This window comes from Bos javanicus, chromosome 17, assembly GCF_032452875.1.
Source record: "Bos javanicus breed banteng chromosome 17, ARS-OSU_banteng_1.0, whole genome shotgun sequence".
NCBI classification, from domain to species: Eukaryota; Metazoa; Chordata; class Mammalia; order Artiodactyla; family Bovidae; genus Bos; species Bos javanicus.
In genome coordinates, this window is record NC_083884.1 from 72,110,501 (window position 1) to 72,374,404 (window position 263,904).

The 263,904-nt window shown below is 59.3% G+C and overlaps 13 protein-coding genes, 1 non-coding gene and 2 pseudogenes across 21 annotated transcripts; 10 read left to right on the forward strand and 6 right to left on the reverse strand.

The window, feature by feature from the left end:
- Positions 1-302: 302 nt before the first annotated feature.
- LOC133229174 (immunoglobulin lambda-1 light chain-like) lies at positions 303-11,751 on the reverse strand (annotated as a pseudogene).
- Positions 11,752-14,437: 2,686 nt separating this feature from the next.
- Positions 14,438-29,758, forward strand: TOP3B (DNA topoisomerase III beta). Of its 3 annotated transcripts, none has more exons than XM_061385578.1 (18): positions 14,438-14,511; positions 17,022-17,224; positions 18,168-18,299; positions 19,066-19,172; positions 19,948-20,022; positions 20,916-21,112; positions 21,246-21,402; positions 21,962-22,075; positions 23,311-23,401; positions 23,657-23,811; positions 23,909-24,014; positions 24,401-24,547; positions 24,621-24,794; positions 25,645-25,773; positions 26,242-26,391; positions 26,664-26,764; positions 27,174-27,375; positions 27,707-29,758. In XM_061385578.1, exons 2-18 carry the CDS (start codon positions 17,155-17,157, stop codon positions 28,183-28,185), a joined length of 2,586 nt encoding a protein of 861 aa, XP_061241562.1. In that variant the 5' UTR covers positions 14,438-14,511; positions 17,022-17,154; the 3' UTR covers positions 28,186-29,758. The 3 variants fall into 3 exon arrangements, with proteins under 3 accessions (XP_061241562.1, XP_061241561.1, XP_061241563.1); XM_061385577.1 differs by having other exon boundaries at positions 14,457-14,511; positions 17,070-17,224; XM_061385579.1 differs by having other exon boundaries at positions 14,493-14,511; positions 16,984-17,224.
- An 819-nt stretch (positions 29,759-30,577) lies between these two features.
- On the forward strand, positions 30,578-50,176 carry PPM1F (protein phosphatase, Mg2+/Mn2+ dependent 1F). Of its 2 annotated transcripts, none has more exons than XM_061385580.1 (8): positions 30,578-30,658; positions 35,286-35,536; positions 39,597-39,748; positions 42,303-42,505; positions 42,866-43,054; positions 44,746-44,889; positions 46,402-46,495; positions 47,049-50,176. In XM_061385580.1, exons 2-8 carry the CDS (start codon positions 35,340-35,342, stop codon positions 47,351-47,353), a joined length of 1,284 nt encoding a protein of 427 aa, XP_061241564.1. In that variant the 5' UTR covers positions 30,578-30,658; positions 35,286-35,339; the 3' UTR covers positions 47,354-50,176. The 2 variants fall into 2 exon arrangements, with proteins under 2 accessions (XP_061241564.1, XP_061241565.1); XM_061385581.1 differs by having other exon boundaries at positions 30,592-30,667.
- Positions 50,177-61,112: 10,936 nt separating this feature from the next.
- On the forward strand, positions 61,113-117,415 carry MAPK1 (mitogen-activated protein kinase 1). The gene is made up of 9 exons (XM_061385583.1): positions 61,113-61,435; positions 95,821-96,003; positions 97,504-97,693; positions 102,889-103,005; positions 107,007-107,121; positions 107,380-107,511; positions 111,973-112,082; positions 112,961-113,086; positions 114,288-117,415. Exons 1-8 carry the CDS (start codon positions 61,317-61,319, stop codon positions 113,075-113,077), a joined length of 1,083 nt encoding a protein of 360 aa, XP_061241567.1. The 5' UTR covers positions 61,113-61,316; the 3' UTR covers positions 113,078-113,086; positions 114,288-117,415.
- Positions 63,686-65,842, forward strand: LOC133229180 (large ribosomal subunit protein eL39-like; annotated as a pseudogene).
- Positions 63,842-63,945, forward strand: LOC133229319 (U6 spliceosomal RNA). Its single transcript, XR_009730543.1, has one exon. It is a non-coding gene; the product is annotated as a U6 spliceosomal RNA (small nuclear RNA).
- Positions 117,416-130,479: 13,064 nt separating the features above from the next.
- LOC133228435 (methyl-CpG-binding domain protein 2-like) lies at positions 130,480-140,708 on the forward strand. Its single transcript, XM_061383863.1, has 3 exons — positions 130,480-130,800; positions 139,740-139,910; positions 140,574-140,708. Exons 1-3 carry the CDS (start codon positions 130,480-130,482, stop codon positions 140,706-140,708), a joined length of 627 nt encoding a protein of 208 aa, XP_061239847.1.
- On the forward strand, positions 140,594-142,877 carry YPEL1 (yippee like 1). The gene is made up of 4 exons (XM_061385586.1): positions 140,594-140,847; positions 141,618-141,661; positions 141,941-142,049; positions 142,587-142,877. Exons 1-4 carry the CDS (start codon positions 140,731-140,733, stop codon positions 142,674-142,676), a joined length of 360 nt encoding a protein of 119 aa, XP_061241570.1. The 5' UTR covers positions 140,594-140,730; the 3' UTR covers positions 142,677-142,877.
- Positions 142,878-144,553: 1,676 nt separating this feature from the next.
- PPIL2 (peptidylprolyl isomerase like 2) lies at positions 144,554-162,454 on the reverse strand. Of its 2 annotated transcripts, XM_061385584.1 has the most exons (21): positions 162,316-162,454; positions 160,156-160,205; positions 158,906-158,951; positions 157,208-157,270; positions 156,370-156,421; positions 155,473-155,524; positions 153,206-153,297; positions 152,616-152,705; positions 151,886-151,961; positions 151,131-151,291; positions 150,218-150,293; positions 149,774-149,880; positions 149,535-149,624; positions 149,311-149,344; positions 148,790-148,907; positions 147,216-147,272; positions 146,767-146,839; positions 146,610-146,672; positions 146,364-146,503; positions 146,048-146,168; positions 144,554-145,601 (listed from the first exon to the last, which is right to left on the reverse strand). In XM_061385584.1, exons 1-20 carry the CDS (start codon positions 162,345-162,347, stop codon positions 146,072-146,074), a joined length of 1,569 nt encoding a protein of 522 aa, XP_061241568.1. In that variant the 5' UTR covers positions 162,348-162,454; the 3' UTR covers positions 144,554-145,601; positions 146,048-146,071. The 2 variants fall into 2 exon arrangements, with proteins under 2 accessions (XP_061241568.1, XP_061241569.1); XM_061385585.1 differs by lacking the exon at positions 157,208-157,270 and having other exon boundaries at positions 144,554-146,168.
- A 1,516-nt stretch (positions 162,455-163,970) lies between these two features.
- On the reverse strand, positions 163,971-172,263 carry LOC133228436 (uncharacterized). The gene is made up of 10 exons (XM_061383864.1): positions 171,908-172,263; positions 171,028-171,240; positions 170,236-170,346; positions 168,420-168,585; positions 167,966-168,214; positions 167,707-167,830; positions 166,268-166,473; positions 165,676-165,746; positions 165,369-165,464; positions 163,971-164,204 (listed from the first exon to the last, which is right to left on the reverse strand). Exons 1-10 carry the CDS (start codon positions 172,261-172,263, stop codon positions 163,994-163,996), a joined length of 1,803 nt encoding a protein of 600 aa, XP_061239848.1. The 3' UTR covers positions 163,971-163,993.
- Positions 172,264-174,648: 2,385 nt separating this feature from the next.
- SDF2L1 (stromal cell derived factor 2 like 1) lies at positions 174,649-176,573 on the reverse strand. The gene is made up of 3 exons (XM_061385593.1): positions 176,337-176,573; positions 175,849-176,045; positions 174,649-175,061 (listed from the first exon to the last, which is right to left on the reverse strand). The coding sequence occupies exons 1-3, from the start codon at positions 176,521-176,523 to the stop codon at positions 174,780-174,782; spliced, it is 666 nt and encodes a 221-aa protein (XP_061241577.1). The 5' UTR covers positions 176,524-176,573; the 3' UTR covers positions 174,649-174,779.
- A 2,716-nt stretch (positions 176,574-179,289) lies between these two features.
- CCDC116 (coiled-coil domain containing 116) lies at positions 179,290-183,866 on the reverse strand. 3 transcript variants are annotated; one of them, XM_061385588.1, is made up of 5 exons: positions 183,762-183,866; positions 183,370-183,511; positions 182,150-182,707; positions 181,439-182,029; positions 179,290-180,290 (listed from the first exon to the last, which is right to left on the reverse strand). In XM_061385588.1, the coding sequence occupies exons 2-5, from the start codon at positions 183,439-183,441 to the stop codon at positions 179,469-179,471; spliced, it is 2,043 nt and encodes a 680-aa protein (XP_061241572.1). In that variant the 5' UTR covers positions 183,442-183,511; positions 183,762-183,866; the 3' UTR covers positions 179,290-179,468. The 3 variants fall into 3 exon arrangements, with proteins under 3 accessions (XP_061241572.1, XP_061241574.1, XP_061241575.1); XM_061385590.1 differs by lacking the exon at positions 179,290-180,290 and having other exon boundaries at positions 180,866-182,029; positions 183,762-183,864; XM_061385591.1 differs by lacking the exon at positions 179,290-180,290 and having other exon boundaries at positions 180,866-182,029; positions 183,370-183,806.
- Positions 183,867-185,954: 2,088 nt separating this feature from the next.
- YDJC (YdjC chitooligosaccharide deacetylase homolog) lies at positions 185,955-188,055 on the forward strand. The gene is made up of 5 exons (XM_061385592.1): positions 185,955-186,409; positions 186,499-186,658; positions 186,851-186,950; positions 187,031-187,208; positions 187,406-188,055. The coding sequence occupies exons 1-5, from the start codon at positions 186,036-186,038 to the stop codon at positions 187,773-187,775; spliced, it is 1,182 nt and encodes a 393-aa protein (XP_061241576.1). The 5' UTR covers positions 185,955-186,035; the 3' UTR covers positions 187,776-188,055.
- Positions 188,056-191,946: 3,891 nt separating this feature from the next.
- Positions 191,947-215,726, reverse strand: UBE2L3 (ubiquitin conjugating enzyme E2 L3). 2 transcript variants are annotated; one of them, XM_061385594.1, is made up of 4 exons: positions 215,606-215,726; positions 205,106-205,201; positions 195,258-195,444; positions 191,947-192,304 (listed from the first exon to the last, which is right to left on the reverse strand). In XM_061385594.1, exons 1-4 carry the CDS (start codon positions 215,630-215,632, stop codon positions 192,150-192,152), a joined length of 465 nt encoding a protein of 154 aa, XP_061241578.1. In that variant the 5' UTR covers positions 215,633-215,726; the 3' UTR covers positions 191,947-192,149. The 2 variants fall into 2 exon arrangements, with proteins under 2 accessions (XP_061241578.1, XP_061241579.1); XM_061385595.1 differs by lacking the exon at positions 205,106-205,201 and having other exon boundaries at positions 215,606-215,663.
- An 8,153-nt stretch (positions 215,727-223,879) lies between these two features.
- On the forward strand, positions 223,880-229,164 carry LOC133229181 (RIMS-binding protein 3A-like). Its single transcript, XM_061385587.1, has one exon. The coding sequence runs from the start codon at positions 223,983-223,985 to the stop codon at positions 228,804-228,806; it is 4,824 nt and encodes a 1,607-aa protein (XP_061241571.1). The 5' UTR covers positions 223,880-223,982; the 3' UTR covers positions 228,807-229,164.
- Positions 229,165-241,130: 11,966 nt separating this feature from the next.
- Positions 241,131-258,695, forward strand: HIC2 (HIC ZBTB transcriptional repressor 2). The gene is made up of 3 exons (XM_061385596.1): positions 241,131-241,214; positions 253,710-253,807; positions 254,893-258,695. The coding sequence occupies exons 2-3, from the start codon at positions 253,782-253,784 to the stop codon at positions 256,703-256,705; spliced, it is 1,839 nt and encodes a 612-aa protein (XP_061241580.1). The 5' UTR covers positions 241,131-241,214; positions 253,710-253,781; the 3' UTR covers positions 256,706-258,695.
- The last annotated feature ends 5,209 nt before the right edge of the window (positions 258,696-263,904 follow it).

Below are 263,904 nucleotides of genomic sequence, written 5' to 3' on the forward strand. Positions count from 1 at the left end.
CAGGCAGGTGTGGGGGTCCCCACCAGGCAGGGATGGAGCGCTCCTCTGGACGACACCAGCCATGGGCAGCTGTGTCCGGCCAGGTGGCAGGGCTGGGCACGGCCCTGTGCTGGAGGAGGAGAGGTCGGTGGGGATTGGGTCCCAACCCGTCTCTGGGTGACACCTGCCCCCCACCCCGACACTGTGAGCCTCTCCTCTTGGGGTATTCTCTCCTTGGTGCCTGGGATTCCTGAATCTCCAGAATCCTGGAGAGGTTGCTGATTAAATACGAGACAAGGAAAAAAGGAGCAGCAAGCAGGATTTATGAATGACAATGAGGACATTTTGTTGCAAGCAGATTGGGAGCGGGAAGAAGGGACGTAGGGGACCGTGGTGGGAGGGGAGACGCTCCTGGGGTCCCAGGGCTCCAGGAGGGGGGGCGCCCAGGGCCCTAAGAACACGCTGAGGGCTTCACTGTCTTCGTCACGGTGCTCCCCTCGTGCGTGACCTCGCAGCTGTAGCTGCTTTTAGGTTTCCACTCGCTGCCCGTCAGGGTCAGGTAGCTGCTGGCCACGTACTTGCTGCTGCTCTGTTGGGAGGCCTGGCTGGTCACCACACCCCGGGTGACGGGGCTGCCGTCTGCCTTCCAGGCCACGGTCACGTTGCCCGGGTAGAAGTCGCTGATGAGACACACCAGGGTGGCCGTGTAGGTGCTGAGCTCCTCCGTGGAGGGTGGGAACAGGGTGACGGAAGGTGGGAACTTGGGCTGATCTGTGGGTGGTAGAGAGACGGAAGGTCATCATGGCAGCATCCCTGGCGGAGCCTCTGACCTCGGTAGACAGAGAAAAGTGACTTTCACGAGAGAGCAGAGGGTGGGACAGGCTGGGGAAGGGGTGAGAGCCGCTTACCTGGTATGGTGACCTTGGTCCCGCTGCCAAAGGTAAACCACGCTGAGGGACCCTCAGGCCAGACGCCACGCCAGCACCTAGGACCTGGCCCCCGGGGGCCGGGCCGGAGCGGGAACCTGCTGGGTGTGATGGACACCGGGCTGTGTCCTGTGGGAGTGGGTGTGGGTAGCCAGCCCTCCAGCACCCAGGGCACCCCTGGGTGATGCTACCTAAACATCTCGCCCTCTGCCGCCTCCTTCTCCTATGGTTATGGTTACCAAGGGTGGGAGAGGGGAGAGATCAATTGGAAAATTGGACTGGCACATACGCACTACAATATGTAAGACAGACTGCTAATAAGCACCCGCTGTATAGCACAGCGAGCCCTAGTCAATAGTCTGCAATGGCTTACAAAACACAGGTTCGATTCCTGGGTCGGGAAGATGCCCTGGAGAAGGAAATGGCAACCCAGTATTCTTGCCTGGAAAATCCCACGAACAGAGGAGCCTGGAGGGCTGCAGTCCACGGGGTTGCAAAGAGTCGGACGTGACTGAGCGTGGCACGGGATGGCTCATGTGGGGAAAAAATCTAAAAAAGTGTAGGCATATGTCTACGTGTGACTGATTCACTTTGCTGCTGCTGCTGCTCCTGCTGCTGAGTCGCTTCAGTCGTGTCCGACTCTGTGCGACCCCGTAGACAGCAGCCCATCAGGCTCCCCCGTCCCTGGGATCCTCCAGGCAAGAACACTGGAGTGGGTTGCCATTGCCTTCTCCCTGCTGTACAGCAGAAATGAGCAACTCGACTATACTCCAATAAAAAAAAATTTCAAAAGAAAATTGGTCCCCAAAAGGTTGCTAACGGTACAATTCCATTTCTAGAACTATCTGGAGGGGACAAAACTAGAAGAGAAGACCAAGTTAGTAGTTGCCAGCTCGTCTGTCCCGGCTTGGGAGGGAAGGAAGTGGGTGTGGCCAGGAAGGCCTCTGGGAATATTCTGTGCTTTACTGCATCCCGGTCGTACCCTGGCCATGATTTTTTATATTACGAGACATCACCGTTGGGGGAAACCAGATGAAGAGCACCTGGGACCCCCTGTATTATGTCTTAAGGCTGCATGTGAATCTACAAATATCCCCAAATAAAATGATAGAAAAAGAGATTACATACAGCATGATGACATCGATATCTGGAAAAGGCAAAACTATAGGATCAGAAAGAGACAGGGCTTTCCTGGCTGTCCAGTGGCTAAGACTCCAAGCTTCCACTGCAGGGGTCCCTGGTGGGGGGACTAGAGATACCACATGCTGCTCCGCATGGCAAATCAAAGAAAGAAATCAGTGGTTCTTCATGGTTGGAATAGAAAGAGGACTTGACTACACAAGAACCCAGAAAAATTTGGGGAGGGTGGTAGAAATGTTCTGTATCTTGATTGGGGTGGGGGTTACACAACTCTATGATTTTATTAGCACGGGTTCATTGGAAGGACTGATGTTGAAGCTGAAACTCCAATACTTTGGCCACCTGATTCAAAGGACTGACTTATCTGAAAACACCCTGATGCTGGGAAAGATTGAGGACAGGAGGAGAAGGGGACAACAGAGGATGAGATGGTTAGATAGCATCACCGACTCGATGGACATGGGTTTGGGTGGACTCCGGGAGTTGATGATGGACAGGGAGGCCTGGCGTGCTACGGTTCATGGGGTCGCAAAGAGTCAGACACGCCTGAGCAACTTTGACTTTCACATCTCACCCTCCCTTCTCATTGGACGTCTAGGTTGTCTCTACTTCTTCCCCAAGAACATACAGTACTCAGCCAAAGTTCTGATGCATCACCAAGATAAATTTCTTTTATTTTTTAACTTTATTTTTATTTTCTGGCCGTACCACATGGCATGTGGGATCTTAGTTCCCCGACCAGGGGTGGCACCCAGGCCCCCTGCGGTGGAAGTTCAGAGTCTTAACCCTGGACCACCCTGAAAAGTCCCAAGATACACGTGTAGAGGTGGAATTGCTTGATTAAGTAGAATGTACGTTTTTATGACTCTTGGTACGTGGTGTTGTTTGTTCCAGAAATTCAGTCTCCCGCTGACAGTCCCTGATGGTGTGTGTTGCTCTCCGTCAGCCCTCTGGCGTCGTCACTGTCAATCCACTTGCCCATTCCATAGGTCCGCGTGGACCGGGCCCTCCTCCGGTCGCCTTTCCACTGCCTCTTCTCCAGCCTCTAATCTGGCCTCACACCAGTTTTTGATCCGGAACTGTTTTCCCAAAACGCCAGCCTGACTCTGAGAGCCCCGCCCTTGAACCCCTCAGCCCCTCCCCCGGGTCCCAGGGTGACGGAGAGGGTGGTGTGCAGCCCACTCCGCCGGCTCTGGAAGCTCCCTGCAGGCCTGCGCCCCTCGCTGTCTGCCTCAGGGCCCCGCTCCCTTGGCCTGGAGCACCCCCATCCCAGGTCCCTGCCCTGGACCTGTGAGACCAGCTCAGGCAGCAGCCCACCCACCTACGGCCCCTAACCTGGCCACAGGGCTGCTCCACTCCTGGACGTGACCCCTCGGTTCAGACCGTCCCTCTCGGTGACCCTGAGTGGTCCGATGGCTGAATGGACACCCTCAGGGGACACCAGCCACCTGCAGGCCACCCCTTCTCCCCAGCCTTTCGCTGCGGCCACCCCTGCCTCTACGGGGCAGGCGTCAGGCTGTGAGGCTCTCATCCAGCTCGCACCCCTCACATTGCAGGGGGGAAAGTGAGGCCCGGAGGGGTGGACTTGTCAGCCCAGCCAGCACTGGGGAGAGGGGCGCGCACAGGGGCAAGAAGGTGGTTCACCAGCCTAGGGGAGCCCCGGGGACCCCAGGATGAGGGCAGTCACCGCCGAGACCTCCTGCCCCCGCCTCCCCGTGCTGTTCCGCTCGGAGGACCAGCGCCGGGCAGGGGAGAGACTACTCTTGGGTGCAAAAGGTAAGCGAGGCCAAAAAACTCAGCAATCCAGAAAAATGATGTTTTAATCCAAGAAAAACAATTAGTGCAAACAAGTCCACACCAGACAAAATGCCGATGCTTCTGACGAAGCCTCCATCTCCAGGCCCCACCCTCCGGCCGAGCCTCCCCGCTCTGCCGTCTGCCCTCACGGCGGCTCTGTCCTCACCCTCAGCGTCGGCAGCAGGGACCCCTGTGCACCCCCACGACTCCCCCGGCCCTTACCTGCCCCGCAGGCTCCACGGGCTCTTTCCTGATGGGGCTTCCATGCGGGGGGCTGTGCTCTGAGGCGCCGCCGTCGGGGGCAGCAGGCCGTGGGCGCCCACCGCCAGGCCCAGCAGGATGAGAGGCCAGGGCTGCCTGGGGACACCGCGCTGACCCCTAGGGGCCTCACGGGCCCCCTGGCCTGGCCTGGGCCTCATGTGCCCCCAGGGCCAAGGGCACCTTGGGCAGACGCGCTGGTGTGGGCTCCTCCTAGGAGGGGTCGAAAGTGCCCCGCTTCCCCTTGCTGGCAGGGGCTGTCCGGGTGCGCCCCGTCCCGTGGGGCCCGTCCTCTGCCTTGGCCTTCTGTCCCTGCCCCCAGCACCACCCCCTCCCCCAGGGCCCAGGGCCAGTACTCTGGGGGGCCTCTCCTGGGGGGCCTCTGCCAGCTGCCCTGCTTGGTCGGAATCCAGGGCTCAACCGCCTCACGCCGCAGTCTCTGCCAGCCGCGCCCCAGGGACCTAGGGGACACAGCTGCTCCCGCCCTCGTTCCCAAGGGCGCCCTGGGCGTCTCCTGAGGGGGTCGGGAGGGCGGCGAGGCCGCGGCTGAGGTGGGGGTGGGGAGGGCCCAGGTTACAGGCCGGCTGCAGGGCAGGGAACCGTGGTTTCATCACAAAACTGGGCACCTCCTGGGTGACACCCCTCTCCCCCATGGGTCACACATACACACACGGGTCTCACACACACACAGAAACACACACACACACAGAAACACAGACACATATACACACACATCCATGGGTCTTGCACACACACACACACATCCGTGCATCTCTCTCTCACACACACATCCATGGGTCTCGCACACACACACACACACACACACATCCGTGCGTCTCTCACACACACCCTCATAGTAAACATAATAAGAGCAGCCGTCACCTCCAGCCTCCCCCAGAACGCCCTCCTCTTCCCACACTGATGCTCTGTCTCCCTTAAACACGAGCTCCGCATCCCCTCCCCAGGCGCTGTGAACCAACCTTCTTGGGCTTTCAGGGTCTATGATTTTGACTCCTCTAGGGACCAGGTATTCCTGCCTGGGAAATTCCATGGACAGAGGAGCCTGGCGGGCTACAGTCCAGGGTGTGCCAAAGAGTTGGACACGACAGGGTGCACATGCGCACGCACACAGACACACACAGACACACACACACAGACACACACAAACACACACACACAGACACACACGCAGACACACACACACAGACACACACACACACAGACACACACAGACACACACAGACATACATGCAGACATACACGCAGACACACACACACACAGACACACACAAACACACACACACAGACACACACACGGAGACAGACACACACAGACACACACAGACACACACACACAGACACAACACAGACACACACACACACACAGACACACACAGACACACACACACAGACACATACACACACAGAGACACACACAGACATACACGCAGACACACACACAGACACACACACAGACAGACACACACAAACACACACACAGACACACATACAGACACACACACACATACACACACACAGACACACAGACACAGACACACAGACACAGACACACACAGACACACACGCAGACACACGCAGACACACACGCAGACACACACGCAGACACACACACACACGCAGAGACACATGCAGACACACGCACACAGGACCTTGTATGAGTGGACTCACACGGAATCCATCCAGCAGAGCGCTGTGTGAGCTGAGCAGCGCTCCACCCGCAGCGCGGATAGATGGCTGCTGTTATTACACGCATTACCGTCATTCCTGCAGCTGGCCCATCGGGTGTGCCTTGGGGAGAACCATCAGCCATCAAGAGATGAATGCAGCCCTGATGCCATCGACTGCCACTTTTCAAAGTTTGCATCATGGAGGTTGTAGAACCAACGCAGTCGGGAGCAGCCAGCACCCTGCAACAGCGAGGCCGTGCGGGGCAGGCGGGGCCAGGGAGCGCCTACACTCAGGGCGGGTGGCGGGGTCGTGGGGTCCTGCCTCGGTCAGCCTAATGCATCAGTACGCTCTGGATGGTGACGGGAAATGGATTTCTTACAGGAGGTTTTGACAGGAGAACCTTTGGAGAATGTGGTTCTGATCCAGTGTTTGTAGGAGACGAAGCTCGTTGTCCCATCCACGCTTGCGCATCAAGTTCATGTTTGAAACTACTCTCTGCTTCAGGTCCCGATGGTTTGCCCATCGCCCTGACACTCTCCCCAGGGGCCCCCAAAGTGAATTTCGTGAAAGCCACACGCCCTCGTGGTCAGGCCTCCCCAGACATTCTGTCAGCACCTGCCCAGTGCAGTCACGGGATGCTGTGGCAGATAGACTGACTCCCCCAGGTAACCGGGAGTTCATGAAGGGGAGGTCAGGTCCACGGACCACGTGACTTCGCTTGGATCCCCGTGTTCCACACGCACTGACCAGGCGTCTGCGAGGGCCTGATACTGAATCGTGAGACCTCACAGTTCTTGGGTGGATGGGCCAGGCCCTGAACGGTGATGGGGTGGGGTCACCCTGACAGTCGCCATGCAGAGTGTGGGGGAGCCCCTGGGGGCCCCGACCCAGTCCAGCTTCTCCCCACTGTGGTGCCTGGCTCACTCCAGCTGGAACCTAAGCTCCTTGCACTTTGGGGGCTGGGTCTCCCCCGGGGTCCCAGGCGGAAGCTGGTCCCTCCCAGCCCCCAGGCAGGTGTGACACTCCCCCACTGCCCAGGGAAGTGGTGGTTCCCCCGGGGACAGCCCTAGGTCTTGGGGACAAGAAGGGGCTGTCCATCAATTCAGGGACCCCCAGCTACACCCGCCCCGCCCCGTGGCCTGTGCCTGGCTGCTGCTGCACACACCATGTATCCCGCCGTGGCCATGGTCAGAAGTCCGCATCTGGCTGGACCCCAGGGACCCTGGAGGGGTGAGTGACTGAGAAGCATCTTCAGAGCATCAGCTGCTGGACCACACGTGCAGCTTAAGTGGAAGTGTCCTAACAAGGGAGGCTGAGGCGGACGACAGGGGTGCCAGATGAGCTCCTCCTCGCGCGTGGAGCTGCCGGGAACCTGTGAAGATGCGGGTTCAGACTCAGCAGGTCTACGGCGGCCTGGACACGTGGCATTTTTCACAAGCCCCCAGGTGACGCTGGGCGCTGCCAGCCTGTGGGTGCCCGCACTGCGCCCTGCTGGTGCTTCCCCAGGACAGCTCTGAGGTCCGTGGACGTGATGCTGAACTCAAGCTGCTGCGTCTCTGGGCCTCTGGGTCGAGGACGTGCTGACGAGACGCCGGGAAGGACAGGAGGTGTCTGATCTGAGGGACTATTCCAGACCGCCCCCAGTTGGACAGCAGTCACTGGGAGTGGAGGGGTCAAGGTCGGCCCGTAAGGACCACCACCCTCCCAGCCCCACTTGCCTCTCTGCGGTCCACGCAGAGTCCAGCGGAGGAGAACCCGGGCGACTTCCAGCCCGGGCACCACCGTGCCTTGAGGGCGGCAAACAGAGCTTTAACTTTGTTTTTTAATGGCTTTCTTTCTTTTTCACTTTTGAGTGAGTGGTGTAAGGTGGGTTGTGTTTTCCTGAATTTCTCCTTAATTTTTCTTCTGCTGCCCGAAGTTGTGTCCGACTCTGCGGCCCCAGGGACTGTAGCCTAACAGGCTCCTGTGTCCGTGGGATTCTCCAGGCACAAACACTGGAGCAGGTTGCCATTTCCTTCTCCAGGGCATCTTATCAAGCTAGGGATTGAACCCAGGTCTCTTGCATTGTAGGAAGATTCTTTACCATCCGAGCCACTATACGTGTACACACACATATATATGTGTATATAACGGAATATTGCTCCGCCATGAAGAAGAATAAACTAATGCCATTCACAGCAACGCAGACGGACCGTCACGCTGAAGTAACTCAGACAAATACCATACTCCATCACTTCTACGTGGACTCGAGAAAAAGTGTGCCGACGGGCTTGTATACATAACAAAAACAGACTCACAGGCCTGAGAGCAGACCCATGGCTACCACAGGGGAAATGTGACCGGGGGAGAAGTTGAGAGTTTGGTGTTGACACATGCACATGGTTGTATATAGATGATTAATTGGGACCTACTGTATACGAAGCACAGAGAACTCCGCTCACTATTCTGTAAGAACCTAACTGGGACAGGAACTCGGAGAATGGACACGTGTGTGACTGAAGGTTTCGGCTGTACACCCGAAGCTGACCCAACACTGCGAGTCAGTTACACTCCAAAATAAATTAAAAATTAAATTAATAATAAAAGAGGTGAATGGCAAAACTAAAAATAAAGGAAAACCGACAATAGTGAAGATCCACACACCAACTCTTTATTTAAAAAAATCATCATCTTTTAGAGAACCAGCTGAAATGAAGGTGACTTGGCCCAAATGTTTTAAAGACAAAACTGAATGAGCTGTTTACGACGCACCACCGTGTCTCTGGTTAGGCACCGACTTGAAAGGCCTTCTGCTGCCCTAAGACAGAAAAACTTCCCACAATCGCAGTGGATTTAAACACCTCAGTATCTTATACCCATGAGCTCGTGATGGTGCTAACAAGGTGGGGGATGCTGGTACACTGACTTGGGATTTTCGATGACTGGTGAATAGAGGGGAAGATCAGACGTTTATCCTGCCTTTACTATAGGAAAGTCCCTGGGGCACCTCAATCATTGATGAGGGGACGTGTCCCTCCTAGTTTTGCTGGAATGAAAATGTCCTCATTTCACATCCTGTCGTGAACTGCGTGCACGTCACAAAAAGGCGGTGTAGAATGAGACGCCAGCCAGGCCCCTCCCTGCGCCGGAGGGCCTCTGAATGTTAACCCCACCCGGCCTCTTTGAGTGGGGTCACCTGCCCCAGCTCGAGGTGCCAAACCCCCGTCACAACCGCACGGCCTCGGTGTGCACGCAGAGCCCTTGCACTTCACACGGGCCTCGGTGTGCACGAAGAGCCCTTGCGCTTCACTGCGTCTGATAGGTAGGCTCCTTCCCACCAGACCCCTGGGTCCTCTCAGATCCCCTCCCCCGTGCCTCGATGTCCAACTCGGGCCAGGATGTCTGGGCCCTGGCCTTCAGTGCCACTGGTGGCGTGTCCCAGCTGGCTAGGTTCTGCATTTCTGAGTCGGACTTGGGAGCAGGATGATGGAGGAGCTGACAGGACTCCCTGCTCTCTGGGTTTCTTACTGTGACTCTGAATATCAGAATCACAGAGGATGGAAGCAAGAGAAGGGCTGGTTACAAGCAAGAGACAGAGCTCTTCGCGGACCACCTCGCTGGCCTCTGGAAACCGGGGCCTGGAGGTCCGTGACCAGAGGCAAAGGTCGGATGCAGGAAGAACTCTGCATTTCAGAGAGCGGAAGCCCAGTCAGTTCAGTCGCTCAGTCATGTCCAACTCTTGTGACCCCATGGACTGCAGCACACCAGGCTTCCCTGTCCATCACCAACTCCCAAAGCTTGTTCAAACTCATGTCCATCCAGTCAGTGAGGCCATCCAGCCATCTCATCCTCTGTCATCCCCTTCTCCTCCCGCCTTCAATCTTTCCCGGCCAAAGTATTGGAGCTTCAGCTTCAGCATCAGTCCTTCCCATGAATATTCAGGGATGATTTCCTTTAGGATGGACTGGTTGGATCTCCTTGCAGTCCAAGGGACTCTCAAGAGTTTTCTCCAACACCACAGTTCAAAGGTCTGATGCAGGAAGCAAAGCACTCAGGGGCAAAGGTCTGACGTGGGAAGAACTCAGTGCATTTCAGACAGTGGAAGCCCAGAGGAGGCTGGAAAGAGGCCTGAGCTGAGATAAATGGTTTTACAGGAAACTCAGGACACACACACACACACAGGGAAGGGCTGCCCCTGAGGGTCTTTTCAGTCTTGAGAAATGGACATTCTCAGTCCAGTTTGGAGTCAGGGGAGATGGTTCACCTGGCACCTCTCTGAATGGGAGACATGTCCACATGTGGTGTGGACGTGGATGTACAGGGTCCCTCTCTGCAGGGCACACGCGGACCCCGCACCTCGGGGCTCAGGGTGCAGATATGGGCCAGAGTAGCAGGACCCCACCGTTTCCCTTCACCCAACAAACCCACTGGTGAGGCCACATCCCTGCCCGTGCGGTCTTCTGGGGTCCTGAGGGGTTCGTACCCCGGAGTCCACAGGCACCGGTCTTGCTCACCCCACCGAGTGTGGTCTGGCTGCAACCTGGAGGCAGGAACGGGTGTTTCTCCAGAGCAGGGTCAGCAGAGCACGGCCCAAGCGCCACCACCAGCCCGGCCCTGTCTTGCTTCTGTAAAAGTTTAACAGGAAGCAGTCACACCTGTGCGTTCAGAGGGTCTGTGGCTGCTTCTGAGCTCTCAGGACAGAATTAAGAAGTTGCCACAAAGATCGTATGGCCCAGAAAACCAAAACTAGTTACTATCTGTGCCTTTTACAAAGAACACTTCCTCTCACCTGGCTCAGGGTGTCTCAGTTGGGGCGATTTTGCCAACTTGGGGACCTTTGGCGATGTCTGGGGACGCCTGTGGTTGTCATAACTACGGGCGGGAGGCCGTTTTGGGGGGGTGGAGGCCAGGGATGCCGCTGGACCCCCTGGAGTGCACAGGCCAGCCCCCCATGGCACAGAACCGTCTGGCCCAGCGGGGGACCGAGTCCACACCCATCCCTGGGCATCGCTCTCCTCCCCAGAGGGCCAGCAAAGGTGTTTTCTAAACTGCTTACTCCATGCCCACAATCAGGTACAACAGCAGGTTCTGTCCTTGGCAGGGGCACCTCCAAGGGGCCATGTCAGCCCCCCATCCCGGAAGACCCACAGCCCAGGGGCTCCGGCCAAGCAGACCATGGCCAGCCAGTCTCCTGGGACCTTCACCCTGGCTGGTTCTCAGGTGCGTTCCACTCATTCTGACTGTTCACAAAGCATCCTGGGCCTCCTCCGAACCAATTCAGACCACTCGGCAGAACAACTTCCCAAGATGCAAGCAGTTTTAATCCCCAAATCCAGCCTCCAAGGGGGTTCACAGGAGTGTCTTCTGGCCCTGGGCAGCCCACCGCCCAGCCTCCTCGTCCACACCCCCACCCCACCCCAGAGGGATGCGGCCTCCGGCCTTTAATGCAAGGGGAGTGTGGCCCGGGGGCCCGGGGAGCCCAGGGTGGCCAGCTCCCTTTCTGCCCTCTCTCTCTGTATCTTCCGCCTCCGCCCCATGACCGGGGTCCCCACAGCACAGAAATAGACAGCCTCGTCCTCGGCTTGCAGCTCAGCGATGCTCAAATACCCGGTGTTCTTGGCCAGGTCTTTGGAGCCGGAGAAGCGAGGGGGGACCTTGTGGCCCTGCCTCTTGTCGGAGGGGGAGAAATATCTCAGTAGGAATCTCGGGCGGTGGCCGGGCCTCTGCTGGTACCAGTAGATGCTGTGAAGGTTGACGTCGTGGTCGCTGCTCAGGGTGCAGGCCAGGCGGACGGTGGCTCCCAGGAACGAGGCCACGGAAGGCGGCTGACTCAGCACGGGCTGCGGGCTGCATCCTGGGGACACAGAGGCGTGTGGGCACCGGGGCAGAGCAGGGTGCGGGAAGGGCAAGGGAGCCGCCAGCTCCGGGGCTTCTCACCTGTGCAGTGGAGCAGGAGCCCCAGGAGGACGAGGGCCCAGGACATGGTGCGGTGGAGCAGAGTTCTGCCACCAGGGTCCTCGTGGAACAGGGCCAGTCCCCTCCTCTGCCCTCCTCGCCACCTCCCAGGGGTGGGGCCTTGGCACCCCTGGCTCCCGGTGGCCGTCCCAAACTTCCCTGGGTTTGCGATGCCGGTTGGGGGGAACGGCCGCGTGCTGGCTTTTGTGGCTCCTGCCTTAACCCAGGGGAAGTATTTAGGGAGGAAGCACCTGCCCGGGGCTCACAGCCCAGTGCCCAGGAGGCCAGGATGGAGTCCCCAGGGGGGTGACCTCCGCATCCCCCAAAGGAAGCTGAGCCCCACAGACTGAGGTTCTTGTGCACACTTCTGTGTGTGGTGAACCGGGAAGAGAGGACAGGTCCTCATGGTGGGAAACACCTGCTGGGTGCTGCAGGAAGTGTAGGGGCCCTGGGTGAGGGTCCGCTCTATCCCCTCGCATGCCCCTAACATGCCCCTAACGCCCCCTCCAGACCCAGCCCCTGTCCCCCTGGAGTGAACCCGGAGTGACTAGCAGCTCCTGAAAAGGAACCATCTGGGCGGGCTTTCAGGAGGGGGCAGAGGTGGCCTTACCTCCTTCAGCCCTGCCCCAGGCCTCTGCCCCTCGTCCTCACGGGGGTCTCCCCAGGGAGCGGGGGAGGAGGCATCTGTGGGCTTGGTGGTCCTGGGGGCCCAGTCCTGCCCCTGGGTCCTTAGGTCCATAAATGAGATGCTGTGCGCGGACCACGGTGTGTATAGTAAAGAATCAGCTGCTCCTCGTCCCTGGTTCCTGGGAGGCAGCCTCTAAATACAGCGCTTGTTTTTCGGGGGGCCCCTGAGGTTATACCAATGGGTGATTTGCGAAGGATGCTGGCCGTGAGGAAAGCCCCACCCAGCAATGGGAAGATGGGAGCTTTGAGCTGAGCTCCCAGGACGGGGAGAGGGGCTAGAGACAGAGTCCAATCACAGAGCCAGTGGTCCCCGGAACTGTCCTGAGTAATGAAACCCCAGTGGACACCGAGGCTCAGGGGAGCCTCCCAGACTGCTGGACTGTGGACATGCAGGAGGGAGAGGCAGCCTGAGGACACAGCAGCCCACCTCTGGGACCCCCATGCCCTGGTGCAGCTCTCCGTTGACTGCTCCTGGTCTGTAGCCTTTACAACAAACCTGGAATCGTGAGGATGGAGCTTTCTTCAGTTCTGCGAGGCTTTCTACCAGTCATCCAGCCTGAGGGGGTTTGGGGAACAGCCCCCCAAACTTGTGGCCATTTGGTCAGAAATATAGGTGGCCTGCAGATAGCTGAGTTTGCAGCTGGTGTCTGAAATGAGGGATGGGTTATTTTGGGGTGGGGTTGTGTCCTGAATTTGCGCAAGTCCCCCTAACTCCACGTAGCCGGGGCCAGAATCACATTGCAGGACTCCTTTGGTGATCCAGTGGTTAAGAACTCGCCTGCCAGCACAGGGGACATGGGTTCGGTCCCTGGCGTGTGAAGGTTCCACACGCCCTGGGGCTGTTGTAGCCACGGGAAACAAACTCACTCAGAAGGACAATGCAAATAGTGGAGTGCAGTTTATTACACCGGCGGGCCCAAGGCAGACTCTCCTCTTAGCCAAGGACCCCGACCAGTTTTTGTGAAAACCTTATATACCCTAAGTGTATAAGGTTCCCTGAAACTAGTCTGAACAAAGGAAAAAGAAAGATACAGTCAAGGTTAACCCGTGATCATGCGCCTTATGGAGAAGGAAATGGCAACCCATTCCAGTGCTCTTGCCTGGAGAATCCCAGGGACGGGGGAGCCTGGTGGGCTGCCGTCTACGGGGTCGCACAGAGTCGGACACGACTGAAGCGACTTAGCAGCAGCAGCAGCATGTGCCTTAAGCCTAGGTAGTTAACAGTGGACAATTATCAATGGGCCTGGGGCCATACCCCAATAAGCAGAATAGAATGTATGACTCTATTCCATTACACAGATAATTAGGGTATTCTTTTAGGCATGGAGAGCTCTGGGGCTCTTCCTTCGGGGGGCCTGGTTTCCCAGTTGGTCTGTCGTTTCCATAGATACTGGGCATACAGAAAGTCCACAGTCTGGCCCAAGATGGAGTCCTGCTTTCAAGACAGAGCCTGTTCTGTTTCCTCCTTCAGGGCAACTAAAGCGGGTGCACCACAGCTGCTGCAACGAGCAGCCTGCGCAAGGCAGTGAAGAGGAGCACCCCCTCCCCCAGCAACTGGAGAAGCCCCTGCACAGCAAAGACAGCACAACCAGAAATAAATAAAATTTAAACATTCTCCTTAAAGAAAGATATTAAAATAAAGCCACGGAAATGATTTTAAATCTCCTATAAACCCATTACTCTGACACAAAAGGTTATTTTTATTTTCCAATCTATTTTCCAGATAGGTTTTACATTAGCTCATCCACGCATTCCACAACGTTTATAGCATTCAAAGAAGCCTGCGATACACACATCGGTAGTTTTTAGTTTATTAACCGTAGATACGTCTTCATGCTTATCATCCAGTTTTCCTCTTTGTAGGTAATTGTCATTATTGCCTCCCCGCGGCGGGGGAAGAGTGAGATGGAAGGTTTGGGGGGGAAACCATGTGACCCCACGTGCTAGGGCCGACTGGAGGATCCGCCCCGGAACTCTCGAGCCTCGGAACCCACAAGTGCGGGCGTGAGGCGCCGGAGGGCAGAGGAGTGGAACACGCTGTCCGCGGACGGACCCGGAAGCACATGGCGGCGAGCCTCCAGGAGCGGGAGGCGGAACGCAGGTGAGCGGCGGGGCGCGGGTCCAGCCCCGCGGCTGGGCGTCGGTCCCGGGCCGGCTCGGCAGTCTCGGTGCCTCCTCCCGGGCGGGCGGGTTAGGGGAGTGTCCGGAGGGAGCGGACGCTGCGGCCGAGGCCCCTCTGCACCGAGAAGGGTCTGCGTCGCGGGTGGGGACTGAGGCGGCGTCGGGCGGGGCTGGGGTCCAGGCTCCGCCCGCGGCCCAGCCCGGCCCGGCCTGGCCTGGTCCCGTCCGGAGGGCGCCTGGGGTGTTCGAGAGGGCGGGGGCGGCGAAAGGCACTTGGCTGAGCAGATTCGCTGGAATCTTGAGCGCTGCTTTCTCCCTGCAGCCTCGTCTGGCTTCGCTGACGCTCAGAAGGGAACGTGAGGAGTCAGCCCAGCGTGGGCTTGGTGGTCAGTGAGCCGGGGGGTCCTGAGAGCCTTGGCAAAGGTCTGACACTCGTCTCAGCTGTTCTGAACCTCAGTCTCAGTTCAGATCAGTTCAGTTCAGTCGCTCAGTCGTGTCCGACTTTGCGACCCTTGATGCCATCCAACCATCTCCTCCTTTGTCGTCCCCTTCTCCTCCTGCCTTCAGTCTTTGCCAGCATCAGGGTCTTTTCCAGTGAGTCAGCTCTTTGCATCAGGTGGCCAAAGTATTGGAGTTTCAGCTTCAGCATCAGTCCTTCCAGTGAACACTCAGGACTGATCCCCTTTAGGATGGACTGGTTGGATCTCCTTGCAGTCTAAGGGACTTTCAAGAGTCTTCTTCAACACCACAGTTCAAAAGCATCAATTCTTTGGTGGTCAGCTTTCTTTATAGTCCCAATTCTCACATCCATACATGACTACTGGAAAAACCATAGCCTTGATGAGACGGACCTTTGTTGGCAAAGTAACGTCTCTGCTTTTTATATGCTGTCTAGGTTAGTCATAACTTTCCTTCCAAGGAGTAAGCGTCTTTTAATTTCATGGCTGTAATCACCATCTGCAGTGATTTTGGAGCCCCAAAAAATAAAGTCAGCCAGTGTTTCCACTGTTTCCCCATCTATTTGCCATGAAGTGATGGGACCGGATGCCATGATCTTAGTTTTCTGAATGTTGAGTTTTAAGCCAACTTTTTCACTCTTCTCTTTCACTTTCATCAAGAGGCTCTTCAGTTCTTCACTTTCTGCCATAAAGGTGGTGGTATCTGCATATCTGAGGTTATTGATATTTCTCCCAGCAATCTTGATTTCAGCTTGTGCTTCTTCCAGCCCGGTGTTTCTCTTGATGGACTCTGCATATAAGTTAAATAAGCAGGGTGACAATATACAGCCTTGACGTACTCCTTTTCCTATTTGGAACCAATCTGTTGTTCCATGTCCAGTTCAAACTGTTGCTTCCTGACCTGCATACAGGTTTCTCAAGAGGCAGGTCAGGTGGTCTGGTATTCCCATGTCATTCAGAATTTTCCGGTTTATTGTGAGCCACATAGTCAAAGGCTTTGGCATAGTCAATAAAGCAGAAGTAGATGTTTTTCTGGAACTCTCTTGCTTTCTCAGTGATCCAGTGGATGTTGGCAATTTGATCTCTGGTTCTTCTGCCTTTCCTAAAACCAGCTTGAACATCTGGAAGTTCACAGTTCACGTATTGCTGAAGCCTGGCCTGGAGAATCTTGAGCATGACTTTACTCGCATGTGAGACGAGTGCAGCCTCAGTCTGCTCACAGTTTAAAGAATTCCAGTGAAGGCCTCGTAGTGACAGTGAAAGTGAAAAGCGAAAGTCGCTCTGTCGTGTCCGACTCTTTGAGACCCCCTGGACTAGACAGTCTATGGAATTCTCCAGGCCAGAATACTGGAGTGGGTAGCCTTTTCCTTCTCCAGGGGATCTTCCCAACCCAGGGATCGAACTTAGGTCTCCCGCATTGTGGGCGGATTCTTTACCGGCTGAGCCACCAGGGAAGGCCTTGTAGAATTGCTCATTAAAGATTCAACGAAGTGGTGTTTACAGCCATAGCACCGCCTACAGAGGAGGAGCTTAGAAAGGCTCCTTTCCTGACTGCCTAGATGTTTCAGTCAGTCACCAAGGTGGGAAATCCTCGGGGCTGTGTAGTTCCTGCTTTAGACCGCAGCGTTCCAGTTAACTGGCTCACGCCCGGCTTGCAGATGTGGGGCAGGGCAGGCGGGGAGGTCGGTCAGAGCCTGTTGGGAAGGGCCAGGTGAGCGCTGCTGGGGGCTGTATCCCCTGGCTAAGCCGCTCAGGGCACCCTGAAGCTCAGCCAAGGTGGAGATGCCACTCCTGGCCCCGGGGGTAAGAGACAGCTCCACTGGAGGGGGTCAGGCCCAAAGCCCCCCTCCGCTCGCCTCAGGCTTCCTAGTGCAAATTTGGGGTCAAAATCAGCCTGGGGTCGTGGGGCCACCTCAGCTTCTCTGACAGGAAACCCTCGCCGGCCGGTTCGGTTGCTCCAGGCGGTTGTCTGAGACGCCCTCAGGTCTCCCCAGGCTCCTCTTTCTCACCTCCGGTGTGTTCGACCGCTCAGAGTGGCAGGTTGTGCCGGAAGCCTCGCTGTGGTTCACCTGTCTTTCAGGAGTTGGGGTGACGCTGCTCCCACGAGGTGTCTGAGCCGTTTCCCGAGAGCGGAGTGAGGCGGGGCGCTGGCAGCCCGAGGCAAGATGAAGACCGTGCTCATGGTGGCCGAGAAGCCGTCCTTGGCCCAGTCCATCGCCAGGATCCTCTCTCGAGGTGGGAGGGCCTCTCCGGCGTCCGACGGCTTTGGTCTGGGAGCGTGAGCCTTCCTGCCTCCCCGGTCGGGCCTGCCTTCTTGCGAAGCGGCCCCAGGCCCCTGGAGTCGAGTCTGTTCGGGAACAGCGGGCATGGATGGAGCCCTCAGCTCCTGAGTCACTTGGTCCGTGTGGGGTGCAGTTTCCTCCGCACTCAGTGTGAGCCGGGTCTCCCCCAGACATGACTCGGGGCCTGCGGCACGCAGGCCGCTGCAGGAGCAACGAGCAGGCAGCATGGCGGCACGTTCGGGCCCGCGGCAGGCAGGCCGCTGCGGGAGCAACGAGCAGGCAGCGTGGCTGCTCTAACGGCAGAAGCCAGCCCTGCTGACTTGGGCAGGAAGCCCACTGGGAGGCCCCCGGCCCCAGCCTGGTCTGCCAAGGCCATGCCTGGGCGTCAGCACCACTGCCCCACGGACACCCAGCCACACGCACGCCCCTCATGCTACTCGAGAGTGCCACGAGGCTGAGCTGTAGCCTCAGGGCACCGGGAAGCGATAACGCCTGCCCTCGCCCCAGCCTGGCCCTGGGCACTCGGGTGCTGCAGACCCAGAGATGGCAGGTGTCTGCCTTGATCTCCTGTTGGTCCAGCGGCTAAGGGAAGAGGAGACCCCGGAGCAGCAGGCCGAGAAGTTGTGGTCTGGAGGGGAGGGGAGGCTCAGACGTGCCTGGTCCCCAGAGGCCGAGAGAGACCAGGGACCCTCCGTGGGAGTCAGGAGGTCACCCTGGGGTCGACAGTCAGGGAGTGTCTGGGGCATTTCTGGGGAGGGTCTGAAAGAGGCAGGACTCAAATTCCAGAGTGAACACAGAAGTGTGGAGAACAGCCCTCGAGCGGTCTCCGAGCACTGTGGGGCGGCCCGGCCTCGGGGAAGCTGCGTCAGGCCTGGCCTGCCTGTGCCCCTCCGCAGGCAGCATGTCCTCGCGCAAAGGGCTGAACGGGACCTGCTCGGTGCACGAGTACAGCGGGGCCTTCGAGGGGCAGCCGGCCCGCTTCAAGATGACGTCCGTCTGCGGCCACGTGATGACGCTGGACTTCCTGGGTGAGTGCCGCCCCCGCCCACGCCCATTCCACCGAGGAGCCCCGCCCCGCGCCGCCGCGGCCGGAGGAAGCCCAGGGTGGGCTGGGGGCAGAGAGGTTTGTCCAGAACCGGTGAGTCCGAGGCCAGCAGGCTGTGGGGGGCTGCCCTGCAGTCCCTGCCCCAGCAGTGGCCCTCGTGGAGGCGGTGGCCCGCATCTGAGCGGGAGCCTGGCCCGTGCGGGTGTTCTGGCACAGGCCGCCGCCTGCCAGGGGTGCCCATTGTCTTCGGTCACTTGGCGGTTGGCATCGGAAGTCCAGCGCCGGTGACCCGTGGGCTGGCTCCAGGGCCGCGGTTGCTGTGGGTCCGACTGGGATTCTGGGCCTCGCTGCTTGTCTAGTCCTCACTGTGGAGGGGCTGAGGACAGAGCCGTCGCCTTCCAGGATCGTCCAGGCCTCCTGCACCCCGAGCCTCAAGTAGAGAAGCGGGGGGCAGTGCACGGGACAAGGGGCCTGAGGACACTGAGGTCCCCCGGGATCCGCTGAGCACTTGTCAGGGCCGGCCAAGCGCTGGGCGGGGAGAGGGTGCAGACAGTGGCCGGAGGAGGAGACGGGATGAGCGGCGTGACTCTTACCTGCGCGGTCAGCCCGCCAGGAGCGGCGCCCCCGCCGCCGGCCTGCCCAGAGCTGGCCAGCTCCTGAGCGAGGGAGGCCCTGCTCCGAGCCTCCCCATCCAGGCGTCGCGGGCCCTGTAGGTGTGACGTGTGACCTGACGTCCCGCTGTGCCGCAGGAAAGTACAACAAGTGGGATAAGGTGGACCCCGCCGAGCTGTTCAGCCAGGCCCCGACGGAGAAGAAGGAGGCCAACCCCAAGCTGAACATGGTGAAGTTCCTGCAGGTGCGTCTGCGGCTCCCGGGCCCCGCCTCCCGTCACGGCCCGGGCACCCCGGTCACCCAGCCCCCAGACCAGCCTCCTGCTTTTAAAATGGTTTGGTGGTGGCGGATTCTAAAGCAGAAGTAAACACAGGGACTTCCCTGGGAGTCCGGGGTTGAGAATCCGCCTGCCAGTGCGGGGGACGCGGGTTCGATCCCTGGTCCGGGAGGACCCCACGTGCTGCGGTATAACTGAGCCCAAGTGCCCTGAGTGCTGTGCCAGCGCTCCAGAGCCGGGGCTTCGTACCACGCCGTGACGAGACAGCGGCCCCCTCGCCACAACAAGAGAAAGCCACGCACAGCAGCGAGGCCCCAGTGCAGCCAGGAGCAAAAATAAAAAGAGGAAACTAAGAAATGAAGAATGATAAAAATAACTCAAAACCATGATAAAAGTTAGAAAAGACGAGTAAGGAGGAAGAAACAAATGTCTCTGTAATCTCACCATCTAAGACAACGGCCTTAATGTTTAGTCATTCCAGTTCAGTATTTTTTTTTTTTTTTTTTTGATTCAATTTTGGGGATTAAGATCTCATGGCGTTTATTGTGTTTTTTGGTCTAAAAACTAGCAGTTCTGAACTACACTCTTTGCTGAGAGGCCAAGCCGGCCAGTCACTCCACTTGGTGACTACTGCCCTGGGCTCCAGGCCTCTTGAGGGCAGTCTGGGGGGCTTGGGGCTGCACACTCTGTGCCAGGCAGCGACGGGTGGGCCGGGCAGTGCACACCCCGTGTCTCTGTACAGGTGGAGGGCAGGGGCTGCGACTGCATCGTGCTGTGGCTGGACTGCGACAAGGAGGGCGAGAACATCTGCTTCGAGGTGAGGGGCTGGGGCCCGCGCAGCCGGCCGGCCTGCACCCCGCGGGCTGCCGCAGTGGGGGCCAGGGCCCCAGCTCTGGAGATCCCGTGGATGCTGATGGTACAGGGGCTCTGCCTGGGGCAGGAGCGTCCCATCGCCGGCGGGCAGCTTGTGAGGAAGTGCTGGGGCAGGATTTCCCCGGCCGAGGGCTGCCCGGAGGGGAGCGTGGGTTCTGAGCGTCGGGCCCGGGCCTGTGCCGGGACTTCTGCCTTGGCGGCTGAGTGCCCTGTCGTAACCCTTCGCCCCTCTCCCCACCCCTGCCAGCTCTGTGCTCCACCATGATGCCCGCCCCACGTCTGCCACCCCCAGGGCGGGTGCCACTTCCAGGCCTCCCTCTGCAGTAGCCCCTCGGGCTGTGACCCCGCTGGTGCTCGGGGCCCTCTCCTGGCCCTGCCCCTGCGCCTCCCCTGGGCCCTCCGTGTGGGGTGGACACTGTCGTCCCCTGTGAGGAAGCTGCGTGGTCCGCAGACTCTGAGCAAGTCTGGGCTCCGGGACCCTAGGCCCGCCGGGCTGTGACCTGGAGCTGCTGCTGCTACCCGCCTGCTGCCTTGCTCTCTCTCCCGTCTCTCTTTCCTCCTATTGCTGGAGGGTCTCCCAGATGCCGCCCCCCTCCCCATGCTCCCCTTGAGAAGGTGGGCATAGCGGCCGGGATCTCTTGCATCCTGGGCAGTAGCACCTCCTGATGGAGGGTGGAAGCCGCTGTGAGGAGAGGGTGTGAGCACGGAGGGCAAGGGAGCGCGGTGGCCGGAGGCCTGCGGACACCAAGGCTGCAGAAGGCAGGGAGGTGGCCGGCCGGTGGGAGCGTGTGGGCGGGTGCCTGGGCTAGCCGTGGGCGTCACCGCCGGGCCCCCCAGGTGCTGGACGCGGTGCTGCCCGTCATGACCCAGGCCCGCAGCGGCGAGCAGACAGTGTTCCGGGCGCGCTTCAGCTCCATCACGGACACAGACATCTGTGCTGCCATGGCCCGCCTGGGTGAGCCCGACCACAACGAGGCGCTCTCGGTGGACGCGCGGCAGGAGCTGGACCTCCGCATCGGCTGCGCCTTCACGAGGTGCCCCCTGCCCCCCCAGGCCCGACCAGAGACGGGAGACCGTCCGCCGTCTCAGTCCCTGAGACAGTTGTCTTGCCGAAGCGCGAGTGGGTGCCTGACCAAAGTGTCTTCGTTTCCCTGACCCCCTTCACAGGTTCCAGACTAAATACTTCCAGGGGAAATACGGCAACCTGGACAGCTCGCTCATCTCCTTCGGGCCGTGCCAGACGCCCACGCTGGGGTTCTGCGTGGAGAGGCACGACAAGATCCAGTCCTTCAAGCCAGAGACCTACTGGGTGCTACAGGCCAAGGTCCGCGGCCTTTTCCCGTTCACACTGGGACTTGCTGGGCTTGGGTGTAGCATCTGAGCACCTCCACTGTCATCGTGGTCCCCAGGCCCAGGGCACGGATGTGGGCCGCTGTCGCGCTGTGGGCCCAGGAGAGGGCTGTCTAACACAGGGTCAGGTCGCGGCTGGGGCAGTCGGGTCCAGGGACTGGACTGAGGGCCATGGGTCACTGGCCTTCCAGCTCCTAAAAAGCCTTGGAACACGTTTTCCTAGTAAGATAGACGGAAGGATCTCGTAAGGTCTGAGTATGACACGGGGCCGCTGCAGTCCACGTGGGCCTGGGGTCCCCTGAGGGGGTGGGGCTGCCACGCCCCTGTGGACGTCAGCCTTGGCACTGGGCTCCTGTCCTGAGACTGCCTCCCTCGTCTCAGCAGGAGGCTTCTGCCAGAGCAGCCTGTGCTCAGGGAGGGCTGGGCTGCGCCCCCGCACAGCTCTGGCCATGAGCCCTTCCAGCCAGGCCCGGGTGGGGACCGCCCCGCGGGTGGTGGCTCACGCTGCCTCTGCTCCTGTCCCCCTCCTGCAGGTGGATGTTGACAAGGACCGCTCCCTCCTCCTGGACTGGGACCGTGTGCGCGTGTTCGACCGGGAGATCGCACAGATGTTCCTCAACATGACCAAGCTCGAGAAGGAGGCCCAGGTGGGCTGCTGGGAGCCACGGAGGCCTCTGCTGACCAGGGCGCAGGGTTCCCTCTGTCTCTCTGGAACACAGACACCTTTTAGAGAGAAGGCTGGTTGCTCCCACGCACGCCCCCCACCACGGTCCTGCCCTGGCCCCCCAGGCCGTGGCCGCCACACAGCTGCTTGGCCTGACCCGTGAACGTGCCCTGCGGGCGCCCGCTTACTCAGGGGCTTCCACCCCGATGTCTGCCCTCGGTGGCATATCCAGCCAGAGGCCTCTGTGCCCGTCTAGAGCCCGCCCAGGGCCCACAGCCAACATGGCCGCTCCGGGCCGTCGGCTCTCCTGGCCTCACCTGCCACGCTTCTCACTCGGGTCTCAGGAGTTGCAAGTATGGCCGCGTGGCTGGTAGGAAGAGGTTGATGCCATGTGGCGGGGGGCTGGCCACGCGGGACTGGCGGGTCCGAGGCCGTGGTGGCTCGTGCCTGCAGTCATGCCTTCCTGGGTCCTTCTTGCCCAGTGCAGTCGATTCAGGCACCGGAGCTGCTTTTAAAGCTGCCCTGCACTTACGCCCGTGACGGCAACCACGTCTGGGCCTCCCCATTGTGATCGCAGCCTCCACTGCTGCGTCTGTCTGTCCAGAGCTCGGGGTGTGGCCCTTGCTAGGTTCACATGGGGTTGGCAGGGGTGAGCGTGGCGGCTGAGAAGCCTGGATCGCTTCTGCCGTAGGCAGGATGGTCATCTCTTCAACAGCCGTTCAGCCCAGAGGCTGAGCTGATTGCTCACCTTGCTTTTCCGCAAGTGGGAGCTGTTCACTGAAGTTCCTCCTGGTGACCCACAGTTAAAAGTTAGGAGATTTCATAGAAAAAGTTCCGACTTCGCTTTTCCTGACCAAGCAGAAGGTGTAGCTACACTTGCGGGCACCATGAGGAGCAGCAGCTGCCCCTGCGATGGGCCCTCACCCCAGGACCCCCGCCTTCCCCACAGACGGAGATGCTGGCTCCCGTCGGGCCGCCAACGTGCAGCCCCTTCTCCTGACTCCTCCCCTCCTCCAGGGTTTCTCTCCTGAAAAATAGTCTCTAGAATTCCTGTTTGTTTTCCTTTCTTGGGCCTGAACAACCGTTCATTCGAGTCGAGAGGCCGCTGTAAAGGGAGTTAGAGAAGCCCAGAGGACGAATGAGAGTCACACCCTCAGTGACTCCTTTTGCACCTGCCCCGGCACTTGCCCGCCCTGCCCTGACCCCGCCCGTCCCCAGGTGGAGGCCACAAGCAGGAAGGAGAAGGCCAAGCAGCGGCCGCTGGCCCTGAACACCGTGGAGATGCTGCGTGTGGCCAGCTCAGCCCTGGGTGAGTGCGGGTACTGCTCCTCTCTCAGGGTCTCATGACTTGGAAGCACAGGCTGCCTGGCGGGTAGGAAGGGATGGTTGCCAGCAGGCAAGGGGCCGGCCGTGTCTCGAGGGCCATGCTGGTCATCCGCGCCCTCCCTGCTGGGAAAGCTCAGCCTTGGGCTGGGCCTGCGGACGAGGGCACCAGCCTCCCAGGAGCCTGAAAGTCTAGCCTGGGGCACCCGGTGTCTGGGCGCTGAGCCTGCGTCTCTGACAGGAATGGGCCCGCAGCACGCCATGCAGACCGCCGAGCGGCTCTACACGCAGGGCTACATCAGCTACCCGCGCACCGAGACCACCCACTACCCCGAGAGCTTCGACCTGAAGGGGCCTCTGCGGCAGCAGGCCAACCACCCCTACTGGGCTGACACGGTGAGCCATGCTAGGCCAGGGCGGGCAGCCGTGCTCCCTGCAAGGGCTGGGGGCCATGCTGGGCTGACACCCTGCTCCATCCCGGCTGCCCCCACAGGTGAAGCGGCTCTTAGCAGAAGGTATCAACCGCCCACGGAAAGGCCACGACGCTGGTGACCATCCCCCCATCACCCCCATGAAGTCTGCCACGGAGGCCGAGTTAGGTATGGGGGCACCCCCAGATGGTCACACCCCCTGGCACACACGCACGCACACGTGCATCGAGCTTCACAAGAGAGCAGGGTGAGGCGCGCTGGTGACCCGATCTCTGCAGGGTCAGGCCCCATGGCAGCGTGGGGCCATCTGAAAGCTGTGCTCCATCGCCGGGCCGTGACAGGAGTGCGGTGGTGGTGGGGGTGTGACGGGGGCAGGCGCTGCCTCAGGAGGCCCTGGGGCAGAAGGCCAGGCGGGGTAGGGCGGCGGGCTCCACCGCGGGGAGGCCTGGAGTCCCCCACCTCCAGGGGCTGGGCGCAGGGGCCCCAGTGCCGTAGCGGGAGCACGGGGCTGCCTGGAGCCGGAGCCTGGCGCTGAGCAGCCGCGCCCGTGGCAGGGGGCGAGGCTTGGCGGCTGTATGAATACATCACCCGGCACTTCATCGCTACCGTCAGCCACGACTGCAGGTACCTGCAGAGCAGCGTCTCCTTCCGGATCGGGCCCGAGCGCTTCACCTGCACGGGCAAGACCGTCATCTCCCCAGGTAGGGGCGGCGGGTGGGCGGCTCCCCCTCCGCAGATACGTGGTGAGTGTCCTGAAGGCCGGTGTCTCTGCAGGCTTCACGGAGATCATGCCCTGGCAGAGCGTGCCCCTGGAGGAGAGCCTGCCCACCTGCCAGAAGGGCGACACCCTGGCCGTGGCCGAGGTCAAGCTGCTGGAGAAGCAGACGAGCCCGCCGGACTACCTGACCGAGGCTGAGCTCATCACCCTCATGGAGAAGCACGGCATCGGTGGGTCCCGCCCGGGCCCCCACCCCGCCTAGGGCCCACTGTGGCCCGCCGAGCAGGGCAGCGCAGGGCAGCTGGGGACCCCGGCTGAGGCCTCCACCTCCGGACCTGGCCTTGGGGCTAGAGATGTGTCCTTGGCGCTACCTCCACCTCCAGGGCTGAGCGTTGGCCAAGGGGGCCACTGACTCGCCCGCAGGGAGGACATAAAGCTCAGGTCAAGTCCGTGGACAACAGGAAGGCCAAGGCCCCACAGCACTTTCCCTGGGGCTGGAAGCTCCACGTGGGGGCGGCATCCTCAGGAGCTTGTGTGGCCACTGCTGCATGGGTGAGGGGTCTCGCCCAGACCCCAGGCCCAGGGCTGTGACTCGAGTCCTCACACCCCTGGAGCCAGCCCCGTGCCCCAGGAGGGGCCCTGCCTTTCCCTGAGGCTTGGCTCTGGTGAACCAGGCCCCTAGAGGCTGATAGGCTCTGGACGGTTGTGGGACAGCCAGGCCATTCCGCAGTTACACGTGTCCTTGGGGCCGATCAGGAGGGGCCCCGAGGCCACGTAGCTGGCGGGTCTGCCAGGTGCTGGAGACCCACTTGGCAGCGGAGCTCTGTGTGCGTGGGTCAGGGCCCTGTTTCTGGAACTGTTCGTGTGCTGCGGGGCGAGGCGGGGAGAGGCTCGGGAGGTCACATTCATCAGACGCGAGGGGCGGGCGGCCGAGCTCCTTCACCTCTGAGCCCCCCGGAGCCTCCGCGTCGGGTCCGCGGGACAGTCCGGGGCAGGCCTGCGAGCCGCTCTGGGGCGCGGGGCTGAGAAGCCGGCTTCGCAGCGCGGGCAGAGGGAGAGCCGAGTCCATGCTGTGCCCAGGGACGGACGCCAGCATCCCCGTGCACATCAACAACATCTGCCAGCGCAACTACGTGATCGTGGAGAGCGGGCGCCGGCTCAAGCCCACCAACCTGGGCATCGTCCTGGTGCATGGCTACTACAAGATCGGTGCGCCCCGGCCCCGCCCCCACCCCAGGCCACGCCCCGGCCACGCCCAGGGCCCCGTGCCCGGCCACGCCTCCCACCCCGAGTCTGCCCCCAATCCTGCCTCCCACTCACTGCAGGCCACGCCCCCACTGCAGGGCCCACCCCGGCCATGCCTTCCATCCCAGGGCCTGCCCCGGCTGGGCTGATGGTCTCCTGGAAGTGTTGGGGTCTGAGAGCGGGGGCCTGGATTCCTGCAGACTGGCTCCTGGCCGGCCCTGGGGTCCTTAGTGCTGGACCGTGTATCTGCCCTGAGAGGTCCCCAGGGGCCGTGGGAGACAGCAGGGAGCTCAACCCGACAGTGCGTCCGGTGACAGCACTCTGTGACTGGGTGCCCTGGCCCCCCTCGCAGGGCTCCTGGGGAGATCACAGGTGGGAGCCCTACTCCTGCGCGCGGTGCGAGGTGCTCACAGCGCCCCCGCCCGCCCGCAGACGCCGAGCTGGTGCTGCCCACCATCCGCAGCGCCGTGGAGAAGCAGCTGAACCTGATCGCGCAGGGCAGAGCCGACTTCCGCCAAGTCCTGGGCCACACCCTGGACGTCTTCAAGAGGAAGTTCCACTACTTCGTGGACTCCATCGCGGGTTAGCGTGCCCCTTCCCTGCCCCTCAGCCGAGGGACCCGCCTCAGGGCTGTCATCCCCCTCGGGGAGACCCGCTCCCAGGCCCTGGCTCCAGGGGGCTGTCAGGACCCCAAGGCGAGCGTGGTGACAGCCCTCGGTGCACACGGCTCGTCTCACAAACGGGGCTGCCCTCGCCGTGCCGTCACCTACCGCCAGGGGCTGCCTGCCCAGTAAGCCAGCTGTGGGGAGGTGGCGGCCGGGGCTGGGCTGTGACTCCTGCCCCCTGGCTTGCAGGCATGGATGAACTGATGGAGGTGTCCTTCTCGCCCCTGGCGGCCACGGGCAAGCCCCTCTCCCGCTGCGGGAAGTGCCACCGGTTCATGAAGTACATCCAGGTAGGAGGGCGCGTGTGCACGCCAGGCAGTCTCGCCTCCCCGCGGCCTCGCTCCAGCAGCCTTCACGTGGAGTGACTGCGAGGCCCGGGCAGCTTCTCCAGCAGACATCCAGCGCTGCCCTCAGACCCAGCAGGGCGTGAGCCGTGGGGTCCCTGAACCATGTGCCGCCCACGCTCTCCTGACCTCGCGTTCTTCGCTGTCAAGGGAACGCACGCACACTGGGGTCTGAGCAGCGCCTTTGTGCGCGTGCAGCAGTGAGCACCCTGAGACTTGGTCATAGGGATCCTGAGAGGTCCTGGCAGCACTGCACACTGCCCACCACCCGCGAGTGTCCTGGGGAGACAGAGGGTGGGCGGGCGGGTCAGGAGGCCCCAGCAACCCCGTGACCCCTGCCCCCGACCCTGCCCAGGCCAAGCCGAGCCGCCTGCACTGCTCGCACTGCGACGAGACCTACACGCTGCCCCAGAACGGCACCATCAAGCTCTACAAGGAGCTGCGGTGCCCGCTGGACGACTTCGAGCTGGTCCTGTGGTCGTCGGGCTCCAGGGGCAAGAGCTACCCGCTGTGCCCCTACTGCTCCAACCACCCGCCCTTCCGGGACATGAAGAAGGGTGAGCCCCGCCCGCCCGCGCCACCCTGGACTCCGGCAGGGGCCCCCCCACCCGCAAGGGGGAACCCCTAGTCCCCACCCTTCTCAGGGAGACCTGTCCCTGCCTCCAGCGGCTTCCAGGGTGGCCAGTGGCCCCACCTGGGCCCCAGGAAGCGAGATAAAGGAGGGTGGACCCGACCGGGGGCCGCCTGGGGTGGGGGGATGGGGGCGGGGGAGACGTGAGGGTCGAGGAAGCCCTAGAGAAGCAGAGCCCAGGGCGCGTGCGCGGGGTGAGAGGAGGGGCTCCGCAGGGGTGGGGCCAGTGTGTGTGCCTCACGCGGCCCTCCCCACAGGCACGGGCTGCAACGAGTGCACGCACCCCAGCTGCCAGCACTCGCTCAGCATGCTGGGCATCGGCCAGTGCGTGGAGTGCGAGAGCGGCGTGCTGGTGCTCGACCCCACGTCCGGCCCCAAGTGGCGCGTGGCCTGCAACAGGTGCAACGTGGTGGCCCGCTGCTTCGAGAACGCCCACCGCGTGCGCGTGTCCGCCGAGACGTGCGCCGCCTGCGAGGCGGCCCTGCTGGACGTGGACTTCAACAAGGCCAAGTCCCCGCTGCCGGGCGACGGCACGCAGCGCACGGGCTGCGTCTTCTGCGACCCGGTCTTCCAGGAGCTGGTGGAGCTGAAGCACGCAGCCTCCTGCCACCCCATGCACCGCGGGCCCGGGCGGAGGCAGGGCCGGGGCCGGGGCCGGGGCCGGAGGCCGGCGGGGAAGCCGGGGCCGCGCCGGCCCAAGGACAAGATGTCAGCCCTGGCCGCCTACTTCGTGTGATGGCCAGCAGGCTCCGTGCCGCGGCCTCCGGGCCCCGGGGATCATTAAACGCGGTGTCTTCTGCAGAGCCAGCGGCTCCTCACAATCGCCTGCTGTCGGAGGGCTGTGCCCATCTCCTCGCCTCTCCCCTGTCCCGCACATGCCCCTGAGTGCCCGCCCCCTGAGTCCTGCAGGGGGGCCACTGCGCACAGAACCAGGAGCAGACCCAGTCCAGGGCACCCGCCACGCTGCACGCGTGTGAGATGGGGCACGGTGTGTACATGTCAGGGTGCCTGGGCGCCGGGGAAGCAAGATGCTCCTGCCGCCCGCGCCCAGCTGTCCTAGGCTAGGGGGACGCCTCCCTGGGTGTTGGCCCTCACTCCACCCACTGCCCACTGCGTGGGTCTGCGTGTGGGGGCCCGCATGTGACCCTGGCACCCCCAGGCCTGTTCCCTTTCCAGTTCTCAAACAGGTGTCCCCTCAGGCAGAGGTGGGCGGCAGCAGACGGCAGGGTTAGGGGCCACACCACCTGCAGGACACAGGGCACCTGCCCACTTCCTGTGCCCACTCAACCTGAGGGCGCCCCCTCAGCCCACCACAGCCCACCTTGGGACTTTGCCCCCTGCCAGGCCTCCGCCTGAGGGGCCCCCGTGAAACGCCTCCGCAAGCCTGCACGCGGGGCAGGTTGGAGCTGTGGTGCCCAGACACGGACTGCTACCTGGGTCGTAGGTTCGCCCGGGAGGCTGGAACTCCGGCAGGGTGGGCCAGTCCACGTGGGAGGCTCCTTTCCCAAGGGTAGAGCCGGGGCTGGAGCTGAGGTGGGCGGGAACTGGGCGGGAGGAGCTGACACTAGCCACAGGGCCGGTCAGCTCCTGGGCGTGGGGTTGGCCCAGTGCCCACTGGAGGAGGCACACTCCAGCCAGGCGGCATGCCTTGCTTCCCCACCACCTCCCGGTGCTGGCCTCGGGGCATCAGTGCTCTGAGGGGTCTCGTGGGGGCCCGCCCGGGAGGGCCCGTGGGATGTCAGCTGTCCCAGGAGCCCCTCTCCCACACAGCGGTCCTCAAACTTCAGTTCACACTTGTTCTGGGTACACTTTGGGAAACACTGAGGCAGGGTCTCACAACAGCCCTGGAGGGTAGGTTGGCACCTATTGATCCCCTTTTTCCTGATATGGAAACTGGATATGGGACAGCTAAGGAACAACTTGAAGGTCACAGGTCATAAGCACTTAACCACAGGCCTTGCTGGGGTCACCATGCTGACCTGCAGGCGGGGTCGGGCTGCAGGATCTAGGAAGGCCTGAGGAGAAGGGCCCCACCCTGCCTTCTCTGCCCAGATGCCCACTGCCTTCTAGATCCACCCCCTACCCAGTCTCTGTCCTTCCAAACCGACCAACTCTTAGTTCTCCAGACTCCTGTTAGTGAATCTTAGTTCCTGGGCCAGACACAGGCCGTGTGCCCACCTGGAGGTCAGGTGGGCAGGGCCCCAGTGGGGCTTTTGAGGGCTCTTCCAAAAAAGTTTATATTATGCTTTACGACTGCATTGATATAAAGATGAACATATTATATATTAAAACATTTTCTTTGACCTAAATGTTGTTTATCTTTCGGTGTTAAAATACTTCCAGGGAATTCCATGGCGGTCCAGTGGTTAGGACTCCCCACTTCCATGGCTGGGGACATGGTGGATCCCTGGTGGGGGAAGTAGCATCCCACAAGCTGTGTAGCATGGCCCCCAGTTTTTTCCCTTGGCTTCTAGGGTGGCAGAGAAGCGGCCCCCCGAAGATGTCCGGGTCCTGGGCCCTGGAACTGTTTTGCTCTTAGATGACGTGGTGAAGAGGAATCAGAGCTGCAAGCTGAACGAGGGCTGCTCACCTGACTTTAGAACAGATGACCCTGGGCCATCTGGGTGGCCCAAAGTCATCACGAGGGTCTTCTTGGCTCCGAAGGTGGGGGACCATGAGCTAAGAGAGGCGGGGCAGTTAGAAACTGAAAAAGGAAGGAAAACAGATTCTCCTCTAGAGCCCCCAGAAAGGAAGGGCACCCTGATGACCCTTGAACGTAGGCCATTGAGACCCTGCAGGCTTCTGACCTCCAGGCCTGCAGATACTGTGTCAGTTTGTGGCAATACGAAATTAAGGGTCCCTAAAAGGGTCGTGAGCCCCGGGCAGTGCTGGGTGGCACCCCCGCTCCACCAGCCGCTGACCTGCTCTCGACTGTGCAAGCTGCCGAGTGTCTGGGCGTCCCCGAGGAAGGCTTTGTCCCCCTACCCGGCCGCCAAGGGAGGAGGAGACCCGCGCCCTGCAGCGGCGGCCGCCAGGGGGCAGCAGAGGTCGGCCCCGCCCGCCCGGGCCTGACTGCGCCTGCGCCGCGGCCGCACGGGAAGTGGGCGGGGCCGGCCGGAGGCGGAGTGGGCGGGGCCAGACGGACGGGAAGTGGGCGGGGCCGGCCGGAGCGGCGGCCAGGCGGGCGCCGGGCGGCGGAGCGGCGGAGGGTGAGGCCGGTAGGGATCTGGGGGGCGCGGGCCGCGGGGCTGGGGGGCTGACGGCAGGGGTGCGCCGGCGGGGGCAGAAGGGCAGGCTGGGGGGCCGCGAGGGGCTGGGGGCTGCAGGGCGGGGACCTCGGGGTCGGGGGCCCGGGGCGGGCCTGGGGGCTGCGCGCCCGGGGGTGCGGCGGGGAGCTCCGAGCCGAGCCGGGGCGCGCGGTGAAGGGCCGAGGCGCAACGCGCCCGCTTGCCCGGGGTCCCGCGCTCCCCTCCGCACCCCTGGCCCAGACCCCTACCCCAGCAAGCCCCCCGCACCTTTGCCGGGCCGCAGCTGCCGCCCCAGCGCCCCCCCGTCCCCCCCCCTCCCCGATCCGGGCCCGGCCCGGAGTGTATCCGAGTGTTTCCGTTTCCACCCAGCGCTCGGGCTGCGTTCAGTGGCGTTAGCCAGACGCGTGTGCGATGGAACCCCAGGCTCAGGCCCCGCGCTGCAGCTGTGCGGCTTCAGCCCGGCCCCTCAGCCTCTCTGTGCAGCAGGGGAGTGGCAGCTGGCCGTAGTAGGGGTCTTCGTGCCAGGCCTAACAGCGCCAGGCCCTCCCGACGGTGCTGGCCCCTGCCCTGCAGCCTGGCACCCAGCGGGGACCGTGCCCTTAGTGACACGTGCTGGGTGACACACGTCCTCTTGACATACCCTGGGGCAGGCTCCGAGGGCGAGCTGTGCCCCCCGGGGCCGCAGGACGTAGAACTGGAGGCTCATTTCTGCCTTTCCTGCCATATCCGGCCGATGGTCACATTTCAAGTCTTTTTCTCCTGCCACTGAGCTGGGAATAACAAAGGCCGGGATGACCCCACCTGATCCCGGCTTGGCCGTTTCCTGCCTGTGCGGCCTCCGTGGGGGTTTGCTGACCCTCCCGGAGCCTGTTTCTTCACTGCAGAGTGGCTGAGTCCAGGCTTGTAGTCAGCACAGTCGTGAGAGGTAAACAGGACGCAGGCCGCTAGGCCAACCTCCGTAGGTTCATTCCTAGAATTCCTTTCTGATGTGGCCCGAAGCCAGCACTGTCTGTAGGACCTGTCTGCTGCCCACCATGTTCCACTGAGTGTCTTAGCTTCCTCTTTTAAGGGGCCAGGCCTCAGGCCGCACCTGCGGAGGGTGTTGGGAGGAAGCTGACACCCGCCTCTCCACCCTCATGTTGCCAGCAGCTGTGTTCAAAGGGGCCTCGCATAGAGGGTGCTGCTACACCCGGAGACCCGGTGGGGGTGGTGGGGGACAGGCTACAGTCTCATGAGAAGTCAGTCCTGTGAAAGCGTGTTTGCACAGCATGAGTGTGCTTCGTGCGGCAGAACCGTGCGCTTGAAACGAGTAGAGGATGAGCTGCAGTCGTGTGTTGCTGCTTAGTTGCTCAGTCGTGTCTCGCTCTCTGCGACCCCGTGGACTGGAGCTCGCCAGGCTCCTCTGTCCAGGGGGATTCTCCAGGCAAGAATACTGCAGTGGGTTGCTATTTCCTTTTCCAAGGAATCTTCCCAACCCAGGGATCGAATCCTCGTCCCCTGCATTGACAGGTGGATTCTTTTCCACTGAGCCATCAGGGAAACCCACACTTAAAATGAACAAAATGATAAATCCTGTGTTATGTATACTTTCCTTGGGCTTCCCAGGTGGGACTAGTGGCAAGGAATCCATGTACCAATGCAGGAGACACAAGAGATGCGGGTTCGACCCGCATCAGGAAGATCCTCTGGAGCAGGAAGTGGCAACCCACTCCAGGATCCTTGCCCGGAAGGTTCCATAGACAGAAGAGCCTGGCGGGCTACAGTCCATGGGGCCACAGAGTCAGACTTGACGGAGCATACACATTGCTTTACCTTAAATGTATTAAAAACAAGAAAATATACACATAGGAAAAGATCTGGAAAGGTTTCCACCGTACTCTTCCCATTGGCTGTTTATGAATGAAAAAATAAGACTCTCCACTTACAGAAAAGTTTGCAGCAATGAAGACGATGCTTTTGTAACAGTGGTGCAGTTTTCCCTTCCTAAGGCTCTCTTTCTCTTTTCCCTCCTGTTGGGAAATCAAGCAGGAGGCCACAAGTAGCTGCCTTGTCTATGTGGTGGAGAAAAACCCAGGCTTACAAATATGCGAGTTGAGCTTCTAAATCAAGATGGCTAAACTAGAGGAAAGTAGATATTTTAAATGGAAAAAGGAAAAGAAAAACGGACTTTGACAAGTCAGGTGTGAGCAGAAGGGCTGTAGAACCCTGAAGACTTTGTGGGGCTCTCGGCCAAGGTGGGGCAGAGCGCGCGGGTCTCGGGGTCTCGGGCGCAGAGATGAGGGAGGGGTCTGGGAGTGGCCAGCCCCCGAGGTCAGCAGCCCCCGAGGAGTGGGCTGGGAGCCAGGCCCGTAGCTGGCTCGGCCCTTTCTCTGCCGCATCTGGGCGGTGAGAGGAGGGGCCAGCGGCCCCTGAGGGGCCCGCACCGCGCTGGTCCCCTGCGGGTGTTAGGCGGCAGCGTCGTTATTTCCACTGCAAGCGGAGCCTGGGGGGCCTCATGGCAAGAGCGAGAGGGCCTGGCCACGGGCCACGCTGGGCCAGACGGGTCGAGCGGCCCAGGGTCCCTCCCTCGCCCCCTGCAGGTCCTCAGGCCCGGGTCCTGCCCCGGCCTCTCACCAGCCCCTCCCACCGGTGCTCACACTCGGCCTGGCCCTGCCGCGTCCTGCCGGCCTGCTGAGCGGTGACCAGGCTCCGTCCTCACCGACCAGCTCCTTGGGTGGTCCCGGGAGAGCCCAGGGCCCCGGCCCACCCTCCAGGGATGCCTCCCTCCTGCCGTCTCTCGACCTGGGCTCCCGTTGGCATGGGACGCGCCCTGGATCCCGGAGCCGGTCGAGAAGAGCATGGACAGGAAGGAGACCGCCCCGTCCCTTACCCCGGGCGTCCCGGGGAAGGCTGCGCCGCGTCCTGCTCCTTTCCGGCCCTTTGTCCTGCCGGGTGCTGTGAAAGCAAAGCTGGGGTGCTGGTAATGCCCACCTGCCCCTCCGAGGAGAGTCGCCAGCCAGCACCCCACAGGGGAAGGGGCGCTGGGCACAGAGCGGAGCCCGGGCTCAGCTGCTGCAGAGGGGAGTGGGCTCCAGGCCCAGGGAACAGCGTCTCCAGGCCAGGCCCCCAAACACCCCCAAGGCCGCCCTGGCAGCGAGGTGGAAGGTGAAGGTTCCGGATCGCCACTGTGTGCCGCCCTCCAGTCCTGGGAGGTTTGCGAGCGGCTGTCTCCTGTTTGACCCTGATCACACAACTCACGAGCGATTTCAGGGCTTGGAATTGCAGGGAGCCGGGCCTGCGCCACTGCGTGGTGCTCTCGCTTCTGCCCCGTGTGCTCTCTGGGCCGGGGGCTGCGTTGTGATCCCTCATTGTCAGCAGATGGGGGCTGACTGTGAGCGTGAGCCTGTCCCCAGACCCTCCTCTCCTTGAATACGAAAGGGCGTTGAGCCTGTCCCCAGAACCTCCTCTCCTTGAATACGAAAGGGCGTTGAGCCTGTCCCCAGAACCTCCTCTCCTTGAATACGAAAGGGCGTTGAGCCTGTCCCCAGAACCTCCTCTCCTTGAATACGAAAGGGCGTTGAGCCTGTCCCCAGAACCTCCTCTCCTTGAATACGAAAGGGCGTTGAGCCTGTCCCCAGAACCTTCTCTCCTTAAATACGAAAGGGCGTTGTAAGTCATGCCTTCGTGTTTCTCCTAAAGACACATGTCTCTACGCAAGGACAGAGACAGCGCCATAGAACGGACGTGCGTGTCAGTCGCTCAGTCGTGTCCAGCTCTCTGTGACCCCATGGACTGTAGCCTCTGTCCATGGAGTTCTCCAGGCAAGACCGCTGGACTGGGTTGCCATTTCCTGCTCCATGTGTTTCTTAACTTACCTCTCTTTGCCCCCGAGACCCTCCGCTCATCACCCGTCTTGCTTCCCTTCCCCCAAGCCCACACCCACCCGTCCTTCCCAGAGACTCATGCAGAGTTAGGAGCTCTGATCCTCAGAGGGTTGGGGGCCCCCGGGTCCCCCATCCTCCAGCCATTCAAAGCCCAGGACAGTTGGGATGTTTGGGGACACTTACCCCGTGCTCAAGCCCTTTAAGCCTCAGGAGGCCTGGCACTCCTCCTGGGAGGACGGAAGGCCTGACCACCTCCCGCAGGCCCCGAGTGTCCTGGGGGAGCCTTCTGCTGCACCACGGGGCTGCCTCTGGCGGCCGCCGGGGCACATGGACCCCCTGCACAGGCCACAGGCCGCGTCCGCCTGCCTCCGGGCCCTGGCCCCAGCCCCACTCCTGCCTGCCTCTGACCTCTCAGGCTGTTCTCTGCCAGGAGCACGCCTTCTGCTTCCAGCCGGGATCCCTCTGCACCACACCCACACCCGGGTCTGTCTCCAGAAGCCACCCGTCTAGGCCCCTCAGATCCCCCATCAGGGTTTGTCCCTCCCACATGGGCCTCAGAACTAACTGCGTGCGAGGGTGGGTGGCCCTGCCCTTCCGCCTGGAGCCCCGGTCTTGGTGTGGCCCCGGCTTCCAAGGGGAAGCAGGGAAAAGTGGGCACTCAGTGCTGCAGGGTGTGGGCACGGTCACCCCCAGCCCCGGGCGCTGACCCTCGCGTCTCCCTGCAGAGAGAAGACCGAGGACCCCGGCAGCAGCTCCCCTGCCCCCCCGATGCCCTGGGCATGGCCTCGGGGGCCCCACAACAGAACGGCCAGACGGCAGAGGAGACCCCCGGCTTCCTGGACACGCTCCTCCGCGACTTCCCGGCTCCACTGAGCCCAGAGAGCCCCTTGCCATGGAAGGTGCCAGGGCCGGTGCTGACCCTCGAGGAGGCGGAGGGCGAGCTGGCCGAGGTGGCGATGGGCTTCCTGAGCAGCCGGTGAGTGGTGTGGGTGCGGGATGGGGACCCAGGGGTGGGGCAGGGGCAGGGGACCGGGAGCCCAACAGGCACCCAGGGGCAGGGAGAGGGACCCAGGGGCGGGGGGGCGGGGGAGGGCCAGGACCATGACTCCCACCCTGTCGGCTTCACTCGCACCTTCCTCTCCTGCCGATCATGTTGCACATGGGAATCCCCCCACCACCAGCCACCTTGGTTTCCTGGGGCTGCAGCCTGCGGGGTGGGGGTCTTTGATCAACGCGAGGGCCTTGTCTGCGCACCCAGGCGGCCGGCAGTTAGGGCCGCCCCGACCTTGGTCTCAGCTGCGAGTGCAGCCCGGCCCCACGTGCGACCTGGCCCGTCGGCACGTGCCCAGCCCGGCCGTGAGTGCGCTGGGGCCCTCGTCTGTGCCTCTCTCCCTGTGAAGGCGCCCGTCCCGTGGGGCTGGGGGCCCTGCCCCCATGTGCCCCGTCCCCCACCTGCCGAGGCCTTGCTCCCCGGCAGGCTCCCCTCTGACCGGGGGCCTCGGCGGGTCTTCCCAGGGGATTCAGTCCATCCCCTCGTGGGTACTGGCGCGAAGTCACCTTTCTGTCCCCTCACAGACGGGGCGGCAGAGGCTCAGAGGCTGGCCCAAGGCCACGCTGTCCCCCAGCCACCCAGACCCGAGTGGCGGTGGCCGCGTCCCCACTGCCTAGGCCACGAAGATGAGGTCAGAGGGACGTGAGCAGCTTAGCGGGAGTCAGGGAAACCGAGAGCCACGGGCCACCCAAGGAGAGGGTCGTGGGTGGGGCTGGGGGACAAGGCAGCCTCAGAGCCTCATCCCTCCCAGAGGCCTCACCCATCACTGTTCACCCCCAGTGCTGGCGTTCGGCGTCCTTGGAGGCAGGCCAGCTCCTGCCCTGCAGCCCCAGTGACTGCCGGGAGGGGCCCGAGGCCTGTCCAGTCGGCCGCGGGGGCATGATGGCCGCGGGTCCGAAAGTGGGTGGCCTGTCTGTCTGTGTGGTGCATGCAGAGGGTGAGGCTGGCTGCTCTTACTTTGGGGAACTAGTTCAGAGGCACACCAGGGGAGCTGAGCGGGCCTGGGGCTGGCTGAGGCCACACTGGGGCTTGGGGGACTGGACGGGGGGCGAGACGAGGGGCCGGGCACCACAGTGGCACTTGGGGAGTGGAAGGGATGTTCAAGGGCCCCGAGCCCGCAGCAGCCCCTTGGGCCGCTGTCCCTGCCAGGCCTGAACAGGGCGAGAGGACCCTCCTGCCCAGGGAGGGGCCTGAGCCAGAGACGGGGGTCGGCCCGAGGCGTCCATGCGGGCGGACAGTGCAGGCCTGCAGCTGGTGACGGGTGAGAGGTCGGGGTCACAGCCGCAGAGCTGGCGGTATCTCAGTTCCCGACCAGGGACTGAACCTTCCCCCTCTGCAGGGAGACCACAGAGTCCTAGCGGCCAGACTGCCAGGGAATCCTCCGCCTTGAACAGTCTCCACGTTTTCTGTTGCTTCTGGCTGTGTCGGGTCTCGAGCTGCACAGGCTTTTCTCCGGGTGCAGGAGCGGGGGCTGCTCCTGCTGTGGAACAGGGGCTCCCAGGCGAGCGGGTTCCGGTAGGTGCCCTAGAGCACAGGCCCAGTAGGTGCGCTGACGGGGGCTTCGTTACCCACCCCTGCCGGCGCGCACGAGCTCACGCGCCAGGGACCGAGTCCGCGTCTCCCGCGTGGGCAGGTGGATCCTTTACCGCTGAGCAGCCAGGGACGCCCTTCAAGGACCTTGAAACGCATTACTTTAAAAGTCCTATTTTCCAGCCTTTTTTTGGGGGGCTGCATCATGCGGCCTGTGGGATCTCAGGTCCCCGAACAGGGACAGCACCCAAGCCCCCAGCGGGGAAGGCCCTCCAGCCGTTTGAATGGACTTGCTTTCTGTTGCTCTCGTCGTCCCCAGCCTTTCTTTCCCGTGTGGACACGGCTGTTCCGTGTGTCTCCCGTCTGGCGATCAGCGCCCACCTGCACACCCAGAAGCCCGTGTGCAGGCGCTTGGGCGTCCAGGCCCAAGTGTGCTGGTTGTGAATGGATCCTGCGTGAGAGCCTCCTCCTCCTCCTCCTCGTCAGGGGTCACGTCCCAGGCCCCCGGGCAGGCCGGAACCCGCAGTCACTGAGAGGCAGTTCCATCTCTGCCGCGGGCCTGCGGGCTCCCTGGGAACCCGGCAGGCGGTGGACCGGAGCGGTTCTCGTTTCTTGGGTACCTGGTGCCTGTCGTGAGGCATCCTCGCTGGAGTCTTTGGTGGCCTCGGGGTGCCGGGCGGGGCCCACAGCCAGGCATTGTCCTGTCCCCAAGGCCGGAAGCCACCTCCCTGACCCCCCCACCAGGGCTCCCAGTCGCAGGAAGCCGCTGTGGCCTCGCCCCACACTGGGACCCGGGAGCAGAAGCACAGTTCTCCCCACCGGGAAAGGGGGCCCAGCTCAAGGCAGGAGATCCCCGTGGGGCCAAGGAGCATGCTCCTCAGGTCTCGGCTGGCTGTTTTTCAAAGGCGGGTTCCAGGGGCTGTGCCCCTGAGTCAGCTTCTCATTTTTAAAAAAAAGACGACAGACTCATCCCAGCAGCTCCCTCAGGCCCTCTGCAGACTCACCAGAGATTGCCCAGGGGGACACACCCGCCCAGCCGTCGGGAGGGCCTGGTTCCGCCCAGCACAGTGCCCAGCTGCCCTTGGGTGTGCCTGGCCTCGGGGACAGGCCAGGATGCCAGCCCTGGGACCCAGAGAGCTGGGGCCTTCCATGGTGGGATCCGGTCCCTGAGTCTGGGGGCTGTGCCCGCACGCCCCAGAGCCCATGGTGAGAGTTTCCCATACTGCTTCCTGCTGGCCTCGCTCTCTCCACCCTAGGCCTCCCGGAGCCCTCGTGCAACCCTCTTCTCCTGCCGGGAGGCCTCCTGGCCCCTCCTGCTCCCCACCCTAGCCTGCGCTGACCCTCAGCTCTGCGCAGCCTGTCTGCCCTGGGAAGCAGCCAGCCCGGTCTCGCTTCCCAGACTTGGCTCCAGGTGGCACCCCTGGCATCACCCCACTTCCCCAGCCCCCTTCAGCCGTTCTGCCCCACCCCATTCTCCCGCCCAGACCGCGTGCCCGCGTGCCCCAGGCCGCTTGGCCTCCGGGGAGCCTGAGACGTACGGCGGACCCACCCAGGTCCCTGCCCCACACGGCAGCCCCGTCCCTTCCGGTCCATTGCCAGGCCCGCCCTTCGCGGCGAGGCCAGGCCGGCGTGAAAAAGCCTGGTCAGATGGTGTCACATCCCTTCTCCAGCCACACCAAGGACATGACCCTGTCACCCTGGCAGCTGCCTCCCCAGAGCCCCCTTCCCCAGCTGCCTGGACGGCCTGCTTCCCCCGGGACCCCGTGTGACGGGGGCTCACAGCCCGTGGGTGTGGCACTCCCCGGATTGCTTTCTTGGGGCGGCAACAAAGCACCATGGGCTGGGCAGCCTCAACGACAGCCATGTTTTCCCAAGATTCCGGAGGTCGGGGTCCCGGAGCCGTGTGTCTGCGGGGCCGGTCCCTCTGGCCGTTGCTGGAGGTCCTCAGCTGGAGATCCGCTCACCAGTCTTCGCAGGGTGTCTCCCTGGGGTCTCTGCCCCCGTTTCCCCCTTCAGTAAGGATGCCAGCATGACTGCATCTGCTCCCCTCCCTCCCGGGGGACCTTGTCATAACTGGTAGCTTCTACAACAGCCCAGCTTCCACGCCTGGTCACGTGCCGAGGCGCTGGGCTTAGACTCCGTAACACACACAACTCGATTCGTAGGGCTCCCTGACCCCCAGGGATCCCCAGCTGGTATTGGGGACCAGGAGCTGTCTTGAGGCTGGACGTCAGGCCGTTCGTCCAGTAGACTCAGCTCACACGTCCGTGGGTCCCCCTCCCACCAGCCCCAGCGAGGCACCACCCCGTAAATGGTGTTGCCTGGACGGCCATCCGGCTCCCGAAGGACCTCCCTGAGGGGAAGGGGGCCAGGGTTGTCCCTGGAGTGCGGGGCAGACCCCAGGGTCCCAACTCCTGCAAGGAACGGGCCCCTGACTCCAGGCCCCCGTCCCCAGGAGCGCGCCGCCACCACTCGCCGCCTGCCTGGCCCACGAGGCGGTTTCCCAGCTGCTGCAGTCTGACCTCTCTGAGTTCAGGAAGCTGCCGGAGCAGGAGGAGGAAGACGGGGACAGAGGGGACAGAGCGGAGGAGAAGGCCCCTGTGACACGTGAGTTCCCGCTCCGGGGCCCCAGGGGCTTCGTGGGAAACAGGCTGCGGGGGAGCGTCAGGCCACCTGGCCTCCTTTGCTTTCCCGTTTCACTGGTGGGCAGCGCCGGGCTCATGACAGGGTGGCAGAGTCCAAGCCCCAGGAGAGGCCTCCCCAGCGTGCAGGACGAGCCCGCAGCCTGGGCGGTGGACAGCCTTGTCCGGAGGAGCCCGGGGTGCCTGCAGCCCTCGCGGGCCTGCCCTCCCACCTCTGCGCGACACGGTGGTGACGTGGGAGCCGGCTTCGGGGGCAGCCGCAGGGTCCAGGGGTAGAAAATTGAGAGTCCAGGCCGTGTCTCAGCTGTGAACTTCTGGGAACCCGGCCGGGTGGTGACTCGGGGATCCCTGAGAGCCAGTGCCCTGCTCCCGAGCCTGCAGTCCACACCCGGAGGAGCCCAGCCAGGAGTGAGCCTCCCACCGGGCAGGCCCTGTTTCGCAGGCTCTTCAGTCGCTTTCCTGGTAGTTTTTCCCCCGGGGTGGAGGTCAGCGCAGGTTGCACCAGGACTGCAGCCTTGGGCCAGGCTGTGGGGCGCGTCTGGTGGGCCCACCCTGAGCAGGGCCTGGGCTCCTGCGTGCTCACCAGGCTGGGGAGGGTGCGGGGGTCAGGTGGGATGCCTGCCGGGGACAGGGTGGGTCCCGGGGTCCGGCCCCGGGGAGCAGGCGGCCAGAGCCTCCACAGGTTTCTCCATTTGTGCCCCTGCCCGACCCACTGCTGCTTTGTCCTTGGTTTTAATTGAGACGCAACTGAGCTGTGACGTGTAACGTGAACGCACGGCACGTCGGTTTGCTCCGTTACACGTTACAGGGGTTACCTGGCACCTGCACTGCCTGACGTGATCACTGCCCCCAGCATCAGTGCTACATGCAGGGCACAGGGACACACACGCGGCCTTTTCCCTGGCTCCCTGCCCAGCCGCATTCCAGCCCAGCCCCGCCACGCATTCCTGCCCCAAGGCTGGCAGGCGGGTGATGATAGACCGCCTTTGTCCTCTGCCAAGCCTGCCAGCCAGCCCACAAATGCCCCTGGCCCCTCGGCGGGAAGCCAGCACCACCTGCTGGCGGAAAGGAGCTGGTGCAGCTCACAGCCCAGAGCCAGGCCTGGGGGCTCCGAGGGCCGGGGCAGGGGGGACCGGCTCAGCCGGCCCTGCCCTCCAAGCAGGCCTGGGCCTGCCACGCTCATCAGCTCACCCCTGTCATGGGAGTGGAGTGCAGGCAAGTCTGTCCCTTGAAGCCATTCTTGCAAAACTGGCATTGCTCGGGAGTTCTAAGAACCCCTGCCGGGGGCAGAGGTGTGGCAGGGCGGGGAGAGCCTCTGCCCGCCCCGTCCCAGAGAGCTGGGCCCCACTCTGGGATTCCTGGTGGTGGCTGAGACTCCCACGGTCCCCATGCAGGGGGCCTGGGTCGATTTCCTGGGCGGGGAACTAGATCCCACGTGCAGTAACTGAGACCCAACACAGCCAAAAAAACAAAACCAGCCTCTGGTTGCAGTGGGAAATGGGGAAAGCACCAAACAGTGTCCTTAAGGAAAAGCCTGGCCCGGGACCCCGCCCTGCAGACATCCGCTGCTGAGCTTGTGGGGTCTGTGACTTTCCTGCCTCTGAAATCCTCTGGGCCCACGTGGGTCGGAGGTGTCCACGTTCTCGTGATCAAATGTGGAATTTCCCCTCTGTCTCTCATTTTCACATTTTTTCCCCTTAGTGTTGATTTTTTAAAAAGATTGTGACGGAAGCACTTCGTATGTTTGCAAAGTCGATTTCCGTTCCATCCTTGAACTTGTTAAAATTCAACTTGACCCTCGGGTAGCCGTGGCCCCGGTCGTGAGAACTGCCAGTGAGGACCCCGCATCTTTGTCCCCCAGTGGAAACTGATGAAATAGCACGAGAGGGTCTGGACGTAGCTTCATCCCACACGGATGTCACGTTACCGCTGTGGCCGCCCTGACACCCGCCTGCCCCCACCCTGAGCCCCGACAGCCCCCCATCCCTATGTTCTTATCATTCGAGGATGCAGATAAGTGATGTCACGCACGATGGGCTTTTTCCACTGCGCGGGGTTCCCTGGGGAGTCACCAGGCCTGTGTGCGTCAGGAGCTCCTTCCTTCCTTCCTTCCACTGACCGCTGTCCGGGGTGCTGTGTATGAGAATAACAGATTAATTCTTAGTCCTTCGTTGGGAAAACAGACCGTAATTCACTCTGTGTTTGGATGTATATTGTTTCCATTAATGCACAGTCAGCGGCCCTGTGCTTGTTCTTAAACTTTTTGCGTTTCTGGCTCTTTCCTTTGGGGTGCAGCCGTGCAGTCGGGCAGGGGCTCCCTGTGTGCGTGTGTGTTTCCAAACCAGGCATGTTGTAACTGGCGACACAGGCTGTGAGCGGGGTCCTCAGGCTGCTGTGCCCAGGGGGCCAGGCAGTCAGGCTGATGGACTCCAGGGGTCTTGGGAAGCAGGGGTGGGATCAGGGAGCCCCCAGGGGTCCGCGGGGTTGGCTCCCTAACAGCCCCCGGTCCTGCCCCTCAGTGCTGGACGCCGCGGGCCTGGCGCGGAGCCTCTTCGACCGCCTCTGGCAGGCGTGCGGCCAGTGGCAACAACAGGTGCCCGCAGCGGCCCGGGCCCCGCAGCGGCAGTGGCTGGTCTCCGCGCACGCCATCCGCAACGCCCGCCGCAGGATGGAGGACCGGCATGTGTGCCTCCCCGCCTTCAACCTGCTCTTCGGCCTGGAGGTCAGTGGGGGCCCGGGGTGGGAGGGGACCCTGGTGCCCAGCGGGGCCACCGGCCGGAGCCCAGGCAAGTGGGACGCCCACGGCTGCCGTAAGCACCTGCCCGGCTCTGGGCAGCCGGGCTCATCGTCCCCGCCGCGCTGGGCCGGGGAGGCCCGGGCCCCGCCCACCCGGCCCCCTGCTTGCTGAGCTCTACCCCGGCCCACCCCCCAGAGCCGTCTGGGGCCGCTGCCCTTGTCCACGCGTCCTCCCCAAGACCACCCCCAACCCGCCCCCAGCTCAGCCTGTCTGGTGGCGAGGCCGTGCGGTCCCCCAGCGCCCGGCTCCGCCCAGGCCGTGACCTCGCCCCGCACTCCCCGCCAGGACTCGGTGGACCGCGCCTACTTCGCCGTGTTCGACGGGCACGGAGGAGCGGACGCCGCCAGGTACGCATCCGTGCACGTGCACGCGGTCGCCGCCCGCCGGCCGGAGCTGGCCGCGGACCCCGCGGAGGCCCTCCGCGCGGCCTTCCGCCGCACCGACGAGATGTTCCTCTGGAAGGCCCGGCGAGAGGTGAGTGCGGAGTGGGGCCGCCGGGACAGGCCTCTGCGAGGAAGGCGGCGGAAGGGCCCCTGCCGAAGCCCGCTGGCCAGCGCGTCCCCTTGCTCCTGCCTCAACGGGCCTGTGGCCGGAACCCGCGTGGGGCTCTCTCCAGCAGAGGGTGTGCGGGCCTCACAGGGCGGGCAGCGAGACTGTCTCGTAATCAGGGGCGGCGGGATGACAGGCGCGGGGCTCTTCCTCATGGTTCCCAAGAGGAGACGCCACGCCATGCCAGGGCCACTCGGGAAGCCCCCAGGGTCGGCCAGGGGGCAGAGGCTGGCCAGGGGGCAGACGGCCTGGCTCCCGTGGGCAGGCACCGCGGCTAGCTGAGAATCGGATGGTTTGACTAGACCTAGGGGCTCTGGGCCACGGGGCGGTCCCTAGCCATCAGGGCGGGGAAGATGGCCTGGGCCAGGGACCATGGAAGTGGCTGAGCACCTGGGCTCAGACCGGCTGGCTCCAGCAGCCGGAGCACGTCAGGGGAGACAGTAGCACTCTCTCGGAGTTAGCTCTGGGAGCGAGGGCCCGCTTCAGGGTTCAGAAGGCCCTCGGTTCGTCTCCACATCGTAAAATGCAGAAAACGAAGCACAGGATCAGGGCAGGCAGACCTCAGAGGCCTCGAGGGTTTGGTTCCAGACCACCTCCGCGATGTGCGCGTATGAAGCAAGTCACGTGACTGTCAGGCTCCCGGTGCAGATAAAGGCTGGGTTTGCACTCTGCCCTCATCTGCAAGCAGGCAGCAGCGTCATGTCTGAACACAGCAGGCACCTTAAACAACACCTTGTTGCTAAAAACTCCGTCATCGGAGCCTCCATCGCAGCGTGTGATCTTTCTGCCGTGGTGACGTGAGAGGTGCCTGACCGCAGATCGCTGAGACAGAGCGTAACAAGGTGTTACCGTTCTAGCATGAGAACCACCTCCCCCAGCCCCCCAGGCAGGCCGGCCCGGACTGCGGGTGTCGGCAGCTACACGGACCCACCGTTTGTTTCTGAAAGAAAAAAGGGTGCATCTGGCTCCTGACCTGACTGCCCACCTCCCGTCCCCTCGCACCTCAGGGTCCTCCAAGCCCTCAAGGTGGATGCTAAGATGGTTTTACAGACCTGGAAACAGCCAGGTGGCTCCAGAGGGGGTGTGGGGAAGGGGACACAGTCTGAGCACAGACCCTCAACAAGGCTGGACTTTGCATCTGAACAGAAAAGCTTCCAGGTCCGAGACCCGGGGGTGGGCACCCAGGCACCCAGGAGTGAGAAAGGGTTCCCTGCAGCAGGTGCTTAGCTCAGGCTATGATGATCCAGACTGACCTTTGCTGAGGTGTGATTGACACGTGACAGGCTCCACGTGTGCAGAGTCCCGGCTGGGGGGTGTGGCGCGTGTTTCTGTGCCCGTGCGCCTCTCGCCGTGGTAACAGACGTCCCCGTCACCCCCGAAGTCCTTCCAGCCTTTGTGGTCGCTGCTCCCCGGACCCCCCAGCCGTCCGCTTTCCGACATCGCGGACGGCAGTGTCTGTGCGTGCTGATTTGATTCCCCTCGTGCGTGGGTCCCCGCGTGCGCGGGTCCGTTCCTGTTTGCCCCTGAGCGCCGTTCCGGGGTGGGCATCTGGCCGGTGTGGGCGCGTCCCGGTGGCCTCCTCGCCTCCCTCACCCGCGTGCGCCCTCTCCCTGCAGCGGCTGCAGAGTGGCACCACGGGCGTGTGTGCGCTCATCGCGGGCAACACCCTGCACGTGGCCTGGCTCGGGGACTCCCAGGTTCTCCTGGTGCGGCAGGGCCAGGCAGTGAAGCTGATGGAGCCGCACAGACCCGAGCGGCAGGTAAGGGGGCCCCATCCTCCCGGGGGGCTCCAGGCGCTCCTCCAGAGGGAGGGCGCCCCTCCTCGCTCCAGCAGGTCCCCTAAAGCTGGGCGCGCTGGCCGCCAGGAATCTCACAGAGCTCTTCTTGTCTCAGCGACATGGAGCCCAGAGCTGCAGGACGGAGCTGGGTATCTGCTGGCAGGCGGCCCAGGAGGCAGGGTTAACGCCCAGTCCTCTCCTGCACAGGCGGGGAGCACCGGGCTGTGGGGGAGGCCTCAGGCGGTGGTGGTTGGAGCTGGGAGGGGCCAGGCCTGGGGCAGCGGGCCGGGAGGAGGTGCTGGGGATGCGAACACGCACAGACCCTGCGGCAGGTGCGGCCCAGCAGGCGGCCGGAGGACGGGGAGGGCGGGGGAGCGGAGTCGCTGCTGAGACTCCAGGACACACTTGGCCGGGAGCCTGGCAGCCTCCGGAACAGTGGGGCCGGCAGAGGGCGAGCTGGGGGCCGGGTCGCAGGGAAGCTGTCGGGCAGTTCTGGGGAGGGCCTGCCCGTGAAGGCGAGGGGGGCAAAAAGGAAAGGTCTGGGCTTCAGGGATGCGGAGTCCGGGAGGCCTTGGCACCCAGGAGGGCGGCCACGCCTTTGGCCTGAGGCCCCGGAGCTGGTGGTGGGGTGCTCCCTGGGGTGTGGGGCCTGGAGGGGCTGCAAGACACACACACCCACCCTTGAGTTGGGCAAGGCTGGGGTCGTGGAGCCCCAGGCTCTGCACGGGGGAGGTGGCAGGCAATGGGTGAACCTCCTCAGAAGTGGGAGGCACAGGTGAATGGGCTGGGAGGGCGGGGCCCACGGGAGGACGCGGTGGACAGGGCTCTGGATGAGTGGAGCCGCAGGAACCCACCCCTGGCCAGCAGCTCTGGGCTTGGCCTTGGGGAGGCTGGGGTGGGAGGGCGGCCGGCTGGTGGGGGGCCCGTGCCCCAGGATACCCCGCCTGGACCGGGCAGGGGCAGAGACGGGAGCCGCGGGGCGGGCACGGGGGTGGCTGCAGCCGCGTTGGAGACGCCTCTGCTCTGGGAGCTTCTGGAGGCCGGAGACGGTTTCAGGACCTGAGGCTGGGTCGGGCCTGTGCGGCCCTCTCAGGCCTGGAGCCCCGCGGTGGAGCTTGAGGGAACCAGACCGCGGCGGGGGGTTGCTCAGGGCTCATCCAGGGCCTGTTCAGCGTCACCCAGCCCTGCCCAGGGGCCCGTGACGGGGAGGCACCGTGTCCCTGAGAGACGGCAGTGGAGGGCCCCGCAGCGACCCGGGCCCTAGCTCTCTCTGCTGCTGCGAGCATGTTCCCCAAGCCCAAAAAGCTGCGGGGGACGGGCCGCGCGTCTGCCTTGGCAGCGGCACCGTTGGCCGCGCCTGCGTCAGTGGGGCGGTTTGGGGGGTTTGGCGTGTCTCCCCGCCACATGGTTCCCCGTGCTGCCTCCCCTCGGGCGGCTTGGGCACACCCCTCCACCGCCCGCCAGCCCCCCGGCCCACCCTGGCTGTCTCCGCAGGACGAGAAGGACCGCATTGAGGCACTGGGTGGCTTCGTGTCGCACATGGACTGCTGGAGGGTCAACGGGACCCTGGCTGTGTCCAGAGCCATCGGTAAGGAGGCCAGGGGGTGGGAGGGGGCCCGGCACAGCGGGTGCAGGCGCCTTAGCAGCTTGCCTCCCAGTTAGATAACAGCAGTTTAAGTCACCGTCCTTAAGACAGTCTCTCGGGAGGGTCTGGGGGAAGCTCTTGGCTGCCCGGTGAGGGCTGAAGGTGATCCTTGGGCGGTCTGTAAAGGAGGCTGGCCCATCTTGCTGTGCTCTCCTGCTAGCGAGGCGTCCTCTAGCTTAAAGATGAAGCAGCAGTCCCTCTCCTCCCCTCGGCCTCCAGAGACTGCGGGCTTCTGTCTCCCCCCAGAGCTGAAGAAATGCCTCCCAGCTCTCTCCCCACCCGCCCCCCGGGGGCCCAGCCCCTCCCAGCCCCCTCCTCTCACTGCCCTGCTCTGTCTGCCGCCCAGAGCACTTGGCACAGTCATGAAACTACCTTTTGGCAGTGTGTGCCCTGTGAGCCGCCACGCCTTGGAGGTGGGGTGGCCACAGGCCGGCCAGGGCCTGCAGTCAGGGCGCCAGGCCCTCACCACCCTCCCCACCATCCTCCTCCGGCCCAGGGGACGTCTTCCAGAAGCCCTACGTGTCTGGGGAGGCGGACGCGGCCTCGTGGGAGCTGACGGGCTCCGAGGACTACCTGCTGCTGGCCTGTGACGGCTTCTTCGACGTGGTCCCCCACCAGGAGGTGGCCAGCCTCGTGCGCAGCCAGCTGGCAGGGCCGCAGGGCAGCGGGCTGCGCGTGGCCGAGGAGCTGGTGGCCGCCGCCCGCGAGCGGGGCTCACATGACAACATCACGGTCGTGGTGGTCTTCCTGCGGGACCCCCAGGACCTGCTGGAGCCAGAGCCTGACGCTCCGCGAAGCTAGGAGGCGTGGACTCCCGCCCCCCGACCCCGTGATCCCCCCACAGATGCCTTAGGACCCAGCGGGAGGTGGGCAGGTGATGCCCCCCACGGCCTCGAGAGAGCACCCTCGTGGAGGAAAGCGGTTCCGGAGGGGCCGGGTGGGGCGGGACCCAGGCTGCGGGTGGCGGCCGCAGCCACACCAAAGACACTGGGCATGCATGCCGGGTGGCCGGGCACTGGGGGCCTCGGGCAAGGCTGGGAGCCGCAGATGTTGTCCAGAGTGCCCTGGGCGCCACGCAGAGGTTTCTTATTCCCCCTGACTGCCCATGACCGAGGCTTTGGGGGGTGCCCGGGGCTCCCGGTGCCCAAGTATGAAGGGTGGGCCTCATGGGAAAGAGACGGGGCGCCCACCTGTGACCCCCCTGGTGCCCGCACGTGGCTTGTGCTCCAAGGAGGGGACGCCCAGACAGAGACGCGTGTGTCCCGTCTGTGTTCTTCTCCCAGGGAAGCGTTTCCTTCAGAAGCAGTATTTCAGGTTTGGTCCATGTTCTGTCAGTGCCAAGAGGCTCCGTGGGTCATGTAACTTAAGCAGAGCTCCGCATTTATTTTATTCCCTAGGGAACTTTTAAGTATTGAATTTTTTTTTTTTTTTCTTTTTGTGAGACGCTCCTTTTGCAGTATTACTGAAATTTTTTTCCCCTCAATGAGGATTGAAACACATCCTTTTCCAGGTGGTGTAAATAAGCCGTTCAAGTGCCTTAAACAGCTGTGGGCAATGCTGGGGACGCTGGGCTGGATGGATGCCCGGAGCACGCTGTGGGTTTTTGTTTTTTTAACAAAAGCAGGATTTGTTTTGTCAGAGCGGCGTGATTTTGGGCAGAATTCTCCCCAGCAGAGTTCTTTCTGCTTTTGCACGGCCTGGGCCAGACCTCAGGGCTCCAGAGTTGGGGTGACCGTGGCCCCACCTGCCTCCCCACCCTCCTGGTCCCGTCCCCCAGTCTCTGATCGGACCCCAGGCCAAGGGACCGAGCTCCACCCGACGGCAGGTCCGTGCCGCTGTCTGGGATGTTCCGGAGAGCCTGGTATGTCAGTGGTTGAGTTGGTTTCGTCGGGATGCACGCCCAAGGGGCCCTGGCCACGTTTGGAGGCAGCGGGAGAGCAGAGGGGAGTCTGTGCTCCGGTCCCAGCCTCCACTGCCCTCCTCTGCCCGTCGCCCGCTGGTCCCTGCAGCTCCAGGGCTGCAGGAAGCGCGTGACAGGTTGGCTCGCCCCAAGTTGGTGTGGAGTTGGAAGCGGGGCAGGCGGGGAGTCCTCTGGCCAGAGGACGTAGGATCTTCATGATGGGTGGGGAAGCGTGGCGGGTGACTTGGGTGAGGCTTCAGAGAAGGTCACTGGGGACTGGGCTGTGGGAGGGGCTTAGCGCGGGGGTCCCCAGGCTGCGGGCTGGCGTGGAGGAGGCGGTCAGAGTCCCCCCAGCAGCAGGGCCCAGGAGGCTGCACTAAGGGAGCCCAGGCCCTCCTCACCCAGGGAGGGGGCTGAGAGCCCCTTGTGAGGCCGGCTCCCAGACTCAGCGTTGCCCACCCCAGCCCCCAGCCCTAGCAGCAGGAATGAAGCGTCTGAGCGGGGTCCCGGGCTTGCCGTAGAAGCCTCTTAAGCTAGTCACCGCAGCTCAGAGCTTTGGTGGCCAAGTGAGCAGGTGTTGCTCCGTCTAACCCGGAGGTCCCGCCTTCCGGGAGCCAGAAGCCCCTCGTTGGGCCCTCTTGGCACAGGGCTCGGTCAGCTGGCCTTCAGGTTGGGGAGGGGGGCATTGAGGGGATGCCCCCTGTTCTCCCGCCAAGAGGGGCTGGCCTCCTGCAGCGCCTCGTCGCAGGGCCGTCCCCCCTCAACCTGGACTGGGCATCGTTGGCCTCCTCGAGTCCTGACCCACCGCCCCTTCAGGCCACGGTCTTAAGAGTCCCCCCAGTCGGGGGTGCCGGCCTAGGAACCACGGTCCCCACCTAAGCCCAGCTCTGTCCCTTGGTCACTGTGCGGCCCTGGGCCTCCGTGTCCCCTCGGTAGGGCACGGGGCTGCCCGGGGCTTCGGGGGCAATGGTGCCAGGACTAGCAACCCTCCCCGCCCACAGGGAGGGGTGATTAAGTATTAGTGTCTATTCTTAACATTAAGTGGGTTGGGGAAGAGGCAAGCTACTGATGCCGGCGCCTTCCTTGTGTGGAAGACGGCAGCCGGAGCCCTTGAACCCTGCTTTTACAAGTGGGGCCACTCCACAGCCAGCAGGGGTGGGCAGGCGGGCCCCCTGACGCAGCCCACCCTCAGCGTCCAGACTTGGGAGAGCGGCAGGGGCCAGGCCCCAAGGGAGAGGCGCAGGTTGTCAGTCTGGGGCCCTGAGTTGGCTACCGGTGACCCCTGCCCTCCCCAGGCCAGTGCTCAGGCTCCCCCTCCCCGTCACCCTTGCCCCACAGCCGGAGCTCCACCATGGACTCGGGTGTCCTGGCCACTTCCGCAGTATTCCCAGGGAGGGTGGACAGCTCCACTGCTCCCGGGCCCGGCCCGGCCCTGAGCCAAACAGATCAGGTGGTCCTGGGTGCGATGAGCTGTTGGCTTTGCTTCCAGCTGCAGCCCTGTGGGCACCCCCGGAGGCCTGCGCTCTTCCCCCAAGGCTCCACGGCTTCGCCAAATATGCCTGCAGCCTTGCCAGGGGTTTATCCGTGTGCATGTCGGTGGGCTTCCTGGAAGTGGCGTTCCATGTGAAGGGGTTTGTTCCCAGATGGGGTGGCGGTTTCCCCATCTGAGGGACAAGTCCCGGGGCCCCCATGCTCATGTCAATAAACCACAAGCTCTGAACCCCTCCACCGAGTCCGGAGTCCTACCTTCAGCTTCCTCACCTCCTTGTCCCCCGGCCATCAGGATTGGTTTTGGAAGCTGCTGATGGACGTGGGTTCCATCCCTGGGTCGGGAAGATCCCCTGGAGGAGAAAATGGCAACCCACCCCAATATTCTTGCCTGGAGAATCCCGTGGACGGAGGAGCCTGGTGGACCACACGGGGCCACAGAGTCGGGCATGACAGCACATACGTGCGAGGGGCCATCTAGCGATCCTGCAAAGTGAGCAGGCCACCCTGGAGAACGCTGCCGGCCCCCAGCCCCCCAGACACCAGCCAGCCTGGTTCCTGTCCCTGAGCCCATGGGCCCCAGCAGCAGGAGAGCCGTTCACTGGGGGCCTGTTCCCTGGGTCCTGGGAGGGGGGCGGGGGCGGGCCCCTGGGGAGGCCAAGGCTGGAGACCCTCCACCCTCACACTCAGACGGGAGGTCCCCTGTGCTCTGGCTGAGCTCAGCTCTCGGGATCGTGGGAGGCATCCAGGCTGCCCACATGTGGGGTGCTCAGAGCCAGGGCCCCCAGTGCCGCCTGAGCATCTCAAGATGGGGCGGGAGGTGGTGCTGGTGCTTTGTGGGGAGCCCAGCTGCCCCCACACCACGCCTTTGCCAGCCCTCACCATGGGCCTTGCCGGGCACTCGCGGGTCAGCCCTGAGCTCTCAGTGCCCACCCCCGGCTCCACGGCCCGGGGCAGTGGTCTCCCACCTTCCAAACCAAACCCCCCCAGCAAGGGAGGCAGCTTGATCTGTCTCCATCCCCCGCCGCCACCAAGGGAGGCTGGGGCTCCCAAGCAGCCCACCTACTCAGCCATCTGTCTCGCCCTGCCCGCCCCCTCCGCCTCCTGGCTCCCGGCAGAAAGTGCTGGCAGCCTCCTCCTTAAGCATAGGCTGTCTTGACGGTTCCCTCTTGAGCGGCCTCACATGTCTGAAGCTGGGCTGCGGGCAGATGGGGGACGCTTGCACACGCAGAGACACACACACTCAAAGAGCTGGGGGCCGGCGGGGAGCAGGCACGGTCTTGCACCCACCAGGTCAGGGTTCCAGCCTGGGGGAGCTGCTGACAGCCCCCAGAACCGGGGAGACAGGAAGCCAGTGGGGAGAGCCGGTGATAGCCGGCCCCTGAGGTCCCTTCAGAGGGTTCAGGAGCCCCAGCTGCCCGCCCTGGTTCTGGACCAGTCAGGACAGACCCTCAGCCAGCCCCACCCATAAAGCTGCGCTTCATCCCAGCTCTGCTTCTGGGGCACTCGGGCCTGGATATCGGTGCCCAGGGCCAAGGGGTGCATGCAGACTCCTGGGGGCCAACCCAGCCCTGGTGGGGGTCCCACCAGGTGCCAGGCCGGGGCCCAGGAGGCTGCTCCTGACCACTTCCCCACCGCTCCTCACAGCTCAACTGGAGCACCTGCCTCCTTCCCCTCCTCCCCCTCCTCCCTCCCCCTCCTCCCCCTCCTCCCTCCCCCTCCTCCCCCTCCTCCCTCCCCCTCCTCCTCCTCCTCCTCCCCTCCTAAATTATGAAAGTAGAATGACAGGCAGCACAGAACTTGGAAAAGAGAAGAGAGGAAACAAGACTTTGGTTTTGGGTGTGCGACAGAACAACCAAGGTAGATGTTTAGAAATGAAACCGGAAAAAAAAAAAAAACAAAACACCTCTGGAAATGAAAGTCACCTTTTTGCCCAGAAAGGCGAGCAACAGAAAGTTGCCGAAATGAAACAGATTACATGTACCAGTTACAGATTTAGAGTCGGAACTGCGTGGACACATCTGACAGAAACAGGCCGCGGTCTGGCCCTCTCGAGGTCCGTGGTGTAGTTCGGTCTGTGTGCCAGGGCCTCACGTGTGAAGCTGGTTCTAGGCAGCTGCCTCTCGAGTCCAGCTTGCGTGTCCCCCGCCGAGGCCAGCCGCCTGTCATGGCCCCCTCTTCCAGCCTGGGCCGGTTCTTCCATCAAGCGTTTGACATAAACGCATGGAGAAGCAAAATCATGGATCAGACGTAATTGATCGTAACTGTGGGCCCATTAGCCAGCCTGGGAGTACCTTGCCCAGCCTCTGCCTCGTGCTGTAAAGGATTTCTGTGTGGACTTGCCTGCCTGTGCGTCTCCTGACACCGTCAGTTCATCCTGCTTGTCATTCTGACGGGGCCCCTGCTGGCTGCATTCTTCTGCTCCATGTCCTTGTTACTCATGGCCTCCTTCTGGGATTCATCCGTGCAGGGGGGGTCTGGCTTCTTGCAGAAACAGAGCTGCTATGAACATCCTCGGTCAGGGTCCTGGTGCCCTGGAGTGGAACCTCCGGCTGGGACTGGCCACAGAATTTGCAGGATCTGATACAGAACAAAACATGGGGCCCTGGGATAAATCATTAGGAGTTTAAACACGGCAGTTGCAGAGCCCCGTATTGGGGCCAGGCTGGGCGACCACTTGTGTGCAGGACGCATCTTCACCCCCACCAAGGGCTATGCAAAGGGCCTGTGCCATGCTGCGGCCCCTGGCACACAGGGCGTGTCCACGTCCCCCATCCTCACCTGCACTTGGTTCCATCAGACTCTAATTCCATTAATGTAACAAGTATAAACCCCTGGTGTAGGCGATGGCCACCCACCCCAGTCTTCTTGCCTGGGAAATCCCATGGACAGGGGAACCTGGCGGACTACAGTCCATGGGGTCACAGAGAGTCGGACACGGCTGAGCACAGCACAGCATAACGTGTATAACAGCATCTCTTTGTGGTTTTGTTGCATTTCCTTGGTTGCGTGTGTGCTAAGTCACTGCAGTCGTGTCCGACTCTTAGCAACCCCCATGGACTACGTATAGCCCAGCAGGTTCCTCCGTCCGTGGGATCCTCCAGGCAAGAGTGCTGAGTGGGTTGCCGTGCCCTCCTCCAAGGGACCTTCCCAACCCAGGGACGGAACTCGAATCTCTTAGGTCTCCTGCATTCGGCACGTGTACTTTTCGTTTGCATTTCCTTGGTTACCAGAGAGAATGCGCAGATGGTGTATACGGACCACCGAGTGACTCCTTCTGAAGGAAAAAGAGTTGGACTCCTGACCCTGGCCCTAAATGACCGTGTGGGCGGTCACTCCCTCCTATTCGGAAGTTCTGCCAATGATCATAACCCCTTCTGCTCAGGGGTCAGGCTACATGGCAAGGCTAAAAAAAAAAAAAAAATTGAAAGAAATCGTTTGGAAGCTTCAGCACCAGTCTCCAATGAATATTCAGGACTGATTTCCTTTAGGATGGACTGGTTTGATCTCCTTGCAGTCCGAGGGACCCTCAAGAGTCTTCTCCAGCGCCACAGTCCGAAATTGACCAGTCGCTCACTCGTGGCCCACTCTTTTCGACCCCATGGACTGCATCATGGCAGGCCCCCCTGTCCATCACCAATTCCCAGAGCTTACTCAAACTCAGGTTCATTGAGGCGCTGATGTCTTCCAACCATCTCATCCTCTGTCGTCCCCTTCTCCTCCTGCCTTCAATCTTTCCCAGCATCAGGCTCTTTTCCAATGAGTCAGTTCTTCGCATCAGTTGGTCAAAGTATTGGAGTTTCAGCTTCAGCACCAGTCCTTCCAGTGAACACTCAGGACTGATCTCCTTTAGAATGGACTTGTTGGATCTCCTTGCAGTCCAAGGGACTCCAAGAGTCTTCTCCAACACCACAGATCCAAAGCATCAATTCTTCGGCGCTCAGCTTTCTTTATAGTCCAACTCACATCCATACGTGACCACTGGAAAAACCATATAGCTTTGGCTAGATGGACCTTTGTTGGCAAAGCAATGTCTCTGCTTTTTAAGATGCTGCCTAGGTTGGTCATAGCTCCAGAATCACTGCAGATGGTGACTGCAGCCATGAAATTAAAAGACCCTTGCTCCTTGGAAGAAAAGCCATGACCAAAATTGATATTGGGAGTCAAAATAAATGTAGTATTTCAAACAGTTTAGAGAAACATGAATAAAGTTAGAGGAGTCCCAGTATCTGATTTTAAGACTTCCTTTATAGCTGCAGTAATTAAGACAGTCCGGAGAAGGCAATGGCACCCCACTCCAGCACTCTTGCCTGGAAAGTCCCATGGATGGAGGAGCCTGGTGGGCTGCAGTCCATGGGGTCGCTGAAAGTCAGACACGACTGAGCGACTTCACTTTCACTTTTCACTTTCATGCATTGGAGAAGGAAATGGCAACCCACTCCAGTCTGGGGGACTCCCCCAGTGGTCTAGGGGTTGACATTCCGAGCTTCCAGTGCAGGGGGAGCAAGTCTGATCCCCTGATTGGCACGGCCAAAGCACAAATTTTGAATTAATACCCTGATACTGCCACAAGCGTAAACACATAGATGGATGGGACTAGGGAGACTCCAGAAATCAGCTGTCAGAAATGTAGCCAATTGAGTTTTTGGTGGTAAAGTATATATAACATAAATCTTGCCCTTCAGGACTTCCCTCGCTGTTCAGGGGTTGAGACTCTGGGCTTCTTCTGCGGGGGCTACCAGTGAGGGCCCTGATCTGGGAACTGGGATCCCACATGCCTCATGGCCCAAAAGTCATCAATCAAACACACAAAAGACCTTTTTGTGGCAAGGTATCTTTTATATCTCACGTAGCTGTAGGCCTCAGCGTACACTTCTATGCCTCATCATGGTGCTGCTTCCCTTATCTTTATCCTTGTTTTGTATCACAGGCTGTCACATACTTTACTCTAGCTGGGTTTATGTATTTCTCCGTGATATATTTTACTGTAGCTGTGTTTCTGTTAGTTGTATTTCCAAAGATTATTTGTCTCCTGTTTTGCGCTGCTGTGTAATATGGTGAATTTGGTTTCGCAATGACTTTTTATTCTGTGTGTATTTTTTGGCACGTCTTTTCTTTTATTGGGGGATAATCGCTTTACAATATTGCGTTGGTTTCTGCTATACCTCAACGTGAATCAGCCGCAGGTAGACATATGTCCCTCCCACATGAGCCGCCCCCCTCTCCCTCGCCACCCCACCCATCCAGGGCGTCACAGAGCCCTGGGCTGTGCTTCCGTGTCACACGGCAGATCCCCACTTGCTGCCTGGTTTGCACGTGGCAACGACTGTGTTTCCAGGCTCCCGCCTCTGTTCGTCCCCCGCTTCTCCCTCTGTGTCCGCAGTCTGTTCCGGGTCACCATTGCTGCCCTGCAAACAGGTTTAGTGGTCTTTCTAGATTCCAAATGCATGCGTTAATATACAATATCTGTCTTCTCTTTTGGCAAGTCTTTGCTAACGACGGTAAATACTCAGAGTTTGTCCTCTGAGCTGAGATTTTCATATTTTTATACAGGGATTTTAGCTATTTAGGTGTTTCTTATTTATTTACATTTCCCTTATTTGTTAGACCTACCTTAACTTTCCGTCATCTAATTTTCTAGTATTTTGACTTTTTTTTTAATGATTCCTTGCCATTTCTTTTCTGATTACAATGTGAGGAAAGTGTCTAGTACACTTCTGGTTACAGGTCTCGATTTTTGTTGTATGAATTACCTTCTTCCCTTTATCTCTTGTAACGTGACACGAAGAGCTGTCTCATTGAAAAAGACCCTGATGCTGGGGAAGATTGAAGGCAAAAGGAGAAGGGGGTGGCAGAAGATGAGATGGTTAGATAGCATCGCTGACTCCATAAACACAAACTTGAGCAAACTCTGGGAGATAGTAGAGGACAGAGGAGTCAGGGCTCAGTGACTGAACAACAAAAACAGCAAAAGAATTTATGAGGTAGGCATACAACTTTTTACACTGGAAAAAAATGAAATTATACAGTTTTTTACAGTAACTCTTTTCTTCATTTTCTGTAAAACAAAGGCTTAGTACCTTGCTTTTCCTACCCTCTTTCTTCCTCTCTGGTTTTCATTGCATTAATCTGAGGTTAGAACCCCGGTTTAAAAAAAAAATCCTCTTTCTCAATTTTTCCCTTTTGCAGTTTGTTTGTTACCATAGCAACAACAATTGCTTCAACTCATCAGCCTCAGTCTCTACTGAGCGGTGTTTTTATTCAGTTATCTCTCCATCTTTAGCTGGTTTCAAGGCTCACTGCCAGTTCTTTTCCCTCATTTCGTCATTCATGAGTTTCTGATTCATGTCCCAGTGATTTATTGTATGAGTCTGAGCCATTTTTGCAGAAAAGGGAGTCAGCCGGGTTGTGTATTAGTCACAAACTCTTGTGGTTTCAAGTGACAAAACCATACCTCAAACTGACTTCAGTTAAAAGAGACATATTGTCTCACGCACTTGTGAAGTCCAGCCTCGGCCGAATCGCCAGGCTGTGTCGTCAGGAAGTTGTCTCCGTCCTTGGGCCCTGCTTCCCCGTCTCAGCTTTACCCTAGAGGGCAGTTTTCACGCTGTGGCGTGTTTGGCCCCACTCCCACAGCTCCTGCTCTGCCAACCTCGGCAGGAGGGAAGCACCCCTTTCTCAGCTGTTTCTGCAGAAGTCCGGGCTGAGGGGCATTGGCCTGGATTGGGTCTCCTGCTCATCTTTTAAACCAACATCTGTGACTCTGATTGGGGAGCCCTGGGTCACAGGCTTATTCCTGACTTGGGGCGGGGGGGCAAATGCTCTAAGTGTAAGAAAACTGGATTGTTGCTACCAGAAGGAGAAGGGGTCAATGTTGGGCAGGCAGAAAACAACAGATGTCCACGTGTCTTCTAAGATTCCACAGATCTGCACACTGTCACCACTCTAGAGGGACACTCAGGAAGACATCAAGGTGGCCAGCTAGCCGTCTAAGCAGGGTCTTAGGTCTCGGGTTTCCTTGGTGGCTCAGCTGGTAAAGAATCCGCCTGCAATGTGGGAGACCTGGGTTTGATCCCTGGGTGGGGAAGATCTCCGGAGGAAGGGAACAGCTATCCACTCAAGTATGCTGGCCTGGAGAAGTCCATGGACTGTATGTATAGTCCATGGGGTCACAGAGTCGGACGCGACTGAGCAACTTTCACTTGGGCTTGGATAGCGGCTTCCGTGGTCTCCTGGCACCACAGAGCCACGTTCAGGGTCTCAGCTCCGGGCTTCTGGAAATTTGTTGTTGTCAGTCTAGCTAGATGATTCTTCCCGCCGGGCCTGGCTCATGCCAGCCTGACTCAGCAGAAGCTGATGTGTATCTAAACCCCATCTTGGAGGGAACAGCAACTGCCAAAGGACCTGAGCAGGGCTGTCTCCTGGTCAGTGCACTTTCCCTGTCGAAGACCACAAGGGAAGCCAGACTCTCATCACAGGGTTGCTTAGCGACCAGAGCAGCAGGCAAGAGAAGTTCTCCGAGAGTCAGTGACTTTGAAACGCCCACAGATGCTAGAAGAGTGAAGAGACGACATGTTACCCGCAGAGAGAGAGGTACGTGGCAAGGTTGCAGGGCCGAAAAGAGCTGAGAGCTGTCTGGCCTGTCTGGAGCATGGGGAGCGGGCAAAAGCAGGGCGGAGGGCAGGTGCTGTGATATATCACTTGTGTCTCAACTACAAAGAAAACAGTGCTTTCCAGAAGTTTCAGATGCGTATGAAACCACCAGGGACCTTGTGAAAATGCAGATCCCGAGTCAGCAGGTCTGGGGTGGGGCCCAGGATGTTGTGTTCCCAATAGACCCCCACCTGATGCTGCTGCTGCTGGTCTGGAGGCCACACTTTGAGTAGCAGTGACTTCCAAAATACTGAAAAAATAGAACGTATAGGGGTTTGCGATGGGTCAGATGCTGGGAGGGGTTGGGAGTATGGTAAAATGAATTGTCAGGATCATCCCCAGACCTCAGCTGGAGGATCTGGGTGGTGATAGGATCCAGAAGCCTGAGATGAGGAACAGGTCTGGGTGGGGTCGATAGTAATCGTAACGTTTACTGAGTATGTACTAGGAGCCAGGAGCTTTACATCTGCTGTCTTATTCTGTACAATAGGGAGGTAAGTGCTGTTGTGATCTGTTTTAAGGGTGGGGAAACTGAGGCCAAAGTCGTACAGGTAGTAAGCAGAAAAGCCAAGGTTCAAGCTCTATCTTGCCATCTGAGTGCAGGGCTCCTGCAGGTAACCGTCGGCAGTTTGGAAAACGTGGAGCGGAAGCACCCATAGGGTGTCACATGGATAACCCACCCTCTCAGACTGCTGCCAACTTGTTCCCATTTTCCTTTGGCATTTTATTATTACAGAGGAGGCATCGGCAGAAAACCAGCTTTCAGCTTTTTATTTTTCGGCTGAGCTTTGAAACATACAGGATCTTAGTTTCCCAGCCAGGGATCAAACCTGTGTCCCCTGCATTAGACGGTGGACTCTTAACCACTGGACCGCTAGGAAGGCCCAGCTTTCAGTTTTTCAAATAGTCCTTTTTTTTTTTTAATGATCAAATACTGTGTTTTTCTATCCCTGAAATTTCAGGACTTTTCCAGATTATTATTTTTTTAATTAATTAATTAATTTGTGGTTGTGCTGGGTCTTCCTGCTGTGTGGGTTTTTCTCTAGGTGCTGAGAGTGGGAGTTACTCTTCCTTGCCACGTGCAGGCTTCTCATTGCAGCGGCTTCTCTTGTTGCGGAGCAGGCTCCATGGGCTTCAGCGGTTGCTGCATATAGGCTCAGTTGCTCCACAGCGTGTGGGATCTTCCCGGACCTGGGACAGAAGGAGTGTCTTCTGCACTGGGCATTGTTTTTTTTTTTTTACTGAGCCACCAGGGAAGCCCCTCCAGATTATTTCTTGAAGTTGGTTTCTGCTTATTTTTCTGGACTCAGAGAACTCACTCAATTCCCCCCCTCCACCCCAGATCTTTTTAAACCGAAGGCAAAATTTCTTTTGGTATAATTTATCACGTCTAATGGATTTGCTGTCTTCTTCGGGGTGCCTATTCCTCGACTCTCCGTGGCGTTCTCCTGTGCGTTTTCTTCTCCAGGAGCTTCATCACTTACTTGTCCTCAGAGTTGTCTTCTGTGTTGCTGATCGGCCCTTCTGTGTCATTCCATCTGCTTTTTACTGCTCTGACCACCGCTTTTTGCTATCGTGATTTTAATTTCAGGATACTCTCCATTTATCTCGGCCTGTTCCTTAAAACCAATGTCCTCTTTTTAATGGAGAATAAGAATCAGGTGCTTTCTGAAACTGGGTTCTGCCTCATGGGCTAAATATATTTATTGCAAAGGAGTGATTTTTGGCCCCAGCACTCTCTTTTCTCACGTGCCACACATTTTTCCCTAGAGGGTTCATTTATTTTTTTTTTTTGCTTGGAGATTGTCTAATTGATCTTTGTTGATGCCTGGAAGTCCAGGCTTTCAAGACCACAGTGCTGGACAGTCAGGATGCAGGGTCTCCCACTCTGACTCCCCTCCAAAGAGGGTGCGGGTGGAGGTCCAGAGGCAGTGGGGAGACGGGTTTTCTCTCTTCGTCTTAGCTATTCTCAGCATTCACTTGCTTCAAGAGCCGACTCTTATTTTTCAACCTGTGGTGTCTGTGACTATTTCTGAGCCTCAGTGTGTTTGTCTCCTTCTCTCTAGATCTTGCTGCTCTGGTTTTCAGTGATTCTATCTTTGCATTTTTATTTCAGCATGTCCTACGTCTGAGGTTCTTTCCATGTCTACCGATCTCAAGTCTCTGAATCTTAATGTCATTCTCAGTGTTTCAACGCCCTATTCCCAACCTCTTTCAGTTCAGTTACTCAGTCGTGTCCGACTCTTTGCGACCCCATGAATTGTAGCACGCCAGGCCTCCCTGTCCATCACCAACTCCCGGCATCTACTCAAACTCATGTCCATTGAGTCCGTGAGGCCATGCAACCATCTCATCCTCCGTCATCCCCTTCTCCTCCTGCCCTCAATCGTTCCCAGCATCAGGGACTTTTCAATTGAGTCAGTTCTTCGAATCATGTGGCCAAAGTACTGGAGTTTCAGCTTCAGCATCAGTCCTTCCAATGAACACTGGTTGGATCTCCCTGCAGTCCAAGGGACTCTCAAGAGTCTTCTCCAACAGCACAGTTCAAAAACATCAATTCTTCTGCGCTCAGCTTTCTTTTTAGTCCAACTTTCATATCCATACAAGACTACTGGAAAAACTGTAGCTTTGACTAGACGGACCTTTGTTGACAAAGTGATGTCTCTGCTTTTTAATATGCTGTCTAGGTTGCGAGCGACTTCACTTTCACTTTTCACTCTTATGCATTGGAGAAGGAAATGGCAACCCACTCCAGTGTTCTTGCCTGGAGAATCCCAGGGACGGGGGAGCCTGGTGGGCTGCCGTCTATGGGGTCGCACAGAGTTGGACACGACTGAAGCGACTTAGCAGCAGCAGCAGCAGGTTGCCGGAACCTCTTACTCTGCTTCATATTTTTTCATAACACCATCACCACTGGCGTCTGCCGCCCAGTCTTCCTTGCGACTCATCGCTTCTTCTGTCCATCGACGCTGTGCATCCACGTCTCTCTCCGCTGGAAGGTAACTCCGGGGAGCCTGGACCGGCAGCATCACGGTAAGGAACACCCGTTGAATGAGCCTCTGTCCGACCAGCGGGCCCTGCCCGTCCCGGACTCTCCCCTCGGCCTCCACCTCTGGGTTTTCACCGTCTCAGGATGCAAATGTCTTTCTCGGTCTCGGTCCCTCTTCCGGTTTCTATCCGGGCGTCGAGGCCTCAAGTTCGTGTGGACCGCGCACGCGCAAAGGCCAGGTCCGGGCGCACGGCTGGATATGGCAGGGTCCGCCTTCTCGGGTCGGCGCGGCCTTCGGGTCTGACGCCCGGGTCCCCGGTGCCTGGCTGGTGGGGGGGCGCCCCGCCCCCAACTCCTCGAGCGCCTGTGGCCGCGCCCCGCCGCGCCGGCCGCCATGCCCCGCCCCAGCGCGCCTCTTCCGCCGGTCGCATGCCCCGCCCCCTGCGCGCGGAGAGCCAATCCACGCGCACGCCGCCCGGGCCCGCCTCGACGCCCTCCTCGGCGCGCGCCCCTCCCTCCGCCCGCCCGCCCGCCGGCCCGCCCGTCAGTCAGGCAGGCAGTCGGTCCGAGCGGCGGGTACGTTCCCGGCTCTCCCGAGCGGCGGCCTCCCCGCTCCTTTCCGGCCAGCGGAGGCAGCTGCGGCGGCCCGGTCCCCCGGGAGGCGCGGCGTGGGCCGAGCGGCGGCCGCGGAGCGTCGAGCGCAGCGCGGCGGCGGCGGCGGCCCGGCAGCCAACATGGCGGCGGCGGCGGCGGCGGGCGCGGGCCCGGAGATGGTCCGCGGGCAGGTGTTCGACGTGGGGCCGCGCTACACCAATCTCTCGTACATCGGCGAGGGCGCCTACGGCATGGTGTGGTGAGTGTCCGCGACCCGCAGCCCGCAGCGCCCGCCCGGGCCTGGCGGGGGAGCCGCCGCGGCCTCGCCCGCGCCGCGGCCGGACGCCGGCCCCGGCCCCCCGGGCTGCGCTGCCGTCTGCGCGCCGAGCGGGCCTCGGGCGCGGGGCGGAGGCCTCGGGCCTGGGCGTCGCTGGGCGCGGGCGGGGGGCTGGGGCCGGGCCCCCGAGGCCCCCCCTCCGCCGGGTGCGCGCAGCGCGGCCGCGAATTCCTTCGGACGCTCGCCGCGGCGGGTGCGCACAGCCCCGACCTTGGCCCGTGGTCTTTTCCTCCCGTCGCCTGCGGCCTTCGTGAGGTGCCCTCCGCGACGCCGGGGGCTCTCCTGCGCAGGCTTGCGAGCGGGCGTTCGTGGTGGGTTCTTGGCAGGCTCGAAACGGGTTTTAGTGCCGCGCTGCGCGCGCCTCAGGAGGATGAGCCCGCGTCGCTCTCCTGGTTCAGCAGAGTAGTCATCCGGAGCTGGGCCCAGTCTGACTTGCTTTTTCTTCGCGGGGCGTGAGCTCTCCTACCAGCCTTAAAGGCTGCAGACGTTTGAACCCCAATTCCTGGGCATTTTAGTGGTCTTCGTGTGTATGTGTGCAGCCCTGTTCTGATGGCGTCCTCCAGAGTCACATGCAGGCTCTTGTCCTCATCCAGTGTTTCCTCAGAAACGTTCGTGAAATGGGGGTCTGGCTTTTCTTTAGAACCAACCAGCTGCCGTGTTTTGTGCTGGTGAAGACTTGTGTGAGTGTAGATACCCTCACGCCTAAATCTTCTTGGGAGCGTGTCTTTTTTGTTGAACGAAGGAAGCTGGTATTTGTTGAGCGCTTTGTGGTAGGTGCTGTGCCAGGTCCACTATCTCATTTTATTTGAACAGCCGTCTGGAGGGAGGGAAAGGCGATGATACCCTTCAAATGAGAAAGCATTTCCCGGTGAAGCCAACTCTGAAGTCGTGCAACCAGAGTCAGACTTGAGATTCTAGACTGAGATCCTATTTCAATTGCTGCAGTTCTTTTTATTACACCCTGCTTACCTTGTGTGTGTGTGAGTTGCGTAGTCGTGTCCAACTCCCTGTGAGCCCATGGGCTGTAGCCCGCCAGGCTCCTCTGTCCATGGGATTCTCCAGGCAAGAACAGTAGAGTGGGTTGCCATTCCGTTCTCCAGGGGATCTGCCCGGCCCAGGGATCGAACCTGGGTCTCCTGCATTGCAGGTGGATTCTTTACCGTCTGAGCCCTTGCTTTCCTTAATGTAATGTCTAATTTTAGGATTTTAGCTTGTTCTACTGTTATAAACATTTCTATTTCAAAAATGTATTCAAATTTGAATGATCATAGTTTTATAAATACCATAGAGGGCAATTTTTGCTAAGTATTAGTTAACATTTTTTCAAAAAAGATTTTCAATTAAAGTCTTCCAATTAATCTTGAGTATGTTCATTCTTTTTGGAAGCAAAATGCTTCACTATGTCCAACTGAAATTAACACAAACTCACAAGGCTTAGGAGTGAAGAGAAAATTTGAATTAGGTCAGGCTTAAAAGAAAAAAGGTCCTAGAACGTAGCAGAAGATACTGCCCGCAGCATTGTTTCTGTGGTACATCTCATTGCTGTTTCACTTGTTGGGAAGTATGCCGCTGAACATGTCCCTCTGTGAGAGGTTCAGACACCTTCCAGCCCTTTAAAATAACGACTAAAAATAGTTTTATGACGTTTCAGTTGAAAGTTTTTTTTTAATCTGATAAGAATTTTTACTAATCTGAAGCCGATTTAGGTCTGGTGGCTTTCTATCGCTGCTGTAGACTTACTTGACCTTCTGTTTCTTATCAGGTGAAGCATTAAGTCTTCTTACTGTGATGTTCCTTTCTTAAGATCAGAGTACAGATACTACTGGAATTAGAATCCTGGGTCTAGATTATACCTTTTTATTTTGAGGTTGATATTTACTTAATAATTTAATCTACATTGTACATTATTAGTCTTTAATGTTGGTTAACAATGCTGGGTTTAAGGAGGGTTTCTTGATTGAAATGTTAGTATTTGAATAGTAATATTAAAAAAAAAAAAAACAGCTTCCAGAAAGATTTAAGATTTTCAGGGAAAAGTTTTTTTTTTCCCTTTCATTTCCTGAATCAGTTCCTTAGGAATTTGCCTTTTCTGTGCAGAGTCCTTCTTCTAATCCTCATGTAGAAGATACAAAGATGAAGAGTGGAGTTTGAATTGGGCCTTTAAGAGTGAGTATACCTGTGGCGGATTCATTTCGATATTTGGCAAAACTAATACAATATTGTAAAGTTTAAAAATAAAATAAAATTAAAAAAAAAATAAAAAAAAATAACCCCCCCCCCCCAAAAAAAAAAGAGTGAGTGTGATTTTGATAGAAAGATAATAGCTGAGTGCTCGCCTCGGCAGCACATATACTAAAATTGGAATGATACAGAGATTAGCATGGCCCCTGCTCAAGGATGACACGCAAATTCGTGAAGTGTTCCGTACTTAAAAAAAAAAGAAAGAAAGATAATAGCTGACACTGACAGTCTAAGCTATGGAATCTAATCCTGGCAAAGTGTTTAGGTGGCAGACTAGAAGACGCTAAAGGCAGACCTGAGTTTGGTTGTGTATTTGCAGATTGAAGATGCATCAGTGTTTTTAAAAAGAGGCAGGCGCATGGTCAGTTTTGGAGCTTGGAGGGGGATAGGTCAACCCTGGTGGAAATTACGGGGGAAAAAATGGGTGGGGAATCAACGAGGCTGTCGTAACCCTCTAGAGGTAAAGTAATATAGCAGGCGAGGACTACAGCAGATGGAGATGAGAGCCTTTACAAAGACAGAGTCAGCAATGGAACTCTTGTCAGAAGAGTGGTGGACTTCTGATCACGGCAGGTGTGGGATGAAGCAAAGGATTACGACGTCTTGAAGGGCAAGAGGCCGAGAGAGGTGGGGCTGGATTTGAGAGCGGTTTCTGAGAGCAGACTTGGTGATGCAGCATTTAGTTGTTAATGTCAAGTCTTCTAGGTGGGAGCCTGGGAGGATGGCGGTGCCCTTACGAGAGAAGGAATGCCATCAGCAGAGGTTTGTTAAGGAGAAACAGTGATTTCTGGTTTGAAATTGTTAAGTTTGTGATGCAGCAGGCCATATAAGCTGTATCCAGAAGGCATCTTGAAAATAAGAGGGAAGGAGAATATGGGGGTGAAGATTTGGGTCAGTGACAGTCTCCAGTGGATGACAGATTCTCGTTGGTGGTCATGGGTGAGGTGGCATGCATGTGTTCTGTATTTTTATCTTTTTAGTAAACAACGCAGAACATTCATTAGATTTTCAAAAGCTCCGTTATCCCAGAAAGGTTAAGAAGCAGTGAGATAGAAATACCAAGAAGGTAACAAAAGAGTCCTTTTAAGAGATGAGCAGAAGAGGGAGTTGAGGAGTGGTGAGAGGTATAAGAATCAGGAAAAAAGGAAAAACATGGTGTGAAAGAGGAGCATTGAAGCTCTTTGCTTAATTGTCTAAGTAAGATAAGTGTTTCGGGTAAGTTCAATTTGAAACACTTGCTGAATGTGACCGAGAGATCATGGAATCATCTCCATAGAGATACGAATCGAAGCCTCGAGAGTGGACAAGATGAGAAAAAAAATGAGAGCTGAGCTTAAGGAATGCCTGACTTTAGGTGTCTTTAGAGGGCGAGTTTCAGAAAAGGACAGAGGAAGCGTGGTCAGAGACCAGAGGACCGTATGTGCACTGTCAGAGGAGCCTGCGGAGGCCGGGGTCCCTGGGGACTGCTTTGAACATGGTAGAGAATGCCGTGCAGCTGGAAGAGACGCTGTTGGATTTGTTGACTTTCAGCTCCCCTGATAGATGGGCTCACTCCTCCTCCCCGCCATCCTGTGTGTGGTTGAGTTTGCTCTTCACTATGTCTTCTCATAAGACTTTCAGAATCAAGTGATTCCAGGCCAAGAAACAAAAGCAGAGTTGTCCCATTCCCCAACGAATTCGAGTGAAAACTGATGATAAAATCAGGTACAACTCCCAAGAGAAGACACTGGAGAACCACCAAGCTGGGTCTGTAAGGAGCCTCGCACATGAGGTGGCACGCCTGTTTATGCTGTGTCAAGGTCGCTTCATCACCATGTCATTCTGAACAGCACTGCTGTCTGAACAGCTGGACCTGTTTCACTGGAAACTGATTTTCTTTGTGTCTTTCTGTGCTAGTGCTTTGGCTTAGTCATAAAAATGTGAGACCTTGACAAACAAAAAACCCCCAGGTGGTTCCATCAAAGTCTCATTGTGCTAACGCTCCTGATGGTGTAGACCCTGTCCTGTGGTTTTTGTGATGAAGGCAGACTAGTAGATCTCCGGTTTAGTTGACACTGTGTTGCATTTTGCTTTTTTTTTTCTTTTTTTTGCATACACTGATAAGTCCTCACAACCACAGTGGTGGAAATCGAGGCAGAGGTTAGTGAGTGCGATCATGGACACCCAGCTTGCAAGTGATAGGGCATCCCTGTCTGTCTGTTCCTAAGTGATACTCGACCAGAGATCTGAGTTGACAGTAACAGGAAATATCTGTTGTCTGCTCTTTGCTTGTGTCATGTTTTAGCCTTTTAAAAAACTTTTCTTGCAAGGTCATTCACTAGGAAACTTCTGAGCACTGTTATATGCCAAGATTCACATGATCCCAGCCCTGGAGTAGCTCTTAGTTCAGATAGTGGGTGGAGCTGGGCATAATACGGAGAATGTACCAGCGCTGTGCAGAAGGCGTGCGTGCAGCGCTCTGGGGAGGAAAGAAGGCCCGAGTGATGAGGGGCTTGGTATGGCTTCACGAGCTCGACTGGGTGTTGATGGCTGGCTGGGAGTTTGCTTTGAGGAGTGCATTCTAAGTCGAGGTAGCTGCACATGCAAAGACAGGGAGGTGTGAAATCAGCACATCAGCTCAGGAAAGCCTGGAGTTGTCTAGGAAGGCGGCATGGCGGTCGGGCGCCATCGGGAGAAAGCTTGGAGTTGAGACAGACTCTGAAGGATGTTGTTTCCTGAGCTCAGACTTGATTCTGCAGGTGAAAGTCATTAGAGGATGCCCTTTCCTGCCAGTCCCTCATCACATTTCGTGCTCCCTTATCTCTCGTGCTTTCTCTGCCCGCTGTGCTTTTCCTCTCATCTTTCTGCTTACGTCAGGGTATTCAGAGCCTGTGGTTTTTACCGCTTCTCCAACAGCATTTTAAATTGCACATGGGTTTTGTTTTGATTTGGCTGTTGGGTGGGTTGGGGGCGTTACTGACCTTCGGTGTGTATGTGGTGCAGGCAGGAGTGCTGAACGGCTGCACCAGAGGACCGTCCTGGTGAGACTCCGGCTGTGTCTCCCCGAGAAGCCCTGGGCCCTGCTCAAGTCCGCCTTCCTCTCAGGCGCATCTCCTCCACACACCTGCACTGGTTACCTCTGCTGGCGCGTTCCCTCCTGCCCTCCCTGGAACTTGCTGGCATTGGTGCCACCTTTTGGAAAGGCAGGGCCAGCAGGAGTATGTATCAGCTGTAGAGACGCGAGACCTGAAGCGCATCTGGATTCAGATTCCTAGCTTTCCTCAACTGGCAATTTAACTTCTCATGAAGATGTCTCTTTTATGCTCTTTGAAGTTCAGAGACGTGAGACCAGCTTAGATGAGCAACAGAAAAGCCGCAGTTTCTGAACGGTTTTCAGTGCACAGACTGCGAACAAAGTTTGGTATTAATAGTGTCCCTGATGATGTGCTGCTGGTGGTTCGCCATAGCTGAGAAGCCATTCCTACGAATTTAATTTGTATGCTCTCAATTCTCAAGTATTTATAAAAAGATTCTCATGTAGAGCATCCAGGCTGCGTTTTCCAAGGAACCATCTGTAATGTATTCCTCCTCTTACACTAACACTCCTGCTAAGTCAGAAACAGCCGACTCCCCAGCAGACACCTAGAGCTGCCTCCCAGGCATCCAGCCTGCTCCACCTCCTTGCCTGCCTGACGCTGAGATGCCCTTTCTCCCCCTTTGCCTCTCTTTTCTCGTTCACTTCTTGGAGGTCCCATCGTCGGAAAGCAAGTAGGATAGACATTCTCTGAGGTGTTTCTCCATGCTCAGCTGCGGGGCCGGCCGTGGGTCCTTTTTCCGTCTTCTTTAGCACTTGCTTCTTTGGCTGTGCAGAGTCTGCGGTGGCACGGTGTGTGAGCTCTTAGCTGTGGCATGGGGATCTAGTTACCCCGTAGTTGTGGCATCTGGGATGAGGATTGAACCTGGGCCCCCTGCGCCGGGAGCAGGAGTCTTACCCACTGAACCGCCAGGGCAGTCCTCCTGCCTTTTTTTTTTTTTTTTTTTTTAAGCAGCTGCACTATTATACATTCCTACCAGCAGCACACAGGGGTTCCAGTTTCTCCACATCCTCGTCAATACTGATTTTCTGGTTTTTGATAGTTGCAATCTAACCTGTGTGAAGTGGAGAGCTTGTTTCCTTGAGTTTTGTGCTCGTGTTTGGTGTGCTTTCCGTCAGCTCTAAATATTTGGGGGCTGAAATGGATGCGACTCAATAAAGAGTGTCTTAAGCAGTTGCTGGGATGAAAATATGAATAAAACTGTTACCTCAGAGGAACCTTAGTGAGTACTGTAGGGAGCTTACAGTTAGAGGTCTGTGTGTATACACAGGTGTGTGTTTTCCCTTTGTGCAAAGACAGTAGTAACAGTACTTCTTAAATGGTCATCTGGTATCACCATTGTTAGTTAATGACATCAAGCACTGAACGCTAAAGAGCATTTTGTTTACTTTTAAATTGAAGCTCAGCTGATCTGCGGTGTTAGTGCCACAGGAACGTTTTGTTTGTGTTCTGTAAGTTTTTAGTGGGATTTTCGAAGTCTTCGCGGTGAATTTTCTAGTTAGACGAGCTCATATGCTGCCAGGTGTGGCCCCCGTGGGGTGACACAGCGAGATGTGGTTTAATGTCTTCCATGTATCTTTTTTTTTTTAAGGGTCAGCATAGAAGCTGGGCTTCCCTGCTGCATCAGTGGTAAAGCATCCACTTGCCAGTGCAGGAGATGGGGGTTCCATCCCTGGTTGGAAAGATCTTCTGGAGAAGGGAATGGCAACCCACTCCAGTATTCTTGCCTGGGAAATCCCATAGACAGAGGAGCCTGGTGGGCTGCAGTCATGGGGTCACAAAGAGTCGCACTCGGCTTAGCAACTAAAGCAACGGCAAGCCTTCGTATGCACTCTGGTCCTCGGGGTCCAGCAGGCAGCTTCGGGAGGCTTCTGCTCCCCTCCGCTCCACAGCGGGGCCGCCAGCCTTGGCCTCTTAGTTGCACTTACCTGGGGTGGCCTTGCAGGTGAGGCTCACGGCCTCCCTGAGGGGAGGAGGTGGGCATTGCCCTCAGGTCCCACTGCCACTTAGAGGAGCAGAGAGTGAGTCGCCAGAGGAAAGCGTGTGCCGAGAGGGTGGGAGCGGCCAGCCCTCCTCTGACGAGTGGGGGTGGGGACACGGGCACTTCCTCCCCCGAGGGGTTTTAGGATTGTCTGCCTGGAAAGAGTTCTTCTCTTGGCTTCTGGAGTTAGTATGAACTGGATTTTTTTTTCTTTTTAATTATTTTTGGTGTGCTGGGTCTTTGTTGCTGCTCAGGCTTTTCTCTCTCCCCGGTGCACTGAGTCCTTACCGCGGCAGCGCCTCTCCTTGCACAGCACGGGCTCTGGGCGCGTGGGCTTCGCTGCTCTGCAGCACGTGGGATCTTCCTGGACCAGGGATTGAACCTGTGTCTCCTGCATTGGCAGGCGGTTCTTTACCACTGAGCCGCCTGGGAAGCTCTGGATTTTTTTTTAGTTGTTTTAATGCATACAGTGAAACTGCCTAATTGTTTTACGGTGGTCAGATTTTTTTTATGAGAGGCCTGTAGTTGAAGATAAGCACTAATTATGGGTTATTATTCCTAATAGCAATAATAAATAGTATTTTATCTCTAAAAACGTCTTATTGAAATCTACATTTAGCCAGGTGCACATGTCTACCTGTTCAGTCCAATGAGTTTTCACTAACTGGGTAATTAGTGCCCAGATCAGAAACTGAAGCGATGGCCCTCCAGAAGCCTGCTGCTTTCTTCCTTTCAGCCCCTACTTAACCCTTCACCCCCATGACTTCTAACATGTTTGCCTGGTTTTATACTTTGGTTGGTTTTACTTAACAGCTGTGAGAATCATATTGTGTGTGTCTGTGGTTTACGGTTGATTGTTAAACGTGTCCCACTGACAGCCCAGGTAAGGACTTGCCCTGTGGCTTGGCTACGCTCTCAGTGCTCCAGTTCTGGAAGGAAGATGTTCTTAGGTGGTCTTCACATTACCTTCAATCCTTTCCTAGACTAAACGACCCCTACAGAGTTTTCTGTTACCTTGTTTTCTTCATTCTGTTGCTGTGGTATTAATCTATTGCTGTGTAATAAATGCCCTACAACTTTGTGACTTAAAACACTGATTGTTATTCAGTCACTAAGTCATGTCTGATTCTGCGACCCCATGGACCGCAGTACGCCAGGCTTCTCTGTCCTTCACTATCTCCTAGAGTTTGCTGAGATTCATATTTATTCAGTTGGCGGTGCCATCCAACCATCTCATCCTTTGCTGCCCTCTTCTCCTGCTCTCAATCTTTCCCAGCATCAGGGTCTTTTCCAGTGAGTCGGCTCTTCACCTCAGGTGGCCAAAATGTTCAGCATCAGTCCTTTCAATGAACACTCAGGGTTGATCTCCTTTAGGATGGACTGGTTTGTCTCCTCGAAGTCCGAGGGACCCTCAAGGGTCTTCTCCAACAGCACAGTTTGAAAGCATCAGTTCTTCAGCCTTCACCCTTCTTTATGGCCCACCTCTCACATCTGTGCATGACTACTAGAAAAACCACAGCTTTGGCTATATGGACCTTTGTCAACAAGGTGATGTCTCTGGTTTTTAATACTCTCTAGGTTTGTCATAGCTCTCCTTTCAAGGAGCAAATGTTTTTTAATTTCATGGCTGCAGTCACCATCCATAATGATTTTGGAGCGCATAAAAATAAAATCTGTCGCTGTTTCCCCATCTGTTTGCCATGAAGTGATGGGACTGGATGCCATGGTCTTCATTTTTGAATGTTGGATTTTAAGCCAGTTTTTCACCCTGCTTTCTCACCCTCATCAAGAGGCTCTTTAGTTTGTCTTCGCTTTCTGTCAGTAAATCAGTAAATATTTATCTTACACTTGCTGTGAGTTAGGAATGGAGAAGTGGGCCTGGTGGGCAGTTCTGGCTCAGGGCCTCCCAGGGTTGCACCCAGGATTTCAATTGGGCTGAGGTATCTGCTTCTAGCCACACCCAACTGACACACCTTGGTGCTGCTGTGTGTCCTGGGGAGAGCTGAGGGGCGTGGGCTCAGTTCCCTGTGGAGGCCTCTCTGTCCTCCCCACATCACAGCTGGTCAGCTCTCCCCAGGGAGCACCTTTTCATGATCTCTGCTCGGAAGACATTCAGCACCCCTTCCACCCTATTTCACTTGAGAAGCAAGTCACTGTATTCCACGGGAGGAGAGTTAGTCACTTGGAGGTTAGGAAGTCATCTCTTACATGGACTCATCTAATGGAATTGTAGCTAACACAGCTATATTTGACTTTTTAAACTCTCTAAAATAGAACAGAGATTTCAATGAGATAGCTGGAAACTTAATATCTGCTGCCTTGAGTGGATACCACATGGTCTTCCCTTGTGGCTCAGCTGGTAAAGAATCCGCCTGCAATGTGGGAGACCTGGTTTCGATCCCTGGGTTGGGACGATCCCCTGGAGAAAGGAAAGGCTACCATGCCAGTATTCTGGCCTGGAGAATTCCATGGACTGTATAGTTGAACAAAGATTTAAACACGACTGAGTGACTTTTGCTATATTTATAATAAATTTATAAATACTGACATTGTGGATTAATCTGATGGAACGTAACGTTCAGTGTGATCCACACAGTCAAAGGCTTTGGCATAGTCAATAAAGCAGAAATAGATGTTTTTCTGGAACTCTCTTGCTTTTTCCATGATCCAGCAGATGTTGGCAATTTGATCTCTGGTTCCTCTGCCTTTTCTAAAACCCGCTTGAACATCAGGAAGTTCACAGTTCACGTATTGCTGAAGCCTGGCTTGGAGAATTTTGAGCATTACTTTACTAGCGTGTGAGATGAGTGCAATTGTGCAGTAGTTTGAGCATTCTTTGGCATTGCCTTTCTTTGGGATTGGAATGAAAACTGACCTTTTCCAGTCCTGTGGCCATTGCTGAGTTTTCCAAATTTGCTGGCATATTGAGTGCAGCACTTTCACAGCATCATCTATATGCAGGTCAGAAAGCAACACTTAGAACTGGACATGGAACAACAGACTGGTTCCAAATAGGAAAAGGAGTACGTCAAGGCTGTATATTGTCACCCTGCTTATTTAACTTATATGCAGAGTACATCATGAGAAACGCTGGGCTGGAAGAGCACAAGCTGGAATCAAGATTGCCGGGAGAAATATCAATAACCTCAGATATGCAGATGACACCACCCTTATGGTAGAAAGTGAAGAGGAACTAAAAAGCCTCTTGATGAAAGTGAAAATGGAGAGTGAAAAAGTTGGCTTAAAGCCCAACATTCAGAAAAGGAAGATCATGGCATCTGGTCCCATCACTTCATGGGAAATAGGTGGGGAAACAGTGGAAACAGTGTCAGACTTTATTTTTTGGGGCTCCAAAATCATTGCAGATGGTGACTGCAGCCATGAAATTAAAAGACGCTTACTCCTTGGAAGGAAAGTTATGACCAACCTAGATAGCATATTGAAAAGCAGAGACGTTACTTTGCCAACAAAGGTTTGTCTAGTCAAGGCTATGGTTTTTCCAGTGGTCATGTATGGATGTGAGAGTTGGACTGTGAAGAAGGCTGAGCGCCCAAGAATTGATGCTTTTGAACTGTGGTGTTTTAGAAGACTCTTGAGAGTCCCTTGGACTGCAAGGAGATCCAAGCAGTCCATTCTGAAGGAGATCAGCCCTGGGATTTCTTTGGAGGGAATGATGCTGAAGCTGAAACTCCAGTACTTTGGCCACCTCATGCGAAGAGTTGACTCACTGGAAAAGACTCTGATGCTGGGAGGGATTGGGGGCAGGAGGAGAAGGGGACGACAGAGGATGAGATGGCTGGATGGCATCACTGACTCGACGGACGTGAGTCTGGGTGAACTCCGGGAGTTGGTGGTGGACAGGGAGGCCTGGCGTGCTGCAATTCATGGGGTCGCAAGGAGTCGGACACGACTGAACTGAACTGAACTGAACTGAATGTTCAGTGTTCCTATCTTCTGTAACAGTTGTATTGCAGTTTCTGTTTAACATAATATCGCTTGTCTTCAGTTCAGCCACTCAGTCGTGTCCAACTCTTTGCGACCCCCATGGACTGTGGCATGCCAGGCCTCCCTGTTCATCACCAACTCCCACAGCTTGCCAGACTCACGTGCATCGAGTTGGTGATGCCATCCAACCATCTCATCCTCTGTCGTCGTCACTTGTCTTAAAATGTGCTAATGATTCTTAGGGTTTTGACTCTTCCATATGTGAATTTATACAGCTAAGCTTTAAAGCTATATAGTACATTTTATGTAAAGCATACCACATTTTAATGCCTTCTGACTAGCTCTCCAAGGCTCAGCAGAGCTATAAAATGACACAACTCAAGTAAATTATCAGCAGTGCGAACTTGATGGGCTGAGTTAAGTACGGTGATCCTCAGAGGGCTTTCTGATGACCTGCGCGCCCCCTCTGGCAGGAGAGCTCTGCTTTGTGCCTTCTGTCTTTGCTGTCCCTTCTCCAAATAACAGCCTGTACTCCTCACGCCCACAACCCCTGAGCTCTTTATTCAGCAGAGCCTGAAGGGAGGGGCCGTGGCCACTGGAATTGGTTCTGAGGGTTGGAACTCACTCCTCAGATGTACATGTGCAGGCCCACAGCCCACTTACAGGTGGGATTAGTGCTGTTTGTAAAGGAGACCGCACAGAGCTTCCTGGCCCCTTCAGTTGGGTTCATTTGAGTTTTTCCTTAACATCATGTTGAAAACGCAGAAAACTTTTTGGTCAGCCTAATACTGTGTGAGAGTATGGTGAGAACTCTGCAGATCAAGAGCACAGTCCTCACTCAGCCATGCTGGCACCTAATCTCAGACTTCAGCCTCCAGAACTGTGAGGAGCAAACGTCTGTAGTTTATGAGCTACCCAGTCTGTGAAGCGGTTTTTGTTTGTTTGTTTTAGCAACCCGAATATACGACAATGGCTACGCTTTCTTTAAAGGTTTTTCTAGTTTTACCTCTTACATTTAGGTCTTTACTCCATTTAGAGTTGATTTTTGTGTATGGTGTGAGGTAAGGGTCCAGCTTCATTCTGCTGCATGTGGCTGTCCGGTTGTCCCAGTAGCATTCCTTGAAAAGACTGTCCTTTCCCCGCTAAGTGGTCTTGTCACTCTTTGGGAGTATCAGTTTGCCATAGAAATGGGGTTGTTTCCAGACTCCCCTCTGTTCTGTTTCATTGATCCATATCTTTTTGTGCCAGTACCACACCCTGCACCGACTTGATTTACTTGCTTTGCAATAAATTTTTTACATGGGCACACTGGTTCCTGTCACTTTGTCCTTCTTTTGCAAGATTTTTTTGGTTTTTCTGATTCCCTTGCATTTCCATATGCATTTTAGGATTGGCTCGTTAATTCCTACAAAGAAAAGGCTGGGTTTCTGACAGAGATGGTGTTGAATCTTTACATCAACTCTGGATGTATTGCCATCTTAACAGTATCTTGTCTCCTGATCCCATGAACATGTGATATTTTCCCGTCTGCTTGAACTAAAAAAAAAAAAAACCTTGAGCGAAGTTAATTTTTAGAGTGTAAGTTTTACCCCTCTTTTGTTAAGTTTATTCCTAAGTATTTTATTTTGCTGGTATTGTGAATGGAAGTGTTGTGTTTTCCCTTTTCATCTTTGTTTTGGCCGTGCCGAGTCTCCGTGGCTGCGAGGGCTTTCCTGTGGTTGCGGCGAGTGGGGCTGCCCCCTGGCTGTGGTTGCAGGCTCTCGCTGCAGTGGCCTCTGGCTGCTGAGCGCGGGCTTTCGGGCCCGTGGGCTTCAGTAGTTGTGACACCCAGACTTCGGTAGTTTCGGGTCCCGGGCTCTGAAGCACAGGCTCGGTAGTTGTGACTTAGTTGTCCTGCGGCGTGTGGGATCTTCCCGGAACAGGGATCGAACTCCTGTCTCCTGCGTTGGCAGGTGGGTTCCTTAACCCCTGCACCACCGGGGAAGCCCTGGAGATGGCTTCTTAATTTCTTCTTTGGAATGTTCATTGGAAATACATAGAACTGGTTTTATTTATTGTATATTTTATAAATTAATCTTGTATTCTTCTACTTTCTGACCTTGTTAATTAATTCTGGTGGTTTTTTTAATTGGATTCCTTAGGATTTTCCGTATATAAGATCGTGTCGTCTGCAGAGATAAGGTTACTTCTTTTCTGCCGTGTGCCTTTTATTTAATTTTCTTGCCTAATTTCCCCAGCGGGAACCTCAGATACAGTGTGGAAGAGAAGTGGCGAGACCAGAGACTCTTGTTTTGTTCCTGATATTAGAGCCCTACTAAGTGAATAGGGATTTGTACAATGTTTCTTTTGTATTTAAAATAATAATCATCATTTAAAAGTCAAATTCTTAGGTTTTTCAAGGTGTATTAGCCAGTTCTATGGTGAAAGATATTTTTTATGTATACACACTAACTTTTTGGGGAAAAAAAATTTTTTTTCCTGCCGCTTCAGGTCTCAGTTGGGTCACTCCCGGGCTCCAGCTGCTGTCGGCAGGCTTAGTTGCCCTGGGGCGTTCCCAGACCAAGGATCTAACCTGCGTCCTCTGTATCGAAAGGCAGATTTGTTAACCACTGGACCACGAGGGAAGTCCTGATGGTGAAAGGTTTTTTAAACTCAACAAAACAAGCTGGGTTTAAGTCTCTTAATTGAAAACATCAGCTTTTGCTGATGTGTCCCACACTGCTCCGTTGTGCGCTAGTCTGGAGCAAAGGCCCCTTGAGCTAGTCTTGCACTGTCCCCCAGCCTCTGAGGGGTGGAGAGAGAGCCTTTCGCCCCTGCCCTTCTGGTGAGACTTCCTGTGGCCTGTGCTGCTCCCTCTGCGCTCTCGTCCTCCCGGGCTGGGCTCTTGTGCGTCACGCAGGACTCAGGCTGCTCAGGCTTTCTCAGTTTCAGTCCTTCTGGATTGTAGCCTGAGCTTCTGCCCTGTCCGTGCGATTGTGCCCCAGAGACGTTGGCGTTTCTGAAGATTTGATGTTATAAACCATCTCCTCTTTCACAAGTTAACCCTGCTTTGCTGAAGCACACCTGGTCCAGTCTCTGGCCTTTGTTCCGAGCCCGTGGACTGTGCTCTTGTGTGCACGCTGTCTGAGTGACCTCACCTGCATTCCTGTGTATTGATGACTCCCTCAGAAGGAAGGAGGGCCGAACCCTCGGACCCTTCCAGGTGCTGTCGCGCTTCAGGCTCCGCCGGGGCCTGCCCCTGGCTCTGCCCTCTCCCCCACGTTGCGCCTCACTCCCCTCTGCCCTGCTGGGCCTGTCCTCAGCAAGGGTGCCGTCTGACCTGCTCAGCGCTTACACTGTGCTCTTGTGGTCCTGTTTCCCAGCAGCCTTCCGTGTACCTGCGACTCTAACGTGGATTGTTAGCGTTTAATTTTACTAAAACCAGATAGTTTGTGTAACTGTTCCTCATTTGTTGGACATTTAATTGCTTCAGGTTTTCACTGTTTTTAACTGATGCAGCTGTAAACGTTTTTAGCACAAACAGGACCCCACCCTCTTGGAGTAACTTTCTTAGAATCTATTTCTCAAAAACAGAGGACCGGGTCAAAAATGAGACTTTGGTAGTTAGCTCTCCAGAAACGCCTCTGAATTTGTGCTGTCTCTGTTGACCTTCTCTCCCACCCACACCCCGCCCCCGGCCTGTCCTTGTTGATCTTTAGAAGCCCTTTGCTCTGTGTGCCCCTCCCTGCCCCAGGTCCCTCTTGCTCTGACAACGTGGTGGTGTTCTTTAATTTATATGTAACTGAACAGAAGTGAGAGAAGCCTTATAGGTGCCTTGTTTTTGGATATTTGTGAGGCCAAACTTTTTTCTAAGTTTTATTCACTTAGCTGGTGTTTGAAAGTGAAAGTCACTCAGTCGTGTCCGACTCTCTATGGCCTGTACCGTCCATGGAATTCTCCAGCCAGGATACTGGAGTGGGCAGCCTTTCCGTTCCCCAGGGGATCTTCCCAACCCAGGAATTGAACCAGGGTCTCCTGCATTGCAGACAGATTCTTTACCAACTGAGGTATCAGGGAAACTGTATTCAAATTATAAGACCATTTATACACTAGAAGCTGAGTATTAATGAGTATTAATGTTCTGAAAACCTTTTAATTTTTTCTGAAAGCTTTAAAAATATTTATGTAGTCAAATTCATCAACTAATTCTTTGTGTTCTCGTATTGCTTCAGAGTTGGTGAAATACACAAAGCCCTGTGACACTCTAACTTAGTCTTTTAAGCTGTGTGGAGATCACTGTGGAGAAGAATGCTAGCTTTGTATGTCTTACGTATTTTATCCCGTATTAATAGTACAGGTTTTATCAGTATTTGTTGCTTTCCAGTTTGTCTAATTTCACATGAGTTTTCATATTCAGTTTAGAGGTGTTTACCTGTGTCTTTCTGGAATCTACTTGTTTCATTGATCTACTTTATTATTTTTAACTATAACCTAGTATCGTAAGGCTTTTTACTCTTGTTATGCCCAGATATTTGCTTTTAACTTCTTTACAGGGCCCTCCTTGAATCCCTGTCCATTTTCCTGCTCTGGTGGAGTGGGTTGGCCAAGCTAAAACTTGCGTGTCATTAGGATGCCTTTTCTTCCCTTGTCCCCACTCTCAGGACTCAGAGCCTGTCTGGCTTCCTGCTCCAGGCTCTTGTGCCTGGCCTTGGTTCTGGTAGCTCTCCAGACTGAGGATGCCTCTCAGGTTGAACTCTTAACCCACAAGCCTTGCGCGATAGGGATGGACCCACACCCTTGGCAGTGAACCCCTGGACCACCAGCGAATTCCGTCCAGGTGAACTCTTTAAGTGTTAACAGCTGATAAGAGATCTGAAAAAATTAAAAAAAAAAAAAAAAGAGCCCATGCTTTTGAGATGGGATGGATACTTAGTTTCAGAGCGTTTTTATCACCTAAAAAGAAATCTTCACCTGCCAGTCACCCCCCTCTCCTGCAGTTGCCAGTCCCTGTGCGGAGCTGGGGGCGAGGTGCCCTTTTGCATTCTGGCTTCTCTTCACATGCATTTCACTATTTTACTGTAGTGTTGTCAGAATTTACTTTTCGGAGGCTTTAGTTACTATTTGGCATTGACTCCGTAAAACCAATCTGACAAATAGTTATCTTTACTAATTTTTCGTGTTCCTCGTTGGACTCTGAGTAATCTCATTGACATTCCTGTGTACTGATGACCAGGTGGTGTTACTTTCTCATCTGTTTCTACATTCTTAGATCTTTGTTTTTTCCTTCTTGCTACTTTGTTACTGCTCCTTTTTTGAATCTCTTCCACTTGGATTTAACCCTGATTGGTAGGCACAGTGTTCTTTTTTTCTTGCCAATGATACCCTTTTTATTTTCAATTCAAAAAATATTACTTGATTATTTTCTCTAATTTTAATTTTAAAATTTTATTGTAGTCTTTGATTTAAACTGTTAATCTTAAATCTTTGTGGGCCTCTGTTACTGTAACTTAATTCCTTTATTTCTTTTCTTCTTTTTTTTGGCATAGAACAGTTTTTTTTTTTTTTTTTGGCATAGAACAGTTTTGTTTTTTTTTTTCCCTTTATTTCTTATTTTTATTTTTTGGCTGGACTGTGAGACTTGCAGGATCTTAGTTCTCTGACCAGGGATGGAACCTGTGCCCTCTGTGGTGGACGTGCAGTCCTAACCACTGGACTGTCAGCAAAGTCTTTAGTTCTCTTTTAATCTTTTCCAGCTGTGATGTTTTCACCTGTGCTGTCTTCCCTATTTAACTGATTTCTGTTGTTGCTATCTTATAAGTTATTATCTTAAAATTTACATGCTGCTTAACATTCTTTTCTTCTTAGATCTTGTTTCTGCAATTTGCAGACTTCTTTTTTGTTTAAAATTCTTTTGTAATATGTCAGGTTTTGCAGAATATAGTCTCTTTTTGTTTAGCATTCTCCTTTGTGACACTTTAAATGTTGTTAATGAATCCCATTCTGTCCTGATTCATCTCTCTCTTTAGAGACCTGCCTCTCCCAGGCCTGCTCCTTGTCTCCTGGGCCTTCATGGTTTGTACTGAGTGGTCACTCCCAACTCCTGCATTGCCCTTTAAAATTTGCTTGCTATGTTGCTTCAGTTGAGTCTTATCTTTGTTCTTGGGTTTTAGAGGAGGAGGAATTATGTACCATTTCTCAGTTAATGCTTCCCAAAGTTCTGTTGTGTAAGACTTTCTGGGCACATTCTTATATAATGGAAAGAACACAGAATTCAGAGGAAGAACCAAGTGTGAATACTAGCCCTCCCTTGGGTGGCTTTGACTGAGACCCTTAGCCTCTATGGGAGGACTTAGTGCTTTTGAAATTGTATATAGTTGTTATATTCTTAAACATGAGCGTAGTTTTCATATCTAATGGTAATATAAGGAAAATTAAAATAATAGAATATACAGTGAGCAGCTGGGAATTGATGTAATTATTAATTTTTTTTTAAAGATAATAAAATAAAAAATGAGATTGTTGGACTGAAACTGATAAAACTGTTGTTATATAGGTGGCAGTGGTGTTGTTTGCATTTGTATTGAATGTATGACGTGACTTTGCAGATACTTATTCTTCCGAATGACCCTGCATGTGAGAGAGAAGTATTCTTTCCGTTTTATGGGGAAGATACTGAGGTTCAGCATGGTTAGAATTGCCCATGGTTCAAGCACAGAATTGTGCTGGCGCAGGAACTTGAATGCACATTCAGGACTTCCAAGACCAGGGCTTTGTAACTTAACCCAAAATAAAACTTGAATGGGTTTAAGGTCGTTTCTTCAGACCCATGCCAGTCTGTCCCTTGGGCAGATTTTCTGGAGTAAAGGCCTGAGTTCCAACAGTTGTCCTGGAGATCAGCTGTTCCTCTGAATGTGTGAAGGATCAGTGTTGGGAGTTATCTGGGGGCAGCCACTGTCTCTGGCTGTGTTTCTCTCTGTCTGGGTTTTGGTGTTTGATGGCAGATGTATTTATTGCTTGAAGGTGAAAGTGAAGAGATAATATGGGGAGAAAAGAAAAGAAACTGATTTCAGAAAGAAAATTTCCACAGTAACTTGAGCAATGAAACATTTGAGTAATTTCAGAGAAATTCTTGGTGTGCTGACCAGTGTCCTACGGAATTCTTGTCGGTCTCTGAAGTCTTGGGGACCCTTTGTGTGTGCTCTCTGATTATTGAAGCACGGGCGTTTGGACTAGGGCCTGAGGGGAGGAATCGGGAAGGGTCAAGGGTCAGGGCAGTGGCTCCATCGCTCTCCCTGGAGCAGCAGGCCTGCAGGATGAGGCCTGGGTGTGCGTTGCTCTCCAGACGGACGTTCCTGAACCAGCCTGGCCCAGGGGTGTCCTAAAATCTCTGTGTGGCAGTCCCCGCTGCTCTAAGAGAAGTTAGCTGTCCCAGCTCAGCCTGTGGATGGAAGGGTTCTCCCCATGCGAGGTGTTACCTGGTCTGCCATGGCCAGGAAGGAGCCATACTCCCGGGGACCCAGGCAAGGTGGAGGGGCAGATCTCTGTGGATGAGCGCTGTGGAGGGGCATTCAGAGGTGTCTGTCTCAGGAAATCACCTGAGGGAACTTTGTAAAAAGAGTTTCAGACTCTGCTCGACGCAAGTCGGTAGGGATGAACAGAAGCTGGTACCCACACTTTTTTTAAAAAACTCGTTTCTGTATTTTGGCTGCTGAGTCTTCACTGCAGCCCAGGCTTTGCTCCAGGCGCAGTGAGCAGGGGCTCATGTCTAGTTGGGGGCTCAGGCTCCCCATTTCAGTGCTTCTCTTGTCCCGAACACAGGCTCCAGAGCCCTCGGGCTTCAGTGGTTGCAGCGCCCAGGCCGCGGAGCACAGGCTCAGCTGTTGTGGCCCGCAGGCTTTGTTCCTCCATGGCGTGTGGGATCTGCCTGGGTCAGGGATGGAACCCGTGTCTCCTACATTGGTAGGCGGACTCTTAACCACTGAGCCACCAGGGAAGCCTTGTACCCACAGTTTTTAAGGCTCCCAGATGATTCTGATGCCTGCTTAGATTTGGAAATCATTCCACTCCAAAACATATAAATAAAGTCAGTATGTGTTTGATAAGGAAGTAATGGAAGGATGAAGAAGAGACTAACGGGATAAGACAGTGTTGGGAGCAAGACGTCATTCTTCCTCTCTGTTTTAACTTTCAACCCACTTAAAATTGAGAGAAATGCTGTAGCCTAAACCGAAAACAAAAAGCCCCCAAATTTCATTTTAAACGATTGAAGATACTGGGGACCAAAAGAAGTCCTGTTCTGTGGTCAGATTTTCCGTCTCCAAAGTAATTCCAGTTTCTGGTATTATTCATTTAAATGTGGTTAAGTCCTCCTCATCAGTATGATCTCCTAGGTGTTCCCCCAGGTGGAGGAGGAAAAGCAGAGGACCCTCAAGGGAAGTGTTCTCTCACCTTCCATCTGACTCTGCAGGGAGGCCTTGTCCACAGCAGACCTGAAACCGAGAGGTCCCCGTCCAGGCCAGGGTGGACAGAGGAGGAGAGGGCTGAAGCAGTGAAGCTCAGTCTCAGTTATCCATTAGCACCACCTGGAGCTTTTGGAAAAACAGTCCCCAGCATTGCCCAGACTGCACCCTAAGACCAGTTCAGCTGATTTCTGACTGTGAGACATGGTGGCTTTTAAAGCTCCATGGGTTGTTCCAGCGTGTGGCCACACTGGAGAGGCGCTGGGCGGGAGCAGCCAGGATCACAGCAGCATCATAGCTTTAACCATTCCCTTGCACGTTCTTTTACCATTTTGGTGTATTAATTAAAAACATTTATGGAACACGTATGTCAGAAGCTCTTCTGAGTGTCTTAGTATGCTCCTTATTTGATGTAGTCTTCCATATTCCCTCACCTTTTATCACACCAGTGACCGTGGCTTTTAGGCTTAGTCTGTCTCCCTCTTTTCACGTTTTTCTCATTCTCTGCTCTTCTAAAAAAATCTGTTACACATATGCACACACAAATATTTATATATGCATACAGCTTTAACAAGAGGATATTATTTTTTTAACTTTTTGGTTTGAGGTAATTTTTGAGAAAAGGTACAAAGAGAATCCAGAGGGTTCTCCGGAACCTCGGTGTTAACCCTGTATATGTCTGTAGTAATGCCTCCAAAAGCAGGAGGTTACAGCTGGTGCAGCACGAGACGCAGGCCTGATTCCCAGCTCCCCGTCTCCCACTGGTGTTGCTTTTCCTTCTAGGCTGTGGTGTCTCCGCAGTCTCTTCCAGCTGTGACGTTTCTTGTTTTCTCCTGACTTCCAGGGTGATAACTCTTGTGGCGAGTACTGGACTGTTTTTGTAGACGGCCCCTCAGTGTGTCTACCTGTTTTTTCATGGATGGAATGAGATTATGCAGTTTTAACAGAAATGACAATGTGCCTTTCTCACTACATAGTATCAGAGGGTTTGTGTTGGTGAAATATTTTATCCCTAGAGACGTTAACTTTAATCACCTGGTTAAGGTAATGTCCGTCTGTTTACCCCTTTGTAATTGATAAATATCTTAGAGGATGTACTTTGAGACTAAGCAGATAGATACGCTGTTTCTTCTCAGATTTCTATCACTAGATTAAGATCCATCCCTGGATCCTGTCTGAAAAATTACTGTGGTATTTACCTAATGACGGTTTTCTGTTGCTCCTGTTCCTTCTAGGCACTCCACACAGGATTGCCTCTGTGAGAAAGAGCCGTTCCTTCTCCCCATTCAGTTATTTATTTGTGTCAGTATAAACTCATGGGTATTTGTCTTATTTTGTGGGTTATAACCCAATATTGTCATTTTAAAATTAAACTTGAAAGAGAAGTCGCTCAGTCATGTCTGACTCTTTGCCAACCCCATGGACTGTAGCCCACCAGGCTCATGGAATTTTCCAGGCAAGAGTACTGGAGTGGGTTGCCATTTCCTCCTCCAGGGGATTTTCCTGACCCAGGGATCGAACCCAGGTCTCCCACGTTGCAGGCAGACGCTTTACCGTTTGAGCCACCAGGGAAGCCCATTCACTTTTCACCTTTCTTTCACTTTTGACCTGCGTTTGTTCCTTCAGATTGACCCTTCCAACAGCCCCCACCCTTGTTTGAGTACATTCTTAGTTGTTAAAAGTGTGCTCATTTCTACTGGGGTGTTGTGGCTTCTAGGTCTTCTCCGCAAACAGAACTGGGAAAATGGACGTGTGTGTAGCAACCCACTGCGCGCACACGTCTGTGTTTCTGTGTCTGTCTCTGTGCGTTGAAAACTCTGAGTTCTTCCTGATGTCTCAGCTCCTAGTGCAGCGAGCACCGTGTCGTTCATTTTAGCCTTCCCTCTTGTTTGTGATTCTTCTGCCAGCTTGGCTCTCATTATCTTCCGTTTGTTTGCTTATTTGTTCAGTCCCATTCTATTTATACATAAAGTAGATTCAGAATTGCTAACCCTTATCCTTGAGAGAGGCAAGTTCACTGACTAGGTTACAGGACTTGTGCTCAGCCCTTTGCTGCTTTAGCTTCACAGCATCCGGTTAGAATACTGTTTCCTGGGGCTTCCCTGGTGGTCCGGTGGTGGAGGCTCCTCCACCCTTCTACTGCAGGGGGCATGCCATGGGGCCAAGAAAAAAAAAAAAGATACTGTTTCCAGAAGTTACTTAGGCTGATTTCTAATTTCTCATGCCCTTCATTGTGGTTAAGTTATTCATTTGAAATACAGTTAGGTTCATTTGTTACTATTGGTGTTCCATTTTGGGTGCAGATGTATGATTTTGGTAGGGATTGTCGTACCAGCCTGTTCAGGAGGGTTTATAACTTACCTTCCCTCCAGGGGTGAATGAGAGTTAATTTGCTTATATTTTGTAACACAAACGTGAATGAGTGCAGATTTTGTTCAGGGTCTTCCTTTCCTTGTCTACTTCTTCTGTCGTAATGGGTTGGGGAAAGAAAAAACAACAACTTCAACTGCAGAAACTTTTTTAATGGAAAGAAGTAAAATTAGTTCTCCAGCTCTGACTGGAGAGTTCCTTACTGGCATTTTAGAGTTATAATTATATGTTGCAGTTTTCTTCTTTACCTAGTTTAGCGTCTGTTATATAACATCTCACCACCTGCTTCAGTGTGCAGGCGGCTCTTTTCAGTTCAGATAATAATGCTGTGTGCTTCCAGCTTCAACATTTTTCTGTGTTAGTCCTTCTCCACATGTCTGGGTGGGTGTTAATATTTCTGACATTGTTCGGTTCATGAGAAACTTGGGTTTCTCACCTAAACTGGAGTTGCTGTGCTGGGGATGGCCCTCCACGCCTCTGTTTGTCCCTGATGACTCCCCGGGGCACGTTTTAGATGGCCAGCAGGGAGAAAACCGTCCTCTCTCTGGAGGTCAGCTCCTCCCCTGAGCCCCCACTGAAGAGCCTCAGCTGTATGGGTTTCTGGGCCTGTCTGCGGGCCCCTCCTCTCTCCTCCATGCCCCTCCTCCTGTGTTTGGTGTGCCTTCACGTCTCCGGCCTCAGCTCTCCTCACCTACAGTACTAACTTGCCGCTTGTTTCGGAGGATTTTGGCGCATCCTGAGGAAGATGATGTAAATAGCCAAAACCTTCAAAACTCATAGGCTACTTGGGGAAGCAGAATGCTTTCTGTATCGTGGTCAGTATGATGGTTTAAATGTTTGTCCTCAGCTTCTTTTCAGTTGACCTGTGAGACTCTGGTCCAGTTAAGAACCACACTTGGGTTCATCACCAGCACGAGGGCATGGCCACTGGGGGCTGCTGGCCCTCGTGTGGTGTCATGGCTGAGAACATGGGGTTTGGAGGTCCCTTGGTTTGAATCCCAGTTCTGCTCAGTCTGCCCGGGTGGCTACCCAGAGTGCGGAGATCCGGGGTAGACCTGATGGCCTTGGTTCACCACTCCTGGCTGTTCAGAGCTCACCTGTGAGCCAGCCCACCTGGACCGTCCTGGGATTCTTGCCCAGTGAAGGTGGGAGGGGAGCGCTGAGGGGGAAGGGCGTGTAGGGGATGCTGCACACGTGAGCAGCCCCTCTGCTTCCTCAAGGCCTCATGACGAGTTCAGAGCATCGGTGAGCTCCAAAGCCATTTCTCCAGAGCACTGCTTGGGTTAGAGTGTGCAGCGGATCTGGCACAGAGAGTATTGACTGCCGTACTGAAGTGTGAGCGTGCTTCAGGTAACAGTTTATGGCTGTGGGTTTTTAGGACGATGATCGTGCTGAATCCTGGTGGGGTTTCTTAGGGTAGCTGTTCCTGTGGAGAGAAATGTTTTTCATACTTTTTTCTTCAGTAATTTGTGTACTTGGCTGAGTTCCCCAAACTTTGTGGAACCTTTACTAAGTGTAAGTCACTACAGCTCTGTATCTTTCTGTGGTTGTATCTGTGTGTACCTATGTATGTATGCATTAATTCATTCAGCCACGTAACTGGGTGTGGGGTTTTTTCCATTGTCTTGTATACAAATAAAATATTTTTAAAGAAATTTTATAGTTATGTTTGGAAGAAGCCTAAACACAGATTAATGAAATCTTCTTTTTGTAACTTGGTCAGCACTATCAGGGCAGACGTATAGAGCATCAGTTCAGTTCAGTCGCTCGGTCGTGTCTGACTCTTTGTGACCCCATGGACTGCAGCACGCCAGGCTTCCCCGTTCCACTTTGGGGAGGGGTCGACTATCTTAGGGCTTTTCATCTGCTGCTTTTGCAATCTCTGTAGCCCTTAGACTTTCTTCTTTTCTTTTTGCGATCCGATGGACTGCAGGCTGGTCTGTCCGTGGGTTTTCTGGGCGAGAGCACTGCAGTGGGTGCCATTGCCTTCTCCAGGGAGACTTTCTTCTTCATTTTTGAGTTCAGAGGTGTTGAGTAGTTCGGTGATGTCTGGGCTAGTAAGGGAAAAGGCAGACTTGGGACTCATCTGACTATTGCTGGAGAGATTTAAAAATGTGTATGTAGACAACCAAGTTTGTTGAAGCTCTGGGCTGTCCAGAGCACCTTTCCTAAAGAGATTGCACACGTGTTCATGACATCAGATTTTAAGCTGCCGTATCTGTAGTTTATGGAGCACTGAGTCATAGGTAAAATTATGGTGGTTTTACACCTAAAATGACTTTAGCTTTTACTTAATGGTTCGCACCCTCCAGAGAAACCTTTGCACTGGCATTCTTGGTTAGTAAATTATGAGATAATCAGGCTAAAGTAATGCGTTTTCTTTCAAAGCAGCCATTTGTATTATCTACCTACTTATTTTTGGAACATTAATTTGGATCAGTCTAACTTAGCATCTGAAGACAAGTTAATTTTTATCTGTGAAACAAAGTACTGTAGTTTTGTGTTCAGATAATTAAAGTTCACCAAAATGGGTAGCTTAGAGAACAGCTTAATAGCTTTCTCTAAAAATAACCCATTCACAGCCGCTGATAGGTAGCATTTTAGTTGCTTAACAACGTGTACAGTATGTGAGCCTAATGCATGATGAGTTACCTCCTTTATTAGACAAACTTTATTATCCACAAATATTACTGAACCTCTGCTGTGAAGTAACTGTAATGGCAGGGGGCCAGGAAGGAAGGGGGGAGAACCTGAACGGCCCAGAAATGTTGTATTTCTGTCAGAGCCTTGGAAATGACTGTGGAAGCCTGGGTGTTTATTCTAAGGATGCTGCCGTTGCTCAGAGCCTGTCTTGAACATTTGTCTTGAAATTGTCTTCAGTATGAACCATGAAAGAAAATTAGCCCCACCATCACCTTTGGGGGAATAACTTGTATACAGTAAAATGCGCCTTTCCTTTGTGCGTGGTTGAGTGAGCCTTGGCAAGGACACGCACTTGTGTGCCCCCCGCCCCCGCAGAGGGCGTAGAGAAGGCTGTGTCCCCGTGAAAGGCCTCTGTGCCTGTGCGGTCAGTGTCGCGCCCAGGCAGCCACGGTCCAGCCGTCTGTCGCCGTGTGCCAGCCTCGGCCTACCTCGAGCTGTGGGCGTGGATTTCCCCGTCCATCCTGGTCTTTTCGTTTTTGCTGCTCAGCACTGTTCCGTTGCCTGGGTGACACCGTTTGACCTTTCCTTGTTGAGGACTCTCTGGGTTCCTCCGAGTTTCTGAGTGTTACGAATGGAGCTCCTACAGGCAGCTGTACACACGTCTCTGCAGGCACGTTTTCTTTCCTTTTTAGCTGAAGTATGTTCAGCTCACAGTGCTTTGTCCCTTGTGTGCTCACAGTGGTCTGGCCGGGTGTGTCGTGTCGCAGCGTGGCCGGCGGGGCGGGTGCGCGTCTGCGCCGAGCGGGGTCAGGCGGTGCCGCTGGCCCTTGGCCTTGAGCTGCGCGTCACACTGGGGCTGGTTTATGTCGCCCTGTACGTTTGCGCCTCGGGGCCGCCATCACCTGGTTCCTCCCAGCTGCCCTCCGCCGGCCGCTGGGCTGTTTTCCGTATCTGTGAGCCTGGATTGTTATGTGTTTGTGTTTGAGATCCCACGTGTAAGTGGCATCTCGGGAGCTTTGTCTTTCTCTGTCTGGCCTGCCTCGCTTAGCAGAGCGCCCTGTCGGCCCATCTGTTCTGTGGCACAGAACACGGTTCCTTTTTTCCTTGTGGCCCACTGGGGCTCAGTTGTGTGCTACAGACGACCTCTTCCTCACCCATTCACCCACCAGTGGACACTCAGGTTGTGTCTGTGTCTTGGCGGTTGTCGTAGACATGTGACTTCACTTCTCTTGAGCAAATCACAAGGATCGGAGCTTCTGCGTTGTATGCTAAATGTGCACTTAATTTTTTCAGAAACCACCGAGCCTTATCACAGCAGTTGTGCGGTTCTGATTCCACCTGCAGGCTGTGAGAGTCCTGGCTTCTCTACATCCTCGTCAACACTTGGTATGGTCGTGATTTTCACTTTAGCCGTTCTAATGGGTGTGCTCTGTGGTTTTAACTTCATTTCCCTTATGACTCATCCGGAGAAGACAGTGGCACCCACTCCAGTATTCTTGCCTGGAAAATCCCATGGACGGGGGAGCCTGGTGGGCCGCAGTCCATGGGGTCGCTGAGGGTCAGACACAACTGAGCGACTTCCCTTTCACTTTTCACTTTCATGCATTGGAGAAAGCAATGGCAACCCACTCCAGTGTTCTTGCCTGGAGAATCCCAGGGACGGAGGAGCCTGGTGGGCTGCCGTCTATGGGGTCGCACAGAGTCGGACACGACTGAAGCGACTTAGCAGCAGTGTGACTCACCCGGCATGTCTCTATGTGTGTATTGTCACACTGAGAATCTGTTCTTACCTTCTGCCCATTTGAAATGCTGGAGCTCTTGGTGTGGTATGGTCCAGCCCCCTGTGGCGATCTCTGGGGTCTGCTGCCTCACTGGTCTACCCCATCCCTGCTCAGTACAACACTTGCCTTCTCAGCTACCCCTCCCCCTGGCTACTCCACCCTGTCCTCAGGTGTCTGTTTTAAAGGCCTCAATGTGGAAGAGCGTTCGCTGAGCCCCTTTCGCCCTGTAGTAGGCATGACCTTGAGAGGAGGCGGCTCTGGAGTGTGGAGAGCTGGCACGCCAGCCCTGTGGGCAGCTCCTCACGGCTGCAGCCGTAGAGTGTGTGTGAGAAGGCATTATCCACATTGAAAGTGGAGCTGGTGTGGGTACTTCCAGCCCTGGAGAGCAGTGACTGTGCTGAGCGCTCTGCCCTCAGGGCCCCAGACAGACCCAGATGTACCTGGAAAAAAGCAGGAAAGTTCAGGAAGATTGGTGTCATGAGACGTGATCAAAGCAACACTAGCAGTGAGAGGAACTCCCCCACAAGAGCTGCTGCTGAGTCGCTTCAGTTGCGTCCGACTCTGCGCAACCCCAGAGACGGCGCCCACCAGGCTCCCCGTCCCCAGGACTCTCCAGGCCAGAACACTGGAGTGGGTTGCCATTTCCTTCTCCAGTGCCTGAAAGTGAAAAGTGAAAGGGAAGTCTCTCAGTCCTGTCGGACTCTTAGCGACCCCATGGACTGCAGCCCACCAGGCTCCTCCATCCATGGGAGTTTCCGGGCAAGAGTACTGGAGGGGGTTGCCTTCTTCGCCTCCACAAGAGAGAAATACTGAAATTTTGAAATAGTGCTTTTTTAAAGCATTATGTTTATTTTGTTTATTCTTACGTTTGAAGACTGAGGGTACAGTTTTCATGGAGCAATTTGAAGCAGGCTGTTTTTTCCTTCGCATACTTTTTCCCCAAGCAAGACTGCTGCTGTCAGTCCTAGCTGGCAAACACAGGAGATCTGAAATGACTCAGAATCCAGAATATATCAGATTATCCTTATATGTCCAAGTGGGAATCCAGAAATAATTCTATAATCTCAGAGCTTGATACCAGAAGTATCTTACTGCAGCATCTCTCAGCTAGTACGTGGGCATCAGAATAAGTCTTCCCTCTGTTGTAAGGACAGTCTCAGCTTAGCGGTGCCTGTTGCTAAGTTGGAAACCAGTGTAGCAAGAGCCTTTGTATGTGTCTTTCCTTGGCATTTAACGCATTTCTGGAAATACTTACTTTCCCTCGGATTTTGTACCTGTGAAGTTGTTAGGTTCCAGTTGAGTATATGTTAAGCTCCTTGGCCTCGTCCCACAGCTCCCTGAAGTTGCGCTCCCCCGCGCCCAGACCTCCCCCGTCGCATGGCGTTCTGGCTGGTGCCCGCTCCTGGCCTCCAGGCCACCAGCTTTGTCTTCAAGATGTGCTCTGTTGCTGACTTCAAGCATTGTGTTTTTTGCGTCTCTAGAAGTTCATTTTGAGTATTTCTTATACCTTCCAGTTTTCTCCTTAATATCACGCCCTCCTCCATGAGTGTATGGAGTATATCTGTTAACATTCCTGTCTACTAATTCTATCATCTCTTTTCTGGGGTTTTTTTTTGTGTTTTTTTTTTTTCTCTTCATTATGGTATTTTCTTGCTTCTTTGTTGTTTTTATTGATTAGTAATATTTCAGATGTACAGTGAAGTGAGTCAGTATATTCAGTATATGTATTTTCAAATTCTTTCCTATTATAGATCATTACAAGATACTGAATATGTTTCCTGGTTTCTTTCTTTGTTGGTTTGGGTTTGGGGGAGTTGTAGGCTGTGCTGGGCCTTTGTTGAAGTGGGTGGACTCAGTTGCCCCCCAGCATGTGGGATCTTAGTTCCCGGACCAGGGATCACACACACGTGCCCTGCCTTGGAAGGTGGATTCCTAACCACAGGACACCAGGGAAGTCCCATGGTTTGGTCTTTAGTAATGTTGACTGGATGCGTGACATTGTGGATTTTGTACTGAGTGCTAGAATTTTTTTTTTTTTTTTGTATTCATTTGAATATTTGGGAGTTTTTTCCCTGGGATGCAGTTAAGTTCCTTGAACAGTTTGTTCCTTCCAGAGCTCTCTTCTCAGTGTCTTTAACGGCAGGTCCAGAATAGCCCTCAGTCAAAGGCTCATTTAGCCCCTGGACTGAGTCACCGCCTCTCTGAGGACTGGGCTTGCTGTGCTGTGGTCGGACAGGAGCTGCTCCCGCTCTCGTTCTACACGGCTTAGTCCATTTGCTCCTCTCCGGTGGCTCCTTCCCTGGCCTTGAAATTGGAGCGTGCATGAGCTCTGATCAGTCCTGAGCCGGATGCTCAGGGGCCTCCTCAGCCTTCTGACGTTCTCCTCTCCTGTGCTCTGCTTCACAAATTCTGGCCGACGTGGGCGCTCCAGATCTCGAATTCTGTTTCATCTTGAGGAAACTACCCTTCTCTGCATTGCAGGCTGGATGCTCCAGGCTGTAAAGAGGGGCTGTCACAGCACTCGCCTCGCTGCCCTGTGCTGCCTGCTGTTGGGTGTCTGAAGACCGTTGTTCCATAAACCCTGTCTTTTTTCCCTTTTAATTAAGACAGTAGATGAGCCTCTGTTCTTCCATCATGGCTAGAAGCGAACCCTGTGACGATGTGTAGACTGTTAGAAACTCACTTCACTAAGCTCAGGTCTCTCCCTTCAAGCTGCCTCATCCCACATAACCTTCACCACGGTGGTTGTGCTTCTCCTCCCAGTAGGACAGACAGAGATGGTAAGACAAAATACAATTCACATTACGTCTTACGTCACTTACGGCTCCATCAGCCTATCTTGTTTTGCAAATTGGCTTTTCTAGATAAATATTTTTAAGCTGCAGTCTGTGGTTTTATTTTGAATCTCACTTTTAGTTAGTACAGTCTTCATACTTCGTTTAATGGCTGCACAGGGACCTATTAATATTCCACAATGTAGCAAACCTTATGTTGGCCAGTGCGTGTTGGTCTTTTAGGCAGTTTTGCAGTAAATATCTTCAGATGTCATCCCTGTTCTTCAGGATGCTCAAAGGGAGGAAGGCAGGAGGGATGACGTTCTGTTATTTCAACCTGAGTGGATCATTAGGCTACTTGGGGATTTAGTGAGTGTCTGTCCAGTGATTGGAGTAGAATATGACTTAAAGCTCAATTAAGTGAAATTCTCAGTTACCTTTTTAGGGATATTTTTGTTCCATTGGGCATTTATTTTTATGGGAGGTTAAAGTAGCTAACTGTGAAATGACTGTTTCCTTCTACTTATTAAATTAAGTCCATATTTTTCATATGCAAATTATTTCATCAATTTTGGAAGTATTGTTAAGCAGAAGACCTTCTTCAGACAGACTTTTATGTTGGAATAATTTTAGATTTACAGAAAAGTCGCAGATAGTGCTGGGGACTCCCGAAAGCCCCGCCCAGTTTCTGTCTCCCCTCATGTCAGCGTCGTATATGACTGTAATATGCTTATCAAAGCTAACGTTGGTATAATGGAATTCCGGGTTTTATTTGGAGTTTACTTTTCCACTGATTTCCTTGTTCTGTTCCAAGATGCAGTCCAGGATACCACATGCATTTGGTTGTGTGTCTGCCTCGTGTCTCTGTGACTGGTTTTTTTTTTTTTTCCCCATGACTTGGGAGAACTCTTCGAGTCATTTTGTGGACTAGCCCTCACGTTGGGTTTGCGGACGTTCTTCTCACTGTTAGACTGGGGTGACAGGCTTGGGAAAGAGCACCACAGAGATGAGCCGCCTTTCTCATCCTACCAGAGGCGTCACGGGGTGTCAGTGGTGGTGGTAACTGCCTGCTGGGTGGGGGTGGGATCTGCCAGGCTGCCCCGCTGCAGAGCGACTGTCCCTCCCGTGTCCCCATCTGTGCTTCGGAGCGCGTCACTAGCCGCAGCCTGCCCACCCGCAGGTGAGGGGGCGGGAGAGGGTGTGGACATACGCTCCAGGTTCTCGCGTCGGGGAGCTCTGTCTCTGCTCCTCCACTGCTGGTTTCTCCCCGAGAATTTGGTTACGGCTCCTCGGAAGACGGCATGAGCAGTGCAGGGTGTGTGCTTCTGCCCTGGAGGAGCTGCGTCTGCTTAAGTGGAGAGCACTTGGACCAGAACCAAGCTAGGGCTTCCCAGGGACTCAGAGTACAGGCCCACCTGAGTGGAGGAGCCCCCGGTTAGATCCCTGGGTCGGGAAGATCCCCTGGAGGAGGGAGTGGCCACCCAGGTTCTCCCTGGAGAAGCCCGTGGACAGAGGAGCCTGGCAGGCCACAGCCACAGGGCCTCAGAGTCAGGTGCGGCTGACGCTTTCCACCAAGCTAGGAGACGTGAGGTTGGTGGCATAGGCACTGCTTTCTGCAGAGCGGTGGCCTCATCGCGGTCCAGGTTGGCAGAGAGGGCTCCTGCCCGCTGCACTGCCCACACATTCTGTTCTTTCAGCAGTCCACCTCCTGAGGGAGCTTCACCGCAGACACCAGTGTTGCCTCCCTTAAAATCCCTGTGACTTCCTGCGGTGGAAGTCACACACGTACTCCGCTCTGTAGCCCCAGGTCCCTGCAGAGAGGGCCCTGCAGCTTTGCCTGAATGCACGCTGCCTCCTCACCCCTGCCTAGTTCGGGGAGCCTCCTCTCCACCCTGCCTCGTCTCCCAGCCTCTGACCCCTCCACTGCTTCCTGACAGCTTGAGCCTTCTGGTTGTTGCCTTGGATTTGCCGGCCACTCTGCTCCTCCTCGCCTTCTTTAAAGATGGTCACCTGCGTGTTCGCACGCCGTCCCCACTCCCGTTCACCGGCCGCCACCCAGGGCCCACCCATCCACTGATCGCAGATTCGGCAGATGGCTTCCAGTTCTTGTCTTTCTCACGCACTTCTGTTTGGGACTCCTGGCTTCTGAAATGGCACTCTCTCCTGGTGATTACAGGTGCTTCCTCATGGTCTGGCCAGTTCCTGCTCCTCTGTCTGCTCTTGAGCGCCGTCCTCACCTCGCTTCTCTTCAGTAGTGCTCCCCTCTGTGGCTTGTTAAACGCCCCCGAATCTTACTCCCAGCCTCCACCTCCTCACTGCTGCTGTGAGCAGAGCCTCTCTTTCCTCCATCCGAATCCCCTGCAGGCCTCCTCAGACCTTTACGCCAGAAAGTACAAGACCACTGTCTCCCCACCCATTTTCTTGTTTTCTTTCCAAGGCCTGGGTCAAGAAAACAAATGGAGCCCGGCAGCCCATTCCAGTATTCTTGCCTGGAGAAGCCTGGCGGGCTTTGGTCCACAGGGTCGCAGAGTCGGACACGACTTAGCACGCACGAAGCATGAAATGTACTCTCCCTTCCTCCTGAGACAGATAGACTTTCAAGAAGACCTAGAAGATCAGATTCAAATTGTAGACTCGTGGCCTTTTCCGAGTTGGGTGTTAGCAGTCCCTGAGAACGGGCCCCCAGCAGAGCCCGCTTCTCTCCCAGCCAGTGCTGTGCGCCCACCCCCTGCCGTGAGCTGCTGCTGCGGCCCGCCCTTGTGGCGAACACCCCAGAGGGCGTCCGCTCGCTGCTTCAGGGGACCCTGGGGGGTTCTGGGGGCTCCTGGTGGCGTGTTCCCTGGACCTTGTGCGCACCGCCGGGAGAGGGGCCTGGTGGACGGGGGCCGGCCTTCCCGCAGGCAGCCTGCTTGTTCCCCTCCGGGTGGTGTCTCTTGCCTCCTCTGGGCCCTGCTCCCCTTCGAATGCCTGCTCATCCTTGAGAATATGGTTCTGCAGGCCTCGTCTCTCAGCGCTCTCTTTACTACTCTCATTTTGGACTTAGTCTACTCAGCTCCTTCTCGGGTTTAAGGAGTGCTTTACTGTCATGAAGGCCGTGCATGCTGTCTGTCCCTGTCTCCTTCCGTCCCTGAACTGCCACCATCTCAAGAGGAGGACCACCGTTTGGTTCTGCCCCCGGTTCTGACACGGAGTCTCGGAAGTGGGGAGTCCTTGGCAAGTGTGGCTGGGCCCCGCCGCGCTCTGGGTCCCCCCGTTGTGGTGGCCCTGTCACAGCAGGAGATGAGGTTGCTGCAGTGTGACTCGTGCATCCTCGGCTCACGCTGGTTCCCGTTCCTCCCACCTGTTAAATAATCTCCTCCAGAGTCCTGTGGGCTTCTGCTTCCGCATTTACTGCCAGATACAGTTCTGGAATTGTACCCTGGCCCTGGAACTGATCATGCATTTGGGGACCCCCGGCACTTTTTTTAAATGAGTTTCTTTAAGAAGTCATTGGTACTCAGTATGTCAGCGTATAGTTTAAAAGTGTACACTTTAAGTTTTGACATACTGTACACCCTTGAAGGTATCAGGACATTTCGATAATGAATATCGATGGCCTCTGAGAGTTACCTGGCTTCCATGTCCATCGTGTCATCCCTCCTCCTCCAGCAGCCCCGCTTTCTGTCCTCAGACAAGGTTGCATTTTATGTGAGGGGGCACTTTTCTTTTGGTCTGGCTTCACTCAGCATAATTATTTTGCACTTCATCTGCATTATATTACCAGTAGTTTCCGTTTTCGGAGAAGGCAATGGCACCCCACTCCAGTACTCTTGCCTGGAGAATCCCATGGACGGGGGAGCCTGGTGGGCTGCAGTCCATGGGGTGGCTAAGAGTGGGGCATGACTGAGCGACTTCACTTTCACTTTTCACTTTCATGCATTGGAGAAGGCAATGGCAACCCACTCCAGTGTTCTTGCCTGGAGAATCCTGGGGACAGGGGAGCCTGGTGGGCTGCCGTCTATGGGGTCGCACAGAGTCAGACACGACTGAAGCGACTTAGCAGTAGGAATCTACCATTTTAAGAATTGAGTGTGCTCACCTGTGGCCGTGACCTCCCCCTCCCCACCACTTTGGATCTCAGGAGAGAATTCATCTGGGGCTTGAGGACGAGTTCCTGTAAGATGACTGGGTGCTCGCAGGCACTTGAGCTCCTCAGGGCACAGAAATAGCTGTGATCTTTGCTTGTCCCGTTAGTGTAACGAATGCTGGAGAAAAGTGTCCTCCTTTATTCGGGGGCGGAGGAGAGGGTGTCTGTTTTAAGTAGTATGCTGCTGCTGCTAACTCGCTTCAGTCGTATCCGACTCTGTGCGACCCCATAGACGGCAGCCCACCAGGCTCCCCTGTCCCCGGGATTCTCCAGGCAGGAACACTGGAGTGGGTTGCCATTGCCTTCTCCAATGCATAAGAGTGAAAAGTGAAAGTGAAGTCGTTTTGCAAGTAAGACGCTGCTGCTGCTCCCAGTCGCCGCCCTCCTGCCCCACCCCCACTGAAGTGCAGTTGCAGTTCGGGGTGTACAGGAGAGTGACTCGGTGCTTGCTCAGATCACACTCCAGTACACGCCGATACAGGAGCGTGACCACAGTCCCCTGCTCTGCAGCGTATCCGTGTTGCCCTCTTGGGTCCATTTTGCTTGGGATGAAGACGTGGTTGAGGGTCATTGGAGCGTTTCTGCTGAGTCATGGAGTCTGCTGCAACTGTGGGAAGCTGTTTCGGAGGCAGACATGGTGGCTCTCCCCAGATGCAGTTGCTGTTAGGAACGGCGGGGTCAGGCGTGCCTGTGTCACACGCCCGTGCTCCTGGGTCGTGGATGTTGGCATCCGCACGGTTGGCAGGCCGGACCCTCTGCTCGTCCTGAGGCCTCGCGCGCGCTTGCCCCCGTGAGGGCCTCTCTGTGGACAGCACACTGCCTTCCTGCGCAGGGTGACGGGCGCGTTCCTGCTCTACTGCCTCGCGCTTGCTGCCAGAGTGTCCTGGGGCCTGTTGTTAATGCTGTCTCCCCTCACCCCCCTTTCTTTTTTTAGCTCTGCTTATGACAATGTCAACAAAGTCCGAGTCGCCATCAAGAAAATCAGCCCTTTTGAGCACCAGACGTACTGCCAGAGAACGCTGAGAGAGATAAAGATCTTACTGCGCTTCAGACATGAGAACATCATCGGAATCAATGACATTATTCGAGCACCGACCATCGAGCAGATGAAAGATGTGTATCCTTTCCAGGCAGCTGCTCCGTCACCTGCTGGAGTCAGGCACCTGGACGCGCCCTGCTTGTGGGGAGGGAGGAGCGCTGCCTGTGGACGGGGACGCTGTGCTCTGCTCGCCAGTCACTGTGGCACTTGCATCAACTGACGGTTTTTCTCCAATTTTCCAGTTGTCGGTAGCTATGCTCAGTATCTTTGGCAAATCCAATTTTTCTCTGTCAGTTTCAGTAAAGATTTCCTTTCAGTAAGTGCAGTTGTGGAAAATTCTGATCAACACCTTTTCCAGTCATGTTTTTCCCACTTAAGGTATGGTTGATTATGATGGTGAAAAGGAAGGAGCCATGGACTGTGGAAGAGGGGGCCCTGCACGGCACTGCTCAGGTCCACACTGTCCTGATCTGAGCAGCATTTTACATCTGGGTCCAGTTATCTCATCTTTAAAACTGAGCGGCTGGCCCTTCTGATCTTCAGAGCCAGCTGAGCTCCGAGGCTGTGTGGTGACGGTGGCCGGTTTAGAACTCTGGACTAGGCCCCAGGACTGGGAGCGGGGCTGTGCCAAGGGGCCCGCCCCGCCCCTGCCGCCGGGCGCTGCGCCCCTGGGAGGCCAGTCTCCGGGGCCTCCACTGTCGCCAGCCCTGCTCTGAGCTCTGCTGATCCTCTCAGTGCAGCGCCTCCCCTGCTGCCTGCTGTCCTGCTCTCAGATGACACGTTTTCCAGTCGTGTTTCCTTCACATCCCAAACTGTGTCCCCGTTAGTGTGAATCTGTAGGAGGTGTATAATATGTGCAGAGACATGAGTTTTAAAAAACGCCGAACACTAATGAAAGCACGCTGTGGTGAGGTTAGACGCGGGCAGCTTTTATGTTTATTTTCCTTGAGAACGAAGTCAGCTGCGCCTGAGACTCTAGCTGCTGAGGGAGGCGGGTAGTCCGGACGGCCGGAGGGCGCAGCCCGCAGGCCCCTTCATAGCGCTGCTGCGCCTGTCTGATTCATTGAGTCTCAGCCTGAACTGCAGAGCCAGACGAGTAGACTGAGGGCTGAATTTAGTAGCGAATGTGTTCTCAGCCTGTGTTTCCAAAAGTTTTATGGTTGGTTTTTGTGGGGAAAGGAGGGGGACAGGAAGGCAGATCAAAGACTAATGAAATTAGGAGTTGATGCTGGGCCAGAGGAGAAAGTGCCCCATGCTGCCTGCTCCTCTCAGCGATGCCAGAGGCTCCTGTTGGTGGTAGGCCACGCAGGGAACAGGACTCATGCCCATGTCCTGCGTGAGCCAGGTCTCTGCTGGGGCGTCAGCGTGCACGCCAGGCAGGTGTGTGCCCTGCCGTCTCACGGGAGCTGAGCAGGAGGCCACAGCTTCAGGCTGGCTCTGCTGCGGGCGCCAGCCTTCCACCAGCTTCTCGTGCCCCTCCTGGGCCTCGGCATGAACAGTGGGTCGTGGGCGTTCTTTTGTCTTCAGTGCTTTGCTGAGTGTAACCAGCTATTTTGGTACCTTAACGTTTCCAAACAGGTATATAGTACAGGACCTCATGGAAACAGATCTCTACAAGCTCTTGAAGACGCAACACCTCAGCAACGACCACATCTGCTATTTTCTCTACCAGATCCTCAGAGGGTTAAAGTATATTCATTCAGCCAACGTGCTGCACCGTGACCTCAAACCTTCCAACCTGCTGCTCAACACCACCTGCGATCTCAAGGTCAGCCGCATTTGCTCTCACTTAGGGCGTAGGAGTTGAGAAACCCGTTTTACTGGGGCATGTTTGTATTTATTGCTATTCGTATTAACACCAGAAATACTCAAAAGCAGTTTTATGGCAAAAAGAAATGCAAGTGAAGAGCGCTAGTCTTTTAACACGCGGCAGAAGTAAACAGGCAGCGAGGTCTGCAGACGCTCAGACACGGTGAAGGGAGTGCAGAGTCCAGTGGAGACGCGTGTGAGTCTGAGAGGGCCTGGACGCGTGAGAGGACCCTCGTGTGCATGGGTCGGAAGACTCGGTGTTCCCCAGTGTGGCCCGCAGGCTTCATGCAGTCCCTGTCAAAGCCACAGGTGCCTGCTTCTGCAGAAACAGACAGGCTGATCCTGGAATGCGTGTAGAAACTCAGGAGACCCAGAACGGCGTTAAGGAGGAGCTGCTCCAGAGGCCTCACCCTTCCTGGTTTCCAGGCCTACTGCCGAGCTGTGCTCGTCAAGACGGGGTGGTCCTGGCAGGAGTGGCATGTCGCTTGTACATCACGGAGGTAGAGTGTGTGCTTATGGCACCATCTGCGGTGATGGAGGCTCTGAAAGGAGCACTTCCAGACCCAGAGGAGAAGGCCGCCGGCTCTGGCCGGGGCCATGACGTGTCAGGAAGGAGGTGGCATCGTGCTGTCCCTCCCAGCATGCCAGCCCTGCAGTAGGTGAGTGGCCATGCCGGGCGCAGGGGACTGCAGACAGAAGGAGCAGCAGCAGACGAAGGAGTGGGGGGCCAGGGCACCAGCGCCGAGGCCTGCTCTGCTGGAGGGTCTTCTGGAACTGTCAGTGGCCCTGTCTTCAGATGGTTAGCTGGTCTGCCGGCTCCCGTGTTTACAGCTGTGTAGCAGACAGCCTGTGAGACGTGGTGGCGGCAGCTTCCTGCATCAGACACAGCTGGGGTGGACTCTATCACCTCTTAATATCCTTCTGAGTTAGACTCATGCCCTCCCCACATGGGGTGTAGCCAGCAGATCGCTGTCCGTGGGTCTGGGCACATGAGTCAGGGTGGCCTGAAGGGTGAGGGTGCTCTTAGGAACAGCCAGACCTGGTCAGCTCTTAGTGGTTTTCTTGAAAAATTATAGTGATTATTCTGATGTCTCCTACTGCTTTCCTATGGCAGATTGCTTTTGTTTGGTTTTAGAGAGCTATTCTTAATATTTTAAGTATGTAATATTTCTGGGAGAAGTTGACTTTTGCTTGAAAATGTTCATCTTTAAGAAGAGGAAACACAGAAGCATACTGCTTTGCTGTCTCGTCACTGCTGGTGGGCTTGTGTCTGCCTGGGGCCATCTCGTTCCCTGCTCACTGGGACGTGTGCCCACGCTGATTCTGTGTTATCAGCCGTCTGCACAGTCCAGGCAGTGTTTTCGAAACCCAATTTAACACACACTCAGAAACACAATAGGATGTTTGAGAAACTTGGAGCAGTTCAGCTGGCCCACATTGAGAAACGTCCATGTGGGGTACGCATCGTCCACAGGGCATGCGTACCCAGAGTCTCAGTCCAGACAGGAGTGTGGCGCGCGCCCCACAGGCAGGGCAGGGGCCAGGCTCTGAGCTCAGGGGACGCCTGCCCCTCCTCAGACCTCGGGGGCGGCCCTGATGCCGGCCCACAGCCCCCGGCCTTACTAATATCGTTATTTAGGTTCTTTTTTGAATTTTCAAGCAGGTAATTAAGTCACTTTTTCCTTTTTCCGTTGACTTCTGTGTTAATATTTTTTACTCTTGAGCCCTCAGGATGTCAGCTCTTTTAAGTGTCTTAGACCTTTAGCTTTTGACTCTGGTACAGTCAAGGCCAACAGCAATTAGCTTCCTTTTTTGGTTTCCATAAACATGCTACGTGCTTGGTACCCAGCCTTGAGACCCCGTATACACTGGCCTCTCACGGCCCTCCTGGAGCCCTCTCCCAGAGGCCTCCTGTTTATTTCTCAGGCCCTCCTGGAGCCCTCTCCCGCAGGCCTCCTGTTTCTCTCTCAGGGCCACAGGAAAGCAAGGGTTGTGGGCCCTGTTTGGAGGTTGTGCTTGCAGCGTGTTTTTGGGGAAACTTGCAGGGGTGTGTGGTCTCCAGACTCCATCCACAGCCCCAGGGGGAGCCCCAGGCTGCTCGGGTCGAAGCATGTATGCTTCTGGGTGGGCCTAGAAAGGAGGGTTCAAAAGATAAAATTGGAATGTCTTTGGGGCTTTTGTTCTAGGAGAATCTGAATTTACTCAGCCCCAAAGGTGGCCAGGTGGGAGTGGTAGGGCGTGTGACTAAGCCCTCTTCTATTTCTTGTACCATATCCTGGTTGTCTGCCTTCCTCTATATAGAACTGTAGTAAAATTTTTTTTGTAGCCTTGGCAGTTTTTGGTTACTGCTGTATTAGCTTTCAGTGTTGCAGTGTTAAAAGAACTTTAAGGGCGTGACATGAGCTTCCCGTGGATGACCATGAACAGGGTTTCCCTACATGTACCTCTTGGTTTGTTAAATTATAGCCAGTAATTTTTATTTACTATGAGTGCAGGATACCAGTAGAAAAACATGGTCCTCCTTAAGCCAACTCATTCTTCTGAGAACTGTAACTCACAGGGACAGAGGAAACGTTTCCCCCGTCTTCCCAGTGGGGTCCAGGCTTCAGGGTAGGCACGAAGCCCCGGTTGATGAAGTACGGTGCTCCCTTAAAGTAAATGCCAGCTGATAAACGCACAAGAGTACGCAAAACGCACTCTTGCCTGGAAAATCCCATGGACGGAGGAGCCTGGTGGGCTGCAGTCCATGGGGTCGCTGAGGGTCGGACACGACTGAGCAACTTCACTTTCACTATTCACTTTCATGCGTTGGAGAAGGAAATGGCAACCCACCCCAGTGTTCTTGCCTGGAGAATCCCAGGGACGGGGGAGCCTGGTGGGCTGCCGTCTATGGGGTTGCACAGAGTCGGACACGACTGAGGTGACTTAGCATAAACGCACAAGGGATCATAAAGTTAGAGAAGTCACCGTTGTGCAGCTCCCAGCGACGTAGCTGGTTGGTGCAGTGCGTTCCTGGGCCCTTTACTCAGGACTCCAGTCCCCTTGGGGCTCCTGCCGCCTCCCCACGTGGACGCCTGTTTACCTCCCGCCTCCACCCAGGCTGGAGCCTCTCTCAAGCCCCGCAAGGTGTCATGGCCTGAAACAGCAGTATCGTGTTTGAATGCGAATTTCTGAGGTCAGGACTTTGGTCGGGGAACAGGGGGTGCGGTGACTGCTCTGGGCTCAGCCTCTGGACCGCAGCTGAGAGACGTGGCCCTGGAGGCTCAGATCGTCGCCCACAGGCCTGGTGGTTGGCGCCACGGCATGGCCACGTGTCGCCCACGTGACGTGGTGTCCCCACGACACGGCCAGAGGCCCCCAGTTCCCCAGGTGGAAGCCACAGCGCCTTTTATGGTCTCACCTGGGAAGTCACACGGCGTCACTTCCAGTGTTCTCTTGGTTCAGGCAGTGGGAACGGTTTGCCCGGCTTCCAGAGGAGGGAAGATCAATCCTGCCCTCTTGATACGAGCTCAGCCCCAGAGCTTGCGACCCGTGGGGGGGTCAGGGTTACGTTGGCGTGGCTTTCTTCAGAGGAGCCCTCTCCACAGCTGTCTTTAGGTTGCTCACACCACGTGGGCCTGTCTCTGTAGAGGTGTGAGGTCCTATCTGCCTCCCCGAGTGCGGCTCCTGCTTCTGTTTCCGCTCCCAGACGAGGGTGGAGATGTCAGCCCCAGGACTGAGCCCACTGATCTGGGGGTCTGGATGCAGGCTTTTCACCTGGGGTTCTGCTGACCACAGAGAGCTGTGACTCGTGTCTGGACCCGGCCATGCCGCGTGAGCCGAGGGTGCCCAAGGAGTGGTGCGCGGTGCGGGCGCGTTGCAGATTCAGACAGTCCGTCAGCCCGCGGCTGTCCAGGGTGTGATGGCCTCAGCAAGCCGTCTGGCTGTGGAGGTGAGGCTGGTGCTGGAGGCCAAGGGGGTCTCAAGACGCCACAGTGACTGTGCGGGCCTGTCCAGAGTGCCCAGAGCACGGCCCTGGAAGAGCCACGGAGCAGGCGTGGTCTTTGCTCCTCCTGAAGACGCACTGACAGGGGCCAGAGGACGGGAACTGGGTGGCATGGATGCAGAACTTCTGAGGGCTCCATCGAGGAAGCGGCAGGGCTTCGGGTCAGAGGTGCCGCGGGGGGTGCCAGCCTCCACGGCCAGGAGCCCTGAGGAGGTGGGTGGAGCCTGCAGAGTCTTTTTAAGTTGTTGAGACCTTCAGCTGTGGGGTCTCTGCAGAGGCTGGTGTCTGTTAAGTCGTCTGAGTATTCCTAAGCTGTGTCCCTGCCTCCGTATCTCTATTTTTAGGGACTGAGCTCAGACCCTTGTCACTTTTCAACCGAATTAGAGCAGTCAGCCTCCAAAGTGATCTCTGTCTTCCAGGCTGCCTTCTGCTAGATTCTGGTCTGTGTTAGCATCTCTGTCTGTCTGTCTCTCTTTCTCTCTCTATCTCTTGGATTAGTTCCCCAGGAGCTAGGAATTAAAAGGTCCTGCAGTTGTTTGGGACCAAATATGTTCCAGTTACTCTCCTCACACATTGTAATCTGGAGTAGCCCCAACCGTTGCATGGTCAAGGCCGGCTTGCATGAGTCAGGAGAAGTTAGAGGCTGGATTTTTTTTTTTTGGGTAAGGATCCGTCTTCAGTGTGTGGAACGTCTTGTACAGCTTTGGGAGTGGGTTTGACTACAGGAGGGGAAGGAGGTGGGCAGAACAGAGGAAGAGGTCACATGTGTGGAGAGAGGCCACGCTGGAGAGGTTGGTCCCAGCAGTGACCGTTCCAGCGCTCGCTGGGGGCTGGTTTGAGTGACCTTACTCTCTGTGCAGAACTGTTTATCAAGTGGTCTAAGCAGGATTGCTGTGGGTAAGCAGATAAGTAGAGGCTGCAAACCGTTGAAAATGTGTTCTGGGCAAGACTCTGCAGCCTGTTCCTTTCTGACTCGAGGTGGCTGCCATCCCTTTGTCGTGAGGAGCAGGTAAGTGGGCGTGTGTCGTTGCCTCGGGGCTCTGCCGCCCGAGAGCGGTGGCGCTTGCTGTCGCTTGCTGTCGCGTCACAGCTGCGTCCCGCCAGCGTCTGTGTGGCTCTGCTGCTGGCGACCTGACTCTCAGAAGCTGTCCTGTCTTGTTCTCCCCTAGATCTGTGACTTTGGCTTGGCCCGTGTTGCAGATCCAGACCACGACCACACAGGGTTCTTGACAGAGTACGTGGCCACTCGCTGGTACCGGGCTCCAGAAATCATGTTGAATTCCAAGGTAAGGACCAGGTTTGCATCGGAAGAAATCCAGGAGCCCAGAGAACTTAGGCCGTGAGTTGCACTCGGCCTGGGCTGAGGCTGGGTCTGTCTGGCCAGCCCCAAGGTACTGGCTTGTCTCCCTTCAGCACTGACGTCCGGGCTGGGCTAGCGCTGGCTTACAGAGCCGAGGGGCGTGCTCCCGTCGTGGGCCCCTGCGTCCCGCCCCCGAGCAGCCCTCCTCCACCCGGGCAGCTTCCTCCTGTCAGCTGGGCTGTGTGTGTGGACTGTGGTCGTGAATGCGGACCAGGGCTCTCCTGTAAGAGTCAGACTTACCTGATACGAAGAAGCCTCTTCAGCAAAATTGCAATAAAATTGGAAGAAAACATTGGTGTGGGAAAAATAAGAGCTGCTGTAACTCTTTCAAAATGACACGGTGGTCCGGCATCCAGGTCGAAAGCGCACTGCCAGCAGGGCCTTTGCTCACAGGAAACGACCAGAGAGTCTGTGGAGCAGGGCAGAGTCGAGAGTGGCCGGTGCGAGGGGCGTGAGCAGTGGCCGCAGCGAGGGCGGCCGTGGGGCCTCGTGAGCCTTGGCCCGCTGCGCGCAGGCAGCGTCTGGCTTGCGGTCGGCGCGCCCGACATCTCTCAGTCATCCTGAGCCTTGTGTCGCGAGGTCGAGAGTCCAGAACTCCGTCCCGTCCACCGTGATGTAACATGTGTGAGGAAGGCCACGAGAGTAGACGCTGGACCCACGTCCAGGTGTCGGAACCAGACGTCGTCCTGAGAGGCTCGATGGCAGTGAGTGAAGTGCACGGCCCAGGGGCTGGTTCTCTCCCTCCAGCCCTCACGTGAAGGACTAGGGCCACGCGTGGGGTTGCCTCTGCGAGGAAATGGAGCCTGTTTACAGCAGATAGCTGCTCTTGGTGTCACACCTGCGTGGAGTCAGCTGTAGAAGTAAAAATCCATTAGAATAGATTCCATCGTAAAGGAGGATTTGGCCTAACAGATGTTTCACAGAAGAAAACGCTGTGCTGATTCTCTCATAATTCCCGACCGCAGACAGCGCCACAGGGCAGGCCCCTGCGGTGGATGGCCACGTGAGTCGCTCGGTGCCGGGCCCTCCCGCCGTCTCCGGGGGACCCCCGGGCGGTGGCCTCCGCTCTCGTGCGTGGCTTGCGTCCTCTGACTCACGGCTCCTCTAGCCCGAGAGGCCCCTCCCAGCATGTCCAGCGTTTCCTTTTCAGCACACCCACGGGAGAATTGGGTCGGGGGACACCTGTGTACCCCTAGCCTCACCAGCGTTGACGTCTTCTGCCTGCCTGTCTCCCCGCTCTCCTCTCACTTCCCCCGCGTCAAGCTCTGACTCCTACCGGACTGACTTGAGGAGCTGGCGAATGCTCCTGGGCAGGTGGCATGCCCTCCGTGCGCCCGTGACGGCAGCCTCGTCCGGCGCTGGCCCTGTTGTGTCCTCACAGCGGCGTGTTGCGGCCCTTGTGCTGTGCCCATGTGGGGTCGCCCCCGCTCCTCCACAGCCCGGATCACTTGGGGAGCGCAGAGGTGGCCTCACGCCTGCCTGAGCTCTCCCTGCTTCACAGGGCGGGCTCCTCCTGAGGGGCCCGGGTCACTCTTGGCTGCACAGGCCCCGCAGGGTCTCAGAGGCCATGTCTGGGGCTCGTCTTCCCGGAAGCCTCTCCCCGAGGTGCCCGTGAGCACCGCTGTGTCTGTCAGTGCTCCTGCTGGGGCTGCAGAGCCCGCTTCTCTAAGTTACATAACGAGCTGGCATCCGTCCGTGAAGGAGCGATCACACGTCTTTCTCTTTCTCCTCCTCTGACCCCGTCTTTGTTCTGAAACATTACTGGACTCAGGGTGGCTCTGGCTTTTGTTTGTTTGCTGTCCGTTATCTTCCTCTTTTTTTTTCTAAGCACTCACTGTCCCAGCTTTGGCTGGAGCGCTCTGTGTATTTATAATACGGCACTTGACAGCATTTGTAACTTGCGGAGCAGGGCAGGAATGGGAGAGGCGAGGGTCGCAGACACCCTGTGCTCCAGACCCCGCAGCGTCTAACCGCTTATCCAGGACCCTAAGCGGGCTTGTTTATGTGGGTTTTATCTATCAGTATTTACTATATGAAAGTGAAAACTGAGAAGTTTTAACGTGTTAATTTTTTAAATGTATTTTAAACTAAAAGTTAACGTGCATTAGGCATTTCTCGTTTTTTAACTATCTTCCACAAGAAAAACATTTTAGTGAGAACAGTGGTGGTCTCATTTTTGCCAGTCTCTCCAGCATTTGGCTTGATTTGGGCATGCTGGCTTCTCACCTGGCTCTGCCTTCAGTCTCAACTCTGCGGTTTTGGTTTGAGTTAGTGAAGAAGAGTCTTGGCGTGAAGCTAGGAACCTGGTGGGGGACGGGGGACTGCCCCGTGGATGTGAAACCACGGCCTGGTGGCTCTTGCTGAGACCCACACCCGTGTGAGGTCCTATAACGCCCAGCATCAGGAGAGCAGGGCTCGCTTTTGTCTCATTTCACGTGTGGCGTCCCGGAAGAGCGTCCTGCGCGTGTGAGAGAGTGAGTGACCAGGAGGACACAGGACGCTGTGGTCGTGGTGGGGGGCAGCCCACGGGGCTCAGGGGCACTGCCCCCCCAGTGTAGCGTCCCCCTGGCGTCGTCCCCGGCGTCCCCTCGCCGGCTCTTCACCCTTTGCCCTCTGCTTTCTCATTCTCTCTCCGTGTGCGAGTCCCTTGAGAATGAACCCCCACTGACTGTGTCAGTCTGCGTGTCCTTAGCAGCGGTTCAAGTGCTGCCTGAGGACAGTTGGTCTCCACCTAATCGTGGTTATCAGTTCAGTTCAGTCGCTCAGTCGTGTCTGACTCTTTGCGACTCCATGAATCACAGCACGCCAGGCCTCCCTGTCCATCACTAACTCCCAGAGTTCACTCAGACTCTCGTCCATCGAGTCAGTGATGCCATCCAGCCATCTCATCCTGTGTCGTCCCCTTCTCCTCCTGCCTCCAATCCGTCCCAGCATCAGAGTCTTTTCCAGTGAGTCAACTCTTCACACGAGGTGGCCAAAGTACTGGAGTTTCAGCTTCAGCATCATTCCTTCCAAAGAAATCCCAGGGCTGATCTCCTTCAGAATGGACGGGTTGGTTATAGTTGCTGTTAATACAGTAGCAGTGTCGGTAGGCGGCATGTTAACAACTACTGGGACATCCTAGGGAGATACCCCTAAACCCCCAATCTTATTGGAAAGAATTATTTTGAAATTCAGCCCACTTTATCAGAGATATAGATCTGATCATTAAATCTTTGATTTTCAAAAAATACTTTGCTATATTTCTGTTGCCTTTAATATTTAACTGGATTTTTTTCCCCCGTAGCTGTTCTCCACATCTCTTCTTCTACTTATCACTAAAGCATTCTCCACAGAACTCTGCTTTTACAGTAACAGCCTTTTGTCACTGTCGTATGGTAATTCTTCCATGTCTTTTCACCGAATCCTTTAAAAGAAAAACTGTACCTGAAAAATGAATAAAAAAAGATGAGAGATAGGAATTAGTTGAGTAGGATGGAGCCAGCACGCCCTCATGAACCCAGAGATCATGGGTGGTTGTTGTTTTGTTTTTAATGATTTTCAGAATGAAGAAAGATATTCTGGAAATGGAGCAACGCCCCTTCTGAGTGACTTCCGAGTTTCAAAAACGAGGTCCCCAGATGTCTGAGAGTAGTCAGTGGCTGCTCACTGCTTTCTCGTTTTCCCAGCTTCAGCTCGAAGGGGTTCTAATTCTTTCTCTCAAATCATTTGATAAAAGAAATGAGGTCTGCTACAGAAATTCTAACTTAATAAGTGAATGTGCTCTGAAGAGAGGAATGAAATCCAGCAGCCTTGGTTTTTTAGCGTCTTATAAGAAAGCCGGTTGCGTTTGTCTCTGCACGCTGTCCCACGCACGTCTGAATTGCAGGGCAGGCCGCGCCCGTCGTCACGGGGCGGCAGGAGTCACTCTCCCTTCTCCCGCTGCAGGGCTACACCAAGTCCATCGACATCTGGTCCGTCGGCTGCATCCTCGCGGAGATGCTCTCCAACAGGCCCATCTTCCCCGGGAAGCACTACCTTGACCAGCTGAACCACATTCTGGGTAAGGTCCTCAGCGTCCGGGGCCCACGTTCACGTCAGAGCCCTTCGTGAGGTGGCGTGGACACGATCTTGCAGCTCTGGGGCCTGTCCTGGGCATGAGCTGTTTCTCTTCGTCCTTGACGGAACACTCGGTGAGAAGGGCCAGCGCTGGGAGGTGGTGAGAAGACGCTGAGCGCCGGGGCCCATTCCCCGCTGCTGGCGGCACACGGCTGGTTCACCGTGGTCTTAATAACTGACAGCAGATTATTTTATCTGATAGGTATTCTTGGATCCCCGTCGCAGGAAGACCTGAATTGTATAATAAATTTAAAAGCTAGAAACTACCTGCTCTCTCTTCCACACAAAAATAAGGTGCCATGGAACAGGCTGTTCCCGAACGCGGACTCCAAAGGTGGGTGCGCTCCGTCTGTGTCGGTCTCTGGGCCGCGGCTGCTGCGTCATAACACGGCCCCGCTGGGGGTTCGGTCTTCACTGCCCTCCCTCTCTTTCGGAGCCGCCGCGGCCGTGGGCTGAGGGGTCTGGGGGAGATGCCTGGCTTTCCACATGTGTGTTTGTTTGGTACTAAGCTTGGATTAAGTTCATGTCTTTAGAACCATCGTGTCATTGGATAATTTTTAAATTCAGGTTTATCGTAGAATAATTTACATAGAATAAGACAGCCTTTTCGGTTGTGAAGCCTTTGAACTTTAACAGATGTATACGGTCCTGTGACTTCACGCCAGTCGGAACACAGAGCATTTCCGTTGTTCCCCAAAGCTGCATCGTGCCTTTTTGTGGTCAGTCGCCCCCCTTGCCCAGGCCTGACACCTGGGGGCTGCTGAGCCCACAGGCTGGACGGGTCTGCTGGCCCTCGTCCTGCAGTGGGCCAGATGGGGCATTCCGTGCCCCTAGTAGTGCCCCAAGAGCACCAGAGCGGGGGCTGCAGGGTCTGAGAGCAAGGCGCCTCTGCCACAGCCTGCTGGTCAGAGAACGTCTCACAGCCAGCCCTGCTCCCCTCACTCAGAAGCTGCAGAGGGCTGGGGGCCGGTTCGCCTGCCGGCAGCTCGCGTCTGCTCTCCTCCTGCAGCATGCAGAGATAAGTGTGTCCGCTTAGGAAACAGACGGGTGTCTGTTCTAAGGCCCTGGACACGCAGCAGCAGTAAGACACAGTAAGAGCCTGCTTGCAGGTAGCTCAGCGTCTGGATTTGTCTTGTTAATAGTGGTTCACAGAGAAGGGAATGTAGAGTCTCTTAAGTACAGGAAACCGGCCTTGATACGATTTATTGTAGGAGGTGTGGACCTTGAAAGCTCCTCGCAGCTTGGTGATGCGTGTGTGGTCACGGCCGTGGGAGGGTCACCCTCTGCACACGGCTGGTGCAGGGGACGCTCTGGAGCCCGAGGGGCAGGTCGGCAGCTTTGCCACGTTTGTGCCTGCAGCTCTGGATATTGAACTTGTGGGTTCGCCAACCAGATGGGAAAACGGCATTTTAATTTGTTTTTCTTTAATTAAGAGTAAGGTTCAATGTTTTTTCACGTTTGGAGGCTGCTGAGTGCCTTGAACCAGTAGTAGTATAGATTTTCCTTCAGAGGAACCTAGCTTGGGGTTCTCTCCAGAGTTACTGTGGTGAAGGGGAAGAGATGACTCTTCAGCAGATGTTACGGGGCTCGTCGAACAGCTGTCTGAAAGAAAATCAGATTAAATCACTATTCACACATGAGAGTGAACTGTAAAACAATTGATGATCAAGTACTTTTCTAAAAATCATACTGTTAGAAGTTAACAGTATTTAGAGTACTCACTATTTTTCTGATCTCTGCATGGGGGAGAAATATCTTCCTGAGCTTTGAAAACAAACACACCAAGACAACAGGCGTGAGTGAAAGGCTGGTAGGTTTGATCACAGGAGAGTAGAGTGATGAGACCCGGCGTGGACAGCGTGTAACCCCTCCAGGCTGCACAGCGCCTCGAGCGTCCTGGTGCTGCTGTGCTGACACCGCACGGTCCCGCTCGGCCCTGTGCTCCGGGGGCAGGCTGGGCGCCCAGGCCTGTGCCTTGGGGCAGTCACTGACCTCACCACCGCGCATTTTCCTTAACTCAGAATGGGACGAGTTTCACCCACCTCATAGGAGAGTTGGGAATACAGCCCCTAAGCGTGATTTTCACAAAGAGTTCATAGCAAGGGGAGCTACGAGCGAGCAGTGTCCACTGAGGAGGTAGCACAGCACTCGTCCCACATCGTGTGGCTCTCGGCTGCGTGATAGAAGACGCAGAGGAGGTTCTACAGACACGTCAGGGACGAGCGATGTGAAGGGCTGTGCGTGCGGGGAGCCCTCAGACAGGAGGGCCGGCTCTGAGGCCTTCTCTGCCCTTCATGGGAGCCCTGACTGGCCTCAGCCCAGAGGGCTTCACCAGCCCGGGGACCAGCAGGCCCTGGACTCCCGGCACGGCCACAGTGACCACGTCTGGCCTTGCGATGCAGCAGTGCCTTCTCCGCCCGCCTCTCCTGTTGGCCAGCCTCGCTTCTCACCGTGACATGGTGGCCTCCAGCAGCTCCAGGCTCACACTGGCCTGTGTCCTGAGAGCTCCCGCCCCTGGTGGTCACTGTGGCCAAGGCCTCTGTCCCTGTTTCCCTGGGCAAGAGCTGCCCACGGGATCTTTGTTCCCCAGCCGGGAGTCAAACTCATGCTGCTGCCATGGAAGCTCGAAGTCTTCACCAGCAGGGAAGTCTCCTGTTTTTTGAACTTGAAAAAACCGCAGTTCTTGTGAGAAATCTGTCTCTGTTTGTCGGATCGCCCGCTGTTTGAACAGTAGGCAGACTTCCTCACCGCCCTGTAAACACGCCTGCGTGTGCGTCCTCAGTGGGACCGTAAGCAGTGTCCTGTCTGCCCACAGAGTCTCGGTGCAGTGGGTGCTGAGCTGACTCCAGGGTCAGGAGAGTTTAGCAGACGGCAGCTGAGGTCCTGGAGGAGGCTGGGGGTGAAGATGGGGACTCTCGCGGGGTGGACTGGAGTCCTCCCTGGGCAGCGCCAGGGGGCAGGGCCTTGGAGCCTGTAGAGGAGGAGGCCTCCATTTCAGGTCCTGGGGGCCACTCAGAGGGGTGAGGGCACAGGGTGGGGGTCTGAAGGCGCCAGAAAGGACCCCGGGGAGTGGGGACTAGGGCACAGCAGGCAGGGTCAGCCTGGGAAGGGGACAGGGTCCCCCTTTCCCAGAAGGACGCGTGTGGACCCACTGGAGGGATGCCCAGGGAGGCCACCCTGGGGAGCCTGGTTTCCCGGTAGGATGTGCCGGCTGCGGGGAGGGCCTGACCCGCCCTCGTGAGCAGGAGGCGCGTGCTCAGGGCAGAGCAGGACTGTCCGGGGCCCCGGGGTTCTTGGCCGTGTGCTCCTCAGCCCTGAGGCCCCACGGCCCTTCCCGGCGCCCGTGGGGTGAAGCCCTTGGTGGCAGCGCCGGCGTCTGCCCACCGTGCTCTGCTGCCGTCTGCCCGGGGCCTCAGCAGCAGGGCTCTGAGCCCAGAGTCCGGGAAGTGCGGCTGTGGTGGCGCGACCTGTACAGGTGGCCGCCTCCTCTGGCTCCACTCGGGACTTGGAGCTGAGGGTGGACAGGACAGGCGGCAGTCTTGTTCTGGATCAGAGTCCCTCCTGGTGGGTGAGGAGGCTCAGAGCGAGCGCCAGCCAGGCGAGCTGCCCTGGGGCCTGGCGGGGGAGTGACCCATGCGGCAGACGGTGGGGTCACAGAGCTGCGCTCCCCCAGAGTTAGGGGCCCCGTGGGGTCCTGGAGAGGCAGGGTCCCGGCGGGACGCCGTCCGGCCTCAGAGGGACGTCGGTCTTGGAGAGCCAGTGGCCTCTGCACCCGGGGACGCGTGTGCGCAGGCAGCGTGACTCAGTGCGGGTGCAGCGCCCGGCCTGCACCTGCCCGCAGCTCGCCTCCCCCAGCCTCCTGTCCCTGCACACAGGCTGGAGGCCAGGCCTTTCTCCAGTAGCAAAGAAAAGAGAAAAGCTCTTTTCCTTTGAAGTTGTTGCCTAGGATTGAACTTGAAGGAACGTGAGGTCTGATTAGGAATGCCCGTCGCCTGGGGGTGCATGCCTCTTAGCAGCAGCAGGAGGTGGAGGTTAAAGACAATGCTGGGGGCTCTCAACGCTGCAGACAGAGGTCCCGGAGTCCTGAGGCAGACGGCCACTATAGGGAGGGGCGGGGGCAGGCCCTGGGGCTGCTGGGGCTCAGCAGGCATCCCATGCTCCCCTGTCACTATTCCGCTATTCCGGGAAATGTGCTGTTGGTAGAAATTAGGGTTAGGGTTAGGACTTAAAAAAGATCCTGCTGCTTTTCACACTTCGCTTTATGGACATGAAAAACGCCCTTCATTGTGTGGAGTTTCTCTTCACGTCCAACGTGGTTTACTGCTTGGATGGACTCCTCGTTGAAGGTGGGGAGCAGGGGCAGAGCCCAGCAGGGAACATGTTTCCAGGGCCCTGCGCTTCACACACACCTGTCAGCCGGAACCTGGAAGGAGGGGGCTGCAGCCACAGGGCAGGAAGTAACCAGGGCCACAGCAAGCTTGGAGCTGACCCAAGAGCGGTAATACGCGCAGCCTCTGCTCGTGACCCTGCAGAGTGGGGCCATGCTTTCGGACCAGGCCGGGTTTTACGGGCAGACTTGGGCCTGAATCCTGGCTCCCTGTGCAGCCTCTGCAGAGCGCGCCGCCTTCCTGAGTCTGATCTCTGCCGTCAGACACTCAGGTGAAGCAGGCTCCCCTGAGCGCATGGCTCCCTCAGCTCCCCCGTCTAGTGGGTCTTGACTTAAACAGGGAGTGCGCAGTCTGTTCGGTGACTGCTCCTTTGGCTTCTCACCTCTGCAAAACCTTTCTCTCTGTAGCTCTGGATCTACTGGACAAAATGTTGACGTTCAACCCTCACAAGAGGATCGAGGTGGAGCAGGCTCTGGCCCATCCTTACCTGGAGCAGTACTACGACCCGAGCGATGAGGTGAGAGTCCGGCAGGGGCTGCCTGCCTGGGCGGAGGGGGAGCGCGCACGGATCCGTCAGCTCCCCCAGGAGCAGTGGAGGCCGCCTCCCGGTGGCAATAGGGCAGCAGCGGAGAACCAGAGACCCGGGCTCCCCTGCCCTGGGCGCCCGCGCAGCAGAAGAGCGGCGCGCTAGGGCCCCACACTGCGAGCCCCCCGCAGGGAGAGCAACTGCGAGTTCCTCCTTTCCCCCCTTTTGGAGGCCAGAGCCGAGTTTGGGGTGTGTGTTTTCCTCCCCTTAAGACCTGGTGTGAGAACGGCAGGGATGAGGGCTGGGTGCCTGGTAACAGCACTGAGTGTGTGAGGAGAGTCTTTGATGTACATACACAGTGTCAACTTTCTGGTCATTTATATAGAGAGGGGATACTTTAAAAAAATTAAAAAAGTACCAGAAAATACAAGAAACTTCACTTTGTAGTCTGGTTACACAGACACCGTTATTGAAATTTTGGAGTATTTCCATCTCATTCTTACATTTTTGTATCTAAATTTAGAAAAAATAAAGCAGGGTTCATTCTGTTTAACACAAGCGTGGCCGTTTGCCACAGTTCTCGTCGCCCGCGAGGCTTCGTGTTTCACCGCGAGGCTTCTTCATAGGAAGGCGCTGCTGTGTGTACCGGACGCGTGCGTGTGAGCATTGGGCAGCCAGCCGCAGCCCTCCCCGCCAGCGCAGCGCCTGGCCACACCCCAGTGCCATGCGGGGCCGCTGCCCGCTGTCGGGCCCGGGTGCATGGGGCACGCCGCACACCTCGGGGGGTGGGTGCTGCCGGCGGGAGCCCAGGGCCTGGGCTGCAGCGTCCACCACAGCCCCTCGTCTCAAAGTTCTGCTTTCTCTTCAAGCCCGTCGCCGAAGCACCCTTCAAGTTTGACATGGAATTGGATGACTTGCCCAAGGAAAAGCTCAAAGAACTCATTTTTGAAGAGACTGCTAGATTCCAGCCGGGATACCGATCTTAAATTTGTCAGGTACCTGGAGCTTTAACCATAGAATAAGTCCTGGCCAAGGAGACAGGGTGGTGTTAATGTCATTAAAGAGGGGTTTTAGTATGGAAGCTTTGCAACCTGAGGTGTGGGGAACCATACAGCCGTGATGGTTGGGTTTTTTTAAAGTTCTCAAAAGAGGAAACACTGATCTCAATTTTAGAGAATCTGTGGAAGAGGAGAGAGTGCGGTTTGTGTCCGGACTCTAGGAGCGAGTGTGTCACAAGAATTAGGCTGGGGTTGAGGCCTCTGCTGGGAAACGCTTGGGGCGTTCCGGCTTGGACGTCGGACAGCTGGCTAGGGGCTCCGCACGGCTTCTCCGTGCCCCTCCCCTGTCCTGGGGGGGCGGTGAACCCCGAGTCCTTCTGCTCCCAGTGAGACTGCGTCTGTTGGCAGGGGGCGCGGGTTTGACCTGGAGTATGATGTCCTCAAGTGAGACAGGACATTAGAGGGGCGCTGGGGCCTCCGGGAGGCCTGGGAAGCCCTCGGGGCTGCCTCTCAGGGCTCGGGGTGACAGGGGGGCCCTTCCTGCCCTTCCCAGTCCAGCCTGCCAGCCTTACCTTCTGGCCAGCCCGTGGCTGTGCTGGTCACGCTTGGGCAGAGAAAACTGGGGCATTTAAGGCAGCGCTGGCTGCGCCCATGTGATGATTCTGGCCCACCTGCCTGTCCAGCGTGGGGGCGGGTGTGCTGAGAAGAGGGGCAGCAGCGTCCACTTACTGGGCATTTACAAGACATGTGCATCCCAGGGTGGACCGCCGGTTAGTAAACGGCACCCCGCCTGCACACCGCAGCTGGAGAAGCCTGCGTGCCACAGCCAAAAATACACAGAGACCAACGGGGAAAGCGAGCGGCCTCTGGGAGGCTTCCCCGTGGGCCACGCCTCAGATGTGGGCGCCGCCTCGACCGCGGGTTGGGAAGCAGATCCCCCCACGTGCCGTCAGTTGTGGCCAAAGAAGGGCATCCAGGAGTGTGGTGCCGGCCCGGCCGTGGGGTGGGGGCCCGGGCGGGGGGCATCTGCGGGTGGGGGCCCGGGGCTGGGGGCGAGCCCTGTCCCACGGGGCGGTTCCGGGAAGGCGGGCTTTGCTGCAGTGGTGTTCTCTGTGTTCGCGCTTTTCTGTCCTCCTGCCGCTGCCGTTTCCGTGCGGCGCGTCCGTGGCTCACGGAGGGTCTGTCTGTCTCCCCACAGGACACGGGCCGAGCACGGCACGCAGACCCCGCGGCTCTCCTGCAGCTCCCGACCCGCCCGTCCCCTCCCGTCTGCGTGTCCACCTGACTCCTCTGAGCCGTCGGAGGGGCGGCTCCTGGTGGTTGTGGCTTCTGTGCTTTCAAAGAACTCCCTCCTGCCAGAGCGCTGTTCTGGCCCCGTGCGCGTCGCCTCCGGTGGCCTGCGGCTGTGCGTCCCTCAGGGCTCCTCCCGCCCACCTTGCTTCAGTCACTAGCCGCCTTCTGCTCTGAGAGACGCAGTGGCCCCTCCCCTCCTGAGTCCAGCCCCGGTGCCCTGCCGGTCGCGTCCCCTGGGCGCTTTACGGCAGCGACTGCCCCCTTGCACTCCCGCCGCCTCACGTCACGCGGATCCCTTACGGGCACAGGTGTGGCTTGTAGAGCACTGTCTCTTCTCTAAACGGGAGGAGGCCCACGTCGGGCAGCTCACCTGCCCCGTCGGGGGCACAGCCCTCGCAGGACGCGTCCCACGTAGCCCTGCCTGCTTGCGGGACTCCCGCCAGCAGAGGCGGCTCCCCGGGATCGGGTGAGGGGCGCAGGCCGCGGGGCGCCCGCCCGACGCCTGAGGGCCAGGCGGGGGCACATGCGTCCTCCGGGAGCGCCTGTTGTACACTTCTTCCCTCCTGCAGCATGTCAGCATCTCAAGTTCATCCTCCACCCCCGGTGTGACGGTGTGTGCTAAAGCCTGGTGAGCCTTGGCTGAGCGCCGCCCTGCGCCAGGGCCCAGTCACGCGTGGGGCGCCCGAAGAAGCCCGCCCGCCCCCGGCCCTGGCACCGGCTGCCCCGCCGCGTGGCGCGGCCTCCTGCCCCTGAGCTCTGCGCGCAGCACTCTGCCTGTCCAGCCGTCACTGTCCCCTAGCATGACTGTTACAGCTTCTGTGCGGAGATGAGTCCACGTGCCACGCACCTGTGGTTGAAACGAGACTCTGTTGTTACCTCTGAGTTGTGTTCCACGGAAAATGCTCTCCAGCAGATCACTTAGGAAAAGTTCCTCAGTTCTCAGCTTTTCATTTCTCAGCTGTCCTTTCTTTCTTGTTTGGATTTTGACAGCAGTGGAGAGTGGGTTATATAAAGACTGCCTGCTAACACGAACGGAAATGCGATTGTCATTCCTGAAAATAAACGGGCGTCCTCTATCTCCTGCTCACATTAAGATTCAGTGTCGATTTCCTCTGGATCGTGGGGTCCGAACCAACAGTCAGGTCAGGCTGTGCTTAGACCAGGAAGCCCAGCGGGCCCGCTCCCTGCTGGGCGCTGCCCGAACACCTGGGTTTGTGTAAGGCCATGTAGACAGCGTTGTGGAGGGGTTTTTTCCTCCACACGGCAGAGCATCAGTTCTGACATGCTCCTCAGATCACAGGTCTGCGGTGTTCTGTCAGACTCTGATGACACAGCCCAGAAGTCGCAAGTTGGGTTCTTTGGTTCTTCCTAGAGGGTGGCCTGTGTCCTAGTCAAGCGCCAGGAAGGGCTTGCACCCTCGGGCCGGAGCGGGTGCTGGACTCCCCCGTCAGACCAGAACCACACCTGAGTGTCGGCCCCTAGAGCCGTGGCTTCGCCTCCATGCACGGAGCTGTCCAGTGGAGGCCCGTGGGGCAGCGAGAGGCAAGCGTTGCTGTCCCGGGTACATTTTACAAGGAGCGCTGGCGGGTTATTGCTCTTATTTCTCTGTGCTTACTACTAACATTCCAAAGTAGTGTTAGGAGGTTAACCTGCGGTTCGCTAACCAGACAGACAGCCACAGCCTTGGTTACTAACCCCTGGGGGCCGGGAGCTTCCCCGCCCCTCGCTGTCCACGGGTCTGGTGGGCAGGAACCACTAACCCTGTGTGGGAGTCCCTGTAGCCTTTCACTAACCACACCAAGCTTGGTTCAGCGGGTCAGGGAGCTGTCTGAACAAGGTGCCTGTGGTGTGTGAGGCTCACCCTTTGGGTCTGCCTGTGTCTCTCAAAACGTGCACATTAGGTCACATGAATTCATGCTGGTGACCCCGACCACCGCTGCGACTGCTTCCTGCACATCAGCTTGGGGCCGATGGCTTTCTTGGTGTCTAAAATGTAAGCAAAAAATTCCTGTTGAAACATTCCAGTCTCTTGAGTGAGTATGAGACAAGACCCCTCACGAAGCAGCAGGTGGGCCTGCGAGGGCTCGAGACGGCCGCGTGCGCGGGGGCGCAAGGCCCTCGCGTCTGGCTGCGTGACTTCTGCTGCTGCGGCCGCGTGTGGGGGGCCCGGGGTCGGTCTGTCCCCGCGTCAGGTGGGGGCACAGCCTGCGACACGCGTGCAGACGGTCCGAGGAGACTGGCCTTCGGTTGCTTAGGTGTCAATACGGTTTTAAATTGGTGACTTTTCTGCAGTACGTGACGGTGTGTTAACACGTACGTATGCACACATGCTTTAGGCCCTTCCACGATACTTTTATATTTGTAAGTCAATGTTTTGGACAATCCCAAGTTTTTAAGGGAAATATTTTTGTAAATGTGGTGGTTTTGAAAATCTGAGCAGTCCTTCTGCTTACACGTTTTAAAGCATCTGTGCTTTAAAATTGTGCTGGTGTCTGAAGTGACCCTCTTAGCGCAGACGAGAGGCGTGTCCAGCAGAGGAAACCCAGGGCCTCTGCGTGGCGTCCACCTGGCGTCGCGTGTCAGAGGCGGGAAGCCCGGGGCTGTTCCGGCCTGCGCCGGCTCCTGTGGAGCGCGTGGCCGTCCCCGCGTGCGTCCTCCGCGTAGAGCAGTTGAGAAAGGTTCAGAGCTGCTTCCTGTCTGCTTTCTACTGTTGGTGCCTTCTTGGTATTGTACCCCAAAATCCTGCATAGATTACTTAGTATAATGGTAAGTTAAAAACAAATGTTAAAGGAAGATTTTATTAAGAATCTGAATGTTTATTCATTATATTGTTACAACTTAACCTTTATTTGTGGTATTTGTGATTTGGTTAATCTGTATAAAAATTGTAAGTAGAAAGGTTTATATTTCATCTTAATTCTTTTGATGCTGTAAACGTACTTTCTAAAAGATGTATTATTTGAATGTTTATGGCACCTGACTTTAAAAAAACAAAAAAATTAGAATCATTAAATTGTGTCCGTGTTACCAGAAGTAGCACCGCGCATGTCTCGTTACCTGGAATCCCCACGTGAAGATGGGGTGCCGTCCGGCCCTTGCCCATCTGACTGCTCCTGGTGGCGGCGGTGGAGTGCTGGCCGGAGCCCCGAAAGCCCCGGGGCTTAGCGTCAGGCGGACCCGCGGACCTCTGGCCGTGGGGGACGACGCCCGGCCCCGGCTTCTCCCCGCGTCTGCTTCAGCGTCAGCGGCCGCCTCTCTCAGACCAGAGTAAAGCCCGGGCGGGACGGTGGGCTGTGCGGCTCCGGAGTCTGCAGGGCGTCGCGCAGCGGCCTGTGGACAGCGGCGGGCCAAGGGGCCTGGGACGGCGCCTCACCCGCTCCAGGGGGCCTCCGAGCAAGAGGCAGGCCTTCCTCTGTGCTGTGAACCTCACCGTGGTGTCTGCTGAGCAGACCTGCCTTTCGTCCTTCTGGGAGGCAACCACGTCCTCTGGGGAAGTGAGCGGACCCCGCCTCAGCAGGGCGTGTCTGGCGGGTGTGAGGCGCCGTGTTGCACAGGCTGTGCCTGCAGAGGTGGACGCGCTTTGCTGTCCTCATCCTTCAGAAGGCAGTCAGGTGGCCCTGCTCGGAGTGGACACGGGAGCCTGATGACCCCAACCTCCCCACCGGAGTCCCGACGAGCCCCCGTGTCAGCAGCAGCGCGGCCCATCTGGCCAGCAGTGTGGGCCCCTGCTCGGCTGGCCCGGGCCCCTCTGTTGAGTCAGAACTGGAGCGTCCAGGGCTGACTGTGACCGTGGAGGGGCGCTGGGACAGAGGGGCAGCCGGGGCCGGTCAGGGAGGCCACGTCCAGACCAGGGCCGTGGGGGCGGAGCTCAGCGCCAAGGGCAGCTAAGGACCCCGTCGTGTTCTGGATGGGTGGTGGCTCCCGCGACGTCTGTCCCAGTGAGGCGCCCGCCTGGTGAGGAGGGTCGGTCCCGGGGGCCTGTGCCGGAGCCAGCCTGCAGGGCCAGGCCATCAGCCGGCGCCCCTGAGCCGGGCAGGTCGGGGACGGGAGGGGCAGCCGACCAACGGCCCCCGAGGCAGCCAGGTGTGGCCGCGGCTGAGCCAGCAGGGTCAGGGGTGGGGGGAGGCAAGCGGGGTCCGGCGCCCGGCTGGCTGACCTGCGGTCGGGGGGCAGCCCGTCCCCTGAGCGCAGACCGCCCTGGAAGAGTCTGGGCCAGCGGCCCTCCCGCTCCCAGCCCTGAAGCTGATGGGCGTGTCTGCTCGCAGAGGCCTGGGGCCTGGTCGGAGCCAGACCCTGCTGGCTGCAGAGGGAGGGGGCTTCCAGGCGGAAAAAGCCAAGAGGACCTGTGTCCAGCAGCTCCGTGGCGCTTTCCGAGTCTGCGTGGGGCCACGAGCACGCATATGTGAGTGCCGACCGGTGAGAAGATCGTCATTCTCACCTGAAAGCAGCTGTTTCCCGGTGGGTGGCCCTCACTCGCTTCACAAGGGCCTCGAGAGCCACCCCGTGCTGTGGGTGCGGAATCAAGGCAGGAGCCCCTCACTGCAGGATTGCAGCCGTCGGGGGACGTCCCTGTGGTCCAGAGGCTGAGACTGCGCTCCCAGTGCAGGGGCCCAGGTTCGATCCCCAGTCAGGAAACTGGATCCCACGTGCCGCAACGAAAACCCAGCGTAGCCAAATAAAACAGTTTTTAAAAATTAAAGCGTCTCTAATCACTGCGTCCGGGTGAGTGATTTCTGTCTCCTCCTCCTTCACTTCGTTTCTTAATTTCTTTCAACGTGCAAGCCTGGCGAGTTCTGAGCACACGGCCGCGTGTGCACACGGCCAGCGTCGAGGCGCTACCATGGACCAGCCGCAAGCGGGGCTTTGTCCCGACTCAGCTGGGGCCGGGCTGCGTCCGAGCACGGCTTCCCACCCTTCCCTGCTGTGGCCGCTGGCTTGGAAAGAGGTGTTGGGGCTCAGGGTAAGGGGAGCCAGCACCCTCTTTGCACTGAGCCCCGAGGGTAGCCAGCCGGGTATCAGCCATGGGAGCGCTGGGGGGCCACAGAGGGCACACGCTGGGCTGGGGCCCAGGGCACAGCTCTCAGGCCCAGGTGCTGGGGGCGGGTGGGGGCAGTCTGCAGACCGGCTGCTCAGGTGCACGCAAGCCCAGCCTCAGCGAGGTTCGTTACTTTCTCAGAGCAGAGAACACGACCTCCCTGCTGGAGTGTTCCCGGACCATGAGCGTTGAGGGCTGGCTGACTGGGGGCCGGGGCACGGGGTGTCCCCAGGGAGCAGGAGGACTCAGGTGACACCCACAGGGGGCACCCGCTATGGGGACCCCTGGGCGCAGGCCAGGGAGGCCGTGCTGACCTTCGCTGAAGAACTGGGGGTCTGGGTCACCGTGAAAGCCTCTGCTACGCTCGTGCGTCCACGCTGCCGGAGTTTGCCAGCGTCTGTCACCAGCGCCTTTCCTCCTGTGCACTGAGCTCGGCTCACCTGCAGAGGAAGCGGGCGGGCAGCCTGGGGTGCCACCCGTTCCCTCCTGCAGAGTCTGCTGCTCCTTCCCCAGAGGAACCCAGATGGTCCTTGGGGCCGAGGGGAGAGCAGATGCCGCAGAAAGAGCGAAGAAATGGCCCGAGGACACCCGGGGCCCCCGGGTGGGTTGGCTGGGGTCACCCTCCTGTCGCAGGAATGTCGTTGAGACCTCGGGGAGGTCCAGGAGCAGGTGGAGGTGGCTGGGACGAGCTCGTCAGGACGGAGAACGGAGCGCCCAGCCTTGGTGCCGGCTGGCAAGGGTCCGTGGGGGCAGCTGCCTCGTCCGTGGACGTGTGTCTGCAGTTAGGTGCTGGACCACGCAGGTGTCGGGAGCGAGTGCCCATCATGCTGGCCCACCCTGGCCAGGAGGCACCGGGGACTCCAGATGGGTCCAGGGGGGCCCTGCCACCAGGTCATCCCCTGCAACAAGCAGCCACTGATCAGCGCACACAGCACGTGGGGGTGAATTGAGGACGACAAGGCGGCTGATGCCGTGAGGGCCCTGCCTGTCTGCCCCCCCAAATGGGGCCGGGCCCCCCACCCCCGGGACTCCCCGCCTGCTGGGGGCCGCTCAGCTGCTCCAAAGGGAGGTGAGGTCCTAGAACAGCCCCAGGGCCTGGGGGGAGTCGAGCAGACCCCCATGGGGCATCACACCTGCTGGGTGATGTCGGGGGCCCTGTCCCTCAGGGCGGCCTGTGGGTGGTGGCGCGTGGGTTCCCCACCTTCCCCCGCTGGCTGTGCGGGAGGGTTTCTGCTGCCCACCCCCAGCCCGGCCTGGTTTAAGAACTGCTGCCTTGAGAGTGGGAGCCCGCCTGCCTGCCCGCCCAGAGCCAGCAAGCAGGGTCTGCGGGCAGTGAGGTGGGGGGGAGAGGAGATGAGGTCTGAGCCCCCATCCCCGGGCAGAGGTGCTCAGGCCCTTGGGGACACACGGCCCCCCTGCCGTGTCGTCTGCCGTGCTGTCCGTGCCCTGCTGCTCAGTTCCGCCCCGAGGTGACAAGTGTCCCCACGCGCCTGGTTCCGGGGGCCTCAGGGCGGAGAGTCCGGGTCACGGGGGTCTCAAGCGAGGAGACGGCCTTGCTGCCCAGCCTGCTCCAGCCCCACCAGCCTACGGCCTCCTGTGGGCCTGGCTGCAGGGGGCTCAGGCCCCCCTTCGGGACAGCCCTGCCCACGGGTTGGCCTCGGGGTACCATCCAGTGTCCCCCTAGAGGCAGGCAGTCCTCCAGCGCTCGGGGCGCCCCTCAGAGTGCACTCGACAGGCCGTCAGGACGGGTCCTGCTCTGTGCTGTTCTGGCCACAGAATTGCTCAACCAGAAAGTGGGGCCTGGGGGCCCAGAGGCGGAGGCTGCTGTCCCAGCTCAGGGCAGTGAGGCCGCTGGTCAGTGAACAGACCCCTCATGCTCAACCGAAAGGCCCTGCACGCCCCAGCTAAGACCTGCTGCCGCTGCCGCCACTAAGTCGCTTCAGTCGTGCCCGACTCTGTGCGACCAAAGAGACGGCAACCCACCAGGCTCCCCCGTCCCTGGGATTCTTCAGGCAAGAACACTGGAGTGGGTTACCATTTCCTTCTCCAATGCATGAGAGTGAAAAGGGAAAGTGAAGTCGCTCAGTCGTGTCCGACTTCACGACCCCATGGACTGCAGCCCACCAGGCTCCTCCATCCATGGGGTTTTCCAGGCAAGAGCACTGGAGTGGGGTGCCATCGCCTTCTCTGAGCTAAGACCTGGCACAGCCAAATAATTTTTTTTTTTTAATTTATTAAAGTCGTCTGTAATTCCTATCCTTGTTTCTCTTCCGGTAAGAGACCTTGCTGTCTGTTTCGCTCTGGCTTCTTGCAAGGCTTCCTCTTTGCCTTTGATTCCCTGAGTGTGGTGTACACCCGTGCGGGTGGTCTGGGGTACTGACCCGCCCCGCGCCGTCCGAGATGCTGCAGTTACAGTTGGTTTCCCGCCGTGAATTTTGGAATACTCTCAGCCATTATGACTTTAACCCTTTTCTCTGCTCCCTTCTCCTCTGGAATCCTCACTGTGAACACGTTGCACTTTTTTACAATCGTCCCACAGTTCTTGAACATTCTGCTGCTTCCCCGACTCTTTTTTTCTCTGTAAAAGTTTTATTTTGAGAAGCTTCTAGAAGCTTATCTTCAAGTTCAGTGACTCTTCACTCCGTGATGTCCATTCTGCAGGGGAGCCCCTCGGGGTCGCCCTCCGTCTCCGGTGGGTTTTTCTCCCCTAGAATTTTCCTTCAATTCTTGCTTAGTGTTTCCGTCTCTCTGCTTCTGACACTCACCTGTTCCTGCACATCGTCCACGTTTTCCATTAGAGACCGTAGCGTCCTAACCATCGGTGTGGTGAGTTCGCCGTCCTGCAGGGCCAGAACCTCTCCACGTCTCGGGCTGGTTCTGAGGCTTCCTTTGCTCTTCAGACTGTGTGTTCCCTTTTCTCTAGCACACAGGTAACCTTTTGCTGAAAGCCAGCGTAGTAGATCTGCTGGGAGTAGAACCGGGGTGGACTGACCTTTTAGTGAGGTTTTTACGTTTTGCAGCCTAGAAGTGAGGCTCCGCTTACCGTCTGCTCAGCTGTCAGTGTCAGAGGCTGAGCTGCCTTCCGGGGCCCCAGCCTTGTCCCCCCGCCGCCCCTGGGTTCCCCTGGAGACTCCTCCTCGGGCGCAGCTGAGCCTTGCTGCTCTTTCAGCGGTGATCGTCTGCAGACGCAGGACCCCATCGATGGGGCAGAAGACTCGGAGGAGAGGCGAATGTTTCCTGATCAGACGGCCAGGCCTCCGTCTCCTCGGGGGCCCGTGATCCTCACTGGTGCTTCTTGGGGCTGCTCGGCCCCGTCAGTGAGGCCACAAGGCTGGGGGACCACCGTCGGGTCTGCCCGTCGTGTGTGTGGGGTAGAGCTTGGAGAAGGTCCTCTCCCTCCCTTGCTGGCTCTGCTTGAGGAGGACCATCCGAGCCTGTGTCATGGGGGGTACGCCCCCTGCCTAGTCACACACAAGGGGGTTCTGCTCCCGTCTTCACTGTGAGAACCTGGTGGGCTTCTTGGAGGGAAAACTCATGCAAGTGTGGGGCCTGCCTAGACAGGGTCCCCCTGAGTGTTTAACTCAAACAAGTCTACTCAGCCTCCAGCGTTCCTTTGATGTTACCATTGATGGGGTCCTGCCAGTCCCGGGTCCTGCTGGTGAGCAGTGATTTTCTCTTGTACTTTGTGGGCTTGGGACTCTGCTGTGACCTCCACTCTCCAGTGGATCTGGGAGAAGTCACTGAGTTTCAGTACATTCAGCTTTTTTCTTATTGTGAGAGCAGATGATAGCTTCCAAGTTCTTTACATGTTGACGCTAAAACTGAGAGTCAGGAACTGAAGTGCAGGGTGCTGGCTTAGCAGTCGTTCAGTCGTGTCTGACCCTCTGCGACCCCATGGACCGCAGCACGCCAGGCCTCCCTGTCCATCAGCAACTCCCGGAGTTCACTCAGACTCACGTCCATCGAGTTGGTGATGCCATCCAGCCACCTCACCCTCTGTCGTCCCCTTCTCCTCCTGCCCCCAATCCCTCCCAGCATCAGGTTTTTTTCCAATGAGTCAGCTCTTCGCATCAGGTGGCTAAAGGACTGGCGTTTCTGCTTCAGCATCAGTCCTTCCAATGAACACCCAGGGTTGATCTCCTTTAGGATGGACTGGTTGGATCTCCTTGCAGTCCAAGGGACTCTAAAGAGTCTCCTCCAATACCACAGTTCAAAAGCCTCAATTCTTTGGCGCTCAGCCATCTTTATGGTCCAACCCTCACATCCGTGCATGACTACTGGAAAAATGGCTGCAAAAAACTATTCAGTCCAGTATTTTGGACAAACTAGTGGGTTAGAGAGAAACATCTCCACACCCGACGGGAACACCGGCTTGTAAGGACCGTGCAGGTGACCCCACAGGAGCCGGGCACGCCTGCCACAAAGACCCTCAGAAACACAGACAGCTTGCCGCACTCTCGACCGACAGGTGGTCGAAGAACCTTGTCTGCTGAGTGAGGGGAGTACCCCGTGCCGTTAGCAAGTAGGGAGATGCGATTCGAATGAAGGTGGAGGGCTGCAAGCCCTGCTTCTAGGGGCTTTGTTGTTCAGGTTTGGTTCGTGTTAGCAAAAGCGAAGCGATAAAAGCCAAATGTGCGAAGCTGTGAGGCCATGCTCGTGGGCTGTCAGTGAACACCCCCGGCAGCCTAACAGAGCCAGTCAGAGGATGTGTTCTAACTCCGGAATTCCATGACTGGGTTTTCTCGCTCCAGACAGTAATTCCAGGGAGAAGAGCCGCATGGACAGAGGTGTTTGCCCAGCATTATGGTTTGCCGGTTCGTTTAACTTTAACTTCTGGCCACACACAGTGCACGGCGCGTGGGATCTTAGTTGGGTCCAGCGACCCCGGTGCAGTGCAGACTGTTAACCATGGGACCGCCAGGGACGTCCCCTGTCGGCACGATCTGTAAGAACAGACGGTCAGTAGGGAACGACCTCAGGAACTCAGTAAGTGGTGGCAGCGGCGGCGGCGTGTCCTCACCCACCTCCCCCGTGCTCTGAGCACCCTGCCCGCCCCCAGGCCCCACCCCCCGTGACAGGCAAAGCCCAGCTGCACTTGGGACTCCAGGGCGCCCTGTCCAGTGCCCTGGGGCCATGCTACCTCTTCTCTCGTCCCCTTGCCAGGATGTTCCTGCATGGCAGCTGCATGCCTTGCTCGTTCAGGTCCGGCTGCCTCCTCCCTCAGACTCTGGCACAAAGAAAGGCTCTGATAAGGCCTGATGCACAACATACAGACCCTGGAACAGCCGCACCGCAGTCCCCCGGAGCCGGTTCAAATGCAGCGTCTCCGGGATAAGATGGCAGACAGGGTGGAAGTGTCTTTCCCCACAGTCCAACATTCAGATGCGGGACCTCAGACCCCACCTCAGACACACTGCTTGTCAGCAAACATTTTAACCAAATTCTCAGCCAGAGACTTTAGATTTTGAGCAGCTCTGTATATTGGCCGTATAGTTATTCTCAAAATATGAGTTCCCATTGTTCACTCCCCTCTCCAGTTAAAGCACACCTTCTCTTTCCCTCCCGCACTGTGGGGTGCTGGTCTTCACCGCCTCTCAAACCCTCATCTGCCCCGAGAAGGGAGGGACCCCCGCAGCAGCTGGCCCGCTCCAAGGCCAGCAGGGCGCCATGGCAACCGCTCCCATCAGTAACTCAATTTCATCTCCGCTTTTACATCTTTGTCCCCTCAGTCCTGAAGCAGGGAGCTTTTTTAATCTGGAAAGTACGCAAGATGGCTCCTGGTTGCTATGCCAACAGCAGCTACTTCTAACGGGCTTGACTGTCACCCAGGAAGCCATCAGCCGCTCAGACTGTAGACCTCAAGGCACCACAGCTTCATCCCTCGCCTGGCCGAGGGCGCCAGCCTCCAAGACCCCTGCAGGCTGCTGTCAGGGGGGCCTTTTGGAGGACAGCTCTTGGTCTCTGTCCCTAAAGCCCAGGCTGTTTGCTTGCCGCGCTCGCCAAACAAAGCCCTGCAGACCAGGCAGCTTCAGCAGTAGGCTCCTGTGTGGAGGCGCAGAGGCCAGCTTCACAGGCTGGAGGCTGGGAGTGCAAGGTCAAGGTGTCAGCTGGTTTGGTTGCTCCTGAGGCCTCTCCTTGGCTTGTGGGTGGCCACCGTCCTCCGTGTCCCTGTGATCACCTTTGTGTCTTCAAGTCCTTATGAAGGATGCCAGTCAGCCTGTGTGACAACCACCCCCTAAAGTCCCCTTTTAACCTACTCTCTGCTAAGGACCCCCCTCCACGCACCCACTTTTGGGACAGAGCTCAGCCTGTGAACACCCACCTGACTGAGCCCTTGCTTGCACTGTGACCACTCCCAGGAGACTGGCAAACCTGAGGGTCATCCGTTCTGCAGACCCCAAGCCTGCAGTTGGCGTCAGGAATCCCGTCCCGAGGCCCAGCTGGTTCTGAGCTCTTGGGGGCGGAAGCAGGAAGTTTGGGGAGCCAGGGGTCAGGCGCTGCAGGGACTCTGGCTTTCAGTCAGCGCGAGGCAGAATCAGCTCCTGGCGGCTTCCAGAGGCGGCTGATCTGGGGAAGGTTCTCGAAGCATCGGTCTGCAGCGAACAGAATCGAGGAGGCAGAGCCTGAGCCCGAGGCCACGGGGGCCGGGGCGGTGATGCAGGCGAGAGAGGGGAGCCCTGGGCCTGTGTGACAGGGAATGAGGAGGTGTGGGGCTCAGGGGCCCGGGGCGGCGCTGGGACAGACGGCACCTTCTGCTGAGGGGTGGACAGGCGGCTGCTTGATGGAGGGTCTGCGGAGCTGGAGGTCTCATGAACTTCCTGGGGGGCGGGACACGTGGTAAGGAGAGCAGCTGGACGTGAGCCTGGACTGTGAGGCTGAGGGGCCGGAAGTCGTCTCAGCCTCGGGAGGGTGGGGGAGCTGGGGACACTGGGCCAGAGACAGGGAGGCTGGAGCCTGGGACCGAGTGAGAACATGTTCAGGAAGGTGACCGTCCATTCAGACAAGGCTGAGCCCTGAGCCAGGTTTGGTGAGAGGGGTGGGACGATGGGAGCCTCGGAATGGGAGGGGCTGCCCGCTCTGCAGGGTTGGGGGGACGCGCGCTGATAGTAATGGGGGGATGACCGTGGGCCCACCCAGCGATGAGGTGAAGACAATGCAGCAGACAGGATGTGCGCACAGGCAGACGCACGTGGCCCGGTGGTGGGGGCGGACGGGGAGTGGGCTGAGAGCAGGACGGGCCAGGGAGGAGCGCCGTCGGGAAGGGGGCCTGGGTGGGCACAGGCGGCGGGCGGCGGGGGCAGGGCTCCAGGAGGCCCAGCGCCCCATCCACCCACGGGTGCGGCATGAGGCGGCGGCTGAGGGCAGGTAGGTGCGGGGACCACAGGGGCTGTGACAGCGGCCGTGGTGGGGACAAGAGAAGGGGCTGGGGGCAGGGCTGGCCGTCCAGGCAAGGCTGCGGCCCATGGGCCGTGGCGGATGGCAGGCTCGGGAAACCACGTAGTCACGTGTGCGCTGTGGTTAAGAAAAATACGGATGGAAAATAGCCGGGCCTTGCACAAGAGTGCAGGCTGCACCCTGAGCCGCCCTGGTGTGTGGGGGCTGGGCCACCATGTGAAGTGTGTTTTCTACAATTTTTTTTACTGTAAAGTGCAGTAACGTAACATTTGCCATTTCAAGACCCTTCAGTGTTGCAATTCTGGGGTGTTAAGTGCACTCACAGTCTTGTGCAACTATCCCCTCGGTTTTTCATCCCAGGCGGAAACTCTGTGCCCATAAAGTGTAAGTTGTAGTGTGGTCCTAGGTAAAAACGTGAAGGGCGCTGGGTCAGTGGCCAGCAGGGGGGTCCGTGTCTCGGGTTACACAGAGGACAAGGCCCTTGCAGGAGAAGGGCCAGTGAGCTGGCGTGCCAGGGTGCCGTGGACCTGCCGTGATTCATGCACACACAGCTCTCACTTCAATTCTAAGGAAAAGGTGTGTCTCAAGGAGGAAGCCAGGAAGTAAAATGAAGAGACAAACCGCAGATCTGGTGCTAAATTTTTCATGGAATGAAAAGGTCTGAAGAAACAGTGCAGAAAAACTCAAGGGGCCCAAGCAGCACTCCTGGCCGGATATTTGTTAAGTTTAATATTGAGAAGCCAGTAAAAATATCTATTAAAGAAAAACCCGCAATGGGAGAGAACAAAGAACTGCAGTGACCTAAAAAAAATAAGCTACAAAATTATATCGCCTTCCGCTCACACCAAAAGCAGGATTCTCTTTCAACAGAGGACTGGCAACAGTGAAAAGGCCCACAGCCTGATATTTAAGACGCAGAAGCTTGAGAATTCACAAGAAACTCCTTCCAAATGGAAGGAGACCTGAAACATCTAATAGCTCATGAAAAGATGCGAGAATCGTCTTCAGGACACTCTTGCACTGGGGTCTGTGGGAGCAGGGAGCAGGGCAGTGGCGGCCAACGCGCTCCACCTCCGGGCGGAGACTTGTTGGACACATTGTATCTCAGGGAGGAAACCAGAGCCAGGCCGCCACCAGCTCAACAGCCAAGCGCGCCATGCTGCCCTTAGTCACTCGGTGTCTGACTCTGCGACCCCCTGGACTGCGGCACGCCAGGCCTCCCTGTCCTCCTCTCCCGGAGTTCACACTCACGTCCATCGAGTCGGTGATGCATCCAGCCATCTCCTCCTCTGCCGTCCCCTCCTCCTCCCGCCCCCAATCCCTCCCGCATCAGGGTCTTTTCCAAGGAGTTGGCTCTTCCCATCAGGAAGCCCTGCCCCCTGCTTTTCACAGACCCCAGGGCAAAGTGTCCTGAAGGCAGTTCTGGCATCTTTTTGTGAGCTAGTAAGCTTTTCAGGTCTCCTTCCATTTCCAACAGGGTTTCTCGTGAATTTTCAAGATTCCTTTGATCAAGCTCTTCACAAAGTATTGGAGCTTCAGCTTCAGCATCGATCCTTCCAATGGATATTCAGGGTTGATTTCCTTTAGGATGGACTGGTTTGATCTCTTTGCTGTCCAAGGGGCTCTCAAGAGCCTTCTCCAGCACCACTGGAAAGCACAATTCTTCCGCACTCAGCCCTCTGTAAGGTCCAACTCTCACATCCATACACGATTACTGGAAAGACCAGAGCTTTGACTATACGGACCTTTGTCGGCAAAGTACTATCTGTGCTTTTTAATACGCTGTTTCGGTTTGTCATAGTTTTTCTTCCAAAAAGCAAGCATCTTTTAATTTCATGGCTGCAGCTACCATCTGCAGCAATTTGGGAGCCCAAGAAAACAGTCTGTCACTGTTTCCATTGTTTCCTCATCTATTTGCCATGAAGTGATGGGACCATATGCCATGATCTTTGCTTTTTTAATGTTGAGTTTAAAGTCAGCTTTTTCACTCTCCTCTTTCACTTTCATCAAGAGGCTTTTCAGTTCCTCTTCACTTTCTGCCATAAGGGTGGTGTCATCTGCATATCTGAGGTTATTGATATCTCTTCCGGCAATCTTGATTCCAGCTTGTGCTTCATCCAGCCTGGCATTTCACATGATGTACACTGCATATAAGTTAAATAAGTAGGGTGACAATATACAGCCTTGACTTACCCCTTTCCCCGTTTGGAACCAGTCTGTTGTTCCATGTCCAGTTCTAACTGTTGCTTCCTGACCTGCATACAGATTTCTGAGGAGACAGGTCAGGTGGTCTGGTATTCCCATCTCTTGAAGAATTTTCCACAGTTTATTGTGATCCACACAGTCAAAGGCTTTGGCATAGTCAATAAAGCAGAAATAGATGTTTTTCTGGAACTCTCTTACTTTTTTGATAATCCAGCAGATGTTGGCAATTTGATCTCTGATTCCTCTGCCTCTTCTAAATCCAGCTTAAACATCTGGAAGTTCTTGGTTCACCTACTGCTGAAGCCTGGCTTGAGGGCTTTTGAGCATTACCTTACTAGCATGTGAGATGAGTGCAATTGTGCGGTAGTTTGAGCATTCTTTGGCATTGCCTTTCTTTGGGATTGGAATGAAAACTGACCTTTTCCAGTCCTGTGGCCATTGCTGAGTTTTCCAAGTTTGCTGGCATATTGAGTGCAGCACTTTCACAGCATCATCTTTTAGGATTTGAAATAGCTCAACTGGAATTCCATCATCTCCACTAGCTTTGTTCGTAGTGATGCTTTCTAAGGCCCAGTTGATTTCACAATACTTCGTCTAGAAAGGGATTCTATGCTGTGACCTCAACCACGCGGGTGGTGCTGATGGGATTTCAACACCAGTCTAGGAAGAAGGGCCCTGGGATCCACACAGTGACCTATGGGCAAGCCTGTAGGACGGAGTGCGGCCGCGGGTCGGCGGCGGGCTGTGCGGGGCTCCCCGTCGGGTCATGTCTGCATCCGAGGCGCTCAGGTCAGCAGTTCCCAGGATGCCTGGAGTGGGGCAGGAAGGCGACGCTGAGGACCCACCAGGGGACGAGGTCTCCGAGGGGGGTCGGGCCAGGTCGCCCGGCTCGCGCCCTGTCCGCCGACCCCCGGCCCTGTGAGCCGACGTGCCCTGGGCCGACCTGCGCGTGCATCCCGAGGAGAAACGGAGGACGCAGTGCGCCCAGCGCCTGGCTCCGACCGCCGGAGACCCCTGCGAGCCCAGCGCCCAGTCCCAGAGAACCCGCGCCTGCGCGCCGCACACCTCCTGGAGCCGGCCCCGCCCCGCCCCGCCCCGCCCCGCCCCGCCCCCGCCAGTCCCCGCCCCCGCCAGTCCTCGCCCCCGCGCTCCTCGCCGGCCCCGCCCCCGCGCTCCTTGACGGCCCCGCCCCGCCTCGCTGGCCCCGGCCCCGCGCTCCTCGCCGTCCCCCGCCCCGCCCCGCCCCGCCGACCCCGCCCGCCCCGCCGACCCCGCCCGCCCCGCCGACCCCGCCCGCCCCGCCGACCCCGCCCCCGCGCTCCTCGCCGGCCCCGCCCCGCCCCGGCGGCCCCGCCCCCGCGCTACTCGGCCCTCACTGGCTGGCTCCGAGGCCCAGCTGGCAGGGCCGGCCAATGGGCGTGCGGCGCGCGCCGCGACACGTGCGCCCCGCCCTGCCTGACTGATGGGGAGCGGGCGGTGCTCTGGGCGGGGCGCGCGGGGCGGGGCGCGCGGGGCGGGGCGCGGGGCGGGCCCTGGGCGGGGGCGCGCGCTGATTGGCGGGCGCCCAGCTCCGAGGCCGTTAACGGCGGCGCGGCGGGGCCGTGGCTCCAAAACAAAGGGCAGGCGGCCCGCGGGCGGCGGCGGGGATGCCTTGCGGGCGGCCGGGGCGCCAACGGCCGCAGCGCGTCCCGGGCCGCTCCGGGGCCGCCGGAGACCCGCGCCCGCGCTGAGCGAGGCCGGGCCGATGGGCGCTGCGGGCCGGGGCGCGGAGCGGTGGGCGGCCGTGAGTAGGGCGGGCCCCGGGGACCAGCGGCGTCGGCCGCGGGCGGGGGCCGCCGGGCTCGGCGCGGCCCGGGACTCGGGGCGGGCGCGCCGCCTCCGACCCCGCCCCGCCGCGGAAAAGGTGTGGGCGCAGCCGCCCGCCCGGGGGTAAACAGGCTTCTTCCCCGGAGGCAGGGTCGCGGCTGGAGCGGGGGGGCGGTGGGGACAAAAGAGGCCCCCGCGTTTGCACCGAAGGGCCCTTGTGCAGGGCGAGGCCGAAACGAATCGTGCCCGTCGGGCTTCGGGGCTCGCTGCCCGAGCCCCGAGCCCCGGGCGGCGCCGAGTCCAGGTCTGGCCCGTTCTGGGTGGGACTGGGCCCGGTTCCGTGCTAGGTGGACCACGGCCCCACCCCCGGCCTTTTCTGAGCCGCTACGTGCCTTCTTTCTGTGGAAGCGTACACACACCTCAACCTGTTGTTCTGCGCCAAGAATGTTCTTTCCGCCTCCGGGGATGGCTCTCAGGTGCGGCCCTGAGCAGGCGGCCCCTCTGCTCCCCGGAGGTGGACACGCCGGCCGAGCCCCGCCCCGGGCAGCAGCTGGCCCGTTCCCGGTGTTGAGCTTTGCGACCCTGCTTCAGCCTCTGGTCTGACATAGGCCAGCTTGGGCCCCTCCCGCCGCCTCCCCCTTGTATCTTAGGGGCCAGGTGTCTTCTCCGTGGGGGGAGCCTTGGCCAGGCCCAGGGGCAGCCCCGTCTTAGCAGGGCTGTAACCACCTAGCACTGGGCACTGAGTGATCTTGATTACCTATCTGTTTGAGTCTTTTTGAGTTGAAATCAGCTTACTTTGGAACAACTTTTATGTTTACACAAGAGTTGCAAAGGTAGTCCAGCCCGTCCCAGCCTGCGCTCTACCCAGCGTGCCCACTGCCGCCCAGCGTGGGCCTGTGTGCTTGCCAAAATTAAAAACTGGTAAAAGTACATGCCTTTATAAAGCTCTTTATGTCGAGAGCCTTTGATCCCTCCCTGCCTTGTCAGGGCCCGCCAGGATCCTGGGGCGGGGCGGGGGGGGGGGGGGGGGGCAGGGGGCGAGGTGGATGCCCACGAGGACTTGCTGTGCGGGAGTGTCTCTTCCTCCCTGAAAAACTGATGAGGGAAGGTAGTTTCAAATATGAAGAAGCAGTGGAAGTTCTCCTCCTCATCTCTGACACTTTATCCAGAGTCGTTTGGTTTTAACTTTTTAGAAAGGGGTTAGATTGGCTGATCAGCAAAACCTGCAGGAGTGGGGAGAGTGTGGAGAGAGGGGAGGATGGAGCAAGCGCTGGACGCCGGGTCCCTGGAGGCTGAGGCTCCAGGGAGGACAGTGGGGAGGGTTTGGTCCAGTTGGGCGCTGGGTGACACCCCTGCGGTGACTGCAACACTGGGCCTGTCGCTGGCCATGGAGTCAGGCCGTGTCCACACCCAGGCGGCCTCAGGACCAGGGATCCCCGTGGGCGCTGTTAGGCATGGACACAGCCCTTGGCCACCGCGCAGCCTACCTGACGCCCGGAGCTATTCTCGGGGCGCCTGGGCCCATTTTACAGGTCGGGTAGCAATTTGGCTTGAGGCCCCCCAGCTTCCCCTCATGTGGCTTTGTTCAGTCTTGGTCCGTCTGAGTCCCCCCACCCCCACCCCTCAGCTGCACAGCCTCTGCTGAGCACCAGCCCCGTTCTGGCTCCTCTCTGCGTCTCTGGTTTTCCCATCCCTTCCTCGACAAAAGGGGTGCTTGGTGTTTCAATGAGCACGAGGCTCCTAAAATGGCCGAGCGTCCCAGCGCCCTTCCTCCTCTCCCTCTTGGAGCTGAAGAGGGGCATCCCTGCCTGTGTCTTCCCTTCTGAGCAGCAAGTGGGCGACTTCTGCTAGGAGGCACCCAAGGACTCTTAGTTACTAGGGGGAGAAATTAAAACACTGTATCAGAGGCTCTTAGAAAAGAAAGGCTGGGTGCCAGCGCACTGCTCAGCAGGCAGGTGGGCAGGGCGGGGCCGGGAGGACTCACAAACCCACGTTGGGCCAGAGGGGCCGGAGCCCACACCCTCCCGGGAGTCAGCCGTTCGCTTGGGGTTCTGCTTCTCAGGTTTGTCTTCCGAATGGTGAAGCACCATATGGACATGGGCCTGATTCACGTTCTCAAAATAAATATCCATGCTTATTTTAGGAGGAAAACTTCTGGAATCCAGAATGTTATTTTTGCTCTAAAAACTTACCCCACACTAGCATCTTAGGAGGATGGCGGCTGCTCCCCAAACCCGGGGACACAGCAGCCACAGCAGTGAGGCCGGTGGTGTGTTTGCCCTTCAAGTGCTAAGATGGGTCCTGACCTGTCAGCAGGTCTCCTCGAAGAGCGCGCTGTACTGGTGGCTGGAGAAGTGGGCCTCGGGGACGCCCAGCCCAAAATCCCAGTTAAATCACAACATGCTTCTCTGTGACCAAGATCCAGGCTGGGCCCCTGCTCCGCTGGGCTCCCCAGGGGTCAGCGAGGAGGGAGGGCAGGACAGATGGCAGAACACGCGGGCTGGAGGCACGCCAGCCTTTGAAGGGTGACCGTGGGCACCGAGGATGGACGGGGCCTGGCGCTCCAGGGGAAGGGGCCTCCGGGGGGCTGGCAGTATGCGGGAGGCGATCTACACCCGGAGAAATTCAAAGAAACAGAAAAGCCTTGGCAAGCCATCACCCTGTCTGCTTGGCTGTACCAGGGGCAGGGTCTTCGTTACCCCATCAGGGACTGAACCCTTGCCCCTGCAGTGGAGGCGCCAAGTCCTAACCCCTGGGACACCAGGGAAGTCCCCAAGATGCCACTTAAACAGCCCTTCCCTGTTAGAGGTCACTCGGAGTTAGAAATGAGGGGTGTCCCCGTTCTAAGAGGGAAAAGCAAAAGTTGCTCAGTCGTGTCCACCTCTGTGCGACCCCGTGGACTGCAGCCGGCCAGGCACCTCTGTCCTTGGGATTCTCCAGGCAAGAAGACGGGTGGGCTGCCGTGCAGTCACCTGTTTAAAGGCAGGGCTTGGTGAAGGCCGTCTGGTGGTCTCTGCCCAGGTCACTGGTGCTTCTGCCTCGAAAGGGGCCCAGGGCTCTGAAGTTGAGCCACCAGGGCTAAAAGAGAAGGTACCACATTTAAGACTCCTTTAAATACAGAGAAGACTCAAGTGAAGACATGGAGATGGATTTGGGGCCTGCAGGCAGGGAACGCTTTCCTTCCTGGTTGAGGCTGGTATGCCCGCCCCCCCCCCCCGACCAGCCGGCCCCCCACCCTTAGGACACACCGCCCAGTGTAGCCCGCAGCTTCCTGGGCACCGTGAGCTGGAGGAGTCTGAGAGACAGCAGGAGGCGTGGCGAGCCCGAGCAGGGGGGCCACTGGGGGTCCTCCTCCTGGACCACCCCAGCCCAAACCCTTCCCGCCCTGTTAGTTCTTCTCAAACCGACCGAGTCCTGGTCTGAAAGGTGTAAATGCTTCCCACTCCAGTTACTGCTTCCTTTTCAGACCCCACCAGGGACCCTGAGAGGGTCAAGGAAGCCTCCGTCCCCCGCAGACACTTCCGGACCCGATCTCTCTGTCCCGCCGGCTCCCTGGCTCATTTGCACTCGCAGGTGGACACACACACGTTTCCTATGCCGTGTGTACAGTGCTTCCTATGCTGTGACTTGAATTGTATTCAACAGTGACTTTGAGGAAGATTCACATTCACGGTATCTCCAGTCCTGGTCATGGTGTAGCTCCCCATGGATGTTCAGTTCAGGCGCTCAGTCGTGTCTAACTGCGACCCCATGGACTGCAGCCCGCCAGGCCTCCCTGTCCATCACCAACTCCCGGAGTTCACTCAAACTCATGCCCATCAAGTCGGTGATGCCATCCAGCCATCTCATCCTCTGGCGTCCCCTTCTCCTCCCGCCTTCAATCAGCATCAGAGTCTTTTCAAATGAGTCAGCTGTTCGCGTCAGGTGGCCGAAGTATTGCAGTTTCAGCTTCAACATCAGTCCTTCCAATGAATATTCAGGACTTATCTCCTTCAGAATGGACTGGATGGATCTCCTTGCAGTCCAAGGGACTCTCAAGAGTGTTCTCCAACACCACAGTTCAAAAGCATCAATTCTTTGGCGCTCAGCCTTCTTTATGGATGTAGGGCTGTGTTTTTACCCCTCAGAATTGTGTACAAGGTGTTTCGGGTCTTGAGTCTGCTCACAGATACTCTGTTGTTACACTGCTGTGTGCCAGCATGGTTTCACTTAGGAGGCTTTTCTCCTCGCCTTGTGGAGCTGGCTGGGGCTCCTGGGAGGCTGCATGAGGGTGTAGAGGCCTCCTGGTTTAGTCCGCGTCTCAAAGGACACTTTCCAACTTGTAACATTGTGTATGATGTTTTGGTCCATGCCTCAAAACAGTTCTCTTCACAATCTTAGTTTGCATGGAATGTTTTTTAAATTGTGAATGGATGTTAAATTTTTCCAAACTTTTTTCCATCCATTCAGATAAATGGAACAACTGTGGTAAATGTTTCCAATGTTAAGTCGCCTTGCGTTCTTGTGATGAGACCCCCAGCTGTGCAGTCCCGTAATACAGTGCTGGGTCCCGTCCGGTCAGTATTGCATAGGATGTTTGCATCTTGGTTTCTTTGAAGAAGCTTAGTGGATTCCGTTCTTGTTTTTCTTTTCTGGCTCTGCCGCAGGACTTGCGAGGTCTGTTCCCCAACCACGGACGGAACCTGAGCCCCAGCAGTGAAAGTGCGGACCCCCAGACAGGGGTTTGAGGTCAGGTAGCCACGTGAAATGGTGGGAAGGTGCTTCCTCTTTCTCTTCCCGGGAAGCGTTCTCAGCAGGTTGGAACGAGCCCTCTCTGGAGGTGCAGTCGACTTCTCCAGGGACGTTCTTTGCTACCAGGGTGTGTATTGGAGGAGGAGAATTTTTACCAGTGACTTGATTTGTGTTGACAGGATTATTCAGCTTTTCTAGTTCTTCTGGAGTCATATTTTTAAGCTTTTTTCCAGGAATCATCGTGTGGTTCAGGCCTTCACCTCTGTTGACTTGAGCCGACCGCAGCACCTGTGCCAAGTCTCACGGTTGTTTGCGTTTCCGGGGGCTGGCTGAGCCGACAGGCGCGCCTCTGCCTCGTGGATCCTCTCCAGGGGGTCCAGCTTCCCTTTTCTCTTTCCTTAATTTTTTTTCCCTATTTGTTTACTTTCTTATATTTTCTTGGGGTTGCTTTCCTGTGACTTCTGGATGTTTTTAAAGAGGGGTGTTTAGCTCAGTAATCCCACCTGTCTTCTAATATCCATCCTGTAAGAACCGACATTCCCCTTAAGTTCTGGTAATTATTTTATGGTTTGGAAGTCGCTTAGTCCTGCCTGACTCTTTGTGACCTCTTGGACTGCACAGTCCATGGACTTCTCCAGGCCAGAATACTGGAGTAGCCTTTCCCTTCTCCAGGGGATCTTCCCCACCCAGGGATCGAATCCAGGTCTCTCGCATTGCAGGTGGATTCTTTACCAGCTGAGCCATCAGGGAAGCCCGTTTTATTGTTCAAAATATTTTCTGATTTCCATTATTCTTAGTCACATGGGTATATAGAAGCATATTTCCTAAGTTACAAGCATATGAGAAGTCTTCTAGTTACACACTGACTTGTGGTTTGTGCCGAGGTCTGAGTGCACGCCGTGAGTCCCACCCTGAGTGCTGAGGCGCGCCGGGTGCTCGGTAGATGTGCACGTGAAGTAATGAGCTGGAGTCTCTGGTTCTCAGACGGTTTTCTACATGTGTTTCAGCTCCAGTTGCTTCATCAAAATGTGTGTCTGCCTGCATTTGTGTTTGCTCTGTCAGCTGGTGAAGAGTGCAGTGGAGTACACTGTATGCTTATGTGGTTATATGCAGCATGCCAAAGATTATATACAACCATGGTCCTATTTTGATTATAAATTTATCTCAAAGTTGTTCCAACTTTTGACTTACGTATTTTGACACTGTTAGGAAGTAACAAGATTTATACTTGCTACTTATCTCCCTGCTGTTTTATCTAATGGAAGTTTTTTCCATTCAGATCAGTTCAGTTCAGTCACTCAGTCGTGTCCGACTCTTTGCGACCCCATGAATCGCAGCACGCCAGGCCTCCCTGTCCATCACCAACTCCCGGAGTTCACCCAGACTCACGTCCATCAAGTCAGTGATGCCATCCAGCTATCTCATCCTCTGGCGTCCCCTTCTCCTCCTGCCCCCAATCCCTCCCAGCATCAGGGTCTTTTCCAATGAGTCAACTCTTCTCATGAGGTGGCCAAAGTACTGGAGTTTCAGCTTCAGCATCATTCCTTCCAAAGAAATCCCAGGGCTGATCTCCTTCAGAATGGACTGGTTGGACCTCCTTGCAGTCCAAGGGACTCTCAAGAGTCTTCCTCAACACCACAGTTCAAAAGCATCAATTCTTGGGCGCTCAGCCTTCTTCACAGTCCAACTCTCACATCCATACATGACCACAGGAAAAACCATAGCCTTGACTAGATGAATCTTTGTTGGCAATGTCTCTGCTTTTGAATATGCTATCTAGGTTGGTCATAACTTTCCTTCCAAGGAGTAAGCATCTTTTAATTTCATGGCTGCAGTCACCATCTGCAGTGATTTTGGAGCCCAGAAAAATAAAGTCAGCCACTGTTTGCACTGTTTCCCCATCTATTTGCCATGAAGTGATGGGACCGGATGCCATGATCTTCGTTTTCTGAACGCTGGGCTTTAAGCCAACTTTTTCACTCTCCACTTTCACTTTCATCAAGAGGCTTTTGAGTTCCTCTTCACTTTCTGCCATAAGGGTGGTGTCATCTGCATATCTGAGGTTACTGATATTTCTCCCGGCAATCTTGATTCCAGCTTGTGTTTCTTCCAGTCCAGCGTTTCTCATGATGTACTCTGCGTAGTAGTTAAATAAGCAGGGTGACAATATACAGCCTTGACGAACTCCTTTTCCTATTTGGAACCAGTCTGTTGTTCCATGTCCAGTTCTAACTGTTGCTTCCTGACCTGCATACACATTTCTCAAGAGGCAGATCAGGTGGTCTGGTATTCCCATCTCTTTCAGAATTTTCCACAGTTGATTGTGATCCACACAGTCAAAGGCTTTGGCATAGTCAATAAAGCAGAAATAGATGTTTTTCTGGAACTCTCTTGCTTTTTCCATGATCCAGCGGATGTTGGCAATTTGATCTCTGGTTCCTCTGCCTTTTCTAAAACCAGCTTGAACATCAAGTTTTTCCATTAAATGTTATTAAGGGAAATACAAACATATGTAATAGTTTTCATTATTTTAGTACTTTTTCTATCCATTTGCTGCTTTAACTTTTTCGTTCATCTTCCTTGCGATGTGGTTGGTGTCTGTCCGGCGCGTGTCTGTCCGGCGCGCAGCAGCGATGCAGTGTGCATTCACTCCTGCAGACTCTCCCGTATGGGTTGTCACGGAGCATTTGGCGGAGCTCCCTGCGCCGCACAGCAGACGTCCATGTTGACCGCTTCACATATAGCAGTGTGTGTGTGTTAAGCCCAAACTCCTAGCTTTTCCCTCCCCTGCCTGCCTCTCCCCTTTGGGAACCATGAGTCTGTTTCCTGAGTTGGTTTCTGTTTCGTGAATCAGTTGACTTGTGTCAGTTTTTGGATCCCACGTGTAAGTGGCACCTTATGATATCTAACTTCGCTTAATGTGATGATCTCTAGGTCAGTCCACGCTGCTGCCAATGGCATTATTATGAAACGTGTGCGTATGTGTGTGTGTGTACACAAACACCCCCACGGTGCCTTCATCCACTCCTGTCAGTGGACACTCAGCTGCTTCCATTCTTGGCTGTTTTGAGCGGTGCTGATATGAACGCTGGGCTGCATGTACCCTCTTGAATGTTTCCTCCAGATAAGTGGGCTCGCTAGGTTGGTTGTATGGTAACTGAAACCCCCACGCTGCTCTCCCCGGTGGCTGCACCAGTGCACACTCCCAGCAGCAGCGCCAGGAGCCCCTCTTGTGCACACCCTCTGCAGCCTTTGCTATCTGTGGTCTTTTGGACGGCCCTTCTGACGGGTGTGAGGAGCCACCACTGCGGCTCCGACTTGCTTTTCTCTGTTGTTCCGTCTTTGTGGGAACCGCGTGCGTCAGCGAGTAATCACGGCCACAGGTCTTGCTGCTGCTGCCCAGCCTCTTGCTTCTCCTTTCGCCCTCTCTGAGCCTTAATTTAAGGTGTGTGTCTTGGAAGCAGCATCGAGATAAAGTGTGTTTTCTGTCTAGTCTGAAACCTTCAACTCTAACGTGAGTCCACTTACGTTTCACCTACGCACTGAAATGCCTGGGTTTCAATCTTCCTTCATTAGGCTTCTTGCTCTTCCCCCGGCCCGCTCCCTCCCTTCGTCACCTCCCTTTACACGTTTGGAAGCGACACACCTGCTCTTTTTGTTGGGACAGATGTTTAAGGCACATTTACCCTTCGTTTAGCAGAGCGTCCCTTTAGCCCACACGCGAAGCTGCTTTTGGGATGCTGCTCCGCCCACGCCTCCACCCGCGCCTCCGCCTTGCTCTGTTGCTCACCCATCCTGAGCACGGCGCAGCGCTCCGGAGGTGGGCTGCCCTGCCCGCCTGTGCACTCAGCCTCTTCTTTACTCAGCATCCTGCCTCCTTGAGGTCTCAAGTCGAGACCCGAGTGGGCTTTGTTTCGTTCTCTCATTTCTGTCTGAAGCACATCCCTGAATCTCCCCCAGTGATGCTTTCCGGAAGTCAAGCTGCTCGTCTGCAAATGACACGTCCCGCGGTCCGTGGCGACATTCCCGCTGCAGAGTCCCGGGAGAACGGGGTTCCCCTTCAGGGCCTCGGGGTGCCTCCCCACTGCCTCCGCCTTCTGCTGACTGACTGGGGAAGTTGCTCTGGTGAAAGGTGGCCTTCCCTTCCCTTCGGGAGGCTTCTCAGACATCCCTGCTTTTCTTCAGTGCTCTGCAGCCTCCGTACTGAGTGATGCGGCGTGGCTTCCTTCTCCTTCACCCTCCTCGGGTCTGCTGGTGATCAGTCTGCACTGTCCTCGAGTCCTGGCAACTCCGCATCTCCTCTCGCGTCTCCTTCCGGGGTCCTCAGACACCTCTGTGCTCCTGGTGTCAGATCCAGTGAGTCGCCGCTAGGTCCGGCGTCATGCAGCGCTCACTGCGCTTTCTCCTAAGAGGCGCCAGCTGCAGTCTGCGCTCAGGCCTGGCCCAAGTGCGCCAGTGTGCGTGGCATCATTCGTGTCACAGGCCTGTCTCATTTTCCCGGCACGTCTGTTGGAAGGGCTCTGCCCTTTCCACGCGGAATGGTCTTGGCACCCTTGTTGAAAATCACGGGACTGTGCATGAGGGTGTATTTCTGGATTGATAGGTAATTTCCTAGAGACCAGTACGGGACCCACCACACATGCACAGACGTCATGGTGCTTGGAGCCACTGACGAGTTCCGTTACTCGGGGCAGGACGGGCCCAGTGCTCCTGGCGTCTCTCCGATGGGAAGTTTGTTGGCTGCTATCTCTTCCACGTGCCCTAAAGCCAGAGGACAAAAGACGTATTTGAGCTACTGTTTTCTCAAATTATTTATGTGTGAAAGTGGTTCACCAACCACTCCCAACTAAATGGAAGTTAGGGTCCACGGTCGGGTATTAACCTTCTTGTTATGTACAATTTCTCGTAAAGAATTAGATCTGTGACGTCTAGGCCTGCGCTTTCCCTCGTCTTTGCAACAGGCGTGCTAAGCCAGGCACGTCCTCTCTCTCCCCGTGACCCTCTGCCGTGTGTTGACAGGTTGTGGCGTTTCTCGCACCCAGTCTGTGTGGACGGAGCCACACGCCCTCTGAACGGCGGCTCTGGCGTGCATGTTCCAGTGTTCTTCTGTTGGAGAGCCCAGCAGAGCTGCAGCTCCTCCCGCGCCAGCCCTGAGCTGAGCCAGGAGTGCCCCGCGATGGTGAAGATGACCAAGTCTAAAACTTTCCAAGCGTATCTGCCCAACTGCCACCGAACCTACAGCTGTGTCCACTGCAGGGCCCACCTGGCCAATCACGACGAGCTGATCTCCAAGGCAAGTGTCTGCTCACGAAATCAGGGGCCTATGAGGAGAGGAATATGGACTCTCCCAGGTGTGCTGACCTTGAGCGTCTGCAGCCTCGTGGGCGGCACTGTGGGAAGTCGTGTGTGAGTGTGTGCGGCGTGAGTGTGTGCGGCTGCGCTGTGGGCTTGGCTGTGGCACTGCCCAGTGGCGGGTCCAGGGGGCTGGTGGCTGGGTTTGCACACACACCGTCCACCTGTGCAAACCGAGGCCTGGGCTGCGGGCCGCTTGGCTTCCAGGGCCAGGAGCTTATTCCTGGGTGATAGGCAGGAACCAAAAGAAGGTTCTGATCCGTTTCGTTTCTGGTTACTTTTGAGGCCTGTCGTCCCACTTGGTCCCTTGAGCCTGGCAACTGGGGTGACAAGTCCCCGTCCAGTGCCCCCTCCAGGTCCTGTGGCCATGCAGTTGGGATTGGCCGGAGGTTGGAGACACACAGATGCCCTCTTCTGCCTCCTTGGCCGTCCTGGAATGAGTGAGCGTGCTAAGAGCTTTCGTCCCGGAAAGGGGCCGCCTGGGGCCATGGTTTTCTCACAGTTCCCGTGGAAAGGCACAGCAACCACCCCGTGCCCACATCTGCTGGAGGCTGGCACACACTGTCCCGGGCACAGGCTCATGGGCGCTCTGCCCGGCGGCCCCTCCGCGCCTGTCCGGGTCTTCGGGGATGCCTCCACTCTCCCAGGGCAGGGCTCCCGTCACTCAGCCCTGACCGCGCTGGCCCTCTGACACCTCTTCCTTCTCTGCAGTCCTTCCAGGGAAGTCAGGGGCGAGCCTACCTCTTCAACTCAGTGTGAGTACCAGGGCCAGGGCCGCGCCGGCTATTCTGAGAGGCCAGGGGGTGGGGTGCCCCCAGCTGGGGTCCATCTTGGTTTCCATGGAAACAGTGAACTCTGGGTGCCTCCTCGCAGCGTCCTGGGTTCTCGGGGGGGAAGCCAGAAATTGTGCCTTCTCTTCTGAGGGGCAAGGGACAGCTGGGGAGTCAGGGAGGACACCCCTGGGTCCCGGCGGCAGCCGGCGGGTGGAAAAGCGGGCTTGGCCCTGCGAGGGTGCCAGTGCCTCCTCCCCGCAGGGTGAATGTGGGCTGCGGCCCTGCGGAGGAGCGAGTCCTGCTCACCGGCCTGCATGCCGTGGCCGACATCTACTGCGAGAACTGCAAGACCACGCTCGGGTGGAAATATGTGAGTCCCCGGGGTCCGCGTGACCGTGGAGATAGCAGGCCGGAAACAGGACGGGTGCCGACCATCAAGGTGGGGCCACAGGCCAGGGGGGCGGGGAGGCTGTGCCTGCCTCGCAGGTGATCATTGGCTGGGCACGGGCAGAGGCCTGTGGACGTGACCCTGCGGTCATGCTCACAGCCGTTTCATCTGGGTGCTCAGCCCCCACCCCAGGACCCTCCTGGGCCCATCGTGGGAGGGCGGGGAAGTGCCCCGCCCCACCCCCCGCTCCTTTCCACCACTTGTGACCCCGAGCCCCAGGAAGGAGGCTCCTGCTCACCATCCCTTCTGAACTGCCCTGCTGAGCCCATGCTCAGCCGCACAGCTGACACTGTAGCTCCCGCCAATGCCTGACCCCTGGCACAGCGGCCCCTCCTCAGCCCCGGGCTGCATGGCGTGGGCCATGTCTGGGAGACGTGACCCTGTCCTTCCTTTCTTCGCTGCATGTAGAAGTTGAAAAATGAAACGGATTCTATTCTGAAACCTCTCTCTCTCTTCAAGGAGCACGCCTTTGAAAGCAGTCAGAAGTATAAAGAAGGAAAATTTATCATCGAGCTCGCTCACATGATCAAAGACAATGGCTGGGAGTAAAGTGGACTTCCTGTTCCCCCTTGAACGTGACTGAGACGGTCAACGTCAAGGAGCTGGGGCGTGTCCGAGGGCAGGCGACCCCCCTGGCCGGCCCCCTGGGTGAGGCAGCCCCCCAAGCTGTGTCCTCTTCACGCACATGGTTGTTTCTGAAATGTTTCAATGAGCTGTTTCTAATTTCTCAAGATCCAGAGAAAGACTTGAGTGATGACTTGTCCATCTAGTCCGTACCTTTTGTAAGCAATGCTTTTAAGGTAGAATTTGGCTGTGTTCTGTCGTTTTGATGGAAAACCAAACAGTGCCATGGATCCCAGGGCGGCCTTTGGAGGGCCCGCCCTGCTTGTGTCTGGAGTGAAAGGAGGGGGTCACCTCCCCCTGCCTCTTGGGCCCACACTGGCAGTTCCGCTCGCAGACCGCCAAGGCCAGTCCTCTGCCCGGAATCTCCCTGAAGGCTGTGCGTCTCTGCACCCAGCGTGCTCTCTAGCCTGTTCAAAAGCAGAAGGCGCCACGGGTAACATTTTAATGAGCTAGAAAGAGAAACGTGTCTAATGGAACTCCCTGTTCACTGAAGCCAGCAGCTTCTTTATCTAGAAGGCAGGTGAGCAAGTGGTCCACAGACACGGCCCGGGCCTGTGCACAGGCCCTGAGCGGCTGGCCGCAGAGTTTGAGCTGATCACACTGGACCGAGGGAAAGCGGACTTCTTTTTCTACTCTGATGTACTTGAAGAAAAAGAATTATTTTTCCTAGATTTGAAAGATGCCAAAACAGGATAAACTTCCAAATTAAGATCTGCCACTGTTTTCACGTTTTCCACAGAAGGTTCCAGCTGCAAGATAGGTGTAAACTCCGGTTGTTCGGGGGCCCCAGCCTGCCCTGCTTCTGCTCGAGTTCCCATGCACTGGGCCTTTGCAGGGCTGGGCTGCATGTGGCTTCTGGCCAGTCTGCGGAGAGTGGAGGCCAAAAGGCCCTCTGGCCGGTGAGCCTGGCCTGCCCCTCGACGCGTCCGGAGGCCTTCAGCATGCTCGCTGGGCCCTGAGACACCCAGGACCCTGGCTCCACAATCCCATGGCCACAAACTGGAGACGGGGGGCTCTCCCCTGAGCCAGAGCCCCGGCTGGTGCTCCAGGATCAGGTGAGCTTCCGATGGGCACCCTCTGACCCACAGCCTGGACCACCCCCAGGTACTGGGTCATCCACGAGGGTGCCCAGCAGGCCGCCTCCCAGCACGGGCGCCTGCCCTGAGGGCTGAGTCCAAACCCCTGAGAGCCAGCCTGAGCCGGCGCCCCTCCCCAAGCCTCAGCTGGCGGCCAGACGCTTCTCCAGCAGATGCTTCTGGACGCTGAGGAGCCTCCTGCGGCTCCCGTGTCCACTGCACGCACACGTGGCCCGTGTGCTTTGGGCCGTCTCTGGGGGCGCGGCAGCCTTCTTCCCCGTGGTGCGGGACGGCTTTGAAGCTGACACCAACCAAGGCTCTCAGCCGCTTTCCTTGTGGGTCTTCTGCAAAATCCGAGCTCCTTTCGAAACCAAACTGACCGTGAGTGGCTTCAAGGACAAATGCTCCTGAGGCCACAGCCAGACATGTGGGTCAAGTGCTGGACGTCCCCTTTAAGTTCCTACAAGGCTAGCTATTACCCCGTGACTTTTATTTAAATTATTTAAGATACTTTTTTCCTTGGGAAGAGTGGGCGGTGACACCAGGATTATAAATGTGTTTAAGTCCACCACGTAGTGTCCTTTGCACGTTTACTTTAGAAACGTGGTTTAGCTCTGGCTGTTTTATACCTACGTATATATATAAGTATATATATATAGTATTTTTATACCTAAATGCTTACTCTTGATGGCATCTGTCAGCTAACAGGAGGAATCAGAAATGGGAACTGTTTCATAAGTCCTTTACTTTACCTGATGCCCTCAGCAGGGACTTACACAATCTAAATGTTTTAACATCTAGGAAAGTACAATTGCAGCTCAGATGTAAACGCTCCCTCGTCAGAGGCTCTGGGCGGGCCGGGCCTGTCCCCTCTGTGGAGCTGTGGGTCTGCAGCCCGGGGTGGCTGGCCTTCTGTCAGGGCAGGTGGCCCCGGCCGCTGGATGGATGGACGGACAGACAGAAGCCCAGGCCAGCCCACAGGTGTGCTCCCCAAGCAGGACCGCCCGTGTCCAGCCCTCCATGCTCTGTCTGTGTGAGCTTCCAAAATAAAGCTTGCAACGTTCGCTGCCTCCTGGTCAGCAGCATCGATGGTCTGGTGGTCTGGCAGGGCAGTGAGGGGCCCGCGGCGGCTTCCCTCCTCAAGAGCTGATGCGGGCGGGGTGCCCCGTTCCAGGAGCCTCAGGCGAGCGCCCCGCACACCTCCTACCCATGACCCCGGCTCCCAAAGACTGAGTGAGCTGCCCAGCAGTTCCCAGCTGAGGAGGAGCTGGCGCCCGGTCCTGAAGACACGGGGGAGGGCGGCCTGGCCACAGGCATGGGGCTGGACAGTCCCTGTGGAGCCCAGGTCCCGCGGACAGTCACAGGCCTCAGAGGAGTCCCAGTGGGCCTCCAGCGGGGGAGGCGCCACCATGCGTGTGGACCTGTGGGCCCGGGCCCAGCAGCAGAGATGGGAAGAGCCACAGTACCTTCTGGAAGCGAGAGCCGGCTGCATTCGCTGCCGTGAGGCTTCGGGTGAGGAGAGACGGGACAGAAGTGGGTACGGAGCCTGGCGGGGGGCAGCCGTGCTGACCCGGCAGCTCAGGGCTGAGAGTGGGCGAGGGCTGCAGGGAGACTGTGGGCCTCCCAGCGAGAGCAGACGTGGTCCTGGGAGGTGGCTGTCCTGAGCGTCTGTGGTGCTTCTGGAAGCCGAGGGCCATGTCCAGGGGGAGGGCTGCAGGGGGCGACGTGGGAAGGACGGGCGGGCTCTGCGGCTCCTCAGCTGGGAGAGGACCCCCTGCGCAGGGCACCGGTCAGTGTGAGCACAAGGCCGGGTCCCAGGGTAGGGCCCCCGCTCAGCCCCGGACAGGACAGTGGGAGCCCCCTGTCCTGACAGCAGAGGGAACAGCCCTGGGGCTGGGTAGGCCCAGTGAACCCAAGCAAGAGGAGAAAAGGTTTTTGAACGGAACGTCGAGGCTGTACCCCCCGAGTCAGAAGGTCTGGTCTGAGGTCCCAGGTGACCACTGGCTGGAGGACCACACCAAGTGGACCGGCCACCCTGAGGTGACCGGAGGGGGCACGGGGATCAGAAGACGGCCCTTCCTCCCCGGAAGCCCGAGATGGCAGACAGGGCTGGGCCAAGCCACCTGCCCACGGAGGGAGCCAGGAGAGGACTCGGGCAGCAGCCAGAGCTTTATTGAAGGGCGGACAGTCGGCTCCGCGCACCCAGCCGCGAGTCCCTACCGGATCCAGCACAGCGGCCGGCTGCTACCACGAGCTGAAATCCCCAAAGCCGCGGCTGGGCTTCTTCTTGGCCACAGGGACAGCTGCGCTGGTGGACGGCTCCTCCTCTGCTACCCGCTTCCTGGGGGGCACAGTGAACACGAGCTGCCATGTGCCCGCGGGCCCCCAGCGAGGAGCCCCTGCACGTCACAGGGCCGCACGGGTCCCAACTCCCCAGCTCCCTCCCAGTTGACAGCGCAGTCCTGGAGCCTCCGTCTGACCCCCACTGACAGGCTCTGACCCCAGGACGCGGGGCGTGGGCACTGGGGAAACTCACGTGACTGCCGGGCTGATGTACTTGCCCACCCCCTGGCGGTACGTCTGGGGGCCCTGGCTCCCCTGCGGGGACTGGCTACTCTTGGCCGTGCTCTCGGGGGCCGCTGCCTCCAGCTGCGTCTTCCTGCGCTCCTCGGCGATCTGTGGGGGCCGGGCGGAGGCGGGCTCGAGTGCTGGCCCAGGCGGGGCTCCGGGGACAGAACCGGGCCGGCCGCGGGCACAGCCGTCCCCCCAGGCCTCTCCTCACCTGAGCATCGGCCTCTTCGTAGGGGTCCACGAACACGATGGTAGAATCAATCCGGATCTCCTCCTGGCGGGGAGGTGGGCATGAGCAGGCCCCCCACCTGCCGCCGCCCACCCAGCTCCAAGCCCAAGGGGAGGGCCCTCTGCTCTGAGGCACATACCTTAGGGCGGTCAGTTTTGGGGTCACTCTCCACGTTCTCCATGGCCGTCAGTGTGTCAAAGCCCCCAACAACCCTGCAGCAGGGCAACGGGGCACCTGAGAACGTGCCCGGCACGAGCACCCCTGAACGCGAGGCACCCCTGCAGACTGGGGCACAGACTGTGAGCAGGTGGGCCGGCTGCCAGCACAGACTGACGGGACCCAACCACACACACACGTCTGCAGAGGACTCGGCGCTAAGGGTGAACACCGAGTCCTGGACAAAAGGTGGAGAGACAGGACATGGCCCAGCTTTGAGCTTTGGGACTGCAAAGGGAGAGCCTGCGGGGGGCAGGTCTTGGGTCTAAGGGTCACCCCCGCAACCTGCGCACAGACCGGACAAGGGGGCACAGGCCTGGCCTGGGGGAGGCGGCCACCCACCCCCAACACAGACCCTGCCCAGAGCCTTACCGCCCGAAGATGGTGTGCTTCTTGTCCAGGTAAGCGCAGGAGCGGAAGGTGATGAAGCTGGGGAAGGACGGGGTGGTCAGGGAGAGCCCATGCCTCCCTACCCGCCTGCCTCAGTGCCCCCAGGCCAAGCTCCCACATGGGCCAGTGCACTGTCCACAGTCTCAGCTGGGACAGACACACGGACACGGCAGAGAGGCTGACCCCTCAGGGTTGCACCCACAGCCTACAGGAGGAAAACACACGACCCCAGGGACAGACGTCCCAGGAACACACAAACTCCGAAACCTCGCCTGGAAAAGCAGGCCCAGGAGCCGGATCAGGTGACAACGCTGCTCACCGGCCCCGCACAGCCCAGCCGGAGGGACCCGAGTCCACCCACCCCTCAAGCTGAGAACACAAGTGTCCACAAAGCCTTGACTCTCTCAGGTAAGGGCCCGGATAGACGCCACTCGGCAACTGCGCCCCCCGTGACCTAGATGGACCCGGTAGTTTCCTCTACGTGAGCGAACACCACCCCAGAATGAGGGAAGAGAAGCTCCATTTCCAAGCTGTCCCAAACCACAAAACCCTCCAGGAGCAGCTGTCCGCAGGAAGGCAGGGCACCTGTGGGCAGGAACTGTGAAGTCACATTAAAAAGATACAAGACGTCCTTGGAAAGCCGAGGCACGTCCCCACCTGGAGGCTCTCACGCTGCCTGATCCTCTAAAACACGCCACACGGCTCCGACTGGAATCACGTCCACGTCGGAGGATAAGCAACTCAGCAAAGCAGACAGGAAACAGCACGGGGACCGCCCTCGGGGAGTGCAGCAGGCCCCACGGACGCTGGCGCCGAGGGTGGCCCGAAGGCCCTCCTCATGGTCGGCGGGAGGTCCCTCTTCTGTGGGCCGCTCCCCAGGGGCCCCGCTGAGGTAGGTCCAGGGAAAACCACTGGGACAAGTCCCCCGGGTTTGGTCGCCACCCTTCCTTCTGGCCTGAGACCCTGAGTTCTGCACACTCTTCTACGTTTAGACGAGAATAACCAAACCCGCCCACTGCATGAGGCCTGGCCTGCTCCACTGGTGCCTAAGACGGCCAGGGGCCAACAAGCCATGCCAGGCCGATGGGCATCCTCACCATCGGGCAGCAGCAAGGCCCTGTTCACCCACGGAGGGGCGGCTCAGAGACACCGGACCACTCAGACACGCCCTGTGCCCCCATGGCCTCCCAGACACGCATGAAGGCACAGCCGGGACCCTGCACAAGAGGCGGACTCCACTGCAGGCCCAAGCGCACACCCCACCTCCCCGCGGACTGTAACACCTGCCGGAAGCAGCTAGGAGGCAGCTAAGCAGTCAGCGTGTTTAAACTCCTCCTTCCCAGGGACTGCCGTGGGGAGGCAGCGGGTGAGGCTGCGGTGCAGCCTCCTGCAGCAGCCCCGGGTGCCCCCGCCTCCTGCTAACAAGGTCAGCCTTCAGCAGGCAGCACCTGAGCGTGGGGCGGCCTCCTGGCTCGACGGACGTAGGTGGGCACGACCTTGGGCAAGGCCGACAGCCCGCGGAGTCCGCCGCCTGCCCACTGCCCCCATCAACTCACAATTGAGACTTGTTGGTGTTGGGTCCCGAGTTGGCCATGCTGAGCACCCCACGGCCCGTGTGCGAGAGGTTGGGCCGGAACTCGTCTCTGAAGGGCTTCCCCCAGCATGACTCCCCGCCTGGAAGAGAGGCCAGGGCAGCAGGATGACTGTGACCCAGGTAGCCCAGAAACCTCGCTGCCCCAGGGCCCCCACCCCCAGCTGCCCAGGAGCCCCAGCTGCCCGGGAGCCCCAGCCACAGGCCCTCAGGGTAAACTCCACATGAGAGACGGTGGGCTGGCCCAAGCGGCCAGCAGGCTGGGGGGCTTTGGAGGAGCAGCCCCCGGGGCAGAGCCCACCCCTGTCCCTGGGCCCCTAGGTCTGCTGCCAGGCGGGGGCCCCTGGGGGCCCGAGGAGGCCTCACCACCAGCGCAGAGCGAGGAAACGGGGCTGGAGGCCGTAGGCCGTGGGTCTGGGGCCCCACGCCCTCCCCTCACGGCCCACGGTGCAGCTGGCGCCCCAGGGGCCCAGCGCCAACACCCACCTGTGCCGGTGCCCGTCGGGTCGCCTCCCTGGATCTGCGGGAAGAGCACGCCAGTGAGGAGCCCCGCCGTGAGCCCCCAGCTTCTGCTGGGGACAATGGGATCTCCCCCACAAGCTCGATGTGGCCAGCTGGGCTGGGCCCGAGAAGGCCCCCAGGCACCAGGGCTCAGCACCTGCGTGGGGAGGACTCCACACCCGGGCGGGGCAGCCGGCGCCGGCACTCACCACGAAGTTGCGGATGGACCGGTGGAAGACGGTGCCGTCGTAGTATCGCTTCTTGCAGAGCCTGATAAAGTTCTCACAGGTTTTTGGCGTCTGAAACAGGCCAAGGGCCCTGACGAGTCACACGGCGGCCTCGGCGGGGGGAAGGGCTCCCGGGGCCCGCAGCCGGGCCTCGGCCAGTGCACGTGGCGAGCCCGGCCACCCCGCGGCCGCACTGGGCTCCCAGGGGGGCACCCACGCACCAGGTCGCAATGCAGCTCCAGGTTGAGGTCGCCCAGGCTGGTGTGCAGCCGCACGTAGCCCTTCTTCTTCACGAACTGGTAGCGCAGCTCGTCCTCGTCGATGGCCGCTACGAGGAGACGCCTGAGCTGCCCGCCTGTCCGGGCTTGGGGACCCAGGGGAAAGGCGGGCACCGGAGGCCGACAAGGGGAGAGGAGGAGGGGGCTGGGGGACGGTGGGCCCTGACCAGCCAAGACCAGCAGAGGGGAGGGCGCTGGGGCCTGGGCGGGGCAGCCCCTCAGGGGAGCCTCCAAATGGATGCCCCCCACCCAGACACAAGCCCACTTTCGAAAGGGCCCGTCCCCGCCTGACCACTGGCGAGCTGCTGGCAAGCCCACAGAGCCGAGGCAGGCAGGGGGGACACCTGTGCTCAGCCGCCACAGACAAGGAGTGGGGCCAGGTGCTACCTGCTTCGTGTGTGGTCTCGGGAACCATGGCGGTGGACGTGAAGGAGGCGCTGACCCTCCCGGTGGAGTAGTGGGCCTGCGGGGAAACCGCACCGGTGCTCAGCACGGGGGCCGCCCCTCTACCCCGGGCCTGCCTTTCGCCTCCCTCCACCACCCCCGGACGCCAGGGGGTCTCCTGGGCGAACAGGACGCCCACGCACGCTGGCCTCTCCTGCAGGGCCCAGGGAGAGCCTGGCCGCGACCCTTGGCTTCAACTGCGCCGAAGGCCTGGCTGCCCAGCCTCGTGTTAGGTGAAACCTGGAAGAGCGCGCCAGGCAGCGCGGGCGCCTCTAGGCTTCAGAGCACTAGGCACTCGAGCGCCCTTTTAAAGGTTTCAAGTTCCTACAGGAAAAAATCATCCACGATGAAACGTTTTTTTGTTCTAAACACACAAAGAGATTTCTTCCAATCAGAAGAAGATGCACCAAAACACTCAGAGCTGCCCTGTTAGAGAAAATCATGAACAACACACCCTTGTCTTTAGCACACCTGCCTTCCTGTCCGGCTGTGTAAAGGGGGTCTCCCAGCCCCAGTCCCCCAGGCCCTGCCTGGTAGGGGCAGGGGCAGCTGAGGGCCCGACAGGCCAGGGCACGAGTCGCAGTGCCCGCACGGCCGACGGGGACCCAGGGCCAAGCACAAGGACGGGGGTGGGACGTGCAGGTGAGGCCGGCGGCAGGCACCCCGGGACCACCTGCCCCCCTTCCCCGGCAGCTCGGCACCCCGGGGTCACTCTGGCTCTGAGTGGCCAGCTCCGCAGGGCCATGCCTGCCCACACCCCAGCTGCTCTGTGGTGAGGAACCACGGAGGCTGCCGGCAGCCCCCCCGAGCACCGCACCCCAGGAGTGCGGCCAGGCAGGGCAGCGCCCCCACTCACGGCGTTCAGCTTGTCCACCTTCGCCTTCTCGGGGACCCTCATGGTGGCCGCCAGCACCTCGTCCCCTTTGAACTCCTTGTAGAGTTCCTGCAGCGTCTCCCGCGTCTCCGTGTTCGTGTTTTTCAAATAGTAAGACGGGTCCTGCTTGGCCTTCTCTTCATCTAGAGACAGCACGGTGGTCCTGAGCAGCCGAGGCCCAGCGCCGTCCCCAGACGCCGTGAGGGAACAGCGGGCCAGAGCCACTGAGAGCCCGGCCGGGCACGAGGCCAGGGCAACCAGCGCCTCCGTCCATCACAGCCTCCGGGTCACGACAGCCCCGGGGAAGCCCGTGGAGAGAGCGGGGCTAGGCCGTCGCCCCAGCCAGACCCCGGGGTCACAGCCCCATGTCACACTGCCACCCCTCCTGGGGCCCTCCTGCCCCCCGGCGGCCGTCACACACGGCCTGGCCCAGCCCTGCAGTGAGAAACGGACCATCTCTGAGGGGCGCGGAGAGGGCGACCCAGGCCCCAGGGACGCAGGAGAGGAAGCAGCCCTGCGGGGCCTGTGGCCACGTCCTGATGGCCCAGCTGGTCCCCACACACCAAGGCCCCAGGGCTCTGCTGATCCAGCCCAGGACGGCACGGCAGCTCAAGACACACAAGGCCTGTGCAGAGCAGGCTGGGACCCCGACTCTGCCAAGGGGTGGGGAGCGTCCCCCAGGGGTGCTGGCTCTGCTCCCCAAGCCCCTCGCCCCTGGGTAGCCAGGCTGTACGTACCTGGGTCAATTATTTTCATGTTATTCTTAACGTGAAAGAAATTGGAAACGTTGAATTTGTCCAAGTTCGTGGGGTCCTATGGCACAAAGAATGTGTCTGGCAGTGAACCCAGCATGTCCTGGGCCACACAGCTGCTGGGCAGGAGGAGGCAGGGGCCGGGCAGGGGCCTGGGCTTGGGGAGAGGCCGGGGGTCGGCAGGGGCGGGTGGAGACGGGGCTGCAAACCCCTCCCCAGCTGCACACCTGCCCGCTCACAGCCAAGCACGCCCCCAGCCGTCAGCACAGGACACAGGATGCCTCCCGACACCTCCCACCAGCCACCCCCTACAGTCAGCTGCCAGGCGGACCCCACAGTTTGCCCGGGGCCAGAGGGCCCACCCGGGGGAGGGCCGTGCACTGGCCTCAGGTCATAACAGGACGAGCCACAGGAGGACCAGGCCCCCCGATTTTCTGCGTCCGTGACTCTCATGAGCCCACTCGGGGCTCTCGGGACACCGACAGGCGTGCTCTAGGCTCACCCTGGGTCCTGGGCACCTGCCCCAGCCCTCAGGCTTGAAAAGGGACAGCCTCGACTTGGAGGCGCTCTGGGGGCAGAGATGAGTTGGGGGCAGCCCCCGCAGGGAGCCAGGAGCCCCAGACTGCGGCGGCAGCCTGTACAGAGGCCTGGGGTGACCCATGGCTGGGAGCGGCTCTGCCAGGCTGCACAGGCAGGGAGCCAGGAGGGTGATCACCTGCAGAGTGATGATGTCCTGTCGGCAGAAGGGCTCGTCCGTCAGCAGGTCTCGGAAGTTCTTGGCCTTGATATTCAGCTGCTCCACCGCCTACAGCCAGGAGGAAGGCCACGGTCACAGTGCCTCCCCGCAGCCTGCAGCCCAGAGCCCACCCGGGAGCACAGAAGGGCAAAGGAGGGGACCAGAGTGTGCCCTCAGGAGGGCGGGCCCTTCCTAGGCCCCAGGCAGGTCCCTGCTATCTTGCTCCCAACCAGCCGCCCATCTCCACCCAATCCCAACCCATGACCCCAGAGCCCCAAGGGGCCAAGCTCCAGGGGTGGGCGTGAAAACCCACAGGCTGCAGGCCCAGAGCAGGAACGCCAGCCCTACGTGCCCCAGGCAGGGCCTGGAGCTGGGCTCCCTCCAAGGTCTTTGCAGGCCTGCAGGGCCTGGGAACTAGGACCCGCTCAGGGGGTAGAGCTGCCTGGTCCAGGCCTGGAGGCCATAGGCAGGCCACCATCCCTTGCTTGATCGGTGGCTCTTAGCCCGGGACCTCCGGGGACTCAGGCCCACCCCCCCCAGTGTCCCCACCAGGGCCCGTGACGACTCGCCTCGTGGGCGTAGACGTTGCCGGTGGTCCTGATGGCCACGATGTGGCTGCTGTTGGTGAACACGGTGAAGAGCACTGGGCAGTGGTACTTCCCTGGTGAGAGGGCGCAGGGGCGGGGCAGGGTCAGGGAGGTGCAGGGGTGGGGTGGGGGTGTGGGGTCAGAGAAAGGGAGCAGGAACCCCGTGGCAGCAGGCCTGGGGGGGCCTCCCCAGGGGCTGCCCAGGCCCCTCCTCCGAGAGCAGGAACTCCACCCCGTGCAGGATGGCCCTGGCGTCAGCCCCAGCCCACCCAGCCACCCTCTGCCCTGGGGACCAGCCTGTTTCCCCATCTGCCTGCTGCCCCTTCGACCAGTCAGCCCCGCACACCCCACCACAGCCCCTCTCAGACCCTGCCCCGTCCTGACCCTCCGGCGCCCCTCCCTGCCCCGCTGCCCCCCAACCCCAGGGGAGCCCGTGCAGGTCAGTCTCCACAGGACGCTGCAGCAAGGGGGACATGTAGAGATGAGAGATCTGGAGTTGTATGAACTCTAAGAACCCTGACCTCAAAACTGCAAAAAATAATTACAATGGCATTCTGGAAACTGGACCACTGGCTGGATATCTGACACTAAAGAATTCACATTAACTTTCTAGGTACGACGAGAGTGGGCTCATTTCTTACGTCCCTAGCTTTTAGAGACACACTCAAATGTGTAAGCGTGAACTGGCACGAAGGCACTGACACAGCAGAGCGGGAGCACAGATAAACTGACGCCCGACAGCGGCTGGAGGGAAGCTGGGGCTGGAGACGGGCGGCACACAAACTCGACTCTCTCGACCCTGAAATCATCAGGTAAGACACAAGGCAAGAGGGCGCTCTCTAGATCAAGAGCGGTAAAAGATTTAAAAAGGCACAGTTGAGGGGGATTTCCTGGGGGTCCATTGGCTAAGACTCTGCGCTCCCAATGCAAGTTCAATCCCTGGTCCGGGAACTAGATGCCACGTGCTCCAACAAGACATGGCACAGCCAAATAAGTAATTAAAAAAAAACAAGTTGGGTCAGATCTTTCTTGCTCGAATCTCTGAGCCCTCCAGTGACTGTCCAGGGCCCGAGACACTGCTGGGCTCCCTGCCTCAGCTGGCCCCAGACCACAGCCCCCGCCCCTGCTCCACTCACACCATGCAAGTAACAGCGGACCCCGTGCCGCGGGGCCTGTCCCGGCTGGGCCTCTGCCTGGAGCGCTCTCCCCACAGGCCCCCTCACGTCTCACCTGTCTGCAGACTCCCTCTCGAACCCCATCAGCCGGCCCCCAGACCCTCTCCCTTGGCCCACTTCACCTCTGACCCCATGACAGGGCGCGTCTGACCCACTGCAGTGACCTCATTTCCAAAGCCCCCTCCCTCTCATCTCAACAGAGGCCTGGCTCGTGCCGTCTGCATGTGGCAGGCAGGCACACAGTGAACACTTGTGAAGGAGCCACTCTCAGAGCAGGGAGCTCCCCGGCACCCACAGACTGTCCAGGCCGCCAAGGCCGGCTGGCTCCTCACTGCCGTCTGCACCTGCTGGGGGCTGGCCGGCCTCCACGCATCCCCGGAACCCACCCGCCAGCAAACCCTGACCCTGCTCTCCACCAGGGCACCTGCACACGCCCCAGCCCATACCAAACTGAGAACAAGGTCAGTGCTCATGGAGGCTGCCTCAACACAGCATCCACCAAGCAACAGTGGAGGGCACGCAGGGGTGCAGAGCAGGACCCGGCACTGGGCTGGGGCGGACAACCAATGCTGAGCTGAGTGGAGAGAGCCCAAGAGCCCCCGCCCCCACGCCCAGCCACCCACCTGCCGCAGCCTGAGCAGCTCCATCTCTAGTAACACCTGGACCAGAGCCACAGCCGGGCAGGGCCTGTGCCCCCAGGGGCCCAGCTCAGCCCACAATGCCCAAGTGCCCCACAGTGAGGGCTCATCCCCTCAACTGTGCCTTTTTAAATTTTTTACTACTCTTCATCTAGAGAGCACCCTCTTGGCCTTGTATCTTAGTTGATGATTTCAGGGTCGAGAGTCGAGTTTGTGGGCCACCCATCTCCAGCCCCAGCTTCCCTCCGGCCGCTGTCGGGCGTCTGAGTTTATCTGTTCCCAGCTTTAAACTACCCGTGCCTCTAGGAAGACAGCATCACGTTTTTAAGAAATGGAAAGGAAGTGTCCAGCCTGCTCAAAAGGTGAGAACTTGGTGAGAGGTGGGGCCGCGGGTCCCTCGGGCCACTCCTCGAGCCGTCTGGAAAGGATTACTCACCTTCACTGTTCTTCGCAAAGTTCAACTTGATCAGGGACCTCCCATCCAGTTTCTGGAAGAAATGGAATTAATAAAAATAAACAAGCAGCTAGCGTGAAGTGGTGTCAAGGCCACCAGGCCGGTGCGGCAGGCAGCAGCTCTCTCCGCCTTAACTCCCGTCCAGAAGAAGGCCAAGGCCCCCTCGGGGCAGGTGTGCCCAGCCCATCCGCCCCACCTCGCCCGCCCTGGGTCTCCACGGTACTGGCGCTGCTCCCCGACAACCCCAGGCCCCTGTCCTCCTCTGGGGTAGCACCCTGGCCCCTGGTCCTGCTCCGCAACAGAGCCAGCCCCGCACCGCAGCACTAACACCCTGCTGCGAGTGAACCGCAGACGTGCCACGAGGGAACAGAGAGCAGCTGGCGCAGCGGAACTGGGCCCAGGCCTGTGACGGTGTGCAGGGCTGCGGCGGGAGGGACCGTTCCCCGTTCTCTCCCGCATGGCACACATGGCGCGTCAGCAGCGGGAGAGCGTCCACAGAGCCCCTGAGGAGCATCACCCAGCGGGGTGGGACGCCCAGCACCTCTGAGGGTCTGGGACCCGAATCCCCTTCACGCCCACCAGCAGCAGCCTGGAAGGCTTCGACTCCTCCAGGGCAGCGTGCCAGGAGCTGCCAGGCCGAAAACACAGCCCCAGGGCCAGCAGGCTGGGGGCTGCTGCACGTGCGCCTGGCCAGCGTAGGTAACAGCAGGATGCCAAAGCCCGCAGTGCCCCCGCAGGAGGGTGCCACTGTGTGATCCACACATGGGCACGTGGGGGGTATACTCCATGGAGGACAGGCGTGGGGAAGAGGGGCCGCGCGCACGTGTGTGACACCAGAGCGTTCGCCGACCTCACCAAAGCTCCTGCATGGCCACCTACCTCTCCGTTGCTGGGGTTGGTCCCATACTTCTTAAGCCAAGGAACGATGTTCCTGAAGGAAGAGACAAAGTGCGTCAGACGGCGACGGGCCAGAGCTGGGGGCTGGGATCGGGGGCGGCTGCCCGGGGAGCTGGGGGCCGCTCTGCCCTCTCTCCGCCTCATCTCGGGAGCAAGAGTGTTTCTGGCTACACAGGCATCGCTGGCCTCTCGGGGGTTTACTGCAGTTGTGCACGAACGCGGATAAACAACACTAACGGCAAGACCTACACACGTGTGGCCACAGCTCTACAAGGAAGCGCTGGGCCAGCCTCAAGAACCACACTTCCACGAAGTTCTGAACCACAGGGGCAGAGAGCTGCCGCTGTGACTGTGAGGAATGGATCTGGGACCGCCCTCGCAGTGTGGCCTCTACCAGGTTCCCACAGACACCTCCCAGGCAGAAGGGCTCCAGCCTGACAGCGCCCATCTCCCCTTCACTCTGCAGCGCTTTCCACGTTTTCTGAAGCGAGACTGAGTCACGGGGAACGACAGAAGCCTGCTTCCGTTGGAACACGGACGGGGCACGAGGCTTCCGAGGGCAGCACCGGAAAGGCAGGCGTCTCGCCACAGCTCTGCCTTCATGACGTGAAAGCTACACGCTCTCCAACGTTCCAGCAGCCGGGGGTGTGAATCAGAACGCTGGGGGCCCCCAGCCGAGGCCAGAGCAGTGCTGCCCCTCCCGTCCCCGAGAGGCCCACCCAGGCCCTGCCTGCAGCCCACACCCTCCCGCTGCCCCGTCTCGGGCAGGTGCCAGCAACCTCACCACATCCGTCAGCTTAGAAGCCAAGGGGAAACTCACAGCAAGTCGAAGACGACACCTTCGGGGGTGCACACCGGGTAGGCGAAGGGCTGCAGAGAGAGACTGAGGGGCGGGAGTCACTCCTGGGCGCCGCCCCCTCCCCACCCAGAGAGAGACTGAGGGGCGGGAGTCACTCCTGGGCGCCGCCCTCTCCCCACCCAGAGCTGCCGGTGGGGCGGCCGGGGGGCCCGCCCACTCCTCGCTGCGCAGCGGGCACTACTCCTGCATACTCCCAAGGAACAGGCCCATGACGCGGGCCAGGTCTGGTGCTGGCATCTGGGAGCTCCGATGCAGGGAGGCAGGGGTCGCAGGGCACCTGCCGCCTTGTGGAGGGCCTGCTCAGGGGCAGCGGCACCCGCAGGTGGAGGCACCCGGTGCCTGGGGGCTGCCTCTTCTCTGGCCTGGGCTCCCATCGCGAGCCCTCGAGGGCTCTTCTGACCTGGGCTGTTCGTGCCTCTGTCTCCCACATGTCAGGCGGCGGGGGTCAGGCCCTGGGACCTGGAGAGCCCGCAGCACCAGGCTCGCCTCCCTGGACGCCACCCCAGGGAGCTGCTCCCTGTGGCCCACCGCTCTCCTCCAGCCCCGGGTACCACTTGGGACTGACCAGAGCAGGAGTCAACGACGAGGCAAGCTCCCAACAGCAAGAGCGTGAACACACACCTTCTCCCAATGGGGCCTCAAGGGCACGTCTTCCCCCAGAACCCCAGGAGTTACAGAATGGGCAAGACACAGAGCCTCTGGGAGGCTGCGGGAACCAAAGATCCCACAAAACCACTCACAAGGCCACACTCCCGGGCAAGACACAGAGCCTCTGGGAGGCTCCGGGAACCAAAGATCCCACAAAACCACTCACAAGGCCACACTCCCAGGAGGCGGACGACAAGGCTGCTGGCGGCGGACAGAACCCCGCCGCCCACGCCGAGGCCGCACCTTCGTCCTCAGCAAGTGAGGCAGGTGAGGCCCTCTCTCTCCACTGGGGCCTCCCTGCCCCTCCCTGCCCCGTGCCAGCTGGGTGACCAGCCTCACTGCGGTGCTGGGGTCATCAGGAGAGTTTGGCCAGCTCTCAAGGCTCACCCTGACCTGCTGATTCAGAACCCGGTGGGGGCGGGGGTGGCACGCAGTGTAGACACACCTGTGCAGGACAGAGCTGACCACGGCTCGAATGTGGGGAAACTTGGGCCCAAGGGGCCCAGCAGCCCTGCGCGCTCCCCGCAGCCCAGTGGGGAAAAGGCCTGTGATCGACTCTGTAGCAGTGCCCCTCCCTGCCCCCCAGGGCCCTACATTCCCAGCAAAGGGGGCAGGGAGGCCCACGTAGCACGAACATTGCTGCTGCTGCTGCTTAGACTCAGAACCAAAAGGAGAGCATGACAGCCCGGAGCCCAGAGCCAAACCACTTCCTGGATGGGACGCCTGGGCCAGGGAGCTCAGCCCGCCCAGCACAGATTCTCTGGGCCGGCGGGTGCCCTGAGGACAGAGCACACCGCCCTGGGAGGTGAGCACCGGGCTAAAGACAACGGCCTGGCTAGAAAGCCACCCAGCTCTCTCCACTGCTGGGTCCTTTCTCTGGCCCCAGGGAAGAGCCGAGCGGAGGACGCAGACAGAAGCCACTCCGGCAACTCTGGGGATCAGATTCACTGTCACACAGGGGAGCACCCCAGAACACTCGTGCGAGACAGGGGAAGCTCTCCTAACTCTTACCTGCAGTGGTCGAAAGGCAGACGACGGAAATTTGTTTGTGGGACATCTGTGTGAGATGAAAACAAAGGTCGGGAAAGATAATTATTCCGTAAAGAATTTCACAAATGTGCTCCAACAAGTCAGCTACGTTTTAAGAAAAAGTGCATGTTGGGACTTGGTGGTGCAGCTGCTAAGACTCCATGTCCCCAGTGCAGGGGGATCCATGTTCCAACTCTGGTCAGAAGCTAGATCCCACGTTCCACAACTAAGACCCAGCAGAGCCGAATGAGTAAGTACATTTTACACAAATACATGAACAAATAAAAATTAAAAGCGCGTGTAAGTCGTAAGAACGAAACCTAACAGCATGGGCTGCAGCCAGCATCCTAGTAACTGTGCGTGGCGACAGATGGCTACTGGGCCTGTTTTGGGTTTTCTGTGCAAAGTAGAGAAGTATCAGATTACTGTGTTGTACACCTGGAAGAAATGTAGTGTCGTAGCTCCGTTATACTTTAATAGGAATAGTAAAGCCTGATTAAAAAAAAGAGAAAGAAAAAAAAGAAAACGTTGACGTAAATTACGTAGTGCAAAAACTGCTGTGGTGTAAAACAGACAGAACCAAAACACACCAAGAAGGAGCCTGGAGGAAAGAGCACACCCCACGGGGGGATCCTCCCACGGCACAGTGCAGGCTAACCCCGGCCCGGGCCCCTCCCGGCTCTGCTCTCCCAGCAGGCCTGCCAGTTCCGGGCCGGCAGCGAGCGGGAGGGCGCTCTTCTGACCGCAGCCACGACGGCTGCGGGTGCTGGCGTCCTCTGCATTACTAACTGATAGACCAGACATTATTTTAACCTATGTTTAAAAGAAAAAAAATCACCAACATTAAGAAAAAAGGCCTCCCTCGTGGTCCAGTGGTTAAGAATCCACCTGCCAACGCAGGACACACAGGTTCACCCCTGGTCTGGGAAGGTGTGACCTGCTGCGGGGCTTCCAAACCCACACCACAACTACCGAGCCCCAGCTCCACAGGAAGAGTCGCCCCCACTCGCAGCAACACAGCCCGTCACAGCCAGAGAGAAAGAAGCCGCCACCAAGCCCGAACACCTCCTCCAGCGCTTAGCGTGCCGCCTCTCCTGTGAGCTGCGTCCCCCGCCCGCCTATGCACTGCAGCGTCCGCCCTCTTGCTAACTTCACAGGCTCACTCTACAGCGAGGCACCACCCTTTAACTGCGCCACACACCCAAAGGGAACAGGGGGGTTCCACACCTTACCTGGCTTCTTGCCACCATAGAAGTGAGTGTATTCAGCACAAGTGATGTACCTGAAGAGACAGAAGCACTTTCATGAAGGCAGAGTCTCTGGAAAGAAACTGATGACCGAGTCACTTGGCTCACTTGGCAAATGCTTATTAAACACCTGCCATGTGTTGGACACACTGTGATAACCACAACAGAACACAGACACGGGCCATACACAAACCCGTGAGCAAACCCAGACGGTCTTCCTGAGCCAACGAACTCAATTTAACAGTAGGATTAACGGTGAGAAGTGGCTGGTCACATGAAGACCCGGGGGGAGAGCTTTCCAGGTAGAGGGACCGTGCATGCCCGGAGGTAGGGGCTGCTGAGGACAGAGACTTGGGGGTGGTCGCATCACCAGGGTCCTCGCGGGCCATGGGAGAACTCTGGATTGGATTCAAGCGGGATGGGAAGGCGCTGGGGGGATTCTGACAGGGCCCTGAGTCCTCAAAGCGTCACTCTGGCTGCGGTGTGCAGAGGGCCAAGCAGGAGGCAGCAGAAACCGATCGAAGAGCGACTACAAAGGTCCAAGACGGAGCAGCAAAATCTCCACCTGAGAGGACGGGGGGACCAGCAAGACACGGTCAGCTCCTGGACGTGCCAGGACTTACTGAGGGACAGGAGCCAGAGGGAGACTCCCAGGCTTCTGACCCCAGCGAAGGAGCCAGGGTGTGACCACTAGGGAAGAGCAGGCTCAAGTGCTGACAGTGAACGAGTTCCTCTTTGCTTTTCAATGAAGGGGGTGCAGGTTCCGTGCCTGGTGGAGGAGCTAAGATCCTACATGCCTTACTGCCAAAAAACCAAACCATCAAACAGAAGCAATACCGGTACAAATTCAATAAAAAGGTTTAAAAAAAAAAAGTCCCTTCCACGAGCAAAAAGTTCCTTCCACAGCAGGGCTCATTCACTGAACTCCACAAGCCCATCAGATCTTCCAGGGGCGGTGTTGTAAGCCAGGCTGGAGCCATCACCCGAGGAGGATGTAAAATACAGAGGAGACACGGGGAGGAGACCTAGGAGGTCTGGGAAGGGGAGGACCCAGCAGAGGGAACCCAGAGAGCACCCTCTCTGAAGAAACCCGAAAACAGAGAGTGGTGCCCCAGACAACGAAGAAGGGCTTCAGAGGGAGAGAGGTGGTCAGGTGCACCCTAGGAAGCGAGGACGGAGAGCTGACCCCCGGATGGAGCCCCACCGGAGTTGAGGGAGCCCCACAGGAGCAACGGGGGCAGATGCTGACTGAAGTGGGGTCAAAAGGGAAGCAGAAAACCACAGGTCGACACAGATCGTCCTCATCTTGCCATTCAGTTAGCTCAGCCGCACAGCCATGTCCGACTCTCTGCGACCCCATGGAACGCAGCACGCCAGGCTTCCCTGTCCATCACCAACTCCCGGAGTCCACCCAAACCCATGTCCACTGAGTCGGTGATGCCATCCGACCATCTCATCCTCTGTCGTCCCCTTCTCTTCCTGCCCTCAATCTTTCCCAGCATCAGGGTCTTTTCAGATGAGTCTGCTCTTCGCATCAGGTGGCCAAAATACTGCAGTTTCAGCCTCAGCATCATCCTTCCAACGAACACCCAGGGCTGATCTCCTTTAGGATGGACTGGTTGGATCTCCTTGCAGTCCAAGGGACCCTCAAGAGTCTTCTCCAACACCACAGTTCAAAAGCATCAATTCTTTGGCGCTCAGCTTTCTTTATAGTCCAACTCTCACATCCATACATGACCACTGGAAAAACCATTGGAGAAGACTCTTGGAAAAGACTCTTGGAGTCCCTTGGACAGAAAGGAGATCCAACCAGTCCATCTAAAGGAAAACAGTTCTGAATATCGTCTGCTGTTAAGAAAACCAAAGACATTCGACGGCAGCTGGGGGGCCCAAGTGAGTTTAACTGGAAAACGCTGGAGCTCGGGAGCGGATTGGGGGGCGAGGGACGACAACCGCGCCCGAAGAGACCCGCCAGGGAAGAGCTGGCGAGCCTGGGGAGCCGAGGGGACTGGAGCCCGGAGACCCGCGCCTGAGGGGGCGCCCCGCGCGGACGGCGGAGGCTTCCGGGGAAGCGGCGTCTAGAGGGGCTCGGGGGCGGGGCACGGGGCGGATAAGCCCGCTCCCGGCGGTGGCGGCTCAACTCACATCTTGTCCTTCTGGTGCTGTCGCTTCCCCATGGCGACGGCAGGGTCAACGAGCGCAGAAAACGGGGGAAAAACACACCTCAGACCGCGGCGCCTCGGACGAACTCCGTAAGTACTTCCGGGTGCCGCCGAACCGCCCCGGAAGCAGGCGCTGGGCACGCCGGGAACTGTGGTCCCTGGCTGCCCCCGCCCCCACCCCGAGTGCACGCCCGCCCGGCGCGGGCGCTTCCTGCGCTCTGAGGCTGGGCAGTCTCGGCATCGAAGCCTCGTTGTCTCTTCACCTCTCTGTGCACCACCTACCTGGCCTGCCTACCTGGCCGCAGCTCAACGCCATCCCCTCCCAAACCCGCCTTGGCCTGACCTGGCTTCTCAGGTCTTCCGCTCGGAGCCCCTAAGGCCACCCGGCCTTGGCCCCATCTCTGCCCCAGGCCGACATCTCCAGATGGACACCCACATTCGCTATCCGCCCTCTCACCGCTCACCCGGACCTCACTGCCTGCAGCCCCCTCTCCTGGGCGACCCAGGGGCAGGTGGCCATCAAGCACGAAGGTCCAAAACCCTCGTGATCCCTTCGGCCTCTTCCCTCGGCTGGACCACCACGTTGGGGTGCCCCGGGCCAAGCCTCAGACCTCCCTCTACACTCAAGCACTGGGTGATCTTGCCCGGGCTCGTGGCTTTAAACGCCTGTATCCCTTGACTGCCAACACTAAATGGCCAGCACTCCTGACTCCTGCCCTCTACTTTGGCACCCAGTGAACTCGAATTCAACATGTCTGCTAAAGCAGAATTCTCCTCCTCCCGCTCTAGGGTCCACTCTCCTCAGAGTACCACTATCCAGCCAGTCAGCCCATACAGCTCCATCTCAACTCCCACAAGGGCTTGTCGCCACTTGTAAACCTATACTAACCTATCCGTGTGCTGACTTACCACGCATGCACACACACACACTCTCTCTCTCTGCAGGGTGAGACATAACGTCCCTAAGAGCCAGGACCCCAACTGCTTGCCTGCTATCTCCAGTCACAAGCAAGGTGCGTGCCGCGTGCTGCCGCTTCAGCTGTGCCTCTTTTTCAACCCTATGGACTGTAGCCCGCCAGGCTCCTCTGTCTGGGGGTTCTCCAGACAAGAATACTGGAGTGGGCTGCCATGCCCTCATCTAGGGATCTTCCCAATCCAGGGACGGAACCGGTGTCCCTCACATGTCCTGCATGGACAGGCAGGTTCTTTACCACTGGTGCCACCTGGGGGGCCCCAAGCAAAGCACAGGGCATACCTAAGGGCTCAAGCAGCATCTACTCTACCGGCCAGCATCATCCCACACTTTGTGAGGACTCACATCTCACATGCAGGTTGATTTTAAGGTCAGCATGCAAGGTGATCAGAGTCACATGTCTTTGAAACTCTTTAGGGAGGCGCCAAGTTGGAAACCAACTCACTGGCTCATTGTCATCCCATGGGGGGAATAGACCACTGTTTCTAAGGCTTGTGTTTGGGGGCCAGGCATAGCAAAAACTGGTAGTCTTGTAACTCAGTGGGATCAAGTGAGGCCCAAAGGGGTCACAGAGTCACTACAGCACAGGCAGCTCCCGTCACCCACTGCTCTTTGTGAGTGCCCAGGGCTGAGATCCTGGGTCAGGCGCAGTGAGGGCACGGCAGTAAGAAGACACCAGCAGGGGAGTTTATTCATCCTCCGGCCGTGGTCTGTACAGAAGAGGTGACTGCTCCCTCTGGTGGGGCACGGACTCCGCGTTGCCAGGGTCATTCTCTGAGTCACCTGTGGGTCTGGGCACAGGCTGGAACTTGAGCAGGACAGGCGGGGTGAAGATGGAAGCCCTCACAGACGAGGACGGCGTCTCCTCGGGGGCGGCAGGGCTACTGCAGACTGAGGTCCTGTGCAGGAGACACAGAAGACGTGGATTTGGACTCATGAGGCGCACAGAGCACACAGGGCCGTCAGAGGAACGCACCACGAAACCCAGGCTGCGTGATGGTCTCGCTGCATTCCTGCTGCTGGGACCCCTCACGTGGGATGTTTGCTCAAAGCTGTCCATCGCAGCAATGTTTGTGATTGTGTAAACCCGGAGATGATCCAAATATCCATCAGGGAACGCCCAGAGGAACCATGGCACAGCCCGGCAGTGGGCTATGCAGCAGCTACTCGAGGAAGGAAGCTGGTCTTCACAGCCCAGAGTCAAGACGCCCAGTGGTACGGTAGTGGATGAAAGAAGCTGCAGTGTGAGCCTGCCTTGATTTGCAAAAGCAACCGATGTACTGGGACTCTCATATTTTATGTATTCATTTCTGTATTGTGAACTTTTCCCCATAGGATACGTTCTGCTTTTGTGAACTTTTAAAAACCAAAAACAACCCATCTTTGGTGATGGCACCAAGAGGCGGCACAGCCCGCTCAGAGCGGGCACGCGGCAGGACGCCGAGAACAGTCTCCACCAAGGGCTCCGTCAACACGCGAGAGCGGCTGAGTAAACGACGCTCTGTGCACACAACGGGGGTGTTCTGCATTTATCACTGGCTTTTAGGGGTCTTGGGTTTGGTTTTTTTGGCCACACTGTGCAGCCTGTGGGGTCTTAGTTCCCTGAACCCGGCATTGACCCTGGGCCCTGCAGTACCACCAGACACTGGACCATCAGGAAATTCCCAGCACTGGTGTTATTTTCAATGGGTGAATTACATGCCATGTGAATAACACCTCAAAAAAGCTGTTTGAAAACAAAAAAGTCCCCTAATGCAATGAAGCTGCAATCTCAACACTCAATGACATGGGAAATACTTGGCAAAAAAAGGTAATTTAAAGAAAACCACACAGTCAGTAAACACCTGACTTGCAGAACCACGTACAGAAGACCCCAGAGCTGCCCCAGCTGACAGAATCGCCGCCTTTACGTTGGCCCCGGGGCAGTTTGGTTCTGCTTCCCCCCATCACAAGCAGTAGGAAGGGGCAGCCACTCTCCAGCACCAGGGTCCCGGACAACATTGGGGAACCTCCCGGAAGCGGGAGGGACCATCACCCCGCACATCCCTCCAGGGCACACTCACCAGGGGAAGTGGAGCTTGTGCGCGTTGTTCCTGGTCAGGTACGAGAAGTGGAAGCCCCCAGGATTAAGGACCAGGGGGGTTAGGTCGACCATGTGGCTGCAAGACAGGGTGAGGCAGGGGGCTCAGCCTCGGTGCGGGGGGCACAGGTCGGGCACAAGCCGATGAGGAGGGGAAGGGAGCACTCAGGATGCAGGAGGAACATCAGAGGGAGGCCGGGATTCCGGATGGGCCAGAGAGGAGCACGCTCCCCTAAGCCCTTAGCCTTAGCGTCTGTAGTCTGCCTGGGGCCCCGAATAAATCCTCCCACCTCTTTGGGTTTGATGACAGGCCAGTCCAGTTTAATTTCACTTCAGACCTCGAAACTTCCACTTCCTCCAGCTGCAGGAAACAAAGGAAACGGGACAAGCGTGGGGTTCTGCTCAGGAAGAAAAGCACCTTCTCCGAGAACTAGGGGGATGCTGTGCCTTTCTTCCAATCGGAAAATCGCTGCTGGGGGCCAGCCAGGGCTTGGTGTTAGGGGCACGGGGCCTGGGAGCTTGCGGAGGAGGCCCCGGCGCTGCCTGGGGGCAGGTGACGGGTAAGCGGGAGCCAGGAGGGGCAGCCAGGGAGGAAGGGCACTGCAGAGGCGCTCCGAGGGCAGCCTGGACGATGGTCCCCGTGAGGAGAGGTGGGCGGCGGGCATCCCCTGGGAGCCCTGGGGGCCGGCTGAGGGCCCTGAGGTCAGGCGGATGGGGTCCCACGTGTCCCCCACCCAACACTGCCAGCAGAGCGGCCCTCATCATCCGCTGCATCTGCTGCTGCCTGCAGAGAACATTCTGGGAGCCTCTACCGTGGGGCCAGGGAATCGCTGGAGTGCTTCTGAGCAGGGCGCAGAGGATGCCCTTCCACGGGCCACTGACCGATGTGCTGGGCAGCGGAGGGAAGGGGCCAAAGACCCTGGGCATAGTGTAGACAGCGGGTGGCGGGGCCGCCGTGGAGGCCATCGGCAGCAGCGGTGGTCCAGGCGGCAGCAGGGCTGGGAGCAGGCATGGGGAGGTCGAGCGGTCCTGCGAGAGGACGCGATCTGGTTTCTTCGGTTTCCGCTTCCTCCTCCTCCTCTTGGCATCTGGGACAGGAGGCGTCCATGAGCATCTGCCCCAGGCCTGGACAGGTGTGGGAGGGCAGACAAAGGCACGCCCACGGGCAGGGGAGCCAGGCCCACACAGGGCACCTGGCAACCACGCCTAAGGCCACCATTGATGGGCACCCACACGCGCCATCTCCCCGGCCCCTCGGCCGCCCCACAGGGAAGTCCGAACCACCCAAGGCACAGGCCAGAGCCCCGCCAGGCTGTGTGCCAGGACAGAATTCCACGGGAAGCGATGGAGTGTCACCACCAAGGTTAGCCTGCCACCCACCCTGGAGTCACCCACGTCCGAGTCTGCCAGTCTGACAGTGACTCCACCAATGCCACCCAGCCGCGGGCCATGCTGGGGGTGTGCAGAGAGCCACGGGGAGGGAGTCCTGCAGAAGGGAGCTCAGGAAGACACCCGGGGCCTCCCCCGCCTCTCCCCTGTCCTCATGAATCTGGGTCTTTCTACTGTTCAAATCTGGAGCCCATCAACACAGTAGGGGTCAACAAGCCCCTCTGGAGAGAATGAGCACTGCTGGGGGCACTGATGGGAGGCTGAGGGCCTGCACCCGGAGCCACCCCGGCCTGAGTCCCCCTTCAGCATCACACTCCCGGGTGGCCCACACATGCTGGGCAACCTCCCTGGGCCTCCATTTCCTCTTCTATGAAATAGGAATAAACAACGCCAGGCCGATGCCTCCGGAGGCTGTGTTGAGAGCTACACGCGCTGTTGGATGAAAGGGTGCCATGGGACTACCCCCACCTCCGCCCAGGCGTCCACCGCCATCGCCATCGTACAACCCTGGACCCGGACACACCCAAGGACCGAATCCAAACCTCATCACAGCTTCAGAGCAACCGTCCGAGACACGCAGGCAGAGGGTGACAAGCAAACATGCCAGGGGACCCCGACAAGGGACACAACCGAGTGGGTTCCCAGAGGGCAACACAGTTCTTCAGCCCAGGGCATCGGGGGAAAGCGAGGTCACGCCACCTCACAGGGGATGCCACCAGAGTGGCCTCTTCCTCGGTTGCCTTCCCGGTGTGGCAGTGAACACGGCCGCCTTCCAGCTCCACCCTCACCTGCCCCATGTGAACACAAATCTGCCTCCCACCCAAACGGAGTGCGGGCCTCTGGGGTCCTGACTGACAGAGCAGGCTGGAAAGGCAGTGTGGCCGCGGGGAGGTCTGAGCCAGGCGGGCCAGCGCAGCGCGCAGTGGGCTCACCCTGGGAGTAGAGGTGCACGCGGTGGATGCGTCTCTTCAGCTGTTCCAAGCGCTGGTGCATCTCCAGGGCGCTCATGCTGTTACAGCAGTTCAGCTCCCCCTGGACCGCACACGACGCCTTGGCCTGCGAGGGCCACGCGCAAGGCAGGGCGGAGGAAGCCAGACGCCTGAGCCGCCGCCTCCGGGAAGCCCCCACCCCCGCCCACGCCCCCGGCCGCCCCCCACCCCGGGCCCCCCGACCCCGCCCGGCCGGCCGCACCCAGAGGAAGGAGAGGAGCCCGCGCCGCTCGCACTCGGCCTGCTTGCCCTTGCGCACCACGCGCTCGGCCAGCGCCGGGTTGCGGTCGAGACTGCGGAAGAGGCGGCGCAGCGCGCGCTCCGTGTAGGTCGCCGCCTGCCTCTCGAAGTCCTCCTCGGAGATAAGCTGGCAGAAGGTCACAGTCTGGGGGAACTCGCTGTCGAACTCGTCCAGGACCTCCATCCTCGAGGGCTTCGGCGGCTTGGCTGCCTGGGAACCGAGCGGCGGTCGGGGCGGAGTCCCCCGGGTCTGGGCGCGCCCACCCCACCCGCCCCGGGAGACAGGGAAGCCCCCCGAGGGTCGCAGCTCCGCCACCATCCAGGCGGGACCCCCGGGATCCGGGCGCGCCCAGCCGCCACCCCCTGCCCCGAGGGCCGGAACTCGCGTGCCCGTTGGGACTCGGTCCAGGACGCACCGCTGTCCCCCAGCCACCGCACGCGCCGCTGCCCAGACCACTCCGGCCACTCCCCGGAGACCGCGGGCCAGACGGCAGCACGTGACAATGCCCGCCGCTCCGCGCATGCGCCCTCGGGCTTCGACGGGGCGCGCACCGCTGCACCCAGACCAGGCCCACCCCGTTCCTGGGCGGCCAACTCTGGCAATCTCTTTGAGACCCTTAAACCCCAGGCTGCCTCCAGGCCCCCCGCATCCCGGCCGCTCCCCTCCTCAGAGTCTGTAGGACCTGAGAGACATCAATGCCCCGGAGACGTCTCTCTGCCCACAAATCCTATAGCCCCGGAGCTCCACCTTTTCTTTGGACTTACTCTCCAGCCTCTGTCCTCTCCACGTGAGGGTCTTCACCATTCCTTCTTGGACATCTTACCTGCTTCTTAGTCCCAACCCAGAACTGACTGAACCCCAAGTTCCCTGGGTTCCAGACCCACATGCATGTGTCCCCTGGGCGGGATGTTTCCTGGGTGTCTCACACTCAGCAGAGCAGAAACTGGCAGCTTCTTTCCCCCTCCACCCTCTCCAAAACCTGCTTCTCACTTTCCCTCTCCTGCTGGCCAGGGACCAACCACCATCCATTCCAGTATCTTAAGTGGGGGGTGGTGCTCCCTGGAGCACATGTTCCTGGCCCCTCCCCACACCCCCTCCTGTCAGCCCCTATATCTTGAGACTTTTTTTCACCTCCTACCACCAAACCACCAGCCCCAGCTATCCCCAACACAGGAGGTGGCCTTCACTTCCTCCCACTTTGAGGCCTGCCTCCTGCAAGGAAGGAGAGGTCTGGCCTGTGTATCTTGCCTAGGGCTGCAGGCAGACTCAGATACTGCTGCCTCCAAATCTCCATTCTGTTGCCTGGCCACCACCTGTGACTTTCGGACCTGACTCTAAAACACGTAGTATGTGCTTTTTTAAAACCAGGACAAGCATCCTCTAAGAGTCAGGGAGGCCCTTGTTAACATCCCCTTCATGTTTATGCTTATAATACTTCATGCTTTGTATGTTTCTTTGGATTTTTTAAAGTATGCCGTGTCAAGCACCGCCAAAAGGAAATGTTTGCTGCTTTCAGGGGCTCCTAATCTAAAGAGAGCTTCAGCCACAGGTGGAGAATGTGATCTAACCGGCCGTGAGAAGGAACAATGGGCGCCCTGGAGCCCGGGGAAGGCTCTCCTTGCTGCTGCTGCTGCTAAGTCGCTTCAGTCGTGTCCGACTCTGTGCGACCCCATGGACGGCAGCCCACCAGGCTTCCTCGTCCCTGGGATTCTCCAGGCAAGAACACTGGAGTGGGTTGCCATTGCCTTCTCCAATGCATGAAAGTGAAAACAAAGTCGCTCAGTCGTGTCCAACTCTAGCGACCCCACAGACTGCAGCCCACCAGGCTCCTCCGTCCATGAGATTTTCCAGGCAAGAGTACTGGAGTGGGGTGCCATTGCCTTCTCCGAGGCTTTCCTTAGGAAGGGACATTTGAGCAGAGCCTTGAGTTCCCAGCAAAGGCAGGAAACAGCTGCATGGCATGTTTGGCCATGGGGTACAGAGTCTTCATAGGAGCAAAGGGTCAGGCCTCGGAGGTAGACAAGCATGTGTCATTGCCCCTCATCCTACCCTGGGTGCCAGGGCATCTACCCTTGTCCCTCTGGGCACAGCCATTGATGAAGGGTACTCCCAAATGCCCCTTCAGACACGAATGGGCCCCCTCTCAAGGAGACAGGCTTGAATGGCTGCCACTGGGCACTTGAAAATCCTTTGTGTCTGGTCCTGATGCTGAGGGGGCCCTGCAGGCATGCCTGGGGCCAATCTCCTTGGCAGGTCGGCTCCAGTCCCCCCGATTGCAGCTGTGCCGGTGGGGTGCTGGGCACTTCACCGTCCCTCCTGCAGGCTCAGGGCAGTACACATCCCTGTAAGAGAACAAGTGGGCGTGGGTGGAGGACACACGGCTCCATTTCCTGAGCCCACCATCCACCCCAGCTAGCACTGCTCCTGCAGAGGACCCAGGAGAACATTCTCCCCAGGCGTGCCAGGAGGGCCAGGCTCAGGGCACCCCCAGGAAGTCAAGGCAGGTGAAGCTGGGTCTGAGCCCGGCCCGGGCAAACCCTCCAGGCAAACCCTCCAGGCAAAGCAGTGGGCCTCTTTGTCCACAGGGTCCTGACCAAACCTTGAGCCCCCAGTCTTACCTGTGAGTTGGTTGCAAAGATCCTCTTCAACCATAGGTTTTCCGAGTCTGCCCCACCCCCTGTCCAGCCACAGCCTAGCTGGAGAGGTTGGGAGAGAACCTCCCAGCTCTGCCGTTCTGATCCTCCGATGGACAGCCCGCCAGCCCAGCTCCCCGCCTGCACCTCCTTGCTGGTTAGTGGAGTGAGGTGGCCAGACTCCCTGCCCAGGCGCTGCGGGTGGTGGGTGGGGCCTGACCGATGCCCTTTCATCATTGCACTGCTTGCCAGGGGCGCACAGTAGTGCAACAGGGAAAGAGTGTCAGGCAGGCCTGCCAGCGCCTCTCCCGGTGGTCGGCCTGGATCTGAGACCCGGAATGCAGGCCCACTGGGGCGGGGCCTCTGCCTGGGGGAAGGGTGCCCTCTGACCCCAGAGGCCCAGGCCTGGCCAGGATCTCAAGTTTCCATGGAGAAGGGAGCTCGCTGGGCAGGGGGGAGGGGAGGGCGTGCAGGTCCGGGGGCCCGGCCTGGGGAAGGGAAGTGGCAGTGTGGGGGAAGGGGTCTCCAAGGCTGGTCCCGGATGCTTTGACAATATCATTGCACTGCTCCTCAAAGCACAGTAGTGCAACCTCGTCAGAGCACCTGCGGCCAGCAGGAGGGACTCCCACCGTCCCCCCATACACGCAGGGCGGGAAGCAAGCACAAGTGGGTGGGGCTAGGGGCCCATTCCTAGACAGCAGGGCGCGGAGGGGATCTCACCGGGGGGCTGCCGTCCCTGGAGTTCTCAGGACCCCCAGGGGAGCCAGACCTTTCCCGGTACCCTCCGGAGAGCCGTGGGTATGCGACCCCAGACAGAGGGCCGGCTCCAGCACCTGAGCGGAGCGGACCGTGGGTAGGGCGCACACACAAAGGAGAGGGGCCCGCGCTCCAGTGCGGTCAGAAACCCACTGGCGCCTGAGGCGGGGGTGGGTGGATACAGCCTGACAACCCTGAGCCCTTGCCCGGCCCGAGCCTCGGAGAAAAGAAGGGTGACCCCCCCCTCAACTCCGGGCCGGCGCGCCCCCGCCAACTCAGGCCCCCGTCCCAGGCCCCTGGCTCCTGGCCCCCAACTTGGGCCCCTCATTCTGTCCCGGGAGACTCCCTGCCCGGCGGCCCAGAGAAAAGAGGGACGAGGGGGCTCCCCGGCACTCTGTGGTTCCCTGCTCGGAGGGGGCCGCCCGGGGTGTTGGGCTGCGCCCCTCCACACCAACCCCTCCGGCGGAAGAGGGCCGCCCTGTCCCGCGCCCCCACCTCGGACCCGGCTACTCACGCGGAGGACGCCCCTTCCTCCCTCCGGGCCGCGGCAGGTCTCGGGAGGTGGCGGCGAGAGGTCCGGGCGGCCGTCCGCCCGAGCCGCCCCCCAGGACCACCCCGCACCTCGTGGCGCCCTCCGGCCGCCGGCTCCATCTTTAACCCGCTGACAGGCGGCGGCCCGGCCCCCGGCTCCTTAGCATAGCGCCGCGCCCATTGGCCGGCGCCGGCGAAGGCTCCTCCCCGCGCGCGCTCGTTGGCTGGGGCCGGAGCGATTTCAAAATAGCCTGCGGGCCCTGATTGGTCGCGCGCGGGCCGAGGCTTCGGCTCCGCGGTTTTAACAATGAGTTCTGCGAACACTGCCTCCCCATTCATAACTTATCAAAGGGAACTTTGCCCGCCTTTTCGCAGCTCCAGTCTCCGCGAGTTTTCATCTCCGCCTGGGCGAGGCGCTTGGAAGCCCGGTGGGGGGCGCCGGGCGCGCGGCCAGACCCGCTGCGGAGGGGGCTGTGACCGGAGGAAAATGTCCCGACCCGCGCGCGCGCGCGCGCGCTCAAGCCAACGCCGGCGCGGCTGCAGGCCGCCCCGTCTGGCATACTGGGATTGCTCCCGGTGCCTCCCCGGTGGCGTGCTCGGCTGCGGTGGGCTTCGTGGCTGGGGTAACCCCCTCCCCGCTCAACCCCACCGCATCGCCGGACTTGAACCGAATGAGATCTGTCTGAAACCACCGGGCGGGCCTGGGCTATGTGCGGGACAAGGTCTTGGAGCCCACCTCCACCACCGCCCCCTCCCCCGGAGCCTTGCGGATCCGTGGAAGGCACAGGGAAGGGGGCGCCACTCGGGTCCCTGCGTGATCTTGGATAAGCAGTCATTCAGTGCTTCCCGGGGGACTGATGACCCGGGAGGATGGACATAGCGCCGCCGGCCCTCACAGAGCTGCAGCGTGTGTGTGTTGGAGAGGGTAGTATTTAGGCTACTGCGCATCTGGGCCCCCTCCTCTTTTATTCGCTCAGTCCAGAGCCTGAGAGCAAATGTTTCGGAAGGCAGACAGAGCTGGGTTTGCATCTTTAGCAACCTCAGTAAACCTCTGAAAAATTAAGACGATAATTGAACGTGCTGTGCTTCATAGATTCGTTGCTGGGAGCAGATGAGACGCTGTGTAAATCGCTGACCCAGTGCCTGGCACTTAGTTTTCAATAAACGAGAGATCGGCTGCTGCTGCGGTTTTAATTTTTGGTCTTGTCCTGCATTCCGCCTGCGGCCACCTCACCTGCTCTCACAGCTTCAGCCTCGATTTTCCGAGGATTCTTCCCGTGCACTGTTGGAGTCCGCTATTAACTAACACTCCTCACTTGTGTGTGTGTTGTGGCAGGGCGGTAACAGAGGCAGAAGTGGGCTCTCACAGCCCAGTGGGGCCAGGGATAGACCAGAGGACCGCCCCTGGGACTTTCAGTGTGGTCCACACTGCAGGCGCCCACACCCCGTTAGCACTCACCTCTATGGAAAGGATGCTCACCGCCAGTGCCTGAGGGCTTTGTTTTGGCTGCAGAATCCAGGGCAAGTGGGAAGGGCTGCAGAGGGACACCCCCAGCGCCCCGCAGCCCTCAGCCAGTGAGAGAAGGTACCCTGGTTGGATAAGTGCCCCCCACTTGCATGTTCTACCGGCTGCCTTGCGGGTTCCTCTCAGCCCCACTCCTTCCCCAGTGTTTCCTGGGATCACTTCCCAACAAACTGCCTGCACGCCTGTCTCAGGTCAGGTGAGCAGTGGGAGAGAAGTGGAGGGTAGTAAAGGATGCTCAAAAGGTCGGAGCAGAGCAGGACCTCCTGGGGGAAGGGACAGGGGAGTAAAGGGGGTAATCATGACCCTCCCTCCGCTCAGGTTTCACAACTGGCTAGAGTTTTTCTCTCATGCCCTAAGGCCAACTGACTTCTCAGAAGTCAGGTGCTCACTCTCCTCTAAGGCCCTTCCCACTGGTTGCCACCCCTGGCCTCTCCTTGGGCTCTTCCTCTACTGCCGGAAAGTGGCACCCTCTAACCCCAGCAGCTCAAGTCCTTCAGCTTGTAATCTCTGCCATCACCTCTAGAGGGCACCCACGCACCAGCAAAACTGCTATTACCGTCCTCTGTCAAGGGCCAGCCGATTTATTGTTCCTTCAAGTTTCAACCCTTTGACAGCTCAAAGTGTGACTCTTCTTCCCGGAAGCCTTCTCAGATGTCTGCAAGCAGCAGTCCTCTGTGGTTATCTTCCCTTGCAATATCTTTTGAAGTTCTGTTAGGGCTTCCAGGGTTTGGGGCTAGCTGAGCATGTGGGGTGCCAATCTGCACGGAGACGAATCTTGCGATGTGAATCTCCACCAGATGGGCAGAGTCCCGGCCCAGTGCTTGGTCAAAGGCAAGGGTCCAGACTGTCGCAACTGCCAGGGGAAGAGTGTCAGGAGGAAGGGACGCCCTTCAAGGGATGAGGGACTGGCCAGCTTGTGCCCATCCCAACTGGTAGGGAGCAGGGCTCCTGCAATCTGCTGAGACCCAAGCCCTTATCAGGAAGGTTCATGGAGCTTGAGGGCTGGAGCATATCAGGCCATCTGAGGGTGGGGGGAGGGGGCTGTGATGGCCCTGGGAAGTGTTGAGAGCGCACAGAAGAGCATCAGAGAGGTCTGGACGGGTTCAGCTACCAGCTGTGCTGGAGACAGAGCTTTCACACTGAGGAAGAGATGCTGAGTGGGACCAGCTGGCAGCTTCGGGTCAGCCCCAGGCTCATGGTTAAGTGCGACCACAGACCAACATTCTTTAATCATAAAGGCACTTGAGAACCCCTACAAAGCCAAAGTCTCCCCCGAGAGTCGTCTGCAGACAACAGCCCCCGCTGCCCTCCACCCCCTGGTCCACAGCACTCAGAGCTCATCGTGGCCCCCAGGGGCCTCTGGGCTGGGCTTGATGAAGATGCCTTCCATGGCCTTCCACTTATTGTGGGCGCTGGCACTGGCCATGCCATGCACCTCATGCTGCCCCCGGATTGGGCTCCCGTACTGCTCGCCAGTGACCGACAGGAACACGGAGGTGCCCACGTGCTGGAAGCGCACGGCGGCCTCCCGCTCCCAGTGCTGCCCTGAGCAGCGCACGGTCCACAGGTCCAGGTCGTCCCCCTCGCCGTCCTCCCCAAAGGCGCTCACCTCCTGTGGGGGCAGACGGGGTGAGGACAGCGGTCGCGACGAAGGGAGCCCTGAGTCCCCTGTGGGCACCTGCCTGGCAGTGGCACTCACTTCCCCGTACGTCTCCCTGAGACTCAGCTTCCACAGCTGCCAACTGGGACCACCCCCCCCCCAGCCCCGAGTCCCCCCAACACGGGTTCTTCAAACACGTGCACACCCCATCTCACCTGCCTGGGTGGCGACCACTGGCCCCCAAGGAGTCAAGACCTCCCCGCCTCCCTCCTCCTCCGGTTCCTTCTGTCCTAAACCCTCTGACCTGCACTCAGCATCATGTCTGCCTCTCAGCCTGACAGCCAAGGCTCTATTATCTCATCCTTTTCTTTGGATAAGCCCCCAACCACCCTCTGTTCCAGCCCCACCGCCCTCCCAGTTCTGATGAACTGGCACACAGGCTCTTGCCCAGGCCTGGGAAGACGCCCATCTCCTCCCTGGATTCCTCCTCATCCTTCCAGGGCCGGCCTGAGTGCCTCCTCGCCGCGGAGTTTCCCATTCTCTACCGCAACAGCTGTGTGGATCCCCCTCCTGGGTCCAGCTCCCGCCCAGGAGTGGAGCTCTCCAGCCAGACGGCTCTTCCAGCTGTGTCCCTGCGGAGCTGAGGGCTCCAGGGGGTAGGCGCCGGTGGGGGTCATCTCTCTGTCCCCAGAGTGGGCGCCGGGCAAACGCTTGTAACTTGACGCTCCCATTTCACAGAGAAAAGCTGGGGCTCTGAGCAGGTGCCCAGGCCCCGCGCTCACAAGCCAGGGGCGCTCACCTGGTTGTTGGTCAGCGGCGACGGGAAGTGGTGCGTGTGCAGGTTCTTGCCGGTGAGCACGTGCGTCAGCCTCACCGCTTGCCCGCAGCGCACCGGGGACCCGCGCGGACACTCGCCCTCCGTGCCGCCGCGGATCCGCCAGTAGCTGTTGGCGTCGTCGGACGCCTCCACACCGGTCACCGACTGCTGGCCGCTGCCTGGGGACGACACCCCATCCCCGGGGTGGCCGTCAACGTGGCAACGCCGACCCTCGCCCCGGACAACCTCCGCTTTCCCGACGACCTCGACCCTGGGACCCAACGGCTCCCCAAGGCGCTCCCCGCCCCCCGCCCGCCTCTGGTCGCACTCCCAGGTCCGCCGCTCCGAACGGCGTACCGACCGCGCCCTCGAAACTTCCGGCCTCCTGCCCTGAGGACCCCCAGCCCGCTGCCCCGCGGGGACCCAGCGCCCAGCCCGCCGTCGGGCGGCCCCGGCCCCGGCCCGCGCACCGGATCCGTATTTGATGTCGTGCGAGTGCAGCCGCACCCGGTGCTGCGTGTTGAACAGCTTCAGCACCGACCCGCAGGTCACGAGCCCCGCGTCGCTCTTGGCGGCACGGCCCCCCGACAGCGAGAGGGCCAGCAGTATACCCAGCAGCGCCGGGCCCGCAGCTCGACCGCTGCCCGCGCTCCACATCGCCCCGGCCGGGGTCCGGCGACTCGGCCCGCGGTCGCTTCCGTCTCCGCCGCCGGCCAATCCGGACTCTGACAGGGCCCGCCGCAGCAGCCAATCGCCGGCCTGCACGGCGCTCCGCCTCTGCTGCCATTGGGTCCGCGCCGGAGAGACCCGCCCCCAGCTTCGGCGAGCGGCGGCTGGGAGGGCCCTGGCGACACGAGGAACGTTTTGATTGGTCCACGCCTCCGAGGGCTGACCAATGAGGATCCAGGGGAGGCCCAGGCGGCTCCCAGTCGCGGGAGTGCTGGATGCCAGGCGGCTGCCGGCTAGGGCGCCGCTCTAGCGCCCGCCGGGCTCAGTAACCCAGTTCACCCGATCACCTTGATCCCAGATCCCCTGGCCCTCAGTGATGGTGTCCCCCTCGGACCCCGGGTCCACAGCTGCAGGGGCTTGAGGTTGCTCGACTACTAGATTATGAGGTCACGAGTGGACACATGCTCCTTCAGTTCCTGGACCTAATCCTCCAGTCGCTCGACCACTGCCCCCTGACATTGGGTCACATTTAGTGTCCCTGGACCCTGGAGGTTCTGAATTCCCTGGGCCCTTCCTGGGCAGAATCTCATGGTCACTAGGCCACTGGGCAGCAGAGGGCAGCAGGGAGCTGTGATATAGAGGCTAGCAGTCATCAGAAAACCCTGAGCTGCCTTGGGAACCCGGAGCCCTGGGAGACCAAATGACTGCGAACCAAGCCTGGGTGACTGTGTGTCCCAGGCTGGGGACTCACTGCCTTCTCAGAGAGCTGTCTGCTCAGTCCTGTAAGGCGGGAAACTTACACGGCTGTTTATTTATTCATTCGTGGAATATTCTTACCTTGACTTCTAGGCCCTTCAGTTCAGCCCAGCCCAGGAAACGGCTGACTGCTCAGCACTTGGGGCACCAGCAAAGCAGGGAGAAAAAAAAAAAAGTCTGTGTTTGATTAAATCATCCAGACATCCAGAATTTAGAATTCAGAAAATCCAGGATAGATTCATTTAAATTACAGCAATGGATTAGTTTTCGGTTTTCATATTCCCCCTGACTCGGTGCTGATCAGCGTGTGGGCTGTTAGTTGCCTGACCAGGGATCAAACCCACGCCCCCTGCGGTGGAAGTGTGGAGTCGTAACCACTGGGCCACCAGGGAAGTCCCAGTTTTCAGGCTTAACATTGTCTTTATTTGGAATTCCATGTAGGACAAGGTGCCTTGATCTTTTCAACAACTCAGTGTCTAAAATGCTGTCTGCCCTGGATTTAGTAGACCCTGTCTTGGAGGGGCCTCCAACCCAGGCAGAGGGGCTAGAGTGCAATCCAGACACACCAACAAACATCTCAAATGTAGTATGACCAGACCAGAACTTGCAGCCTCTTTCCCACTGCTTCGACCCTAGGCTTCTGATTTTGAGTAATGCCACCCCTGTTCACAAATTCACAAGCTCTTCAAGCCCCAAACTGGGGACTCATCTTTGATTCCTCTCTTCACCACACCCCTCCCATCTACCCCAACGCATCTTGATGGCTCTGACTCCGAACAGCTTGGAAGGCATGTCTCCTGAGTCCCCGTCAGCACCCTAAACCAACGTACCCCATGTCCCCCTCCAGATATCTACCACACCGCTGAGATTTCCCTGCTACTGAGGCCCCTCCCAAGACATTCTCCACCCAAGAAAGTGGTTTTTCTTAAAAAGCATAAATCAGGTCACACGAGGTGCCTGCTGAAAGCTGCCAACGGCTTCCCATTGTGTTGGGACCAGACGACGGTGAGGACACAGCAGGTAATCTCCCCGCAAGGTGAAGACAGTGTCCAAAGACCAGCGCAGGCCATCCCTGGCAGTGCAGTGGTTATGACTCCTGCTGCTTCTGCAGGGGGTGTGGCTTTGATCCCTGGTCAGGGAGCTAAAATCCCACGCCCCCCCCCAAAAAAACACATCGACTCCAGAACTGCTGCTTGGAATAAAGAGCTGTCTGCTGATCCAAGAGCAGCAGAGACCCCAGGGATAGAGTCAGGGAAGCCAACGTGCCTTTCCCTGAGTCCCTGGAGCTGCAGGGGCAGGGTCAGGGTGAGGATGCCAGGTTAGCCCTAGGAAGGCAGAGGGGAGGAGGGTGCTGAGCTGGGGATACAGGATGGCCAGAAGCTCTGGGAGGGCCTTGGACGTGAGACCCTCCAACCAGGGTACCAGCCGAGTCCACAGACCCTTCGAGAGAGAGAGCTGTCCTGTTCTGCCCAGGGTCCCTACGGAAGGGGCAGCCAGTCCACAGCCTGACCGACCAGCAGAGGGCGTGTGTGTCCTGGCAGAGCTGCCCCTCTCTGGAAGGGGAAGCAATAATCCCAGGGGCAGTGTGTGGGTGGAGACAATGAGTCCTAAGAGGCTTCCCTGGTGGCTCAGCTGGTAAAGAATCTGCCCGCAACGCGGGAGACCTGGGTTCAATCCCTGGGTTGGGAAGGTTGCCTGGAGAGGAGAACAGCTGGCCACTCCAGTATTCTGGCCTGGAGCATCCCATGGACTGTTTAGTTCATGGGGCTGCAAAGAGTCGGACAGGACTGAGCGACTTTCACTTTTGTTCTTTCTCAAGAGGTTTGAAGAGCCAGGAAGATTCAGACTGGGGCAGAGAAGAGCCAGGAGCAGAGCCAAGGAGGTCACAGGGCTCAGGGCACTGGCAGCTGCCCAGGAGGCCGGGCTCAGCCCACCGGAGGGTCTGGGTGGGGGGCAGAGGTGGATGTGTGGAAGGACATCTGAGATCTCTGACAGGAAAACCGTGCTGCATCAACACAAGCTTTATTTTTCCTGTTGGCTCCCACGAGAGGCTCAGCGAAGCTCCTTGTGGGTACCAGCCATTCTGACCTCTGCTCGGGCAGGGCAGGTGCAACAGCAGTGGTCAGCGGTGGCAGGAGGAGTGGGCCATGGAGTGTGTGGTGAGGCCACATGGGGCCTCACAAGGGGTCACTGGGGCCTGCCCCGGAGCCTGCCATGGGGGAGCTGATTGTGGCCTCCCCTGGAGGCTCCTGGGAGCTCTGGGGCTGGTCTTCATCTCCAAAGAAGTCTTCCTCCTCGTCCTCCTCCTGTTCATCTTCCTCCTCCTCCTCTTCATCCTCCTCCTCCTCCTCTTCATCCTCCTCCTCTTCATCCTCCTCCTCCATGCTCTGCCGGTCCTCCATGTCCACTGTCTGTTCGGACGGATGGGAGGCCACGCCGGCCTTGGTGGGGGACAGGAACCGCTTGGCCTCTGGGGGCCTGGAGTGCTCCTGTGGGGGGTGTGGCCGGGAGCCCTTGGGCCTCGTGTCGAGGCGGGAGGGCCCCGTGGGCTTATCCCGGATCCTGTGGCCCCTGGTGGAGACCTCGGAGGGCGTGGCGGGGGTCCCCACGCCTCGCCGGGGGGTGCTGTGCTGGGAGGTCGGTCGGTCGGGGGCCCGGAACGCCAGCCGGGATGAGCGCTGGCTGGACTCGGCCTCCTCCAGCTGGCGCAGCAGGCAGTGCCAGTCGACCGTGGAGGACAGGCGGACGTGTGAGCCCTTCACCTTCTTGAAGCCCAGGTAGAGGTCCATGAGCACCTCGGTGACCGGGAAGGAGATGAAGCCCAGCTGGTCAGCGAGGCTCTTCTCAAAGCTGTACTTGTGGACGAGCAGGGACACGGCCTGATCCTTCAGGTAGTCGATGAGCTCCTCATGCCAAGGGTTGGAGAGCTGGGACACGCTGCTGGACCTGGACAGGATGGAGGGCAGCGGCTTCTTCTTGCTGAACTTGCAGCCGGAGCTCTGCGCAGGAGTCGGGGGAGGGTGAGGGAGACAGGTCATCCATCCCTGCCTGCCCTCTGGCTTCCCTCCCACCCAGAGCATCCTCCGCAGCACCCACATGGCACATCGCCCGCTCCACACTGGGTGTGGCCTCACCAGGTCGGCTCCACTGGCCCATTGGAGAGCTGGGCTGGGGTCCCATGTGCCGACCCACCCTGGTCAGTCAGGCCCAGGGCCAGGCCAGTGACCTCAGTCCCCATGTAGTCAAAAGGGGGTCTGCACGACCCTCACCCAGGCCGGGGTTCAGAGGAGGGAAGCGTGCCTGAACCCCAATGGGGTGAAAGCAGGCTGGGGGCCACGCAGAGGAGCCGCCAGGGTGAGGCCACCCACGTCCTCTCTCCACACTCTGCCCGAGGACCGCCCTCTCAGCCTGCAGACTCGCTTGGAGAGTCCCACCCTGGACGGCAGGACCACAGCGGGTAGGCCTCAGACACAGGGCCCTACTCTGGGCTCAGGCTGCTGTCCGCAAGGGACAGGACCTTCCCCTTCTGGGAGGGCCTCCGAGACTCACGTACAAACCTTAAAAAAAAAAAATACCCAGAATAAAAAATAGCCTTTATTCATCTTTGACAACACGTGGCAGTGGCTAGGACCAGACTCTGGGCTCACTCGTTAGCTCACAGCCCCCCACCCCACCCCCGGCTCAGGTGGTGCCCACAAGGGCCTGGCAAGAAACCTGGGTCCTTTTTCAGTAACAGTAGTGGTGGCTAGGAGCGGTGGCGATAGGACCCCTTCCACTGCAGCCCTGGCCCCAAGACCCCAGGCCCCAATCTGGAGGAGGTCACCTCCCGCTCCGGCAGGACCCGAGATGGAGAGGGGCCCCTGAGCGCAGAGGGGTGGGGTGACAGCGCCGAGAAGGGGTTCGAAGACGAGGGGTGGGGAGAGGCCAGCGGAACCAAGGCCCGGGGGGCGCCGCGGGGCAGCCTGAAGGGCGCCTCCGCCACCTCCCAGGGCGCGGGCGCGGCGAGGTGCGGGCTCTGCCAGGGCTGGGCCCGCGAGCTCAGGGGCTCCGAGGCGGGAATGGACGGTTTCTGTACTCTGGGGTCCCGGTCCAGCCCCTCCTGCTTGGGGAGGGATGGAGAAACCTTGGGCTCTTCAGTGTCTGTCACCTCAAGCCGGAACCTGGTGGCCACTTGCGGGCTTGGCACGGGAGAGCCACCTTCCTTGGCTTTGGCGCGACCCTTGTGCTGGCTCTTCCTTTGCTCCGTCCGGGGGCTGGAGGCCGTGGTGGGCGGTGACTCGTAGAGCTCCTCCCCGTCCGTGGGCGTGGCCACCTTGGAGTCGGACTCCCGGGCGGTCTCCCATTCCGACGGGAAGAGCGGGCCGCCGTCGCGGCGGCGGGCGCCGCTGAGCTTCTCTACGGCCCGGTTGACCACGTTCTGCAGGGCGGGGAAGAGGTGGTGCTCGGCCAGGAAGTCCAGCGTCCGATGGGGCTCGCGGAGCGTAGAGTAGCCAGGCAGCTCAAACGACGCCGGCTGGCTCAGCAGGGATCTCATCTCCTTGTTCAGCTGCCGCCTGAGGAAGCCCAGCTCGCGCTCCGTGGGCCCAAGCTCTGACGATTCGTGCGTGTCCCAGCTCGAGCCCAGCGGGCCTGAGAACCACGACAGGGGCTGCTCTACGGTCCACTGGGTGCTGCTCTGGCTGTCCAGCGAGTCCCACAGCAGCGAGTCCCCGTGGGAGGAGGCCTGCCCCAGGCCTCTCTGCAGAGAGAAGGGGAACCCTCAGAGATGTCCGCGGGCGGCCAAGCAAGGCCTGGTGCTGGGCTCCCGGCTGGGGTCAGCCCCGCACCCCCCCACCGGGTCCGCAGCCCCTGACCTCACCCCTCGATTCTCCAGCTGCAGCAGCCGTTTGAGGCTCTTCTCCAGCAGGAGTTGGTCCGTCACGGGTGGCAGTCGGCCCAGGCCCTGGGAGCCCAGGTCGCTGTCCCGGCTGTGGCAGCCCGGCCAGTCGGCGGCTGTGCAGCTGCTGCGGGAGTCGGACATGGAGCTAGAGCGGGAGGGGTAATTGTTGGGGCGCCCCACGCAGAGGCCGGGCCGGGCGCGGTGCCGGCGGAGGGTGCTGAGGCTGGGCCGGGCCCGCGCCCGGCGCCCGCCCCTCGGCACCTCCACGGGGTCCTGCACCTCCACCAGCGGCACTCCCGCCTCGGTCTTCACGGTGGCCATGCGCTCCGTTGCCTCCTCCACCACCGTCTGCAGGCTTTCCAGCACCTGACCCTCGACAAGGAAATCCAGGAAGCTCCTAAAGGGTCGAGGGCCCTGACGGTTTCTGCAGCGGCCTGAACTGCCAGAGGGGTCATGCGAGGAAGGCGGGTGTGGCCTGTGGCCCGGCTTGGAGGCGTGGCCCATTTCCGAGAACAGTGACTTCTTAGGTGGCTGCACCTGAGCAGACAGGCATGTCAGGGTGGGCAAGGATGCCCCATGGCGGGGGAAGGTGTTCCCGGGGGTCCTCCTAGGGCACCAGGAGCTGGGTGGGGACTGGGCAGTAAAATGAACGGGGTTTTGGAGCCAGGCAGCTCAGGCTCTGGACCCTGGCTCTGCCAGCTTCAGGCACGATGCCCTCTCTTGAGGTCCCTCTCTTGCAGAATGGGGGTCCGTTCAGGGTGGCCCTGAAGCTTCCCTGACGTGTACGCTTCACATACACAAGATGTGGCTGGGCAGTCTGAAAGCCCGCTTGTGCCCTCACCCAGGGCATGACTGGGCAACCACAAAACCTCTCGGCACTGCCCCACTGCCGGTCTCCTCAGACCACCTGCGGTCCTGAGCCCTGTGCGCCCCATAGCGGCTGCTGCATCTCCAGCCAGAGGCCCTCAGGAGACTCTGTTCTCACTCTGGGGTCCTCCCAGGCCCCTGGGGGTCGGGGGGGGGGGCACAGGGAAAGAGACTGACAGAGGTGACCAGGGCCCCGCAGGGCGGCGGCGGAGTGCTGAAGAAACAGGTCACTATGCGGCCCAGAGAGGACATCCGTGGGGGATGAGAAACGGGGGGCGGGGGGAGCGGGGGGGCTGTGGGCTACTGGGGAACACGGTGGGTTCCCCACTTACCCGGGCCACGTAGGTAGGGTGGCCGGCCTCATCGTCCGCCAGGTAGCCCGAATGGTGGCGGCAGCTGGCCATGGTGCCGATGGCCGGGCCTGCTGGCCTCCTCCTCTCTCTTCGGTTGCGCGGTGAAACCGCGGATTCCTGTCTGCGCCGGGCGGGGATATGGCATGAGTGTGCCCCCCTCCCTCCATGGGTCGGTGTCCCCGTCAGTCCGTGGACCGCTGGTCCCCGGCTTTCTGCACCCCGCGTCCTTCACAGGTCCGGCAGGTCCTCTGCTCGGAGCCCCTGCGCGTCTCAGGCACGTCCGTGTCCAGAGTCATCTCTTAGCCCGGTTGCGCCCGCCCTCCGTCCTCCTGGCCCCGGCGTCCGACCCGGGCCCCCGGCAACCCACTCACCAAGCCGGTGACCCCTGGGCTCGCGCTCCGCTGCGGTCCGAGCCCTCCGCAGGGCGTCCGAGCAGCTCGGGGCCGCCCGGGGGCCTTTTCATTTGCATCCCGCGTCCTGATTGGCCTGCGCCACGCCGCTCGCTCGCCGGCTCCCGCGGCACAATGGTTGGGGCGGGGCCCGCGGGGCCCCTCCCTCAGGCTCCGGCTTTGGCCCGCCCACATTCCTAGTCGGCGCTGGAGACCCGGCTTGGAGGGGGAGCCTGAGAGACGAAGCCACCGCCTGCCCCCCAGGTGACACAAGCACCTTCCTCGGCTTCTCTCTGGTCCCTGAGTTGTCCTGGGCTCCTGCTCGCAGACTGTCCTCCACTCGCCCAGTGTGGACATCCCAGCTTCTGTCCCTGGCGGACTGGAAGGAATCCCGCCTCTTAAATCACAGATCAGCATCAACTCCCAGCTCCGGGGTTTCCCGCGGGGGCAACTCAACCCCTCTAGTCGCCTGCTCCGTCTCCGTAAGTGGAGCTGAGTGACTTTTCACACGGGTTTGGAGATGAAGTTAATCTTCCTACAACACTGGCACTCTTATAAAACCTGTAAATCTTGCCCTCCTCTCTCTCTCCTACCTGTCTGCCCCAAGGCTCTTCCTAATGCAATCCATCCAGGTGTCACCTCCTAGGAGAAGCCTTCCCAGAAGGCTCGTCCCCCCAACCAAATGACCACAAACCCCATCCCACACTTTGCCACACCATGTGGTTAATGGACTATCAGTTCATGCTCCCTGGAGTTAGGAATTGTGGTTCTCACCCCTATTCTATGATCTTTCTAATATCAGTAGGTGCTCAATAAATGTGAATTTCATCCTTCCAATCGAGTACCTCAGGGTCTCTAGACTTTCCAGGACCAGCTTCCCAGTGGAGAAGGATGATTGAAGTCCCACAATCTAGTCATCACTATTGAACACTTTGTTGACAAAGGTCCGTCTAGTCAAAGCTATGGTTTTCCAGTAGTCATGTACAGATGTGAGAAATGGACCATAAAGAAGGCTGAACACCGAAGAATTGATGCTTTCAAATTGTGGTGACAGAGAAGACTCCTGAGAGTCCCTTGGACTGCAAGGAGATCAAAAGAGTTCATCCTAAAAGGAAATCAACCTTGAATATTCGCTGGAAAGACTGATGCTGAAGCTGAAACTCTTTGGCCACCTGATAGGAAAAGCTGACTCACTGAAAAAGAGCCTGATAGTTGAGGGTGAAAGAAAGGGGCGGCAGAGGATGAGCTGGTTAGACAAGCATCACCGACTCAATGGATATGAATTTGAGCAAACTCTGGGAGATGGTAAAGGACAGGGAAGCCTGGTGAGCTGCAGTCCATGGGGTCACAAAGTATCGGACACAACTGAGCGACTGAACAAAATTGAATACGATCATCCTTATGCCGAGGGCCTGGTGAAGGACGACTCTTTAAGGCCTCCAGTTCTTACTGCGCCCCCACAGAGGTGGGTGTTAACTGTTATTCTCCAGCTCAGCTCTGCCCTTTCCGCCCCGAGGGCAAGCAGGGCTCAGAGGACCAGAGCCGACCAGAGGCAGGCCAGCGCTCCGGAGGGCAGTCCCAGCTCCACTGATGCCCGCAGAGTCACACAGGCCAACACACTAGCCCTCTCTGAGCCGCAGTGCCCTCATCTGTAACGCAGGAATGACGTCACCCACCTCACGGGCTGGACTCAGGTACTGCACTTCCCAGTCTCGCCAAATGAAAACGCTGGCTGTCAACCATGGTGACTGTAAAGTCATTGGTAAGGAAAGTTTTTCTGGATCACAGAGGAAAAAAAGGAGGTCACGAAAACGTAAAGTTGTGTCCTGACACAGGGCTCAAGAGATGGAAGCTGGGACGGATGCCTTCTCAAATAAAACCATTGGTACAGGCTTTCTCTTTGTTCAGAGCTTTTACAAGTCAAGAAAAAGCCTCGTTTCAAAAAATCAACAAAAGACAAATAAGCAATTTGTAAAAGAAATAGTTAGCTAATAAAGACATGAAAAAGTTCATAGTATCAAAAAAAAGAAAAGAAAAGAAACTACGACGATGGAATGCCACTGATGTGATCATTGTCTCCTCAAACAACAAACCAAAATACTTTGGGGTGGAAGAGCAGAAAGCTTGGGTGTGTTTATTAGAGGAAAAAAAAATACCAGGAGACATGACCCAGAAAGTGAACAGTGGTGACCTTGGGGGAGGGTAAGAGGGTTGGTTTTTTTTTTTTCCCCCAGGTTTGATTTTTCCGTTTTACATATGAGACATTTTTGCAGTCGCTGCAAGTCCCGCGCTCGGGGTGGGGCGGGGCACCAGGCTTGCAGGGACCCCCGGGACCGGCAGGCGGCGAGAACAAAGGCCGAGCGCGGGCGCGTGCGTCGGGGCGGGGCCTCGGGCGACGTCGGGGGCGGGGCCTGGACCGTCCGCTCGCGCGCTCGGACCCTCGCGCGTCCTGCGGACGGAGGCACCATGGCCCGGCTTCGCGTGCGGCTGGTGGTCACGGCAGACGACTTTGGCTACTGCCCGCGGCGCGACGAGGGCATTGTGGAAGCCTTCCTGGCCGGGGCTGTCACCAGCGTGTCCCTGCTGGTCAACGGTTCGGCCGCCGAGAGCGCGGCTGAACTGGCCCGCAGGTGAGTGGCGGCCCTCCTGCACGGTCCGGGGCGGGCTCGGGGACCGCCGTCCGCGCCGCCGATGCTCCCCGCTCGCGCTCCGCCCGCAGGCACCAGATCCCCACGGGCCTCCACGCCAACCTGTCCGAGGGCCGCCCCGTGGGCCCGGCCCGCCACGGCGCCTCTTCGCTGATCGGCTCCGAGGGCTTCTTCCTCGGCAAGATGGGATTCCGGCGGGCGGTGGCGGCTGGAGAAGTGATCTTGCCCCAGGTGCGCAGGTGCGGCTGCAGGAAGACGCTCAGGGCTGCGCCGCGAGGGTGCCCTGGACCATTACGGGCTGGACTGGAGCGCCGGATGCCTCCCTGGTTCAGACGCAGGGACGATCGCAGCGGAGCGCGGGGACGGGGTCCCATGGGGAGCTGCTCCCGGACGCGCGCTAGATAACTCACCTTCGCCCTCCAGGTGCGAGAAGAGCTGGAGGCCCAGCTGAGCCGCTTCCGGGAGTTACTGGGCAGGGACCCTACTCACGTGGACGGCCATCAGCACGTGCACGTGCTCCCAGGTGCGCGGGGCGGGGCTCCCACGCCGGGGTGGGAGTGTGCGGCACGTGCCTCGCCCTGACTCCGCCCGGCCCGCCCGCAGGCGTGTGCCGGGTGTTCGCCGAGGCCCTGCAGGCCTGCGGAGTGCGCTTCACTAGGCTGCCGCTGGAGCGCGGGGTGGACGGCTGCGCCTGGCTGGAGGCCCCAGCGCGCGCCTTTGCCGGCGCCGTGGAGCAAGACGCCCGCGCCGCCATCGGTCCCTTTGTCCACCATGGCCTTCGGTAAGGCCCCCAGCCCCCTGGCGCAACCCCCTCCACCCCTGTGCGTCTGGCTGGCTGTGCCCCCCTCCCCATTTCTTAATCTCGACGGGGGTCAGGCCTCCTCCCGCGTTGCCCACACCCCAGTTGCCAGGGGTCCCTGGCCTAGCCCTGGCCACCAAGACCCTTTGGTCCTGCTGCTGCTGCCCTGGCACCCACAGGTGGACCGACGTCTTCGTGGGCCTGAGCACCTGCGGCCGGAATATGTCCGCGCACCGAGTGCTGGAGGCGCTGGCTCGGGCCCTGGAAGGTGTGCCCACTGGCCAGGCAGTGACGGCCGAGCTGATGGCACACCCTGGCTACCCGAGCGTGCCTCCTCTTGGGGGCTGCGGGGAGGGCCCCGACGCCTTCTCCTGCTCTTTGGATCGCCTGCATGAGCTGCGTGTCCTCACGGCGCCCGCACTGCGGGCTCAGCTTGCCCGGGACGGTGTGCAGCTCTGCACCCTGGAAGACCTAGACGGCAAGAGGCCCGGAGAGGGGGCCGCCAGCAGAGCCGCTCGGGAACCCTTTGTGGAGCCCTCCCCACCGTGACCCTGGCAGACAGCTGAGCGTTCATGTCCTTGGCACGCGGGAAGGAAACCCGGCCCCAGAGCCCGCGTTTCTGGGCTGGGACACTGTCACCTCTGGGCCCAGGTCCTCATGGCGCGGGGTGTGGCCAAGCTTCTGCAAGCGCTCTGGCTGTGGGGGGCAGCCGTGACCTCTGGGCCTGGGCCCTACCAGGCGTGGGGGCCATCACACCACTGGCATCATCCTTGTGTGGGCACTCGGAGCAGAGGTGGCTGTGTTAATAAAGTAGCATGTTTCCCGTGAACTAGGCCCAGGAACCTTCCCACACACAAGAGCACGCCACTCTGGGCCCCTGAGGTCACTCTCCCAGGAGCGGTCAGCAATGTGGTCCGCCTTGGCTCTGCCCGTGCCTCGGCTCTCTTCATCCTCTTCTTTGGGGAGAGGTAGTGGGGGTTGGCAGAATCTCTCGCAGGCTAGTTCTGGGGGAGGCCTAAGTCAGCAGTCCTTTGCCGCCCCAGGGGGCGGGCCTGAGAAGGTCCCGCAAGCCTGCAGGAGTGTTTTACGTTTGCCCAGGAGGAATGGTCGTCTGTGCACGTGGGGTCCCTCGTGTCGCGTGGATGCCCTGTGGGTGGGGCTCCCAGGGCCTGGGTCAAGGGTGGTGCCGGAAGCAGGCGGAGCCCCGCGTGGTCCTCGTCCCATGGAGTGTCACGTCACAGCGCCGGTGCCCCCATTTTGCAGACCCAGAGAAGGGGGCGCAGCTGTGAGGCTGCCTGCTCACTGACTCAACATGCGCTGGGCCTTAGTCTGGGTCAGGCAGCCACCAGGGCCAGAAGAGCCCGCTGCACTGACCACGTGAGGGCAGGGCTCATCCCGACTGGTGGCTTCAGCCCCTTTCTGGTTCCAGCTCCTCCCCATCTTCCTTGGAACTTGACTTCTCCAGCTGTGGGCCCTTTTCTCCCTCTCATCCTGCCCCACCCACGGGGGTCTGTGTCTGCTCCCTGGAAGGGGGAGGGGGTCTGCTGCTCTGAGAGGAGCTGGCTGTGCAGCCCTTGGCCCAGGAGAGAGTGTGGGTGACGGGAGCTGGAGGGTCTGCAGGAGAGGCTACTGTCACCAGGGAGCCAGAGCGAGAGGAGCAGAGGCCCCCGGCGACTGGGATGAGGAGGCGGAGGGTGGGTCCCTGATGCCACGGGGGGTATTGCTCGTGTCCAAGCTGCTGTGCTCAGGACGGCTCAGACGAGGGATTCGCCGTTACCCACGGTCCACCAGGCACGGGGCGGCTGGGACACAGCCTGCAAGGAGCCCACGGTCTCTACACACAGTGGGACAGGCGTGGGACTCGGGCTGCCATGGGAATGGGAGGACAAAGCTCCGTGGCGTGGCTCACAGCACCCGCCGGCCAGGCACACAGGAAGACGGCGTTTCCCACACAGGGCCTGCCGGCACTGCGCTGTGTGAGGACTGGGCTTCACTCAGCTGCGCTCCTGGCGGGGTGAGGGAGCGGGTGGGGAGGAGCCGCTGCAGATGGTGGGAGCAACTGAGGCTCAGGGATGCCCAGCAGGGTGCTGCAGAGACGTGCTGCTGGGGAGGACAGCGGGAGCAGGACGCGGGCCTCCCCGTGCAGACAGGACCCCGCCAAGTCCAGGGCCCTGGGCAGAAGAGCCCAGGGAGCAGGAAGGGCCAGACGCCAGGCCGAGCAGACACAGGTGGAGCGTATTGAGAGTGAGGAAGATGAGACTGGGGGCCGCTGAGGGCAGGGAGCGGAGGGGGTCTCAGGCCTCGGGGAGGGGCTGTGACTGGTGGTGGGGGCCCCTGGCCGGACCCCTCTGTGAAAGCAGGGTGACGGGGCCCGGGGTGGCCCCGAGTCGGGGCTCCCCACTGATGATCAAGGGAAGGCGCCGGCCGCCTCACCTCCTGCTGAAACGACGCCCCCGGAAGTTCCCCCTGCCACCTGCAGGCTGAGCTGTCGGGGTCTCAGCTGGTGTCAGACCCCAGGGCAGGGGCCCCAGTGGAGAACTCTGTCAGGGCCCCAGCAGGCCTGCTGCTGAGCCAGCCCGAAGGCTGCAGTCCCAGGGCTGCGGGGCAGGTTGGGGCTGGAATTCAGGGAACTGGCCTGGCCCCTCCCTGTGCACACCCTCACCAGCTCCCCAGCCTCCTTCCAGGAGGCACCCTACTCAGGCCCGCAGTCTGCTTCTCTGTTAAGTGTGGCTGAGGTGACACATGTCCAGAGGTCAGTGTCCCCTCCTCCCCTGACGCCCCGGATGTCCCTTCTGCTGTCCGGGGCCTGGCCAGAAAGTGTCTGCACCTCTCTCCTGGAGACCCATGCAGCCCTACCCCCAGAAAGGAAGAGACAAACCCACACGAGCAGACCGTGTCCCAGAGCACTTTTATTCAGGGCAGCAGAGCAGATCGCAGCGGCTCGGGAGGCTCGTGCCCGCCGTGGGGAGGGGCGGGGGGGCCAAGGCGCTCGCTCGGAGGCGGGCCTGGCAGCTCTCCCCTGCTCGGGGGACCGGCTGTCGGGTCGGAGGAGCAAGGCTAACCGGTGAGCTGCTCCACACCTGCCCAAGGGCTCAGCGCGCGCCACCGGTGAAGCCGGGCCGGGCAGGCCGCCAGCCCACTCTGGGAGGGGCGGGGCGAAGCAGAGGGTGAACCCCCGAGGGGAGGGGCCGCCGCGTGCAGCACGCGGGCGCTCTCCCGGCGGCTGGCGAGCAGACCCGGGGGCAGGGGAGACAGGCGGCTGAGCTGCGCTGGTGGAAGCACGAAGCGGTAGGCGGGTTTCCAGGAATGGCAATAATTCTGGGCTCAGAGCGGCGAGGAGAACAAACCGCGGCTGATCTGGAGCGCTTCTGACAGAATTTGGCATTTTATTAACAAATCTGCATGTGAGTGAAATCAAGTCCCTCATCGCCTTTCTGCTAAGGTGGGCGTGGGGCGCACGGGGCCCCAGGCCTGTTTGCGCGTACCTGGGGCTACCGAAGCTGCGGTCAGGCCGCGGGCCGCCCCCACCACCGCCCCCCCTCCACTGGGTAAAGCAGAGCTGTTTCACGGGCAACGAGCCCCGAAGACTTCAACTCACAAAACTAAAATTAAGATAGAAAGCCAAGGTTAAGTCATCTTCGCCACCGGGCCTCGCCCACGGAGTGCCGGGGGAGGAAGGCCCGGGCGGCAGGAGTGGAGGGGGGACCCCCGGTGCTCGGATCCCTGGCCACCTCTGGGTGTCAGTGACCAGGACTCTACTACTTCAGGGGCAGTCCCGCTTGCTTGGAAAAGACACGAACATTCAGATCCTTACGAGTCCATCTGACGATAAATTCTAAGGTCAATTTTTATTTCTACAAAAGAAGGCGGTCAAAACAATATAAAACATGTCAAGATTATTGAGCGAGCTTCACGTGGAGCCTGACTCCAAGAAGGTGGAGAGTCCGATGGAGGGGGGCCGTCCTGTTCCTGGGTGGGGGCCGCGGTGGCCCCGGGCTGGTGCGGGACACTGGCGTCGGCGGAGGGTCAGACGAGCTAAGGAAGGGCGGCTGCACTCAGAAGGCGGAGGAGGAGCTCCAAGCCACGTCGGTGGACTCGTCGGCGACAAGCGAGCGCGGACCTGCGCGTGGACACGCCAGCACTTGTCTGCGGGGAGACCCGACGTCTTCCGGAAGGGATGCGGGGAGGAGCTCCTCCCTGGCGAGGACTTCCTCCCACAGGCGCGCTGTCCTCCGGCCGACGGGCCGGGGGGCTGCCCTCCGCAGGCCTGAGGCTGGAGGTTCATCCCAGCTGGCCAGCGACACGGGGGTAACGTTAGCCAGGGTTTTACAGAAGAGCTGGACCTCACCTTTCAACGGGGTTTGTTGTTTTTTTTTTTTTTTGGTTGGGGGTTGGAGTGGAGGTTTGCTTGTTTCTCGGTGTTCTCAAAGGAGGCTATAAATCAGTCAGGAGTCTGCACTAACTCCCACACCAGGCTGGCCGAGGGCGGAGCGGAGGGGCCTGGAGGCGGGGCCGGGCCTGGGGGAGTGAGAATCAGACGAAATGCAAGAACGTGGCAGCTGCGAGGGCAGAGAGGAACCAGGGCCTCCCCCCCCACCCCGCCTTTTTTTTAAACCTTATGGCCTAAATGTAAATTGATTTTGGATAAATTTGGACAGGAAAAGAAACACCATTTTTTAAAAGGTTGAAGCAGTGATTTTTAAAACAAAGAAAGCAGAACTAGAACATCTTAAATTTTTAATCCTTTCTTTACAGGTTACCTAGACCACTTCTGATTAAGAAAACTGTAGAAAGTTAGTAACTGCCACAAGCGGACGCCAGGCGGTGGCACGCGTCAATTTTCCAGAGTCCTGCTTTGTGGGGTGTCTGAATGCACTGCTCGGGGCCTCTGCTCACACTCGCTGGAATCCATCGCGGCAGATTTTAGTCCACAGGTCGCTTTTCCCCATATTTCTTTGTAAATTCTTCAGCATTCTTACAGAATTTTTTACGGTCCTTAGAGTATTCTTCGGCTAGGTCAGCCCGGAGCGGGTGCTCCGGCTGGGGGTCGTTCACCAGTGCTATGAGGGACTGGATGACTGCCAAGAGAAGGACAGGGCACCGCCGGTTAGAGGCTCCCACTCGGCACCCGAGCGCCTCCCAGGCCAAGAGGCTGGCTATCCGCTCGGCCAGAACTCCAACCACCAGCACTCAACCCAGCGCTCCCCTGCGTTGAGGAGAGACTGAAGGAGGAGAGCGGCCAGTGCCATGGCGAGGGTTGACCACACTGCACAGCGAGATACCGCTTCCCCCCCCTCCTCCTCCAGGCAGCCTTCCTGTACTGACACCCCGGGGAGCCCAGTCGCCAGGCACTTCCACCCCCCTCTCTCACACAGGTGAAGCCGCCCCAGGGCAGGGACCAGACAGTGTGCCCAGCACTGGACTTGGTTCACGATGCATGGCAGGCCTGCCGGTGTGAATGGTAAGCGCCCCCGGTGTGAATGGTAAGCCCCCCCGGAAGAGCCCTAGGAGCTCCTGAGTGGCTGAGAAAGGGCCCTCTGACACCTATCTGACCACAGGGAGGCTGCGGCCCCCAGCAGCACTGAATGTCCACTCCAGAGGTGGAGGCCCTCGCACGGCTCAGGGTGGCCCCCACAATGCTCCCCCGAGGGCAGCCAGGACCTTGACAGGACCCCACTAGGGGGCACAGGGGAACCGCACACCGACGCGGAAACCTGACTCTCCTGTCCCCGCCATCCTGCTGCTATGCTGCGATACGTTCACACAGAGATCAGCTCCCAACGGAATCAATTTCACTCACCACCCAGCACAGCCTGCGCTCTGCTGCAGGTACATGCCAGAACTAGGCTCTGCAGAGGAAACCTGCTCTTATATCCCCTTATCTGGCGCCACTGCCGCCCGCTTTCTGTATGATTCAGGTTTGCCTTGTTTCTGGATTTTTCTCCCATTTTTGCTCCATTTTTAATGCTTCTTTACTTTCTTTTTAAAAACTGAGATATAGTTCACCATGCCAAAAACTAAACTCTCTAAAAACCGGACAATGTAGTTGCTTTCAGCATATTCACAAAACCATGTCAGACCACTGCTCACCTCACGAAGGCCTCCGTCACACCCACAAGCGCAGCCCTCTCAGCAGTGATCCCCTCCTGGCCCCCCAGCACCCCCACAATGGATCTCCTTTCCGGCCCCCCTCCCTCTGCCATGTCTCGTCGCCTGCAGCCATCAGCTATCTGCTACAGAGCCTCTGGGACCGCCGCGGCAGTGACTGCAAGTGGCCAGCTGAGCACAGACAGCCCACAGCATGGGGGATAAACTGCAGTCGCCCTGAGCCACAAGCTCCGCAGACACTAATGCAGGGCAGTCATGGAGCAGAGATGTGGGGACACGCTGCTGAGGTGGCGAGGAGGAGGGCAAGGCCACGCCAGGACCGTCTGGGGAGAAACCCTGCCTCCCACTGCAGAGCAGCGCTCCCACTGCCACCGCGCAGAGAGCAGCACCCTGTGTCGGACGGCAGTCTTCTCTTCATGCCCCAAGGCAACAAGTACAGAAGAGCGCGACGTCTCTTCGGTTACCCGACTGTCTGGAACAAGCGCCCACAACCTGCACAAGCAGAGCGTGCTGTCTGCGCACCAAGACCTCCTCTGCAAACACGCCCCTGGCTGCCATGGACGACCGGGGCGGCCTGTCCTGGGCGGGGTGCACAGTGGGGCGCCTGCCCCGGGTGCCAGGTGAGGAAGGAGACTGGAAACTCTCTGTGGTCCGGCCACCTGAGCAAACGCAGCTGCCGGCATCCGCACAGAGCTGAGTCTGTGCAGGAAAAGCCAGGCCTGGCCTCACACGAGGACACGGACTTCGTCTGTACAGAGGTCAGCGTGCACAGACCAAGTGCCGAGTCCCCTGGGGACGCCTTCCTTGACTCTGCTCTGCCACTCAGCTGTGGGAGCCTGGTTGACGCCTTTCATGGGGACCTCGTCCAGCGAGTTTTGCTGTGGGAAAGGCTTTTAAACCCATCTTCCAATGGTTCCACTGGAAAATGATTATATCGGTCACCAAAGAAAATAAACACGCCTGTAGGCTGTCAGCTTCCAGACTCACCCACTCTCCAGACTCTAAAACCATGTAAGTGGCTCAGGCAGTCACTTTTAAGAGAGCCACCAAAAACAGGAGGCGAGCACTGCAAAACAAAGTCACAGAGCTGAAAACAAAAACCAGGGACTCCCCGGCACCCCAGCGGGCAAGAGCCTGCCTGCCCATGCAGGGGACACAGGTCTGAGCGCTGACCCAAGAACACCCCACGTGCCACGGGGCCACGAAGCCTGTGCGCCTCAGCTACGGAGCGTGTGCTCCAGGGCCAAGCTCTGCAGAGGAGAGGCCACCGCACTAGAGGAAGCCCGCCCGCAGCAGCGCAGACCCAGCACAGACAGAAGAGACAGAAGGAAGCTAAACATGGACCCAAGTAAAGAGCCGTCACTCGCAGGGGACAAAGGGGGGTGGCCACAATCCCGAACCAAGTGCTTCCCCAGAAACACGAGCACGCATGGGCACTGGCCCCGAGGCACACAGAACTCGGGCCTGCTGAGGCCAGCACGCGCTTCCACATGGGCACACGCCTCAAGCCAGGCCAGGCCCTCCCACCGCGCCCCTCGAGCCAGCGTCCTGCGGCCTGCCTCACGCCTCTGGCTCACGCCCTCTCCTTAGGCCATGAGCCCCCAGCACCCTCCCTTCCGCCTTCCAGCCTGAGCCCACGTGTGACCCGCTGGGAGGCCGCTCCCCCTCCAGGCAGCCCCCAGTCCTTCACGAACACTCCCGGCGACAGGGTCGCACCCTGCCTGCCCCAGGTGCGCTGGGCTGTTCTGCCCGCGCACCCAGGAGCCTCCTTGCGGGCTGCAGCTGAGTGGAGATGCGTCATGCCCGTGGGACATTGGGAAGCACAGCCTCCAGGGACACGGGGTTGGTACTGCAGGTCTCTCCGGGCTCCGAGCCCCCTGGAGTCAGAGGGGCCCCAGGAGGCGTAAGGGGCAGACGCCTTACCTTGGTCGGTTTTGGTTGCTGGCTTCCAGTTTTCAGCACTAATTACCGGCAGACACACCTGCCCCTTCTCGTCGATGTTCGGGTGGTAGATCTTCGTTTTGAACGTGATCTTCGGTGGTTTGAAGGGGTACTCTGCTGGAAAGTTGATTTCGATTCTGAAGGCCCCCTTATCATAGGGAGGGTTGTCCTGCAGAGAAAGGAGACCAGCGTGAGCCTGCCACTGAGACAGGACAGCTCCAAGGGTTTCACCTTGAAAACGCTTCATTTGATTCAAGAGGTTATATCAACTAAAGCCTCATCACCACCAAGGAAGTGATAAGTAGTATTCGTAGAGCAGGGTGCCTGAGATGGACACCCTGGTCTCTCTACATTTTTTAAAAAATAAGACTTTTTTTTTCAGTAGCTGTAGCTTTACTGCAAAACTGAGAGGAAGACACAAAATTCTTCCACACACACAGCCTCCCCAAGCACCAACACCCCCATGTCACGACTGAGTGGCCGACACACCCTCACCCACAGCCCACACCCTGCAGACAGCTCGTGACGGTGCTGGATGCTGCAGGCGCCTTACACCCTCTGCCTGGAATCACACAGCCTGGAGCCTTTTCAGACTGCTTCTTTCAGTAATGAGCATTTAAGGTTCTTCCATGGCTTGTCAGAGCACTTCTTTTTGACGCTCAGTTTTATTCCACTCTCCTTCATGGATCACAGCCTTGTCATGGCGAAAGGGCTCGAATAACTCAATGACGCTGAGCCATGCCATGCAGGGCCACAGGAGACAGACGGGTTACAGTGGAGAGTTCTGACAGAAGGCGGTCCATGCGGAGGAGGATATCGCAAACTACTCCAGTGTTCCTGTCTGGAGAGCACCATGGACAGCATGAAAAGGCAAAAAGATACGACACTGGAAGATGAGCCCCCCAGGTTGCAAGGTGTCCAATATGCTCCTGCGGAGGGCAGTGACTAACAGCTCCAGAAAGAAGGACGTGCAGGGGCCAAGGTGGGAACGGCACTCAGCCGTGGACGTGTCTGGTGGTAAAGGAAGGTAAACCTTGATGCCGTAAAGAACAAATACTGCATAAGAACTTGGGACATCAGGTCCGTGAACCAAGGTAAACTGGATGTGGAAAAGCAGGAGATGGCAAGACTGAATGTTAACATCTCAGGAATCAGTGAACTAAAGTGGATGGAATGGGCGAATTTAATTCAGATGACCATTTTATCTACTACTGTGGGTAAGAATCCCATAGAAGAAATGGAGTACCCCTCCTAGTCAACATGAGTCTGAAACACGGTACTTGGGTGCAATCTCAAAAATGACAGAATGATCTTGGTTTGTTTCTAAGGCAAACCATTCATTATCACAGTAATCCAAGTCTGTGCCCCAACCGCTGAGGCTGAAGAAACTGAAATTAAACAGTTCTATACGAGACCTTTTAGAACCAACACCAAAAAAGATGTCCTTTTCATCACAGGGGATTGGAATGCAATAATAGGAACTCCAGAGACACTCAGAAGGAGACTCTTGAGAGTCCCTTGGACTGCAAGGAGATCCAACCAGTCCATCCTAAAGGAAATCAACCCTGAATATTCATTGGAAGGACTGATACTGAAGCTGAAACTCCAATGCTTTGGCCACCTGATGCGAAGAGCTGACTCATTTGAAAAGACCCTGATGCTGGGAAAGATTGAGGCAAGAGGAGACGGGGACGACAGAGGAGGAGATGGCTGGATGGCATCACTGGTTCAACGGACGTGGATTTGAACAAACTGGGAGACAGAAGAGGAGAGAAGCCTGGCATGCTGCAGTCCATGGAGTCACAGAGTTGGACACAACTTAGCGGCTGAACAACAATTATTCCATTGTCTGGATGCACACCAGTCAGCACGCTCGTGGTCAAGGGACCGCAAGCCTATGCCCGCTCAAACGGAGGGTCACACTTGCTCTCTAGGACCCAGCCTCCAGAGCTACTAATGTCAGAGAAATGCATGTCTTTGGGAGAGAACGTGGGGTGTGGGTGGGCTCAGGCTTCCCGCACGCACACACTCTGCTGCTGGCATCACCCCTCCCCTGCCATGGCACCCGGCCCTCGCTGCTGGCCAGCAGGCACTGATGCTCCGGGAGCAGCAACTGCTCTGGGAAGCCGTGAGGTCGAGGTCAAGGTCACCGGCCGTGTCCTCAAGGCAGGAGAAGCCTTCTCTGTTAGTCCGGGTGATACCTGAGCGCAGGGACCCAAGGCGTCCCCAGAACCAGCCTCGCGTTTGCTAACGGAACGGCTAAGCTGTCCGTTTCTTCTCTTGACCCTGCGATTATCAACACCAGTTTTCGTATTATTCTTTTGAACATGGCCAAAAATGTCCTCCGTCAAACACTGATTTAACGCGCCTGGAACACAAGGCCTCCAGAACCAGGCTGGAGTCTGCTCCACAGAAGAGAAAAGAGCGTCAGCCACCAGCCACAGCGTGCGGGGGCGAAGCGGGCGGGCGCCTGAGGACCCCAGGGCGACTCGCAGGAGGAGCCCCGTGTGCCGTCAGCACTCGGGAGTAAAACAGCTTCTCGTTCGGAGAGAGACTGACCACACAGCTTTCAAAAACGAAACTACGACCAAGTAGTCAGCCAGGTTACAGTGGGCGAGGCACTCGGGCAGACGATTCTCCAAAACGGATACAGACACGGGCAACAGGCTCAGGGAGAGAGGTTCCTCATTCCCTCAGGAAAAAGCCCACGAAACCGCAGCAAGAGGGGCTCCCGGGTCCCACGCTGCCACTGGGCTCCCAACGCCGGCGGCGCGACCCCTGCTCGGGGAGCTGAGAGCCCACGTTCTGTGTGGCAAGGCCAGAAAATACACAAAACCAAACACCACAATGAGACACCACTTCACACCTACTAGGAGGGCTGTAAACGAGACCGACAACAGCAAGCCGTAGTCAGGAGGTGGAAAAACGGAACGCTTACGTGCAGCTGTCGGGGTGTCGACGGAACGGCCGCTGTGGAAACAGCCTGCACCGGTCAAAGCATGAGACACGGCCAGCATGGGGCCCCGCAACCCCACCCCAGGCCAGCACCTGGAGATGAAGGCACGCGCCCCCAGGAAACCCCGCTTGTGCGTGTTCACAGCGGCCTCGCTCGCGATGCCCAGACGGCGCAGACAAGCAAGCGCCTCTCAGGCGGGGATGGGCGAGCGGGCGCCGACGCCACCGTCACAGCAGGGCCACGCGGCACGCGCGGCGGAGTCTGCACACAGGCTCCAGCAGGGAGAGGCCGCGTGGCAGACAAAGCTCACGGGTGCACACACGCAGGAACGAGCACAGACAGCTCAGTGCCCGGGGCGGGGGCGACGCTGGCGGGACACTTCTCTGAGGATAACGAAACCCGTTCTGCCCTTGCGGCAGAGGAGGCACGCCGGAGGCCACAGACCCCACACTGCACACGGGCGAGATGCGTGGTCTCTGCCTCTCGGTGAAACCGCGGGGGAGGAAGCAGGCTGACTCAGGAGCAGGGCTCCGGCAGAGGGCAGGGCTGTCCCTCCTGGAGAGGCTGAGAAGCGCCCGAGGTCGTCCCACGGACAGAGGTGGCTGCTGGCATCTCGTGAACAAGAGAAACCGACCACGCTGCACAGACAGCCCACCTGCACACACCAAGATGTAGTCTGCAGCGCGCCGCGAGAGCCAGAGACTCAACAGCTCACAGACTGTGCAACGCAAGGCCAAGGGCAGGAAACGCGGGGACAGATACAGGCCTCTCCGCCTGAACCAGAACTCGCCGAGACGCCGCCCCCGCCAGTCACGGAGCAGAAGTCAGCCTGGGGGGAGCCGCGCGGCGGCTGCCCAGTCACAGCGCCCGTCTCCACGCTGCCAGCAGCCCCGTTTTGTTTCTGTCCACCCGGCTCCCTCACCGTGAACTGGGGCTGAGTCCTGACTGGTCCACACACGTTCCGTCCAATACGGTGGCCGCCAGCCCAGTGACCACTGTGTACTTGAAACAGGGCTCTCCCGGAGGTACACTGTGAGCACAGAATAGCACCTGGGATTCAGAGACTTTGGGCAAAACAAGAATGCAAACTATTCCATTAATAATTATGCACACTGCCTCTACAGAGAAGGTTCACAGCCACTTGCCGATGCCTGCGTCACCGCCTGAGCTCCGCCTCCTGTCAGATTAGATCCTAATAAACGTAAAGTGCTTCAACCATCCCCAAACCACCCCCACCTGTGAACACCTGTCTCCCACCAAACCCGGCGCCACAAAGGCTGGAGACGCCACAACTCAGTACTTGGTAGCTCTGGCCAGGGCACTCGGGCGAGAAAAGGAAATAGAGCATCCTCACTGGAGAGGGGGAAATGGACCACCTTGGTCGGGACCTGGCCTGATCGTACACACACGGAAAACTAAAGATGAGTCACACACAAACCGTCAGAAACCAAAGCAACACGCGAACGTCACCCACATTTCTGTCCACGAACAACCATCGACGGAACCCAAAACGGAGTTGCCACTGGGAAGATGAAAATACCCAAGGTGTGCTTAAGCAAGGAGGCTGTTACAGACTCAATGCTGGTGCCCCCACCCCACCCAGGTGCTCACACGGGTGCCCTCACCCACAGCGTGCAGAGAGTAAAGAGGCAACTAAGGCTCAACAGTGTCACAGGGTGGAGTCCTGGGCTGACGACATCCGTGTCCTCAACGAAGAGAGCTCCTGCGGCTTCCCTGGAGGTCCAGAGGTCAGGACAGGCTGCTTTCACTGCTGAGGCCGCAAGTTCAATCCCTGGTCCTGCAGGCGACGTGGTCAAAAGGGAAGAGAGCGCGCGCCTGCTCTGCCCCCAAGCGCTGAGACAAGGAAGCCCGAGGACACGAGGGCCCTGCCAGCCCCCCGGGACTCTGGCCTCCGGAGCGGTGAGAAAACTGAAATCTGGGCTTTTGTGTGACCCAGCCTACGGTTTTGTTTTTACATCCTGAGCTGAAAAATACAGAGGTGTGAAGCCTGTACACTGGAGATTACGAAGCACTGCTGAAAGAAGAGAAAACCTAACTAAGTGGAAAGACGTCCTGGGTTCACAGACTACGAGACTTACTGTAGATGGTAATGCTATCGTCATCTACGATAACAGACAGTAACAGTAAAGCGATCTGAAAATTCAATATGATCCCTCTCAAAACCTCAATTTTTTTTCCCGCAAATGGAAGAACCCTTCCCGAAAATCAAACAGGACCTCGAGGTGCGTTACTGAACCAAACCTGGTCTGCGTGCCGGCGCTCGGCAGAGCCCGTCTGCTGACACGGGGTCACGTGAAGGGACGCACAGGAGCCACGCAAGCAGTCAGGGCGGCGCCGGCTCACAGCTCAGGAGAGAGCTGGCAAACCCGGGGGGCCCAGGCTATGCACCCGGCTCAGGCGGGGTCCTCGCTGGCGAAGGTGAGGCGACAGGTGTGGTCCCAAGGGTCAAGGCTACCGATCCTTAGGCGTCAGCAGGCGGCCTGCTCACGGCCACCAAGTAGCTCCTTCCTTCCACTGGGTTTTAGGGTCTGAAAAACAACTCAGGAATCGTGCATCAGACACTCGGAGCTAGGGACTTCAGGGAGGAGTGAGAGCAGAGTCACGGAGGGGGCTGCCGGCAAGGCCCCACAGGGTCCCGCTCAGGCGCACAGGAGCCCGCACCCGCCAAAACCATCTTGAGAAAGATCAACACGGGAGAGCTCACGCTTCCTGATTTCAAAACCTCATACAAAGCTACAGTACGCAAAAGTGTAGTCCTGGCGTGAGGACAGACACCCAGACCAGCAGAGCTGAGTCCAGGAGTGAACCCTCCCAAGTGCGCGCGCGCTCCTCTGCTCCTACCAGGTCACAGCTCATTCACAGCGCCGTCAGCTCGTGACTCACCGTCAGCACGATGCTGCCTTAGTTTCTGCTGCACAAGAGAGTGAGTCGGGTGCACACACACACACACCAACTTTTTCCTACGACTCTTCCCCAGGTAGGTCGCTGGACGGGACTGAGTAGTTCCCTGCAGCACAGTGGGTCCTTGTTAGTAATCCAGCTCTATTAACTTTTGACAAGGACACCAAGATCATTCAGTGGGAAAGAGCAGTCTTTTCGACAAATAGCCCTAAAAAAACTAGATATCCACAGACAGAAAGGATGAAGTTGGACCTTTATCCCTACACCATTTAAAAACAAAAAGGATCAATGACCTAAATTTGAGAGTTAAGACTGTAAGAATTCTCAGAAGAGAACAAAAGTCAAACCTGCATGACCCTGGGTTGGCAATAGTTTCTTGAATATGACACAGGCAGCAAAAGAAAAGATATATGAAATGGCCTTCATGAATATTAAACATTTTGTGCACCAAAGGACATAATCAAGGGACTGAAAAGAAAACCAACTGAATGGTAGAAAATATCTGCAAATTACAAGTCTGATGAGGGTTTAATATAAAAAACTCCTACAACTAGAAGACAGAGAGACAAACGTGTGTAGCAGCTTTATTCAGAATTGCCAAGATGCCTTCAGGGGCAAATGGATAAACAAACTGTGTGCGTTCCAACAACAGAATATTGTTTGGCATTAAAGAGAAACAGACTATCCAATCACACGGACGAGTCTGACGCGCACGCCACTCAGGGAGAGACGACAACCTGAGGACCTGCTTTCCTAGTCCAACTGCAGGAGGCTCTCAAAGCGGGCGGACGAGGGGCCAGCTCAGAGCACAGTGCCAGCGGCGGCCGGAGCCGTGGGTGCGGGCGAAGGGCGGGGGCAGCGAGGCTGCTCTTTGTGGCGCCCCATGGCTGACACGCGGCGCCCCAGCAGCACACGCACAGCATGTGAAGCTGAGCAGGACCCCACACGGCCCTTCAGGTGACTGTGGTGCCCACGCACGCTCCTCGGGTGTAGCTCCGAGGTACTAGCTAACATCCAAAACAGAACTGCCATGAGACACTGCTGCTGCTGCTGAGTCGCTCAGTTGTGTCTGACTCTGTGCGACCCCACAGACGGCAGCCCACCAGGCTCCACCATCCCTGGGATTCTCCAGGCAAGAGTACTGGAGTGGGGTGCCATTGCCTTCTCCACCCATGAGACGCTAGCTGACTTCTACTTGAATGGTGATAAGATAAAAAAGTGGGGGGCTGATCACTGTGGGTTAGGGGGATCACTATGGATTAGGGGGATCACTGTGGGTAAGGTGGGGGACCACTGTGGATAAGGGGGAGATAACTGGATTAGGGGGGATGACTGTGCATAAAGGGGTAACTGGATAAGGAGCGGCGGGGAAGCTAGAAGCCCTGCACTCTGGTGGTGGGACTGTGAGGCGGTGCAGCCACCATGGAAATCAGTGTGACAGCTTCTCAAAGACAAACCCAGAGCCATCACGTGACCCAGCCGCTCCTCGTATTTCCCAAAGCCCTGAAGACGGGGACTCAAGCAGACACCTGCACACCAACGCGCACAGCAGCATCACGCCGGCCAAAGAGGCCAACGAGCCCCTGTCCACCAGTGGGCGGACAGATGCACACAAGGCTCAGGACACGTGTGACAGAAGCCGACTCATCCATGAAAGTGGTGTTCTTATACAGAGTACAAAGCAGATGAACCTTCAAAAAATTCTAAGTGAAATAAGCCAGATAAAAAAACAACAAGTTTTATACAACTCATTTATATAAACGATCAAACTCACAGACACAGAAAGCAGATTAGAAAGTACCAGGGTTGGGCTGAAGAGCGGAGCACTACTACTTCACGGCTGCAGAATTTATTTCAGTGTGGGCTCTGGAAATGCAGTGACGATGGCCGCAAAACAGCCCGACTGTAATTGACGTCACTGATCGCTCAGTTACAGGCTGAACTGACAAACTGCGTTACGTAAATTCTATCACAATGAAAACACCAGTGAACCAACATCTACTAGTTTTTTAATAGAGAAACTTTGAGCACTTCCCTGGTGCTCTAGTGGTTAAGATTCTGCCTGCCACTGCAGGAGACGTGGGTTCAATCCCTGGCCCAGGAAGAGCCACATGCCGCAGAGCGACTGAGCTCCCTCCCGCACCACAGCTACGTGGGCTTCCCTGGTGGCTTGGTGATCAGGAACTCGCCTGCCAAGGCAGCAGACGCGGGTTCAACCCTTGGGTTGGGAAGATTCCTGGAGAAGGCAACGGTGACCCGCTCCAGTATCCTAGCCCAGGACACCATGGAGAGAGGAGCCCAGGATGAGCAGCAAGGCAGCGTGAGCAGCTCTGGCCGTGGCCTCAGTCTCTGGGCGCAGCTGCCCCGGGGGGGAAGCCCAGACCACCAGGACCCCACCAGCCACCCCACCCGGTGCTCAACGAGGCATCAACCCCCGCCCCCCGGCTCTGCCAGTGCAGCCCCAGGGACGCCTGCTGGACCACCACTGACCTTCAGAGCCGCCGCTGAGCTCCTGGGATAGAAGGCCTGGCCCGGCCACTCAAACCCTCCCTGTCCACTCCCTGCACTTTTCACAAGGCCCAGCCCATCGGTAGAGGACAAACGCCACGAGCCGGTGGTGGCGGCCACCTTCTGCTTGGCACGTCACGGGGCCCCAGAGTGGGCGGGGCTGGGCACAAGCAGGCTGGACGTGGCCAGCCTACCGCTCCCTGCGTGAACGGGCACTACACAGCATCCCTCTCCTTACTTTCCCAAACGATGGCAAAGATAAACTGCACACCCAGAGAGCTGCTCCAGCTCCAGGGACCTTTACAGAAGCGTGGCCCACAACCAGTGTCAAGGGGCCGGCGCCTCTGGCCAGCATGCCCCCTGCTCAGCTCTGGCAGAGCGGCCCCTCTGCCCACAAGGAGAGATTTCAGGCGCAGGGGGTGGGGTGGGGGCAGAAGAACAGGAAGGCAGGGGGCACTGGTCCGAGGGTCCCAGTTCAGAGCCCACTGGGGACACGGAAGGCACACCATGTCCCAGCGAGACCGCCTCCAGCAAGGAGGCTGAACAGAGGCCGAGACTCGACTCCCACGTCCAGCAAGAACCCGGAACCCAACGCTGGAAGAGGCAGGGCCGGCGCGTGCGTGCTCAGTGGCTCAGTCGTGTCTGACTCTCGCGACCCCGTGGACTGCAGCCCGCCAGGCTCCTCTGTCTGTGGAATTTCCGAGGCAAGAATACTGGAATGGGTTGCCATTCCCTTCCCCAGGGGATCTCCCCGACCCAGGGATTGCACCCTCGTGCCTGCACTGCCAGGCTGGTACTTCACTGCTGAACAGAAGCAGGATCCCTAAGAGACAAAACGCAGAGAGAGACTGGACGGGCTGAGGGCAAGCGCAGGAGAGGACTGAGGGCCTGGGGCTGAGGCCAGACACCTCCGGCGGGCGCTGTGGGAAACTGGGGTCCCCGCTGGAGTCTTTGAGGGACGCATCTCTGCAGGGGGAGTTAGGAAGGGCTGCAGAAAGAGGGGCCGCTGAACCCAGAGGGCAGGGAGGCCACAGGAGGCCACGGCGCAGAGGCTGCGCGTGTGCAGAGGCTGCGTGTGCACAGAGGCGGCTGGGTGACAGGGAGCTGGACGCGGGGCAGAGCCAGGGCGGGAGCCCAGGGACACTAGGAGGGATGCAGGGCAGGGGCTGAGGCAGCAGGAGGCGCGGGCGGGGGCGGGGGAGGGGGGTGTGCCGGGAGGAAACCAGGACGCGGGCGCACGGAGGACCGGAGACAGACACACGGCCTGACAGGAGCGCAGACAGAGGACCAGACGGGATCCGCCGGCCCGCCCGAGAGGCGGCGGCGGCTGGTCTGCACTGGGTGTGCGGTCTGCACACACGGCCTTTCCCGGGCCTGGGAGGCGCCCGTCGGCCCTGCGCCCGGCCCCGTCTGGGCTGCTGGAGGGGAGCTGTCCAGTACTCACGGGAACAATGAGCCCTTGCCAAGTCAGCAAATTAGCTTCATCGACCTGGATGTTACGGAAGTTTTTCATCCCACACTTGCGGATTTCTTCAAGCTCCTGTTGGTTGACAAAGCACAGAGGGATGTCAGACGGGGAAGGCACTGCGGGTGAGCCCCTCCCGACTTCCTCAAACCAGACGAGCGCTGACGCCCCCTCGAGGCGTTGCGGAGCACCGCTGCACCACCCTGGCCTGGGAGAGACCCCGGAGCGGCAGCCCCAACCCACGGCCCAGCCCAAGGTGCCCCACCTCGGTGAAGCCCAGCCCCGGGGCACCCCCTCCCTGTGGACTGCCCCCGAGAGGCAGGGCACAGAGCGGGCACGGACCCAGGCCGTGCTGCCCACGCGCTCAGGTGAGGGGCAGGACGAGGTGCCAACAAGCCCGGGGTGTTCCCACCATTGGCAGGGGTGTGGCTTCTCTCCACAGGCCACGCAGCTGGGGCGCCAGGGCCCAGGCGCAGCTGGGGCAGCTCCCTGAGCCTGGCCTCCTGGGGGCCCACGAGGGCAGGGAGGCTCTGTGGTCATGCAGACGTGCCCCATCCCGGTGACCGCACGGTCCCGTCCCGTCTGGCTGAGAGCCGGCTGGCACTTGGTTCTCCCCAGGGCACTAGCCTGACGGCCCCCGCCGCCCCCGATGGCTCGGGCGACCAACTGACAGGCATTACTACCCGAGTCAGCCACCGCCCACCCACGTCCCCGCCAGCCCTGACCCGGCTTGCATCCACCACAGAGCAGCCTCCTCTGCAAGCCCGCAGCCAGGCCTGCCTCCTCCGCGGGGCCCACGGCCCTGGAAGCCCCTCCAAGTCAGCCCCCTCCTCGGCACCCACACGCCCACTGCACGGCTGGTGCACAGGGCGCCCTGGGAATCTGTGGCGGGATGGGGGGAGGAGCCGGCGTCAGGTCTCGGCCGGTGGTGGTGGTGGGGTGCCCGGCATGGTCAGGTCGACTGTCAGGACGAGCAGGACAGCGTGTCACGTGAACACGCAGAGGTGGCAGCGGGAACCCCAAGGGACCACACGACCTCAGCTGGTCCTCGACTCACAGGAAAGGCTCCCTGGGGTCCAGGGCCTGGGCAGACTCGGGGGGGGCAGGGACTCTCCCCCGCACCCCGCTCTCCGCACGAAGCTCCAGGCTCGTGACCCAAGGGGGAGCAGTGCCGGGGAGCCCTTTCTGTGCGCTCAGCTTCTGCTCCTGCTCAAGACACGGAGTCAGAGCCTCAGCGAGGGGCAGGAGATGCCACGTCCCTTAAGGGTGCATCCTAGCGAGCTACACACAAGTTTTAAACCAAACGAGGGACTTCCTGGCGGCCGAGCTGTTAAGACACTGCACTTTCGTTGCCAAGGGCCTAGGTTTGATCCCTGGTCAGAGAGTGAAGATCCCACTAACCACATGGCCAAAAAACAGAAGATGACGGAAAGAAACGACAACGGAGGACGGATTCCATGAATTTTAAAATAACCTACACGTACGCATTACAGCTTCAGAAGCCCACACGCTAGCAACGTGAGGTGCGGGAAATAAACACAAGAAGGGGAATGAGGGATTCCACCACCGCACGGCCGGAACAAGGCCCCTGCGCGAGGAGTGGGAGGACAAGCAGGCGCGGGCGCCCAGCTCTGGCATCAAGACACGGGCGTGGGTCGGGCACCCCCCGCCCCGGCCCAGGAGGAGACGACAAGGCCGTGTCCACAGGGCTGGGCCTCGGGAAGGCGGAGCACGCTTCCGGATGAACCCGTCACCTCGCTGTCAAGTCAGGCTCAGCAAAGATGAGGAGGCAAGCGCCTTTGCATCATTCTAACCAACGAGAAGTGGGCACGAGGCAGAAGTGAGAGATGAGGAGACAGACCAGCCAGCCCAGGGCTTTCTCAACAGGGTGGCGGTTGCACCCTGACCGTGACACCGCCCGCCCAGCCCTCCCCGCCCCGCTGCTGAGACCCACAGACAGCTCGCGCCAGCACACTCGCAGAAAGCCCCAAGTTGCACAAGACCGAAGCACAGACGAGAAGTGTCCCTCTCGGAAGGCCAGTCACACCTCCACCCAGGACCAGCCAAGGCTGGCTCAAGGCGCCAGAGAAGAGACGGGGTCGCCTCAAGGCCTGGCAGCCCCGCCGGAGCGGCCGCACCCCGTAACTGAGCACAGGGAACGGGGAGTGAGCGATGGGCAGGAGACCACGGCAGCTCAGAGCCGGGGCTGCCGACGGGCGCAGGAGCAGGGCCCCGCGAAGGAGAGCCGGGGGCGAGCGGAGTGCAGGAGCACGGGGCTGACGGCCGTGCCCACCAAGCTCTGCCTCGGCCCTGCTGGGAGCGGAGCGGCCAGGGCCAGCTGCTGAGAGGCCCCCAAAGGAGCCGGGGATGCCAGCCCAGGGGCAGGGGCTTCCCCGGCAGGAGGGCAGAGGGCTGCACCCCACAGGGCCCCAAGGGGACCGCTGCCCGGCGGAGTCTCTGCGCTGACCGCCTCTGCCCCCGCCCCCCCAGAGGTGTGCACGTGCTGTGCCCGGCCAGGCACATGGCTCAAGGCCTCCCTGATCGACCTCACAGGGGACAGCCTGCCTGGGGACCACCCCGCCTTCCCACAGGGAAGGGCCCAAGGCCCAGACCACCACAGGCCTTTACAGCACTGGAAGCGAGCTCCCCGAGCAGAGGCATTGCCCGGAGAGCAGCACGCCACACAACAGGCCCCGAGCGCACCCCGAGCGTGCCCATGGAGGGCGCATGCCAGCCCCCAGCCACGCCCCCAACACCGCTGCACACGGAACAGGGCTTTCCTGACTCGGCGGGTGGCCGCTTCCACACGCTGTCCAAGCAGCAGGCAGAGCGGAGGACCGCGGTGCCTGCCCTGTCATGTCTGGAGACGGCGGGGCCCTGCAGAGAGCTACAAGAGACACTGGGGGGCGTTCCACTGCCCTTGAACCCTGTCTCCCCACACACACTGTTCCATGTAACAGGACACGACGTGGCGCGTGTTGGTGTGGAGAGCTCTGGCGAACCTTCAGCCAGCGCTCAGGGCCTGAGATGAAAAACGCAGGTGTCTACAGCTGTTACGCAGAGCTTCCACAAGTGACCTGATCCGATTCAAAAGACGACACAGGAAGGGGGGCCTGCCCACAGCACATCGCACTCCCCTCCCGAGCACCCCAACGAGGGCAGAGGCGGCGGGATGCCAGGCAGGGTGGGGCCTCCGTGTGGGGCTCACCCCCCCGCCTGAGAAGAGCGGCCTCCGAACCTCTAGACCCCACGCAGGTAGGCGGGTTTATTGGCCGAGAGGCTGGGGAGGCCCAGCCACAGACAGACCTCGTGCGGGCCAAGGCCTGGGTGAGAGCCGGAGCCGGAGCCGCCAGCCTGCGGACGGCCCATCACAGAGCTGTGGGTGAGGGTGAAGGGGGTCCCCCTGCCCCGGTCAGGATCGCAGGGGGCTGGCAGCCCTGGAATGGCACCTTCCAGGACTCACAAGAGACTCGAGTTCCAAGATGACAGAGGCAGGGACACCCAAGGCCTGCTCTGGAGCCGTCCCTGCGCGGGAGGGCGCCCGTCGAGGGATCACCGTGCCAGCAATGTTCCGAGGCCCCTGCCATCCAGGCCGAAAGAAACCGGCAGGCAGAGCCTGACGTTTGAGGGAAAGGCACAGGAGGCCTATCCACCGCCAGCCAGCAACTCGTGGGACGGCCATCATCCGGAAGGGCTCCCCCTCTCTGCCAGACGGTGTCAGGGGGACCGACTCTGACAGGCACTTTCCCAGCTCGCAGGCGACCTGGGACAATAACACCCACCCACTGAGACCCTAATGTAATTCAGTGCACCGGGAATCCAGCACAAGGCCCCAGGACGAGAGCCTCTGATTTCAGGGACTGCTCGCCGAGGGGGCAGGACCACCCCCCGGCGAGCGGACGGCACGGTGCCAGCCACGGCACACTCAGTTACCACCACGAACACCACGCTCAGCGCCGGTCCAGACTCTGGGAGCTGGTTCCGCCAACCTTCTGGAGAAATCAGGACCCCAGAGCTCAGGCAGGACACGGGCGAGCCGGAGGCAGACGGAGAGCTGAACCAGGTCCGGGCTGGGCCACCGTGCGCTGAGCGGGGAGCACACAGGATGCGGCGGGGGCGCTGGGGGAGGCTCAGGCGGCCCCCTCGCCCGGCCCCCCGCATGGCAGCCCCAGGACGCGCGTCTCTCTCACCTGCGCGGCAGCGGGCCTGGCACCCCAGGACGGGACGGGGTGTGAAGCTTGCGGTGGGTCATCTGGAAGGCCCTTTCCTGTGCAGAGCTTCCCAAAAACGGCCATGGCCGGGTAGGGGCGTGCGGATGTCTACCAGCCGTCTCAGGACGGGCTCAGGGGCCATCGGACACCAGCCCGAGAGGGTGTGGGTGCCCCCACGCGACAGGGCCGCCCACACGAGCACCAGCTCTGACGCCAGTCATGGCTCCAGCCGTGCGCACCCACCCAGCAGGGCCGTCCCACAGCGTCTCAGGCCGTTGCTGAGCTCGCTGGTGAGAAGCAGCAACAAGGTCTGGCAAGATGGTGGAGCACGGAAGCCTCCAACCAGATACAGGCCGAGAGCGGTTCAACAGCACACCCCACCGCCCCCGACCCAGACGAAGCCTCCCCTCTGTCCCATCTGTCCTCAAGAGCCCACGGCACAGTGTGGGCAGTGGGAGACCTGCAGAGCAGAGAGGGCCTGACTGGCACCCCCGTGGGCACCAGCCCGTGGGTGCTGGCCAGGCCTTGGCCTCCCACCTGCTGGGGCCCCGCAGCTCTGGAGGCTGGAGATGGTGGCCAGGGCTGGGGAGGAGACCAGAAGCTCAGGGTCCTTGCCAGGACCGCCTGCCCAGCTCAGCAGCCTCACTGAGTCTGGAACTCAGGGCAGGAAGAGAACACCCAGGTGAGTCTAAGAGGCCCGTTCTGAACTCGAGAGCTGCCTAAGTGTGCTGCAAAAAGTAAACATCTTCAAACAAAGACGATCGCACGACTATCTCAGGAAACCCCTCGCTAACCTAGCCCTAATGGACAGGTGACTTCGAGAGATGGGAGGGCAGGTATGCGGGAAGAGGGTCGGCCTGTCTTCTGGGCCCCGACCCACGACCCCAGGGGCAGCACCCCCCTCCACACACCACCCCCCAGGCTGCGGTCTTCGCGCCCGCACTGACACCCACACAGGAACGTGCCAGGTGTGCCTCTGAGACCTCGCTGTTCAGTGACTCACTGTGTCTTCACACAGGTGACGTCGCCAGCGCCCAGAGGGATCCAGCAACTCGCTTGGGCTCCCTGAACTGAGACGCGACGCTCCAGGACACGCTCCAGAACCGAGCTGTGCACCACCCTGCAGTGTCCTCCACTCAGCAGCTCGGCCCTGAATGAGCCCCATCGCTCCCTTCTCAGGGCCGAGGGCTGGGCTCACCGGAGCCCAAGGAGGACCAGGCCGGACAGGACACACGAGCAGACAGAGCCCTCACCAGCAAGCGCCCGCTTCTGGACGCGGCACCAGGGCTGGCAGGCCCTCAGCTAAAAGGCATGACGTCTCTGCCACCCTTCCTGAGACCCACCCTCGAAGCGCTGTGACAGAAGCTGGTTCCATCAGCAGCCCAGCCAGCGCGGGGGTTCAACCAAGGGTAACCCCGGCCAGTGCCCAGCGTCTCACAAAGCGCTGCACAGGTCGTCCCTTATGCCCAGGGAGGGGGCTGTGCGAGGTAAGCGGCATGAGGCCGGGCTCCTCCGTCTGCTCTGAAGGACGGAAGCTCCTCACCGCCAGCAGCTGCCCCGCCAGTGGCCAGCGCCCTGCTCGGAGCTGGGGCCAGAGCAAGCTCAGGCCTCCTCCCGCCAGAGGGGTCCTGCCCTGCTCCCCACTCCTCAGCGGGCGGGCATCCGGGATCTCTGCTCTAGGCTGGGCCATCCCCATCCTCCAGCTCCAGAGGGCACAGCCTAGAGGGGGACCCTCCCGACCCCACGAAGCTGAGCCTCTGAGGACCAGGAGGCACCCTCGTGCACAGAGACCAGCTGTGCTGGCCGTGAGTTCACAGGCCCCGGGGAGTCCAGGACGGGCGGGCAGGGACGAGGGGCTGCTAAGCCAAGCCTGGAAGGAACAAGCCAGGAACAGGCGCAGCTCCTAGGAGCGGTGTGAGTGCGTCTCTCTGCGCGCTGCCACTCACGGATGGCGTGGGACCAAGGCGGCTGGGGAGGAGCACAAAGGGCCCACTGAGCGATCCTAAGCAGGTGTCCGCCACGGCCGCGGCCGCTCACACACGGGCACAGCGGCGGGCCGCGGAGGAGCCCGACGGGAGAGGGACATAAAGGCCCGCTTCAGCAGCAGCTGGCAAGGGGCTCCTCGCGGGGGAAGGGGCGAGGCGGGAGCCTCAGGTCCTCCCTTGGCACCGTGGCAGACAAGCAGCCCATTAACTAAGGGCAGACGGGCCAGGGCCCAGGGGCGCAGAGCAGAGCAGGCAGGGGGCGGTCCACAAACCCTGCACGGAGACCTCTCTCTCGAGGCGGGGGGAGGAACAGGGTTGGGGGGACGACAGACAGAGTCCAGGCCCGGAAGGATGGCGTCAGGGTTCTCCAAACTTTAATTCCCGAGTTACTGTTGTGTCAAAGAAGAGAGAAGTACCTCTTGAACACTTAGTGATCCTTTCCAAGAGTGAGAACGCTCCCCAGTGGCCTGGCATAATGAAACGGAAATCGACAGCCTCTTGATTCAGCGCTGTGACAAGATGAGAAGAGGCCCGCGCACCTCGAGACAAGCGTCTTCGTGCTCGTGTGCACCCCAAGAAAGGCCCCAGTGCCACAGTGATGGCCCGTCCCAGCCTCTCAGTGGAGGAGCGCTCACAGAGAAGGTCATTAAGGGCGGCTGCACCAGTCTGGACTCACCGCCAGGCACGAATTCAGGGTAAAACACGCAGCTCTTTCCTCGAGTCCCCGCAACCCAGGGATTCAGAACACGAACACTGGCACACCACCACCGGGAAAACTCCCCTCCCACACTCCCCCCACCCCAGACGCGTAACCTCGGCGCCCGAGTTCAGTGTTCAGCACGGTTCCAGGGCCCGCACTGTCAGTCAGCAGCCCCCCCACTTGCTCCCATTTTGGGCGGAAAGCACGCCGACGTGGAGCTGGGGGTGAGCAGCAGTTAAACAGCACGGAAAGGCCGCCATCCCTCTGAACCCCTCATCACGACAGTTACATCGTAATAGTAACTAGTGCGACGTCACCCCCTTTCGAATCTACACATTTCCCCACTGAGAAAAGCCCTTCTGGGAAGACACCCGGCTGAGTGCTGCACTTGAGGCTGAAGTAAGGCAGACTGCCACCAGTTTCCCTCAGCCACACCTACGGGTTTCACTTTTGTAGCCATTTCCCCTCCCGACTGAAGCCATGGTTACAATCTGGCAGTTGCCATCCACAGGGAATTAGCCGCTTGCAAATTAAAATGTATTTAATGTTTTATTGACACTGTAATTCCTAAAAAGGGTCCTGAAAAAAACGCTAATCCTTTCCGCACTTGCTTTTTAAACTAAAGACTTTATCATGTTCACTTTGCCTAAAATAACTTCTTGGCCTGGCATATGCAAATCACTCTACTTTTAATAATGCATTTTACATTATCTGCAGACAGTCCGCTGTTACAAAGAAGTCTCTGGCTCCAAGTGTCTCAGAAAATGGTCTCTGAGGAAACGTGAAGCGCTTTAAGACGTAACCCATTTGACTATTCAACACTGTTTACTTTTCACCACCGGAAATCCCTTTTATTATCCAAGCTGTGTATTGACTGACCTGATTCGGCACTGTTTTTTTTTAACCAGGCCGAAACACTGACTCTCAGAGTCAATGATGAGCATCTTGTAAGGAGCATCCAACACTGAACTGAAAGAATCTCCAGCCACTAGTCAAGACTCCAACGTGCTCCTCAGCTCTCCTTGGAGTAAGACGGGAGACTGTGTCGGGAGGGGCATGGAACCTGGCATTTGGAGCCAGGGAGATGCAGCATCTCTCCCTGGACAGCCAGCTAAGCTTCCCAACTACCTCACTACTAAGATGATGACAATGACACGCTAACTTTACGAATTATTGAAAAAATAAGGAAAAACTTACATCAACGATCTAGTACTCAGTAAGTACTTTGAAAACGTTATGTATTTCTTCTCTCCTAAGCTCTAGTTTTCTACAACGCAAAAATAATTGAAAAACCGTTTACCTCCCCTCTCCAACCCCTGGGAGCCCCGAACTGGGTCAACTGGCCTAGACTGAGGGACGCCAGGATGAGCTAGGTCGAGGTCCCTGCCCTGGAGGAGCTCAGAGCCCAGCGGGAAAGGCAAGTCCAACACACAACTGTGACAAGCACTCAGAGAGAGTGCACTGCACAGAAAGTGCTGTGGTCACACAAAGGAGGAAACTACTCCTTCCGAGAGGGGACGGGGCGAGGCCTCGGGGCTGAACCCAGGACTTCCCGGGAAGGGAGGCCAGGCAAGGGGAAGGCTGCCTTTCTCGGGGAGAGCAAGCGGCACGTGCCAAGGACGCCTAAGGGCTGGGGGCTGTGGAGTCAGACTGGGAAGCTCACTCCTTCCCCAGCTAGGAAACTGGAGCAAGCCAGAGACTCCCTGCATCCCATTCTCTCACCTTAAAACTGGGAATAACAAGGAGGATTACACACAAGCCTGAGAGTGAAGCAGAGAGCAGCGCAAAGTCAAAGCTAAGCAGAAAGGCAGCCACGGTGACGAGGTGCAAGAGTGGCGGGGAAACCAAGGTCCGCTGTGGAGCACAGGGACCTCTGCGCCATGTAAGCGGGCAGCCTGCATGGGAGGGAGTGGGGAAGAAAAGACACACGTATACACATGACGGAGCCCCTGAGCTGTCCCCTGAAACCATCACAACACTGCTAATCACCTATGTGTGTGTGCTCACTCAGTCGTGTCCGACTCTTTGCGACTCCATGGACTGTAGCCTACCAGGCTCCTCTGTCCATGGAATTTTCCAGGCAAGAGTACTGGAGTGGGTTGTCATTTCACCCTCCAGGGGATCTTCCCAACCCAGGGATCGAACCTGAGTCTCCTGCATCTCCTGCATTGATAAGAGGATACTCCGATATTAAAAAAAAAAAAAAAAAAGAGTGGTAGGGAATCAAGCAGCAGGAGGTGTGGCCGAAGGGACTGCGTTTCCAGAAGCCTCAGGGTCTGGCGTGTGGGGAAGCCAGGATTAACTTCCCAGGACAATAAAATCACAGGGGTTAGGACTGTAAGGGGTTGGAGTGAAAGGATTAACTATGTGCTTTAGGAAGAAAAAGAACTTCAGTGACCCAGAAGGCAAGTCAGACAAGGTGAGAACTCAGAGGGGCATCCTGGGAGGTGAGGCCGTGATTCACAGTCATCTCAGTAAGAGCGGAGATGGAGGGACCAACATCAAGACGCCTTTCCAGAAAAGTAACGTCTGAAAGGCATCAAGGAGCGCTAGCCTTTGGGGGGAGTAGTGCAGGGAAATAACCGAGTATCGGTCCTCCCATCCGGATGACTGTGTGGACGGCTGGGTCGCGGACAAGAGAAGGGAAAACAAGGCTGGACTCCGCTGACCGTCCTTTTAAGCCCGGTTCCAATCGAGTCTTAGGAAGTTCAACGACGTCTCTAGCCCTTAGCTGACAAAAGGAAGGAAACGCTCCCGAGGAGCCAGGGCCCGGGGCGGGGTGCCGGGACTCCCAAGCTCCGCGTCTGGCTCTCTGCAGCACGGCTCTGCCCGGGAGGAGCCCCAGTCCTCCACGGTCGCTCAGGAAGCCGGCTCCCGGGCCCTGCTCGTTTCCGGCCCGGTGCACCACCGGCAGGGCTACCCGAGGTGAGCTCGGGCTCCGGGGAGGGTTGGCGGGGAACGGCCGGCAGGCGCGCTCCAGAGAGGCCTAGGCCCGCCCGGTGGGGCACCGCCGGCGGTTCCGCACCCGGGCGGCCAGCGAGCGAGAGGGCGCCCCGCCGCCCTCGAGATACAGAGTCGCGGGTTATTTTTGTAAACTTTGGCCGGGTCCGACTCCCTCCGTCATCCCCGCCCCCAAGACAGCACACTCGGCTCCAGAAGGGCCCGGGGCCCGGGGAGACTCGGCGCAGAGACAGGCCCGCCGGCCCGCCGGGCGTCCGCGCCGCCCGGCCTAACTTTCGACCCCCGCCCCGAGCCCGGCGCGCCGCGGCCCAGGGCGGGGCGGCCCCGCGGGCTCGCCGCTCGGGCCCCCCGGGAGCCGCCGCCTCAGCCCGGGAGCCGCCGCGGCCGCCGCGCGGAGAGAGAGCCGGCGGAGCCGGGCGGGGCGGCGCGGCCTGGTGCTCCCGCCCGGGGCTGAGGCCTAGCGGCCCGTTAGCCCCCTCGGCTCGCGGCCCGGGGCGGCGGCCCCACGCGGGGTGGGGGGCGGCGGGCGGCGCCCCGAGGGGCCCGGGCGGCCGCGGGAGGCCCGGCCGCCGCCGCCGCTCGCCCGGCCGCCCGCCGGCCGGCGCCGGAGAATGGCCTTTACCTTCATCAGCCTCCTGCTGGCCGCCATCTTGGCTCTGGTGCTGCTGCTGGCCCAGAATGCATCGCGGCGGCCGGCGCCGGAGCCCCCGCACTTCCTGGAGCGGGGGAGGGGCGGGCGCGGCGCGCGCGCGGCCGCGGCGCCCACGGTGCGCGGGCGCGCGCGGGCGCGCGCGGGGACCCTGCCCGCCCCTCCCCTCACTCCCTCCGCGGGTGCCGGGGGCGGCGGCGCTAGCAGACCGGGTGGAATCAGGCCCTGGCACACAGTAGATGCACAGCGGTCCTGACCGCAGGAGGTGTGCAGAAGCACCGGGATTCTTTCAGACACCGCTCAGCGCCTATGCGATGGGGCGGGTGGGGCAGGAGCCTGGCTGAGCAAACAGCGTTAAGTAACACTCTTGGAAACAGAAGGAAGTGGAGGCCAAGCGTTTACCCCCAAGGTAGTGCGGCCAGCGAGGAGCCGAGCCCGACTCTGTCCCATGCTGGGCGCCGGCCCCAACCCCCCGCCAAGCAACGCAGGGACCCGAAGGGTGGAATGGAGCGGCCTGAGGTCGGAAGGGCGACCCCAGGGTCAGATCAGATGCCTGAGTGTAAGGAGAGTTTTCTGGCTGGAGGACGGAGGATGCGGTAGGGCCGGGGGAGGAGGGGAATCATCCAGGCCGAGGTGATGGCGATTGGGACCCCGGGCGGCAGTGCAGGCCAAGCCCAGGGTGCGCTGCAGATCACGGAGGCCTGGGAAGGAGCTCTTCTCCACGCTAAGAGCAGTGGGTGTCTCACGAGCAGAGGAAAAGGGCCCTGGAGGTGGACAGCTGGAGCACAGCCGATCTCGGCAGGGTCCGGAGAGCCCTGGCTTCACGCCGGGAGGGAGAAGGGAGAAAGCAGATCCTTTGCCTCCCCAGGGCTGGTGCACAGTGGCGCTCCTGCACATTTGACCAGTATGGGACTTCCCTGTGGTCCAGTGGGTAAGACTCTGCACTTCACTGCAGGTTGGATGGGTTGGATCCCTGGTTGGAGAACCAAGATCCCACGTGCAGTGACTAAGAGTTTGTATGCCGAAAGGAAGACGGAAGATACCGTGGTGGGCTGCGACTAAGACCTAGGGCAGTCAAACACAGAAATATTTCTTGAAAAGAGTGACCCCTTCCTCTTCTCCCTCCTCACCACACCCTGGGGAGGCAGCCAGGAAAATGACAGAGGCGTTGGGGGGTTTGGTGAGGTGTGCAGGCTCAGACAGAGGACCGGGGAGGTGCCTGCGGTCTGGGCCTGGTCTCTGCCCACGCTGCCTCGCTCCTTCCCTGGCCCAGCGCTGCCTCATCCACCAGGCAAGTGCCCGTCAGCCCGCAGCACAAGCCATGCCGCCCTGCTTGCAGAGCCTGACCGCCTGCAGTGGGCGGGCTCCTGCCGGTGTCCACGCTCAAGCCTGCCTTTAATGCCCGCAAACACCCTCTGAGGTCACAACTCTTGCGGCCCCACTGACCGAGGGAGAAACTGAGGCTCAAGGGGTCAATCACGCTTTCCTCAGCCCCCCAGTCACCAAAGGGGTCCCATCCAAGTCTGCTGCTGGACTGCGAGGGGTGAAGCGAGGTCTGGGAGACACGGTCAAGCCAAAGGGCCCCCCTTTCCCTGCTTTCGCAAACCCCACTGCAGGATCTCTGTGGTTAGCAAATAAGGAGACTAACTTGACGCCCGCCCCCATCCTCTGCCTGGACCAGGCGGGGTGCTCAACCAACATTTGATGAGGGCAAGGGCGAATGCCTGGACCGCAGGTTCTGCCAGGTGTCTGTGGGGGGATGGATCAGGCCTCCTCTGGCTTCCGGCTGCCCAGGAAGACGGTGGCTGGGAGGGGCCCAGAACAGAGAGGGATGCAGATGCCGAAGATGGAGGATGGGTCTTTCCTGGCAACAGTGGGAGCTAAGAGTCAAGATGCTGCTGCTCGTGGCCGCGGGGTCCTCAGGAGACAGCGGCTTGGGTATCCCAGTGATGCCCAGGTGGTCAGAGCCCGGGGGCCGGCTCTGGCGGCACCAGGCTTGGGTCACCTGGGGCCTCATGGAACCCAGCCGGTTTCCCCCTCCGGAGAGGACAGTGCCAGCCTCCCGACTGTGGCGAGGATTCAGGAACGAGGCCTATCCTGTGCTGGTGGGAATGGGCCAGTCACCCTCAGGGGGGACAAGGGGGCGGGGGCGGTGGGGCCAGGACCGCCGAGACAGAGACCAGCCCAGCATGGGCAGGGGCAGCCGGAGAGCTGGAGGCTGGCACCCGCTGCCCTTGCCCACTGTGGGGGTGTGGACCAGTGGGCCCCGGAGTCGACCTGGAGAAGGTATACACCGCCCCAGGATGGGGTGGTTCTGGGTGCAGTCCCGTGACCTGCAGCAGAAAGCCCCAAGGGAAGGGGCCGAGGGCCTGGCAGGTCCTTCCATCTGGAGTCAGGGTCCCCACTCTGGGCAGCCCGGGCTCTCCTGCCCAGCTGGGATGGGCTCCTCTCCCGGTTAGCACCATACCCCTGGCTCCCGGCCCAATGCCACACTGGGAGCTTGCTACCTTGTTCCTTTGCCATATCTGTGTTTAATGCCTATGTCTGCCCTAGTCCAGGGGGTTGAGAAGAATCGGACGTGACTTAGCATGACTGAGCGCGCACACATGCTGACCGTAGACCGTGAACTGCACCAGGACGCCCGCCACCCCGGCTGGCTGGCCTCGTCTTCTCCAGCCACGTGTTCACCGGGCCCAGACTCGGTCCTGGGCGCTGTTTCAGATGCTGAGAAGACTTTGGAGAGTGGGCAGAAAACACACTGATGACCCACAAATAAGAGAAGCAGGCTGGAAAGCTGGGGCGACTGCAGCCACAGAGATCAGAAGCCTAAAGCCACTGGTGGCCTCTCAGGATGCAGCCCGGGACCCTCAGCAAGGTCGAGCGCTCCAAGCAGCTCAGGGCGTGGGTGGCAGAGGGCAGATGAGCAAAAGCAGCCCAAGACCCCAGACCCCATGGCCACCCAGCCCAGCGGCCACAGACACGGAGCACGGGGCTGCAGGTGTGGGGCGGAGCCAGACACAAGGGCCACGGGACCCCTCTCCAGATCGGGGAACCAGGGCAGTGGGGCAGTGGGGCCCCTGATAGACAGAAGGCTGTCTAACCCAGAGGTTCTCAAACTTAACAGCAGCATACCTTTTTTTTTTCCTTTGGCCACACCACAAGGCTTGTGGGATTTTAGTTCCCCTGACCCGGGATTGAACCTGTGCCCCATGCGGCGGAAGCACACCAGAGTCCCAACCACTGGACAATCAGGGAATCCCCAGTCTGCCTCTTTAAAACACTTGTAAACCAACGTCCTCCTTGCGCTGCATTAGTCGCTCAGTTGTGTCCGACTCTGCGACCCCACGGACTACAGCCACCAGGCTCCTCTGTCCATGGGATTCTCCAGGCAAGAAGACTGGAGTGGGTTGCCATTCCCTTCTCCAGAGGATCTTCCCAACCCAGGGATCGAACCTTGATCTCCTTCACTACAGGCAGATTCTTTATCGGTTGAGCCACAGGGGGAAGTCCTCCTTACAGCCTGACAAATGATGTGACTGTCTGGTCAGCTCCAGCATGTCCTTCCCACCCCACAGTATTTGCCAGGACCCCCGAGGCGCGAGGGAGCTGCCTTTGAAAACTGCCTGTATGATCCATCCCTTTTGTGTTTTAGGCGAGAAAGCTGAGACCCAAGGAAAGCAGTCAGGCTCCCGAGTTCAGAGCCCGCAGGGGTGTCTGCAGGTCGCTGGACGATCACTGTGCGGCTTGAATAGCGGGAGACGGATGAGCCCCCTGCTTGCTCAGCCACTCCATCATGTTCCTCTGATGCCCCTCGGGTGGCACCAGCACGGGCAGTGGTAGCATGGTGCCGTGGGGCTCCCAGGGGCTCGAGCCGGGGTCCTGCTCCTTGGCAGCAGCCTGCCCTCCTCCCCTGACTGTTGACTACCCTCCTGGGGGCTGTGACAGATCGGCCAGGCTGCGGAGCCCCTCCCAAAGCCCTGAGCTGACTGTCTGGCTTTGCCCCAGCTGCCCACGTACCCAGGCAAGCTGCCTGCTTCCGCTGAGCCTCGGGACCTAAGCCTCTGTCCAACAGAGCTGTGCCTGGGGGTCCCATGAAGGCATGTGCCCTGTGGCTCCATGACCACCAGGACCATCCCGCTGTCTCACCTCTCCCATTCCCCTCATCCACCTCTCCTCTCACAGAGGACCCCTGGAGCCAAAATTCCCTGTGTTCTTAGTACTCGCCACTGCCCAGTGGCATCTCCCATGGTACATTAGCGTTCACAGGAACCCAGGATAAAAAACTAGAGTATCAGGAATTCCCTGGAGGTCCAGTGGTTGAGATTCCAGGCTTTCACTGCTGACAGCCTGGGCTTGATCCCTGGTTGGGGGACTAAGATCCCACAAGCCTCACTGCACAGCCCAGAAAACAAAAAACAAGCACACACCAGGAGAAAAGAGAAAGAAAACATGAGTGCAGCAAAAAGGGTGGAGGCTTCTCTGAGCCTCAGTTTGCCCACCTGCAAGATGGGGCCAAGGTTGTCTGCGCATCTACCTGGGAAAAGCCTTGTGAGTGAGAGGGCTGCCTGTCTATCTGTCCTGCACCAGGAGCAACACAGGAAGGTTGATCACGGAAGAGAGGCTAGTGGGGGGAAGGGGAAATTCACTTTGAGGGTCCTGTAAGGGGCTCGTGGCTAGACAGCCCTTCTACAAGCAGCAGAGCCTGAGCTGTAAAGGCCCTGGTGCCGCCCAGTGCCACACCCTGAGGAGCAGCGGGGTCAGTAATGGGGTCACGACATTAAAGACTGGATGCAAACGGGTAGGACCAGAGGTCCAGCTGAGTCCCCCAGGAGTCACGTGGTGCCAGGGCAAGCAGGGCAGGGAAGAGCCAGATGTAAGCAAGGTTCCTGAGCTTCCAGCCACACAGTTGGCCGGGCTAGAAGCAGCCAAGTGCGTGTGTGTGCCTGCGTATGTATGTGTGCATGTGTGTGTGTGTGCGTGTGGGTGGGTGTGGGAGTGTGTGCCTGCATGTGTATGTGTGTGCATGCATGTGTACATGTGTGCCAGCTTGTGTGTGCCTACATGTACGTGTGTGCATACATGGACATCTGTGTGCCTGAATGTATGTGTGTGCCTGCGTGTGTGCATGCGCACGTGCGTGAGTGTACATGTGTATGCCTCAGTGTACATGTGTGTGTGCATGCGTATATGTGTATGCCTGCATGTGTGCATGCGTGTGTCTCCGTGTGTGTGTGCATGCAGGTGTGTGCATGTGTGTGCCTGCATGTGCGTGTGTGTGTGTTCCACAGCTTAGGATTCCACCAGCACCTCTGTAGTGGCCTGAGCCTTACCCCAGGCCCAGCCTGCGGCCCCTGCCCAGGGCCCCAGCCGGCAGCCTGGAGCCTGGGGTCCTCCTTGCTGCCAGGTGGTACCTGAATGGAGGATACAGGTGGCCCGGGGAAGCCATGCCCTTTGTCCCCTGCCTGCCTGGCCCCGGGTCCCTGTCCCTCCTTTCTGCAGAGGGACTTCCACTTACCCCTCCTCTCAGCCCACTCTGGGCAGGGACACATGTACCAGATACGTTCCTGCTCCGAAAAGAGAGGCACTGGGTGGTATGATCAGAGCTGCAGGGTCCCGGGTTGCCCAAGCCCAGCCTGGAGAGTCAGGGAGGGCTTCCTGGAGGAGGAACCGCTCAGCAGAGGCCAAAGGATTAGATAAGGTTAGTAGCGAGTGGACAAAACTGGGGGTTGTGTGGGGCCCACTAACCAGCCTCCTGCCTTGAGCAGAACTCTGAACCCAAAGGGACTGAGACCACTCATATATCGAATGCCTGGTTTAAATAACCCTCGTGGACCAGTGCTTAGGACTTGGAGCTCTCACTGCCAAAGGCGCGGGTTCAATCCCTGGTGGGGAAACTAAGATTCCATGAGCTGCATGGGGTGGCCAAAAAGACAGACAAGAAGCAGAAACAGAAAACAACATATGGCAAGCATCAGCTCCGAGCACAGCACATGTCATTTCTGTGTTGTCCCCAACATGCTGCAGCCCGGAGGCCTCTGAGCCAGGCCACCTCTTCAGACTCCGGGAAGAAGCCTGTGAAAGTCCAGGCCAAGCCCTAGATGGGGAGACTGGAGCGTACACAGACCTTGGTGCGCCTCCCACTACACACCCAGCCCAGAGTCCTGGGCCGGTGCGCCTCCCACTGCACACCCAGCCCAGGGTCCTGGGCCGACAGGGTCCCGACCCTGCAAGGCTGATGCTGCAATACAGGAAGAGAACCAGCCATGGTCCCTCAGGCAAGAAGTGGCAGAGCCTGGATGGACGCCCAGGTCTCTGAGGCATCTGCCCACCTGCCACAAGGCATCTGCCCACCTGCTTGCCACGAGGCATCTGGGTGAGCCCCAGGAAGCTCAGAAGGCCCCTGGGCTGGCTCCACCCTGGCACCCTGCCAGCCTCAGCCAAATACTTGCCTCGCAGGCCTGTTTCCTGATCTAGGACTAAAATGAGTGAACTTCCAGGGAGCTTGCTCTGGGCACTGTGTAGTCTCACTTCCTTGAAACCTTACCAACAGAGGGAATGAGTGCTCAGAGAGGTCAAGGAACTCTGAGAGGTCACACAGCATGGCGGTGAGAACACGGAAGCAGGTCAAAAGCTGAAGGGACGTTTGACCCCAAAGGCCCACGGCCCTAAGCATCTGACGCACTGCCCCACGGAGAGCCGTGAGAGGTCTCCGGCAGTGCTGCCTCCAGGGCGGCGGTGTGGGGAGCAGCAGGGCCCACAAGGGCCTTTAGTTTTTCTTTTTGGAAAAGCTGGGCACTCCTGAGCCAGACCCAAGGGCAGGCCCAGTCCTCATGGTAGCTGCACTCTTCAAATCCTCCCCTGCCCCTCCACCGCCTCCGGGTTCCACTTGAGTCTCTCCTTCTGTGGATGTGAAATGTGAGCCTCCCGGAGAGGAAGCCCAGGGAGGAGTCCTGCGAAGGGGTCCTCCTAGCTGCAAACTTGAGGTCAGTCAGATGGCATCAGAGTGCCCGTGGAAACTGGAGGCAGAATTTTGCAGGTTTGAATCCCTACTCAGTTACTTCTCTGGGCTTCCCCGATGGCTCAGATGGTAAAGAACCTGCCTGCAATGCAGGAGGCCTGAGTTCCATCCCTGGGTTGGGAAGATCCCCTGGAAAAGGGAAAGGCTACCCACTCTAGTATTCTTGCCTGGAGAATCCCATGGACAGAGCCGGGCTACAATCCGTGGGTTCACAAAGAGTCAGACACAAGTAGGTGACTAACACTTTCATTTTCAGTTACTTCTGGGCCCTGTGACTGTCAGGAGGTCCCTCTCTCACAGAGCGGTCTCCAGGGTGGTTGTGACAATGAACCAGGAAATCACAGTTCAGGGCTCTGGTCCTCGAAGGAACCCTTCTGCCCTGTCTCAGCTGCCACCGTGCCCAGGCCACGGGCTAGAGGCTTCTCTGTAAAATGGGCTTAGGAGGTTTAAACAGATAATGCACACAGTCCTGGGAGGAGTCCTTGGAAGGGTAGGAGCAGCGGGGCTGCAGGAGCCAGACACACCCTCCCCTAGGTGAGCCCAGGGCACACCCCCAAGTTCAAGCATATCCTGTTGTGATTTCCAGTCCCCGTGTGTGTGTGTGTGTGTGTGTGTGTGCACGTGCGTGCTAAATCACTTCAGTTGTGTCCAGCTCTTTGTGACCCTATGGACTGTAGCCCACCAGGCTCCTCTGTCCATGGGATTCTCTAGGCAAGAATACTGGAGTGGGTTGCCATGCCCTCCTACAGTGGATCTTCCCAACCCAGGGATTGAACCTGCGTCTCTTGCATCTCCTGCATTGGCAGCTGGGTTCTTTACCACCAGAGCCACCTGGGAAGCCCTTTCAGCACCCACACCACCCAAATCCTTGGCAGGGCCAAGCAGGGTGGGCTCACACCCACTGGTGATTTTCAGGACCGTAGCAAGCCCCCTTTCTCCAGGCCCAGACAAGCTGCTCTCGATTCACCAAGGTTCCTTGGCCTCAAAGGTATCATCCAGGAAGAGGGTCGTAAGGCACGTGCTGCCAGGGCCAGGCAGAGGCCTGGGGCCAGACAGACAGACCCCTGGGCTTCGCCGGATGGACATGGGCGGCGTTCAGCCCCGGGGGTCTGGAGCTCAGCGCGGCATAGGCAGCGGAGAGAGGAGCGCGGGCCCGTGCGCCCACCGCAGGAGGTGGGAGAGCGCACCCAGTGACGGAAGGGGCGCGCGAGGACCGTCGGGCACCGGAAGGGGCGCGCGGGGCGGTTGGCCGCAGCCCGGGGCGGCGGCGGCCGTTGGCGAGAGGCTGCCCGGGCCAGACGAGGTCCGGTGTCTGGCCCGGCCGCGGCCACCATGAGCAAGGACTCGCCCAGCCCTGCGGACGGCGGCCGCGCAGCCTCCCAGAAGCCGGCGACTCCGGGCCCGGCGGCGGCGGCGCTGGAGGAACAGCGGCGGGAGCTGGAGAAGCTGCGGGCGGAGCTGGAGGCGGAGCGGGCGCGCGGACGGGCGGAGCGGCGGCGCTTCTCGGCCGGGGCGCGGCAGCTGCGAGAGGAGGCGGAGCGAGAGCGGCAGCAGCTGGCGGACCACCTGCGCTCCCAGTGGGAGGCGCAGCGCAGCCGGGAGCTGCGGCAGCTGCGGGAGGACGTGCTGCGGGAGCGCGAGGCCGAGATCCGGCAGCTGCTGCGCTGGAAGGACGCCGAGATGCGGCAGCTGCAGCAGGTGCTGCGCCGGGAGCGCGACGGCGTGGCGCGCCAGGCCCGGGAGCTGCAGCGCCAGCTGGCCGAGGAGCTGCTGAGCCGCGGCTACGGCGGCGGCCGCGCGGGGCCGCCCGAGGATGCGGGCGCGCGGTGCCGGTGCCGCCTGCAGGAGGTCCTGTCGCAGCTGCGCTGGGAGACGCACGGCGAGCAGGCCTCGCGCATCCGCCACCTGGAGGCCGCGCTCGACGTGGAGCGCCGGCTGTTTCTCAAGTACATCCTCGAGCACTTTCACTGGCACCCCGCCCTGCCCAGCGCCCCCGACGCCCCTCTTCCATTGGGAGAACCGACTCGGGAGGCCGCCGCCAAGGCCGCACGCGGACTCGGAGCCCGGGACGGCCGGAGCGCGGGCGTCCGCGCGCGCTCCCGCTCCCTCGACCGAGTGCCCGCGGCGCGCGCCCGCTCCCCCGACAGCCCGCTCCCCACGCGCGCCAGCTCGCTCGACTCCCTGGCTCCGGCGGGTCCCCGCCCCTCGCTTGACGGCAGCCCGAGTCACCCCAGGGCCCCCGAGTCCTCCTCGCCAGACGCTTCCCTCTCGGGCTCCCTGAGGCCCCTGCCGCCGCCGCCGTCGCCGCCACCATCGGAGCGCCAGATACCTAGCCACCTGCGAGAGGGGGAAGAGGCGGGGAGCCGGCCCTGCGAAGCCCTGAGCCCCCCACCACCGGGCCCGGACCACTGCGAGTTGCTGAGGCGGAACTCGGAGCTGTCCGAGGCGCTGCAGGAGCTGGCGCGCCGCCGCTCCGGCCTCCGCGAGGAGAACGTACGGCTGCGGCGCTTGGGCCTCCCCGACGAGGCGGACGAGAAGGCGAAGCGGCTCAAGGGGAAGCGCGCCGAGCTGACCGGTCTCGCGCGGCGCCTGGAGGACCGGGCCCGCAAGCTGCAGGAGGCCAACCTGCGGGCCGTGAGCGCGCCGGTGCCCGGAGAGAGCCGCCCGGGCCTGGAGCTTTGCCAGGCCTTGGCCCACCAGCGCGCGCGGGACCTGTCTGAGCAGGCGAGCGCGCTGCTGGCCAAAGACAAGCAGATCGAAGAGCTGCGGCAAGAGTGCCACCTGCTGCGGGCGCGCGTCGCCTCGGGCCTCGGCCCCCTCCCCGGAGAGGGCGCCGCCAGCGCCCAGTGGCTCAGCATCGGCGACCTGGACCGGCTGCAGCGCGAGTCCCAGCGGGAGGTGCTGCGCCTGCAACGGCAGTTGACGCTGCAGCAGGCTGCCGGCGGCGCCCGCGCAGAGGCGGGCGGCCAGAGCGCGCCCTGCGAGGCGGCGCGGCGCCAAGTGCGGGCGCTGGAGCGCGAGCTGAGCGCGCGGCGGCAGGAGTGCGAGGAGCTGGGCGCGCAGGCGGCGGCGGCGCAGCGGCGGGGCCAGGAGGCTGAGGCGCAGCTGCAGGTGGCGCTCCGCGAGGGCGCCTGGCTGGCCAAGGAGAACGCGCGGCTGCAGGCCCAGGCCGACTGGACGCGGAAGGTGGCGGCGGAGAACGAGGATGTGCGCGGGCAGCTGGGCCGCGCGTGCCAGCAGCGTGACTCCGCCAGCTTGCTGGCTGAGCAGCTGCTGCAGCAGGCGGCGCAGAGGCAGGACTGGCAGCAGCAGCTGCAGCACGACCTGCAGAAGGTCCTGTGTGATCTCCAGGCCGCCCGGGACGAGATGTGGGCGCTACAGTGTCAGCCTGCCCACCCTCCCCAGGACAACCGGGGCACCGAGCCTCAGCTGGGGCCTGCGAACCCAGCGTCACCTGTGCCCAACAGAGACAAACAGGGGAGGAAGGAAGACCTCCTGCTGGAAAGCCCAGCTGCCCTCGGGCAGCCTGCCTGGGCCCCCCAAGCTCCAGACTCCAGCGGCCAGCCTCTGGACTCTAGGCCCCAGCCCCAGAGGACCGGCTCCCAGTCTAATTCCTCCTCGGAGGTGGAGTCCGAGTGGGCCACGGTGCCCTCCTGCCCTACTCTGGACGCCGATACAGGCAGCGAGGCCGAGGACCTGGAGCCGGACAGTCTGCCCTCGACCCTGGAGGCGGGGGACTTGGAGGTCTCCGTGGCCACCCCCAAGCTCAAAATCTTCCTGGCTCGGTACAGCTACAACCCATTTGAGGAGCCCAGTGAGCACCCTGAGAGTGAGCTGCCGCTCACGCCTGGGGACCACGTGTACATCTTCAGCGACATGGATGAGGATGGCTTCTATGAAGGGGCACTTGCAGACGGCCGGCAGGGGCTGGTGCCTTCCAACCTGGTGGAGCAGATCCCCGACGGTGACATCCGGGGCTGCCTGCCCACTGAGTCCCAGGACCGAGGCCCCACTCGGCTCCCGGCGGCTAGGCAGGGCCAAGCTTGGAAGGATGACCCCAGTCCCGGCTTCTTACCTGGGCAAGCCCAGGCGGCAGTGGACAGAGGGCCGTGCCCAGTGGCGAGGGTGGGCTCCAGGATGGAAGTGGCAACAGAGGTCTCAGACACCAAGACGGAAGCCGGCCGGTTGGGCTCCCAGGAGAGCAGGGACAGGCAGGGGTCGGCCAACGCTCCTCCGGGGACCAACAGGTCCCCTCGTACGGCCCCCACGCACCTTCACCTGCGGAGTGTTGCGGCCACATCGGCCGAGGTCGCCTGGGTGGGTGGCAGCCATGCCCACGCGGTGTACCTGGACGGCCGGGAGCATGCCCTGACCTCCATGGGCGTGAGTAGCTATACCTTCCGCCACCTGCAGCCCGGCACGAGGTACCAGGTGCGGGTGGAGGTGCGCCCCCCCGGCGACTCGATGCAGGCCTGCCGGGAGAAGACGTCCTCCGCTGTCACCTTCGAGACACCCTTGGCGGGGCCCCCCCACCCTCCACTGGACGTGCTGGTGGAGCGCCACCCCTCCCCGGGCCTCCTGGTGGTCAGCTGGCTCCCCGTGACCATCGACGCAGCTGGGTCCTCTAACGGAGTCCCGGTCACCGGGTACGCCGTGTATGCTGATGGGCTCAAGGTGGCGGATGTGGCCGAGGCCACTGCGGGGAGCACACTGCTGGAACTCTCCCAGCTCCCGTGGCCCGCGACATGCCAGAAGATCTCAGTGAGAACCACGTCGCTCTGCGGCGAGTCCTTGGATTCCGTGCCCGCCCAGATCCCTCACGACTGCTTCACGTGTCTCCACTGGCCAGAGATGTCGCCTTTCGGCTACACCTGCGGGGACCCATCTGCCATCAGTGGGAGCTTCCCTGTCTGCCCTCGGAGGTTGGGGCCTACACCCCTGAGTGCCAAGGCCTGCCCTCACGCCCCCCGAAGCTGCGAGGAGCCCCGGGCCAGGTGTCTTGAAGCATTCCCTGAAGAACCCCCAAGGAGGTGGTCCCCGGAGCCCAAACTGATTTCAGAAGGAGGAGGTCCCAGTTCAGGCTCAGGCAGCCAAGCCCAGGGGCCTGCGGAGGCCCGGAAGCCCCCCAGAAAGGACCAGCTCTTTGAAAAGCGTCCCCAGAACCACAGGCCACCTCTGCCACGGGGCCAGCCTGGCAGGGAGGGGACCCAGGACCGGCGGATGCTCACCGTCCCAACACCTGCTGCGGGAGTCTCCCATCTGTCCCCTGAGCCTGCGCCTGGCGAGGAGCTGCGTCAGGAGAAGCCTGCCTCTGGGAAAGTCCTCAGACAAAAGGCAGACGCTCTTGTGTCCACCCCTCCTGAACTGGGCAGCAGCCAGCAATCGGCGTCTGTCTTCAGTGGCGCTGGGCAGGAGGACGGGCGGGGCGCAGAGGGGCGAGAGCGGAGACGGGCACTGCGGGGCCGGAGCACACAAGGTCAAGCTCTGGGGGCCAGGGCCGGGGGCCGGCTCCGGGGGCCCAACTCAGCGCCGTGTCCTGCTCGGCGCAGCAAGGCCCTCGGGACGCCCAGGGGTGCCGCCCCACCGCCGGGGACAAGGGTGGGCCCTCCGGCTGGGATCTTTGTGACCCTCCCTAATTACGAGCCCCTGGCCATGTCCGCCACCTCGGAGGCTGCCGGGGGGGAGCTGGCCCTCCGGAAAGGGCAGCCGCAGAGCGCGGGGGGCTCTCAGGACCCCCACGGCTTCTGCCGTGGCGAATGCAGCGGGCCTGTGGGCAGCATCGCCAGTCACCTGGTGGCCGAGGTGGACGCGGGCACGGAGTGGACTGATGGCCATGGCAGGTGGCATTTGCCAGGACACCTGGATGACTCCGAGGGGCTCACCGGCCCTCAGGGCTCCTCTCCCCTGCCACAGGGGAGCCCTGGAAGGCCTTCCTCCTCACTCTGGGCTCCAAAGACCATGATGGCAGCTCTGGACTATGACCCCCAGGACTGGCTGGCATGGGGCCCAGTGAAGGGCCAGCTGTCACTGAGGGCAGGGGACGTGGTCACCGTCCACGGGCCTGTGGATGACAAGGGCTTCTACTCCGGGGAGGTGGGTGGGCACAGAGGCCTGGTCCCCGCCCACCTGCTGGGCCACATGTCCCTCCAGGAGTGAGCACAGCACCCCGCAGAGGTGGCACCTCCCGCTGCCTGCGGCCCAAACGGGGATCCACCGCCAGGCCCTCCTCGCTTTGCGCTGAGGCATCTGCTCCACACACTGCTGCTCTGAACCCTCTGCCACCCCGGGCCTCAAGGGCAGCAAGGCCTAAGTTTGGGCAGAACCGTTTCTAGAAAGAACAAGCTGCTTCCGAGAGGTTGGCGGGCTGGTGATCGCAGGCATCGGGCCATCAGTCTGGTCCTTCCTCAAGACCTGTTTCCTCTGGGAGTTTGGCTTCTCTCAGCCGTTGCCTAGTATGGAAGTCTGAAGAAAAGCCTGCCTCTTAGAAAAAAAGAAAAAAGTGACCAGAATGTTACTTTTCTATCTTCTGTTCAAATCCTCATTAAAAGTTCATAGAAACAAAGAAAAGGGAACTTTAGGAGTGAAAGCGCAACCGAGGAGGCAAGCCCAGCCCTCCCCCTCCCTGCCTGTCCAGGGGCCCTGGAGGGCTGCAGACGTGTTTCCTCCGGTGGGGGGGGGGAGAAGACCATTTAGTGGGGGGTCAGCTCAGCCCAGGTCCCCACTGCAGTCAGAAGGGCACCACCCTCCGTAGGGGCAGAAGGGAGCAGCTGGACGCAGCTCGTTAAGGAGGGTAGGAGCCACGGGTAGGTACTTGGGGAAGCTGGTGACTCAGGTCCAGAGGGTGCTGTCACGCCGTGCCCGGGGCTGAGATGGGAACGGGGAGGGGCAGGCCCCAGAGAGGCCTTGAGGTGACCCACCGTACCCTCAGAGAATGCGGGAAGCAGCCTGGGGGCCTTGCGCTGTGCACACACACTCACCCCTCGTGAGCGGAAGCTTCGCGTCTCAGCCAGGGAGGAAGCTGTCCGCTGAGGGCTATGCCCCCTGCCCGCCGTCCACACAGACCGGCTTTCCAGTGAGAAGGCCAGCTCGGAGGCTCCTTGGCTGGTGAAGTATCCATACCACACACTTTACCACCTCAAACATTTTCAAGTGTACATCTCAGCCGTGCTAAGTACGTTCATGGTGTTGAGCAACCAGTCTCCAGGACGTCTCTTCTTCTTGCCAAACTGGAACTCTGCCCGCCGTTACACAACATCTCCCTGTCCCCTCCCTCAGGCCTTGGTAACCTCTAATCTTCTTTCTGACGGTACGACTTTGACTCCTCTAGGGACACCGCGTCAGTGGACTCGGACCAGAAGCCCGGGCTTTGGTGTCTGGCTTACCTCCCCGGGCACAGCGTCGTCGGGTGTCATCCGAGTGGCCGCAGGGGTCACGGTCCTGTTCCTCCTTAAGGCTGAATTATCGTCCACTGTATGCACCACATTTTGTGCATCCGTCCATCTGTCAGCGTTGCTCCCCCTGTTTTGTAAATCACGTTGCTGTAGACATGGGTGTGCAGACATCTCCTGGCTTTCACAGTCTTCCACGTTATCATATCTGTGAGCTCACAACCCAGAGTGGACCCTGAGGCCCGCCGGGAACGAGAGAGCTGCTAGTGCACGGGAGGGTGTCCCGGCCTCTCCCGGCGGCCGGGCTCAGGCTGAGGGCTTGGTGGGCTGCCCACAGTCTGAGGGGAGCACAGGTATGGTCCCCACTTGCTGGGAGAGCAACAATGGTTTAGCCGGAGGACAGGAACCTAATCCAGCACTTTCAAAGTTAAACACAGTAGCTGTGAATCGGGGCTTCCCTGGTGGCTCAGACGGTAAAGAATCTGCCTGCAGTGCAGGAGACCCGGGTTTGATCCCTGGGTCGGGAAGATCCCCTGGAGAAGGGAATGGCAACCCACTCCAGTATCCGTGCCTGGAGAATCCCACGCACGGAGGAGCCTGGCAGCCTGCAGTCCATGGGGTCACCAAGAGTCAGACAGGAGTGAGTGACTAACACTTTGAGCTGTCACTCCATGGGAACCGCACAGGTGAGCTCAGGAGAATGGTCCCAGCCCCGTCGGCCCGTCAGCTCTCTCTCAGCCCTTCCCCTGCCCATCAGCCAGGGCCCTCACCGCACTGCAGAGTGGCCTGTGTGCCTCCAGCGCCCACCCTACTTTGCTTCTCTCCGTTGCCCACGCCTGCTCTCACCTGTGCTGCTTCTACGGCCACGTCCCACCCCCGCCCCCACGCCCACTGGGATGGAAGCCCCACCAAGGCAAGGACGACTTCGGCTCATTCATCGCCCGGCGCTTAGTAGGTCCTCAGCAAATGCCTGTGGAAGGCAGGAGCTAGCAGGGCTTGACCATCCCTGTCTGTGGCTCCCGTGCAGGGCTCTGGGGGGGTTCACACCAGGCACCGGGCCTCCCCACCCCCCGGAACAGCCAGGCATGGACCCTGGGCAGCAGAGGAGGGCTCTGGTTCTGATCACGGAAGCACAGGCAGGTGAGGCCAGTTGTGGGGGGGCGGGCGTCCTGGGCAGTGGGAGCCGTGAAGGCCCCGGCCAGAGAAGAGTCAGTGATCGCACATCTGGGGGTGCACACACAGAGCAGCAGCCCAGGCGGGGCAGGGGGCGTGGCTGGGACAGGTGCCCACCCGCCCCCCAGCCGAGGAGGACCCCTCTCCCCAGGGCTTCAGACAACCAGGAGCTTTCTGACGCCGCCACCAGATGGCAGCACAGACAGCTGCCGCCCAGCTTCGCACCTGGGTCGGGGCCGCCAGGAACAGGCTCCCAGACTCCGCGGGCCCCACCCAGCCCTGTTCTCTGCCCACCCTCTCCCCAGGGCACCCTGGAGAGCCCCTCCATGTACCCACAGGGGCCATCCTTCCAGGGTGCAGCGTGAAAGCACACCCAAGCCTCCTCCAACACACTTCCTGCCGTGCAGCAAACCCCAGCCTCCCCGAGGCCCCGGGAGGCGTCAGTGTCCCAGCCCGGCAGGCTGGGCGGCTGCAGGACCACGGAGCAGCCGTCCAGGGGAGGCTGAGTGGGGGCTCTCAGAGCCTCCGTTTGCTCATATGGGGCTGGGCTGGGGCAGGACGTGTGGTCCAGATTCAGGACTCACGATAGGACGGAGGAAGTCGGAGAGGGCGCAGGGGACGGGGTCAGGGGTCCGCAGGGTGGATGGTTCTGGGCCCAGCTTCTCCCCTGGGGCCCTGGAGCCTTTGTTGGGGGGTGGGGGTGGGGGCAGGGAGAAGCTGCACGGGTGTGAGCAGATGAGTGGCTGGAGATGTGCCCCGCCCCTCCCTGACAGACCAGGCGACCTGGAGGCCCAAGGCCTGTCCAGACCTGCCGGGGGGGGGGGGGAACTGGGGTGGAAGGCCCGCTGGCCAGAGGGCAGAGGAATCTTTGCAGTGGGCAGGCGGGCAGGGTCAGGAGGGCTCTGGAGCCGGGGTCACTGAGCCTGTCCGGGCGCCGGCCACTTCTGCCCGGGGCCCTCTGGCCTGTGCTCGGCGCCTCGCCAACCTGGGCCTGCTGTCCCACAACGGGGTGGGCTTGGTTCCCCCCCTCCCCCCGTCACCGTCAAGAAGGCAGCTGCACCCGCTCGCCAGCCTGAAGGTGACTGCGAGGCTCGTCTAGCCCTCCCTCGGGCTCCTGGCCCGGGACCCCCACCCCCGTCACCCGGCGGCCCCCAGGGTCCGCCCCTCCATCTCTCTCTGCCTCTCAGGGCCCGGCCCCCTTCTGCCCTCTGCCAGAACACATTTGCTAACTGATCACTTTCAGAATCCTTGTGTGAAATCTGTGTTCACGAGAGGCGCACGGCACGGAGGTCACGATGTAAAAAGCTTGGAAATGCCCCCAAAGCCCATTTGAAACTCATTCCAGCACCTTTTGGCGGCACGTGGCCTCCCTGTCTTAACCCCTGGAGGTCAGGTTTGGAGGTGGGGTTGGGGCGGCCTGTAAGGTCAGGGGTTCCACGGGAGGCAGAGCCCCACAAGCCAACTCAACTCTTATAAAGCTGAGCGCAGTGCCAGCTGAGGCCAGCTCCAGACCCCAGGCACAGAGGGTTCCTGGGGCCATGCTGATGCCAGGGGAATCCCAGTCCGTCCTACCCGGCCAGCCAGCCCGCCAAATTCCCAGTGGCTGGTGGGGTCGGCCATGGGTCTGTTCTGGGACAAAATGCCCTGTATTTGCAAGTTCCCGAAGAACTGATGCTTTTGAACTGTGGTGTTGGAGAAGACTCTTGAGCATTCCTTGGACAGCAAGGAGCTCCAACCAGTCAATCCTAAAGGAAATCAACCCTGAATGTTCATTGGAAGGAGTGATGAAGCTGAAACTCCAATACTTTGGCCACCCAATGCAAAGAGCCAACTCGTTGGAAAAGACCCTGATCCTGGGCAAGATTGAAGGCGGAAAAAAAAAAAAAAAAAAAGATTGAAGGCGGGAGGAGAAGGGGGCAACAGAGGATGAGATGGTTGGATGGCATCGCCGACTCAATAGACATGAGTTTGAGCAAACTCCAGGAGATGGTGATGGACAGGGAGGCCTGGCATGCTGCTGTCCATGGGGTCGCAGAGAGTTGGAGATGACTTGAACAGCAACCGCCGTCAGGAGCCCTGGTCTTGGACAGCTGGCTCTGGGCTCGGGTGCCCCCAGTGCTCTGAGCCATCTGGCATTTTCTTGGGGTCCTCTGGGCCTGACCACCTCACAGACTGCCCACCTGGCTGGGCCTCTAGGACATTGACCTCAGCCTGAGGGACCCCCTGAGCCACATCCCCTTGGTCAGGGTGCGCTGGTCAGAGGGCGTCCACGTGGAGGCCAGGACCTTCCGGCTCAGTTCCTTTCTCCTAGCCTGGGCTTCCAGCTGCCCACCACCAGCCTTCCCACTGCCACCCCACCTGCCCCCACTGCCTTCGGCTGCCCCTCCCAGGAGCAGGGACAGCCTGCAGGCACCGTCCCCTGGCCTGGATACTCATTAACTCTGCTGCCTACCCTATCAGACTGGGTCTTCCCCCCCTCCTCGTACCCTGCATGCAGGCATCTTGACCTGGCGACCTGGCGTGGAGCAGACATCAAACCAGACGCCGCCTTAAGAAAGGCTTGGCCCGGGGCTCTCGGTGGCCACACTTCCCGGTGAGAACTGACCTTCAGGGAGCCCTCAGCCAGTGCCCCAGCCCACGTACGCTGGAGGCCACCCTCCCAGGGGTGTAATTATTTCCCCTTTTCACAGATGGAGAAACTCGGGCTCGGAGAGGGGAGGTCATTCATCAAGGTCGTTCCGCGAACCGGTGGCTGAGCAGGGGGTCTGAGTCCAGGTGTGTCCCTTTGCCCCCTGCCCTTATCTACGGGACGATTCCTTCCCCCAGCCTGGGGGCAGGGCCTGGGTCTAGGGAGGAGACCAGAGGCAGGGATGGTCAGGAATTCAAATTGGTAGAACTGGTGGGGGAGGGCCGGAGTGCCTGGGAGTGGCCGGCAGTGAGGGCTTGGGCAACCGGGCCCTCTGTGTGCAGGGCTCCAGGGGAGGGGGCAGCGAACGGGCAAGACTCTGCTGAGTCAGAGACGCCCCGGGGGCTCGGGGGGAGGCGTCAGGCAGGTAGTGCGGGCTGGGGCGGGTGGAGCACCCAGGGTGGTGGGCCAAGGGGCAGAACTGGGTGCTGGGGCCCCAGCCCGGGGTCATCGGGATTTAAGGAGAAAAGAGGCCTCCCAGAGGGCAGGGGGCCACCCTTTCCAGAGGAGGGAGTGGTCAGCCCCACAAGGTCAGGCCAGATAAGGGCCACTGGGCCCAGCCTCCCTCGTGACTGCGACCAGAGGCTGCTGCCCCAGCCCAGGGGCTTCCTGGTGTGTGCAGCCACGAGGGAGCTGGCCCCTCCCCCACCAGGCAGGAAGCCCCCCCTACCCCCAGGCTCTTCCCCCAACTCCCCGAAGCAAAGCAAACGGGGACGCTGGAATTTGGAAGCTCCCAGGGTTCCCCACTCCGAGCAGCCTTGGTCCACCCCATCCCATTGGCAGCCAACCGGGCAGAGCCCCCCAGGCCCTGCCCCCCCAGCTGGGATTCAGGGTCTGCCTTCTCTCCTCCTGCCCCTCTCTGCCCACCTCTCCCCACTCCTCATCGAGAGGCTCCTGCCTGCCCACCCGAGCCGTATGGGTAGAGACCGCTCGCGACCCCATTTCACAGGCGGGGAAACCGAGGCTGATAGAAGTCAGCTCAAAGGCAGTGGGCGTCAGTGGCCCGGCCAGGATCTGGATCCTGCTCCAACTGCCTCGCCATGGGCTTCTCCAGAAACAGGCCTGCCAGCCTTCCCCACTCAGCCGGGACCGGGCCCCACCTTCAACCGTCCAACTCACCGGGGCCAGGCGCCCAGGCTGCAGTCTCCTGCAGACAGACCTCACAACAGACCCTGCCAGTCTGATGGTGGAGGCTACCAGGAAGCTGGGGAGCAAGGTGCGGGGTGACCAGGAGTGCGAGGCGCAGGCCCGTGAGAGTCTGTAAGCAAGCAGGGGGTCGGCAGAGCTTTCCAAGAAAGGGAGGCTTCACTGAGATTTTTGGCTTTACTTCCTGGTTCATTCCCTTTCTTTCTTTCTTTTTTGGCTGTGCTGTGCCACGTGTGGGATGTCAGCAGTTCCCCAAGCAGGGAATGAACCCACACCCCCTGCAGTGGAAGTGCAGAGTCTTAACCACTGGACCACCCAGGAATTCCCTGTTTTTCTAAATAAAGAAATAACAGAAACAATACGTAGACACGATGTTAACAATCCAGCAATACGGGACCACCTGGAGTTAAATGTGAAGTCTCACTCCCCACCCCTCCCCCACACCCACTGCTCCCATGGGTCTCCTGCCCAGGCTTTCTTTAGGAATTTACAACCATATATAGGAATGGAAGCAGGCTTTCCTGGTGGCTCAGGGGTGAAGAATCCGCCTGCCAAGCAGGAGATGCCGGTTCGATCCCTGGGTCAGGAAGATCCCCTGGAGAAGGAAAAGGCAACCCACTCCAGTGTTCTTGCCTGGAGAATTCCATGGACAGAGGAACCTGGAGGGCTACAAGTCCATGGGGTCACGAAAGGGTCGGACTTAGCAACTGAACGACAGGAATGGAAACACATTTATAATTTCTAAAACCTGTAAAGGAGATGACATGGTCCACACTGTTCTGGATCTTGCTTCTCCCACTTGGCGGACTGTCTCCGCCGACTTAACAGTATAAACCTCCCACCCCTTCTGACCTGTCTAGGGACGGTGGCATCGTCTTTGGCTGGGCTCCAGGGCTGTCTTGCCTCCTCTGGGTTACCGGTGGACCAGGCTCCCCCGCATGCCTCCCGCACATACTTTTTCAAGACCCCAGACGCTGGCCCAGGCTGACAATGTTGCCCGCCTCCCAACTCTCATCACACACCCTGTGAGCTTCTGCGTCTGACACCAACCCTGCCAGCCTCCTCCTCTGGGTGCCCCGCAAAGCTTTCTGCCCCATCAGGAGTTTGTACGCTCTGCTCCCCTGCCTGGACTCGCCCTGCCTTCCACCCAGAGTCTGGCGTTTGGGTCGCACCTATCCATTCACTCACACGCGCCCCAAATTGTTTCTGATCACAGTCCTGGGCAGGGTGTCAGGTGTCAATGTCTCGTTGAATGACACTCAACTAGGGGGGATGTGGCCTCTCTGGGCGTTCACGGTGCCTGGCTCTGCCTGGGGCTGAGGGACTGCAAAGTGAGGGGTGGGGCTGGTGAGGGAGAGACCCTGTCCCCAGGCAGGGCTTTCACTGGACGGAAGGTGTGTGGGGACAGCCTCTCTTCAGATTTTCGAGAGGCTGCCTGTCGGAGTTGGGGCTGCACTCTGCAGTGGAACCTGGGGAGGGTGACCTCAGCGTTTCTGAGCCTCATCTGTAAAGTGGGGCAGTAACATATGCCTCTCCTATGATGTCAAAGAGCAGCAAGCCCAAGTGTGTGACGTGCTTTGCCAGTCCCTAGAGTCTTGGCCGCCGGTACCAGCCACTTGAATTCAGGCGGAATTGCTGCCCTTCCAAGGGAAATTCAGCTTCCTTGCTGGACGACCCAGACACCAAGTTTCTGCAGCGCCGCTCTGTCTACTGTGTGCACCACCTGCCACACCGCCCCTTGTGACGAGAATGAATGAGGCCCTCGCGGCTTGGGAGAAGCAACGGATGGGGTGCATTGCTGCGGAGGGAAGGGGGTTGGAGAGACTCATTCACCGCTTTGACTTTTCATCGCATGCCTGTCTGAGGTCAGGCATGAGCTGGGTACTGGGTCTACAAGAACAAACAAGAGAGTCTTCCTGCCCTTAAGGCACCTGTCCAGCAGCCGCGCTGGGTCGGGGCAGGCAGCCTGGGACTGCGGTGGGGGCCCTTCCTAAAGGGGGTGATGTCTGAGTTGGCTATGAGCTCTTCAGGCAGTGGTGTCGGCGGGGAGGAAGAAGGGTGCCCAGGTGGCAGGAGCCCGGGGTGCTGATGCCCGGGCATGGGAGAAGTCGCAGTATGTACAAGAAACGGAGTTTTCTGATGTGGCTTGGGACAGGTTCAGGGGACGGGAGGCAGGTGAGATGTGGTATTATATGGCACATACTTACACTAAAATACTATTGTTTATCTGAGATGCAAATTTTAATCGGGCATCTGTATTTTTTAAATCTTGCTGTCTTGTGAAGAAGCAGTGATTTACCCTTCGGGGATATTTTGTGTTTCATTTTTTCCTTTTTTTTTTTTTAAAATCAGAAGAGATGATGGTAGAAGTAGCAGATGGTGGGGGGAGGGCAGGGATAACCCAGGTACTTGGAAGTAGCATATACACACTGCTATGCAGAAAAGAGATGAGCAACAGGCAGCGACTGTGTAGCACTGGGAGCTATGCTCTGCTTTTTGTAATTACCTATGTGGGAAAAGAATTTGAAAAAGAACTATATATGTGTTTGTGTGTATATGGTGGTGATTTAGTTGCTAAGTTATGTCTGACTTTTTGCGACCCCATGAACTGTAGCCCCCAGGCTGCTCTGTCCATGGGATTTTCCAGACAAGAATGCAGCAGTGGGTAGCCATTTCCTTCTCCAGGGGATCTTCCCGACCCAGGGATCAAACCCGGGTCTGCTGCTTGACAGGCAGCTTCTTTACCACTGAGCCATCTGGAAAGCCTTGTGTGTGTTGGTGTGTGTGTGTGTGTGTGTACAAACTGAATCACGTTACTGTACATCTGAAACTAACACAATACTGTAAATCAACAATAGCTCAGTTTTGTAAAGAAGTAGCCGATCAGCTCTCTTTCACTGCTGAGCCACCCTCCATGACACAGCAATCAGAGTTCCTTTGCCCATGACTTGCCGAAGCCTGACTCTGCTCTACCTGCCCAGCATCCTCTCATTGGATCCTCCTGGGATACCCCCCAGGCAGGTGCCATGACTATTCCCAAGTGACTGATGGGAAAGTTGATCGGAGAGGTTAGGTTCTGTACAGACACATACAATCCAGAGAGCTGAGACAAGAAAAATATATCTGGCTCCCACTGGTTCTCCCAGCCCGCCACCCTGTGCTTTTTCTAGTTCTGGATCCTTTCCACACAAATGTAGCTTTACAAGGTTGCTGTCAGTGAAAACAAAATTTTGAAATCTGCTGTTTTCACTGTACATCAATACTTTCCACCGGGTTTCTAAGTAGCTATGGAGTAATATTGCGGGAGAATAATTACACTTGGATTTTATAAAATGCTGGGCAGGAAATGGGCTTGGTGGTAGACCCCAGAGGTGGGAGACTGGCCAGTAACTAGGAGGGACATGGTGAGAGCCTTGCTCATGGTGATTTAGAAATCTTACCCTCACCCCAGATTCCACCCCCCCCCCACCGACTTGAAAAGGAATAGGTACTAAGTATGGAAAATTTGGAATGTTTTGGAAAGTTAAAGAAGCAGGAAAAATTAAATCTCACCTGCAGGATCTGAATCGCTACACTGTTTTGGGCAAATAAATTCAGCAGGAACTACTCAAACTGAAAACACACACATATCCCTTAACCACAGGTTTTGCTTCTAGAAAACTATTCGACACACGTAAAAGCAGGAATATGTAAGATATATATCTAAAGACTTAAAAAAATTCTTTTTTAAAATTCCAAACCTCCGTAGCCATGCTTAAGAGAAGTGTTTATAGAAACTTCATACACTGCGATGTTCTCAGCTATTAGAGAAGGAACCTGGGCACACACTCGAAAGATTCTGAGATGAGTCTTAGGGGGCAAAGGGCAAACGTAGGTTTTATAGTGACCTACCCTTATATAGCGTATAGTTTTATAGTTTCAAAAAAGTGAGGTCTTTTTTCCTGACACGTGAAGAGACACATGCTGATGTCAGAGAAGGAAGCATAAATGCACAGCTGGTGACATTACTTCAGAGTGCAGATGGGAGGATGAGAATCAGTAACTTTTAAAACACAGTATAGCTAGAATTGTTCCAAATAGAAATGTTATTTTTATAATAAAACATTAAAATTTGTGTTAAAAAAAAATCCCAAACCCTAGGAAGAACCTCTGTAAACATTTTGATGTATTTTCTTCATTTGTTTTTCCAGGGATCAATACTTAGCATGCAACACATAGATACAATTTTGTAGTCTGCTTTCATCTTTATTTTTTGCTTCGTATCCCTTGAGCGCATCTAGATTGTAAAATGCCCTTGTAAACACCATTCATAGTGCCGTCACCATTCTCTCTCGTGGACAGCTTAACCAATTCCCTTCTGTAACTTACTTTGTGTATGATTTTTCAAAGGGCACTTGAAAAACACAATCATACATTAATTTTAAAATATTTTATTGAAACAGCTGATTTATAAAGTTGTTTTAGTTTCAAGCGTACAGCAAAGTGATTCAATTAAACATATACACATTCTCTTCTGTTACACGTTATTAAAGACACGGAGGATTGTTCCTCATATATTAATTTTCAAATGCAAATTAAATGAGTGACCAGGGACTACCTATAAGTCTCAGGTGTGCCCCCTGGCACCAGGGTTCAAAATCCAGTCTGGATAAAGACGACAGTCAAGCATGCAGTCTACAAACGCCATCAATTTCCTTAGCACAAAATTCCAGAAAAAGAATTACTGTCAAAGTAATGATCATTCTAAAACATTTTTATTTTTGGCTTCCACTGGCAAATTCATGTTCAGAAATGTTGAAGCAATTTATATGCTTCCAGGAGTATAGGAGAAAGATTACCCACCAGACCTCTGACTATGTGTGAAGGTTATCATTTGAAACTGATTTCTGATTTGTTAAAAATGCAAACAAACAGAAGTGTTAATTTGCATGTCTTTGGCTTAGTAGGGGGTTGACAGCTTTTCAGGAGTTTCTTCAGTAAGTCCCCCGTGAGCTTATTCCTGGGCTGTGTCTTAGGTTCGCCACTGACGTTCCATACTCCCTTTTGCATCACGTTCTTGCCGTTGCTGGGACCTGTGTGCAGGCTTTCTGTTTCTGGGTTAAGGTGCTCTGATTGGAGTACAGTAGCTTCATTCACTATTTGCTTTCATTTGTTAGGGCAAGTCCACCCTCGTTCGTGTTTTCGTTCCCAAGGCGGGAAATGATAGCTGTTTGGGGCTGTTTACTCCTCCAGGTCAAGTTAGAATTTTGTTAAGTCTGATAACTGTCCAACTAGGGTTTCATTAAACGTACAAGTTTATTTGGAAGAACGCGCTTCTAGTCTTGCCGGCAAACTTGGGTCCCTCCCAGACTTCAGGTGCGATGTCCTGTATTTACCTGGTGTCCAAACTAAGGAGAGGTCCAGCAAGCGACCCCCTCGAGCACGTCGCAGTCCCTGGCCCGCTCCAGCCCCTCCGAACAGCCTGAGTCCCGGCTGCCAACCTGGGCGCGTCGCTTGACCCCAGGGGCCCGCGAGGGGCTGCAGCCACCGGAAGGGGCCGGCTGGGCTCGGCGAGGGGGACCCCCGTGCCCTCGGGGCAGGTAGGGCCGGCGGGCTGCGAGGGCTTCCTTCCGCAGATCAAGGCCGTCCTCGGACCACGCTGGCCGCCCGCGGCGGGGGCACGGACCTGGGGTGCCTGGGGTCAGGGTCAGGCTCAAGGCGGGGGGTGGGGGGGTGGGTCGGCTCCGAGTGCGGGGGGGCCGAGCCCCCTTCTAGGGTGTGCGGTCCGCGCGTTCCGGGGCTGAGGTCGCGGCGCCGCCCCTGCACCCGTGGGCGGGGGGCCACCAGGTCCCCCGGCTCCACCCGCGCGCCCCTCCCCCCCGCCGCCGAGCGGCCGCCCCGGCCCCGCCCCCGGCCCCGCCCCACCGCAGGCCCCGCCCCCGCCGCGCCGCTCGCCCATTCAGATGTGGGTCAGGGGTGAGCGGGCGGCGCGACGTCACAAGCTTCCAAGATGGCGCCGGGCGGGCGGCTGTGAGAGGCGCTCGGCGCGCGGGGCGGGGAGCCGAGCCGAGCCGAGCCGGCGGCGGGGCGGGCGCGCGGGCGGGCGGCGCGGGCGGGCGCGGGCGGCGCCGAAGAAGAGGCCGCGGCGGGCCGGCCGGCCGGCGGGCGAGCGCCGCCGCCGACGCACACGAGGTGAGGTGCGGGGCGCGCCCCCGGGAGAGGGGCGTGGGCGGGCGCGCGCAGAGGGGTCGCCGCGCGCGGGGTGTGTGTGTGAGGGGGGCGGGACCCCCGGCCGCCGGCCCGCCCGCCGCGGCGTGTGAGTGTGTGTGTGTGAGCGCGGGGCGGGCGGCGGGGCCCGGCACAAAGCCCCCCGCGCGCGGGGCTAGCGGGCGGCGGGCGCCGGCTCTTTGTGCCTGCTCCTCCGCGCTGCGGTCCGAGCGGCCCGGGGAGCCGCGCTGCCTGACAGGCGGGCCCCCTTTATGCACCGCCGCCGCCCCTCGCCGGGCTTCTTGCTGTGCCCGGCCCGCTGCCCGCAGGGCACGGCTGCGCGCGGCAGGGGCAGGGCGGCCTGGAGGGGCCTCTCCGGGCCGGGCCCTGCGGCGGGTGGGCGCGCGGCCCTGCCCCCAGACCTCTGGTGCGGGCGGCCGCTCGGCAGGAAGAGAGAGGGGCTGGGGGAGGGGGCGGCCGGCAGGGGGAGGGGGCCGCAGCGCCCGGCGTGTCATTCTCTGTTTATCTGCCAGCATGGTTCATATTCTCGCAGGCGGGGCTGGGCTGGGGTGGTGGGGGGAGAGGCGGCGATCCTGTCCCTGGGCGGGGGGGTTAGTGACTTACGGCGAGGAGGGGACGCGGCCCAGATAAAATGCTCCAGAGCGGCCCCACCCAGAACAGCGGTGAGTCGGCCCCGGGGAAGTGAGCCCGCTGCGGATCCGCCCGGGCCGGGACGGTTTCGAAGTTATTTATCCCGCGTTTCTCGGGTCCCCTCCGCCTCCGGTGTGTTTCGCCGGTAGCAGTTGCCAAGCACATCTGGATAAGCGAGGGTCCCGGTCCCCCTCCCCCAGTCAGGAGTTGTCACCCGGGGAGGCTACCCCTCTCTCTGACATCTGTGGCGGGGGGGAGGGGCCGAGCCGTGCCCGTAGGAATCCTGTGGGTGAAGATTGTTGACTGATGGACGCATGGCTGTGCGGGGGGGAGGGGGGAGGTGGCAGGTAGCGGAGGGGCCTTCCAGAGCTGCTGGGGGTGTTCTCCAGGCCCCCACCCCCGGCCGCAGGGATGGAGCCGGGTCACCCATACATACCAGGCCCTTTCTGGAGCTAGCGTTTATTGCTTCCTGGCTCCTGGCTTTACTCTTCTGCGTTCCCATCTGCCAGCGTCTGGGCTCCCTGGGCCTTTCAGCAGACATTTTCAAGAGCACAGGCCATGTGGCTGGTCTGTAGCCCTGGCTCTGGGAGTGGGCTTCCGCTCAGCAGAGAGCAGGGTCGCTGCAGTGGTCTGGGGAAAAAAAAAAAGGCAGATGGGCTGGCCCCCGGCTGGCCTCCAGAGACAAAGCTGTGCGGTGAGATCGCTGGTTTAGCGGGCTCTTAGCACCATGGAGGGGGGGTGAGAGGCTGATACTTGAAGTCTGCAGTAAGTGGCCCTGCCTGCCAGGGGAGTCAGTCCTGTGAGGTCCTGTGGGCAGGCGGTAGCCTGGGAAGGCTGGCAGGGAGCTTCCCACCTGCCTTGGCGGCCTCGCTCCCAGGTTGGTCTGCTTCCCTTGGGCTCCCAGCCGCCTGCGGGCTGGTTGTGGGGTGTTGCTGAGCACCCGTTGCCCAGCTCCTCCAGCCATTTGGCTGGAGTGCTGGGGCTGCGCCCAGGATTTCTCTCTGCAGTGTTTTCCTGCCAGTTGTTGGGACTTGCAGATTAGTCATTCGGCTTTTACAAGCAATTCCTGAAAAGAAAAATCTCCCTCTGGTTGCTGGCTCTGGGGAGAGGAAGAAGCAGCCTGAGGGAGCCAGGCCTTTAATTAAAGCAGAACTGAAATGATTGCTGCAGTTGCTGGAAGGAGGGGGGTGGAGGCGATGTGCCCTGTCCTGCAGCCAGGTACCTGCCAGGGACAGGTAGGCCGCGTCCCGCGCTCCCTGCCTGGTCTTGGCCAGCGGCCCGGCCTTCTCCACAAGCTGCAGCCCTGGATTAATCCCTGCGTAGTGTTTTCTTTCCATGGATCAGGTTTCTCATTTTGTTAATAAGCACAGCCTCCGATCCACTTGAAGTCAGCTGTCGTGGACTCAGCAACAGGGTTTTGCATTATTGAGCTGACAGGCCTGCTGCCTTCCTGGAGTCCTCATTGTCTGCCCGGAGGTGGCGGCGGGGTGGGGGCAGTGTCTGGGAGCCGCAGCTCGCCCCCATGCAAGGGCTGGCAGGGCAGTTCTGGAGCGTCGAGAAGCGAGGAAGGAATAAAGTCCAGTTTACCCAGGGGACCCGCCGCCCTGCTTTTTTGCTCGGCCTGTTGGCCTCTAGCAGTCGGCCCCACCCACGGCTGGTCTGCCTTGCCCACCGGGGCTGAGGGCCAGTGCCCACCCCCCCACCAGGGACAGATCACTGGGGTGGGGAGGGCTCTTGTTCCCAGCTGCGTCTGCAGAGAGACCACAGGTCAGCTTCCTCCGGTCCTGGCCCAGGCGCCTGACTGAGGAGGGCCTCTGGGGGCAGTGAGGGGCACTGGCCTCAGCGCTGTTTACTCTCTAGCGGCCTTGGACAGGGATGGGCTTCTCTGGGCCTCGGTGTCTCCAATGTGTTTCTAAAGTGGGAACAGAGCTGGAGTTCACTGGCACGTATTGCAGCCCCCAGAGCTCAGCCTGGGGAAGGCGCCGGGCACACTGTCTCTGGGAGTGCCCCTGGGTGATACGGGGGCACCTGAAGAGGTGCTGAGGGCCGCCGGGCCGGCTGCGGCAGGGTGGTCACAGGGGAGCCCTGTGGTCTGGGAAGGTGGGGCCGGGGTTCCGTCAAGAGGAGGGAGACAGGAGCGTGGCCCTGTAGGTGCCCGGTTCCGGGAAGCCGGCACCCCCACTGCTGTCCGGCACCCGCGAGGCCGTGCAGGGGCCGTTTATCTGCTCAGCGAAGTGTTTTGAGAACAGATGTGGTGCCCAGCTCGTGTGCCCAGGGCTGGCCTGGGTCTTTGCCCTCTAGCGCTCAGCCTTGCCTCTGAGCAGTGCGCCTTCGGCCGTGAGGTGCAGGCTCTGCTAGTTTCCCGGGCTGTGCTGTGGGTGCAGCGCCCTCGCGGACCAGGGGTTCAGTCACTGCCTGGGGCTGGGGGGGCTCCCGGATCCCAGCTTGGCTCTCCCTGGGTTAGGGGCTGCCAGCCAGCGGGGCCAGTTTGACTCGGCCCGTCGGCGGGGCTGCGCTTCCTGCTGGGAGGGGCCTCGCCGGAGGGTTAGGGACCTGGGCTAGGGGAGGGCTCCTGGGAGCAGCCGAGCCAGAAAAGCAGGTGGGGGCGGGTGGGGTTGCGAGTGGGGCCCGCCCGCCACCCCCCCCACCCCTCCACCCCCCGTGCGCTCGGTCGGGGGGTGGGGGTTAAACCTGGAGGGAGCCGCTTCCAGGCCCCACCGCCGTCCAGGAGGGGAGGGCCCGGGGCCCGCGGCCCGCGGCCCGGGAGGGTGTGGCCAGGCCTCGAGCGGACTGAGACCCCCAGGAGATGCCTGCCCGGCGGGTGGGGTGGGGGCGTGGCCTGGGGGCTCGAGCGGGCCCTTCCGCCCGGGCGCCGCCAGTGTGCTCAGTGCGTGCTTGCTTCCTGTGAGGGGCCGCCTCCCGAGCACGTGGGTGTGGGCGCGGAGGGAGGAGCCCGGAAGGGCAGGTGGCCGGCCTCTGGGGGCGCCCGGGGCGCTCCCGCTCCTGGGAATTCCAAGGCTCCAAGGGAAGGCGGGGCCGGGCTTGGTGGGGAGGGGGCCTCCAGGTGGGGAGCGGGCCTCTTGCGGCCCTGGAGTGGTCGCCGTGCGCACTGGCCTCCCGTGGCCCCCGTGGCCTTGGGCTTCTTTCCCAGAGGGACTGGAGAACCCACGGGGGTGGGTTCTCCGCGAGAGTGAGGAGGGGCTGCCCCCGTGTCCTGGGAACGCCCCACACGTACACACAGGTGGCTGGAGGTCTCTCTCGCCCAGGCTGGGGTCGCTGCCCTTTGGCCTTCTCCTCAGCCTGCTCACAGGCCTTCAAAGGGCGGGATTGCCCACTGGCCTTGCGGTTCTCCTGCCTGTGCTGCTCGGAAGCTACCAGTGAGCTCTGGTGAGTAACTGCAGAAGGGATGAGCAGAGGGTGCAGAGTTTATGGCCAGGATGCTGGGGCGGCACCCCCGGCTCCTGGGGAACTCTCCCTGTGACGGGCAGGGGCTGCACCTGGCCCTGAGTCCCTGCTGCCCGGTGGGGGCCCGGGTGCTGCACTCCGCAGGGGTCACCTGGAGCCCACGTATCCACATTCCCTGAAGCCTTGGACGTGGATCCCACAGCTGCTTTCTCAGGAGGTGGATCTTTGTAGATAGCAGGGTCAAGGGAGCAGTGAATCCCCTTGGACAAGCAGGGGTGGCCCCAGACTGCGCGTGGGGTCGTGCTTACAGAGCGGGCCCAGCTGGCTGATCCTCCCGTAGGCTCCAGGGTCCTGGAGAAGCATCGGGTGTGGGGGCTCACGCTCTTCATGGCCCCTCTTCCCCAGGTGGCTGTGGGAGGGACGTAGGCTGGTGTGTGCTGGGAGCACCTTCTAGGAGGTCCCAGGAGCCTCGTGCCTCTCTCGGGTCTGCTCTGGTCTCCGGGTTACCTGCTTAGGCCCTGGTTGGCCTCTCTCCCCAGGCATGGGGACCTGGGAGCTCTTCCTGCTTCCCAAACAAGCCGCCTGGGGCTGCCGCTGGGGCCCCCGGAACTGGGTCCTGCCCCCTTTCTCGCCTGGATCTCAAGGTGTCTGGGAGAGAGGGTCCCTGAGGTTGTTACCTGGGAAGGTGTGTGAGGGAACCCCTGACCGGGGCCTGGAGGTGGGGCGAGGGCTGGGAGGGGCGCCGGGGGCAGAACCTCAGGTGAGTCCTGGCCGGCCGGCCCTCTGTCCCGGGCTTGTTCCGTCCGAGGGCAGCCGGCACTCGGCCCCTGCCTGCTCTGGGCGGCTGCAGGCGGGCGCTGAGCTGCTGGGCTGCCAGGTGTGGCAGGGGCAGCACTGGCGCGCTTGGTGTCCTTTGAGTAGGAAGCGCAGCCGGGGGCGGAGTTGTCTTTGGGGCAATCGGGCACCCCTTGTCTGCTTTTCGTGGCCCACGCGTCTGGCAGAGGGGCCCGTGGGCTCTGCCGTGAGAGCGGTTCTGGGCTGTGTAGAGGCTTCCTCACCCGCCCTCCCAGGACCCGAGGCCCTTCCCTCTGGTGGAGAGGGGCTGGCGGTTTCTTCCCAGCAGCTCTGTTTGGACACCGGGAGGAAGAAGGTGCCCGCGGCTTCGGATGGGGCACTGGGGGTGGCGGGACAAGAGAGCAGGGCCTCCTTCTGGGACTCCTGGCCTGGCCTACATGGGCACGCCTGTGTGAGCACCCCTGGGCAAGCCCCGCTGTGCAAGCCGCCCAGGCAGGCTCCACACACAGTCTGGAGTCCGCTGGTGGGGCTCTGGGGGTAGAGTGAGCCCTTGGGACAGGCTCGCGCTCAAGGGCGATGGGCAGTGAGCTGCTTCGCTGGAGGGCCACTGGGGTTCCGTTGGGTGGGGGCCATGACTGCCCGGGACTGGGTGTGGACTGGCATCGCTTCCCTGGGCCGCAGGGCCGGGAGGACTCCTCCTGAAACAGCCTTTCCCCTCCGCCCCTGGGGCCTGGGCCTCTGCCCCTCCATGAGGGCGGGTTAGAGCTGGTGGGTCCTCCTCCAAGGTGTTGGCAGCGTGGGTGCACGGGGTCGTCTCTGGGCAGAGGGCCTGGGGGGTCGGGGCAGTCCTGGCCGTGAGGCGGCCGGTGGCGGCCGGGCCCGGGTACCCTGGAGCCGCGAAGGGTGAGCCTGCGCCCCGAGGCTGTGGGCAGGGTAGGGGCGCTCTCCGCAGCCTGCATTCCATGCGTGTTGACGCTGACGAGGGCTGGGCGGCTGGCCTGGTGCCTTGGGCAGGTGGCACCCCTGCCCCGGGAGCCCACCCTGCCCCTCTGCGCCTGGCTCGCGGGGCTGCTTGCTCCGCAGGCGGCGAGCCCTGCTGCTGAGGTTGTTCTCGCATGCCACCTGAAGTGCCGTTTCCTTTCTTGTCTTTGAAAACAGCTTTTCTCAGCAGCCCTCACCTAGGTTTCCAGCCTTTGGTGACCATCCGTGAGCTGAAGGAGCGGGCCTTGCCATCAGTCCTGTGTTCCCACGTGTCCTGTGGTGCCCGGAGAGGGGGTAGGAGTGTTTGAGGTGGTGGCCAACAGCTGTTGTCAGCGTGGCCTGCAGACCCCTGGGTCCTCAGGACTTTCAGAATGCTCAGACCGTCCCCACCGGCCCCCGTCCACAGGCTAACACGCACCTTGGTGCCGGCCATGGTGCTCCCCTGGGTGCCTGGGCCAGGCTGCCTCTCCGGGGGCTGTGCAGAAGGCCCAGCGGTGAGCCTCAACTCCAGGGGACACAGCGTCGCGCGTTCTCTGGGGCGAGCAGGGCAGGCCGTGTCTGCGACAGCACCGCGTCTGCCCGCTGCTGCTCGTGAAGGAGGGGCTGACGGGCAAGGTGGTGGTTCAGACCTGGGGACCTTTTCTCGGGTGAACGGGAGCCTCCCACCGGGGGGAGACAGCTGATGGTGCTGAGGCCAGGGAAGGGCCTGAGAAAGGCCTCCGCGTCTCGTGTGACGCGGCCGCGGTGAGGGAAAGAATCCCTGTCCTTTAACCACGTCCGAGCGCATCGGGAAGATCCGATCAGCTCTGCGAGCGACTGTTCCCGAATGACCGGCGCCTGCTGCTGCGGACTCGGGCTGGGTGTGAGCGCAGCGTGGGCTGCCGGGTTCTGCGCCTCCAGGTGCAAGTTAGTCACAGGTGCAGCGTCAGAGGCTTGTTGAGTCTGAGTGTCGGAAAGAGGAAGGCTGGCCGCCGTCTCAGGGGCCGCCTCCCCTCAGCCCGGCCTGTTCCCTCTGGCCCACTTGCCAGCTGGAGGGCACACAGGGTCCCTGACCTTGGGAGCCCCTTGGGTGCCGGCGGCAGGTGGGGGAGATGGGTGCTTCTTGGAGGTGGAGGCCCTTGGGTGTGCCTGGGGGCCGCGGAGGGGCGGCCCGGCCCTCTGGAAGCCCTCCACGGACCAGCCCCGACATGGACTTTATCCAGGCCCGGGAGTCCATTGAGAGCCCTGAGCCGGGGCGTGCCTGGATGGACCTGGGTTTGAGGAGGTTACTCGGGCCTGGTGGTTCCGGGTCGTGGGGACGCCTGTGTTGGACTTGCAGCTCCTGCCTTGCTCCTGGGGGAGGCGCTCCTGGGCGCGTCCTGTGGGCCTGGCCCCGGAAGCCCCAGTTTGCGCGGGCCTCCCGTCCCCGGCCACGTGGCTGGGGGGACCCTGGGGGCGGCCCCTCCCTGGGTCCGGAAGCTCTGTCTCCCCGCAGCCAGCACACCAGCTCTCGTGCACCTGAGGTGGTGGTGCGAGGCACGCGCACACGTCGCCCCTGTGAGAAGAGGCGTGCGGCCCCTCCTGGGGTCCCCACCTCCAAGTTGTGGGCGCGTGCCGCTTCCCCACGCTTGTCCGGGTCCTTGGATGGCGGGCTTGCCCAGTCTGTGGAGTGAGGGGCTGGTTGTGCCTCTGAGACTCAGCCGCCTGCTGGGAATCGCTGTGCCCCGTCCCGCGGATCACCGCCGGCCCGCTTTCTGCCCCGCCTCGGCAGTCCGCGGTCACCCCCTCGGGCCGCTTTGCTTCCTGGGGCGGAGGGCTGTCCACTTCTCTGTCGCTGGACGCAGCCCCTTAACGTCAGACGGCCCTTCGAGTCCCATCTGAAGACGCTCTGAGCGTGTTCCTGCCGAGTCCCGGGGACCCTCCTCTCTCACTCCCTTCCCGAGCCTGGCCTCTCCTGTTTGGTCGGCCACAGGGCCTGCTGGACAGGTGGGACCTCCTCTAAGTGTCCCCGCCGGCACTTCAGGCCCCGGGCACAGGCTGTAGCGTGTTCCTTGGCAGTTCCCTAGTTTTATCCTTGAAAACGCTTTTTAAAAGCTGGGGGGTGCCTGAGGCACCCCTGCTCCCGTGTTTTCGGTCGTGGACCGGAGCCACCTGGTGGTTACTTTTGGCGTGCCCCTGGGCTGTGGTGGGAGGCCCTCCAGGCCGGGCAGACCCTTCTGCTCGTGGCCTCCTTTGACCCCAGTCCCGGGCCTCGTCCCGTGCCTCCTGGGCGTGCCTGCTGGGGTTTGCAGAGCCCCTCCCTGTCCCCCGCAGGTGTCAGCTGGACCCTGGACGGTTAGAGTGTCGTCGGTCGTTGCTGCCTTCAGCTGGCCAACCCGTCTGCCCTGATGAGAGGTTTCTGGTGGTGGTGTTCTGTAAAGATTTTTTTTTTTTTTGACATGGACTGTTTTTAAAGTCTTGGTTGGCTTTGTCCCAGTATCGCTCTGGCTTTTTGCTTATTGGCCACGAGGCGTGCGGGGTCTTCGCTTCCGGTACCTCCTGTGTTGGGGGCGAGGTCCCCTCAGAGGTTTGGAGGTGGTACCTCAGTGTCCTGCAGGTTTCTGGCTGGGCTCGGGGGTTCCTTCCTTCCCGTCGGGGCTGCTTCTCCCCTCGGGTTGTTGTGATTAGTCTAGGAGTGGGTGGGCTTGCTTGTCAGCCCGGGGACCGGCTCTGCACTGACCCTACCTAAGAAGCGTGCCAGCTGTGAGCAACTGCACCCCAGGCTCTTCCCAGGTGGGCACACGTCCCGCGTCCAGAACAGAAGCCTCTCGTGTGTCGAGTCCTGTCTGGTCCCTGGTCCCCCCTCTTGTCTTTCCCTGCTTCTGACCTTGCCCAGGGCCCCCTGTGCCCCTTTAGGGTCTGGCTGCCCTGCTCCCCCGTTTGTTGGCGGCTGCAGACATGTCCGTGGTCAGCTCTTCCTGACCCAGGTTCGGCCCGCACGCCGCCGGGGGGCTCTGCACCTGCCTGGCTCCCGGGGCTTGTGCGCCTCCCGTCTCGGTCTTTGTGAAGTCTGAGCGTCCTCTTCTCTGCCCGGAAGTCCGCTCTCAGCCTTCAGTCAGCGGGCGAACCCCGTCCTCGCCGTCTGCCTTCCAGTTTGGGCTTTGTTTCTGTGACTGTCGTGGGCAGGGTGTGTGGCCTGGGTGCTGGCTGCTGGGGTGTCTGTGCCGCCACGCGGGTGCAGGGGTGGCTGCCCTTTCCCGGGAAGGACCTCCACCCTGAGGGGGTTCTTCCTGTTGTTCAGTGGGGAAGTGTCCTCTCGCCTCATACACAGAAGCGATGATCGAAGGTGACACAGTCTGTTTTGTCTTTTAGGTCTTTGAGAGTCGTGGGTTGGTGTGAGAGAGGTTTCTAGCTTCTTGAGTTGTTTCATGCTTGGGTGTTGGAGTCTGCGACCTGGAGGGGCCCTGGGCTGGGCGGCTGCCTCACTGACTGCTGGGAGGTGCCTCGGGCGGGTGGGCGGTGGTGCGGGTCCCTCCCAGCAGGCAGCCCAGCCCTGGCCCGCCTCCAGGACAGCCCTGGGAGCCGAACCCCATTTCCTAGTCACTCTGGGCGTGTTTACGTGGGAAAGGTGTCTTCCCTTTGGGGGCCGCCGCCTCCTTCTCGACCCCCGTCGCTGGGCGTTCCCTGCCTTCTGGGAGGAGGAAGCTGGTCTCCCACAGTCCAGTGTGCGCGGGTTCCGGGTCTGGGGTCGGAGTGGGGCCGGACTGTCTGCATGCCCCGAATCTGCTCCCCGGCCCGGGCCTGACACCCCGCAGGGCGAGTAGGAAGCGGACGCAGGAGCCACCAGGCAGAGGCTCCTCAGGGCCCTGGATCCTGGCCTCGTGGGGACTCCTCCCACAGGCTCCCTGCCTCCAGGCTCCTGCTCTTTGCTGCCCACTGCTCCCTTCCCAAGCACTCAGGCCCCTCCGGCCAGCGGGGGGCAAGGTGGGCACCTCGTCTGGATGTTTTTGTAACAGTGATCTCGCCCCAGGCAGCGTTCCCCTGCCCTTCCCCATCTCAGCAGGCCTGGCCGGGGCCTCCCTGCAGGACCCCGCCTCGCGCCCGCCTGGTGCCCACTGGCCAGCTGTGCCAGGGCCAGCGGGGGGAGCCGGCCGCAGGTCCCGTGTCGTGCAGGTGGGAGAGACGGGTGGCTGGAGGCGCACGCAGGGCTCCCCCAGAGAGCAGGCGTGCCGGCCGTGGCCTCCTGCGAGGCGTCGCGTGGTGCTGTGAGCCCCCCGGGTGGGCTGCCCGAGTGGGACAGAGGGGCTGTGGGCGTCGAGAGCAGGCTTTGGGCGGTGGGTGGGGTGGGCGCCTCCTCCCACACTGTTCAGGCTGGGAGGCCTGCCCTGGGTCCCTCCCAACACGTCTTGAGCACGCTGACCGAGCCCCAGCGTTGTTTCCTGGGCATCCCGTCAGGAGGAGGGCAGGGCTCCTGGCATTCACAGGGCCTGTTGCTTTCCAGGAGGACGGTCTGGGAGGCCAGCCAGGAGTGGCTGGCGGGCATCCAGGCCTGGGCTCACCAGGGCTGTGGGGCCCACTCGCCAGCAGCCCCGCCTGCAGGGCAGCCAGAGAGGCCGCGGAGGCCAGTGCTGTTCCTCGGAGCGGCGGGCACAGCCCCGGCTCTGGGGTGAGGTGGTCAGCGGGCCGCCAGACTAGGTGTTGGAGGGAGGGAGGTGGGGCGCATTGGTGCCCCGTCCTGCCCCTGGGGGGAGGAGACCCGGGGGTCGTCCTGGGTGGCGAAGTCTAGAACGGAGCTGTGCCCTCGGCTTGCTCCTGTGACCTTGGGCAGGTTGCTTAAGCCCCAGAGCCCCGGTCTCATCTGCGCTGGAGGCTTCCCTGTGAACAGGATGCTTATCAGGCTGGCATAGGGTGCCAGGAGCTGGGGCCGCCTCGCTCTGCCTCCAGGTGCCCCTCCTGCAGCCCAGGAGGGCCCAGCTCCCACCTGTCAGGGCACACCTGGAGCGCCAGGCGCTCACGCCAGGTCGGCTGGACCCAGGCTTGCGGGGCAGTGGCCAGCGAGTGTCCGTGGCCTCAGTGACGCACCCACTGTGCTCAAGACTCTGGGGCGTGGCGGCCAGGTAGTGGGCATCTTGAGGGGCCCACGGCCCCCTAGTGGGCTGGGATGCCCCCTTCTCTGCTTGGAGGGGGGCGCCTGTCGCCAGGCCCTGTTCCCCCGCGTTTCCACCTGGAGGCAGAAGGAGGGGCAGCCCGAGAGCTCAGCCTCCCTGGCTCCGGGCTCCGTGTGGTCCAGGCCAAGTTGGACCGGCTGCTGTGGAATCTGGTTGAAGCACCTGAGGGCTTCTCTCACTGCCTCCTGCCTTCCCGGGCGCCAGGAGAGGCACCCCCATGAGGCCTGGGGTCCCTGGTCAGCTGTAGGGCCTGGCCTTCCGGGGGGTGGGGTGGACTGGCCACCTTGGCTTTTTGCGGCCTGAGCTGAGGGGAGGAGGGGCGCCTGGGGCCTCAGCCAGGACCCGTTGGTCACCAAGCAGTGGTCTTGGGAGCAGAGAGCTGGGAAAGTCACCCAGGGCCTCTGTTCACAAGAGACCCCTTCCTTGGGGGGTGTTGGGGTCAGCCTAGCGGGGACAACTCCCAGCCCACCTCTCTGACCTGTCCATCTGCCCGGGCTCTGGGCATGGTGGAGTGGGCGCTCAAGGCGGGCAGCAGCGCGCGGCGGTGGGGGGAGCTTGGGGCTGGCTGGGCTGGCTGCCGGGGCTGTTGCAGCCCGTGGCGGCTCCTGCCAGGCTGGGCAGCGGCCCCACACCAGCAGGCCTCATGCTGCCTGCGAGCCAGGCCGGCCCCCTCACCAGCCACCCCTGCCAGCGGGGAGCCGTGCTGGGGGCAAGAGACAGCTGGCAGGCTGGAGCGAGGCCTCCCGGCACCCCGCACCCCGGGTCTGGGCACATTCCTGAGGACCGGCCGGGCCGCCCTGGCCCTGGGCGGGGGAGGGGCGCGCCAGGAGGGGCTCCGGGGCTCAGGCCTCCGCCCGCTGCCTGGCTCCATGCCCAGGGTGCCCAGGTCTGCTGCGGTGGGGGGCAAGCAGCCAGGACCTCGGGACCCCTCTCCCAGGACCTGAAGCCCTGGGGGGCTGGGAAGCCCGCCCGCATCTGGCGGCAGCTGCCAGCAGCCTTGGCGGGCTGGTATTGAAAGGGCGAGCCTTCGAGGGCCATGTGGTCAGGCCAGGCTGGGCAGGAGGGGGCTGGGCTCTGGCAGGGAGGGGGCGAGCGCAGACCCAGAGGGAAGGGCAGGGCAGGGGGCTGGGGAGCCAGAAGCGGTTGAGACTGGATCTTATAAATAGCCCGCGGCACCAGCTCCTCCATTTCTGACCTTTTGTTATGTAAATGTGGACAGCCTAGAAGGGCCTTGCCCAGGCCTCCTGCCACCCCGCCCGCCCTCCCAGAGCTGCACGCCTGTCCCCCCACTCCCCGCCCGAGGAGGCTCTGGGGGCACCCTGTTTCCTGTGGGGGTGCGGCGGCGCCCCACACCTGCCTCCTTCCTGCCACCAGCCAGGCTGCAGGCACTGTGGCTGCTGCCTCCTGCCCAGCTGTCCGGACGCCCGACCCTGTCGCAGACGGGAGCCTGGCTCCGGCCTCGAGCCGCTCCTCCCCCCTTGCGAGGCCCGCGTGCTGACTGTGTCCACCTTCTCCTCCGCAGGTGACCAGGCATTGATGCACCCCCAGGGAGGCCGCACACTCGAGGAGGCCACCCCCTCTGGTTGCTGCTCACATGGTTTCTGGGCCCCTGGCACTCCGGTAGGCTGGGGGTGCGGCAGGGGGCGGGGTCTGCTCCTCCTCCTGGGGACTCCGGGCAGCTGAGCGCCTGGCCTGCGTGCTGGCCGCCGGCCTTTGTGTGCGGGCAGCGCTGGCAGCGTGGGGGAGGAGGGGCTGTGGCTCACGGGCTGGCGTTCTCAGCCAGGTGTTCCGCGTCTTGGGCTCTTTGTCCCCCTTGGCTGGCCAGGGCCGGGAGGGGTACTGGCTCCCGCTGGGCTGAGTGCCAGCCCACGTGGGCACTGTGCGCAGAGCCTTCCCGGGTGGACAGGGGCGTGGGGGCTTCTCTGTCTTTGCAGACAAGGGCAAGTGCGGGCCAGGGTGGGACAGCAGGTGGGCGGGCATGACCCCTCCCGAGGGGGCAGGGTGGGGACCCTGGATCCCTGCTGGGGGAGGCCTGGGGCAGTGCGCTCCTCTCCCAGGTTTTGCCCTGAGCGCAGGGACATGAAGGCCCCTGTGGGTGGGCATGCGCGCAGCCGCCGCGGGGCTCTGTGCACGGTTGTTCCCCAGTGAGAATTCCTCCCGGCGCATTTTGGCCAGTCTGCGGGGTTTCCCAAGCTCAGACAACCTGCCCTGCCCAGAAAGGCCTTGGGGCCTGTGGTACCAGGCTTGGCCAGGCCACCTCTTCTGCTCGGCACCCAGAGGCACAGGCCGGGGGATGGGGAGGGTGGGGGGAATGGCCGGGCCGCAGCGTCACGTGGGCGGCCATTGCTGGAGGCTGCGGGTCCGACCTGCCCACGTGGTATTCGAGGAGAAGGTGGCTTCAGTGCGCTCTGGGCAACTCCACGTGCAGATCCAATTTCCGGCTGGACCGGAAAGCCGGGCCGCTGCAGAAGTGTCCATCAGGGGCTTCTGTGTCCCCGTGGTCCCTGCTGCTCACCCACAGGTCCATCTGGGCGTGGGGTCACCTTCCTCTAGGGGACAGAGCTCTGGTTTGTCTGCCCCACACATGTGCCCCCCGTTGTCGCTGCGTTTTCAAGCGTACAGATGGGCTGGCGGCAGGCGGGCGGCCTGGGGGGAGGCCCCAGGAGGGCCCCCGCTGACGGGTGTGTGTCTGCTCGTGCCCACAGGTGGTGCGTGTGGGCAGGGCGCGGGGACATGGGGCCCGACATGGAGCTGCCCAGCCACTCCAAGCAGCTCCTGCTGCAGCTGAACCAGCAGCGCACGCAGGGCTTCCTGTGTGACGTCATCGTCATGGTGGAGAACGCCGTCTTCCGGGCCCACAAGAACGTCCTGGCCGCCAGCAGCGTCTACTTCAAGTCCCTGGTGCTGCATGACAACCTCATCAGCCTGGACACGGACATGGTCAGCTCCGCGGTGTTCCAGCAGATCCTGGACTTCATCTACACCGGCCGCCTGCTGCCCGGTGAGCCGCCAGCTGAGCCCAACTTCAGCACGCTGCTCACCGCCGCCAGCTACCTCCAGCTGCCTGAGCTGGCGGCCCTCTGCCGGCGCAAGCTCAAGAGAGCTGGCAAGCCCTTCGGCTCTGGGCGGGGCGGCGCCGGCCTGGGGCGGCACCCCCGCAGCCAGCGGCTGTCTACGGCCTCGGTCATCCAGACCCGCTACCCAGGCCTCGTGGACGGGCGCAAAGGGGCCCATGCCCCCCAGGAGCTCTCCCAGGCCAAAGGCTCCGACGATGAGCTCTTCCTGGGCGGCTTGAGCCAGGAGGGCGCGCATGGCCTGGGCCGGCCCGTCTGTCCCGGCAGCGGGGAGGCTGGCCTGGGCGGCTGCAGTACCAACGGGGCCGGCGGCAGCTGTGAGCAGGAGCTGGGCCTGGACTTGTCCAAGAAGAGCCCCCCGCTGCCCCCTGCCACCCCCGGGCCCTCCCTCACCCCCGACGACCCAGCCCAGCTGAGCGACAGCCAGGAGGGCTCGCCCCTCTCGACCTCCGCCCCTCCCGTCGCCAACAGTGCCTCTTACACCGAGCTGGGGGGGGCCCTCAGTGAGCCCATGGATCTGGAGGGGGCAGACGACAACCCGCTGTGCCTGCTGGAGGGGCCGGGCGGGCCGCCGCCCCGCAAGAGCCTCCGGCACTCGGCCCGCAAGAAGGAGTGGGCCAAGAAGGAGCCCGCGGCCGCCTCCCCGTTTGAGCGGAGGGACGTGGCGCCCAAGGGCCCGTGCCCGGGGGAGGAGGCCGAAGGGCTGGGTGACAGGGTCCCCAACGGGCTCCTGGCCGGCAGTGCGGCGGCAGGCAGGCCCTTCGGGGAGCCCCCTCACGCCTGCAAGGAGGAGGACGAGAACGGCAAGGACGGCAGCGACGACAGCGCGCAGAGCGGGAGCGAGGGCGGCCCGGCCGGCGCGCCCTACGTGTACCGGCAGGAGGGCTTCGAGCCGGTGCCCTACGGCGACAACCTGTACGTGTGCATCCCTTGCGCCAAGGGCTTCCCCAGCTCGGAGCAGCTCAACGCGCACGTGGAGACGCACGCGGAGGAGGAGCTGCTCCTCAAGGAGGAGGGCGGCGCCTACGAGACGGGCAGCGCGGGCGCCGAGGAGGAGGCGGAGGACTTGTCGGCGCCCAGCGCGGCCCTGGCGGCCGGGCCGCGGCCCTTCAAGTGCTCGGCCTGCGAGAAGACCTACAAAGACGCGGCCACGCTGCGGCAGCACGAGAAGACGCACTGGCTGGCGCGGCCCTTCCCGTGCGGCATCTGCGGGAAGATGTTCACGCAGCGCGGCACCATGACGCGCCACATGCGCAGCCACCTGGGCCTCAAGCCCTTCGCGTGCGGCGAGTGCGGCATGCGCTTCACGCGCCAGTACCGCCTCACCGAGCACATGCGCGTGCACTCGGGCGAGAAGCCGTACGAGTGCCAGCTGTGCGGGGGCAAGTTCACGCAGCAGCGCAACCTCATCAGCCACCTGCGCATGCACACCGCCCCCTCCTAGAAGCCAAAGGCCCTGGCGGGCCCTCCCCCACAGCTTTAATCCGCGGCCCTGCCGCCCGCCCGGCCCGCAGCCCCGGAGCCGCCACGGTCCGCACGCCGGGCGGGGCGGGGCTGCGGGGCGGCCTGGCTCTGCGGGGGGCGGTGCCGGAGGGAGGGGTCCGCGCCCTGCCTCCCCGAGCCAGGGGTCACCGCTCAGTGGCGCTGGGACAGCGGGCCCCCACCGCCTACCTCTCCACAGCTGAAGAGCCCTCCGGGCCGGTGTGGCTGTTATTCCTACTGATCTGTTCTTTTCTTCGTTTTGAATTTTGTTTTTTAAACCAAAACCAACACGAGTTTCTTTTCCTCCGGGCCCCTCGGGGCTGAGCCTGGCTCTGCAGACTGAATGTACGGGGCTCCGCCCCACCCCGCCCGGCTGCGGCCAGGGCCCACCCTCCGGGCCCAGGAACCCCACTCGGCCAAAGGCTCCCCTGGGCTTGAGCCCCCGGCCGCCTCAGGAGAGAGTGCTTCCCCATAGCTGCCCAGGAATCTTCTTTGTTTAGAGGTACTTGTGTTGATGACACGAAAACCCCGTGTAACGTGTATGTGAGTGTGGGAACTGGAAGGTCTGGGGGGCGGGGGGCTGGCCGCGGTGCGGGGTCGGTACGTTTCCATTTTCTCCGTGTGTGTGTGTGTGTGTGTGCGTGCAGCGTGCATGTGGATCATGCCCACCCCCACCCCCACCCACCCCACCCCCATCAAGGCGGAGAGACTTCTGACCTTTGCTACCTCTTGACTTGAACAGGACGCGGTTGGTGATGGCAGTTGTGGCCATGACACTTGCTTTTTCCTCTGGGCCCCGTCAACAGGGGCGCCTGCGTGTCTTGTGGGCGTCTGGCCAGCCGCCGCTCTGACCTGGCTCAGTGGGCATGGGCGCTCCGCGCCTGGGGAGCAGGGGAGGAAGTGAGCCCCTCCCCGCCCGGTCCCGGGCCCCCGAGGGCTTGCCCTCCGGAGAGCAGCACAGTCAACCTGGCCGGTGCCCGGCCCCCTTCACCTTGGCACCTCTGGGCGGACTGGCAGCCACCACGGGCTCACCCTGAGTCCCACCCCCGCCCTGGGCTCTGTCAACCTCAGACACCTCCAGGGCTCTAGAGGCTAGCTCGCAAGGCCGGGCTAAGGTCACGAGGTCGGCCCGCTGTCCTCAGCCAGCTGCAGCCACAGGGCTGGACCAGCGGCTTTATCTCCTTCATTTTGCTTCCTGGTTTTATTTCTTCTCTTTTCTTTCTACTTTAATTTCAGACCAAAAATTCCAGAGTCATCCCTTCCCCCCCTCCAGAGACCCTCCAGCTGAAACCAGGGCCCCGGGTGGAGGGCGTGGGGAGTGAGGAGGCTCGGGCCACGCGGAGCCTTGCTGAGCCTGCTGCCATCCCCTTTGGGGACGCCTGTTCCAGCAAGTCAGGCAGGACCCCCCAGCCTCTCTGCTCGGCCCCCCCCCCCCCCCATCAGCACTTAAGCCACACGACAAAAGTCTGTAGCGGGAGCTGCACACAGGCCCGTGGGAGCGGCCCCGGTGAAGCAGGTGGTTCAGGGCAGAGCTTCAGGGACGGGGCATAGAGGCCCTCAGGCGACCTTCGTGCGACGTAGTATTGTACCCACCTGAGTATTGTATCGAGCCTTCTCTGTATTTTAACAAGAAAGCAAAACACTAGTTTCTTATTTAAGACATTAAGGGTTTGTGGGGTGGGGTGGGGTTCACAGGACACTTGGATTTGTTCTCCTTTTCCCTTGGTTTCACGTGGAGTGCGTGCTTGTGGATGTGTGTGGACGTGTGTCATAGCCTCACCAGGAGATTAGGCCATTGGAGGCCCAGGGCGGCTTACAGTTCTCTGCTTTAGTCACTTAATTCCTGAATGTTTCGGAGAACAGGAAACAATAGCAGATATGTAGGAAAGGATTTAAAAAAAAAAAAAAAAAAGCTCACACCCAAATTCACAAAAGCTATTTTTTAAACCAAAGCACATTTTGAATGCATATGGAACCTCAATGGGCTCAGAAAAAAAGATACTAATATATTTATCTCATTGTTTACATAAACTTTTACAGTTTCAGACCTCAGCAGCTGTAAGGCCAGTCCCAGTGAGTCCCCACCTTCCGCTCGAGGCCCTGAGTCGGCCCGGAGGGCTCACGGGCAGGGAGGCCACCGGGGGGAGGGGGGGTGGGGTGGGCGGGCGGCTTGGAGGCCCGTCTTCGCGGAGCCCTCCTCCCAGCCCAGCTGGCACCAAAGAGCCGGGGCCCGCGCCGACTGGCCCCCGGGCCTCCTGGCCAGGCCAAGCGGTCCCGGCCAGCTGGCGCGGCAGGGCGACCTCACCTGTGGCTGCAGAACTTGGGTCTGGGCTTGGGCCCCGGGATGGAGATGCATCCCGTCCCGCTGCTCTGCCCGCGAGACCCCCGGTGGGTTGATGTGAGGGTCCCTCTCAAGCCAAAAAGCCAGGACCTTCGCACGGCCCCGCGGAGACTCCGGCGGTCCAGCTGTGGGAAGGCTCACTGGGCCGGTCCTTACCGACACAGACGGTGCGAACACTCGGGACAGTGTTGCTTTTGTATCAATATGTTTGTGCAGTGATGAATGTATTTATTTCTCAGACTGGGGCGAGCGGCAGGCCGGGCTCCGCCACGCCACGCACGCTCCCCCGCGAGACCGAGCCCGCCGCCGAGGCTCCTCCAGGATTGCAAAAAAAAAAAAAAGACGGACCTTTAAGCAGATCTGAATCTCAGAGACGCGCAGCATAGCCATACACCTCAGCCTGTGAAACGGACGCTCGACTCAGAACCTCACGCAGCCGGACGTGTTCCCGGCGGCCGCCACCCGGGGGCGCCGGCTGTCCGCCAGCCCCACCCGTCAGTATTCACTGGACTGGCCGCTAACAGGAGTGCGATCGATCATGGGGCGGGCGGACCCCAGCCGCCCTCCCGGCAGCCATCCCGGGCCGGGGCGAGGCTTGGGCAGCCAGGAGGGCAGGGCCGCCCACCCTTCCCTGCGGCTTGGGGACGAAAGCAGAGGCGCCGGGCCTTTGGCGGTGCCCCGTGCAGGGACCAAGGCCCCCGCTCCCCCGGGCAGCGGTGGTCACCGAGCCCGCGAATCTGATGCCTGGAGGGGTGGAGCAGGCCCGCCCAGAGCCCGGTTTGACATTCCACGTCAGGGGGTGGGGGTACGCCGTGGGAGTCGAGGCTGCCCGGGACCCCCGGCTTGTCACCCCATTGCGACTTTCTACCGGGAGCCCCTCCCCCTACCTCACCTTGCTATTTATTGCTGTAATTTATTGACCTCAAATATGCTGCATAACAGACCTCACTCGGGCAGGGAGGGTCCCCGGGGCTCCTCCCCGCCGCTTGGCGGGGCCCCATGGGGCCAGGTGCTGAGGGGACCCCCTGCCCCCACCCACCACTTGCTTCCCTGTCCCCCACTGGGGAAGCCCAGGTTGGGCGCTGGCCCATTCACAAATACCTCGTCGGAGAGGGGGGATGGGGTTTCGCTGTTTCTTGACCGGGAACTGGAGGCGGACTCCCGTCCGGCTAGGCGCCCTTCCCGGGAAGGGGGCGCGCGATCGCACTCCTGTGCTGGCCACTGCCGCTGTCAGGCACCACACTGCCCTCACCTCCCTCCAGAGTCTGGATAATTCAGGTCAGAGCTGGGGGTGCGCAGCCCTCCAGTATCATAAAGCTGGTCACTGATGTCTCCATTCAGAGCGTGCAGTCTTAATGTACAGTGACGAGATACTGTTATTTTATGATCTTTTCATTAAAAGCTTGATTCGAAACTCGTGTGAGGTCTCTGCTCTCTGGCTGTGTTTTTGCTAAATGACCAACTGCTTTCCTTTCTCCGTCCAGTGCTTTCAGGAGCTGGGTTGCAGAGTTGGGCGGGATCTGCCCACCTCAGTCCTAAGAGTGAGTTTCAGAGGGGCCTGGGTCCTCACTTGGTAGCAGGTGAGCTGGGCAGTAGGGTCTGCACTGTTGGCTCAAGACGGCTGAGGCGGTTTGGGAAGCAGGGGGTGTGTAGATGGGCTGTGGACCTGGTGGCCAGGATGCCAGGAGGTCTGGCCGGTGCCCAGCACCACCTTTGGGGTAGTGGGATCAGGCTGGGGGACGGGCCGGCTCCTTCCTCTCCACCCCTTCTTGGTCACTTGGTAGGGGAGTGGGTGAGCTTAGCCTCCAGGGTCGGTGTAGTAGGCCCCATTTCCTGGAGGACTGTCCCACCTGAACCCAGGTGGGCATCCCAGGCGGAGACAGACCCAGGAGGAGGGATGGCCTGGGGCTGGGAGAGTGTCCGTCCAGCTCAGTCCCCAGGCTCCAGGGACCGCAGGCGGCTACAGGCCCGCAGTGGGCCGGTCCCCAGAACGGCGTGGCCATTGCTGCTGTAACCCTTGGTGAGTTCTGCTCAGCTGTTTAAAAAAGGGTTTTTATTTTTGTGGTTTATCAAAGGCGGTACTCAAAGATAGTTTGAATTATCAGATGACTCTTAAAAAGGCCTTAAACTAAACTTAAAACTAAGCATGGTTTCTGGTCCTTCCAAGCCCACAGCCACACGCTGGCCGCAGGGTAGGTGATCACTGTGGGTCATCCCTCTACCCTCTTCCCCTCCCCACACCCCTGAGTAAGTTACCAGACGGGCAGTGTGATCTGGGGCTTGGCAAACCCTCCCCAGAAAGGCGCCAGAGCAGAAGCAGCCAAAGCGGGCGTGGCCACGCTCGTGGTCATTCACCCACCGCGGAGCAGTGCGCATGCGTGATGGCCATCGCTGCGCACATTTGTTTATTCCTGGGCCAGCGAGTATATCGGCCCTTTTTATTTTTCTGGAGGCTTAATAATGATCGTATTTTTTCAATTCTCCACCTTTTCGCCCTGAAACGCCTCCCGGGCCTGTTTTCCACAGAATCGGACACGATTCTCGAGCCTGCTGTTCCGCACAGGTTGGGCTGAGGTCCTGCCTCCCTGTCCTGCATCCTCCGTCCTGGCTTCTGGCTCCCAGGTGTTCTCCCTTGGGTGACGTGTATTTCCTCCAGGACCTTCCTGACCACACGTGGGAAGTAGGTTTTTGAGACTTAAAATGTTAAAAAATGTTTAAATGACATAGAGTTTATGATTACCATTCGGTTGGGTGTGGAATTGTGGGTTGGACATCATTTTCCTGGGCAATTTTGAAGGAGGACCCTGGTCAGACCGGGTTAGGGCCCACCCTAGAGATCCATCTCTAGACACAGTCACGTTCTGAGATGCTGGGGGGCACGCTTCACCCCAAGGGGCACACAGGCCTCCACGTGTGGCTGCAGGGGCCCAGGCAGCCCTCGGTCTGTGTTGACATCACTCGCAGCGTGGGCCCCGCTCACAGGGTTAGTGTCCGCTCTCCTGCCTCAGGGCGCAGGCCCCCACTGCCCTGCACGGATAGGGTCGCGTCACCCCCCACAGTGCGCCCCCCACCCCCGAGAAACTGGCGAGGCTCCTCCCGCGTCCCCCCTGTCCTTCCAGAAGGTTTCATCACCATCCACTCTGTGCTGCTGTCTTGGCCACAGGCCCTGGCAGAGGCGTGTGGTGTGGGCTGGGTCATGGCCACCGGGAGCCTGAGACACCAGGACTCGTTTGGCAATGGGGCCCCCAGAACCTTCCATCTTTACGATGCTACAGGCAGCCTTTCCAGGCCCTGGGGGTGCCTCCCAGGACTTGGGCAGAGATCAGGCCAGTGTCTGTCCGCACGCGCTCTGAGGGCTCCTTCCTGATGGGGACACAGACTTTATCACAGTCACAGTAAGTGGACGACTCCCCGGTAAACAGGTGGGCGAAGGGCTGTGAGGAGCTGGTCAGACCATACGCTCAGGCAGGGCCGCCCACGTGTGGGGAACAGCCTGTGCCAGCAGCGGAGGCCTCAGAGCACGTGGTCTGTTTACGGGACTGAGGCGACTGCCCCATGGCTGGAGTGGGAGACATGCCAGGTGCTGGCCGGTGGGCCCGCGTCGTGGGGACTCTGTCTCCACTGTTGGATGCGTCAGGATTTGTGTAAATCCTCTTTCTCTTTTTTATTTTGCTGTGCCACTAGTTTCACAGGGGGGCTTCCCTTGTGGCTCAGCTGGTAAAGAATCTGCCTGCAGTGTGGAAGACCTGGATTCGATCCCTGGGCTGGGAAGATCCTCTGGAGAAGGGAAAGGCTAGCCACTCCAGTATTCTGGCCTGGAGAACTCCATGGTCTGTGTAGCCCATGGGGTCGCAGAGTCGGATGCGACTGAGCGACTTTCGAGTCACTTGCAGGATCTTAGTTCCCGACTAGAAGTCAAACCTGAGCCCTGGCAATGATAGCATGGAGGCCTAACCACAGGGGATTCCCCTTTTCTCTCTCTTCAGGCAAAAACTGTTTCACATATGGCAACAAAAACAAAACCCCACAGGCCTGGGCTTTATGCTGATTCACTAATTCTTTCTCTGATCAGACACTTACTGAGCCCCTGGCATCCCACACAGTCCTCAGCTGACGGTGCACTGAGCGTGCAGCTGCCGGACTCAGTCCTGAAGATAGGGTGGGGAGCCCTGCACCACCCTCTTCCTGGGCTGTGCCCCTCGGTGGGGGCCCCCGGGTGGGCAGGGAGGCCCCAGAGGAGGACCTTGAACCTGAGTCCTTGGGGGAGGGGCAGAGCCGGGCCAGCGGGCAGGGTGGGAAGGCAGGCAGGTGTTTCCGTCCTCAGGTCTGCTGGGAGCAAAGGGCAGGAGCGCTGGCCAGGGGTCTGTTGCCATGGCTCCTGCCACCCCCGGGCCCCACCACCCAGGCAGTGGCTTGCATTTCCCCGGAGGCTTTGTCTGCCCCAGTCTTTCCCCGTGGAGGCTCTCCTCCTAAAGACCAGGGGTGGGGAGGGGTCAAGGTGCCCTTTAGCTCACCCTTGGAAGTTGCAGAAAAGCAACCTGGGGTGGGGTGGGGGGAGGTAGCCCCACCTGACAGATGCAGAACCTGAGGTGCAGAGCTTCGGGGGCTCTCACGCCAACACCTCCACCAGCACAGACTGACAAGGCTCCATCCCAGCTGACCAGGCAGAGCGGTGGGGGCAGGACCCTGGGTGGGGCGCAGCATCAGTGGTGCCCAGTTCCTCCCCATCTCAACACCCACCTCAGGGCCTCTCTGCCTTAATAGTGGGGCAGACCTGCCAGAAACCCATATCCAGCTGACATCTGCCCCTGAATCTCACT

Bases quoted from the DNA above. Each gene is read 5' to 3' on its own strand.
- TOP3B (XM_061385578.1), top strand. From the start codon at position 17,155: ATGAAGACCGTGCTCATGGTGGCCGAGAAGCCGTCCTTGGCCCAGTCC. The intron at 19,173-19,947 runs GTGCGTCTGCGG...GTCTCTGTACAG, and splicing joins ACATGGTGAAGTTCCTGCAG to GTGGAGGGCAGGGGCTGCGA. The intron at 20,023-20,915 runs GTGAGGGGCTGG...CGGGCCCCCCAG, and splicing joins GCGAGAACATCTGCTTCGAG to GTGCTGGACGCGGTGCTGCC.
- PPM1F (XM_061385580.1), top strand. From the start codon at position 35,340: ATGGCCTCGGGGGCCCCACAACAGAACGGCCAGACGGCAGAGGAGACC. The intron at 35,537-39,596 runs GTGAGTGGTGTG...CCCCGTCCCCAG, and splicing joins ATGGGCTTCCTGAGCAGCCG to GAGCGCGCCGCCACCACTCG. The intron at 44,890-46,401 runs GTAAGGGGGCCC...CTGTCTCCGCAG, and splicing joins CGCACAGACCCGAGCGGCAG to GACGAGAAGGACCGCATTGA.
- MAPK1 (XM_061385583.1), top strand. From the start codon at position 61,317: ATGGCGGCGGCGGCGGCGGCGGGCGCGGGCCCGGAGATGGTCCGCGGG. The intron at 103,006-107,006 runs GTAAGGACCAGG...CTCCCGCTGCAG, and splicing joins AAATCATGTTGAATTCCAAG to GGCTACACCAAGTCCATCGA. The intron at 107,512-111,972 runs GTGGGTGCGCTC...TTCTCTCTGTAG, and splicing joins CCCGAACGCGGACTCCAAAG to CTCTGGATCTACTGGACAAA.
- LOC133228435 (XM_061383863.1), top strand. From the start codon at position 130,480: ATGGGGAGCGGGCGGTGCTCTGGGCGGGGCGCGCGGGGCGGGGCGCGC. The intron at 130,801-139,739 runs GTGAGTAGGGCG...GCTTTTCTTCAG, and splicing joins GCGCGGAGCGGTGGGCGGCC to TGCTCTGCAGCCTCCGTACT. The intron at 139,911-140,573 runs GTGAGTCGCCGC...GTGTGTTGACAG, and splicing joins TGCTCCTGGTGTCAGATCCA to GTTGTGGCGTTTCTCGCACC.
- YPEL1 (XM_061385586.1), top strand. From the start codon at position 140,731: ATGGTGAAGATGACCAAGTCTAAAACTTTCCAAGCGTATCTGCCCAAC. The intron at 141,662-141,940 runs GTGAGTACCAGG...TCCTCCCCGCAG, and splicing joins GCCTACCTCTTCAACTCAGT to GGTGAATGTGGGCTGCGGCC. The intron at 142,050-142,586 runs GTGAGTCCCCGG...TCTCTCTTCAAG, and splicing joins CCACGCTCGGGTGGAAATAT to GAGCACGCCTTTGAAAGCAG.
- PPIL2 (XM_061385584.1), bottom strand. From the start codon at position 162,347: ATGGGGAAGCGACAGCACCAGAAGGACAAGAT. The intron at 157,271-158,905 runs GTAAGAGTTAGG...CCCGCCCCTCAG, and splicing joins CTGCCTTTCGACCACTGCAG to TCTCTCTCTGCAGCCCTTCG. The intron at 149,625-149,773 runs GTGCGTGGGTGC...GGCCTGTTTCAG, and splicing joins TGGAGCTGCATTGCGACCTG to ACGCCAAAAACCTGTGAGAA.
- LOC133228436 (XM_061383864.1), bottom strand. From the start codon at position 172,263: ATGAATGGGGAGGCAGTGTTCGCAGAACTCATTGTTAAAACCGCGGAG. The intron at 165,747-166,267 runs GTCAGTGGCCCG...TGTTTCCTGCAG, and splicing joins CTCCGCTGCCCAGCACATCG to CTGGAGGAAGTGGAAGTTTC. The intron at 164,205-165,368 runs GTGAGTGTGCCC...TCTCCTGCACAG, and splicing joins CACAAGCTCCACTTCCCCTG to GACCTCAGTCTGCAGTAGCC.
- SDF2L1 (XM_061385593.1), bottom strand. From the start codon at position 176,523: ATGTGGAGCGCGGGCAGCGGTCGAGCTGCGGGCCCGGCGCTGCTGGGT. The intron at 176,046-176,336 runs GTGCGCGGGCCG...TGTCGTCCCCAG, and splicing joins CGACATCAAATACGGATCCG to GCAGCGGCCAGCAGTCGGTG. The intron at 175,062-175,848 runs GTGAGCGCCCCT...CTGCCCCCACAG, and splicing joins CGCCGCTGACCAACAACCAG to GAGGTGAGCGCCTTTGGGGA.
- CCDC116 (XM_061385588.1), bottom strand. From the start codon at position 183,441: ATGGCCAGCTGCCGCCACCATTCGGGCTACCTGGCGGACGATGAGGCC. The intron at 182,030-182,149 runs GTGAGGTCAGGG...TTCTCTCTGCAG, and splicing joins TGCAGCTGGAGAATCGAGGG to AGAGGCCTGGGGCAGGCCTC. The intron at 180,291-181,438 runs GTGACAGACACT...ACTCCTGCGCAG, and splicing joins CCACCAGGTTCCGGCTTGAG to AGCTCCGGCTGCAAGTTCAG.
- YDJC (XM_061385592.1), top strand. From the start codon at position 186,036: ATGAGACATTTTTGCAGTCGCTGCAAGTCCCGCGCTCGGGGTGGGGCG. The intron at 186,659-186,850 runs GTGCGCAGGTGC...TTCGCCCTCCAG, and splicing joins GAGAAGTGATCTTGCCCCAG to GTGCGAGAAGAGCTGGAGGC. The intron at 187,209-187,405 runs GTAAGGCCCCCA...TGGCACCCACAG, and splicing joins TTTGTCCACCATGGCCTTCG to GTGGACCGACGTCTTCGTGG.
- UBE2L3 (XM_061385594.1), bottom strand. From the start codon at position 215,632: ATGGCGGCCAGCAGGAGGCTGATGAAG. The intron at 205,202-215,605 runs GTAAAGGCCATT...GTCAACCAACAG, and splicing joins CCAGCAGGAGGCTGATGAAG to GAGCTTGAAGAAATCCGCAA. The intron at 192,305-195,257 runs GTAAGGCGTCTG...TTCTCTTGGCAG, and splicing joins AGCAACCAAAACCGACCAAG to TCATCCAGTCCCTCATAGCA.
- LOC133229181 (XM_061385587.1), top strand. From the start codon at position 223,983: ATGAGCAAGGACTCGCCCAGCCCTGCGGACGGCGGCCGCGCAGCCTCC.
- HIC2 (XM_061385596.1), top strand. From the start codon at position 253,782: ATGGTTTCTGGGCCCCTGGCACTCCG. The intron at 253,808-254,892 runs GTAGGCTGGGGG...TCGTGCCCACAG, and splicing joins TCTGGGCCCCTGGCACTCCG to GTGGTGCGTGTGGGCAGGGC.